This window comes from Acomys minous (assembly GCF_964271855.1).
Source record: "Acomys minous genome assembly, chromosome: 4".
NCBI classification, from domain to species: domain Eukaryota; kingdom Metazoa; phylum Chordata; class Mammalia; order Rodentia; family Muridae; genus Acomys; species Acomys minous.
The window spans coordinates 102,081,025-102,295,326 of NC_140486.1; the positions used below are offsets into that span (position 1 = coordinate 102,081,025).

Here is a 214,302-nt window from a genome sequence, read left to right on the forward strand (position 1 = left end):
TTAGCTCATCTACCGTGCCAGGCACAATAAGGGATGTGGACGGATGCCCAAAACCTGCTGGCAGCCAGGGTGAGACACAGGCTCAGTGGGTGCCTCCCCAGTGGCCAAGCACTGGTCTTGCCCGATGGAGTGAGTGGTTCTGAGCACCAGCAAGCAGCTAGAAGACCTGGAAACCCAACGTGTCTTAGAAGCCATTTTTTTCCTGGAACGATGAGCCTGAGAGGGTCATGTGGAGTGAGAACTCCAAGCCCAACTTTACTTGTGAATCAGGGATTTATAAGCCCTGGCCAGTGGGAGGATTCATAAGGGTGGATGTGCCTGATTGGCTAGGGCTAGGAGTGGCAGGATGCTTCATCTACATACAGGGGTACAGCGCCTCAGTAACACGGGGCCTCAGTATCACAGGAAGGAAAAAAACCATACTTAATTATCTTATGTGTGAGTGGATGGCACCTAGGTGTAATTAAGAGCTATTTGCTGGAGGCTAGGAGCTCAGCACAGGGTCGGGTGCTTCCAGGAATTCCCTGTGCTTGATTATCTTGAAAGGGTCAAGCTTGTATTTTCTTTTAGGGCTATGTGACTCTCCTTACAAGATCTAGGGTCACCAGATCAAGTGGAGTGAGGACCCTGCTGAGACATGGGAGTCCATTCTTCAGAGACTGAGTGCAAAGTGGCTATCTGGAGAAGCCAGCCTTCGACCTTAACCAGCAGAATCCCACAAGTATAGGTTCATTAACTGGGTGAAAAGATACACAAACTGCGTCATTCCATCAATTTTCTATAAATCTAAAACTATTCTAGGCGCCAAGTCTACTTGAAGTCACCACCAAAACAGTGCACAAATACAAAGCCTGGTGGTAGATACACCGTGCAGTGAGCAAGTGAGCTTCCTGGCGGCAGCCTACTGTTTTGCACGGCTACAATGGGCGTACCCTGGAGAGGCAAGGCTCTAGGGACTTTGTCTCCAGATCTGCCTTTTCATGCTGTTATTGCTGTATTCCTCATATATCTGACATGGTGTGACTGGGTGTGGGGTGACTCTCACTGCCTATAGTCTGGTATGACTGCTTCCTGGGTGTTAGCCAACTCTGTTGGGCAAATTTCCTGAAGATGAACATAAAGATGTCCTTTCATGAAATAATGCTTAAATGAATTGATGGTTTTATAATTCCTGATAATAATTTTATAGAATTCCTGAATTGATTCTGGTAATTTTAAGCCCCACTCTCCACTCCACCCCCTGTATAATAGCCAAAGGGCTTCAATAGTTTAATGAGTGTTCATGTGTTACAAGCATGTAAATTGAACTAGTAGGAAAAATAGGCTTGGGACAAGTTATGATCAAGGAAAACATTCATTCTAGGTTGTAGGTTAGATCCAGGGGTGAGGTCACAAGTGTCGGTGTGCACCATGATAAGAAAAGCCATACCTAGCTATACTAAGATGTAAGATAGATGACTCATTTCTTGGTTAAAACAAACAAACTTGTTAACCTATAAAATGTATTTTTAAAAACCCTATTTCTTTGAACTTATAATGACCTTGTAAGATTAAAAACAGATAAAACTATTGCTTAGAACACATGAACTTGTGGAATGGTAAATACATTTAAAAACTATTGCTTTGGATCTGGTGCCCTCTTCTGGCCTGCAGGTGTACATGCAGCCAGAGTACTGTATGCATAATAAATAAATAAATCTTAAAAAAAAACTATTGCTTTGAACTTATAATGAACTTGTAAATGAGAGATAAAGAATGTTTAGTTAAGTGTGAGTTTTAATAGAAAAACATGTAATCAATAATCCTTCTGCAACTCTTGTGTAACAAATTTATCTTTTTTTAATAATTGCTTTTATGACTACTAGGTAATGTTTTTTCTTACATAGAGAAATTTGTTTTAGGGAGTATAAAAAGGATAAATGAATAGCTGGGTGTGGTGGCACACGCCTGTAATCCCAGCACTCAGGAAAGCAGAGGCAGGTAGAACTCTGTGAGTTCGAGGCTAGCCTAGTCTACAAAGCAAGTCCAGGACAGCCAAGGATACAAAGAAAAACTCTTTCTTGAAAAGCAGAAAGATTTTTAAAAGATTTTTTTTTAAAAAAGGCTAAGAGAAAAAAAAAGTATGTATGTTGTTGGAGAGAGAGAGAGAGAGAGAGAGAGAGAGAGAGAGAGAGAGAGAGAGAGTGTTGAAGTTTGTTGGGGCTCACTCCCTGGAGTTTGATCCATCCACCCAATACGTGAATGTGTATATGTATGTATGTATGTCTATATGTCTGTGTGTGTGTGTGTATGTATGTGTGTATGTATGTGTATGTGTGAAGTTGTTGAGGCTTGCTGGAGCTTGTCAGTTTGAGCTTGCCTTTGCTTCATCCACCCAGTGTGGGGGCGTATTATTTCCCCCTTCCCTCTTTTCTTTCCTGATGGCCCCCACCAGGAGCCATCTGCTCTACCCCAGAAGAGGTAAAAGAGTTAAAAGAATTCGGGGCTTCTCTGCAGTTACAAGCAGTACTGGAGTCACGAGGAGGCATCAGCTCTGGCTTCCTCCTCCTCGGTTCCTTTTGATTGTCCATGCCTGTTGGGTGCCACCAGTGCCCAAATCCCACTAGGAGCTATCAGCCTCTGTCCTCTATCACCAACTCTATGGCCACCTGCCTCAGTTTACCCTGACCTATATATAGTGCCAAAGCTAGTTCTCAACAAGCTGGCATGCTAAGGGTAAGCCTACTTGCTGTTCTTTCATATGACATCATGTGATAGGTTTATAAAGAGTTTCACAAGTCTGAGTTTCCTTGTCTTCCAGGGTCAATCCACTTACTCTAGAACTGGGGGGGATTGGGGTGGTGTTGTTCTGGACAAACTAAGAACTAGGGTTCAGGGAGATTGCATGATGATTTGCCTGAGGTTATGCAACCAGAAAGTGTCTTCTAGATTTGTGTTCTTTCTTCTGCATTTGAAAACTTGTCACTGGGTTTGTTTTCTCCGCTGTACAGAAAACCACACACTCTGTAAGGTCTTGGGAGGATGACACAAGCTTGCGGTGTCCAGCGGGCACTGGCTCTGTGGTGGTGATTATACCGTGGAGATGCTCTCAATGCCTTTCAGATTTGTCTTGCCTATTCCATGCTCCAGGACTACAACAGATCTGCCTTCGATTCTCCTAAAGTTCCTTTCTTTAGCCTGAGCACAAGAAGACAACCACAGGCACAGTGACTGGACTGTCATACAGGGGTAGGAATGTACGTAATGCATCTGGGTTCCATGTCAGGCCCAGCATCACCCCTTTGCCTCCTTAGGGTGGAAGAATAGCAGAGGCCGAGGGGCAGCCATGTTTTTCCAGAAGGAAACCAAGCTAACACTGGAAAACTCCCCATGTAAACTGTGTCTGCTTGCAGCAGCTGTACAACAAAAACCTATTGTGTTAGTGCAAACAAATGTGGTCCATGCTTTGTAGCTACAGTGTGGATAAACAACCATTTGCAATGGCCCTCCTGTCCAATCTCCGCCCCCTAGCCAGGCACAACTGGTACCCAGCAGTGGCTGGGTGGGCAGATACTGTGGTTTTGCGTTAAGGGCGTCTAGGTCATGCTGGGCGAACTCTTTACCCTGATTCTATAGTCTAATATGGATCACTCACTGTTCAGCAAATTAACTGTCTCCCCTGGCATAGCTTCTGGCCTGCTGGGGTGGGGGAGCGGATGGGACGAGACAGTGCATAAGAATTTGACAGTAGGGCTGGAGAGATGACCCAGTGGTTAAGAGCACCGGCTGCTCTTTCAAAGGACCCTGGTTCAATTCCCAGCACCCACATGGTAGCTCACAACTGTCTGTAATTCCAGTACCAAGGGATCTGACATCCCCACACCAAAGCATTATATATATATATATATATATATATATATATATATTTTTTTTTTTTTAAAGAATGTGACAGTAGCCGGATGAGATGCTTTATAATAGGAAGACACTGTTTATGCTCAGAGTGACTTCACTAAACTGGACAATTCTCTCTAAACAGCAAGCTCGAGGATTTACAAATGGCTCCCACGAAATCAGCTCTAAGTAACTGCAGAAAACTGTGCCTCTCATGAAATCTCAATTTGTCTCATGTATGGGCAAATTTCCATCCCATTAGAGAACCATTAGTTACAGATGTTCACCACCTGCTGCACAAGTCTCAATACAAATCCTTTCTGAATCCATCACCTCACTCTTCGGAAGCACTCCAGGTTCACCTTTCAGCCCGAAAATAGTTAACGGAAAGTCACTTCCAGAGAGAGATCCTTTTAGCTGCTAAGCCGGCTGCTTCTCTTGGGGCATATGCAACAATTTATACTAAAAATAAAATCTGAGGTACAGGTTCTTCTCAGGACAGACACACAAAGGGTTTATCCCAGAATCACAGGAACGTGCAGAGTCCTATGAGCTGCACAGCTAGTTCTGGACACGGAGATTAGCATGTCCAAAATAGATTCACACACAGACATCTCTTCCTCTCTTCTGTAGTTTCCCAGATTCATTTAAAAATCAATCACCCAGTTTGTTAAAGGGCCAATACTAAAGCATCTGGCAAGATCACAGCAGGCAGGTGCATCATATGAAATGGGCCTCTGCAGTACGGCAACTTGGGTACACCTTTTGTAAAAACCAATTTTTAGGTAAATATTGAATAAATTATACATGGCCCCATCTCAAATTATATTAGTTATTGCCTCTAAGTAGTAGTAGGCTAGCGGTGAGAGGGACAAAAATGTAGACTTTCATCTTTTTTCACTTATAATGTACATTTCTAGAGTAATTTTACATCAATTATATTGCAGTGAATAAATGTCCGCAGAGAGACAGCTGAAAAGATAGTCTTTTCATATGTGGTGCTGAGAATATGTATTGTCATCCAGGAAAAATTAATCTTGACCTGTCTTACCCCAGGTGGACAGAGGCAAAGTAGCAATGCTTCTAGACAGTATCTTTGTAACTTGGCCTTGTGCCTACTCCAGGGCTTATTTCAGTGAAGCTGCAAAGTGTTTTTTATGAACTTTCTGTATTATTTCACCCTCAGAATGAAAGGGTTGGGAGAGTGGTTGATAGTGAAACCCATCCGATGGGAGCAGGAGGGAAAGCAGCAGAGGACGCTGTAAAAGCGGGTCACCGCCAGCTGCTCGGCTCACTGTGCGTCTCTGTGCCCTTTGCTGAGGTTAGGGGTGTGTGTCACTCGCTGAGACCTAAAGGAAAACAAGATCAAAACACAGGCTTGGAGAGCGCGTTGTCATTAACCCCTTCCAAGTCACCTGGGATGCTATTCCTGGGTTTACTTGGTGAGAAGTGGAAGGGGTAAATACATGGATGCACTAGATGTGTCAATTTGGCAAAAGAAGGCGCAGTCTCCACCTGTGCTTGTTTCCTGTGGATTCCCGTGACCCTGGAGATGGCCTCGGGTCACGGGGGAGGCCTCCCTGTTGTTTCTCAAATCCTGTGAGCATGCGGTCTGTACTGTATCACCGTTTGATTATGCTGCTCTCAACCAGAGCCTGGCAAAGCATGGACCATGCGCAGCATCTGCCTACTGCCTGTTTCTCTAAGCATGTGACCTCAGATTTTTTTTTTCCATATCTGCCGTAGTTTTAAAAATCAAAATAAATTCATGACACGGAAAACCAAACTTTACATTTCAGTGTCCGTAAGTAGCACATATTAGGAAGAAGACTTGCCGTCGCTGCTGCTCCTCCTGTTGGATAAACCAACCCTACAAAGGCACGTGCTTTTTCTTTGGGTTAGGTGGCCACTACCTTGGACAGTGCCTGGTACTATGAGGTACTTAATAACTGCAGCCATTGACATTTTTACTAGATATTAGGGGCTGTATAGGAAGCACCTCATAATTTAAAAATGTAAATTACGACTACTCTAAGCCACTGTCTCTTTTTTTGTTGTTTGTTTTTTGTTTTTTGTTTTTTGAAACAGGGTTTCTCTGTGTAGCCTTGGCTGTCCTGGACTTGCTTTATAGACCAGGCTGGCCTCGAACTCACAGCGATCCTCCTGCCTCTGCCTCCCAAGTGCTGGGATTAAAGGCGTGCGCCACCACGCCCGGCTTCCACTGTCTCTTTTAATCCAGAAAAGTTAAGTAACTAAGCCTTCAAGCAGGCCCCTGTCTAGGAACACAGGAAGGGAAATGCTGGTACCTACTGGCCTTGGGCTTTCCTGCTGCATGGCAAAAGGAACACAGACTGTTAAAAAAAAAATACTTTATTTCAATGATTCCCATGATTTTTGGATGTTTCTTTTTGTTCTTTCCTTTCTTTCATCTTTTCAAAAGGGAGAGGTAAAGCTGTCCCAATTATCAAAAAAATCAAATCTCCTTTTCTTTGGTGGACTGTTTTCTAAGGTGCCTTCTTCCAGGAGGTCCCCCAGATCCTGAGAACTACTTCCAGAGATTCCTGAAGTACTTCCTAGTTCAAAGGACTCTGCCGCCTCTAGGAGTTCCATGTCAGTTCCATCGTCTTCAAAGGACTGCTGGAACAGGTCATAGATGGTCTTCTGCTTTGGGTCCTTTATCAGAGAAAGAGGAGAGAGTGTAAAAGGAGGAAGCTAGGCCTAACACTGACCCTCACGACAGCATAGTATTCACCCCGGGAACTGCGTGCTCATCAGACTGGCGGTAAGCCAACAACCTGAAGAGACGTCCAGCTTCTCAGTGTCCTCTCTGCTGCGCACGGGCGAGAGGTAAACAGAAAAGATGGGTGCAACAAAGAGGCTGCTCTCACAGTAAGATGCACGACAAGAAGGGTTTCTTCCTCCTAATTTTCCATATCCACAACTCAATCTTCCCATGGCTCCACTAGTCTCACTTCTTCCTAAGCCTGAGTCTTTCTAAATGGAAGGTAGTTAAACTGTTACTCATCTTCTGTGATACAGTATACCTCATTTTCAGAGTGGATACCTGTCCTTGTATCTGATGTTAAAGCTACAGATGATCAAAATGCACACCACATACATCTGCCCATCACTGGCAATGTTGAAGCCAAGCCTAGCAGTGACGACGACACGTGACAGGCTGAGTCTGAACTCCTGTTTTTACTTTTTTCTCTCCACCCCGCCCTCTGCACCCTGACCCGAGTCAGGGTTTCTCTGTTACACAGAGCTCTGGTGTCTTGGACTCTCTTTGTAGACCAGGCTGGCCTTGAACTCAGAGCAATCTGCCTGCCTCTGCCTCCTGAGCACTAGGATTAAAGGTGTGCACCACCACGCCCAGTTGAGTCTAAGCTATCTCATGGTTCAGGAGTGCATTTTTAACATCATTGTGGAAATCCACAGATCCATAAAACTGTTTAAAATCAAATGTTGAGTGAGGGAGATGGCTCAGCGAGCAAAAATGCTTGTTGCTAGGGCCTCTGACCCGAGATCAATTCCTGGTGCCTGCATATGAGAGGAGAGGACCAACTCCTGTGTGCATGTGTGTGCCATGGCTCATGCCTGTGGATGGACAGACAGACAGACAGAGACAGACAGAGACAGACAGACAGACAGACAGACAGACAGACAGACAGACAGACAGACACACACACACACACACACACACACACACATGAATGATGAATAAATGTAGTAATAAAAATACTCAGTTAATTCCTAGATCCCAACAAAGGTTCTCTCTACATTTTACAAATCTACCACTATTTTCATAATCCCTCTGCTTGAAATTGCCAGTATGTTCTTTGGCTCAACAGATTTACTCCTGCCGTCACTTTTTCTTAACCAGTTGCTTTTTTATGTATGTGTATGTGTGTACGTACGCCATAGATGTGGGTGCCTAAGGAGGCCAAAGGCAGGCATCAGAGCCCTGAGGTTATAGGCAGTTATGAGCTATCCAGTATGGATACCTGGATCCGAACCCTGGTCCTCTGGAAGAGCAGTGAGTGCTCTTAACCACTGCACCATCTCTCCAGCCCCTCAAGTTATTTGTAACTTGAGCCATATATATCATTTGGTACATGCAAAGTTTACAACAGCTCAGTCGCATTTCTGCGCCTGGCTTCTTCCCACCTGCAGAAGCCTCATCTGACTGCCAAGCACCCTTTAACAGGACTCCCTTTGTTGCGTCACGGGCTCTCATATGTCCACCTCAAGACTGCAGCTGCTTCTCTGGCTCTCTGAGTCTCTGCAATTAGGTCTCTATGTAAGCAGTCACTATTTCCTAACAGATTTCCTCCACACTGATGGACAGCTTTGAAAACTGGTCAGGGGAGCGAGTCACATAAGGACTCCAGATGGCTGCATTAACCTGTGCCCCAGCATCCCAGCCTTTCAGAACTGGAAGTGGTATCTGAAGACCATTAAGGCTTCACATCTTGTGAAGGCCGCACTTATCGGCCCACCTGTGAGCACATGAGAAGTCAAGACAACTTCACAAAGCAAGGCTGCCCAGTCCCGCAGAAGTGCCTGCTCATGCCCAACTGATCATGAGGTGACAACACTAGTCATGACCTGGAACATGCATAATTAACTGGAATAAGTTCCAAGACCAGATTATTCTTTCCTTTCCCCTCTTGGAAGGAAGGCTGTTTTTACTGAACAAAGCTCTTTTGCTTTTGTCTCCATGAAGGAGAAAGCATTTTCTCTTTGCAGTTGCTAATGAAATTCTCAGCCCTGTCTTAGTAAAGATAGGTAAGTTGATAAAGTTTTAATCAAATTAAACACTGGTAAGTCTCATTTATATCACTCTGCACTTGTATTTTGGGCAGAAAGTTTTTAATGGGTTCAGAGTTTCTGAGAGAAAAGGCAGGATAAGAAAAGGGTTGACGAGAATCCTTCAGAAGCAAGCCTTCTCTTTTCAAAGGGCGTTATTAACTTAGGTGTCCTTAGCATAGTCACCACCCAGATGTATCAAAATGTCCTCAAAACTTCAAGGTAAGGCCATTTTAATGGTGTCTCAGCTCCTGGTTTTGTCTAAAAGGGTATGTTATGGTGTGGTGATTTGAATAGGAAGGCCCCCATAGACTCAAGTGTTTGAATGCTTGGTCCATAGCCAGTGGCACTATTAGGAGGTGTGGCCTTGGAGTTGGTGCGGCCTTGACTGAGGAAGTGTGTCACTAGGGGTTCAGTTCTCTTTCTGCTGCTTACAGACCTAGATGTAAAGCTCTCAGCTCCGTCTCCAGCACCATGTCTGCCTGCATGCCGCCATGCTTCCCGCCATGCCAATAATAAACTAAACCTCTGAAACTGTAAGCGAGCCCCAACGAAATGTTTTCCTTTATAAGAGTTTCCTTGGCCAGGTATCTCTTCACAGCAATAACACCCTAAGACATATGGTCAACATGCAAAACTATGGTGTCTGTTGAATGTGGTATCTCAGGCTTGTAATCCTCTAGCATTCAGAATGCTGACACAGAAGGAACATGAGTTCAAGACTTGCCTGGGCCATAGGAGAGCCTAACTCAAAAAAGCCAATTACTTCAATAATTGTGTGCGCGCGCACGCACACACACTTTAGAAACAAAGCAAATGAGCAATGAGAAGCTCAGACTTTTAAGTGGTAGCCACATGAAGACTTGAGTGACTGGTCATGCACTGTCAACATGGGCACGGCTGTGTCAAGGACCCATCGCCCCAGACCCATGGAAATGGCAAAGCCTCCTCTGCTCCAAGTGTGAATGTTGACAGGGTGTGTAAATACAAGTATTTACAAACAAATGACCAGGGTGTGCAAAAACCAAAAACTACAGCTACCCCCTCCAGGATGACTGTAATCTGGGGTTGCTTCCCACTTACGCCTCCTCCCAATATTAGCTGGTCCTCCTCAACACTGTGAACGCGGGGAGTTTCTGCCTTGTTTTGTAGTAGCTGCTGCTGCTTGCAGAATAAGCACAGCCACCCGATCCCAGCTTTCCTGTCTGTGCGTCTGTTCTTTTTCCATTCTCTAGTCACTCAGTTAGGTTCCAGGACCAGGGTGTACAGGATGTGGAAAGGCATGATGGCTCCATCCTCTCCAGGGCCAAGAAGCCTCCTTTAGGCACCTCTGATAGTGTAATAGCATGCACCCGTCATGGGAGGGTGTTCTCTGGCCTCGTACACTTTTTAACAGAAGGAATTGTGGGTTGAGGTGGAAAGACTTGGGCTGATTCACATGCTATGTGACTGTGCTGGGACAATTCTGTGGTGGCCATGCTGGTGCTGCTACTGCTGTCTTACTGCTGGGGACAACTCAACAGTTACCATGGGGAATTTTCCATCTTTTGCTCATGGCCTGATGAAAGAGACAGCAGTTCAGTCTTGGTTCTGAGGAGTCTTTAGGACACATGAGAAGCAGCAGGAACAACCACCACTTCCTCATAAGAGATGTGACGGACAGAGTAACTGCAGGCCTGCCTGTTCTTCCCCTCTCAGGACCCAAGAGCTTGGCAGCCAGCTCACTGCCTCACTTTATATAGTGACAAGGGGTGACGTGTTGGCATTACCTTGTAGATGTAATCAGTAGCTTCTGTCATTTCTGTGAAATCGGTCTCAGAAACCCCGGCTTCCCCCAGAACTTTAATCTTCTCTTGAATCATAGGCCTGTGAAGGAGAAATGAACTGAGGTAAACACAACCTACCCAGAACCCACAGACTGACTAAATGATGCCCCTTGATTCTGACGGAATTGTAATGTGGTACCTATGGCACATCTTTGCACCTCTCAGTCCTTCCTGAAATACTTTCCCTGTCTCGACTGGAAACAGTCCACTCCTTGTACATAATGCCAGGAGATTAATCCTGCCTCATTACGGTAAGAATCTGAGTTTGCTGTTAGGAGCTATCCCATGAGCAAATCCATTTACAAAGAGCGGAAGTAGGGTGACAAGCCTGCGCTGTGGAGGTGAGCTCCATAGTCACCGGGCTGAGCACAGACATGGAGAGCAGGCACTAGTGGGATAACTGAGGAACTTCACATCAGGAAGAGAGGAAAGGACTGAGAAAGAACCTGGAGGAGTTTTACTTAGATGATAGACACAAACTTCAAGGATTGAAATGTAGCCCCTTAGGCCTGGTGGAGCAAGCCTGTACTCTCAGCACCACAGAAGTCTGAGGCTCAAGGATTGACAGTCCAAGACTACAGAGGAACCTCAAGGCCAGCTTAGGCACTTAGTGAGAGCCTGTCTCAAAATGAAAACTAAGAAGGGTTGGGTGATAAAGCTTAGAGGCAGAGAAGTTGCTTAGCGTATGCGAGGCACTATGCTCAATCCTCTCTAACACCCCACCCCTCCCCCAACACACACACACACACACACACACACACACACACACACACACACACACACAGCTAAAGCCTGCCACGAAGCACTATGTGGTTCAGAACAAACCACTTTCTCCATGCCTAGCCTTGAAAGAAGTGACTATCATATCACATCACATCATAAGAGAGAAAAGAACACTGTCCCCACTTAAAAAATGCTGTAGCTGTGAGCAAAGCACTCTTTGTTTGTTTGTTTGTTTGTTTGTTTCAAGACAGGGTTTCTCTGTGTAGCCTTGGCTGTCCTGGACTTACTTTGTAGACCAGGCTGGCCTCGAACTCACAGCAATCCACCTGCCTCTGCCTCCCAAGTGCTGGGATTAAAGGCTTGCGACACACACCTGGCTCCAGTGGAGTGTTCCTAAGTTAAACTTTATTGAATGTCTAAGTTCTTCTCCCTCTTGGGCCAGTGGGAGGGGCTACTTCCCTTTATTCTCACTGGATTTTCCCTGTGGGAAACATTAGTGATGAAAGCCAAACTGGGCGGTAGTGATGCATGCCTTTAATCCCAGCACTCGGGAGGCAGAGGCAGGTGGACTGCTGTGAGTTCGAGGCCAGCCTGGTCTACAAACTGAGTTCAGGAGAGCCAAGGCTACACAGAGAAACCCTGCCTTGAAAAACAAAAAAACAAAGCAAACAAACCAACAAACAAGAAAAGCCGAGCGTGGCCATGGGAAGCAGTAAGTGTCAGAAACCAGCCTCAGTGCAAGCACAATTACTGAAGGAGCAAAGAGGCCACACCCTCTGACCCAGGCCAGTTCAACTCCTCCTCCAGGCCACACACCCAGACATACCACAGATAGTCATCTGCTGTGCCTTTTGCCACGAGGTAGTGAATCCCCACTGAGCTTGTCTGTCCAATGCGGTGCACTCGGTCCTCGGCCTGGATCAGTATCTGTGCGCGCAGGGACCAAGACAGTTAAGGAAAGGCCTTAGGGAGCCCAGCCCACCTCAGTGAGGGCCATCTACCCATCAAGCCCCAGTGAGCTTCCTTTCTTATAAGACTGAGAGAGACTCAAACAAGCCTCAGGGCCTGACATCTGTAGCAGAAGCCAGGCTTGGGCACTGTGCCAGAGCTTGTGAGGAAAGCACGCATACAGGCTCTGCCTCCAGTCTGTGCTGAGGGACAAATGACAGAAACAGGCCCACTTCCATTTCTCTTTGGGGACTTAGAAGTTATCTTCCAGGGTCTGCAGATGGGCCTCAGCAGTTGAGACTGCCTGTTCTTGTAGAGGAGCTGGTGGCGCACACCATCTACAACTCAATTCCAGGGGATGAGATGCTCTCTGCTGACTGCCAAGGGGCACCAGGCATGCACGTGCTGCGCTGACATACATTTAAGAAAAATGATCATGTGCATAAAATAAAAATGTATCTGAAATTTAAAAGTTATCTTCCAAATATCTAGGTGCATCACATCTAAGAAAGGGGTCCTGCATGATGATTAGGGATGGGTGCTGCTTCCATGTGCTGGTAAGCACCTTAATAACTGAAACCAAGATACTGTTTATGAATGGTCGCAACCTTCGAGCCTACCCATTAGCAAAGCAAGGGTGGAAAGGTGGCCTTCAATCTCAGCATTGGGGAGGCTGAGGCAGGTGATTGTTGTGAGTTCAAGGCCAGGATAGCCAAGGCTACACAGAGAAACCCTGTCTCAAAATACAGAACAAAACAAAAATGTGGCCAGTAAAAACAACATGTCAGAAAATTAGAGGGGAAATTACTTTTCTGAGACTCAGAAGAAATGTTTATGAATCCAAAGGTCTTAGGTCTGCCATCACAGTCCTTGGTTATCAGTCACTCAAGGACACAATGACACCGAGCAAACACCTGGTGCTGTCACTCCACCTGAGGCCCCTACTCAAACAGCTCACCCAGACAATTAACAAAAGAGGCCTGGGTGAGTGCCTCTAAAGGCTTAGCTCTCCGGGTCAGGATCTCTACTTGGGCTTCCTGTGCCTGCTTTCCTCACAGGGGAGATGAAGGCTAGGACCTTTCTAGCCCTCTGCAACAGGGCTTCCCCATCAGTAAGACAGAGTCAATGATCCCGGAGGGTGCTGTGGAGACCTCAAAACTGCCCAGCAGACTTGCAGTGCTTGAGACAAGTGACTATCAACAAGTACAAACACAAAAGTAACCAGAGAAAGACAGGACTCAGTGCTAGGAACACTTGCAAGAGCATGTAGTCTTCTTTTAAAAAAAATTATTTTTATGTGTATGAATGTTTTGCCTGCATGCATATGCACCTCATGTGTACCTGGTACTCATGGAGGCCAGTACAGACACCTGGAGACTGAAATTACAGATGGTTGTGAGCCACCATATGGATGCTAGGAATACTCCTAACTGCTGAGCTATCTCCCCCGCCCAAGGATATATCTTTTATTATTCATTTATTGTTGATCTTGTATTTCTGAGCATGACCAATGGGATACCTGTTAACTATATTCCTTACCCCTGGGTTCCAAAACAGCTCGGCAAACACCACCAGATCAGCTGAGGAGAAGGTGAGGCCCATGTTGGCAGCGGTGATGGACAGCACTGCCACAGTGTACCCTTTGGACAGCTGGAACTGCTGGCATAGATCCTCGCGGTCTGCTGAGGGGGTGGAGCCATCAATTCGGATGAGCTGAACTTGCTGCATGACAATGGAGAAACTGAGGTGGGCTGCGACAGTATCAGGAGCTGCCCAGCTAGCTTGGCTAGGTAGGGTCCACAGACAGACCCCGCGGCATTCATTCAGGGTTGTATCTGCTTTTATGAAATTGAAGGTTGGACTAACACAATGGTATAAGCACACACTGTCATAAGAAATAATACAAAGACTTTCTGTACACGGGGCTCAATTTCCCATGCTGTAGCCTTTTGTAAAAGTATACAATAGTATTACTACCAGGATGCCAACTTTAATACAACCCAGCTATCCTCAGATTTCCCATGCTACCTGTGGGTGCGTGCGTGCGTGCGTGGTGCATGCATGCGTGGTGCATGCATGCCTCTGTGTGTGTGTGTGTGTGTGTGTGTATGGGTGCATGAATATGCCCTTGTGTGTACATGGGTGCTCTTTCACATGTTTTTTCGTCAGCGATGGTTTTTTATGTATTCATCTCCATAATGGTGTCGAATGGCTCCTTGATCACAGAGTATATATACAGAGTATATATTGAATGATTCTACATTTATGTCAAACTCCAAAAGGTGCAAAACAATCAAGTGTGAGTGCAGATCAGTAGAGCCTAGAGAGAGAAGAGCAGGAAGGGGCAAGAGGGAAAGATGACAGGGGCAGCAGGAAACCAGGGCAGAGGGTAATGGATGTGCTCACTGTCTTATCCATCTGAACACTTTATGAGTGCTCTATCACCCGGCAATGACACTGCAATAAAGCCAGCATTTAGTTATTCCTTTAGCTTCCTAAAACTCAAATACTGTGGAAAAAAGAAAAAAAAAGTAAGAGTCTTGCTATGATTACCAGGCTGCTTTCTGATAAATAAATAAGATACATGTCAACATAATGCACTTTTATCAGCAGTGCAACAGCACACACTTTTAAAGCCCTGGCTCGTCTGATGAAGGAAAACAAACTTTTGTCAAGTGTGCTACTGCTACTGCACACCTGTAATTCCAGCTTTCAGAGGATGGAGGAGGATTTCAAGTGTGAGGCTAGCCTGGGCTACATAGCAAGATCCTGTCTCAGAAAAAGAAAAGAAAAGAAAAGAAAAGAAAGGATCTATCCACTGTTTTACTTAGCTACTGGTGGAGCTGAATTTTTAAAACAGCCACTGCTGTTTCTTCTTTCAGTCACTTTTTATTTCCACTAGAAACCAGAATTGGCTTTGTATTCATAGCAACCATTGTTTCTATGGTTATACGGCGTGCTGCTAGTCTCCCTAGCATATTCCCTTATATCATTTTGCTTCCAAACTCTCTTTTATTTTGTGGTTAGAAATATCTTGGTTTTATTACTTAATAGCCAGGGGGTGAGCTGGGCATGGTGGCCTTTAATCCCAGCACTCAGGAGGCAGAGGCAGGTGGATTTCTGTGAGTTCAAGGCCAGTCTGGTCACAAAATGAGTCCAGGACAGCCAGGGCTCTTGTTACACAGAGAAACCCTGTCTCGAAAAACAAAAACAACACAACAACAAACAAACAAACAAACAAGGGGCTGGAGAGATGGTACAGCGGTTCAGAGCATGTTACTGGTCTTCCAGAGGTGCAGAGTTCAGTTCCCAGCTCCCAGATTAGGGTGGTTCACAACTGCTTGTAACTCTAGCCTCCAGGGGATCTAGTGCCTTTGGCCTCCACAGGCACCCCCCCTCCCCAACACACACATATAAATGTAATCAACAATTAAACAAATCACCCAGGACTGGTGGCGTAGCCCGTCACCACAGGCACAGAGAGTTCAATGCCCATCTGAGCTACAGAGTGAGTTCAAACCAGTCTCAATAAATCAGCAAGACCTTGTCCTTTAAAAAAAAAAAAAAAAGGTATAGAGGCCAGGAAATGTAGTTCAGCGGCATATCACATGCACAGTGTTCAAGATGTCCTGGATTCAGTCTTCAGTACCACCAAAATTAAACAAATCTTTAAAAAAAAAAAACCAAAACAACAATAAACAAACAAACAAAAAAACACCTCAAAACCTAAGTTTTGATGTAGTACAGCGACACTTCCCGTTTTCAGCTTGCGTGGGAGATCCACAGGTGTTGGATTTTACTGTGTCCCTTAAACATCATAGAAGTAGAGGTAGTGGAGAAAGATAAAGGACATGTATCACCCTAAACTAAAGCAAAAGTGAGGAGGGATGAAGATGCGGTGTGTTTCGTTCTAATGCACATCCTTGGAACTCCCTCCGGATAGCTGTTGCTCACGCTATCAAAAGATCTACCAAACGCTACTGAAAAGCCAGACACTGCCCCATGCAATCAAGAAAGGCACCTGGGTAATGACAAGGAGGACAGTCACATAAAGGGTTTGCCATTTTCTTGCAGGTTAGTTGTGGTATGAATGCAGAGAATGGAAGAGTCCCCTGAGACACTAAAAGCAAGGCGCCTGCTTACAGTAGGGATGTCAGAGCACCTCGTGTGGGGAGACACTTCACAATCCTCAGAAGGCCCTCAGCAATGTTTCTAGAAGCCACGGCCTCACTTCTTTCCTTAGTCCTGACCTGATGCTGCGCAGAACAGTCTGACATACAAATCGCAGAAGTCAAGACCCGACACCAGGCTTCAGAGGGGGCTTACCTTCCTCTCAAGTTCCTTAGCAACTGCATCCAGAACCACCTTATGGTGTGCAAACACTAGAAACTTCTCTCGTCCACCCTCCAAAAGGTCCAGGATATATTCACTGTATTTGACAATGATAGCAAAGCAGATTAAACATATAATTGTAGTTACCAAAAAGTGACGGTAAAAACCTACAAGATACCTGCCCTCTCCTGCCCATCCTCACACCAGGTCATATGGGCAGAGTAAAAGGGGAAAAGGATCTTCTGACATGTGTAAAAGAGTTTTATACTCTCTAGCTATCTTACATACACAAGCCATTCTCTGTAAGCAGGAGCTCCATGTGTCTCTGGTATGTGTTTCTATGTGGGATTCATGTCATGTACATTACTATAATAATCATCAGCTTGCATGTTAGCTGCTGTTTAATCTGTTTTTAGCATCATCCGAAGAGGGTCAAGGAGTTCTTGACACAAATCCCTGTAAGCTCAACGTTGAGAAATAAATGATAATAGAGAAAAGACATTTAGGGGTGGCTCTCCTCTTCCCTTCTACTGAGACCACAGATGACAGAGCCAGTAGCTCTAGCAGTGCTAATGAGTTCTTTTTCCAGATAAGGGAACAAAGTGGGAGGATCCCACTTGCTTGGTTTTTCCATTAATTTAATTTTTCTATCCACTATGTTTGTTTTTTTAAAAATTGTTTATTTATTTGAGTGTTTGCCTAAATGTGTGTATGTGCACCATGTGTGCAGCACCCACAAAGGCCAGAGAGGGTGTTAAATACCCTGGAAATAGGGTTATAAACAACTGGGAGGAATGACATGTGTTGCAGGATATTTGATCTCATTGTGAACTCCAAGATTGTGAACTACAAAAACCTGTTTCTTGTTGTGGTGTGGCTCAGCCCTAGCACACACCTTTAACCCAAGAGCTTTTTGTAAACAAGAGCGATAGCCAACCATAGGTCAAGAGGCAGAGAAAGCAACTAGTTCACAGGGAGTACATAAGTAAACAGAGGAAGGGGGGCTATTGAGTTTGAAGAGTTTTTAAGACAGCGTGGAGAAGAAGAAAGGGTTTTTTCCTTCTGGGATGTTGGCTGAGTAGGAAGAACAGCTTGGTGCTTTCTCTGTCTCTCTGTGCTAGCAGACTTTCACCACAGCATCTAGCTCCTGAGTCTTTATTGGTAAAATTGAATGTTTGGGATTTTTGTTTTTAAAAGTAATACCCATGGGTGCTAGAAACTGAATCTGGATGCTCTACAAGAACAGTGAGTGCTCTTAATCACTGAGCCATCTCTCCAGCCCCAACTATATCTATCTATCTATCTATCTATCTATCTATCTATCTATCTACAAGCCTTGTCTTAAAGGCAGAAGGCCATTGCTGGGAACCTATAGGGTAAAGAGTCGCTCAGTCAGCTCTGTTCCTCTTAGATTAGCACCATGTTGAAGTTCATAATCTCAAAGGAGAGGTGACCTGTACAGGTAACTATTGCTCACTCCTTGTGACACCAGGGCCCTCACCTAGCCCATGGTCATCCCTAGATAGGGACTCATCCTGGCCAAGTAGACAAGGCTTTCTTTGGGAAGGACAGGTCTCAACAGATTCCTACGATACATGCAGGGCTGTATAGGCAAGTGGACTGCCCTGTAAACATCTAAGAATTATTTTCAAACAAAATTACAACTGACCAAAGTACCAAATTAGACTGCAATTTGTAACTACCGTATTAACAGAATCTAATTATTCTGAGAGACATAAAATTTGCCATGATATAAGTGAAAGTTTATTGCCACAACATTGAAAAACCACAGGGTCACAAAATCAACTTGGTCAGCTCATAAAAACCTCTGGCCCCAATTTCCCTAATGGCCCTTTCCCCTCCACATCTGACACAGCTTAACTGCTCTGCTTATTTCAAGTTTCTGTTTCACCAGAATGGACATGCTCGCCTACTACAACATGGTTGTCTGTTTCACTGAAAGAGCTCCACCAAAAAGAAAACAGCGGCAAAGAGGGGCAAAGAGAAGCAGTGGGGAACAGTGGAAGTCAGGATTTTACAATGTATGATCGCATTTCTACTCATTAGATGTGTGTGACTCAGAGGTCTAGAGACTCACATGAGATTTTCTCAGTACCTATACTTAACAATGGGGCCACTGTGGACACATTCCACAAAGAGACTCTGAGTGTGAAACACACTGAGGTAAAAATTGCTTAGAAACAATAAAGCAGTACACATTTACTTGGGGTTTTGAGAAGGCATTCACGAGGCATGGCCCAGGTCTATGAGAGAGCAAGATGACTGGACTTAAGCTTGGGATGCAGTTCAACATAGTGTGCTTGCTGGCTCTGAACAGTGTTGTAGGTTTGAGCTTGAACAGTACAAAAAAACCCAACCAAAACCCAGTACCAACCAACCAACAAATGAGTGTTTAATGGTTATATTTAAAATTCTAAGGGAAATAGACAGCTGTGGGCCTAATAACTGCAGCGAGGCACCCCACAGGCCCTGGAGGGAATGTGGCAAAGAACCGTCCCCTTGTCATCTGATACTTAGTATCAGAAATGGGTCAGCAGGGACAATTTGGGGACAGGTGGGTTGTCAGAGGATGTGGGGGGTGAATGAAAGGACCAAGCACATATCTTCCTTTCTCTACATGCAGATCTCGGTCTCACAGCCAGTGTGGCACTGCTCGCTCACATGAAATGTGCTTTCATTGTGAGGGGATCACAAGGGCCATTATCCCACCACACAACATGAATGTCAAGCAACTAAAACAACCAGGCAAAGTGCACATTGTTAGGATTGCCTCAAGTTCTGTCTGTGGTAAGGTTGTGCACATGTGGGCCAGTGTGTAGGGAGGTCAGAGGACAACGTCAGACTTCTTCCTTAGTCTCTTTTGAGTGACCCCAGTTAAAAGGTCTCTTACTGAACCTAGAGATCACTGACAGAGCCAGCCAGCTGCAGGCCTCAGTGCATCTTGGTGTCCCCTCAGCTGTGGTTACAGGTGTGTACCACGCCCCCTGGCTTTCTACGTGAGTGTTTAGGATCCAAACTCAGGTCGTCCTGCTTGTGCTACAAGCACTGTACTCCCTGAGCCATCCCTCTGTCCCATCCCATAATCATTGCTTTTAAACATGCGCGACAACAAAAGGTGAACCCTAGTGACTACTTACATGACACATGGGATTTTAGCTTCTGCCGTTCTGTTGAAGAAGACAATGAGGGCCTCTTTCTGCTGCTGCTTCTGTGAAAAGGAGAAGGAGAGTTTAAAAACCCACTCTCAGTGCTCTGGAATAAGCTGACCCAACTGGAAATACCCTGAGCTTTCCCACATAGCAACCACACAACTCTAGCACATTTCAAACCTATTACTCATATGTTTGTATGATCCCAATTCCTGTTTTAAAATACACATATTGAGCTAGAGAGATGGCTCAGTGGCTAAGAGCACTGGCTGCTCTTCCACAGGACCAGGGTTCAGTTCGCAGCACTCAGGTGTGTGGTTCATAGGCCTTTGAAACTCCAGTCCCAGGAAATCTGACACCCTCTTCTGGCCTCCACAGGAACCAGACCACACACAGCACATAAATATTCACAAACTCAGAACTCTGCCCAGCCTCTCTAGTGCTGGGATCACAGGCATGTGCCAACACCACCTGGCTAGAAATATATTTTTAAAGTAATACACGAATGTGAGCAGGAGAGACATCTCAGTGGATAACAGCACTTGATGCCAAGCCTTATGATCGGAGTTTAATCCCTGAACTCATACAGTAGAAAAAGAGCCAGTTCCCAAAATCCCCTGACTTCCACTTGTGTGTTGTGACATGTAATTGCCCCCCAACACAATAAATAAGTATAACAATATCTTAATATACCAATGTTACATGCAAAAAGTACATGAAATCAAAGATAGTTATTTTAAAAGAAGGGTAAAAGTAACACTACTTAGTATGTACAGTGAGAATTTTGGTTTTTTTAAAGACAAAGAAATATAAGAATATGTTTTCAGTTTAATACTAGGAGTGGGGATATGAGACTGCTTTGCAGCAGCTGCTTGTGATTTCCCTCATGCTCTGGGCATGATTTTGCCAGCTGCAGATAGTCTCTGTGATTGTGTGACGCTGGGAATTCTGGGGGCTTTTCAGAGGGCATCAAATGCCAGGGCCCTGATAGGCACGGTGGGCTGTTGTTTGTCGTTGGTGGAGGTGTGTTAAGTAGTCATGCACAAAGAAGAAACAAGAAGGAGAAATTAGATATCCTGACAGTGAAGATGAAACTTGCCCCAAGGAGTGTGAGGCCCCTAACGAGCAGGAAGTAGTCTAACAATAACATTGCCCCCTCTCCAGCCCCTGACTTCATTAGGGATCTCTTTCCTTTCCTCTTTATCCTTTTTTCTCTCATATCTAGTGTTGTGCTGAAAGGGAAGAATAAAAGGGGTAGAGAGGGGTGGAAGAAAGAAGAGCCTGCAAAGCAGCAAACGCCGGTTACAATCACGACCGTGCAGTATTCTAAGAAATATATATGTACTAACTAAAAAATGAAGACTGCTATGAGGAAGGCCTCAACTACGTGGATGAGGATGGTAAAGCAAAGCACTGAGGTAGTTTTAGTTGTTGCAGTTCTACTAAATAGCAGAGGTAGAAACCATAGTGTTTCTGGGGAGCTTAAATATCTGGGCTTGGAACCGGATGGTGGGAATTCAGCAGCCAATTCACAGAAAGCACCAAGCCCGGAAGTCACAGTGTTCATAAACGCCACTTATTACCAGTGTCTTCCTTTACTCTATACAGCAGGCATCTATTACATTATTGACATTACTGTATTTTCTTTTTCTTTTGGCAATGCTGGGGAATCAAACCCAGGGACTGACATGCTAAACAAATACTTCCAGCACTGACCTTCATCTTTAGCCACTACACACACACACACATCACCACACACACACACACACACACACACACACACACACACATGTATACACACACATACATGTACATACATATTTTTTTTTTTCGAAACAGGGTTTCTCTGTGTAACCTTGGCTGTCCTGGGCTCACTTTGTAGACCAGGCTGGCCTCGAACTCACAGTGATCTGCCTGCCTCTGCCTCCTTTGTGCTGGGATTACAGGTGTATGTCACCATGCCCAGTTACTACACAGTATATTTTAATGTAGGAGAAATCAATGGTTTTATCTTTAAAAAAAAAAAAAGGCAAACTTTCCCAAACCGAGTAGACATCATAGTCTCTATCAATGGTCTCAACTCTTTTCTAGCTACGGGCACGGGATTCTTAAACACCTTGCAGACTTCAGTCCTGACTCTTGATGCCGTGGGGTTCTCAGGTTTCTTTTCTAGGCTGGAAGTTTGTGTGGAGAAGGGATGCTGTCCCTGGGACCCACGTGGACCTGTTTCATTTCCTTGCTTCCTTTGGTGATCAGGAACCAGCTTTAGACAAAGGACCATTATAACCAGCTTTCCTCGATGAGAAAAGCTTTCATTATAACATTTTAATAAATGGCTGCTTTGCCTTCACTTGTATATACAAAGGATATAAAAATGTCTTCTAGATGGGAAGCCGTGAACGACCAAAGAACCAGCCCTTGACAGACAGGCAGTAATGCCTGACGGAGCAACCATGATGCAGCTGAGCGGTACTTGGGGATGAAGGTAAAGGTGACAAGGGCACTGTCTGCGGAGCCACAAGTCTCCTTATCTGACTAAAACCATGCAGACATGGTTCTGTTTAGCCTCACTGACTAAGGGTTTGTGTGTGGTCACCCAGTCCATGGGCCAGGAGCTGCTGCTTCCCCTTCCTGAAGGAAGTTAAGCGTTTGACTTTCATGAAAGACTGCAGGGATGGACAGCAGATCTCAGGTGCTGGACTGAAAAGCTCTCAGCTGGACACTAAACATCAACTCAGATGTCACTTTCATGTCCAAAGGGGAGTGACAATTCCATGGCATCTAAGGCAAGGGTGACAGTCACCAACAGGCAGAACTGGTGGTAACTGACACTAACCTTACGCACCTCAGGGCCCCTGTCCTACATTTGGAAGCATTAAAATATTCCCTTGTTATTCTATTAGTGAAAATAACAATAAAATCTTATTTTATTAGTTTGGTATGAAGTCAAAGTTTTAGTTGCATGTGAAATAACGTGGGGGGTCATGCAACACACTTAAAAGAGCTATGCGCACCAGTACAGGTTTAAAAGCTGCTCACACAGCTGGCTAAGCTAACTACAGTCCCCAGTGCCTTATTTCATTCTTTTTCTCTCTTGGTTGCCCTGCCCATCAATGTGGTTTTCTTCCTCAACTAAAACAGTCACTAATTTTTTTTTTTTTTGTGTGGTGCCCGCCCTGCCCCTGCCTCAGTTTCTATACCAGGTGTTTTCAAGCTCGCTCCAAAGGCAGGCACTGGGTACAAGTAAGAACCACCAATGGGGCCGGGCGTGGTGGCGCACGCCTTTAATCCCAGCACTCGGGAGGCAGAGGCAGGCGGATTACTGTGAGTTCGAGGCCAGCCTGGTCTACAAAGTGAGTCCAGGACAGTCAAGTCTACACAGAGAAACCTTGTCTCAAACAAACAAACAAACAAAAAAAAACAAAGAAACACCAATGGCCTTAAACCAATCACACATACGACAAACCACCATACGAGCAAAAACAAAAGCAAACAAAACTGTATCTTTGGATCTAAAAGCTCTGCATGCGTGAATTCTCCCAGTTAACATGATGCTTGCTGTCCTTGTTCACTGGTCAGGCATTAAAAGGCACTCCTTTAACCCCAGCACCTAGGAGGTAGAAGCAGATGGGTGATCCCTCTGAGTTTCAGGCCAGCCAGGTCTACACAGTGAGACCCTGTGTAAAAAGCAAGCTATGGGCTAGGGGTAAGCTCAGTAGTAAAGCACATATTCAACATGAACAAGAGTTTAATCTATAGCATCGCCCCCTCAACAACAACAAAAGGAAGAAAATATTTAAAACGTATAAAGTTTCTATTTGCTGAATTTTATTTGTAGAAATCAGAGAAAGACCACCAAGACTGATACCTAGTGGCAGAGCCCTGTTCTAACCAGGCATGGTGGCAAAGATCTGCAATCTCAGCCATCAGGAGATAAAGGCAGGAGCACTGTAAATCAGAGACTAGCCTGGGCTACAAGCCAGACCTTATCTCAAAAGTAAAACCAAACCACTAGCACCACAACAAAAGACCATGTGTAAAAGATCTTCTAGGGCTGTGTGATCTGGCTGGAATACAAACACACCTTTAATCCGGGAGACAGACGCAAACAGATCTGAGTTCAAGGCCAGTCTGGTCTAGAGCAAATTATCAGATAAAGAAAAGCTTACGTCCAGGTGTGGTGGTACACACCTTTAATCCCAAACAATGAAGGTAGTTTGTAGAAGGAAGCACTGATGTTTGAAAGTGATGTCTAATTGAGTGGCAGAAAAGGTGACAAATCAGAGAAGACTTGACAGAATAGGATATGGCCAGCTCTCACATGAAGAGAGAGGAAAGAGAAGCTAAGCAAGAGGCAGTCTTATAGCGAGAGGAGGCAGTTTTACCAGGACAGTAGTAGAGAGATGGGTTGCAGAAAGAGAACTCAGGTAAAGATAGAATGAGCCAGAAAATGAGAAGGATCCAGAAGATTAGAGCAGATTGCTGAGTTAGTCTGAGGTCAAGCAGAGCAATTCTGGGCCGAGACAGAAGCAAGATTAAATAAGTCAGCTAGGAGAGGAGTTTGAGCCAGAACCAGCCAGCCCAGAGCTCAGAAAAAACAAGTAAGGGTGAGCTTATTAAGCAGTAAGTCTCAAGACTAAAACACTCTAGGCCTAGGTTAGAATGTGCGGAGGCTAGAGGCTTCCAGGACTAGGCCTAGGTTAGCAGGAGGAGGCAGTAAGCCTCCCAGACCACAGCTGAGCAAGGAGAAAAAAAGCTACTTTTACAAACACGGTCCATTATGTCCATATCAATGGAAAACTACTCAGGGGTTCTCCCTCCCTTCTTCTCGGGTACTTAGGGTATTGCATGCAATTCTGCACACACTAAATATGGTATGACACCTCACCAGGGCACCCTCTGCCCTGCCAAGTTCTTAAAAGCGATTGGCCAGTCTTGCTTCTCCCACCAAAAGCAACATTGAAAACACTGCATTTTGTCTCTTTTAATTTTTGTTTATTCTGTCACTTCAGAGACTGAGATTGAAATTATCAATGGCTGTGTATTTTCTTGTTAATGAAAATTATAATGTTTTATTTATCCCAAAAGACAGAAACAGAGCTGGCACAGAGTTTGTTTATAGCACTTCGGATGGCACGGCACTGAAGAAGGGTCTGGAATAAAAGCCAGCCAGCAGTGCATCCTGTGTGCAGCTCTAAGTTAAAGGGCAGGAGAGCTGCATCTAACCTCAGCTCTGAGCCTCGCTTCGCTCTCTGTAAATACCAATCCCACCTCCGACAATCCAAAATGCACAGCATAGGCCCACACTGGCATACTCACATGCTCCCTACACACACACACACACACACACACACACACACACACACACACACACCTAGGTCAGGTGACGAGTGAGAAGGGTTGGCTCTTCTTGCTCAGGGAAGTAGACAAGATCATGGAAAACCAGGTTCAGAGACCTTCTGGACCCCATGCACAGAGCAGCTTTCAGAAGGATGTACCCACTCCACAGTCCCCACTCACAGTCTTCTCCTTAGTCATTTCCTTGGCTGCAGCTTCCAGGGCCGCTTTAGCCCTCGTGCTGATGCGACCAGGGTTGACCACCACCATCTTGCGTTGCTTGGCTGGGAGCTGGGAAAGGACGTCTGATTTGAGCCGCCTCAGCATGATGGCCTCCTCCAGCAGCAGCTTCAGCTCACCTAGGTTGGAGGAGCCTGAGTAGTCCCAGCCCCAAGGGAGCTGAAGAGAAAGAGGATGTGTGTTAGACTGGGAGCCCCAGGGGGCACTCTGTTTTCCTATCACCCCAACTGAGGCAGATGAAAGGATGTGGGAAGAGCCAGGCATGAGATAAACCAAACATTCTCCTCAGGCAGCGCACAATTTGAAACTAACACTTCTAGCAGCTTAAGTGACTGATGTTTCAGTTCAAAGGGTGCAGAACATAGGTCGGGCTGAGACCAGAGCAAAGTTCTGGAGTGCCTAGGCTGTCCCTAAAAAAACCACGCACCCCTGATGGGAGGCTGAGGATTCAGACTCTTTTCTCTCTCAAAGAACAGAAGAAGGTGCTAGAAACTAAAATTAAAGCCCTTGTTGAGTGCAAATGAGCAGTGGTAGAGAATTTGCCTGGCATATGTAAGGCCTTGGGTTTGAACCCATCACAGCAACCAACCAACGAACCATCAATCACATCAGCCCTATTCTTCCCTTGTAATCTTACTAGCAATAGGACTGACTTCCATGTAGAACACCAGGGAGCACAGAGCCTCTTGGGCTCTGTGGAGTCACAGCCCAGTGCCTTCCTGCCTCGCCTTCCTCTGGACCATGAGCTGCCTGAGGTGGGGAGCTGGGCTTGCACACTCTAGAGGAGTCAAAGGACTGAGCATAATGCCAGAGGCAGGGTAAGTGCCTGCTAAACTGGGAGAAGAAAGGGTAGAGTGAAACTGGTCCAGTGCCATTTTTCCTAAACAAACAAACAACAACAAAAAAAAACACCCCCCCCCCCAAATTCCACGGACTGTTCACAGTAAATGCCTCCTGACAGCCACTGGTTTCAGAGCTTGCCACCGGCTGCTTTTTCTAGTAGTTCTCCTAGTGCGCGAATCTTGAGGGTAGGGGTATAGCTTGCCCCCTGGGCTATACTCTAAAACAATCTTGGGAAAGTGTGCATATCTTAATTAATTTGGATAGGCTCCCCACCCCCACCCCTGGGTTTAATACTCTTACCTCTTAACCTTGTAGGTTAAAACTGAATAATATCAAAGATTTAAAAACTGAAATAATCACATTGTAACACGGTCCCAAGCTGTGTTACAGTGGCTTGTTGAGGGAAGGAAAGTGGGGTGGCCAGACCCCGGGGACAGAGGAAGGGACAGTCAGGTCAGAATAATGAACTCCAACTTTAGTCCTCCCAGCTCGTGCTCTCTACAGACTCGGCTAGCTGGGGGAGCGGGCCTGTTCAGAGAGCAAATCATTTGCAAATGGGACCGAGGTAAGAGTCGCACAGGCAATGTACAGTCTACTCTGGAAACAATCACGGGGAGAGTGAGCTGCAGACTGCGCTAATGAAATACATGGCTTTTAAACACATTCAACAACCAAGGAGCCACATCATCAACCGCCTAGCAAAACAGTCCGCCATTAACCCTGCGAAGCACTGTGACTTACATTATGCATACTTTGCGAGTAAATAGAAATGCTTTTTAGTATCTGAAGGTTAATTTTAAACATAGTTTCAAAATATGGGAAGCAATCACAAATCCACATAGCAGGGATGTTCACTCATAGACCGTGAATAATTGCAGCCATTTCTCCAAAGTACCAGTGTCTCTGATGCGAATAGGGGCTCGGTATATTTGATTTGATCATAAAACAAATTACTAAGGTCTGAGTTGGTGAGGGCTTACAAACAGTGCTAATGCTTGCCATGCATCTCTGCATGCAGGGCTCTCACTGCCATCCTTGGAGGGAACTGGAGCTGTGCAGACAGCAGGCTTGGAGTCAGAGTCAGAGGGGTGATTTGTGGGGCATGCACACTAGAGCAGGAGCTGCCTGGGAGGCTTCCCTGAGCCCCCGGGCTCACAAGTCTCAGGGAAGCCTCCCAGGCAGCTCCTGCTCTAGTCTACGTGCTCCAAGGCTCTCTGAGGTCTTTTACAGGGGACTTCCTCCCAGGCCAGAACCCCTCATCACTTCATCTGCTTCCTTGGCTCTGCCTGGGCTCCTCCCTCTCACCTGCCTCAGTGCCCTTTCTGGGGCTGCTTCTGGCTTGGATTTTCCTTCTGAGCCCTGCACAGGAGCTGTAAGCTGGATCCAGTCAGCACCACAAGGCCCTACACATCTGGGCAGTACTGCTGGGCCCTTTCCTAGAAAATACTACCCAGAATCCCCACAAGTGTTAAAACGTGGAAGGACAGATTTCATCTTGCCTTTTAAAGTACCCTAATGTCAGAGTCAGAGGCAAACTACAGTGAAATGCTCATCTGATTTTCCCTGTGCCAACATGAGGGTAAACAGGAGGCTACCACAGCAAGAGAACGAATTACCCGCTTGGCATCACAGTAGCGAAGTCCGAAGGCATGAAACTGCGGGAAGAAGGTCGGCTTGACAGCGATGATCTGTGTGTAGAGCTCTGCAGGCCGGGACATGGCTGGCGTGCCCGACAGTAGGATCACCCTCTTGGCCACCTAAAGATAAAACAGCCAGAGATGCTCTCAACACAGTGGGGGAGGAAGGGTGAGGGACTGCTACCCCTGTGAAGGATTCCCTAAGACAAAACATCGAACATGCCACAATGAGGCAGGAGCTGGACGCCCCCACAGCACACCCCAGAAACTGCAAAGCCCCCCAGGCTGCAGCAGCATATTATCCTTCACTTCCTGGGCTCTCTCACTGTGGGCTGTTCTCAACTTTATACATATATATATTGCTATTTGTGTGTGCACATGTGAGGACGTGCATTTGTGTGTGTGCTTGTGAGTTCATGTGCATGTGTGTATGCGCAAGCATGTGCACAAGCGTGTGCCAGTAGAGGCCAGGTCAGCTGGAGCCTCGGACGGTTGTGAACAGCACCATCTGGGTGCAGCAAGCAAGCACTCTTGGTGACCGTTCCACCCCTCCAGCCCGCTCTCAACTGTAAACGTCTCAGATCTTTCCTTGACCAAAGATGGCCAGGACAGGCCTCACTCCAGAACTGTGTGCTCCCCAAATCACAGTACTGTAGCCAGAGAAAAGGCCACATGCGTTGTACAAACCAAATGCCACTGCTCATGCAAGCAGCAAGATGTCAACTGCCATTCCTCCCGTCCCTCCTAGCTGCTGCCATAGCACCTCCACCCCCTGAACTCCTTTTACTGTGGCCCTCACTAGTTTCTTGAGATTGTAGTGGCCACTCCTGGGTGTCAACATGACCACATCTGGAATTAACTAAAACCCAAATGGTTGGGCACACCTGTGAGGGATTTTTTTTTTTTTTTAATAAATCATTGAAGTGGGAAAACGGCTTCTAATGCAGATCATGGAGGTGGGAAGACAACCTTTAATCTGGCCCACACCTTCCGGTGGCAGCCTGCAGAAAGAACAGGAAGACGGAAGCTCGCTCTCTCTAGCAAGTCCAGTCCTTCACCGCCATTAGAGCCTACTTTCTCAGGATTCTGGTGTCTACTGAAGACCAGCTGAGCCATCCAGCCTTGTGGACTGAAAAACTTCTGGGTTCTCGGACCTTCCATTGGTAGACAGTCATAGGCTGTAAGCCATTCCTATAAGTCGTGTTCCCCTAGAGAAGCCTGGCTCATACATAGATCAAGGTCTGCACTGTGTTCCTACTTAGTTTCTGTAGCACCTTGCATCTGTCACAGAGTAGGTGGTAATCAATATACACTACACGCTGAGAAAAAGTCAGAGGAAGGCTAGCTCGTGCTGCAGGGAACATGAGGGATCCAGCATTGGAACAAAGCAGAGGAGAGAGCAATAGGCCTGAACTTCCTGCGGAACAGATGTCTGATATTGAAGTTAAATTTACTATAATGACCCTGTGAGAACAAAGAGAAAGTGACAGAGACAGTCTGTATAGAAGCCTCTATCTGATGTGTTAAATTCTTTGTGTGTATTGTATGTGCATGTTCATACTGGTATGTGTATGTGCATGTGTATATAGTGGTGCACACGTGTGATGTGTGCATGGAGGCCAAGGGTCCCCATCATGGGTCTTTCTCTATCGCTATACCTTACTTCTTGAGACAGAGTCTCTTATCCATTTGGCTAAGCTGGCCGGCCTATGAGATCTGCAGATCTGCCTGATTCTGCTCAAAACCCAGTGCAGGATCCAAACTCAGGTCTCTATGCTAGTGCAGTAGACCTTTCACTCATTGATTTTTTTTCTTTTAAAGGAAAAAAGTCTTTACTAACTTGACTGTATTTCTTTGTTGTTTGTTTTTTGAGACTGGGTTTCTGTATGTAGCCTTGGCTGTCCTGGAATGCACTCTGTAGACCAGGCTGGCCTTGAACTCACCAAGATCCGACTGCCTCTGCCTCCCATGTGCTGGGATTAAAGGCGTGCGCCACCCAACCCCCACACCCCAGCTAACTTCACTGGATTTCAAGATTCAAGCTCATTTTGTACTTACTAAGAACTTTAAATGGCTGAGCTTGGTAGGTGGCACCTGTAATCCCAGCATTCTGGGAGACAGAGGCAGGTGGATCTCTGTAAATTCAAGGCCAGCCTGGTCTACAAAGTGAGTCCAGAACAGCCCAGAGAAGCCCTGTCTCTAAAAATCAGAAACAAATAAACGGGAAAAAAAAAAACCCCAACAACAACAACAAAAGAACTTTAAATGAAGGGACTCAGATCCACTGACTCAGCCTGGGTGTGCAGCAGCCTGCTCAGCAGTGGCCAGGAGGGAAACAGACAGCTTGTGAATCATGGTAACCCTGAGTTCACGGCAGTAGTACAAGGCAGCCACACAAGAACTAAATGTCCAAAGGGAGGAAAGTGGGCTTTTAAAACAGATACACTGACTCATAAAAATAATAATCAAGGTGTAACCATGGTAAGAAAGAGGATTTCTTATAAACAAACGCACAATACATACAAAACTCTCAAAATGCATTTCTGTTCTCTCAGCCGCTGCCACACTTAACCCCACTCTGATGGCAGAGCCATGAGTTTCTCTGGCTACAGTTTTCCACAGTTCAATTTCTGGGGCCTGTAAGCTCCTGCACAGTTAAATGTAGACTCATTGATATAACATCCTGAATGATGTCTGTAGTATCTCTGTGGCTTTCACCCACTCCAGAAAAGCGACAGCAGGGGGGAAAAAAAAAGTAGAAAGGAGAATCACCCTGAATCTACCCTCATGCCTCTGTGTTTGCCTGCGATGGAGCCTGGGCTGAACCAGCTCCCAGTCACATGGTAGAAAGCCACCCCCGGGTGAGTCAATAGTCGGTGAGTTCTCTCATACACTTCCCAGGCTGGAGAGAAGGGAGAAGGATAAAGGAGGGGATGTGGGTGTTGAAAAGGGAAAGGCTGGCTTTGAGAAGAAACCAGAAGACCATCTTATCTGTCACGGAATGATGTAACCTGCTCCCTGCTCAGACCCCAAACTGTGATCAGTCATCTGTAAGGACTCTGATCTGTGCCCACCTGCAAACAGTTGCTATGCTTGTTCTGTCTCTGAGAAAGCCACACCTAGGGAAATCGCAACATGTAAAATGCCACAGTTGTTGGTTAAGACCAATTAGAATGAAGTCTGTGACTCCAGGTGTAAGGATTAAACACACCAAGATGCTATAATGACAATGCAACGCATAGTATAATCATGGCTTATTACACATGTACTACTCTGAGCTTTAAGGCTTGTGGATAGGTAGTATCAAGATAGCATATGCAATAAAATTAAATACTGTGGGGAATTTTTTTCTTAGAAAAACTCTATTCCCTGCCCCCCCAATATTACATTCCAATAATTTCCCTTTGAAGCCTGATTCTGTAATGAACTTGAGGAAATAAGAAAGGCTCAACACAGGGGACCTCTCTGTGCAGCTTTGCCACACCCGGGGTGGAAAGATAACTGCCACCGGACATCCTTCTCCCTTGTGGCCTGCGAAGGGCAAAGAAGACCCTGTCTCAGAAACAGAGGGACTGCTGCCTTTCTGTATGCCGGGAGACGAGGGTCACAGAGAGCTGTACATAAAAGCTTCAGACTGAGTCCAAATCCAAGGAGAACAGAGGATACACATTTGGACAGACGTGGACAACAGAAGGCCATGTGTAACAACGAGGTAGTCACTTGGAATGACACGATTTTCAGGATGCAGAGCCTGGGGGAAATGAACAGATATAAAGCAGCAGTTTTTATAAAACTAGGTGCAGGGGGTGGATGAAGTCCTCAGAGAGTGTGCTTTGTTGACGTGAGCATGGCCATGTCAAGTATCCCAGAGGCACACACACCCATGGCAAAGCCTTCCCTGGTTTAGGCTTAGGGGAATGGCAAAGCTGTCCCCTTGTTCAGTGCTGATGTTAAGAGGACTGACCTTTAGCTAAAATCAGTATGCATAGAACCAGTAACCATAGCTGCCTCCTCCAGCTGATGGCAACCTGAGGATGCTCCCCTACAGGGTCCTCCTCCTGAGAATGCTCCCCTACAGGGTCCTCCTCCTGAGAATGCTCCCCTACAGGGTCCTCCTCAGATGAGAGCACCACCCTCCTCCTCCAGCTACATACCACACACCCACTTCCTCATTCAACCCGTATGATAAATACCCTGAGTTTGTGAGCTGCCAGTGTGCACCCACCCAACCCCAGCTTTTCAGTAAGTATGTCTGTCTGCCTGCTCTCTCATCACCTTGGGCAGGTCAACTCCAAAGCTGTACAGGTTGGAGCAGCTGCCTATGGCGGCATACACCTGTGTTCTCGGGACTAGAGAGGCAGAGGCAGAAAGATCAGGAGTTCAAGACCAGCCTGGGCTACACAATACCCTGTCTCTAAAAGGAAGAAAAAAGAAACAGTGAGGGAAAAACCAGGAGCTGTAGAATATTTTGCAGAGACAAAACACATGTTTAGAATTAGGCTTTCTTACAGACATAAACCATGAATCTGATACCTATGGTTATTTCTGAGGGACAGGAAAGACGAGGGATCCAAAGATAGGAGAAAAAGACAAGTTTTGCACTGTACTGTACTTTTTGTAAATTTAATCATCTATTTATTTAAGAGGCAAACAAGCAAGCAAGCAAACAAACAAACAAAGGCCCAGATTTTTAGCTGGCATCTCAGTTAGCCAATTACCAGAACTAGGGCGTGGTGTTCTATACCTGTCCTGGCACTTAGAAGATGAAGGCAAGAGGGTCAGGTTCAAGGCCATCCTTGGCCAGCCTAAGACAAGACTCTGTCAAGGACAAAACAAAACAAAAACAAAAACAATAAAAAAAAACTACACACACAGAAAAAGGGAAGCATTCATTAGGGAAAAGTAGTGGGATGCTGGAGGCTTCTCTCCTTAAAACCTCATTTTGAGGCTGAAGAGATGGCTCTGATTTCCAGCACCCCCATGATGGCTCTCAACCTAGTTCACGGGGATCTGATGCCCTTTTCTGGCCTCCATGGTTACCAGGCATGCAAGTGGTGCAGAGCCACAGGAGCGGGCAAAGCACTCATACACACAAAATAAAATTTCAAACTAAAACTACAATTAACTTGCTATCCTATTGTCTCAACGTCCAAAAATGTAATGTAAACAAAACCACCTAAATGAAAACACACTTCTAACCATTAAGAGGATGATAAGCACCATTTGAAGGAGGAAAGCCAGAGTGAGACTGCACAGGAGTGAACCGGTGACACTGCTCAGACTGAACTGCAGAGTCCTCCCCTGAGGGCAACAACCGACCCAGCAGTTTTGCTTGTTGGAACTGGTCCAACAAGAGCAAATTCTAAGTGGACGTTCATTCATATGAAGAATTATTTGTAACAGCAAAGTGCCTGCCAACCCTCCATTCAAGCCCTAGCATCACATCAAAGCAAACAGATGTGGTGCTATGTAGGGGTAATCCTAGAACTCCAGAGGCAGAGGCAAGGAGGATCAAAAGTTCAAGGCCAGCCCTAACTGTTTGGCAAGTCTGAGGTCAATCTAGGTCAAAATATAACCAAAACAAAACAGTTGGGTGTGGTGGTAGGAACTTGCCTGTCTCAGCACTTGAGAGGTGGAGGCAGGGGCATCAAGAACACAAAGTCTGGGCTGGAGAGATGGCTCAGAAGAGCACTGTCTGCTCTACCAGAGGTCTTGAGTTCAATTCCCAGCAACCACATGGTGGCTCACAACCATCTATAATGTAACATGATACCCTCTTCTGGCCTGCAGATAGACGTGCAGGCAGAACCCTGTATACATAATAAATAAATAAATGTAAATCCCACCCCACCACCCAAAAAAAAAGCCACACAAAATTATTTCATTCTTGGCTACATACAGAGTTGGAGGCCAGCCTGTGATCCTGCTTCAAACAAACAAACATACAAACAAACTCTAAGTTTCAGGACTTTATCTTATTCTTACTCCACTATCTGTTCGTACGCTAAAATCCAACCGCCTCTTGAAGCATTTGCTAAAAAATCTTGCTATACTATGAGAATATAAGGTTTTGTGTGTCTGTCTGTCTGTCTGTCTGTCTGTCTGGTATTGAGGATTGGGACCCAGGCCAAAAATATTCCCATGACACTGTATACATCTAAGGGAAAATCAAGGGCAATTATCTTGTATCAAAAGCACCTAGATTCATTTCTTAGAGTGCTTATGTCAGTGCTTCTTTAAGGGGCTCAGGGAAACAGGATGTGGATGAGGAGTCACTTGTTCCCTATGGGCTGTAACAGGGAGTAACTGCTGGAGACCAGCCAAGCTGTCACAGTCAAAAGTGCTACTGAGTGCTGGCAGAGGCCAAGGACGCTGCTAACCATCCTACCATGCCCCACAGCACAGGTGAGCAGGGTGCTGATTTGACAATGCAGCAGAGAAGAGAGGGAAGGGTTCCTAAGAGACTAGCGCAGGGGAACTACCCCACCCTTCTCCCCACTTGTTCCACTACTTAGTATCCGGGGGCATTGGGTGTTTCAGAAGTTTGAGACACTTCATGAACAGCAGCCATGTTCATGCAGTCCTACTCTGCAAACGCAGGGCACCATAGAGTAGCTAGCAGCTCAACGGTCATTTTAAAACATCACTTTGAAATATACCCAAGATACCAAAGATGTGCATGCTGCTTCCAAGAGTCTGGCCACAGGCACTCGTTTCAGGCCCCACCGTGAGGCCCATGTGCCTACCCAGGCAAAAACTGCAACACTAAAGTGGTTACTACCCTCTGGATCCTTCTATTTCCCCATTCTCCCATATTTCTCTCACCTAGAGTCCCAATAGGATGTCCTCACATCTATCCCAATATCCTATTAAGTGAAGACTTTCATGGGACATGCCCCTTGGGCTAGTGTCCAATTATAAGTGAGTGTATATAATATGAGTCTTTCTGCTTCTGGGTTAACTCACTCATTATGATCCTTTCTAGTTCCATCCATTTGTCCACACATTTTGGGAATTCTTTGTTTTTAATAGCTGAGTAGTATTCCATAGTGTACCAGAGTTTCTTTATTCATTCTTCTACTGAGGGACACTTAGGCTGTTTCCAAGTTCTGGCTATTATGAATAAGGCCACTATGAACATGGTTGAGCATATGTCCTTGTGTGCTGGAGCATCTTCTGGGTATATTCCAAGGTGTGGAATAGCTGGGTCTTGAGGAAGCCCTATTCCCAGTTTTCTGAGATAGCACCAGACAGATTTCCAAAGTGGTTTTACAAGTTTGCATTCCTACCAGCAATGAAGGAGTGTTCCTCTTTCTCCACATCCTTGCCAACACGCTGGTGCCCCATATTTGACCACGTCCCCTTGAAGGGGAGGCCCAGTGGCACTCAGAGGAAGGATAATAGGCTATCAAGAAGAGACTTGATACCCTATGATTACATAGAAGGGAAGGAAGTCCCCCTCAGTCACAGACATACGGGAGGGGAATAGGGTGAAAGCAGGAGGGAGGGAGGAATGGGAGGATACAAGGGATGGGATAACAATTGAGATGTACTATGAATAAATTAATTTTAAAAAGTAGATAAAAAATAAAATTAAAATAAAGTAGTCACTACCAAGATGCTGTATTAGAAACTTAAATCTATGATTTTATCTAAACAATCAGCGGGAGAAATGTAATTTTACTGATGCCATAATATTGGAACCACAGTACCAAGATATATTAGTATTTTTCTAGGGAAAACACACTAAAGCCTTCCCAAAGACAGGTTACCTGGGGATGATGTTTCATTTAAGTGTGTCCAGAAGTGGCTAATGATATATGAAAGTTTACAACAGCGCCAAGCTTAAGTTAAGGACTTGGATCTGGAGCATATGCTATAACCTTGAACTGAGTTTTTTTGTTTTTTGTTTTAATTAAATCTTGAAATTACTTTTAGACAGTTTTGTGGGGAAGTAGGAAAACTAATTTTCAGATTGTGAACTTGGCCAGCATTTAACAAATATGCTTTACTTAGTTCACATTAAAAACAAACACATGTTTTAAGCACTAAATGCTGGGTTTTATTTTTGTTTGTTTGTTTATATGCGTTAAGACAGAGTCTCTATATGTAGCCCTGGCTGTCCAGAGACTATGTAGATCTGGCTGGCATTTGCCTTTCTAGTGCTGATAGTACAGGTTATGCACCCCTGCACCAAGCCAAATGCTGTGGCTTTCAGAGCTCACACACTACACAGGCTGTCTACCCAGAACGCAGGAAACAGCTGGGTCCATTAGCTCAGTCCATGGAAGCAGCAGTTCTCCCAAAGCCACCCAAGAGCAGCTTCTCACTTGCCACTAGGAACGTTATGTTGGTACTCCCCTACTTCCCAACCTCAAGAGGGAAAAAAAATGACATTTTGGAGCTTACTCTCTGAGGAGTGGGCCCAGGACATGGGACAAAGATGAGGATAGAACTGTATCCGAATGTGTTCGGAGAAAGACTTGACCCTGCACTACATGCCCACTGTTGCCTGCTCAGAAGCCAGAGCACACCACAGCCCATGTGCTCAGGAGAACGTACAGAGCTGGCCTCTGGCTAACCAGACATCGGAAAACGGATCTATCAGTTTACCGGGCAAGCCTCAGCTTTCCCGAGATTATTCTGACCCCACAGCCCTGGCCTGGCTCTACATTTAGATAACACATCACACCTTGTCAGCTTTGCCACTACAAAAGCTGCAGTTTCCCCTGAGCTGTTTAGTGACACACTGTTACAGGCCTCCTGTGCTGGCAGGAAGCCAAGAAGGACTCAGCGGTCTCTTCTCATCTGAGTCTCTGACGCTCAAAAGGACTTCACGCGGGCTGGGTTCTCGGCAGGATGTGAGCTAGTGCATAACCCGAGAAGGGATGCCCAAGCCAGCACTGAGTCCCACCCACAGCTCATCAGCCTGGGCGGCAATTATTTGAGCAGGATGCCCCTCATGCCGGAGCAAATGCCATGTTAAGGCCCTAAGTCTCCTCTCAGCCACACTTACCTTTAGGATGGGCACAGCTGCTCGGCAGCGGGCAGTCTTAATGTTTTTGAGGAAGTGTGATTCATCCTGAAAGAAAAGCCACATGGTTGAACAGGGGCAATCCTGGATACCCAACAGCCCACCTTGGTGATCAGGGGCAGTCCTTGATACTGAGAGCCTACATGGGTGATCAGGGGCAGTCCTTGATACTGAGAGCCTACATGGGTGATCAGGGGCAGTCTTTGATACCTGACAGCCCACCTGACTTGAACCTGGCTTGGTATTTGCCAGGGAGATGCCTCCCTTAGCCCACTGCCCTTTAAGGAGATGGAGCAGTATGCTCGAGTAGGACCCAGGCTCGGGCAGCTTCTTTATTACGTGCTGGATAAGTCACTGTCTCTCTCTACAGCAGTTTTCCACCTGGGAAGGTGGTTAGTGAATACTTGCCCCCATCTGCCCCACTAGCTATATGGGTGGACAAAACCCAGAGAGGTAGCTCGCTACCTTGTGGGAAACACCTCACAGATGCATGGCATTAGGCAGGTGTGCTGAAGACCCACCACACGGACTGAACTGGTGTCAAGTCCTGAGGTCTGGCACTGCCCTCAGGCTTTGCAGAGCAAGGATGGCAGATGCGCTGGCAACAGATCAGACAGTTATGCCGCCACAGGCGTGCACACAAAGCATTGTGGGAACTGAGAAATGAGCAACTGATCAATTCCTATCCTCTGGGGGACTGCTATGCCGAAAACATGGCATCTGATGGATTTATAACTGTATAGTCTGTATAAAAGCAAACATAAAACTTGCCATGTTTTCTAAATACAAAGGGATCATGAACATATTATTACCCAGGAGATTAATTTTCAGGTTGGCCCATTCCATTTGCTTGCTAAATGACTCTGAGCCAGTAAATGACCTCTCTACACTACCAGTTTCCCTACCTATAAAATGGATATAATGCTAGCTTCTAGTGTATGAGTCTGCTATGTCTGAGATTAGTTAACGCAGGGGCAGACCTCAAAGCTGTCTTGCCAGCTATGAGTCCTCCCTGTACCAGGAGCCACTAGCGAAACTACCTCTATTCCTGAAAGAATCTATATGCTTCCTCTAATTCACTCCATTTCAGATTTGATAGAAAAAAGGGGGGCCTCAAAAGCACAATGGACAGAGTGTAAGGTGATTCCCCCCCACACTCCAAATGTCAAGACAGCATCCAGTAGATGCCTGGGCCTCTACACTCAAGACCCTGACTCATGCTAAGTCCTCACCAAAGTCATGAGAGAGCCATTTGTAGAGAGAAGTTTCAGAAAACGTGTCAGGCATGAAAGGAGATTGGCCCTTTTAAACCGTGGGTTAAAAAAGTACCCTTCCAGAACAGACCACCAAACAGAGGCTCAGATAGGGAGCCTCATCTACAGCCTGTGCATCTCAGAGCTGCCACTTCATCCCTTGCTCCAGGGGAGCTAGAAGATGGCAGGCTGTTTGCTTCATTCGAGAACAAGCCAACACTAGTGGCAACCAACTTGCCCTCAGTCTCAAGGCTGGCTGGGTGATGAGCCAGGGACAGAAGCACATGAGCCCTGAAGGCACATGACACAGAGTTTCAGTCAGTGGTCCTCCAGTGTGCTAGCTCTGTGACTGTGGGAGAGGAGGGATCTGCCTGCACTGTCAGCTGACAGATGCGCGGTCAGCCCGAGGGAAGTAAAGGCAGCACTGCTTGGGAACGCAGGGGAGAGCAGTGGTTATATGTGGAACAGGTAATAAAAGGAACTGCCAGGAAAGCAGGCATCGCTTGTCCCCACATCCTGGAGCCATCGTGACCACCCTGGGATATTTCTTCTAATATTTCACTTCACTGGAATGCTGGCATCCTTTCAAAGTCACATTTGAATTTGTGCCAAGCCCAGCATGACTGCCTCGAAGACTCATTACCCAAATAGTTTTGATAAAAGATCTGTTCTTGTTTGCACACACTAAGAACACAGGGTGGTTCTCATGTCCAGAACACACAAAACACCTCCTGGGGTCTGCAATCACGTCTTCTCCTTCCCTGCTCTGAGCTCCTGCTGTGTTTGTGTCTGGGAACCGTGTCCACATATTCTGTGCTGACAGCTGGCTAGGCACAAAGTCTGCCCAGATGTTCATGAAAGGTATAAAGAGTGAAAAGGAAAGCCAGTTGCCGAAAGCAGCACTGTTAGATCTAGAAGCAGTGGTGAGGACATCTTTGAAAACACCCTCATGTAAAAATTGCTTTCTTTCAGCAGGTATAAGGGTGTGTCTTCACACCAAGTGGAATGGAACTGCTCACTGCTGAACTGTATGTGTCCGTCACATTGACAAGGTGGTACCGATGCAGGCACACACCCCTGCTGACAAGCCTGTGGTCCCTGGGACCCACACTGGTCTGGTATACACACACTGGTCTCCATCCCTGGCCTCCCAATGCAGGAGGGGCGGACCAGAAACCCTCGAACAGACTCTTCCCACCTGTTTAAAATGCTCAGGAAAGAGCGGCTTCAGGAAAGGAATATAAAGTCACTCCCTGTAAGAGGAAGGCAGGGATTCCTGTTGCTCCCTCTCCCTAAAATCCAGAGAGGACCAATGAGGTCACAAATTCCCAAATCTGTGGAACCCTTCAGGGTGTCGAAAGAGACAAAGTCCTTCAGGACTCTGCCAAGTCACTTACAATAATGACGACTTTGAAAGGGGTTTTTATCTGCCTCTCCAACTTGGTAAGAAGGTCAAAACTGACAATGTTGACCAAGCCAGCTGTTATGCGGCCCTTCCCAGTCACTACCACGTTGATGTTCTCTGGGCTCAGAGAGGGCAGCCACTGAAGAAAGGCCTGCAGGTGACAGGGACAGAAAAACAAAGCAATGATCCCCAGCACTCTCAGAGCGTGTGTGTGTGTGCGTGTATGCGTGCGTGCGTGCAGTTTAACATTCCCAGAAGACACCCTCCCCCTCCCTCTCTACATCCGTCACACACAGGTCACCCTCGCCTTTCACTTTATTGACAGGCTCTCTCCCATGAGCAGGCACCTCCTGTGCCTGTTTCCTCTCTGCGAGCTCTAGAAGTTCCCGTTGGGGAAGAATGTGGTTCTTTCTAAGAATTTTATGAAGGACTACAAGAGCCTGTGCAGTGAAGGCAAGCCACGCTTCCTGAGCACCACGCGAACATTTATGTCCGCGTTTTCTTCAAAGGCACCCGCTCTCCCTGACAGTCCATCACTAGATACAGCGGTTAACCCGGAGCCGTAGGAGGGCCACCGGGTGTCTCCACACAGGAGCCTGAGCATTCAGCTGCCCCCACCTCGCTGGGGTTTGCTGTGTCCTGACATCATTTCTCTAGTCTTGGACCCAGTTATAAGCAGCTGCCTGACTCTTCTGGACTTGTTGAGGGACTCTAACACCTATGGACATATAATGACAGCTTTCTATGGGTAGTAGCAGGGTCCAGACCTCCCTAGCAGCAGGCTGAGGTGCAGCCTCTGCACTGTGACTCTGACACCTTAGGAAGACGTCAACCTGTGAAGAAACTGATGCCCTACGCCAGCAGTGTAAAGCCATAGAGCTTTGGAAATGAGCAAGGCCTTCCTTAACTGGATTTGCTTCAAGGGATTTACTTATTCAATGTTCACATCGGGCCTCTGCCTATTAGGTCATCTGGGGGCCAGTAAGCATACTATGCATACCACCACAGGTCAAGCAAAACACTGATCGGAGAAGCCAGAAAAGCACCTCCTTAAGAGGCAAAGCTCATGACCTCCTGGAGACTTCATTTATTTATCTGAGTCATTGAGTGTTGGGTCACAGATTTGGAGAGACAAAGGAAATAAAGACACTCTCAAAATGGGCTACAGTGCACACAGAAGGTCTTATTTATAAGTACAGAGGCACAGTATCTGCTGAGGGACCAGCAATAGGTCCCTAAGCTAGCAACTGCTCAGCTTCCCTCCCTGTGGGGATAACACGATGCCCTGGCCCCAGGGACCAGCTGATCCTTCTGCTGGTCTTTGGCTCACATCTACACCCTTAAAGACCCCAGTGCTCAGCTCCACACTACTATTTTGATGCTCTGGCCCTATGGAGGCCCTTCCCAATCGTCCCACACAGAGAGAACTAACCTGCTCCCAGGTGAAGCGCACAGAGGAAGGCACGACCACCAGGAGGGGCCATTCCTTGCGGTAAAAGGCTGCTATGCAGATAGCTTGGATGGTCTTCCCCAGGCCCATGTCATCGGCAAGCAGCAGGCGGCCCCTTTTTGATATGGCAAAGCTGCAAGCAGACAGACAGGGTAAGGTAAGGGGAGCATCACAGTGAAGGGGGCCATCCTCCCCACTAGCCTGCCCCCACACAGAGCTGAGCGGGCCCCTCTGTGCGGGCTGCAACACTGACCAGAATGGGCCCTGCTCACAGCAAGACTTTTTTTTTTTTTCCAGAAAGGACAGGAGCCATTTTGGAGACAGAATAAGAGGAAAAGAGGGAACTGGAGGAGGATGCAAAAGACAACACGCCAGAGGAGTCAAGAGTGAAGCTAAGTGAGAAAACTCAGCCTGAACAGGCACAGGAAGGAACACAGGAACAGGACAGATCAGGATGCAACATCTACATCTAAGGGTTTGGTGAGTAATGTGCCCAGGACAGAAAGAACCAAGAGTCACTAGACCACTCCACATGCCAAGGAGCAAAGTGGAGCCAGCAGTGATTAAAACTACAGGCAAAAAATGACAGATGGGGAGGGGATGAGAACTGTGGCTGCAGCAAACGGTCCCCCCAACAGGCTGGCGGCCTCCAAACACCAAGTGCACCGGCCTTGCTACTAGTCTGTAGATGAGGGTGGAGTCCAGCGCCACAGAGCCAGACAGGCTGGACTAGAATCTCAGTTCTATCACTCAGCAGCTATCTCTCTTGATGCGTCCCAACCGCGACAGTGAGATCGGAGTAAACGGTACCTGCCCCAGACAATGGGGAGAAACAGGAAACAAAGCTCTTCCGGTGGTGCTTGGCACCTTCCTAAACATTATAATCATCATCCCACAAAAGGGAGAACAGAACCAGCGAGGAGTCACTGAGAATCTGCAAAGATTGATGCTGCGCGTCAGACACCTGGTCCCCTGCTCCGAACTCCAGGCCTCTTTATCGAATCTGTGAAAAGCTGCTGCTGGCACAGAAACCTGGTACTGGGCTGGCGGATAGCTCTCTTTCCTTCCTCCCTACACAGTGAAAAACCGAAGAAGCAGTCTCTTCTCTTCTCATCGCCCTGTGGGCAGTATAAAGACTGCCCTTGACTTATCTGGTAATAGTTTCCCAAGATGCACCAACTAGAGCAGCTATCTGGGGACCAGAAGCCAGCACACCAAGGCCCAGCGGCACATGGGCAATGGGCATCCGGTCAGGGTACTTCCCTGTCCCTTTCTGCAGCACAGAAGCAGTACTTTGTGCTGCCAAACTGTGGGACCTCAGCCACGAGCCCCCGAACAGAGCACCTGGCTGAGGTGGTACAAGCTAAGAAGAAAGCAGGCAGTTTATAGGGAAACCCTGCACTGAAGAATCTCTTTCCTTCAGCTGATGTTAACGGGGTTTCTGAGCCCCTGCAATCCAAAGTCCTGGTCACCTGGGAACCAATGGTAACAGTGGGCTTTGGTAACAGCGCACCTGGCCAGATGCTTCCAGGCATGTGTGCAAGGTATTCCTGGAGGCAGCATTTGAACCCCACCTGTGCAAAGCGATGACATTCAAGTGGGGGAGAGCACGACTCTACCTGACTCCCTCTCTCTGAAAGGGCATGAGGTTATCCACAAGCTTGGCATCCACTCCAGAGAGGTCGACCTCTGGCACATCTGCTTTCGGATTGAGAGATGTCTTCTCCAGCTGAGATGCGAACGCCAGGGTCACTGTCTTGGGCAGAGGCTCCAGCTGAACTTGCTGGAGGTCACGTGACCTTGCAACTGGAAAGAAGAAAAAGAGGTGTTATGAGCCAGACTGCTCACGTCCAAAAGGCTTGGGAAAGGAAAAAGGGCTTTAGCACGCAGAATTCAGGAAGCATTCTGCTACACATCGTTTTCTTAAGAGGGCTAACTGCAGAACATGACGCTAGCTGAGCAGTGGGGCAGACACCCGTGGTCCCTCTCTCTAGTCCTTAGGTCCTACAGATAAGAAGATATGAACACAAACATGGTCTGGGAGACTACACTGTGATAGGAAGAGCTGTCCAATGTTTGTGGGGTTTTTTTCTTTATAGCTCCATTCAAATTGATAAAGACCCTATTAAAAGAGCCATTAAAAATCAGCCCACTAAGACCCTAAAAAAAGCAAGTCTTCAACACAGTGATTCTAGTCTGAGTTTCATTCTGATGGCTTCAACATTTGTGGGGTGGGGGGTTGGGGGAAGGGAGGAGGAACAGGCAGGGGAGACGCTGTGCTCTTCAGAGAGAAGCCGCTAGGTGTACTCAGGTTAGACCGGTAGACAGTAGTGTTACCAGCAAACAAGATCAAAAAGCCGAGTCCACGCGCAGGCCGCAGGCTAAGGAAAGGACATGCCTTCAATCCCGTCTCATGTCAACGTGACTATCTCCCCTTGAGGGGGTTTTGAGTTGCCATCTCCATAGTGAAGCTGTTTAAATATCTGTCCCTGGGAATGAGTGTGTGTGTGTATGTGTGTGTGTGTGTGTGTGTGTGTGTGTGTGTGCGCGTGTGTATGTGTGTGCGTGTGTGTGTGTGTGTGTGTGTGTATGTGGGGGGAGGGAGAGGAAGGGGGAGTGCTGGGGGGCTCAGTGAGTAAAAGAGCTGGCTGTGCAATGCAAGAACGGGAGTTTGGATACCCAGAACCCATAAAGGCCAGATGTGTAACATGAGTCTGTACCCCAGGGCTCCTCCAGAGAGACAGGAGGCAAACATGGGCGAATGCCCAGAGGCTCCTGGACCATGTACCTTCATGTACGCAGCAGAGAAACAAGAGACCCTGTATCAGAGTTAGAAAATGGGGACTCCTGAAATTCCCCTCTGACCTCCACACACATACCGTGCCCCTGCATGCCTGCACAGAAACACACACACATACACACACACACACACACACACACACACAAGAAACAAAACACAGGGCTGGAGAGATGGCTCAGTGGTCAAGAGCACTGTCTCCTCTTCCAAAGGATCCTGGGTTCAATTCCCAGCACCCACATGGCAGCTGAGAACTGTCTGTAACTCAAAGATCTGACATCCTTACACCAGTGCACTTAAATTAAAATTAAATAAAATACTTTTTAAAAAAAGAAGAAGAAGAAAGAAGAAACAAGACACAATGCATCCATTACTCTGAAGTTGACTTGCTCATGGCCACATCTCTAAAGCAGAAGTCAGCCAGCGAAGGCCTGTGGCTTGATCAGCCCTGCTGCTTAACCGGTTTTGTGTTTTGTTTGGGTTTTCATAAGATCATTTTTTATAACAACACACCCATGCCACTGGGTTATGGGTTGTCCACCACCACTCTCTTCCAACAGTGGTAGGGTAGAGCAGCTGAGACTAGGGCTTCAAGGTCCAAAGGCCTAAGTATTATCTAACCCACTGTGTGTATGTGTGTGTGTGTGTGTGTGTGTGTGTTTAAACTGGTAAATTTATGGTTCTCTTTTTAACATAGAAGCAGGTGTGTTCAGCTGTTTCTTAATACTTGGAGGGTATTCCAAAAGTTCTGAACTACAACTACCAGGGCAACTGATGTATGTGAACATAGGACCGTTAAGCCATTTGCTGCCACCTTCAGCTGCTTGAAATTTTGTCTATTTAAATTCATTGTTTGCCCTTCACTAAATATGAGTATCAGGTGCTAGTGAGATGGATCATCAGGTTGAGGCATTTGCCACCAAGCCTGGAAACCCGCAATCTGTGGGACCCACATGGCAGGAAAGTCTGAGTCACAACCAATTTGTTCTCTGATCACATATGTTCCATGTGCTATGGCACATGTGGGTGTATATCCTCACCAGACCCAAACAAAATACATATAATAAAATTTATATACATATATACATACATGTATAAGTATGTGTGTATGTATGTGCCTGTGTGCACGCATGCGCGCATATGCGTGTGCATGCCAGTTGTTTTTGGAAAGCTTCCATGAAGAGGATTAACAATATGAAACAGATAAGGCTGATGGCTTTAATATAAAGTGGGCTGTTCCATATTGATGTAAAAATCCACTTTATGTCTCTTAAATTAAATCTGAATGTGCTAATCTCTACAAACTCCAGGAGACAGAGCACTCAATGTACTCAGCAGAAGCCAGCCTCATCATAATTCTAGGATCTTCAGAACTCGACTGCCTGAAGCAAGCAAGCTAAGAGGGGCTGTGCTGCTGGGGTGACAGCCTCTGGAGGGACCACATTTGCTTAACCGCTCAAAGAGGAAGAGTCCCACACCCCTGTGTCCTACTGCTCTGTTTCCACAGCCTTCGGTCACTAGTTCAGCTCCCTGGGTGCTTCTGAGAATTCCACCCTTCCTTGTCAAGGCTACTGTCCATTCCTCGGTGCTGGCGGATGACAGACATGTGCTGTCTGGCTTCATGAGTCATACAGAAGTCACTTCTACAAAGAGCTCTCTGGCATAGTGCGCCAGCCACACAGCTGAGAGATGCTAGTGTTTTCACACAGCAGCTGACAAGAGAGGATCAGGGAGAACCCGTCTGGACTGAGATGGCTGGGGAAAACAAAAGGCCTCGTGCCAACTTCACTGCGGGCAGAAGGCATCCAGTCACTTGGAAAGAAGAGAGATCCCCGCGTGTCACTTCCCTAGAGGAAATGATTCTCGCCACTTCTTTGAAGGTATCATTTCTTTCTTTTCTTTTCTTTTCTTTTTTTTGAGACAGGGTTTCTCTGTGTAGCCTTGGCTGTCCTGGACTAACTTTGTAGACCAGGCTGGCCTTGAACTCACTCAATCTGCCAGCTTCTGACCTCAAACTCACTCGATCTGCCTGCTTCGGCCTTCCGAGTGCTGGGATTAAAGGCGTGCACCAACACCACCCAGCCTTACTCACTGTTCTTTCTTAATTAGCTTTAGATGCATGTGCTCAACAAGCTTGGGGCCACGAACCTGACTTCACACATGAGGAAGAGGACCTCCAGGTGAGAAGAAAGGAGCAGATTCCCTAGGTCTGTAGCACCAGCAGCATCTGAACCAGGATGGGAACCAGGCTCTCTTCAGCAGTGCCCTCTCTGGCTTCTCGGGGCTCAGAACTTCCTAACGGGTCAGGTTCCAAATGGGCGTAGGAGTTTAAAATCTTATTCTGTCACCACTGACTTCACTGTGGCCCGCCTCCTCAGTGTCCCCAGTAAGAAAAGCAAAGGTTTTCTTACCGAGACAATGTAACCAGGAAAAAAGCATATAAAAATTCTAAATCTAGAACTGCTGACTTGCAACTCTAGAAGTATGCCCAATGTGTGCCCCTCTCCGCATGAAGAACTCACTGAGTTCATTGGGTATTTTAAGGTCCGTAGTCTGAAAACGAAAGAAAACAAAACCATTAGGAAGCAGCACCGTGGAAGGCTGAGCACACGGTTTCCCAGCCAGCATTCACCTGCTAACGCTATGCATCCTGCACTGTCAGTCCGTAAGAAGCAGAGCTTCTTACTGCTTATGTACTTGTCTTTCTCACTTATGAAAGGCAAGGTAGTGAGAAGAAAGAACTAGCTCCCACCTTACATTAAAAATTCAGGCTAGGCCAAACGGTTTCCTTTGCATCATAAGCTCCAAATGGCAGCAAAAGAACTTCCGCTCTGCACTGGCCAGTCTTCCTGCTTCAGCCAGTTTTGTATGGATGCTAAATAGCACCACTTCCTAGTCAAGTTAGTTACAGCGAGCAGTTTACAGCGAGGCCTTCCTCAAGGAACAAAAGTTTTTCCTTTGTATTCAAGTCTGCCAATGAGGCAGATAGGGATTTAAATACGGTCTTACGTGTAGCTCAGGCTGGCCTCAAATTTGCTAAGGTAGCCAAGGATGACCTTGAACTTCTGTGGTCCTCCTGCCTCCATTTCCTGAGTATTGGGAGAGTGGGCGCATGCTACCACACACGCTGGATCGAACACAGGCCTTATGTATCCTAGGCAAATATCATCTCCAGCCCAAAGATGCCCCTTCTTAATAAAAGGACAAGTGGGACAGAAATAGTGAGTGATCTACCTCATATCTGACGCTGCAGAGTAAGTCAGGAGACACAGGGCACAAGAGCTCTGCCCTCAAAGCCCTAACCCAATGGACAAGCGGCTAATGGCTCCTCAGGCCCAAGGCTGGCCAGCTCACCACTATGACTGGTACCAACACACAGCTCCTCCCACTAGCTGGGCTGACCAATAAGTCTACAGGGCATCAGGAAGGGGGAACACAACTGAGAAAAATCAACACTTCTTTAAATTACAGCCTAGTATTCCAGAACAACCTGAGCTATAACCATAACCACCTTTCTCAGGCACATTAGAATTTTAGTCCATTTAAGAAGAGTACAAGGGGGGAGGGGAGAAGAGGGGGGGAGTGGGAGGGAGGGAAGAATGGGAGGAAACAGGGGAAGGGCTAACAATCGAGATGTAATATGAATAAATTAATAAAAAAATGTAATTAAAAAAAAAGAGTACAAGGATAAAAAATGGTAAGCGAAGCAGGGGTCCCCCTTTGTGGTGATGGTAATTGTGCACGCATCTCTTAAGTCCTGTTAACGTTCTTTAGCTACCAGGTCTAGACTTCTGCATCTGGCAGATTGCAGCCTCAAACCCAAACACTCTCTTACCTTCTAGGTCATCTGGTTCTGGAGGTAAACTGACAGGCTGTCTAAGGAACTTCCATTCTAGCTATGAGGCCCTGGCACTACTCTGATTTTCCAAGTCTATATATACCCCTCTCTTTAACTGTCCGTGATAGCAGGAAGGCTTCCAGGCCCTGGGATGTCAACAGCACCACGTTGCCCTGATGGCTCAAGAGTCCTGTGTGTGAATGGTGCAGCAGGCTTGGACAAGGCTACCCACCCGAACACTTGTCTCATTCAGCCGCTCTGGCCTCAAGCACATGAGTACCAAGATTACTGCAACAGAGAGGAGAAGCGTCTCTTCAAAGCCAGTTTAAAGCTAAGGCTACTGCTAAAGGTAACAACGTGATAAAGAGCAAAAGGTAGGTGTCTCACTTAGTTTATTATGCTCTTCCAAGAGAAAGTTCCACTTCCTGGTCTTGACATCTGCAATGAGAAAAAAAGAGATAAGCACTCAGTCGCTTTCCAACCTCCAGCAAGCTCTCATGACGGATGTGCTGGTCCCGAGGTTGGTACCACAGCCACCACAAGGGAGCTTATCAGAGACACGTGTTTCCTCGCACCATCCCATAGCTACACTGTTAGCACCTTGCCTCCCAGGTGTTTCCTGTGCATGCCTAAGTTTGACACCCCTGTCTTGGGGTACAGAAAGGCATTTTTTTGAAGGGCCCTTCTAAGGCTAAAATAGAAACAAATGGGCTTTAAGGCCGATGCAGCAATGCATTTGTCAAGGCAACGCTGATCAGGTGATTAGGAAACTATACAATGCTCTCCTTGGGAAGCTCAAGAGATAAAACAGCTGCCACTACTTGTTCATTCTCTGTGACAACTGAGGTGTCACTGTCCTGTAGATATAGCTATATCTCTATCAGGAGAGTCAGTTTGGACAGTCAAAGATGGAGACGAACACTGCTGACAGCACAGATCACGCAGAGATCCATCACTTGCCGTAAATCTTGGAATCCATCTGTTTAAACAGGGCGATCAGCACCTGTGAGTAGCCGATGTCAACCTCGAAGCGGGCCCGGGAGATGACCACGCATCTCCCTGTGACAAAGGTGAGGGATGGAGCTGAGGGAAGGCTGCTCTGTCCCCGGACAGTGAGATCAACATTTTCCAATGGTTGCAGGGAGACCGTGGGGATCTGCGCAGCTGCTTTCACTGTGAAGAAGAGGAAGGGACTGATGTCATAAGGTGGATGACACTGGATGACTTTCACTTGAGCCAGGACATGCAAGAAGGAAGGCAGGATGGAAAACAGGGCAGAGCAGGCAAGGCCGTGAGGAAGGCAGGGGAGGAGACAGAGGCCTGTAGATTAGGAGGGCTTGTGGGTGCCCGTTAAGTGAGGCTCGGAGCATTTTAGTATTTATCAAACATCCTGGGCACAGTGAGATGCACCTGTAACTCCATCTACTCAGAAGGCCAAAGGGCTTAAGCTGAGGAGTTGGATGACAGCCTGGGCAACATAACAAGAACCTTGAGGGTGGGGAGTGAGGAAGAGGAAGAAGGGGCGGGAAGGAGGGAGAGAGGAAGAGAGAGAGAGAGAGAGAGAGAGACAGAGACAGAGACAGAGACAGAGACAGAGACACAGAGACACAGACAGAGACAGAGAGACAGAGAGATTACGTGCACAAAATTTTCTGTTCCTTAAATTTTTTTAATTAAAAAAAAAAACAGATACCAGAAATTAACAGAAAAGTGTAGTTTGTGATGATGGGTAAATGTAAGTAACCTGCTGTGCTTGAGAATCTGCTGATGTTAACACACCACAAAGCACAGCTACTCTACCAACTGCGTGGATGACGAGATGAGAAACAGGGCCAATGGGCCACAGACACGGGGTTTTCCACATTATCTTATCACTTCTGCACTTTATGGACTTGACAACACACAACTAAATTGTCAAAAAAAAAAAATGAGTGGTCGAAAGGCAAAACTACTAAGACAAGACATTTGCAGAAAACTTTAAACGCAGGAAGAGCACAAAGGAAAGGCCAGAGATGCAGCCAATTTGAAACAGGAGGGAAAGGGACTGGAAAACAGAAATGCGCAACTTTACAAATAACCAAAGCAATGAAAAGAAGCCACTTTTTACAGATCAATGTTGCAAGATTAAAAGAAACAAACAAACAAACAACCAGAGACGCTTACATTACTAGGTGTGAATAAAACCTTTTTTGGAAAACTGGCGAGCCAGGCCTGAGTTTTACAAGGTGGTCTTCATGATTCTACCTCAGGAACGGAAGACATAAACCTACACGCAGAGGGCTTCCTTATGGACGCAAGACCAGGAAGGGGGGGAGGGGGCAGAGCAAACAGCAAGAGCATGACTTAGGCAGCTCTGCCATAGTCACACAACAGAACAGCGTGCAATCATTAGCCTTCTCCTTCAGCGGCAAGTGTTGGAAAAAGTGTAAAACTTACTATGTTCAATAACACAAAATATCTGAGGTTCACAGTTGCCCGTTATATGGTGACACCCATACATTCGTCACACAGAACTGCTAGCTTCCCTTAGAATAAAAATGTTTATGAGAAAGGCAGGGCACAAATTATATACAAATGTAACACTGTTTTACTTAACAACAGAAACAAAAGAAGAGACAAGAGAGACAAGCGGGATCAAGGTGCCTGCTGTGGCTGAGTTCGGAGATTGTGGGCTCTGCTGTCCTTCTTTGGGCATTAATGTGCTGTGTATTGTGTGGTTGAGTGTGGGGTAGGGTTAAAAAAAGCAAAATCCAGGCTAGGGATATAGCTCAGTACTGTTGGAGTTTGGTCTGATGCTGTGTATTTTGATGCTAATTACTGGCTCGAAAGTGCTAGTTGCTGCCCTGAACCTTGCCTCCCTGAGGGGCTCAATAAGAAGAGGCCTACACCTGGGCAAGGCAGAAGGAAGGGGCGGAGCAAAGGTCCAAGGGTTCTGAGCAGAGAGAATCTTGGGAAGGAGAGGAGAATTGCTATAGGCTAGGAAGAGCCACGTGGGGCCACATGAAGTCCCACATGAAACAAATGGCCCAAATAAACAACCTTAGCAAGTATTTTGGAATTATGGATGGGAGGTAAACCAAACAGAAATTATTAGAAGCAGATGGCCTGGGATGGAGACGGGGGTATAAATAGATAGCTTAGGAGGTAATATCTGCCTTGCCCCAGGTGAAAATAGGCTATTCTAAAATACATCAGCTGTCTGTGTCTTTATTGACTGCAAAAGCCGGTTAGATAATACCACCATAATAATTATAAGCCTAATAATAAACATTTATTAGGCCGCTCTTCTAAACTAACAGCAACACGGCACTAAAGTGATGACCTAGCTACCTGAAGTCCTGGATTCGGTCCCCAGCACTGTAGGAAAACAAAAGGCAGGGGAGATGCAGAATCCACATTTAAAGCGGTAACTGTTGAGGGCAACACTGATATGTAACAATACTAACAAGAACACTTGGGCCAAAGCGTGTAACTCAGCCATAAAGTAGTTGCTTACTACATGCAAGGCTTTTAATCCCAGAACAAGAAAGAAAGAAAAGCTGGCCAGCGGTGGCATGGTGACACACACACACACCTTTAATCCCAGCACTCCGCTGGGGAGGCAGAGGTAGGCAGATCTCCAGACCAGCTTGGTCTAAAGTGTGAGTCCCAGCCAGAGCTACAGAAACACAACAAAACAAAACCAAAGGTATAGTCCAATCTAAAATAAAAAGTACAAAAAGACACAAAAAACCTGAAAAACCGAAACTTAAAAACAGAAAGGCAATTTACGAATCCAAAGTTGCTGCAGGGGCTTTCAGGGTATCCAGACAGAGGGTTCACACACTCCAGCCAACTTCACCTAAAAAGCCACATGGAGACTTTTGTGCCTAATACCCTTTTTTTAAAAAAAAAAAAAAAGGCAGGTGGAACAGTACAAAAAAAGAAATCATGCTGAGTGAGGGTCTAGAGAGAAAAGGGAAACTGAGGAAGGGGCATCTGAGACAAGCTGGAAACCCGAGACAGGGTAGGATCCAGGGAGGGTCCAGGGAGGGTCCGGGGATGACTCTAGCTGAGTCTCCTAGCAGCTGGGGACATGGAGACTGAGGCGGTCACCTTCTAGCCAGGCAGGACTTACAGTGGTGGGAGTGGAACACCAATCCACCTACAAAACTTTGACCCAGAACATACCCTGCCTACAAGATGTGCAGAGATAAAGACAGAGCAGCGATTGAGGGAAAGTCCAACCAATGACTCAACCTGAGACCCACGCATGGGAGAGAGCCAACCTCTGACCCCATTAACGATACTCTGCTATGTTTACATATAGGAGCCTAACAACCATTCTCTGAGAGGCCCCACCCAGCAGCTGATTGAATCAGATGTTAAGATTCACAGCCAAGCATTAGGCAGAGCTTGGGGAGGCTGAGGGGGGTGGGGAGCGGCAGGGAGAGGGGAAATGATAGAAGGACCCAGAACAGACAAGAACGCCACAAGAAGACCAACAGAGTCAACTAACTTAGACCCATGGGAGCTTACAGCAACAGCAACAGAAGCGCCAAGCGAAGAGCACGCGTGGACTAGACCTAGGCCCCTACATATATGTAACCAATGGGTAATTTGATCTTCGTGTGGGTCCCCTAGTAAGGAGAGCAGGTGTTGTCTATGACATGGACTCTGTTGCCTGCTTTTCAATCACCTCCCCCTAACAGGGATTGCCTAGTCTCAGTGGATGAGAATGAGCTCAGCCCTGACGTGACGTGATGTGTTGGGGTGGGTTTGCCTGGGGAGGTGGGGAGCAGGGGGGAGGGAGCAAGGATAGGAATAAGAGGGCGGAACCTGAGGAGAGGAGGGAGGGGGCTACGATCAGGATGTAAAGTGAATATATAAATTAAAAAAAAAAAGAACAAGGGGATCTGAGTCAGCCTGTGAGCTGTTGATGTCTTTCCACCACTTGACCTTAAATCTTACGCACGTTACGTGACACTGGCGCTGTGTCCTCCGTACTCTGCATTCAGTGTGTTCTGAGGCAGCTAGTTAATGCTGTTACATTACTAAAGATTTTATTTAAATTTTAAAAAGGTAATTATGGCAAACAAAAATCATCATAAAGTCAAAAGTGCCATCCAAGTCACAAATACTGTGGTTAAAAACAAGAGCTCAGGAGAGACCAAGCCTGCACACACGCTGGCCTCACGTTTCTTTCCTTCAGACCTGAGCAAACATGATTCTGTTGTTTCAGGTCCAGTCTGCATCCCAGCAGCCCTACTGGAGTGCAGGATACCATCTGGTCACACGTTTATAAAGTCAAGACCAAGGAAAGAACACAAAAATTCTGCAGAAAGTGGCCTGTCATCTCCTGCCGCCACCCCCCACAAATGTCCTGGTGAACCCAAAGAATTCTACCTCATGTCCCAGATCCTCCAAGAAGTGATCTGAGCATGAAATGTATCCTCTGCTTCTGAAATGGGCGGAGGAGAGTGGGTGTAGACACTGGAACAAGCTGGGAACAAGAGGGAGAAAGGGAAACTCTGACAGAGGCCCTAGGTCAACGGGACAGAAACACCGGTTATAGGACAGACTCAGAAGACAGGAGTGCACCCAGGGCTAGTGAGGACTGGACACTGCCTAAGCAATAACCCCCACCCCTGCCCCGCCCCCCACCTCCCCCACACACTCCCGGGCTTTATTAGCTAGTGTCAGATTTTAAACAGCCATCTCTGTAGGAGCAAGGCCTGACACAGCTACCTGTCACTACTAGATCTGCCATAGCCCAGGGGAAACAGGCACTCTGGTTTGAGTTCTGGTTGAATACCTAATTAGCTCTGTGTCCCTGTATTAATTCCTCATCTGAGACTTCATTTCCCCATTCATAAAATGGTTACTATAAGAGAAAAGCGAGATCGTCGAACACAGGGCTGGGAAGGGACCAGTGCACAGAACCTTGATGTGTTTTAGCTCATGCTAACTTCCCAACGCAGGAGAAAGAATGCATCATCCACTTACTCAAGGCTCTGTAGTCGGTCATGCTGAACTCCCACGTCTTGGTAAAAGGATCTGAAATAAACAGAAGGCTGGTCACTTCTCGTCTTCATTTGTACTCTGACACCCTCTAAGACCTTATTTCCCGAACAAACAGATAGAGGCCAAATTCAAAGCTGTTAGCTGGCAGGCGATCACCAATTAAAAAATAGCTCTATGGGACAAACAACAAACACAGGTAATTCTTTTCTTTCATAGAGTTAGATAGCAGCTCAGGCCCAGGGAAGTCATTTAACTAAGCATGCTCAGCAGTTAAGACCGGAACTCAAATCCTCTGAAATGTGGGGAGTCAAGCAAGCAAGGATATGAGCAGGAGCTCAGGGATAGCAGGCAACACACACACACACACACACACACACACACACACACACACACACACACACACACACACACACCCTGTCCCTTCAGAACAACCAACCAAGTACATTACTTAACATTAGTGAGCCAGTTCAGCAACACTTTAAAAACTGAAAGAAGAAGAAGAAAACTGTAGCTCTCAAACTACTGCTCTTACGCTTGAATGCTGCAATACAAACAAGGCGCCTGGCAGAGGAACTGGTTTCTCAATAAACACTTGAGAGTTCTCTCTATGGCCGTGCACTGGCTGAGTTTAACGGCTGCTTGAGACAGTGTCTATTGCAAAGAGGGAAGCCAGCTAAAATAGAAAAATGCAAAGTGCCAATGTGCCCTCTTAATATTTATGAGAAACTGTTAAAAGAGAGTCCAAAAATAGAAACTAGAAAAGGCTTCATTACCGTACAGTCTGCTGGGCAGGGTCTTAAACACAGCAATGAGCTCTTTGTTGTAGCCAATCTTCACCCGAAAACCGTCTCCAGTCTGTTCGCATGTTCCCTGTTGACAGCTTACATTTTGGGGTGTGGTTTGCACATTATTTGGGGGTCTCCCTTCTGTCCTAGGTGGTTTTGCCCCAAAGGCATAACAGGTGTTGGAAATGTTCTGCCCAGAGGTGGAGGGCCTTGCTGTCTTGGCCTCAAACTCGGGATCCATGGGACGTGGACCCGAGGAGGAAGCTGCTGTGTCCTGGGAACTCTGCGCTTTAGCCGAAGGCTCTTGGATTGCCTGGGGAGGACCCTGGCCGGACTTATAACCCAAGAGCTGTTGGTTGAAGCCATCTGGAGGAGTTGGATGAGGGCTGGGGCAGTCTGTGGACCTCTCTCCTTGGATCTTCCACAGGCCCTTTGCCTGCTCTGGGGCGCCGGGTTGAAAGTGGTGGGAACTGTGAGGTCTCTCTTCAGCAGGAAATGAATGATGTGGATTCTGTTGCTTGAGAGGGGCAGCGTGGCCCACCGGTTTCGAAGGCTCTGCTGGGAGACGCAGGCAAGGGCCCTGCGTGGAGCGGGAAGGGCCAGCCACGACGGAGCCTGCCGCTGTGCTCTGGGGCTGTGCTGCTGGTAGCTTCTCAGCTCGGCGGGCCAGCGCCTTCTGCCGGTTCTCTTCGATCTTTTTCTTCTGCTCCTCCGTAAGTGGCAAGGACATTTTTAAACAGGAATAGGCTTGTGCAGAACTGTCACCTTTTAATTGGGAAGCTGGCAAAAAGCTGTGAAAGGTAAAAAGACTGGAATAAAACTTGTGGTCACCATGCTCCTACTTTGATTAATAAGCCTTTGTTCCGGGAAATCTGACATGGATTGTCTTTCACTGGGGATCTTTTTCCTCCCCACTCCCTAGCTAAACTGAGTCAGCAGATGCCAGCAAAGTTTCACAGTGAACCCTAACTTCACTAGAAAGGACAAAGACTACATTTTAAACTAGAAAGGAGACTGGCTCACACAGAACCAGACCAACCAACTACATACCATGGCGCGATACTTGCTAAAATAGCCTGTTTCCAACCTAAAGAAGGAAAGAGAGTATTAGCCTCCTAGAGACTGCGAACTAAATTCTCCCACGCAGCCAATCCTCATTACTCCTCTCAACCAACCTGCAGGTGGCCGAACGCAAACCAGAGCAGCTGGCCATAAGCCTGATTTCCAAGCCAGGCATGGTGGCTCACGCCTTTAATCCCAGTACTCCGGAAGCAGGGCCAGGCTGATCTCCGTGAGTTCGAGGCCAGCCTGGTCTATAAAGTGAGGCCAGGACACCCAAGGCTACACAGAAAAACCCTGTCTCGAAAACCCACCACTACTACCACAACAGCCTGATTTCCAGAATACAAACAGCAAACTGACCCTTGGAAAAATAAGGAGAGAAAGGGAAGAGTGAGGGGCAATGTCACTGTACCAAATCCGGCTGAAATGGTGTAAAAGGTTAAGTTCAATTGTCACCTCAGCCCAACACACATTACTACTGTTAATTCAGATTACAGCACAGTTTTGATGTTTTTCTTGCCACACATACTTGGAAAATACAAACATTCATTACAGAGTAAAGTCATCCGATACATTTTATTTTGTACTGTGACTTAATTTACCCTAGACATTTCCCTACAGGCTGGACCAGTTTTACAAAGCCCTAGAAGGAGGGGCCAGAACACCAAATTCTCTGGCTGGGTCCAGACTTAAGCCTTACCCAAAAACCATTGCTTTATAATGCTTACAAACACAGCAAATACTCCAGCAGCACTGTCAGTCGACAGAGGAAGGTCTAGACTCAAGACATTAGAGATGTTATTCCCTGCTAGGGCTCCTTTTAGACAAAGCACCCCAAAACACCTCCTCTCGTGGATGTTACACTCCAGCCACACGGCAGTAATTAAAACTCTTGGTCTTGTGCCAAAGCCTGATAAGCTGACTGACCACCGGAGTCGGGAGGTGAGATCAAACGGGATAAGACACGTCACTAATGAGACAGAAACCACAAAAGCACCCCCACCACGTATAAGACCCTCTTTGCTGGAACCTAGGCTTCACTTCCTGCAGGGAGAGGACGCCCCGCCCCACTTTGCTTCTGGCATTTCCACTTGGATCCTCCCTTGCCTGCTGCTCCCTCTCGGTATTTGGTCTCGTCCGCCTCCAACGCCGCTGCCTCCTTCGCAGCCCACTTTCTTACCTAGCGATGCTGGTAAGGCGAGACACCTTCGCAGAAGATTCCCTAGCCCAATTGCGTCTCCAGATCCTTGCCTAGTCAGTTTACGCTTCTGGCTGGACTGTTAGAGAAACTAAAACTCAAGCGCTGCAAGTTCACCCATCTTGGAGCGGGCCGCAGGCATAAACTGGCTCGGCCACCGTCGAACTACATTTCCCAGCAGCCAATACAGCCGCAGATCCCGGTCATAAATTGTGGGTGATGACACACTTGGTGTAGGGCCTTCTGGGGTTTGTAGTTTAATTCCAAAAGGCTGCCAATTGGAGGTTGGTGAATGAAAGAGATGTAAAGTTGTGGGTGGGGCAAGGTATGGTGCACCCTGGGAGCTTTAGATCTCAGTTTCTCCAAATGTTTAGTCAGGCTTAAAGGTAACCTGTGGTGCAAGGATTCAGTGTCAGCGGTGTGACATGTCAGCCAGCGAGCCAGGATTGATATGATAGATAATAAAGATATTCCTGGCACGCCCTTTTCCTATAGTGTTGTCTTTAGAATTTAAGGCCCAGCCGCCGCCAGAGTCTCTCCTTTCCCCTACCAAACCAGAATTGAAGTTGTTCGAGCTTACGTCTGTCAGTGTGCTGAACATTAATACGAACCTTCACTTAATCCTTACTATACAACCTATGAAGCATTAACGGGATCTCGTGTATCTCAGCCTTGTCTAAAACTGTAGCCTAGGATGACTTCCCTGCCTCTACCTCCCGCAGATCTGCATCATTATAAGATTACTTTTTCTTTCTTTCCCTTTCTTCTATTTCTTCCTTTTCCTTCCATCCTTCCTTCCTTCTCTTTCTTTCAGACAGCTTCTCACCATGTATCCTTGGCTGGCCTAGAACTCACAGAGATCCGCTGCCTCTGCCTCCCCGAGTGCACCACTGCGCCTGGCTTCTGTTATGAGAAAACTCAACCAGAACTGGTCTACAATGTTCTCAAAACTATATCCAGCTACCTTTTATTCTGATTCCTAAGCCCTCACATCTGTCAGATACTGTCCTGATCAGGTGGCTCCATTTCTGAGCACCAGCATTCTTTCCTCCCTGAAATGGTTGAATATCATTGGTGTACTGGTGAAGGTCGTTACGATTCTGTTTCCAAACATAGCTCATTACAAAGAGGTAGTTCTCTGAATAGGAAGTTAATTGGGAAAACAGTCAGACATTTCAGGCAAAGGAGACAGAGATATGGGTGTATTCCCCCCCACCCTCCCCCATGGCTTTTTTTTTTTCAAGACAGGGTTTCTCTGTGTAGCCCTGGCTGTCCTGGACTCACTTTGTAGACCAGGCTGGCCTTGAATTTACAGCAATCCACCTGCCTCTGCCTCCCAAAGTGCTGGGATTAAAGGCGTGTGCCGTCACTCCCAGGGGATGTATTCTTTAATAAGAAAAAAAGATTGTGGGGGAGAGGAAGAGAGAGAGAGAGAGAGAGAGAGAGAGAGAGAGAGAGAGAGAGAGAGAGAGAGAGAGAGAGAGAGAGAGAAAAGAAATTCCTTTACAGGGAAATACAAAATTCAGTCAAGCCACTGGAAAGTTATGTAGAATGGGTTACATACTCCAACATTCAAAACTGTATTTCTGTGCATTGTTTTAATTTTCTTACAGTAATCATATATTTTGTGTTATTTGAAACATTCTTTTGTTAGTAACAGAAACTGACTTGTTTTACAGGATTTAAGTAAGGCTTAATAGAGAAAATATCCAAATCTGCTGTGATTGTTGTGAGGTGTGTCCGCCAGAGTACACCATAAAGCCAAAAAGAAAGTGTGTATCACAGACCAGCACCTACACACATCTAAATCCTAGTCCTAAATCATGGTCCTCACAGTTCTTTATCTTTTATGCACAGATCACATCCTTAGTTGGCACACTTCAGTTAGCAAGATGCAGAAACACAGAAGGCAAAAAGCAAAGTTAATACATTTAGGGGCTTTCCTGGATCCTGGAACTATTGACCAGGTTTTTGATAGATTAGGTCTTTGTTCCCGTTTTGGCAAGTGTTGGGGCCTATATCCTGTGTTTTGGGGTCACAGTGGTGCCTCTAATATCATATTAGTTATGCTTAAGACTGGAGGCCACTATGCCTTCAGTCAGTCAGTCTCTGTCTCTGTGTGTCTGTCTGTCTTTTTGTCTCTCTCTCTCTCTGTCTCTGTCTCTTCAGATGGTCTTCTGCAAGACCAAAACAGGAATAATATACCTTGCAGGTTAGGAGTTCTATTGGCAGTTAAGACAGTTAAGAATAAGTTCCTGTTTGTCCTGTGATGAGTCCTTGCAAGTTAAGGCTTCTACTTGTTTTGTGTTTGTTTTAAGATTTGTTTATTTATTATTTATACAGTATTCTGCCTATATGTGTGCCTGCATGCTGAAAGAAGGCACCAAATCTCATTATAAATGATTGTGAGCCACCAGGGGGTTGCTTGGAATTGAACTCAGGACCTTTGGAAGAATAGACAGTGCTCTTAACCTCTGAGCCATCTCTCCAGCCCTAAGGTTTCTGTTTGTAATTAAGAATAAGTTCCTATTTGCAACCCACTCATGTGATGTATAGCTTTACCCTTGTTCCTTTTTTTTTTTTTTTTGGTTTGGTTTAGTTTGGTTTTTCAAGACAGGGTTTCTCTGTGTAGCCTTGGCTGTCCTGGACTCACTCTGTAGACCAGGCTGGCCTCGAACTCACAGAGATCCGCCTGCCTCTGCCTCCCTGAGTGCTGGGATTGCAGCTGTGAGCCACCGCGCCCAGCTCTTCATTGTCTCTAACAAAGTATGCAGCCAACTCTCTCACCCTTGTGAACACCTTATCTCTCCTATAAAAGGGACTTCAAGAGGCCAGTAAGGGCTGCTCTCTAAAATCCAGACTTAGGGTGAGGCAGCCAGCTGGTCAGTCCCAGGTGCACCCCAAAATTACAGCTTGCTTAATTGGACAGTTTATGGACTTGGTCTTTTCTGCTCTGGTCAAGACTCTGAGGTTTAACACTTTGCTCTGTATGTCCCTGCTGTTGGTTTATCTGTAAAGACAAAAGACATTGATAGAAAACAATATCACCTAGTTATATCCCGTCATTGTTAGAGATGAAACAATAGAGGGTGAAATGCTTTGTGAACTTCGAAGTCCCAGGACAGGTGGAAGACGAATGTTGCTAGCAATGCCTGTTCGCGCCAGCTGAAGCATGGACTCCCTTTGTAAACTTTGTATTAAAAGGGAGGGCACACGAATGGCCCATCCCCACCTAAGAGGCCAGGTCCCCCCCCCCAGACTTTCACCCCCTACCCCCAAGAAAAGCCTATATAAACCCTGCATTCTGCCCTGCTCTTTGCTGCTGCTCACTGGAGCAGAGGCAGCCACCCTCCTGAGTTTTTTCCCTCCCAATAAATCTCTGTGTGAAGTTTGTTGTGAGGTGTGACTTCGTGGTATTCCTTGGCTTTCTACTGCCAGGACACCTTTGCAGTCAGAGCCGTAACACTGTAACTCTTTGGCTGGAGGAGAGCACAGCTGTTAAACTTACGCTGGGAGAACTTTGGCTGCTGGAGCAGAACTTCTGTAGGGAAAACCCTTTTCCCTTCAGAGCTGTAACACTTACAACTAGTGTTTAAGGTAAATCTTAGAACTTTGGTTTCCGAATACTCAGCACCCATTCCCTGCCACACAGCGTGAATAGCTACTAAGTAGCCAACACCTGTCTGTCTTGCTCTTCCTGTCCCCACCAGAGTCAGCGAATCTGCTAAGACCAGGTGCAGTGGCCATCGTCCTGCAGTCACCACTCCACACAACAGTCGCTTCACTCTCCTGACTCAGCTGACTCACCCATAGAACAATATACTGACCTTTGCTACAAATCAGAAAACATACAGATCTACACATCCTAATCTCAGAACCCAGGATTGCTATAAATGTGTGTACCTTGCTCCTAGAAATCACAGTGTAGAAGGTCTGGACTTGAACTAAACAATATGGTCTCTTCTCTAGCTCTAACATCCTAAAATTAAAATTTGCCTTCAAAAACCAAACCAATCAGATTTCAATCAATATTCCTAGCATTGGCTCTGTCGATAGATTACGTAATCTACTGAGGTCTTGCTATGGTCAAGCTTTTATTTGGGGGAGGAAAAGTGCTGAAATCCTGTCTTGCTGTGTAGGCCAGGCTGACCTCAAACTTCACAAACTTCTTACCTCGGCCTCCTGAGTGCTGGGATTCCAGGCATGCGCCAACAGGCCTGCTTTTCAGTTTATATACTTTAAGCAGTTCTTATGGCAATAGTGAAAAATCCATTCATTAAAATGGTTAAAAGGGCAGGAGGAAAACAGTGTTGAGCATATTTGTGGCAGCTGAGTTCTAATTTATCTCTACAGTTCCAACAACAAATGCAAAACGTAAGGAAATCATGCAGACCGTTCGACCTAACAGCACAACTGGGCTCCCAAACGTGAGCCATGTAAACAACCCCAAACTGCTTTGAAACTATATCTGATTCCCTTACAAACCTGGAGGACAAAATGATGACTAATTTTTAAAGCTAGTTTTTTTTATTATTATTAATAAGTATAAAACCCAGCAGCGGATTTTACCTCCCAAGAGCTAGGATTATAAATTTAGGCAGGAGGAATAGGAGTTCAAGGTCATCCTCAGCTTCAGAGCAATTCAAAGTCAAGCCAGGCCACCTGAGGCTCTGACCCAGAAAACAAATAAACAAAGTAAGTAAATTATTACAATGTATTTTGTACTGTTTTATGTTTAACTGGCTTGTCACTAGTAAAATTCTGATGGCTATAGACATCACTGCGGTAAAAATAAAAGGCTGTTTTCTCTTAAAAACAAAACCAAACCTGGGTGTGGTGGCACACGCCTTTAATCTCAGCACTCAAAAGGCAGAGGCAGGCAGATCTCTGAGTTCTGGGCCAGCCTGGTTTATAGAGCAAGTTCCAGGACAGCCAAAGCTATACAGAGAAACCCTGTCTTGGGGGAAAAAAACCCAAAACAACAAAAGCAAACAAACAAACAAATCAATAAGGCCTGGGAGATGGCCCCATGGGTAAAATACTTGCTGCCAGACTGAGTTCAATCCCTGGGATCCACAGAGTGAAAGTAGCTAACCAATTCCCTCAGCTTGTCCTACAAAATACATTTGAATGTAATGAAAGGACAACATTCAGTCTGTAAATCCAGAATATGCGGCAGATACTATTGTAAGGGAATAACAGAGAGAGACAGTAAGCCCCTTTCTGCCTTCTGTCATATGGTTACGTAGTCTGAAGAACTGATTGCAGATAGCTATAAGTGCCAGATTTAGCAACTGTTCCACGTATCTGTCCCACATACCACGCGGGGCACACCTGCACTAAAAAAGAACTACTGTCTTTTGAAATCCAAAATTGCCAGGGCGACAGTGGGGGCACGCCTTTAATCTCATCACTGAGGAGAGAGAGGCAAGCAGATCTCAGAAGAGAGTTCAAGGCCAGCCTGGTCTACAGAGGGAGTTGCAGGACAGCCAGGGCTACACAGAGAAACCCTGTCTTGAAAAACAAAAACAAAAACAAAAACAATACATGAAGTTCAAAGTTAGCTCCATGTCATGCATTTTATTAAAAGCAGCCCACCCCCTGTGTTAGCATTGTTTCAGGACTGAGTTAATTAACAAATAAATGCCCATTGATAAATAGGTGATTCATAGATAAACATGTAACTTGAATTTTAGAGCCAGAAGATTCTAGGTCCTATACCTAGCATGGTGTCCCCTCCTCTCTTCCCTGCCCCCATCTCCCTTCCCTTCCCCTCCCCCTCCCTTTCTCCCTCCCTTTCCCCTCTCTCCACCTACTCCACCCTGGAAATCAGGCCATGGACCCCCTCAGCCAAAGGGGGGTAAAGAAATGACAAGAAAGCATGCTGTGCTGTGTGGCCTTGCAGCTGCAAGCTTTGGGGCCTACCTAGTACCTTGTTCCTTGGTAGCCTAGTCCAAGCGAAATTACATATGTCATGGAACTTCCTGTCACCCTCTAGAAATTTAGAAAAGTCAGAAATCCCCTCTGCTCGAGAGATTTTTAAAGTTTTCCTTCCAATACCCCACCACCACCACCACCAATGCTGTTCTTCACGGGTTTTGGGGGGGAGCCAGACCCCTGCCAAGGCCCCCTCAGGTGTCTCAGAAGTGATGCTATTCATCTCCTGATTATTCTCTCCCTTCAAGTCCCAATCAAGCCCCACCCCCATGTTCTCCAGAATTCTCCAATGAAGCTCTTTCTGAAGAGTCACTTCAGGGTTAGCTCCTTTCCTGAGATTGCCACTCTGGTTTCCAACAGAGGTTTTTAATCCCAAAGATGGGAGAAGAAAGACCACTAACAAAAATCATCACGGACAAATTAATTAAAGCAAGCAATTAATTGGGCTGGAGAGATGGCTTAGTGATTAAGGGCACCGACTGCTCTTCCAAAGGATCCAGGTTCAATGGCGCTCACACCTGTCTGTAATTCCAAGATCTGACATCCACAAGCATATACATGCAGGCAAAACACCAATGCATATAAAATTTTAAAAAAAATTTTAAAAAGTAAGCAATTAATTTTTTTGTTTTGTTTTGTGTTGTTTTGTTTTGTTTTTCAAGACAAGTTTCTCTGTGTCCCCTTGGCTGTCCTAGACTCACTTTGTAGACCAGACTGGCCTCAAACTCACAGCAATCCACCTGCCTCTGCCCCCCAAGTGCTGGTATTAAAGGTGTGCCCTACCATTCCCAGCCCAGCAAGCAATTAATTAAATCAGGCTCCTCCCACTAAGGTGGGGCTTGAGAGGTCAGCATTGGATGTGAGGAAGATGAGGTTTTTATAGTTCAGGGCTAGGGAGTTTGCAAAAGGTAGATTTGATGGGCAAAATAGGGTGGAGCTACAGGAGCAGAACATCAGCATGATAAATTAGTCGAAATGACCTCCTGAAACAAAGACATAACTGCAAGGTGGTCATAACAACAGGTAACCATAACAAATATGCTGATAAGAAAGCATGCTGTGCTGTGACCTTGCAGCTGCAAATTTTTGGTCTTACCTAGTGCCTGGTTCCTTAGTAGGAACCAGTTTTGTTTTGTTTTGTTTTTTGAACGTTTTGAAACAAAGGTAGGGTTGCAAGGAGCCAAACAGAAGCATCTTATGAAAACCAGGGTTTATTTTGTCTCACAGTTGAAGGTACAGTCCGTCATGGTGGGAAAGTGTGGTTGCAGGAACTTGGGGCAGCAGGTCACATCGTATCTGCAGTTGGGAAACAGAGCGGTGAATGCTGATGCTCGGGCCACTTTTCTTCTTTTTATTCAGTCCAGGATCAGTGCTTAGAAGCTGTGCTGCGCACATTAGGGTGAGTCTTCCCACCTCATTTAACCGAATATAGAAACTCCCCCACAGACGTGCCCTGCCATTTGTTTCCATGGTGACTCTAAACCCCATCGCATTGGCAATCAAGATTAACAGAAGGAGAGGGGCATAAATTAGCCAAACTCAGTCTGGTGTTTCTATCCACAGATCAATGACTCCTACCTCTCAGGTCAGCCTTCTGTCCACTGTCCCTTCCCCCTTCCCCGCTTTTCTTTCTTCCTTTGACTAGTTAACTATCAACTTACTCTGAAAAAACAGGCACAAAACTGTATTAATCACACAAGGATCCAAAAGTATGAATTTGTCATTCTGAGGTTTAACTCAAGTCCTTTTGAGGATTCTATATCCTCTCTGGGTTGTCCTGAACGCTGGACCACTAGAGGACAAATTCTGTGCCTAAATCACATCCTTTCCAGTCTGTAACTCTTAATTTTCCCCCTTGTGTACCCTCAGGGACCTGAAAACGTAGCAGTGGTGTTGCTGACACATTTCCAGAGAATCTGGGTAATTTTCATTTCTTGACCCATAAAGTGAAATCAGAAAGGCTTTAGAGGGTATCAGCCTCCTCCCTGAGGAGGAAAAAAAAAAAAGAAGAAGAAGCCGGGAGAGGTCAGCTGGGCCTGATTAACCAGGCCAGAGACAGGTGCCTTAGCAGGACTCTCTCTAAGGCTTAATTAGATGTACAAATGGTCACTGCATGCCTTCCCTTGCCTAATGGCCTGTGTCTGGACACCTAAACGAGATTAAAGTCTCCCCGGGGAGCCTCCTGCTGGTGATGTAAACTCAGGGTTTCCCCCTCCCTTTTTCACCAATGCCCTAGAACAGGGCCTGACAGTCTTTGGGGAGGATTTTTTGACAGTTGCCTCAAGGGCACACCGCCACTCAGGTTAATTACACCAGGAGGGCTGTGATGAGATCCAGAAGCAGATTGGAGGCTTTGAGTCTTTTAAGGAGGCAGGCTGCGCCTTCCTAGGGTGCTGCTAGGCGGTGGCGAGAGTATTTGCATATCCAAAGCACAGAGGAGCGCTGTGAAGGTTTATAAGGCAAGAAATTCACCTTCCTTAGCGGTTGTTCTGTTCTGATGGACTTAATTACCGAGTCTGGCAGTTCCACTCCTGTTGCCTCCCCAAGGCCCCTCCCTCAAAATCTATAAAGTCAGGACCTGCTGCAGGCTCCTACAACAGTCACTCCAGGGACTGTAGCACAGCTCCTCCCAGTGCGGTCTTCTCTCTGTTTGGGCTTCCTGGCTGGAATTACTTCACAGGCCTCCCTCTCAAATCTGGCACTTTTTTCTTTTTCTTTTTCTGGGACAACGTTGCAAATCCTTTGCCAAAAGCATCCCCCTCGACACCCTGCTCCAATTTTCTTCCACTTGTAAAATGTCACTTCTTCTGTTCCTCCAATATTGCCACTTAAACTTTTTTTTTTTTAATCCTTTCATTCATATCTTCATTTAAGGAAAACTCAGGGGCCACACAATGGGTGAAAGAAAGCATCCCGACTGAAGCCACAGCTCAGAGCCAAAGGATGCGACTTGCTTCACAAAATTCAAGGTCTAGCAGAAGAGGCAGGGGAAGAATTCAAGGCTGAGTCATGGAGGACCTGAGCAAGCCAAGGAGAGAGAGCTGAGGGGACTCATTCAGAGTGGTCGGGGAAGGTGGTGTGGACCCCAGAGGAGGAGAGTAAGCAAGCAGTAGGCCCCAGAAGCTGAGGCAAGCAGCTACTTTGGGGGGGGGGGATGTGACCAAGTCTCTAGTCACCTAACACAAGTGCTACTGCACTACCGAAAAGCCCGACCCCCCAATGGGTGATTGATTGACTTCCTCAAAGCTGGATTGATGGAGCCCTGCCTTCCCTTAGGCTACTACTTCCTACCTATTCAAACCCCTCCAGGCAGCAAGCGCAGCCAGAAGAAGATTCTATAGAGTTGGGATCAGGGTGCAGGAAGGAGTGGCTGAAATCTCAGAGGCAAGTCTAATGAGCCTCCTTCCTTCTGTGAGGGACCGTCTACAGACTATAGAGCTCCCGTGGGTCTCTTAAGGGTAATCACGGCTGCTCTGATACAGATGGTAAGTGCCGTCCGTCCTATGTTCAGAGGCGAACACTGAGCAGTACGGGGCCCACGCAGGAGGACCCAGGCAGGCTGGAGAAATTGTAAGGCGGCTGACGTGGATGCTATGGGAGGGGAGCAGCAACGCGGAGGCTTTACGGGGGGGGGGGGGGGGGGGGGAGGTGATATCGGTCTTCAGGCCTTGAAGGCCATGAACTGAATGGGAACAGGGGAAGCCGCATAAAAGATTCTTACGGGGATGCCGTGCTATGATGTGAGTCTGTGGAAGATCGCTCTTGCCGCAGAATAAAGGAGGCCCTTCAGGCAGGCAAAAGTCCGCAGGATGACTCTGTGGGAAGTCAGCAAAGAAGTCTGGGGAAGCAATAATAGGGATTGGGCTAGATAGCCAGTTTGGAAGACTGTCTGGGGCGATATTCTTACTGATTTCTTTTGTTCATAGCACAATATCACAGCCGGGCGTGGTGGCGCATGCCTTTAATCCCAACGCATGGAGGCAGAGGCAGGCGGGTCTCTGTGAGTTCGAGGCCATCCTGGTCTACAGAGTGAGCCCGGGACAGCTAGGGCTCCACAGAGAAAGCCTGTCTCGGGAAGAAAAAAAAAGCACGATATCACGGACTAGTATATAGATGTGTTATCAAGAAAAAGGTGTGGCGGCATGATGTGGTGCTTTGTATTCAGATGTTAATTGCTTCCGGCCTCCCACCTCACCCCCCTCAAATCTTACTGTTCTGGGAACAGACTATCCTATACCGGAAATGACGTTTGTGAACTTTGCCTCCCAAATTATCCCTGATTGGCTGAATAAAGTTGCCTGCATACTTGGGCAGGGCAGAAGTGAGATAGGCAGGCTAGGGTTCGAGGGCTTGAAGGACAGAAGGATCACGGGAAGGGGAGAAAAAATAGAGTGAAGAGGAGACAAGGCCCAGGCGCCATGGGTTAGAACAACAAGCACGCGAGGAGCCTGCTCTGAGGATAAGTGATGGAGAGAAACAGCCCAGATGAGGAGCATGTGCAAGTGTTTATGGGATATTGGATGAGACGTAGCTCCGCTAGGGATTATCAGAGCAATTGGCATGGGATGTGGGGCTGGGAGGTAAAAGATTGGTTATGGGGGTAGTTTCTGCCCAGCCCTAGAGTTTAAGCCATATTTAAAAATCTAACAAGTGTCTGCGTCTTTTACTGATATGGTAGCAAGTTAAATAATAAGCACCATGATAATTATATGGATTAATAGTAAATATTAATAACCCATATTCAACAACAAAAGGTTTATTTGGGCTCATGGTCCTGGCACAGGTTCAAAGGGCTGCATCTACTGATGGCCTTCTGGTTGACAATACTGAGGTGACAGGTACAAGCTGTGCTCAGGGGGCAGAATTCCTCCTCGGAGACAGACAGGGAACAAAAAAACAAAAAAACAAAAAAAAACAAAAACAGAGACCGAATGGCTTTTATAGTACACATGTCCTCCAGGTAACCTGTTAGCCATTAATCTCATGCATGGGGGAACCCACCCAGCAGGAAGAGGGGAGCCTTATTCCTCTTGACATTTCACAATGGGCATTGAATCGGAGACTCAGGCACCACTGTTCCACTCCAGAAAGGTGATTGTGTGTCTGGACCCTGCAGCAGAGGCCTGTGCTGCAGAATGCTGTATTCAAACACATAGCTCTTTCCCAGGGACGGTGATAGATACGAAACTGACTTAGGAAGTTGAGGCAGCGCACCAAACTTTCTCATAGATCTTTTTTTTTTCTTCCTAACATCTGGCAGGCTCTTTTTTTTTTTTAATATTTTATTTGCTTTTTAAATTTATATGCATTGATATGATGGTGTCAGATCTTGTGTTATAGACAGTTGTGAGCTGCCATGTGGTTGCTGGAAATTGAACCCTGGCCCTTTGGAAGAGCAGGCGGTGCTCTTAACCACTGAGCCGTTTCTTTACAACATTACAAATCAGAAAACAAAATAAAATAAAACAAAACAAAACAAAAACAATGGCTTTCTCATGGCTACTCAGGGAAAATGAGGACAAGATGATTTGCTCAAGCTTCGAGAGAACACTGGGGTCCAAACCAGATCTTAGCTATCCCGTTTCCTACTGCGGACCTCGTATGCTGCTCTGTGGGTGCTGCTACAGAGGTGAGGCACCAGCATTTGACAGGATCTTATTCACTATTTCCACAAGAAATGTCCTAGTTTGTAGCTGATGTGAGTTGAAAATGTAACATTAGATTAGAAGTCATCAGCCAATTACAATGTCCCTGAAGACCGCAGGGGGGCAGCTAACAGACCCTGAATGCTCCACCTGTGCCCCCCCCCTTCTCCCACCCCTGTGCTTTTCTCTGAGTCCCTTGGTTCTTTATGTTTTGTCTCTTTACATTTATTAACTTTTCCTTTCCTTTTTTTTCTTTCGTTCTTTTCTTTTTTTTTCCAGACAGGGTTTTTCTGTGTAATAGCCCTGGCTGACCAGAACTTGCTTTATAAACCAGGCTGGCCTCGAACTCACAGAGATCCACTTGCCTCTGCCTCTCAGGTGCTGGGATTAAAGGCGTGTACCACCACGCTAGGCTTTATTAACTTTTTTTTTTTTTTAAGATTTATTATATATTCAATGTTATGTCTGCATGTACACCTGAACGTCAGAAGAGGGCACCAGATCTTATCATAGATGGTTGTGAGCCACCATGTGGTTTCTGGGAATTGAACTCAGGACCTCTGGAAGAGCAGACAGTGCTCTTAACATCTGAGCCATCTCTCCAGCCCCTTTATTAACTTCTTATTCTTCTTTTTTTTTTTCTGTCCACATCTGACCTGCCCATAGCATTGACAAGTGGTTTTCAACCTTCCTAATGCTGTGATCCTTTAATATAGTTCCAACCATAAAAATATTTTCATTGCTACTTCATAGCTGTAATGTTGCTACTGTTATGAATCATAATGTAAATATTTTTGGAGATAGAAGTTAGTCGAAGGGGTCACAGCATACATAGTGACAAGCACTGGCATAGACTAAAGCTTATTTTAAATTATTTGCTTTGTGTAGAATTTCTCCTAGTGTTGAGCTTAACTCGTTTGCTGCTATTTGAGACAAGGCATCACTGTGTATACTTGGCTGGCCTGGAACTCACTAAGTAGGCCAGGCAGGTTTTGAACTCACAGAAATCTGCCTGCCAATGCCTCCTGGGATTAAAGGCTTGGGCCACCATGCTGGCTTTGAGCTCAGCTCTCAATAGGTGTAAACAAGAGGCCAGGGTATTGAGGAACTTCAGGAGTAAGGGAAATTTCAGAGGCCCTGGGATCTGCACCCTGTTTTCCATTTAAACATCATCTAACCACCACCCAAGATGTGGGGCGTGATGGATCTTGGAGGAAAGGTGACTGTCCTTAACTCCAGCATTTCATATTTCTCCCTGTCAGAAGGTTCTGCTTAGTGTCCACCCCAGATTCTCCACAAGATCAGATCTGTTCTGCCCACGGAAGAAAGATCTCCAGAGGAAGCTACTTAGAGGCAGCTACAGGCTGCAGGCTCAGACATCATGGGGGTAATGGAGAATATGGCTTTCAGCAGAAAACAGAACTGTTCACATCTGCATTTGATGGAGCCACTCAGGCTAATTCGGGAAGGAATGATTCCATTCATCATGAATGTAAATTATCCTAATAGAGCAGTTAAGAGCAGAAATGCTTTCTAGGTAGCTTACAGGAAGGGACCTCCCACTCCTGGATGCAATAATAGAAAACCACTGGCTATCAGCTCCATTTGGGAAAGCGTGTTAGCCTCCCGTCTGATCACTTCCTTGGTCCTTAGCACTGGCTTCCAGGAAATCAGCCCCCTCTTAGCAATGCGTTCGATATTATTTGAGTTTTAATTTTGTTTTTCTTCTGTAAGCATCAGAAAAAGTAGACCTATTCTTTCTTAACCCTATGTGAATAACAAACGGTACATCTTCTAGAAAAAATCCAAAGCCTTTTAGGTTTCTGGTCTTTATTTATGGATTAGGGAAATAGACGCTCACCTGCCACTTTGCTGTTCTCATTTAAATAGGCTATCCCATACTTCTCTCTCAGTGCCCTCACCAACTTGCTATAGGCCCCATAATCCTCCATTTGCACATAAGTGAAAGTATTGTCCCCCCCAAAAAAATCCACAAAGAATGATGGACAAATTGCTCTGGGGATTTAGTGAGAAGCTCTGATCATGGGTACACAGGGACTATGGAACAGTTAAAGCTGATGAAATCATATTTTAGCTAGACCTTGAAGGATAAGAAAGTGTTTGACATTCAATAGCTATAGGGAGAATGGTGGTTATACAAGATACACACACAAACGCAGAGAACAACTTGCTTACTTAAGTGAAGCAATAATAACACTTTTTTAAATGTTATTACTACGATGAGCCCAGAGCTGCATACTAAGCAAGCACGCTACCCCTGAGCTACACCTTTCATCCGAGAGCTTACTGTTTATGAGAAACTGATTGGCCGGCAGGGTGCTTTCCTATACAACATGATCATTGGGACTCTGTGAACAAGGCTGAGGAAGTGAAGGAGAGCTAGACAAATCTCTTGATGAAGTGTGATGGAGTCAGATTGTTGCAGGCATCCCCCGCCCCCTCCCCCAACTCAGGTGTCTCTGTGTAAGTCTCAGCTGTAACGGAAGACAGTGCACCAGCCTCCATACAAACACAGTCAGTCCCTCAGGAGCCCCACCTCAAACTGTATCCTCAGCTAGCACGGGTCCTAATTACATCCGAGACTTTGAAACTATGCCTCCGAGTGATCCTTTTCTGCAAGGCAGATTTTAGTTATGTTGACTGATAAATTGCAATTGATCAGATGAAATGGGAGCTTATCAAATAGTGTCATTTGATTCTAACTGTAGATATTGATAACAGTGTTTGGAGCAACGGTTCCCTAACCCATCTCCCACTACCACCCCATATATCACTGTGTAGGCTTCACCTTTTCCAAACCTACTTTATTTGAGGTTCTTTAAGGCTTATACCTCCTTTCCAACCCACCTACCCTAGATAGGAGAGAAAGGAGATTTATGGGAACCGGGGAAGTAGACCTTGTTGGATTCAGTTCCTGGGAGTGATTCAACCTGGCATAGTCGGCAGGATTTCAGGAGACCAGCAGTTCCACCAAAGTTGCTGCTGGAACCTGAAACAGCAGCCAGAGCCCGGAGCCTGGAAGCCTTCGTGGGAGCAGTCCTCTCTTGGAGCGTCTGGAAGTGGAGTGATGGACAGCCAAACAATGCAAAGACCCAAAAAGCCCCAGCCTACTCTAGAATGTGTTTCAGTTGGCAAAAACCAAGCGCCCCCCCCCCCCCCCCCAGGACGTGGTTTCGACTTCTAAGTGCATAAACATCACCTGTTCTCTCACAAGTCTGTTTCCCCATCTCACACTTGGGATCAAAACAAAGACACGTTTACAGCCTCTACGCACATGTTATATCACACACGCAAAATGGTTCAGAGGCCATCTGAAAATCCCCAAAGGTCAGATGGCTCTTTATGAAAGACATCTTGATCTTGTGAATTAAAACGCCCCATGGCTGTGTGAGTGTCCAGACAAAGTCAGGCTCCAGAAAAGAGGATCCAAAACTTCAGCTTCGCAGAGGCCCTGGCATGCGCAGTGTGGGCGTCTTCTTAGCATCTATACCTCTTATGCAACTTCTCCCCCCCAACCCCCCAACCCCCCTCCACCCCACCCCCACCCCCCACCCCAGGTCTAGATTTCCCTGGGCCTCTGGGCCTCGCCCGAGCCGTGTGTGCTGTTTGTGTAATCAGCAAGTCATTTAGGGAAAAGCCTTTTAATTAAGAGGAGAGCAACAAATTATTAAACTAGAGCCATTTATTGCCCTGCCATCTGGTCAGAGCTCTTTCTGGCCCCTTTCTTTCCCAAGCCTTTACAGGCATTTAAAAAAATAAACAACCCAAAAAACAAAAAACAAAAAACCCCACAATGACCGAACAGAAACAGGACGTCTGTCTGGACCTGGAAAGGACCACGTAGCCCTTGCTGGAAGCAGAGTGGGGTTCTGAGACTGCTTAGCGTCTCATAGACTGCTTCTGCAGCTGCGAAGTGGAGATGCTCATGTCCAGCTAGAAGCTGAGATGCCTCTCGGATTGCTGGTTTAGTGGCGGTACTCAGGGAAACAATTGGAACGGAAAGCTGCAAGTTTTGTTATGGATGATAGCGGCTAGACGTTTCCTCCACGTAAGCCCCACCTGGGCCCCTTTTTCTCGTGACTCACACAGACATTCCTCACTCTCTTTCTCTAACTGTTAGGCCTGCTTGGGGACCTATGGTCACCTCTTGATGCACTCCACAGAATCCTGAATGCCAGGACATTAAGGGAGGTGAAGGCAGAGTTTTGGGTTATGTTTGGCCATGACTAAATAGAGAATAGCAAGAGGCTAGAGGGCCAAGCTTTGGGAATGTAGTTAAATACGCCGCCACCCAGAGAGGGTCTCACTGCAGATGAGACAGGATGTCCTAGAAGGAAAATCACTATGAAAGAAACAGCTACAAATAAAGGCTCATACAAGCTCATTGGAGACCCAGTCACCATCAGCAGCATTGCTGTCAGAAAAGTGACTTTCCAGAATGTTGACAATGTCTTCATGTTCCGGCAAAGAACTGAATGAAACAACTTTACTGAGAATGCTCAGTCTTATAGACTTAGCATATAATAAAGATAACAGTTAAAAAGCCCTGCTTATAATACTGTGGAGATGGCTCAATGGCTAAAATAATCTTCATGTAAATATGAACATGGGTCCCTAGAACCTATGTAAGAGCCCGGCAGGCATGGTAGCTTGTCTGCAACCCCAATGCTCAGGAGCCAGAAATGGGGTGTCCTCAGGGCTAATTGGCTGAGCGACACTGATTCTTTAGCCAAATCAGCAATCTCGGCTAGTGAATCTTCTTCAGCAACTGAAGTAGACGAAAGGAGGGAGAGTGTGATAAAGGAAGACACGCAACATCAGCCTTTAGCCTCAACATGCATGTATAAACACATACATGCATGTCCACACACGCATACCCACACGCATGTAAGTGTGCATACGTTCAGGCTTGCATGTCTCTGGCACTTACATATGAAAAAGTCCTGTTTATGTGTTTTTTCTTTCTTTCTTTCTTTCCTTCTTCTTCTTCTTCTTCTTCTTCTTCTTCTTCTTCTTCTTCTTCTTCTTCTTCTTCTTCTTCTTTTGGTTTTTCAGACCTGGCTGGCCTCAAACTCATAGTGATCCACCTGCCTCTGCCTCTTGAGTGCTGGGACTAAAGGCCATGGTAGGTGGCTTAAAATTTCCCACTGGAGAGATGCCGAGTTTCTGAATGTGGTTGTGTTTAGATAAACTCTGCAAGGGGAAGCTGCTGAACTTGGCAAATTCTCTGTCTTGGCCTACACCAAACCCATCAGTTAACCTGAATAACTGTACTCACCGTACTGCACATTGGTACATACTGTACCAATGACTGGCTGCTTCATTGGCATACTCTTGTTTGCATGCTTCTAATTCTGAGTAGGACTGGCTTCTGTCACCAGTCGAATACTGCAAAGCATCCCGTGTCACATGTGACTTCTAAGTCAAGGTCATAAGAGGCATCGTGGCTTCTCCCTTGCTTTCTCTTCTCTTGGATCATTCACTAAAGAGGAAGCTGCTTTGTCTGTCGGTGAAATGGCTTATGCCACCTGCCAGGATGGCCATGTGGTGACAGTTGAAGCTCCTGCCGATGGCCAGTACCAGCTTGCCAGGCAGAGTAGTGAGTGTGCCATCTTGGAAGCAGGTCCTCTGGCCCTAGCCAAGAGCTCTCAGGTGAATAAAGCAGCTGTCGACATCTTGGTTATGATCTCCACTCTGAACCATTGAAACCACAGGTAATAATCAGCCACCGCGTTTTGAACATTTTGTTTTGCTCCAATACATCAAGAATCAAAAAACCCAAAGTCCTCAAAATGACCTATGAGCCTCCAGATGGTCGGCTTGTCACTTTCCTCTCCTTGCATTTTGAATGCTTGCATCCTTTCCTTCTTTCTGCTTTAGATTTTTCCACTAGTCTCCTTTTTCTGGAACATTCTAGCCATGTATGCTCTTGCCTCAAATGCTTTGCCATTGTGTCCTCTTTCCTGGACCACTCTTCTCCCACATAGTCAAATGACTTGCTGCCCTCACCTCTTTCACTTCTTGGTTCAAATTACATCTTAATGAAGCCTGCCTGGTATCTCTCTTTTAACAAGGAAGCCATCTTCCTTATCTGGAAATCCCATCCACTCCCTTGCTTTATTATTTTTTCCCCATGACCTTTCACACCAATTAACATACTTTATATTTTGCTTCATCGTCCTTATTGTTGCCCCAGGGACAGACAAAGTTCATAAATGTTTTCTTCACTGGTTTTTTTTTTTTTTTTAGGGTCCCGGAAGCTCTCAAGAACTAGTTCCGAAATGAAGGGATATGAACTAGTTTAGTTAGCTCAAGCCATTGGATACTTTATCAGTTTCCGGGTAGAAATACTAGAAACTATGATAAGGTTCAGAACAAAATCAGAACTGTTACCTGGAATGAGCCAATGCTAGTTTTCCTGTATCTTTCTTCTCTGCCCTAATCAATTCCCTTTTAGTTGTAAGGAATGGAAATGATTCTGGCTGGCCCAGACAAAGTGGGTATCTATTGAAGGCTGCAGTAGGCTCTAGGGAAAACTGCAAAGCACAAAGTGCCTCTGGGCATTAAGGAAGCTAAGCTCCAACAGACTCTAAGTCTAAAGCCTCTCTGGGTTTAGGATATCCCTCCTGCGGAACAGCTTCCTCTTTTCCTCTGCTCCCTTCCACTCCCTGTAAATCTCCTTCTCCTGCTCTCTCAGTTCCTCTGTGCTCATGTCTGCCTTGGGTCCACCTTGATATTCCAGTCTTGCAGGTCAAGTCTTTTCATTCCCAGTTCCCAGAAGACTGATTATGCCAGCACGAGCCAGGCATCCTTGACTGGTGATCAGCCATCAATCTGTAGTAGTCTGCTGGATCTGCCACAGAATGCAAGAAAATGTGTGGCTCAAATGGCAAAGATGCACTGTCTCGTGGTTTGGAGCCAGCTCCTCCTCAGACACTGGAGGAAAACTGTGCTCCTGTCTCTTGCCCAGCTTTCAGTGGCTTCCTGACAACCTGTCATATTCCTTGGTGTCTTTGTTACTATATCTATTGCTATGATAAAAATACCCTGACAAAAGCAACTCAAAGGGAGAAGGGTTTACTCTCCTCGTGATTTGAGGGTAAGTCCAGCATGATGGGAAAGCCAACAGGTGCAGGAGCCTAAGGGAGTGATGGATATTTGTGCTCATCTCAGTTTCACCTTTTCATGGAGCCCAGGATCCCACCTAGGGGATGGTACTACCCACAGTGGGTGGAGTTTCGCACATCAATTAACTTAATCCCCCATAGGCATTCCCCAAAGGCTGGGCTCCCAGGTGATTCTGGACTTCAGTTGCCTTTGGAGGGACACACACAATTCAGGCCATGACAGTCACATTGAAATAATTAGCAGATTTATCTACTTACTTTCAGGAAGCAATGGATGCTTGGAGTAATGGTACTTGTCTATCACCAATGTTGTTTCCTATGTCCTATGGAAATACATACTGTTTCTTGGAAAATGGAATCATATTACACACTTTTCCTTTAATGATGATACCCTGGAAATTTTTTCTGTGATAAGGAAGTTTTTTATTTTTATTTTTAATGGCTGTATAGTATGTTCTATGTAAAGATATTATACTTTATTGAAAAAAATCTTGGCTTAAACTGCTAGGCTTACTTTTGGTTATCGTCAGTTTGCTACTACTAAAATAAATATCTTTATATTTAAAATTATGTGTACAATGATAGCTATCTCCTTAAGATAGATTCCTGCAAGTAGGATTAAAGAATATGAGTTTTGTCAGGTCATGGTGGTGCACACCTTTAGTCTTAGCAATCAGGAGGCAGGCAAAGCTATGAGTTCCAGAATAGCCTGTTTTACAGAGAGAGTTCCAGGATAGCCAGGGCTGCACAGAAAAACCCTGTCTCGAAATCAACCCCCCCCCCCCAAAAAAAAAAGAACATGGCTTTTAAGCCAGGCATGGTTTTACATATCTTTAATCCCAGCACTCAGGAGGCAGAGGCAGGCAGATCTCTGTGAGTTTGAGGCCAGCCTGGTCTACAGAGCTAATTCAGGACAGCCAAGGCTACATAGAGAAACCCTGTCTTGGAAAACAAACAAGCAAACAAACAGACAAAAAGTTTACGTGCTGTTTTTTTTTTAAAGATGTATTTATTTTTTGCTTTACAGATGAATGTTTTGCCTGAATGTGTGTATATGAACCACATGCATGCCTGATACCAGCAGAGTTAAGAAGAGGGATTTAATCTCCTGGAACTGGACAGACCGATGGTTGTGAGCCACCATGTGGGTACTGGGAACTGAGTCCGGTCCTCTGCAAGAGCAGTAAGTGCTCTCAACTGCGGAGCCATCTCTCTAGCCAAATAAACATAGCCTGTGCATTATGGTAGTTTAGGGTGTTCAGGCTGCTTCCATGGAGACTCAGAACTCCATGAACTCATGGAATAAGGGGCAATAAGCTTCAGCACCCAGGACGTCAGCCCTACCGTATTCCTCTAGTCAGGAATTGCTCAGGAACTGCTGAGCCACCTCTCTAGTCAAATAAAGCTTATTAAAATTATTTCTTGAGGAAGACTTTTTGATTTTTAGGTGCATTGGTGTTTTGCCTGCATGTATGTGTTTTGCCTCTATGTGGGAGTGTCAGATCCCCTGACACTGGAGTTACAGGCAGTTGTGAGCTGCCAGGTGGGTACTGGGGATTGAACCAGTTCTCTAGAAGAGCAGCCAGTGCTCTTCTGAGTCATCTCTCCAGCCCTAAGTTTATTTAAAGAAAAAATAAAAATAAAAATAAAAAGAATTTCTGAGTTCATGGGATGTCTAGCTGTTATGAATCTTCCCTTCCACTTCACTCCCATAGTTAATGTCCTCCCTTACATCAGAAGTATTGGTCTGTATGTTCCCATTACCATTGGCAGATCAACCAATAGCTTCAAACTCTTCATCATTCTTTGAGGCTCTCATGTCCTTTCTCTTAAAATCAGTGTGGCTTTAGTGACCAACTAGAGGAATATGGTAGGGCTGATGTCCTGGCTCCTGAAGCTAAGTCACACTCCTATTGCACAAGCTCATAGAGTTCCAAGTCTCCATATAAGCAGCCTGAAAACTATGGTGCTGGCCAGGCTATGTGTAAATACTTGATAATTCCAGATGAGCACAGAATCTCAGCCATTTGTACCAAGGAATTAAGCATGTGCATGAAGCCACCTTGGATTCTCTTTCACAGTTTATTTGTCAACTGACTATCACCAAGTGACCTCTGCCAACAGTAAGTGGAGCAAAAGGATCAGCTGAGTCCTGTGCAAACTTGTGACCCATAAACACACAAGATAGAACATTGGCAGATGTTAGCTTAAGCTATTACATTTTAGGGGCCATTCGTTGTGTGACTGACCATAGGAAACTGGATCACTACTTCTTGCCTAGAGGGTCATAACAGAATCATATTATGCTTTGAGATGCAGGAAAGATGCACTAGAGTTCAGAGAAATGGGAGAACTAGGAGCTTGAACCAGCATATTCTCATCAGTTGGTGTGAACTATTCTCTCCAGTTGGTGATAACTGACATGGTAAATCTTGCCAGTCATGGTGGCTAATGTCTTTAATCCAAGCACTTGGAGGCTGAGGAAAGTGAAACTCTGAGTTCAAGGTTAACTAGAGCTACAAAATGAAATTCTGTCTCAAAGAAGAAGAAAGAAGAAGAAGAAGAGGAGGAGGAGGAGGAGGAAGACGAGGAGGAAAGAAAGAATCCACTAGAGTCTGCAACTGACATTTACTTTGAGGCAGGAGAAAAGGAAACAAACCCATGGAGCATTTTGAATGCACTGTATGTAGAACAGAGTTTTCAACACCAATTCTCTTAATTTGTTTTTGTTTTTTTGAAGACAGGATTCCCTGGAACTCACTCTGTAGACTAGGCTGGTCTTGAACTCACAGACATTCGCCTGCCTCTGCCTCCCAAGTCCTGAGATTTAAAGCATGTGCTATGCCCCCACCAGCAGACACTCTTAATCTAATCCTGATTCCCTGTAAGTACATGCCATCGACGTCTTCATCTTACAGGCAAGACAATGGAACTTTGAAGGTTCAGTAATGTCCCCGTGGCCTCGGAGCTAGAACCAGGGCTTGTTTGAGTCTCGGTGTTTGGTGCCTGAGTCTTAAACATGGGATCATCTCCCTTTCTCAGATTTTGTCAGTCATCCATCCTGTTGCTGGCACAGAATACCTTGACAGAACCAACTTAAGGAAGGAAAGGTTGGAAAGTTTGGGAGGACTTAGTTCATGTAACTTGCCACCATTGTTTCTGGGTTCGTGGGTGGTGAGGCTCACCTCCGTGGTAGAACAAAGTGGCTTACCTTATGACAGTTGGAAAGCAGAGAGGGTGTGTATGAAAGGTCTAGAAATAAGATAAACCCCTCAAAAGACAGTCGAGTGGCTTCCTTCTTCCAACTAGGCATCACCTCCTCCTAATAATCCATTCAACTATGGATTGACCCACTGATAAAGTTAAAGCTGCCATTGTTCAATAGTCTCTGGAGACAAAGCCTTCAAGATTTTATCTTGAAGCCTTTAGGGGCCATCCTTAGACTCCTAAGTGTGATAGCCTCGGAATGGGGGTGATGCTCTGATATCAACTTCCAGGAAGTACTTCCTTTACCAAGAGACACATCTGATCACCCTCCTCCCCACCAGAGCCTGCCACATAAGTACCGCTGCATCTGTGAGACCAGAGTGTTGATCCAGATAGTCTCTCTCTCTTTTTTTTTTTTTAAGATTTATTCATTATTTATACAGCATTCTGCCAGCATGCACCTGCCTGCCACAAGAAGGCACTGGATCGCATTACAGATGGTCGTGAGCTACCGTGTGGTTGCTGGGAATTGAACTCGGGGCCTTCGGAAGAGCAGCCGGTGCTCTTAACCTCTGAGCCATCTCTCCAGCCCAATCCAGATAGTCTTAAGGCTTACAGAACTCTTGTTTCTAAAACTCATCCCTGGGCTTGGCATCACCAGCAATGCACAGGAAAGCAAGCAGTCCCCCTGAGTGCAGGACTCAGGGGCTTCTGGTTTCAGACACCTGCATGGAAGGGTGACGTCACTTACAGGACATTATAATGGAATGAAAGGATCCAGGAATGAGGACTAATTTGTCATCTCTCCCACTAAGCTCAATAGAATGCCCGGTTGCTCCGGACACGTTTGATGTATAGGAAAAGGGAACTGAAATCACAACGGGCTAAGAACGACCCTTGCCTTCCGAGACTCTTCTACCATCTCAAGGAGCTTTCCAGGGTGCTGCCTCACACGCATCTAGGAACAAGTTTACGAGGTTATTTCAGTCCGTTTTATCTCCCAGCCACGGCCTCATCCATCAATCCTCGAGGCCGTGCTCCTAGGTACAGCTGCCCTATAATTGCTATTGACTTCACTTCAGTGGCCTCCAGGGAAGGGATGCTGCTCACTGCTCTGCTACTGGGTCCCAAGTAGGTTTTTTTTCCCTCAGTTACTTCAGTGTCACCATGGCCCAGCTGTAAATGGCATGGAGGCTTTTCTCTAAGTTTCCTCTGGGTTAACAGAAGAAAATCATGAAATCTACGAGTGACTAAAACTAGCATCCAGCATCAGATCAGGCTCCACCTTAGGATCAGATTCCTTTCCTTGCTTTCAACCTGCCATTGTTTGACAAAGGACAGTCCGCCTGCTGCCTCAAGGTACACTCATGCTGAATATATCCCAGGCCTCTCTTGGCCTTGGGGTGTTAGCTGGAGAGATGGCCCTCATATCTTCTTTACATCCTTAGAGCCAGCATTAAATTAAATTTTTGCCAGAGCAATTATCAATGAGAGCATCCATTTGCTTCAAGGGCAAGCTTTCCTTTCCCCTCATCACTGATGTATGTCTGCCTCAGATGAGACAATCACAGAACAGCTTGACATTAATTGGTCTCTTCAGTTGGGTTCTACAATCTTATTCATGTGTACCTTGTTATTGAATGAATGAATGACTTGGCCAAAACCAAGGTGCTCACCATGATCCCAGTCCAGTCTTTTGTTTTGTTTTGTTTTTTTGTTTTTCATGACAGGGTTTCTCTGTGTAGCCTTGGCTGTCCTGGACTCACTTTGTACATGAGGCTGACCTCAAACTCACAGAGATCCACCTGCCTCTGCCTCCCAGAGTGCTGGGATTACAGGCATCCACCACCTGTCTAATTTCTAGTCTAATTTCTAGTCTACAGTCTTAAATCAATAATCTTCTTAAATATCCAGACAGCCTCCCTTTCTCACCAGAGCTTATACATTCTTAACAAAATTCCCAATCCTGTCAACACTATCCTCCACTCTGGGCATTGTATATTCTGAGCTCATTAATCACTCTGCCTTTCGGTCAGTGAATGCTTCCTTCTAACCTATTCTTTCCATCTCTCTCCTTCATTCCAGCCTCTGACAAGTGAGCTAAACCAGCTCATACCTGTCAGAACAAAGGGGACAGAACTAATCGACAGGGTTATGGTTCTCCTCCATTACTCTCCCATGCCCCCCAATATTTCATCTCTCTACTTCCTAGTAACATGCCAGGCCCCAACAAGTCTGTTTTTTTTTTTTTTTTATTTCTTTCTGGAATTTGCCAAGGAGTGAGAAAAGGAAGTAGGGGAAAATCCTGGGAAGGATCAACAACACTTAGCATGACCAGACAAGGTTTGAGATTATTCTGACTCCATGCTTTCCTGTGCATCAGAAAAGCTCTTTTGTTTGAACCCACATTCCCACCAGGGAAGATTTAAACCTAAATGGGACTGGCTATAGAGAAGAGGCAAAATCTGGTGCTTCTTTTGTAGTCCCACTACCTTTTTTTTTTTTTTAAGCCTGCTACCTAATTTCTGCAAGCCCCTGGTCAGAGAAGCATGAATGAATTGAGTGACTGGTATCTCAGTAGGAAACAAAATCATAAAGCAGGCCACTCCTGTTTCCTCTGAGCTTCTTGCAGAATTAGCTTTTTGTGCTAAAAAGAGATGCACACATGGGCCTCCCTTCCACTCCCTGGAAACCCCCTTTAATGGTGACCTGCTGGGAAACATGCCCCATTCTTTGTCATCTAAGACCTTAGCAACTCAAATGGTAGAAATTGGAAGCCTGCTTAGAAATGAGGGTGTCCTAGGCAGGCGGGTAGTGGAGATATTTTTAGGTTGGCAGAGCCTCAGAGAAGCTATCAGATCACACGAGCCCTTCCATTCCACCTGTGTGTCAGCTTTAAATTTGGATTGGATTTTGGTGGCACAAAAGATTCTGTGTCTCCTGCCAGCAGGAGGGTCCATTCTCCTCTTGTACCATGCCTGGCTTTGCTGCCCTTCTAGCATCCAACTGGCTGGGCCATAGCCTAACAGAAAGCTGGCTGCTGGACCAGCCCCTCTAGACTGGCCATCTGTCCCAGAGTAGGGTTGTGGTGTTGCTCATCCCAGGACCTCTCCAGGCTGCAGCTACTCCAGGAAGAATTTAAAGATTATATTCAGCTTGGTTCCAGTACTTGTAAGGCCTGGGTTCTAGAACAGTAATTTGTGAAAAATCAGGACAATTTCTCCATCTCCTTATGGATTCTTTAGGAAATGGGATCCAATATCATGCAGGGGATATGAAGAAACACAGGAAGGGTAGAACAGTTAGGACATGTCACATCTGGTCCAGGATCTGATACTCAATAACTACATGGATTTAGAAATCAGTTCTTTCTGGTTCTTAGTGTCCTCTGTAGAATGATAAATTTGGGTGGGCTGTATCTATATTTCTTTTCACTCTTTACATTTATGATGCAATCTGATCCAACATGAAAATATAGCTCACTTGGTCAAACTCTACAATGGTGCAGGAGAATTTGAAACCATGCTACGTGTCTAAACTCAAGGTGCATACTTTATTCTACACAGAAATATCTTTTACATCTGGGAAAAGTACGGAGGGGGATACATAGTGCTTCATTTCACTTTGTTTGCTGGTATAGATAAAGCCTGGTAGGCACCGTCCATACCTGAAGCTGGCATAGGGTTCAGACTGGTTCGAATAGACTGGCCTCCAAAGTACTGTCTTTTTGTCTGCTCTGAGATATTTGCTCACACTGGTACCTCTGTTCCTCCTCCATCTGTATCAGTCAGATCAGAGTTTGTTTGTTGTAAACCCCCAACTATATATCAGACTAAAGGCGGCAAAGAACAAGTATTGCATCATAATCTCACAGCTTTGTCATTCAGGTCCATCCTCCTCCCCCCTCCTCCTTGGCTCTGCAACCCCTGTGGTTTTTCTTCCAATCTTAGGTAGATGTATCTTTTGTGACTAGAAGAAAGCTTTGAGGAATTTCTGGGTTTATGCATATCCGTAGTGAAGTCTATGTCTGCTGGAAAATTTTGAGCTTCAGATAACAAAGCATTTGATTCCAAGTAACATGAACAGTAAGGTCTCCCATCCCACCCCCCTCGTACCAAAATATAAAACCCAAAGCTGAAATAGGATCCAACATAGATACCTAAATGCTTCAACCCTGTCTTCAAGGTGGGGAGTTTTGTTCCAACTTTTACTGCCTTGGCAATGTTACTTCATCTTCCATGGATTCCATATAGCCATAGCATAGTAGCTGAAATTCCAGATGTCACATCCAGGCACTGGAACGGGCAGGAAAAGAAATGAGACTCTCTTCCCTCTGTTTAGAAAAAAGAAAGTATTCTCCAGTGTGGTTTTGTGAATGAGAGTGACCCCCATAGGCTCATCTATTTGGACACTTGGTCCAAAGTTAGTGGAACTGTTTGGGAGGGATTAGCAGGTGTGGCCTTGTGAGAGGAGGAGTGTCACTGGGGACAAGTGTTAAGATTTCAAAAGATTGTGCAGTTCCCAGCTTCCTCCCCCTCCTCCCCCCAACCTCGTGTGTGCGCGCTCTCTCTCTCTCCTTCCTGGGTGTGGATTAAGATGTGAGCTCTCAGCTGCCTCTTCACTCTGCCGTCATGGACTATAACCTTCTGAATCCCTAAAGCAAATTAAGCTCTTTCTTTTATAAGTTGTCTTGCTCATAGTGTTTAGTCGCAGCAATAAAAAAGCCACCAAGATAAATTTTTCTAGAAGATTTCATGTGCCATGTAAGATAGAATTGTATTACATGGCCATTTCTCAACCAATTATTGAAGTAAGATAAATTTTCCATGGCCAGCTTAGGCTTAGGCCAGCAGTGGTTTTTTTTGTTTTGTTTTGTTTTTGTTGTTTGTTTGTCTTGTCTTGTTTTACCAGGAATGAGATGCTTCCCCAGTGGGTCTGAGAATATACGAGACATTTTTATTCTCACAACTGCGAATGCTGGGTGCTATTGGTATCTAGCTTGAAGAGGAAAGGGTTGTTGCTGTCCACCCCACAGTCTAAAACCCTTCAAATCTAAGGGTTTTATAAAAACGTCACATCTCAACTCCAAAGAACTACCTTGTTGAAAGTTTCAGTGGTGCTAAGTTGAGAGGTCTTGACCTAAACAGTCACCTAGAGACAGATGGCTGACTGATATGGAACCAATCAGCCATAATGTCTTCTGGTTTAAGGGGAAACTGCTTCTTGCACCAGTATTTCTATCAAAATCTCATTATATTTTGTAATATAAAAAAAATCTAACAATGTGGTTGCCTTGGCCACATGTCCACCGCTGAACTAACTGTGTGAAGACAAATGACATACAGTGTTTAGTATAAGCCTAGGTTATATGCTTTACATCTGAGCAAGGCTGGAGTCAATTCTACCTATAGCACAAGAGCTGGGAGCAAAGAAAGAAAGGGTGGATACAGTAGAGAGAAACAAGAACATCAATCAACATGAGAAGAGGCGCTGGACAGAAAACAACAACAGGAAAAATCTCAGCACTTTCACAGAGCCAGCAGCGTGCAACAGATGTTTGCACTTGGATTCAAAGCAGCTGGAGCAGCAGTGGAAGGTGAGTGTGACACTCCAGAAACACCCAAGGCTGGCAGCTGTGAGCTGCTTATTCCGCGGGGTGGGAGGAAGTGCTATGACTTTCACTTCCTTCATTTGGGCAGCACTTTATATTTTCAGAGATGCTCAGTTAATCTAGGGGAAGAAAAACTAGGAACAGAGAGGGGAGGAGGCAGCTAAGAAGTGGGAAGGCGGGAACCAAGTGTATTGTTTGTTCCCAATCTGGATGACTTCTTTGCCTTGGAAGTTGATCTCTATGGCCCAGAAAGAATCCCCTGGTCCTGCAGCTACAGCTAGGTTTGTCCAATAGAGATAAAAAAGGATGGAGAAGAGAGATTAGGATATTTTTCTGATTTGTCAGAGTCCTGGAAGTGGCTACACTCCACTGTGACATATACTTCTGTTGGACATTTCCCCTAAGATATTACTTCCTCCTTTTGTTTCATTGGGTCTAAAGATAGTATCAGTTTCCTAAAGGTACCTTTTTGGACAACTCAAAAGTTACCATCACCTCCCCGCCCCTCCCCTTTTTTTTAACCTCAGTATCTGTAGATAGTACTCCATTAGAAGGCATCTTAGTGTCTATGTCACCTGGCTTCTATGTTTATGGCATGGTATAATAGGCAGTTGACAGACAAAGAATCATTCATGCTAAATTGTCATGACGGGGTGGCACATGATTTGATCATACCCAGTTCTTCATGAGTCTAAAGAATAGCCACTCTCAAAAAGCTGGGTCTAGTGACACATCCCTGTAATCCCAGCACTCGGGAAGCAGGGGCAGGCAGATCTCTCTGAGTTCGAGGTCAGCCTGGTTTACAAAGTGAGTCCAGGACAGCCAAAGTTACACAGAGAAACCCTGTCTTGAAAAACAAACAACAACAACAAAAAAATAGCCACTCACACCTGATTTTTAAGACTTAGCTCTTTGTGGATGCCTAGTAGTTAAAATAATGGGTTTAAGGATGTGTCTTTTGCCTTTCATCTCAAGCCCTAATATCTTTATCTCCCTATTTTCCTTCTTTCTTCCTTTCTTTCTTTCTTTCTTTCTTTCTTTCTTTCTTTCTTTCTTTTTTTTGAGACAGGGTTTCTCTGTGTGGCCTTGGCTGTCCTGGACTCACTTTGTAGACCAGGCTGGCCTTGAACTCAGGGATCCGCCTGCTCTGCCTCCCGAGTGCTGGGATTAAGGGTGTGCGCCACCACGCCTGGCCTTTGTCTCCCTATTTTCTAAGCAAGCAAAAGTGTGTAAATCATTCTGCATTTGATAATGGCACTTACCTCATCTTGCGTGTTTACAATATGCCAGGTACCCTGGCAAGCACTCCGTGTACTTGATATCATTTAATTTCAACTATTGTGAAGAAACTACTGATTTCTCTATTTTATTGACAGGAACTAAGCAACTTGACCAAGATTTTTTTTTTTAAAGAAGAAGAATTTCTAAGTACTCATGGCAATCAAAACCAGTGTCACCAACGTTTTAATTCTCTTCCCAGATAAATAAGAAACTACATTTTCCATCTCTCTTTGAAATTAGTGTCCTGTGGCCAGTCTTGTCAGTCTATTGTGACTTCAACTGCTAAGATAATTCTGAGGCAACACATTTAGAAGCAGATATGTGATGCTTAATGCTTGATTCTTGTGCCACAGAAATAATGGCAATGTGTTTTCCAGCGGAGGTGCCACGGATTGAGAGCAAGTTGCGTTGCTGAGCTACTACGTGAGGTCTTCATCCTTGTAGTCATTTGAGCTTTCACTGACATTATGTAAAGCCAAATTACTGCTATTTGTTACTGCAGCAAAACATGACTTATCCTGACTGAAACAGTGAGTGAGATAAGAATCGAGCCTTTCTGAATCACGAATCTGTGTCTTTAGCCACTGGGAATATTGCCTTCCTTATTTTTTTTCATCAAAGATAATTCTTGCAAGTTATAACCTTGCAAGGGTGGGAGGAAGGTAGAAAAGAAAAGGACATTCATGAGAATAATTATTGCATAAAGAAAATGCTTACTGTTGCTACCAAGAACAATAAGAAAATAAGAAAAGCTTAAAAGTAATCTTTAGAAAAATATTTATAGACAAGGCCTCAAGAATTTTTTTAAAATCTGGGTCCCGGGAATTAACTGTGGCTATTTCTTGCTGAGAATAGTTTTGCAGCCTTCTCCAGGGAAGTGTCAGTTTCTGTTTTGGAAGACAAGCACCAGGCCACAGTGCTTCTGAAAACAGGACAGACCTCCATTCTGGGTCGTTGTCTCCCTATGTGGTTTCCCTCTTTCTTAGCTCCAAAAAGGACAACCCATCAGTTTAAGGTTGTTTATTAATACTAGCTACCTCCCTCGTTCAGTCCTGTGCTACCACTCCCAAATCCCAAGGATGGGCAGAGCAAATCCTCATAACTAAGTTCGGATGTAACCTACGTAATGATGTCAATATGCTTATGATCTCAGGGCGTATTGTGTAATAGTCACACATTACTATGAAACCCAAGTTTAAACAGATTACATAGGAGACAAGAGAAGCCAGGGTGACTTGCTTTTCTTAAGTGAAAAAGATAATACCTTCAATATCAAAGACAGAGACTTGACAAGGAAGATGGTCCCATAACTGACTTACGCACATGTCTATTGAGGAGAGCAGAAGCCCAGCAGAATTTTGTGCAGGCATATGCGGGTCCACACACTGGGAAAAGCTATGTGAGGGGTTACTAATTAGCATGCTTATGCATTTATTGTTAACCATAATTACTTGTTTATTAGAACAGAGGCTTCCCTGCTTATTACACTCATTATGTCTGTCAGGAAGAGGTAATGTTCTTGAATTTCACAAATGTGCAAACTCCACAAACCTAGCCCGCCTCAGCTAGAACCAAATCTTAATGAAAATGCAGAGAAGTTCATTTTCAAGGACACATTGGGTTTTTCTGCTCAGGAGGACCACAAGATTTCTTTCTTTCTTTCTTCTTTTTAAAAAAGATTTATTTATTTATTCATTATGTATACAGTGCTCTGCCTGCATGTACACCTGCAGGCCAGAAGAGGGCATTAGATCACATTATAGATAGTTGTGAGGCACCATGTGGCTGCTGGGAATTGAACTCAGGACCTCTGGAAGATCAGTCCATGCTCTTAACCTCTGAGCTATCTCTCTAGCCCCTGACCACAGGATTTCTAAGTAAGCCTGTGCTTTTTCTTATGCACTGTGCAGAATAATAATGTGATGTGTGTTTGCCTGTTTCCATTCTCTTAACATCCTCAGCATGGGAATGAAGAGTCCCATTTCCTACATAGAGATAGCAAGATTCAATGGGCGTGGTGGCATGCGCCTTTAATCCCAGCACTTGGGAGGTAGAGGCAGGAGGATCTCTGTGAGTTTTGAGACCAGTCTGGTCTACAAAGCGAGTCCAGGACAGCCAAGGCTACACAGAGAAACCCTGTCTTGAAAACTAGGAAAGAAAAAAATACAAAAGGAGAGACATGGTGGCAGTTGAGATGAGGCAGCAGGTGACAATAAAAAGAGGCCGGGCTGTTGGCTGAGAGAGGCTGAAAACAACACCTTGCTGGGTACTCAGATTTATGGTCTGCATGTTGAGGGTGAAATTGGCCAAGGTGGGACATTAACGATCAATAGTTACATCTCTGATTACCTGGGATTTTTTTTTTTTTTTGCTTTTGCAGATTTCTGGGGAACAGAGGTTGTGACCCATAAATGATGCTGAGCATCGAGTGGTCTCTGGCTGTGTCAGTGCCAGGGGTCAGCGTAGCTGTCGTCATAATGGAGAAAGCCGGCTGTTAGTGAGCGTCGTGTGCCAGACACCACGCAAAGTGCTCTGCAGTCATTTTCTCATTTAATCTGTATCAAGCTCCATGGGGTTGGCTCATTTGTTTGCAAATGAGGAAACAACAGAGAGACAATAAATAAAGTGACCAAAATGGCAAAATTCAGAACTACCAAAATCAAGGCTCAGCATCCCCCTTCAGGTGAACCAGCAGAGTTCTGAGATGGGTCTCACATGCCGGGCACTCTCTGCTACTCTGGACTTTTTTTTTTTATAACACTAAATTCTGGATTTGAACAAGCAACTTTGTTACACTGTAGTTACTTAGAAGCAGTACAGGAATCCTAAGTGGAGAACTTAATGGACTTCTAACCAATATCCACGTAATAGCTTTCTACTTCAGTAATTAGCTAATCTGAACAGGTAAAGTGTTAAATATACAGAACTACTGTTGCAATTAAAAAAAAAAAACAAACCTTTAAACCACTGGGCTGGTGGTGCAGGCCTTTAATCTTAGCACTGGGGTTGGGGGCTGGGCAGAAGCAGATGGATCTCTGTGAGTTCAAGGCCAACCTGATCTACAAAGTGAGTCTAGGACGGCCAGGCCTGTTATATAGAGAAATTTTGTCTGGAAAACCCAACAAAACAAAACAAAACAAAACAAAAAACAAAAAACAAAAAACAAACCACAGCATGCTTTGGTATAGCATAAACTCTTGTTAAAACTGATGGACCCCAAGTTTTCATGGCTTTATATGGTTTGTGAAATTAGATGGTCAAAATATGTAAAGTGCCTAAGTTAGCCTGTGATGGGTCATTATTTGTGTTTTCATTAATTATTTCTAGTCTCTGCACAGACAAACTTTTTTGCTCTCTCTATGGGGAAAATAGATACAGCCTATGAATTCCCTGAGAGGAGACGGCATATAAATTCAAGGTTTAAAAAAAAATAAATTCAAGGTTTTATTATTGTTATGTAAGTATCTTAAACAAATCAATATTTCTATCCGTCTGACTATTGATCTACATGTACACATTGAGTAGCCATTTTAAGAGGCTCTTTTTAAAGCAACACTACATTAAGTGGGCCTTCTGTTAAAATGGGGTCTATGTACACATATTACTGTTCACCACTGAGCTGGGAGACTTGAAGTACGCACAGATTATATTCTGATTAAAGGCTATGAATTCACACGTGTATGTACTTCTCAGACACCTGTAAATTCATGCACAGTCACATGTGACTCAAACAGGTTGATAGGCTGTTCGTGGGGTGTGGTCTGGGGAGGGTGTTTCCCCATGCAGAACAAAAGCCCTCAAGTTGTGGGACCACTTGTAGAGTGGACAGGGACCACTTATAGAGTGGTCAGGGAGCACTTGTGGAGTGGACAGGGAGCACTCGTGAAGTGGTTAAGTCAGGAGAAATCCCTGGGAAGCATCAACTAACTTTTCCCTACCAGCGTGACTGAGCAGGCAGCTCTTCCCTCAGCAGAGTTGGGAGGCAGGTTCCTTCTGGCAATGCCCACCGTCTCATTGTAGGGCTCTCTGCATATTTAATGACACCATTTGCCTTCCCAGAAGGCACTCAGAAAGGCTGAAACTGTTGTGGGTACAAGAGGTGGGCTGCAGGGCTGGTGTCGATATGAAGCAATTTGGCCAGTGTCGTCTCTCCAGAACCAGCTCCAAACTAGAGGCCCTGAAAGACAGCCTACAGCTGGGGAGAAATCGAGGAGAAGAGGCCATCGGGGTGGTCCAGGTACAGGGGAGGAGCCTTAGAGAGGGAGAAAAAAACTGCTGAGTTGAATATCGGGGAAGCATGCTACGTGGTGAGATGGAACCTGGAGACTTATCTTCTGCTCACATGGGAGAACTTGGTTCAGATGCAGGACCACGCAAGAACCATGGAACGGTGAAGCCAGAAAGAACCACATTTCCTTTTTGTTCCCGAATAAGTATTTTGCAGGTTGAGAAATGGAAGCACTGCTTATAGCCCAGTCTCGGGAGTCATACAGATGCACAGTGGTCAAAATGTTTCCATTCTGTGCACTTTCAGATGATGGCTTGGTCAGCCACCTGAGTGATCTTTTAGATGGGTTCTCTACCACTGAGCCACATCCTCTAGCCATCCAAGTGATCTCCAGGGCTGAAGAGACGGCTCAGAGGCTAAGAGCACTGGCTGTTCTTCCAAAGGTCCTGAGTTCAATCCCAGCAACTGTCTCACAACCATCTATAATGAGATCTGGTGCCCTCTTCTGGCCTGCAGGCATTACCTGCAGGCAGAACACTGTACATAATAAATAGATAAATCTTTTAAAATAAATAAATGAACTACTTTGCTTTAAATCCTTGCTGGCTTCCATGCTATCATGGAACTAAATGCAAATTCACTCCTCATTATTAAATGACATTACATAGGCTTCTTGCACTAAACTCTCATTTTGTCCTTTATCCCTCCAGAATCAACTGGCCTCCGACTATCCATCTTTCTATCACTCTAATGTGTCACCATTCTCACCTTTGCTTGCTGCCTGCCCTATTGGAACTCTCTGCCTCAGACCCTCTTATCACTGGTTTCTTCTCTCTGCTTGCATCTAAACTCAGGGATGGTTTCTTATTTTTTCCACCAACGCACATACCACTGAGTCATTCCCTATCACGTTTATCTGTTTATATTCTTTATAGCACCTAGCACTAGAGGAAATTAACTTATTCCACGTATTTTGCTTACTTTCTCTTTTTCACACTAGGCTATAAACTATATGAGGTCAGAGGCTTCTTTCTGTCTCGCTCTCTGTTATATTCCTATCCCTGGGAGTAGAGTAGGACTTCCAGTTGCAAACAAGCAAATCTCTATTTAACACTTTCATCATTTCATTGAGTTGCCTCTTGTTGATAATGATTTGAAAGTTACTTTGTGCTCGTCATATCTGGAGAAAACGGGAACTCATGCAAGAGAGGAGCTGGTTCTTCTCATGGTGGCTGATAACTGGAAGGTAAGGGCTCTGCTCTGTGCTTGCTGCCCAAGGTCAGGGTTTGGAAAATTAAAGAAATACCACCCATGTGTGCATTGTCCAAGGTCAGGGTAGAAAACCTGGGCACGGTGACTGGTATTGGATGTCTGTGTGTATCAGTTATCACTCGTTATGTAATGAATTATTCCAAAACTTGGCATGCTACTCTCTTTTAGGGACACTTTTCTGTTCACTGCAACTTCATTGAGAAAGATGAGATAGGGTGCCGTGAATGAAAAGCAGGAAAAGAACCAGAAATTAAATTCCATTTCAAATGTCTCCTTGTTGATGGCTCAGTGACAACCTTGAGATGGGCGGGGCTAGGGATATTGGTTAAGATGAGGCCTCATTATAGCTGGAGATGCTTACAATCCATAAGTAAAAGAGAAACAGGCTTATGGTGACAAGGAGTGTGGTGATGGTGGTAACAAACCATTTAACAAATATTTATTGGGTACCCACTACGTGTCATCATTGACGTATGCACATATTATCAAGATAAGATGAACCATAAACCCTGCCCTTGGCATCTAAATTCTAGAAGGGGACACTGGTAAACCTTTCTCATGGGCTTAGTCATTTGGGACTTACTCTTGATCACCTGAGTCAACAAGAGCTTCTCATATTCTGTCTTCCAAGATGTTCAGGCCTATACCTGTTCAAAATGGAGTCTGATGGAGAGAGAGAGAGAGAGAGAGGGAGAGAGAGAGAGAGAGAGAGAGAGAGAGAGAGAGAGAGAGACAGACAGACAGACAGACAGACAGACAGACAGACAGAGACAGAGACACAGAGAGACAGAGAGACAGAGAGACAGAGAGACAGAGAGAGAGACAGAGACAGAGACAAAGAGAGTCCTCTGTATGTGTTGGAGGTGGGCAGTGACACAGTTCAGACAGCTTGAAAGAGCTCTGTGTAAAAGTTTCTACAGGCTAGAAAGAAGTCAGGCTCAGCTCAGACAGCTCCTCTGGCTCAGGCCCTTCCTGGGTGTTTGTAAAGCTGTAGGGGGAGGGGGGGCACTTCCGCCATTGTATCAAAGCTTAGCAAGGAAAAGATCCATTTCCAAGTTCACTTACATGGTGGCTGGCAGCATTCAGTCCATGGTTTGTCAGATAACCAGCTTGGCTCGTCACTGGGCGTCAGCGAGGTGACGTCCTGTGTTTCTACCCATGAGGCCCCTCTGTAGCTCACGACCAGCAGCTGCTTTACATGCAGTGTGATGAGACAGGGAGCAAGCACAGCTGTAGGGAATCAGTCTGTGTGTGCTGATCTCTGACGTGACACCTCACCCTTTTTAAGCGTAGTAAAAAACTTCAGTAGAAGCCAGACACCAGGTCTGTCCACACACAAGGCCATGAGTCTTGGGACATGGGGAATCATAAGAACATCTGGACCTTCTCCTGCCATAAGTTGAACTTTGAACTGTCTCTTGACATATAATACACCATATTAGACAAATATAGCTATGTAAGGATTCCCCGTGGCACCTGGAAACACACCTGGAGAGCTGTGTTGTGTTGTAAGACTCCAGGTTCGGGGTGGCTCCTTGTAGAATCTCAGCGCTGTCGCTCACCAACTCCATGAACTTAGACTGCTTTCTTCAAGCCAACATTTGAAAATGAAGGCTAAGAAATAGGAAATTTTCTAAAAATCAAGTCAGATGCTGGGCACGGTGGTGCACGCCTTTAATCCCAGCACTCAGGAGGCAGAGGCAGGTGGATCGCTGTGAGTTCGAGTACAAAGTGAGTCCAGGACAGCCAAGGCTAATAGAGAGACCCTGTCTCAAAAAAAAAAAAAAAATCAAGTCAGATATAGTGGTTCACACCTGTAATCCCAACATTTGGAAAGCGAAGGCAGGAAGATAAAAATCTGAGGCAGGCCTAGCTTATGATAGTGTGTTCAAGGTCAGCCTGGGCTACAGCAAAACCCCTCTCATTTAAGAAAATCGCTTTGGTAGGACCCTTGTCAACATATATGTTCCTAGGTTGTTCCCTGAGAAATTCTTTTTCAGTAGATTTGGAAGTAGCCTCTCTCTGTCCTTCCCTCTCTTTCCCTCCTGCTTTTCTCCTTCCTCACTCCCCCCTTCCTTCCTGATAGTATGCTACTAGTAGCCCTGGGTGGCCTTGAACTCAGAACCCTACCTCAGCTTCCTAGATGCTGGGATGACAAACGTATGCCACCACCACGTCCAGTGAGAATTTGCTTCTTTTTCTTTAATTTTCAGAGATTCGTTTATTTTATGTGTATGAGTGTTATGCTGCACGTATGTTTGCGTGTACTTCATGCATGGTCCCTGTGGAGGTCAGAAGAAGGCATTGGATCCTGTAGAGCTGGAGTTACAGATGATTGTAAGTCACCTTGTGGATACAGGGAACTGAACGCAGGTCCTCTACAGGTGCCAAAAAATGTTCTAAGCCACGGATCCTTCCCTCTAGCCCAGAGAATTTCTATATTTTTTATTTATTAACTTGCTCTTTCCCCCTCCCCTCTGCATGCATGAGTAATGTGTGGGTACATAAGTGACCCAGAACACACGTGCATATCAGAGGGTAACTTTGTGGAGTTGGTTCTCTCCTTCCACCTTTACATGGGTGCCAGGGGTTGAACTCAGGTTATCAGGTTTATGGGATGCACACTTTACCTACTAAGCCATCTTGTTCACACCCCAAGAATTCCCCCCCCCCCTTTTTTTTTAAAAGATTTATTTATTTATTACATATACAGTATTTTGCCTGCATGTACTCCTGCCCTCCAGAAGGGGGCACCAGATCTCATTATAGATGGTTGTGAGCCACCATGTGGTTGCTGGGAATTGAACTCAGGACCTTTGGAAGAACAGACAGTGCTCTTAACCTCTGAGCCATCTCTCCAAGGCAAGAATTCCTATTTTTAGGTGAGTGTTTTAAATATCTATGAAGAAGGTGTCCGGCTCAGTATAGAATAGATGTGAATAATTTGTGTTTTAGCTGGGCATAGTGGCGCATGCCCTTAATCCCAGCACTCAGGAGGCAGAGGCAGGCAGATCTCTGTGAATTCAAGGTCAGCCTGGTCTACAAAGCCATTCTAGGGCAGCAGGGTTGTTACACAGAGAAATGCCGTCTCAGAAAACAAAACAAAAACCTTGCATATTAATAGAAATTTTAGAAGTTATTTTTTTAGGGCCCATGAATTTGAAGTTGATCAATGTCAATGCAGGTATTGCAAAATTTGGGAAAGCAAATTATAGGAAAGATTGGAAACCATGAATTATGTATGCCACTGTGTGATCTCTAGCTCAGAGCTCTCTAATTCCTCTGTAAAACCTCCGCTGCCTTTGGCAAACTCTGTGTAGGCAAAAAAGAACAACAGCTGGCTTGGAATCCCTTAGAGCGCCCCTGTTCAGAGAATTAAGTACAACGGCCTCTAGAATGAGTCATTTTGTACCCCGGAGTGTCCTAATATTTCTTCCTAGACTATTCCTTGAACCTTTCATTCCTTCACTCTTCTTAAAATTCATATGGCCCCAGAACCTTTGTATGCAATGAAATATATCTGAAAACAACCTCGTTTGAAAGACTAAATCTATTAAGGAGCTCAGAACTTTTTGGCGTGAAATGAAAAATATTGATTGCTTCCTACCTGTTAGCAATGGAATCCCATCCAGTTAATTAACCTGCTCAGCAATAAAGTTTATTTTTGCCCTTCACCTTCAGCTCCAAATCTTTAAAGCCATTACAACAAGTACCCGGTCAACGAATAAATCTTCTCACAGAGAGGCATTTAGAATCTTCTATAAACTGGCTCCATTCACCTTTCTGTCTTTACTTTTAGCCTCCAAGCACCCTCCAGCCCAGGCAAGTGGAAGGGATGACGTAGTCAGTGTTCCTGCTGCCAAGGATTGCTTCCTTCTGAACTTTACATCTTTTAACTCAGTTTGGATGTCATTTCTTGAAAAAGGCTTTCCCAGAACTCTGGCACGGATCCCTACCTCCCCCAACCTCTTCCCACCTCTCCTAATTGCTGCGAAGCTGTAGGTATTACCTCGCTGTTCTGAACGCTCCTAAAACTTTTTATACTTTGATAGCACTTAATTGTGTGCCTTACATTATAATTATGTCTGTATTCCTAGCATGAGCCTCCTGAGGATTCGGTTCTAACCAATTCATTTTTTGTGTTCCTGTATTTTCCAGCACCATTCCCTACCAATGATTGGTGTTCAGTAAATGTTTTCTGAATGTTTAAATGGAGACCCATTGATTTAACATTTTCTTTATGGTTGTTTTTCCTCCTGGGGCTCATGATTCAACACTAACATAGTCGGAGCCTAATTCAGCGAGATGTTTTTCAGGATTCGTATTACATTCTAAACAGAGTTCACAAGGCTCTGTCTTTCTACAGACAATCCAATTGTTCCCCTTCATCACTAGCATCTTTCTATTTATAGAATCTTTCTCTTACAATGGCAGGGTGGATCGAGACAGCCTTCCTTCGGCCATCACCCATTTCTACAGCTCTGAATGCAAGTTCCAAATCTCTCTGAGATGTGGCTTTGCTTTAAAAAAACAAAAACAAAAACAAAACAAACAAACTACTGTTCAAGTTTTCTGCACAACACAACTGGAATTAGTGTTTTACAGGTACAAAACTTTAAAACTCAATTTTAGATGGGACAGCTACTCGGTCAGGTCATGTTTACATTAAAGGGGAGAAACATGTACTTTCATTGAAAAAAGAAAAAAGGCCACTGGTCCATTCAGTCTTTTTCCTGATCACCTGCTGGACTTCAGGTGCTCCATTGTATGCTGCTAATGAAAAGACAAACGCTGGTCCTTTCAAGGAGCTCTAAGTTATACGAAGGGAGAAAAGCATGTGATGGGACCAGTTTTGTAGAGAGTGATCTGCACTGTGCCAGAGGCAGATGCAGGGTAATGGAGAACACAGATGCTTTTAAGTAAAGTTCATTTTGCAGCAGTGTTCACTCAAGTATCAATAATCTAAGCATTATTTTATAGTTATTAAAACATTGGCATTATCTTTATTATATTTATCTGGTGTGTGTGTGTGTGTGTGTGTGTGTGTGTGTGTGTGTGTGTGTGTATAGGGGAACATGTGTGTGCCATGGCACACACATGGAAGTCAGAGAAAAGCTTGCAGGAATCAGTTCTCTCTCCCCCACCGGAGATCCGTAGGATCAAACTCAGGTAGGTCAGGCTTAGGGGTGAGGACTTTCAATGCTGACCTGGCATCCTTTTCAAATCCTGACTTTTTCTTGCAGGGTCTCAGAGTCCATGTCAGCTGCTGGGACATGACTCAGCCAAGCAGCCATGCTTGGTTGGCCAAGACCTAGATACAGAGCTTTGCTCCCTAGGGCTCAGGGGAATGAATCATTCATGGAGACACCAACAAAAGGACAGTTTTCTTCTGATTCATTGAGCTGAGCTTCATGTCAATGATATTTCGGTGTGGTGATTTTACATTCTACCCTGTCTATAGCTTCAGAGTTCCTGAATGCATTAGCATAATTAGCCCAGCTGTGGAGGTGACTCATTGGAGTGAGTTCTCTATGTCTGTGACCCTAGAGGAGTGGCAGGGGAAGGGGGTAGGGGGTAGGGTAGCATGGGTTTGGATTCTAAATTATAAATGGCTGAAGTCTACAGTTGTAAACACCGAGTATTTATATAGCCCGTTTGGGTTTCCTTCTTTTTTGGGCTTTTTGCACTTAGTGATACTCTTCTGTTCACTAGAAATTTCTTAAGAAGGATGGATAGAGTGATACAAATAAGAAGAGAGGGTAGAGGGAATTAAAATCCATTTCGAATCTCTCCTTACTGGTGGCTCTGTGGGAGGTTTGGATGCTGGGAGTTTAAGGGTATTAGTGAGCATGGGGCTGTATTATAGCCTTGGATTCTTATGACTCACAGCTGAAAGAAAGTGGCGGCCTGAAGTAAAGATGACTGTGATTAGTAGTGGCTATAAGCCATTAACAAATACCCAACTCACCTCAAGCCTATTAGGCTTGACTTAGGCATATGGGAATGAAAATGAATCCAAAACACAGAAGAAAGAGGAGGAAGAGAGAGAAGGGAGGGAGGGGGAGGGAGGGAAGGAGAAAGTGGAGAAAGAAGGGGGGAGGAGGAGCAGGAGGAGGAGAAGGAGGAGGAGGAGGAAGAGGAAGAGGAGGAGATAATCTTTCCTTCCCCTTTGCAGTTTAAATTCTAGAAGGCGAAATTGCTTGAAGGTCTAAAACGCACTTTTCTCACGAGGTCTTAAGCCATGAGAGATTTAATCTCTATCAGGTCCCAGATTCGATACGATGTGGAAGTCACAAAACTATCTTTTCCAAAGTGTACAAAGAGATATCTACTTTAAGCACTTGTAAGGAAGAGCACCAGGGATTTTTGGTTAAAAGGGAACTGTATCGGGTGTGTATGGGGCCGAGGAAGAGGGTGCAATGGGCAGGGAGTTTACCAGTCGCACTGTCCACCCGAATCCTTTCAAGCTGGAAGATGTGGGAGTGAGTACACGCATCACTCCACCGTCCAAGTTCCCACTCTGTCTCTTTTACTCTTCACTGCCTCCTCCCTCCTCTCCGAAATCCCTCCTCCTCTTCGTACCTCCCTTTTCTCTGGTTCCTCCCCATCCTCTTCCTTCAAACTGTTCTCTCTCTCCTCCTCTGGCTCCCTTTCTCCCAGTCTCTTTCCTCTCGTCTTCTTTCCCTCCTCCGTCCCTCAGCGGCGTCTGCGTCAGGCCCCCGCTAGCGTGACGCGCGAGGGTCTGGGTGGGAGCTGTCCACTCACCCAGGTGCTGAATGCAGCAGCGGCTTCCCTAGCCGCGCGGGTGGAAGTAGCTGGGTGCCTTCTCTCCAAGAAGCTTGTTTCCAGTCCTCGGACTGTCATCCTACCGCCCCGGCACCTCCCTTCCAGCACCACCCCTTTGGGAACTGAGCCAGGGGGGCAGCAGTCGCGGCGGCGGGTGCTGAGCAACGGCTGAAGACAACACCTGGCAGCAGCCTGGAATCTGATTTGCTTCCTTTTCGGCTTTTCTAAGAGATATATTTATACACGGTTCTGGGGAGTCTCCAGGACCAAGCTGGAGCCAAGTGCCGTCTGCCTGACCATCTCGGCCACACCGACTCTATTCCCCCTCCCCACCTTCAGCTTACACTGCAAACAAGCCTTACCTCGGTGCATCTGCGAGGAGAGGTAGCAACAGCCGCGAGCCCAGCCAGCCAGAGGCAGCCGGAGGAGGGAGGGGCGGCGTGGGGGTGGGAGCAGAGAGCGGACTGAGGCCGCTCAAGGTGGGGGGAGCGGGGGCAGAGCTGCCGACAGGACCTGGCAGCCTCCTTCCTCCGCCCCCACCCACCAGAAGCACTCTTTTCAGATTATCCGAGAACTAAATTGTTCCATTACTATTATTTTATTTTTATTCCCCCTATCACTTCCCCACCGCCCCTACCCCCACGCCTGCCTTGTGTCTTTGGTTGCATGGCAGCACTGCCCGGGCGCGGGGGCTCAGGGCCAGCCCCTCGGGAAGGAAGAGGAGGAGGATCATGAAGCCTGGAGTCGCGACCGCGCTGGACCGTGGGCAGCCGCCAGAGGACCAGCCGGAGCAACCCCGGCCCGGGAGACACCAGGACGCCGACCAGCAGTCGCTTCTGCTGCCACAGCAGCAGCGCCGGGCGCGTGCAGACCCAGAGCAGGAGGAGGAGGGCGACAGCGACCCAGAAGAGGACGAGGAGGAGAAAGTGAGGCCACTTTCCAGCCCGGACCTGCCCATCTTCCAGCTCTCGAACCTCGCCCGAAGGGACCTTTGATGGAACCAAGGGGAGGGGCCTGCGATTTACAGACTGCAGCTGGAGTGGGCTGGGGGCCGAGATCATGTAACTATTCCTTTCTCCTGTCCCCTCCCACACGCCCCTTTTCTCTACCTCCTTTCTCGGCTCCACCACCTTCCCAAACCCAAACACACACCCTTCCTCTTTTCAGGACCGTAGGCTCTGCAAGGACGCAGCCCTTCGAGGGTTAAAGATCTCTTTTTTCCTCCATCCTTTCCTGGTCCACCGCCCTACATCCCACCTCTTCTGTGTAGCCTTTTAGCTGCATAGGCGAAGCACAAGCTCTTTGCCCAATTTCACCCTCAACCAGCGCCCCCTCGCCCAATTCCTCTCTTAAAAGCAACTCCGGTGCTGCTGGGGGTTATTTGCCCCAGTTTTCTGCCCAAGAGAATTAGAACTTCCCCTACCCCCTTCCCTTTTTGCCTTTCCCCAATCACTTCTACCTGAAGAAGCCCATCTTTGCTCACTCACGTGCAATCCTCAATTCTTCACTGAGCTGGCTTCCCTAAGCCTGGATCTAGCTGCTCCGAATTTGATTTATAGTCTTCTCCACCCTTTTATATAAAAGAGATTTAGCACATCCTAGAGATTTGAGAAGAACCTAGCAACCCTTTCTGTGTCAGTTTTTTAACAATTAGACATCGGTCATGCATCCCAGTCTCGATGCTTCTGCTGCTCTGCTTTCTTAGTAGTATTCTGATGTCAAAGACAGAAAGGAGACAACAGGCAGAACTAAGTCTGAGGTTGAGGTGAGGCTGCCAGTACAAGAAAAACTTTTTTTTTTTTTAAACTTTGTATTTTCTTAAAAGCATTTAGAATCATTGACTCACAGTTGTCAGTGTAAGGGGATAATTTATCTGCTGCTTGGAGGGGTTACAAGAAGAGCCAATAAGAAAGGAGGTTCACAAACACTGTGGACCCCAAGCCCCACCCTATCCACCTCTTTAAAGACTCCAGCTGCCCCTCTCAAGTCCTCTGCTTCCCCATCACATGCTCATGCCCCTGGGTGGGCTGCTGTGGTGGTGGTGGTGGTGGTGCTGCTGCTGCTGCTGCTGCTGCTGCTGTGGACTGTGCACCCCAGCTCCCCAGATGTTGCGCCACCAGGGTCTCCTCAAGTGCCGCTGTCGAATGCTCTTTAATGACCTGAAGGTTTTTCTACTGAGGCGCCCACCTCCAGCGCCCCTGCCCATGCACGGTGACCCCCAGCTCCCTGGTGTGGCGGCCAACAACAACACCCTTCCGGCTCTGGGTACCGGAGGGTGGGCAGGCTGGAGAGGCCCCCGAGAAGCGGTGGGCAGGGAGACCCCTCCTCTGCCACCTCCACCACCTTTGCCTCCTTCTGTGGAAGATGACTGGGATGGCCCAGCCTCAGGGCCACCTGCCTCCCTGCTCAGCAGTGCCTCCTCTGATGAATTCTGTAAGGAGAAAGCTGAGGACTGCTACTCTCTAGGAAGTAGCTTGGACAGTGGGATGAGGACTCCCCTCTGCCGCATCTGTTTCCAGGGACCAGAGCAGGTGAGTCCTTTTTTCCTTCCCCTGCTTCGGTGTGTGTGTGCTATCTCCAGGCCATGCAGAGTGCCACTTAATTATTTGCCCCAGGGAACCATTATGCTGTGTCTAGTGTCAAAGACTGTAGTGTTTAGAGTTTCTTGTGGTGAAGTTTGACCAATAGGCGCCCGAGGGAGTCTGTTTGGTAACTAGCTCAGTTGCACTTTGATTTTTTGCACCCTCCGCCCAATGCAAGTCTTTTCAGTTTCATCCCCAAACTTTCATATGCACCTCAGAATAGGAGATCCAAAAACAACGAAATGAAGCGACTCAGAGGGACCGTCATGCTTGTTCTAGACAAACACTTTTAGCTGGTTTCTTGATAATAAAATTGCCAACCCCCCCCCCACACACACACATATTCAGCTCTATATTCCAATTTTCTTCCTTTTCTGAAACTATGACAAGACAATGTTCTTGCTTCCTGTTCTCACAGGTTGAAGTACAAAAATCCTGTTTGGTTGGTTCTCTCTCCCCCCCCCCCCCCGCCCACTTCTTTGAGGCTATCTCAGTTTGCCAAGACACTTCTTGGTGATCTTACATTTTCCTGTATTGGAACCAAATACTCTACCCAGAGTGAGTTGAAGGGCCACTGAGGAAGAGTCTTGTTACATCGATTCCCTGTCCCTTGCCTTTCCTTAAACTTTCCCCATCCATGGCAAGGAACAGAGATTCCTCCCCACCCCCCACCCCCCACCCCCCACTCCTCACCCTCACCCCTCACCCCCCCACCCCCCACCCAGTAAGGCAGGTTCTCCCTTCCCTGTCTATTCCACAGACAATCCTCCTATTACTCCACTGACTGGTGTCCACAGCACTGGATAGATGTGTGCTAATTCACAACAGTCCTGAATTGTGAGAACACATCATAAAGAGTCCCAGGTGCTCACCTGGAAATCAGGTCTGGTTAGGGATGTAGGAGATGGAACATTTGGTTGGGATGTAGGCAGAGCTCTGTGTTTACCTCGGAGACCTCTTCAGCAGTCTCTTCAAGTGGAGAAATCCTGAGTGTTCAGTGCCTCAGGATGCCACATTGGTGTTGCTGGCAAGCCCTGCTCTTGCTTATTGTATGCGGTGCAGGCTTAGCTGATATTTCCATTCATTGTTCCTCTCGTGTCTCTGAATGGGCAAAACACTTAAGAGTCTGGTGACGCCTTGAGCTGCAGTCTGGACATTATAAAAGGAAGTAGTAACTAAGTATCTCGGAGATACTGGCCTCCTCCTTCTTATGACTAGGATTACCTGAAGCAGCCAGTGAAATGCTGGCGCATGAGAAGGGCTCAGTGCCTTTCTTCTAGCACGTTGCTCCATTTGCTAATACCAAGCTTCTGTCTGTGGTGTATGGCTCCGTGGCTGAGAGCAAAGAGGAGCCTCACTTTTGGTCAGGATCTTCTTTCATTCAGGGACCTCAGCTTCTCCAAAGCATAGGAGTGATTTGGCTTATTAACTTCCTAAACTATTTCTTCTTTCTCCCATATGGGCTGGCACGTGTGTGCATATCATAGGGGCTGTTGGAAATGTGCCTTCTGGCAAGGGCTCTCTTCTCTAGAAAACAGCAAGCCTTGAAATGTGTGCTGAGATAATATTTCACCTGCTGTGAGATAGTCTTCAAATAACTCCGTGCCTCTATTCCAACTTCCGTGAGATACTGCTTGCTTCCCATATCCTTTCTTTGTAGGAGAGCCCAGAAGTGTGAAAATACCTTGTAAGAGATTAACATATGATTAACATGTTTTTTTTTCTTTTTTTGATCGTGGAAAAGCTGTATTTAATTGAGGAAAATGATCATTAGCAATATTATGAACTGCCTTCTTGTGGTACAAGGTCTGATCAAGGGTTGGGGACTTCTGTTGTTGTTCATCGTCTTTACCATACGTCATAAATGGAGCTTTGAATTTAAAAAAAGCTAATGTCACTGGAGGAATGGGTTCTCTTATTGTGTGGGAGGGTGGAAGGGGCTGTGTCTGCATTGAGATGGGACCAAGTCAAGAACTTCTTAGAAATGGTTATCATGTTTGGGAGGGTTGATTTGTTGTAGGAGCCAAGTGGTTTCAATGGTGTTGTGTTATAGTGGTCATTGGAGGAATATGCGTGTTACGGTAGGCGTGGCGATCAAGGCTTCCCACTTTCTTTCCACTTTTCACAGAATTTCAATGAGGAAGGAAGACAAAAGAGAGGAGCTGGGGCCACTCTAGAGAAAGGTGAAGATGAGAGATGAAGATAGAGAAGGAAACAGAGAGGGAGATGAAAAAGTGGTCAGGTGGAGATTCGTGTATTCCAGTTGAGAGAGAGAGAGAGAGAGAGAGGGCTCAAGCGCTGTCAAGCTGTTGTCTCTACCTAGTCTAAATGAGCGACCTGCCACCTAAATAGCTGAGTGTCTTGCTCTTTTTCCCGTCCAAACAAAGGAACTAAACACCCCCTCCCACATACCATGTTTTCATTTGCCACTACTCTAAGATCCAAAAGACTGACAAGCAAAATAAAGATTTGGTCTCTTCTTGCAAAGTGCTTGGAGTAATGTGGTGAGGGGTTATGGGAAGATTCTGTTAGGTTCACATTTGCAGGTTTCCACAGAGGACTTTGCATCCACTTGCTCATGCGCTCCTTTAACAAATGGCTAGAAGCCACAGTGTGTCATGGCTCCGGTACTAAGCGTCTGTGAGTGAAGAAAGCAGACGAGATCTCTGTTGTCTTGAAGCTGGCCTTCCAGGGGGACACAGAAATGGGCAAACAGGCCAGTAGATAAACAAGGTGATTTCAGATGGAGAACCACAGTGGAAACAGGTGAAACAAGGCACACAGGGAAACGTGTTAATCATGAAAGGAAAGCATGAGACATGTGCATCCATATTCGACAGGGCAAACAGGAAGAGCCTTCCTAAGAGCGCTCTGTCCAAGCTGACACCTAAACCGAGGAGGAGGACCCACCAGGACACAGATTTGGGGGAAAGCATTCCAGCTGCGTGAAACCACAAACCCCAAACCCCAAATGTGAGCGGGCTTAGACTATTTCAGAAACAGAAGAGGAGGTCTGGAGAAGGAAGGATGGGGTGTGAACAAATGCTTTGAGACCTGTTGGCCCCATGTTAGCAAGCTCCCGAGTAGCCATTCTGCTCTCCTCTCAGCCAGTTGTTCAAACAAGACTGGGCTCAAAGACCCCTGAGAGCATATGGCAGAGGCTTCTGCAAAGCCCCTCAGTCTCTACGTGTGGCTAGTGCTGTCCTATCCCCCTGGAAGAACAATGCACCGTGGTTGGTGAACTGAGGCTGCCTGAAGCCAGATGGCCCTAATTGGAGTGATGAACCAGTTACACGGCCTAACTGTGCTTCGGATTCCTTGTTTGTAAAATAACAACAGTCCTTGCTTTGTAGGGTGACTCAGAACACCAAGTCAGATACTACAGAGGCAGCCAGCAGTGTCCTGTTATTGTGATTGTTCTCTCAGATGCAAGACAGCAAGACTTGCTAGCTTTGTTAAAAGTGTGCCCAGCTCACAGGCTGGCAGGAGGGCCAGGTCCATTCATGGACGCCTTCTCTTGCGCGTAGAGTGCTGTAGGCACAGAGTGCTTTTCCTCTGCCTCAAACGCCAAAGTCTTTAATAAGAGCCTACCTAGGCCCGCTGCTTGGCTGAACAGGGGCCAGAGATGCACGTTAGATGTGGCCCTGTCCTCTAGGATGTCACAATCGAACCCAGACATCACAGGGCCTGACAGAGAGATCAAGAACGCACAGCCGGTGAAGCTGAGTGAATGTTGTTATTATCTGAACAAGAAAGGGGCAGGTTTAAAAACAACCAGTGGGTTGGATACCTATTCAGAAGGATGGCAATGGAGGGGTGGGGGTGGGGGTTGGGGTTTGCTCTTTTCCCTTCAATTAGTCAGGAAGGCTTCTCTGTTGCTGCTGAAGACCCAGTGAGAAGAAACAGATTCGGGCTGAAAGGCTGAGGTTTGATAGGAAGCAGCAGAAGAGATGTGAGAAAAGTGTGTTTTCAAGGGAGAGGTGAAGCCACCTGCTAGGCTGGGAAGCTGATGCCTGGAGGTGGGGCTAAGGATGCAGTCCAGAGCAGGGCAGGGGGCGGGGGTGCATGTTTTGGATCTAATGAAAGCAGGAGACATGTTTGGAGGAATTTAAAAGATGTGGGTGCGTTTCTTGTTCTTTTGGGGGGATAGCTTCCTGAGAGCTTTGTTCCCAGGAAGCAAGAATGAGGTGGAAGGTTTCAGCCAGTGCAGTGGGGTTATTGGAGCACAGAATAAAGGTTTTACTAGGGGTGCTTGAAGAGGGGACAGCTAAGATGCACCGAGAACTCTGGGAATGGAGATCAAGAGGGAGCGGTTCAGGGACAAAGAGTGTATTTGTTCTTCTAGGAACTGCAGTTTGATTTTGTATTTCCATGTGTGCTTGGGGTATTGTTACCTCCTTGCACAATGAACAAACTCACACCTGAAACTTATGGATCGTAGGCAAAGATGATAATAGGCGCTCACAACCTGGAGGCTAAAACGGTTACAGGGAATAAAGGCAGCTAACCAACTCTTGATTACAACCCAGTCTATCATTTCAGCCTGACTACTGAGTGTTCAAAGCAAGCAGGCGAGTGAGTTTAAATTTACAACTTTCAGATTTGCCTGGATTCCGCATTAGCCAATGGAGGTGTCCATAGACCACTCTGATTCTCTTGTCTGAGTTCTGTCCGTGCCATTCCCCGAAGAGTGGCTTCATCCCCTAGCCCCCTAGCCTAGGAGGGAAGTTTCTAGACCTGAAGAAGAAAACCCTGCAGGTCCTAGGAGCAGGTCTCTATCTATCTAGCCAGGAACTGCAGGGCCCCAGGTAAGTGGAGCACATTCTAGAAGAGGGGCATGGTTCCTTGACATGGACTCCTCTGCGGACAGCTGTGCTTGCAGAGGGGGCAGCTATTAACCTTCGAAAGCCAGGGACACTTGCCTGGGTCCAAGAGAGGCATCATGAAAGGGCTATATGATCTGGGAAGGAAACAATCTGTGTGTGATTTTTTTTCCCTCACCATATCACTTGGTCTGAGTCCTGGTACTTGCTTCACGCTCTAAATTAACTGATGAAATGTTTGCTCAAGTGGACATACCCACAGTCAGGGTAACTGGAGCGGGGGTGGGGGAGGGGAGAATATTTAGGAGAAAAAAAACAAAGTCCAAAACATTGCCATCCAATGTTGAAAGCATGTTGTATGAAAGAAGAAGAGACACAGTGAGGGATTTCCACAGAAGTCAACTTGGGCTTTGATGCTGTAAAGTGCTTCCTATCTGAGCTAGGCAAAATGGTACAGGCTGCCTTAGAGGGAAATTATATAGATGACTGGGACTAGATGACTCAAGATCCCTTCTTGGTTTGAGAGTTTCAGTTCACAAAGTACATTTTGGGAGGGTCCAGAGGGATTTCTTTTGTTCTCTTCTTTCTTTCTTTCTTTTTTTGGAGACAGGGTTTCTCTGTGCAGCCTTGACTGTCCTGGACTCACTCTGCAGACCAGGCTGGCCTCAAATTCACAGAGATCCGCCTGCCTCTGCCTCTTAAGTGCTGGGATTAAAGGCGTATGCCATCATGCCTGGCCCTCCAGAGGGATTTCTTAAACTTAAGCAGAAAGAAATGTCACCCTGTCCTTTTGCAAGTCTTATCTCACAGTAGGACATCTTGTCCAAGTATACAGAGCATGCGGAGTATTCAAACTCACCCTTATCAAAATGAGTAGATTTTTGTCATGTGTTTATAGAAACCCCAAATTGTTGGTAGCACCTGACTGGTGCAATTATGACTTTTCTTCACACACATACCAGGGTAGGAGAGCAAGCCCTTCATGGCTGATAGGCAAGACACCATTATGAACTGAAGAATACAGATTCATACCAAAGCAGATAGCTGCCACTTTCAGGTTTTTTTTATACAGTGCTACTTCATCACTGCAATGTTGCTAGTGTCATAAATCGTAATATAAATACCTGATTGTGCAGGGTATCTGATAATGCAGCCCTACGTGAAAGGATCGGTCAACCCCCAAAGGGGCCACAACACACAGGTTGAGAACTGCCGCTCCACTGGGATGTTCACTCTAGTGATCTTGCACTTGCCAGTCTGCATCAGTTTGTGGAGGATTGGCTCATTTGCTGGGTGTGGCTTCGAGCTCAGCCATTCATAGAGAGAGTTCCTTAATTCAGCTGGGGCGTGGGGGAGGGGGTGGGGGAGGGGGCGGGGCTGGGAGTTGGGAAATAACGGATTCCCAGAGAGAGCCAGAGAGAAGACAAACATGGGGGATAGCCGAGAACTAGGCATGCTGGAGGAGCCCAGATGCGAACCATGAGTTTGGGGGAGGGAAGGAGGCTGAAGGAAGGAAGGAGGCATTGCTAAAAGGGCTGTGGAACCGAGCAGGGGCACTTCTTGTTTGCTGGGAAGAAAGCCAAGTTGGAGGTGAGCCTGGATGTAAAGGAGCTGACGAGTGAACATAGTGTGGCCCAAACCACATAACACCCCCACCCTAATATGTATTGTATGCAAGCCAGGATTTACGTATGCATATACATATGTATATGCACATTTGATACTTCTTTGTTTGGATGTATGCACAGGGGGGATAACCTTGTGACAAAATTGAATAAATTACAATTTTCAGACTATCTTTTATTTGTTCTTTGGCAATTTCATACATATATAAACTATATGTTGATCTTATTTATCCCTATTTCCCCTTCCTACTGCCCCTGATGATCCCCCAGAATACTCCCTTTCACTTCATTTTTCCTCCTCCTCCTCCTCCTCCCTCTCCTTCTTCTTCTTCTTGTTCTTGTTCTTCTCCTTCTCCTTCTCCTTCTCCTTCTCCTTCTCCTTCTCCTTCTCCTTCTTCTTCTTCTTCTTCTTCTTCTTCTTCTTCTTTTTACTTTGGTAACCCACTGAGTCCAGTTAGCGTTGCCTGTTAGAGTGCTTGGCTGGTCCTCTTGGCCTGCTCTTGTGTGGGTAAGCACAGCAGCAGTGGGTTCATGAATGCAATGCTCATATCAGAAGACAGCATTTGGGAGCCCTTCCCCCATCCCTCCCACCTCCCTTTCTACAGTGTTCTCTGGGTCTTGAGTTGGAGGGTTGAAAGAGACTCGGCAGTCACTTGTGCTTAGTACTTTGATGGATTCTGAGTCTCTGCATTAACCACAGCCTACTGCAGAGAGACAGTGGTGAGAACAGCCCCAGCCTATAGTATAAACAGAAATATTTAGAAGCCAGTTGGACAGCACGTCCATGTAGTGAGACAACAGCAATAAGTTTCCTGCTAGGGCCTTTGGACTCCCAGGCTATGGGTTTTTGACCAGGTTTATAGTACCAAGGATGACTTTCCTCATAAGTAACAGGCCCCAAATCTAATCAGAAGTGCTTGATTTTCACTATACCCTTAATATCACAGTTGTACTAGTGCGCACAGCTTGCCCGGCAGGTCAGTATTGTAGCGTTCAGGTTCAGCACTGGGTAATACCATTGATGACTTGTCCATCCCTGTGGCCTTCTTCGGGCACTATCAAAGCTAGCCAAAATGGAGGACATTTGCTGGTCAGTTCCAGCTTGGTTTCTCTGTCCACAACACAAGAGTATCATATCTTCAGCAAAAAGGTCTTGCCATCAGTTATGGTAAGAGCAACAGCAACGGCCTATGTTGTTTGGAAGAGCCCTAGAGTCTCCATGATTGATGGCTTTCAGGAAGATATTCCACTCTGGGCAGTTGGCATTTTCATTTGATAGCCCATGCCTTTAAGGAAAAGCCTTGTCAAGCCTTGGCTGCCCTGGAACTCACTATGTAGACTAGGTTGGCCTCCAACTCACAGATCGCTCTGCCTCTGCCTCCCAAGTACTAGGATTAAAGGAATGAGCCACTATACCTGGCTTCCATAAACTTTTAGAGATTTGATTTCTTTGTAAATCGTGAGTATGTGTGTTTGTGGGTGGGTATGTGCACAGGAGTGCAGGTACCTGAGACCAGAGGCCTTGGGTCACCCTGCAGCTGGATGCTTCTTATCCACCTGGCATGGATGCTTGGGTCCTCTGCAAGAACAATACATGTTCTTAATGACAGGCCAGCCTTCCTGCAACCCCCAATTACATTTCTATAATTAGCTGAATAAATGAATAGGTTTCTATGATGTTTTTCCTACACCCTTAGATTAGGTTGACCCTCTCTCCCCGTTTGTACTGCCCCAATTCCCACTTATACCTTGAATCCCCAGTATCCTTTCTCTAGTTTCCCATCACATGTGAACTATTTGCCCCTCACCCCTTAAAGATTCTTCCCTTCCCCCATCACAAGCCCTTTCTAGCTTCCTGACATCTATAGACTCCAAAGTAAGCATGCAAATCTAAAATTTCAAAGCTACAATCTGTATGACAGAGCATGTGGCATTTGTCTTGCTTGGCCTAGGTATAAATTACATGTTGAGTACTAGGTAAAGGCCATCAAAAACAAAAACAAAAACTGGGAAATCTGAACATATAGGCTCTGCCTAACTTAAGGACCCAAGGAGCTACCTCTTGCTCCATAAAAGGATAGCCAGTTCCTAGTTTTAAACTCAGCTGATTGCTCTCATAAGGACTTCTTTTCTTTTTTCTTTTCTTCCTTCTTACTTTTCGTGTTTATTTATTTAAGTCTTTCTGCATAATCCTAGCTGTGCTTGAACTAACTTACCATGTAGCCCAGACTGGCTTTGAACTCAGTGGTCCACCTACTTCTGTCTCCCAAGTGCTGGGATTAAAGGTTTGAGTCACCATGCCCAGCCTCAGAAACGTCTCTGATTCAAAGATGTGTGAAATTGGCAGCTAAAGCTAACAGGGGCAGACACTAAACTTCTTCCTTGGTATACAGGATAAAGAAAAATAATAATAATTACCAGTGCTGGGTTACACAGTGGGCGGAAAACTCGGTTCTCTGTGAAATTTTGAGTTGTCTACAGAATTACTGAGGAAGGCAGATCAAATTATTTTCCTCATTTATAGGGAAGTTAACTTGAACGTGATGAGAGAGAATATCTACAGAGCCTTCCTGAAGCTACCATCATGGCTGAGACATGACCTTGCACACAGTAGAAGCTTTAGTGATTATTGAATCTCTCTCCTCCTTCTTGGAATATATTCATTCCATGTTAATAATGCTGTCTGTGCTCCTTAGCTTACGTGTGGTAGAAAGCACATTTGTGTGTGTGTGTGTTTGTCTGTGTATGTATGTGTATCTGTGAGTGAGCTTATTTGTGTATATAAATTAAAATTGCAAATATGGGCCTTATAGATGAGCTCTTGAGAGCCCAGCCAATTTAATTTTCTGATACTATAAGGACAAACACTGATGATTAGTGTCCTAGGAATCATGATAATCATTATCCTGTCTTGAGACCACTTGGCCAGAAACATAGTCTATTTCCTCATCCTATTGAAGAATGATAGGAAAAACAGACTTTTTCAAACACCCTTCCCCCGCAACAAGAATAGATATCTTCTGTTGACCACCACCCATGTCTCAGGGAGCACTGTGGCACAAGCTTTGATGTTAGAAGGATAGGATTTAACTGCTTCAGGGCCCTTGCCAGGTTGGTTATCTTAGGCTATTTCTTTCAATCCTCTGGATTTGGATTTTGTTGTTTATGAAACAAGAATACAATATTGAATTTGAGCAGTTGTAAGAAATTGATCTGACACACCAAAGATCTAAGCACATGACAAAAACAAACAAACTAACTAATGAAAACCCTTTACCTGAGTCCCCAGAAGCTAGAAGCAACCTACGTATACAGAGGCCCAAGCTGGAACAGGCAGAGGAAATCCTTACTCCATGCACATCCTCAGGGCATGTACGTTCCAGCCGCCCCTGGACTAGTGTTCTGAAATATCTAGCCTTAGGATTGGGTCTAGGGCAGGAACTTTATTGTAGTAACAGTTTGTCTTTAACACTTTCCTAATGTTGTTAATCTCCCTTGTAAACAAAAAAAGAAGGCATCAGCCTTTGGATAGACTCCAATATCTAGACAGGACTTACGACTACTTTGTTTATATTTGCACCTATTATTTTGAACGCTCTTTTCATTAGCACAATGTTATGTTAACAGGAAAATAGAGCAGGAAGTCCAGAGAGTTCCCACGCACTCCTTAGTCTTCCCATCAATATCTCCCACCCAAGAGGTATGGTTGCTTCAGTTGACCCAGCAGTACTGACCTTATTACCTCCAGCCCACCAGGGTTTTCTGTTACCTTTACTTATTCCAAGGATTCCTCCCAACCCTACCCACATGTAATGATTTGTATCCACCATTATAGCATCAGCAGAATAGGTTCACTGCCCTTAAAGTCCTCTCTGTCCCGCTCTAAGTTGTTCATTGCTTCCCTCCATATAGGAGTGTCAGATAGTTGGGGTCATATAGCATATAGCCCTTGTAGTTTAGCCTTTTCACTTGACAACATACATTTATATTTCCTGCATGTCCTTTTAGGTGTGTGTGTGTGTGTGTGTGTGTGTGTGTGTGTGTTAGGAGTATGTGTGTATGTGTTAGGGGTGTGTGCATGTGTTAGGGATGTGTGTGTGCACATATGTAAACAACATTTTTAAAAATAATTAAGCCACACTATGTTTTTTTAAATATATAATTGTATTTTATGTGCATTGTTGGAAGAGTGTCAGATCCCTTGTGAGATGCCGTGTGAGTGCTGGGAATTTAACACAGGTCCTTTGGAAGAACACACAGTGCTCTTAACCATGGAGTCATCTCTCCAGGCCCTGTAAACAGCATTTCTTAGTGCTATGTGATATTTTGCTGAATTGAAATCCTTTAGTTTGGCTACATTTTGTGTGTGTGTGTATGTGGGGGTCAAGTGACACTAGTTTTCATTTATGATAGCAGCAGAAAACCCTATTTAGAGTAAATGTATTGAAATAAAGATGTAAGATAATTAAAAATAAATGATAAGGTAAAGAAACTAATATAGGTGGAATACATATAAAAAAATCCATGGCTAAAGTCTGACTGGTGCTCACCTGGGCTTCACACAGCATTGTAGTGACTTTTATCATTTCTGTGACTAAACATCTGACAAGAAGCTACTTAAGACAGAAGGATTTTAGTTGGGCGGTGATGGTGCACACCTGTAATCTCAGCATTCGGGGAGGCAGAGGCAGAGGCAGGAGGATCTCTGTGAGTTTGAGGCCAGCATTGTTTACAAAGGAAGCCCAGGATAGCCAAGGCTACACAGAGAAACCCTGTCTTAAAAAAAACAAGAAAGAAAGAAAGAAAGAAAAGAAAGGATGAAAGGAAGGAAGAAGGATTTGGCTGAAGAAGTGGCCTAGTAGTTAAAAATACGTGTTGCTTTTCCAGAAGGCCCAGGCTCAATTCCCAGCACTGACATGGTGGTCAACAACTGTAACTCCAATTCCAAAGAATTTGGCCTCCACATGCACTGCATACATGTGCTGCATGTGAAGGCAAAATACCAATGTACATTACAAATACAAATAAATCAGTCTTTAAAAAAAGAAAAGAAGGAATTATGCTCACAACTTGAGGTTGCAACCCACCACGAAGGTGAAGACATGGCAGTTGAGCTTGCTTACCTCTGTGAATCAGGAAGCCGGGAGAGGGGACTCCTGTGCTTACCTGGCTTTCTCCTTTCCCCCTTTTTATCCATTGTTCACAAAATGGCGATACCCACATTTAGAGTGGTTCTTTCCTGAGGTAAACCTCTCTAGACGCAGCTTCATAGGCACACCTAGAGGTGTGTCTCCTAGGAGACCCAAATTCAGTCAAGTTGACCATGATGATCAACCACCATAGGCTTTAAAAAAAAAAAAAACAACAAAAAACCAAAAAGCAAAAAACAGTTCTGAAATATCCATGGACTCCAGGAGGACCTGGGGTGGGGTGAAATGTAGTTTGAGGCCATGATCTATTTATGGTATCATAGACTCTATATTTTAAACCACTAGGGTTTTAGCTTTTGATGCCCCCCTGCCCCCCCTCCCCCCTCTCCCCCCTCCCCCCTCCCCCCTCCCCTGCTTTCTTTTACTTCACTCCCAGGTGGCTGAAGGTTCTAAGAATACTGTATAATAGGAGGCAGCTCTGTGGGAAGAAGAAATGTCACCACAGACCTAGAGTTCTAGGACAGGTGAGGCTGAGAGCTTCAGGCACTATGTCTGGAGGATGGGACTATTTGGGAGGACACAGGACCATGTGCTCAGAAAGGAAGTGACATGTCACCCGGGACAGGGGCAGGAAGAAATGTGTCAAGCATTTCTCTCCTTCCCTGCTTCAGGGATCTGAAAGCTGCCTGCTCCAGACAGGGCAGTGGCTAGAGGGAAAGGTTTACCCGTGTGGGACACTGGCATGAGAGGATGCTACCCTTTGTTATATCGCATTAAGGTCTGTGAGGTTTTGGTTGTTTTGTTTTGTTTTTCCTGTTACTCGGTTAAGGCTTGAGGTGGGCAGTTTCATGTTAACTTGACACAGGCTAGAGGCATCTGAGAGGAGAGAGCCTCAATTAAGAACACGCCTCCATAAGATGAGCTGAAAGCACATCTGTAGGGAGTTTTTAAATTAGTGGATGGTGGGGAGGGTCCAGCCCACTGTGGGTGGTGTCATCCCTGGCCTGGTGGTCCTGAGTTCTACACGAAAGGAGGCTGAGCAAGCCATGGAGAGCAAGCCAGTAAGCAGTATCCCCTCGGTGGCCTCTGCATCAGCTCCTGCCTCCAGGTTCCAGACCAGTTTAAGTTCCCTCCCTGCTGTCCTGAGTTCCTTTGATGATGAACAGTTCTGTGGACGTATAAGCTGAATAAACCCTTTCCTCCTCAAGTTGCGTTGGTCATGGCATTTCATCACAGCAATAGAAACCCTGACTCAGCCAGCTGTGTGCAGAGAGTGTTTGAATGCAGTCAAACCAGGAGCTTCCCTGGAGAAAGTCCGGGAATCCCCAAACCGATCAACAGACACTGCACAGACCCTCCACCTCACAACTCAACCAGCACTTCAGCTGAGAGCGACACATCTGGAACATGGTTCCAGCAGACCCCTGCCCCTCCTCCTCCTCCTCCTCCTCCTCATGCCTAGAAAGAAAAGATGCTCAGAGAGGAGTGAGTTCTAGCAGCCTCTTCTGCAATGGTGGTTGCCTTGTTGTTTCAGGGTAGTTGTGAGTGTTGAATGGTACACTCTGTGGCCAACACTGAGAACACAGCCTGGCCCCTCAGTACAGGCTCCGGAAGTACTAGTACCTTGTGGTGCTCTGTCATTCCCTCTTTTATTTCAAAGGAGGTTGAACTTGAGAATACTCAGGCTGCTTCTAGTCCTTCTGCCTTCATTTGTGGCACATTAGAGCAGTGGTAGTCAACCCGTGGGTCATGGACCCTTTGCGCGAGTGTGTGTGTGTGTGTGTGTGTGTGTGTGTGTGTGTGTGTGTGTGTGTGTGAAACAGCCTTTTCACAGGCATTGCCTAAGACCATCTGCATATCAGATATTTACATTGCAATCCATAACAGTAGCAAAATTACATCTATGAAGTAGCAAGGAGAATAACTTTAGGGTTGGAGGGGCGGGGGGCGGCATCACCACAACACGGGGAAGGGCTACATCAGAGGGAGAGACAGTGGTACCCGGACCGATAGACACCCAGTTTCTCGTTCCACCAGAAGAAGCTTCCCAAGAAGAGTGGTGTTCTGAAAGGGGGATGGACAGTACTTGCCCAGCATGTGCAGGGCCCTGGGTTTGATTCCCAGCCTGAGGGGTTGGGGGAGGTAGAGAAGGAAGGAGGAGACAGAAAAAACCAGCTTTAGAACTGAGCATTAATGGCCAAGTTGGGGAGAGAATTTAGGACACAAGAAATGAGAACAGTTTCACAAATGAGCACAACGGGAGCACAGAGTCAAATATGCTTTTTGATAAAAGTAGCACGGTGGATAAGATCATAGGGCACTGAGCTTGACCTTAGGCACGGGGCTGAAAACTAGACCACGAAGCTTTCAGAATCAGGATTATAAGTCCCAGTGTTGCTGTGCTGTGACGCTGGTTGAGCCACAGACTCTGAACCTTAATTTTCTCAGCTGTAGAAGAATAATAGTGACAGGACATTGCTGTGTGCAAAAGCTGTCAGCGGCCTGCGTCGTGCCAGAGTACAAGGAAGTTGCGAGCACCCAACAAACATCCTCTGGATGTTGTTGTCTGACCCTGTCAGTCTCCATCGTGTCCTGCAAAATTTCCTGGAAAATTCCTGCCTCGGACTGTGTGTGTGGCTATGGGCTAATGACTTCAGAAGGAGGTGCATATGTCTGTAGGGGTGTGTGAAACCAAATTTACCTCCGCATCACCTGTCAACTAAATAAAATTGCCTTAGATACACGAAACATTTCTCAAATGGATAGGGAAGCCATGGTGGTGGGCAAAATCAGACCCTTCAATGTAGAATGGTCTCTTGTCAGATAAACATGCTCAGCGGGTGTTCACAGCATAGCCATGATCATTTGAGGGTGCAGGAAACTTTTCTTCAGCATTATACCAGACCATTACTTTAAAAAAGCTTATCACTGTCAGGCTGGAGAGATGACTCAGTGGTTATGAGTATCTGCAGCTACTCTTCCAGAGGACTTATGTTCGATTCCCAGCACCCGCATAGCAGCTAACAACTGCCTGTAAGTCTAGTAATCACAAGAACCAGGGTCTGACTGCTTTAGACACACTTAGGCAAGTGTGTGGTACACATACATGCAGGCAAAACCATCATACACATAAAATAAAAAAGTAATTATTTTTTAAAAAACTTATTATTGCAATTTATTATAAAGGATACAAAAGAAAAGGTGGGCCAAGAAGCTCATAGGGTGATTCGTGAAACTTTTAAAATATAATATTTGTATTTATTATCTGAAATTTTCTCATATGTATATGGTGTAGTTTGTTCAGCTCTACCCCATTCCAACTTCTCCAATCCCCCCCACACCCCCCCCACCCCCGCCGCCATGTTCCTCCATATCTCACTCCCAACTCCATGTCTTTTGTTTGTTTGCTTTAAGCAATTCACTAGGTCCAGCTGGTATCAGGTCATGCATTGGAACACGGAGGCATGACCACACCTCCAAAGAAAAATGACCTCCTTCCACGAGCCATCAGCTACCACAGCTGGCTCCTCAGCTGGGGGTGGAGCCTCGTAAGCGCCTCTCCCATCCATGCCAGAATTGTCAGTGACTCGATTTATGCAAGTCTTGTACAAGTAGCCACCATTGCTATGAGTGCATGAGTGTAATGGTCATGCCATGTCAAGAAGATAGTGTTTTACGTTTTTTTCTGTCCCTACTGTCACAATGTTCCCTGTGATGTGAGAGGTAATTGATATACACATCTCAATCAGGGGTTTTGTAAAAACTTTTTTAATATTTAAAAAGGTCTAAATTAAATAATATTTTAAAAAAATACCTGGCTAGTACTTTCCCAAAGTGTCAAGGTCATTAAAAATGAAGAAAGACAGGGGAATTATACCTTAGTCAGGCAGAATCTGTGGAGACTAGGCTGGTTTCGAACTCACAGATACCCACCTACCTCTGCCTCCTGAGTGCTGACTAGCAGACTCTAAAACAAACATGAGAATTAAATACAACGTGCTACCCGGTTTGGATTCTGGATAGTAGAGGCAGCTGGTAAAATTAGAATAAAGCAGGCAGGTTCAACAATAGCCTTCTATCAAGGTTAAATTCCTGGTTTTGATTATTGTATTCTGCTCACAGGAGACACCAGCGTTTGGGGAAGTTGGGTGAATGGTACGTGGGAATACTTAGCTCTACATTTGTGCTTTAAAAATAAGATTGAGATTATTTTTAAGTCAAACATTAAAAATCATTTAAATAAGAGAAGTTTATCAGATGTGAAGGCCCTGGGACTCTCCGGTGTGGAGGGTTAGGTTGGGTGGCTATGACATTTACTAGCTCTGTATCTTTTGGGGAAAAAAAAAATCAAGCAATTCCTATGGATCACAGTGTCCTGCGTCTGCAACATAAAGCTAAATATAAATAAATAACAGAACTGATTTGCAAAGTTAAGTAAGGAGACTGGAGAGATGGCTCAGCAGCAAGGAACACTGCCTGCTCCTCCAGAGGACCGGAGTCTGGCTCCCAGGACCCACATCCGGTGGTTCACAACTGCCTGTAACGCCAGCTCCAGAAAATCTCACACATTCTGCTCTTCACCGATACACACACACACACACACACACACACACACACACACACACAAACACACACAAACACACACACACACAGAGTCACACATACACACAGTCACACACACATTCACGCATGGTGAACATTCACATAGACATATACACATACATGTACATAAAAATGAATCATGTAAGAGAAAAAATTAAGTAGCTGACACCAGACAACGGTGGGTAAAGAGGATTCTAGAAAGTTGCTCAGATTCCTACTGGTCTGCCCTTCCTCTGCCATCTAAAGTGGACGGTGACATACTCCACTCACTTCCTAGGTGTAAGTCCCCTGAGCGGACTGCTTTGAGATTGACAGGCACCAGAGAAAGGCAAAGTGTTGTGTGGGCAGGAGAGTTTCCCCACTGTGAGAGCTTAAGTACGTAAACAGAGTTAATAGCTCCCTCATGTAAACAGCACTGGCTGTTATGTGGTGTTCTTCATCAGTTTTTAACCTGATACCCCAAAAGGAGCACTTTGGCGCATGCGCGGAGTGAATGTGGGCTGTATATTTTGGTTTGTCCTGTGGCGATCCCTCCAGGAGCCGCAGATTTGAGCCTCTGCGGAACAATGTTCTACCGTGGAAAGGAAAGCTCTCCAGGCCTTAGGCTCACAGTTCTTGCCAAAGTGTTTGGGAAACAACTAATGTGAGCAGAGTGAGTGGGTGTGCAGAGGTGTCATTCCCGTCATGTGCCTGCTTGTGGGAGTGGGTGTGCGTATGTCTCCGGGTGTGGGCTATAGTATTTAATGCAGAAGAAAAAGGCCCTGGAGCGGATTTGTGCATTTGGCTGCTCCTAACTCCGTCCATCTTTGTTCCAGAGAGAGCCCCGAGGCTCTGGTCTTTCACAGTCAGTGCTGGCACGGTACACAACACCCTGGTTGCTTGATTTCAAAGGATTTTCATACTCCTCCAATTCCATTTATGGGGTAGTAGCCCTACAGAAGGCTTTCTCATTATTTACATTAATTTTTAGATTTTGTATGAATCAAAAGGCATTCGTTCAGCATGCTGGCTAGGATTTGTTTAGAAACAACCTAGCAAGTGCAGGGCAGGCAAGGATGACCATATGTGGAGTTGACGGCGGGTATGTGAGATTTATTACGCGCTCCCCACTTTCATGTGTGTTTAATTTTTTTCATAATAAAAAAAGTATATCCTCTTGTTTGGTTAAGAAAATGTTATAAAAAGATAAGCCTGAAAGATTTTTTAAAAATAAAAATCCAGGTTGACTTGGGCGCTGTGGCGCACGCCTGTAATCCCCAGCACTCAAGGAGGCAGAGGTAGGCGGATCTCTGGGAGTTGGAGGTCAGCCTGGTCTATGAAGTGAGTCCAGGGCAGCCAGGGCCACACAGAAAAATCCTGCCTCAAAAACAAACAAACAAACAAACAAAGGAAAACAAACAAACAAACAAAAAACCAAAACAACAACAACAACAAAAACCTCAGCTAGCTGAGGATACATAGGCTGACTTAGGACCAGAATAAAAAACAGGCAAAGACCTAAGCAAGAACCACAGATATTTCACCAGTTTTGTTCCATGAATGAACTAAAGCTGGTGTTCTCTTAGAGGACATTTTACCCTAAGGGTCATGATTAAATCTGAAAATATCCTGCCACTCATTTCCTTTATGGCTACCGGATCCGGTAGTGCAAAGGAAACAGGGCAACCGTCAGTCAACTCTGAAGACGGAGTGAAGATGACTGGGTGCCAGGCCCTGGGAACACAGAAGAGAGATGCAGGTTGAGAGTCTAGGACAAGAGGCTCGTGTGCTCAGATGCAGGCCCAAGGCAACGCAGTGAGTGCCTCTGCGGGGTCTTTGTGCATTCTCATCTGCACTGATCCTGCCTACAGGGCTGGAAGGATTCTGGACACACTCAGTGTTGCAGAGCAGAGCAGGCTAGCAGGTAGAAAGGCTACGAAGGCAGGTGGATGTGTGCTCCACGGTACAGACATGAGAGACTGTTCTCGACTTTCCTCACCAGAGATACATTCTCTCGTGGTTGGTCCATCCTGTATCCTTCTCATTGCTTCTCCATCACTCAGTTAGGCTTTAGGACCCACTGTGGTTTCCTCCAGAGAGCTGGGTGATTGAACGGGCAGGGGGCAGATAAGAAAGGATACTAACTCCTTGTTAGTACTAACTAGTTAATACTGACTAGTCTTTTTGATGCCTGTTTGGTCCTAATAGTCTGGTAATTGGAGGAAGTGGTTTGGTTGCACTTAGGGCCACCTGTCTTAGACTTTTAACTCCACAAAAACTCTCCTGGTTCATTGAATGGTGTTTTTAATTTAGAGCTCTCCAAAGAGTCTGAAAGAACCCTTGTGAGTCTAAAAGGTTCCTAGTTCCCTGACACAGGGAGAACCACCGGTTCAAATTTCTGTGGAGGGGAAGGGAGCAGAAGTTATTTTCCTGAACTTTACAAGCAAGAAAACAGGGTCCAGAGAAGTGAGGTGGTAATGCTCAGGAAAGACGGTAAGCAGCATAGAGCCTCATCCCACCCCAAGAGATACCAGGGAACACAGAGACAGAGGGGAGCTGTTCTTCCGGAACCCCCTCTTTCCAGCCTCATATCTACTTATCCTTCACATCGTAACACATCAATATATCACCACAAAGCCTAGAGACTTGAATGAATGCAATACACCAGGGAGGGCATGTGTGTAGGCGCAACAGAGGATATGGTTAATTTTGTTTTCTAATTAATCTGAGGCTACCCTATAACTTTTATTAGACTTTTAACTCCACAAGCTCTACTCGGGAGCTTGCTTTGTTGACAGTGGGCTAGCAGGGTCCTACTGTTTGGGGGTGATTGTCACGGTAACAAGAACTTCATGTTGTTGGAGAGTATTAACAGGTTGACAACTTTGAGTCCAGAAGCTCAAGAACTGCAAATGTGTCCATGTTGCACACATGGGCTGTTGATAAATAGTGCTTCGTTCAAGGCCCAGTCAAACTTACTCTAGATCTCTCACCTATTGGCCATTTAAAAATGAAAACAAAAAGAAAAAGAAACTGTGGCATTACCTCGACTCTGTAGTTTTTCCGGGCGTTTATCTTAACAGGGGCTGCTCATCTCTCTTGCTCATAGCCATTAGGATCTGATAGATGCGGAACAAAAGGGCTATGACTATCTTGGGTTTTGTCTCATTTTGATATTATTACTCCCGGGTTGCCTTCAGTGCTATCACTGCCCACCCTAATGCTCAAAGAAGGCAAAGGTTTGATGAAGAGAAGTGAATTCACATTGGGAATTGCGAGGTTTAAAATAAAGGGATTTAAGGTCCAAAGCAGGTGAGTGATGCGTCTGCGTTACCACTTTATACAGGTACTGGACTAGCAGGACTCATTCAGGGATAAACAGGAAGACCTGCAACCTCAGGGGGCCCCACAGTGGTCCCAATAGAGTTCCGGTAGCTTTAGGCAGTGGGTGACTTGCTCCAGCTTTTTGGCATTCATTGTATGTAACTCTTGTCAGCTCTCTGCTGACGACTCCTCACCCTCTTGGAAAATGTTAACAGTTGACTAACATTCAACTCCACCATGTTTCTGCTTCAAGTACTCAAAGGTGCCATTTAAATTGTACTTGATGGGCCGGGCACAGTGGCGCACGCCTTTAATCCCAGCACTCGGGAGACAGAGAGACAGGTGGGTTACTGTGAGTTTGAGGCCAGCCTGGACTACAAAGCGAATCTAGGACAGCCAAGGTTACAGAGAAACCCTGTCTCAAATAAATTTGTACTTGATGACGTCTGGCACATGGTGGACTCACAACGGTGGCAGTATCTACTTTTGTTGTCCCTCTACAAGCTTTGTGGACTCTGAATGAGTAATTATGGGTAAGGTAAGTGTGCTGGGCAGAAGGGCATCCATTATGCAATAGGGATAGATTGGGGTCTTCTGGGACAAGTCTATGAAATATTGTCACCCCTTATCCCTGTGTGGAAAAGAGGTACTTTCTGAGGGATCACATCATGTGTTAGTTGGTTGTAGGGTTTAGACTTGGGGATCCTGAATCCAAGTCCAGTGATCTTTCTACTAGTTCACTAAATAGCATTTAGTTCAAGTCATTTTTCAACCATCTGTGATGTATTAGGCATGGTATTAGCTTAAGCAATGCACATAAATAAATATGGTCCCTTCTCCCAGTGACATTTCAGTCTAACAAGAGGGACAGCAATAACTGCCATAAAGATCATGATGAAGAGCTGTCTTTGTGGAAACATGAACAGGAAGGAAAGAGTAGCTGAGTCTTTTCAACCGAGTCACAGGCAGTTGTTTATATAGAAAAGCCAGAACCTCCAGCCAATAGCAAGAGTTCATCAGGGACAGGTGTGGGCATGCCCTTACATTTACAAAGATGAGATAGTAAGACACAGTGTGGTGGTAGATTAGAGCAAGCGGGTATGCCGTGACTTGGTGACGTAGGATAAGTCTGGTAGTATGGGATAACATGGTGGTATGCTATGGCATGCTGATATGACATGACATGATCATAGTGTGGTGGTATGTTATAGTGTGGTGGGATGATGTAACATGGCATGATGTTGTGGCATAGCACGGTGGCATGGCATGGTACGACGCTATCTTACAGGATGATGATATATTGCAGTGTTGTGGTATAATGTAGTATAGTGATGCGGCATAGCATGGTAATATTTTATGGTGTAGTATGACGCAGCATGACGTGATGTCACAGTGTGAAGGTATGGCAGGGTGGTGCCATACATCCTGGTACATTCTGGTGCAGCACTGTGCCATGGTGTGGCGGTAGAAGGAACGCCTGTGAGAAGTGTCGGGAGACAGTCGGATCATAACTGGAACCCGCTCCATCACACGCATTTTCTTGCATTTCCTGAATATCTCGTAGTGAAAAGGCTGAGGACAGTACCTGCCTCCCTCTGCCCCACAGCACACATGTTCTGAGCAACCCACTCGCATGCTTTTGCTGGCCGTGGGAAAAGTTCACTTCCTCCTGCACAGTGAAGTGGAGATGGGCAGAATTTGGACTGACTTCTTGGTTCAGCCTGCCATGCCAGCTTTTGGACAGATATTCTGGTCGGTCTCCACTTTCTGTCATTCCCCACATACAACCGAGGGCTCCCAGCCTTTTCATTGTCATTTGTAAGCCTCTTTCTTAGTCACTTTTCTATTGCCGTGAAGAGACACTATGTCTGAGGCAACTCTTTTTTTTTAAATTTTATTTATTTATTTATTTTTTTGAGACAGGGTTTCTCTGTGTAGCCTTGGCTGTCCTGGACTCCCTTTGTAGACCAGGCTGGCCTTGAACTCACAATGATCCGCCTGCTGCTACCTCCCAAGTGCTGGGATTAAAGGCATGCACCACCACACCTGGCCTGACCGAGGCAACTCTTATAAAGGAAAACAATTAATTGGGTCTGGCTTACAGTTTTAGAGGTTCAGTCCATGTCATCATGGTGGGAAGCAAGAGAGGGGGAGGAAGAGGGAAGGAGGGAGGGAGGGAAGGAGGGAGAAAGAGGGAGAGAGGGAGAGAGAGACAGAGACAGACTGAGTAGGCCTGGCTTGAGCATTTGAAATCCTAAAGCCCACCCCCAATGACACACTACCTCCAACAAGGCCACACCTCCTAAATCTTGTCAAGCAGTGCCACCCCCTGATGACCAAGTATTCAAAGCTATGAGCCTATGGGGTTCATATCAAACCACCACAGCCCTCCTTCCTCCTGAGGCTTCCTTTCCAAACCCTGACCTCCTCCAGCCCTACCTCAGGCATCACCCCATCACCTCGTCCTTGAGATGCCTCCACCCTGCATCTCCTGGCTCTGCATCTTTTCCCTGCCTACAGCACATACTTGGTGCAGGCTGCTGGCCTTGTCAGCACCACGGGCCTCCATTTCCCTCTCCCTAGAGGCAGGCTTCAGGGAGCACCTTCCAGACCCCCCAGGACATCCACATGCTGCCCGCCACCAAGCCTGGTAATTCAGAGACTAAAAGACCTAAGGCAATGGAGCCAAGCTACTTTTGTCGGTGCATTTAAGAGAAACGTTTTTTTTCTTTATTGAAACTTGCACTTTCCCTTTTCTGCCAGGGCAGAGGTAGGAAGGGACGGTGTAGATATCTGGAACATTCTGCTTACAGATGCCTGGCCCATCACGTCCCCATCATTCCATTGGCACGCTGAGCTGGACAATGAGACAGGAACCAATTCCCCAAGTCCCTCCCTGCCCCACCCGCAGAGACAGAAACTAGAAAATGGGCTGACAGGCACAAATTGAGTGGCGGTTCTCAAAAAAGCTGACCAATAGTCTTTCAGGACATTGAAGCCCTGGAGATGAGAAACGCTGAGTGAGTCTCGAGGTCAGCTGGTAGCCAGAGACAGATCACAGTGAAAATGCTAGCTAGGATAGGTGGGATTTTGAAAGCACGCACCCCCGCACTCACACACGAGATGTACCAATGAAAAGGGGCTATCACTGTACCCTGAAGGTAACACTGGGTGGAAAAGGGGCAGATGCAGACAGAAGGAAATTGTACTTTTTGAAACATTTCCATAAATCCAGAATCTATTAAAAAAGAAAGAAAGAAAGAAAGAAAGAAAGAAAGAAAGAAAGAAAGAAACCAAAACAAAAAACCTGTTCCGGGTCCTCAATCTTTTTCTTTACCCCTTTCCACCGAGGGCAGTTACCACTGGATATGCTCAGCTATGGCGTGTATTTCCTGTGTCTCTCCACTCCATCCATCTCTGATCTAAACTGCTACCAGCTCAGACCCAGCTGTTCTCATTTCTTTCTGGGAGCACCGTGTACCAACCCCATCCCACCCCAAACATAATATTTTTATTGATTACTTGCAGAGTTTTACATAATGCAGCCTGACCACTTTCGCTTCCCAGTCTCCCAGTCTTTCCAAGTCCACCTCCCCCACCCCCCTGCCCCTGTTGTGACTTCCCCTCAATAAAAGAAGAAGAAGAAGAAAAGAAAAAGAAAAAAAAATCCAATTTGTGTTGCCCATATACTCACTGGAGCATGGTCAAACTCCCAGTGGCCAACCCCTTAAAGAGAACTGAGTCCTTCCCCACCCACACCCCAACCGGCAGCCGTCCACTGAGGAGAGCTTCGGCATCCCTGTCACAGTTTGTAAGCGTTCTCTTCAATGGCTGAGCCTCTCTGGACTCTCCCCCCTCCCACTTCTATTTTCTCCACTGTTTCCCACAGAACTGTTGAGTGCTTGATGCTCCTTCACTTCAACTTTTCCAAGGAGTTGTTTCCTCTGGGGACCCACTCGCCTCCCTGACTTGTTTTCCAAGTCCCTGTCCTCACTTCGCACCTTCCATGGTATTTTCCTCATGGATGTTTGCCTTCCCCCAAAGGTCAAACTTTCAATGCATTTTTTTTGTTTGTTCTGAGTTTTTTTTTTAAATGACCTATTCTGCATTCACTATCTATTTTATTTTATGTGTATGAACGTTATGTCTGGGCACCACGTCCATGCCTGGTGACCCACTGGAAATGAAGTATGGGCCGTTGTGGGCCACCGTGTGGGTGCTAGGACTCAGCAAGAACAGCAAGTGATCATAAATTGCTGAGCCACCTCTTGAGCCCTCAACGCGTTTTTTTGAAGGAATGAACCGACATGTTTAATCACTAGTATTACACACGAAGCACCAACCCTCCTAGCTATGCGTGTTCACAAGAGAATAGCAATACAATGAAGCAAGTCTGATCTTCCGTGGCATGTGTGCGGGCGGGCATGCGTGTGTATCTGGTAATGCGATTCCAAGTGTTAGTTCGCATGGTGACTGTTAGGACGTGAACGGCGGAGCTGTAGGGAGGAACGGAAATCACACCACGCAGCAGACCCACTTAAGAGGTTTATTAGGGGAATACAGAGATAGTCCCTGGAGACACACTAGGGAAGGGAGAGGGGGGTGGAATGGGAGGATTGCCCTTTAGAAGCTACCTAGCGCATGCGCAGAAAGTATATACCATGCGCCTGAAGTCGGCCGGCAGGCGGTGACGTATTTCCGGTGATATGCTTTGGTATTGCCTGTTTTTCACACCGTCATCAGGGCCTTTAAGAGTTGCTGTATGGCTGCCTGATTACTAACAGTGACTACCCATTCCTGTTTGCCAACAACCAGCACAAACCCTAAGACACCGCGCTTACTCTGCTGAAAAATGGAAAATATCAGAGAGCCCCAAGCTACTGGTCACCATGCAAGTATGTCCCAACAATAAGGTAGACTGTTAAGCCCAAGAGCCAGCAATCAGGGGTTCAGTAACTGCTTGCCTGAAGCCAGGAAGCGCATGTTGGTTGGCTTGTGGGTGTCTATTTGACACTCCACAGAGCATCCATCAGCTCTGTGCCGGGCTGCGTTGAGTTCAGGAGTTGGGATCTCTCTATTTGGTCATACACCGAACAGACAAGAAAGCTGAAATGGTTAGACTGCCAGCACAGAGCTCCCCTGACCTCAGCATGCATATGAATGGACCCACTGTCTTTGCTCAGCTGTAATATTCCAACTTTTCAAGCATAGAATGCTTGAGACTCTGAATTCTCCAAGTACCCAGGCCAAGGTGGATGCTTCTGGTCCGGAGGGCACACTTGGAGTAGCAACGAGGCTAATGGTTCACATGCTTAGACAGTACAGTTATTTTGGGGGAAATGTATGGGTGCCCAGCCACAAAACCAGATCAAGTCAATCTCCAAGGGTGGGACAAGGCACCAGTATTTTTAACTCTCCTCAGGCATTTCCAGTGTACAGTCAGGAGTCCCACAAAGGGAGGTGGAGAAAAACACCACTCGACAAAAGCTGATTGATTGGTCCAGATGGGCTAGTCTGTGCTGTCAAGTCATCTATCAGAAGGAGAATCATGGTCTCAAAACACGGGCTTATTTTAGGAAGCCTCGAGGCAGGATTCTAAAAACAAAAATTACACAGGGTATAATGGTTTATATTTTTGTCACTTAGCAAAAGACTCAACATTTCCTGAGTCCCTTAAAGTGATGGAGTTCAGTGAGCAATCTTGGAAGACAAAGTGGGCCTGTCCTTTGACAACAGGCAACAAAAGAGAGCACGTCCCCCCCACTTCCACCACCCCCCCCAAAAAAAACCAAAGCAATCTCAGGTTTTGCAACTCTCTGCCTCAAGCTGGTCCGATTCAGCCTTTCTTTTGTTTCCTTGCATGTTGAGGCTTGTTAACAGCCAGCTAACAAGTGTTCTAAACATTTTCCATTTATTTGAAGTCATCAACCACATGACCTTGCCACCCACTTTACTGAGAAAATTGGGGTCAGCTGTACACACATACACAACACACACAACCACCCACACCCCTGCCTCCCTCCTGCTTCTCGGCAGACCCTTTTTTGGGGGGGGGGTTGGTTCTTATATATTGCCAAATAATTATCTTCCCTCTTAAAATGTCTGAGTTTTTTTTTCCTCCCATTTCACCCTCCCTCCCATTTCCCCCTTACTCCCCTCCCCTATGACTGTGACTGAGAGGGACTCCCCCCCCCCCCCCCCCCCGTATATGCTCATAGGGTATCAAGTCTCTTCTTGGTAGCCTGCTATCCTTCCTCTGAGTGCCGTCAGGCCTACCCATTCAGGGGACGTGGTCAAATATGAGGCACCAGAGTTCATATGAAAGTCAGACCCCACTCTCCACTCAACTGTGGAGAATGTCCTGTCCGTTGGCTAGATCTGGGTAGGGGTTTGAAGTTTACGGCCTGTATTGTCCTTGGCTGGTGCCATTCTTTTTTTTTTTTTTTCCTCCTTTATTAATTTATTCTTGTTACATCTCAATGGTTATCCCATCCCTTGTATCCTCCCATTCTTCCCTCCCTCCTCCCAATTTCCCCTTATTCCCCTCCCCTATGATTGTTCCTGAGGGGGATTACCTCCCCCTCTATATGATCATAGGGTATCAAGTCTCTTCTTGGTAACCTGCTGTCCTTCCTCTGAGTGCCACCAGGTCTCCCCCTCCAGGGGACATGGTCAAAGGTGAGGGCTGGTGCCATTCTTATGATCCAGCTTTCCTTCCTACCTTCCTTCCTTCCTCCCTTCCTTCCTTCCTTCTTTTCTTCTCTCCTTCCTTTCTTCCTTGTTTCCTTCTTTGCTTCCTTCCAACTCCCCTTCACCATTTGTCCTGCCCCACTGTAGTTCCAGACATTACTACTCTGACCCAGACAGTGCTTCTGGCTCCTCTTTGGGGCCGCTAGTTTCTTAAAATTCTCCAGGCTTCATTTAGGACCCCGAGCTATGCCACCGTGAATGTTGCTGGACATTTCAAACCTCAGTATTCTTACCTACAAAATCGAAATCGTTCTCACAAAGCTGTTCTCAGAACTGGAGATAGGCAGAGACACGGGAAGAATGGGTATGTAAGTAGGTTACATGCAGCTGGATAAAGGATCTACAAAGAGGCTGGAACTCGGATGCTAGCCTCCTGGCTCCCAGTTCCTAAGTCACTGCTGTGGACTGGCTGTGTAGGTGCCCTTTGCCAAATTCAGTGTGGTGGTATTAAGTAGCGGGGGCTTGGAGAGGGCTTAGGTGAGGTCTTGAGGGTACAGCTCCTATGATGGGTGATGGAGAATAGGGGAAAGAGGATACAGCAAGAAGACCATTGGCTGAAACCTAAGCAGAGAGGCCTTCCGGATCCCATCGCACTAATACCTCCACCGGCCTCAGAGTTCTCAGCCCCCAGAACTATGAGAAATAAATGGTTGTATTTAAGGCACTTAATTTTTTGTTAAAGCGGGCCAAACTATTACTTTGCTATGAAATTTTCCATGGTTCTGTGTTGTCAACTAAACAAAACGTCCCAATTCTTGTCTTAGTCCCTTAAAGGTCCCTCAGTTTGGCCACAGTCTTTCATTTAACCCTTCGGTTTCCACTATTCCTTGCATTTCCAGTGAGACAACGTGCTGTTCCTCCTACAGATGTGCACGTTCCTGCCTCCTCAGTCACCCCTCTCCTGTCATTTGTCACTACAGTACAACCTCATAGGAGCTGATCACAGGAGCCTGCCTGCAGCTGGTGGCCCCAGCAGGACTGGGGAACAGTCTGGTTGGGAACTGCAGGCATCTTAGAAGGGAAATGGCCTGTTGCACATAGTAATCAGCTTCCTGGGGCCCAGTGCAGAGAAAGCAGCCTGTAGACCTTTCTGCAGGTGTGTGTGTGTGTGGGGGGGAAATAGTCCACCCATGAGTCTCTTGAAGGGAAGGGTGACTTTTTCACCATGACCTAAGTTAATTTATTCTTCCAGTGATAATAAGCTCCAGAATTTCTCGAACACTCTGCCTATTCCCTCTTCTACCTAGGGCCTTCTTTCCACTTCTCTGCCATACTCCTAGGCTTGTCACAAGTCACCCCCAACAGCCTTACCAGTCCCTTGAGGATCGGCTCTAGCCCTAGCCCTAGCCCATCCATTAGCAACAGAGATACCAAAGCAAAGGAGCATGGGAGTACTTTTACACCAGAAAGGCCCTTTGTTTTTGGAGACAGGAGGATCTAGGTTTGAAAGGCTGTCCCCTACCCTCATACCAGGTGGGTGTCCATGTGGGTTCCAGTTACTTCCATAGATGGCCAGTTTCAGTTTTGTCATCTTTGGAGTGATAGCAGGCACCTGTGAGTGAGTATGTAATTAAAAAGAAAAAAAGTCAGCCTCCTCCTGGCCACACACAATTCAATTCTTCTTGAAAATTGGAAGGTGGGGAGTAAGTGGGCTTCTTTGGCCCAGAAGACAGCTGTGGGCTGATGGTGAGGAGCTACTCCTAAAGCGAGCAGTTGGCTACAGCCCTTGCCTGAATCTGGTTGATGAACAGCTACTGTCTGTAGCTCCACCATCCAGCCCTTCAGTTCCTTCCTTGGGATGAACTTCATCAGCGTCAGCAACTAAAAGGTTAATGCATGCGCTACAGGTGGCTTCTGGAACCTTCTACAGGGTCTGTAGCAACTGGTTCTGTTCAGGTCCAGTTGTTAAATACTTTGAATAATACCGCTACCACCTTAAGGTGCATGAAGGTCACTCCCTATCCCTGGGTTCATAGCTGGGTCACCTCCATTGAAAAACAGGGGCCTGCAAACAGAAGACTGAGTCCTGCTTCAACTATCACTGTGCCAGCTCCTCTCCTTGTCTGCCCTTTGCGGCTAACAGAACACCCACAATCTACCTGTGCCCTGCCCTTAGGATGCTTTGCACTGTGTTCAGGCCCGAACACCCCTCAGCCATGGACTGAGGTGGCCCCTCAGTCTGAACCCCTCAGCAGCAAGCAGGCGTGAGGCAGGATACAGACGGCTGTCTTTTGCATGTGGGCAGCCAGAACAGAACCGTTTATGAGAGACCGTGGGTGTAATCAAACCCATGTCATCTCTCAGACAATGGAAACAAACAGAGACGCCATCTCAGTCGGGGTGGAAAGCGCCAGCAGGGAGCAGGCCCGCTGGAGAAGCTGCAAAATGGTATAAATTAATGAAAATGACTCTGGCTGAGCCTCACCCCGCCTGCCTCCTCCTCAGAGTGGTTCTAGCAAACAGCCTCCCTGGGGCCTTCACACCTGGGGGCTGGGAACTTGTTGGGAGGACAAATGACTGTCAGGGGAGAAAAAAAGAGGGAGGCGGCAAAGGGAGTGACTGACACCGAGGAGCAGTACACCCTTTGGACAGAAACTGGAAACCAGTCAATGTGCGGAACCAGGGAGCTTCTGCCTGCACTCCCTTGGCTGTCCATGTAGCCTTCCTCAAGGCGTGCCACTGAGTAGGTTAGGATAATGGAGTATCCAAGTTCATGAGAGCCCTGTGTCCTGTGGCCCCCCCTCCCCCCCTCCGCCAAAATATCCATATGTCCCCAAAGCACTTTTTTAAAAAAAGATTTATTTACTTTTTATGTATACAACATCCTGCCTGCATGTGGGCCAGCATGCCAGAGGAGGGCATCAGATCACATCATAGATGGTCGTGAGCCACCATGTGGTTGCTGGGAATTGAACTCAGGACCTTCGGAAGAGCAGCCAGATGCTCTTAACCTCTGAGCCACCTCTCCAGCCCCACCCCTCCCCCCAAAGCACTTTTAAGCCTGTTACATTTCTTCATTTCATCCTCTCTTCCTCCCCTCCTCGTCTCTGGGCAGAGGGATGGCTAGAAGGCGTGAATGCTAAGGCTGGTTGCACAGTAGCCACATGGAGTCCCTTCCAAAGGGAGAGTGGGCAGAACCAGCTGAACTCGATCTCCACTGCACTCCAGTGGGTCCATTGACTCCCCATTGAGACCCAAGCCTAGGAATAGTCTTCTCCTCCTCCTCCTCCTCCAGCCACCGTCCTGGTGGATGGGTTGTGCTAGAGTCAGAGCTGGAGAGAGCTGTGGGTTGGCTCCTGGTACAACAGAACCGCCGCCTCTTCAAAGGCGTTGGTTTATAGTCACGTGAGGCCTTAAATCAAACAACACTCAGGTGCAAACTCACCCACAGGTGCCTCGTTTTGGCCAGAAGACCTAAGCATGGTCACAGAGCACAGGCAGGTTCACAAACCTGGCAGCAGCCTTGCCTTGCGGGAGTCTGCAACTCTGCACTTCCTGCTGCTCTCCTTTGGGGCCAAGATGGGTAGAAATGAAAGAGGCTTCACCACCCTGGTGAGGGAAGAGGCAGGGAGGAGCAGCCTGGCAGGGAAGGAGACACTGCTGCTTCATTTAAGAAATTGTTTTCAAATCTCCCAGCAGGGGCCCAAAAAGAAGATAGAAATTAAATGTGTAATTCCCTGGGGGCTCCTTGGTACCGGATTGCCCTGGCTGGGTCCTGGGTGATAATGGAGTCTCCTGGAGGAATCTTCTACAGACCCCAGAAAAACCCAGAACCCTAAGTCTGTCATGACCTCATGGTGGGCAAATAGATGATCATGTGAACAGATGGATCGCGGCCAGGAAGGCAGATGAGGATTTGAAAAGGATTGTTGAAACTGCCAGGCTCCTCGTGTTAACACCACTCTCTCTCTCTCTCTAGCTGAGGAAAAACACTTCTTGGCTGAGCAGCTAAGAGAGAGAGAGAGAGAGAAGCATGTTTCACCAGAAGAGGGGAAGGGCGGGTGGAGAGGAATGAATGGATTTTTGTGTTTTGACATATTTACTAAGAAATGTGGAAACTGCTTAGCACCTGCTAATTAGAGTCAGAGCAACCTGAATTCGATTCGACGAGCAGATGCCAAGGGAGCCGGAGCCTGAAGGATGGGTAGATTTTCTAAAGAGGATTATGGGCTTTTCCTGATTGAGGATGGAGGACCCTGGGAAGGAGGAGAGAGAAGACAGGAGCTGAGGGCAGTGAGAAGGACAGAGTCATTTCATAGCGCAGCCTGGGGTTCTCTGCACCTCTTCTCTCATTAGAGGCCAGGTGATGCCCTGCTGTGGGGGTCTGGGAAAAATGAGTTTGGAGACCAAGTTATTGAGTCAAGCTGGTCCAGTGTCCTTAAAGTCTTTTTCTGTGCTATGACTCCTTTTGAGACTCCTCCAGTTTGCCCTTTTCTTCTCTGTTCTAACCAGAAGACTGTGGGTGTGGCTGGGGTGCTGGGCCTGCGAGATGCTAACAGCACTCGATTCATAGGGTCACGGTGACAATGTAATGTAAGGAGCAATCGTGTTGTAAGTGCTCAGCAACTCTTGAAAATCACCTTTGAGGATTTTAGAGCCCCCAAAGCCCTGAGTATAGCAGTTCAGCCAATGAGTAGCTGTGTGTCTAGCCGCTCAAGGTGGATGTTAGCATAGGGACCTGGTTACAAAGATGTCCATGGTCCTGTACCTGAAAGCAGAGGAGAGATACAACACAGGAAGGTGATACCCCAGAGCTGGCGGTACACGAGGAAGAAGTGAGTGAGCGGGGCATGGGAATTCATGCTCCCTGGGCAACACTGAGAGTACCCAGTGGATGGGATGCTGTCTGTGCTGAGACCGAGGGGACAAAGAGCCGCTGTGGAAGCTGGAAGGAGCCTCTGTGATTGCCTCTAACTCCTACTCGTCCACTTGGCAACCCCACTGAGGAACCATAGGTTGTAGGCATCACTGCCCCGCTCTAGTCGGCAGAAAGGGTTAGACAGTGATGGTTATAAGCTTGCCCAAGTGACGTGTCCTCCTCTTGTATTCTAAACTGCTGAAGAAAATGTGAGGAGAGGGAAATGAGGCTGGCGCGACGGCTGGAAGGGTTGGAGGAGATTAGTGTGCAAACCTTGAGTCACAGATCTTCTCCTCAGCGGGTGGGTTCGTGCCACCCCGGCAATGCCTTCGCAGGAAGCCGCCACTGACCTCGGTGATCTCATGCCCATGGTATTGCTGTCTCTGATCCAGGATCTGTCTCTTCCACTGTAGTGCATGCTCATAGGATTGCTTTTCTCCTCTTGCTCCTTGAATGCTGGCCATACAATACTTATGCAAACCCCCATACGGCGACCTGCAACATATGACTGTTTGGAACAGTCTCCAGGAAATGCTGGTGTTTGTGGGATATGGTTTCAGTGGCAGGATTTTAAAGGAGGGGAAGGAAAGAGTAGGAAAGAGACGGGATGTTTAGGGATGAGGACAAGGCTTGCGGGTCAAGGTCAGGTTCTTAGGGTTGTCGGGTCCCTCCGGCTTCTAGAAAAGCTAATGGATAGTTAAATTTTTATTCATTGTTATTTGGGGGGGAAAATAGGACATACACAGTGTGGAAATTTTAGAAACGCCAGGTAAATAAAAAGTATTCATAATGCCAACCCTCAAAATAACAGTAAATATTTTGGCACTTATCCACACAGACATACACATATGGTATTTCTTCTTACTATGGAAGTGTCACTCAGCTTCACAGCCTGTCCCTTCCAACTGAGTAACACTGTCGGACATGAGGCCTCCACAGCACTGCTTTCAAAACTTCACACCAGCACATCTACCCTTTGACTTCCGCACTTTAGACAACACCCCCTGTTACTGAAAACTTAACTTGTGATTGAGAATTCTATTCATTAGGCAGTTCTGTCAAGAAATCCACACAGCCTGATCTATTTGCAGACTGTCATCATTTCTTTCGGATAATTTCTTATGAGTGGCATTGTTGGTAGGGGAACGGGAACATTTTTACAGGTTGGTCTTAACAGGGACTACCAAATTGCTTCCCAGAAAGCTTTTTAAAATATCTGTTTGTATTTTATTTGCGACAGAGGAAATGACTCTGGATAAATTTCTCAACGCTGAATTGATGTAAATCCACTTTTCCAAAATTAATTCATCAAGGGACGATAAAATAGCCAATTAGGAAGACAGATAAGATAGATAAGACAGACGCTGTATGAGTGACCGAGAGACAAATGATGCTAAATAGAAGATAGGTAGAAGTTATAGATGATAGATTAATAAAAGGACAAATGATTGATAGATGATAGATAGATAGATAAATAGATAAATAGATAGATAATAGATATAAAACATCTCTTTAATCGCCAGTTAATAGAATAAGTTAACTGCACTCACATAGTCAATAGAGCAATTTCTGCTGCATAGGAGGATGCTCATGTGGTTTTTTGGAAACTGCCATCCAGTTTGAACGAGCTGGTTTTCATCTTGTTCTTATGGCAACAGTTCAGGGATTGCTCAGTTGTTGAAGTAATAAGGACCCATGTGTGAGCGTCTTCAACATCTAAAAAGTGAGGGGTGTTTATTTTTAAATTAAAAAAAGAATTTTTTTTTTTTGGTCTGTGTATCATTTCCTGTTGCCATGCTGTTATGAGTCACCAGCTAATTTCTCAATGGTTTCTCAATTTCCAGCCATCAGGAAATAGAAGTAGTATGTGATGTGGGTGCTGCTGACTCCTCTTAGCTTATTCATTTTCTAGCAGGATTTTGTTTGTTTTGCTGTTTTTTTTAATACCGGGTCCGATGATGTAGCCTGGGGGCTGGCCTGCAATTCCCCTAACTTCAGACTCACAGAGACGGGCGCCTCTGCCTTGCTGGTGCTGGAGTTAGAGACGGGCGCCGCCACACCCAGCCTGCTAGAAGGTTTATTAACCTATTTGCTCCTATTCTTTCCTCAACAATACCACATTGATTACTGATGTCCACCCCTGGAGCTGTTCATCACAGCCACATCTCCTTATGCTCCCTTTCAGCTTTGATCCCGACCCTCTTTCATGACAGCCCTTCGCCAGTTTTGCCCAAGTCTTCCCAATATGCCGCACTAGAAACCCAGATTTGCAGGCTTTCTTCTTAGATGGGATCATATTATATCATTTCTTTTGTATGCGGGCAAATGTCTGGTCATTTTCTCCCCATCATATGCATGTTTGACATTCACTTGCTAATTCCACAAGTGCACTTCAGCCTTGGTGATTTTTTTTTTTCCTGAGAATCCCTGTTGGGGCATTCTCACACGCCATTTCCTATTTTCCTGTCTTCAGCCATTGGCAGCTTTCTTTCATCTGCTGCTCAGATAGCAGCAGGTTCAACTCTGAATTCCTGGAACCACATGGATGCAGCTCTTTTCGCCTTTTTCTTACCATAGCTTATCATTTGAGGTTGGTGATGAGTATATGAGGCCAATTAATGCTAATCTCCTTCCTCAGTGTCATATTTACCATAAGGAGTCCTTGTCCAGCCCAGGGCTTCCGTTCTGCCCTTGGACTTTCCTTTTCATGTGCTGGCCAGTTCCAACCCCAAACTGTGAGCTGCACAAATGTTACGCAAATGATTATCGGGTTGATCTTACTATTTGTTTTTACAGCACGAACTTCGTTCAGATCATTAGAACCAACAGTTAGCTATCAGAACAGTGGGGGTCACAGGGTGACAGCATCCCAGGGTGACAGGTTCTCCCACTTCATATGTCCGATATATTTGACTTCTTCTACTGAATGAGTTTCTGATCCAGAATGCTGCTGTCTCGGGAATAGTCCTCTGCCCCAGTCTCTCTTCTAACTGGATCAGTTTCCTTTCTCTGCTGTAGCAAACGGTGGCAAGCTAAGCAGTATTAAACACCAGATATTTGTTTTCTGACAGTTCTGCAGATCCAAAGTCTGGTGTGGGTCGGGGCTGGGGTGGGGTACAGAATCAAGATGTTGGCACACTATGTCCCCTTTCTAGAGGCACCAGGAGGGACATTTATTGTCTGACCACTTGGGTCCTAGTGAAAGAGAATATGGTTCCGGCTTCCTTGCTACCTAGACTATGAGGGCTGTTGCCAGCTTCCAGAGGCCACCAGAGTCCCAGACTCTTGGTGCCTTTTCCACACCTACCAGCTGAGTCAATTCTTCTCTCATTAACATGAGCCCCGCCCCCTTACCCCCTCCTTCCCTCTTCTCTCCCCTGTTTTGGAGGCATGGTCTTACATAGTCCATAATGGCCCAGAACTCCTGGTTCTCCTGCCTCAGCCTCCCAAGTGCTGGGATTATAGGTGTGCACCATTGTGTCCCGCTTACATGGAGCCTTTCGATTCACTCTTCTGCCTTTTTTCCCCCCCTTTCAAGAGTTGGTGAGATTAGATCCTGGCCACCTGGATAATCTAAATAATTTCCTTATTTTCAGGCCAACCCGTTGGCTGCTTTGTATCTCTTTCCTCACATGTTCACAGGTTGCACAGTTTTGGACATGGCCACAACTGAAGGTTACATTCTATCCTGCCTGTCAAGCCAGCATTAAGTGTGGGTGTCTCGACTTGAGGGAGTGAGAGGAGAGACCCAATAGTTGGTTTCATGTTATGTAATGGAATCTCTCCCCCCCCCCCCCCGCCCCCAAATCAAAGCTTGGAGTGGTTGCAGCTATGATGTCTTTCTGGGAATATCAAAGGGATGTATCTCACAGGCAGGAGTCCCCTCACAAGGTGTATACACTAAATATAGAAGGAAGGCTCCCTTTGTGACCCTGAAGGAGAACAGGTGAGAGAAAAAAAAGCTTGAGGCAATTTTAAAGAAATTGGGTCAAAAGAAATTATTTGAGGGCAGAGAGTAGTGAACAAAGCAGGTATAACGAAGGGGCCAGTCTTGTGATTCATGTACCCAGCAACTCGCTGGGCACGCATTCTGTGAGTTGAATTTAAGCAGAGACTGGCTGTGGAACAGTTTATAGCCCATCAGCAGTGAAGGCGCTGCACAGCTGCTCCAACGCGCGCCATCTTTGAGCACTGTAATTGTCCTTGACCTGACGGGGTTACCTGGAGCCTCACTGTGGCTCTGTATTTGTTCTTTCATGACAACTTGTCCCTGTAATGTCACTGGCCTTTTGGCCATCTCCTTTCATAGCATGCTCATTCTCCCCTGCTGCCTTTGTAGCTTCTATGGGCACTTCATATATTTGGTTTTAGTTTGTTTTTTTTTTTGTCACACATGTGTTTTACAAATGCCTCCTACTCAGAAACTTGACCTTTTATCTAACTATTTGAATGATCCAAAGTCCTTAATTTTACCTCCCCCTTATGCATGGTTAATGCTATTTGTGTGCTAAGTGGAAAATTTAACCCATCTCAAAGATCAAGGTGTTTTATATCTATATTTTTTCTTTTCACATTTACTTGATCTAGAATAGATATTTGTGGAGAGAGTAGATATTCACTTTCTTTTTTCCACACATGACTATGTGCTTCATTAAATTTTCCTTAGGAGATGTGAACAAATGTTTGTTTACTCCAGATACGGCATTGATAACAAATAAAAAATCTAGTCCACCCAAGTCTAGTTTGGTGAGCCACTGAGTTTCATTGGGGTTTCTTATAGGAGTGTGGGTGTCACCAACTACAGGAGCATGGTCCCTCTCTCTCAACTATTAAACTGTGTATACTGCCCACATAGTGATAAGGCCTCCTGTAGGTTTTGTGGGCAGCTTCATAAGGTCCCATGTCTGTGCCTCATAGGCCCCATAAGTCATTGTAAGCCTTGTGAGCCTTCTGTCTCTTTCATGATAGAATGTTAGGGCCCCAGTACTGGGAAAATAATCATGATTACTTTGATTTCAAAACACCAACAGCTGCATTATACACACAGGGCTGCACTCCACAGTGTGCAATTGACATCACACTATTTATTGAGAAGACTAGTTTCTTGTTGGCCTACAAGTTGACATTGGTCATGAATAAGGCAATCACAGATGCTCAGAGTAGGGGTGGGGATGAGACTTTTATTAAATTTCTCTCACCAAAGTTTTGTCATCAAATTTTCTGATGCTTTAGTAAGCATTTTTTTAAACTTTCTTTTTTCTGTTGATCATATCAATTAATTTCCCTAGTGCCTTAAACTTTTAAAAAAAGATGCCAAAATTAGCTTTTAAATAATAATTTGTAGATTCTTTCTTCCCTATCTACCCAACAGATTAGCTATAAAGGATATTTTGTTTCTTTTTTTTTTTTTTAAACTCTAACGACTGTTTATTCAGTTTTTACTTTATTGACACTCCTTAGACTTCTAGGTAATAGTGAACCTATCAGTATCATTTCTGACCACAGTGGGGTGAAATCTTCAATAATTTCCCAGGATTGTTACTTTTTAAATGGCCTTTAAGAAGCATAGAAAATTTTTTCATGTCCCAGCTCACTACGTGTAGATTAAATCTTTTCTTCTTCATCTATTGAGAGATCATGTGACTTTTCTACTGTATTCTATTTCTGACATGAATGAAGCTGATTGGCTTTCCTTTGTTGCGTACCTTTCTATAAGACCTGGCTTTGGCCCAAAGTGCTGTTGATATTATGTGCAAGTGAATTCAACCCACTGAGTCTGTGCCTAGCATTTATGTGTATTGTTGTAAGACACTGGCCAGTAATTTTTACTTTCATTTAATTGTTCATGTCGGGTTTGGTGTCACAAAATGTAGTATTCCATCTGTTGCTTTTTCAGTTTTCATGACACCAATGTCATTTGTTTCTCATTTAGAGTAATGTAGTAATGAAGCCCTAGGCCTAGAGCTGGCTTTGTGTGCAATTCTGTACTGTAGGTTATTTAGTGGACATAGGGACAGTCCATCTACTTATTCCTTTTATGGTGGTTCAGTAAGTTGTATTCTTCTTTTCTCAAATTTTATTTATGTATCTCAGGGGAGAGGTTACCCACAGAAGCTAGAAGATGTTGGATCCCCTGGAGCTGGAGTTACAGGTACTTGTCAGCTGCCCAATATGGGTGCTGGGAACTGAACTTTGGAGGAGCACGCTCAAGTCTTTTTAAAAAATATTTTTTATTATGTTTCTTTTTTAACATATACATTTATATTATTATACATGAGTAAAATAAATTATATACAGCAGGAAGAACCATGAGACAATCAGGAATTATATAAATATTACACTCATAGTGATTTGGCCATTTGTGTTTGGCCAACTTGAAGTAAACATCTTTCTATCTTGTTGGGTCTAAATTTCTGAATGGAGATTAATATCTATCATATCTTATCTCTATTAACTTAAAACATCTATCTTGATCTAAAAGACTAAACTAAACTATCTAGTCTTCAAACCCATCAGAGACTTGAGAAGGGATAAAACTTAAATACTTGAGTGAACCTGGAGAGGGTGTTAGCAGCTTCCAAAATGAAAAAAATGACTGAGACAGTTTACTGCCTGAACAGTCACCCAACACTCTCTATAATGCTGGAGCATCATCTTTAGCCTACTGCCCAATATATCTGACAGACATATTTGCGAGGCCGGAACTACTGAGGACTTGCTTACCCTGTCTTGGCAGAGTTTGGCCGTTGACTCTTCCTGCATTTAAATTTGCCCATTTTTAGGCTGAATTCTGTCTGTGGCAGAAGCGAGGACATTTTGCCCAGTGGCTTGTTTGCCACATTTTAAGCCAACTCCTTAAGGAGGTTCTTGGATGCTCATCTTCTTCTTTGAGGCAGGCTGGGTGTTGCCAGGAGTTAACTTGTCTTGTTGTCAGAGAATCTTTAGAATAATAAAAACATCTTTAAATGCCATATTCTTTAGGTCTTTGAGGTTTTTGAAGACCCTATTTAACTATTCTACTTCATATATCTATAGAATCATATCTATCTATTAGACCTAGAGTATATATTCTTGTGATAAAATTAGATTAGTTTTTGACATGAGCATGATTTGCATCAATATACAAAACTCAATACCATTGAATTAAAAAATAACCTTATTTGTGAGTAACAATTAGGACCTTGAGATGAGAACTAGATTCAATAATCTCCCTTTGGTTCTATTCTCCCTCTATATTTTTATATCCCCCTTTTCCTCTTTTCAGCTCCTATTTCTTACCTATAAAAGAAAGATAAAGGAAAAGAGATATTTCCCTGAGTCAAACCTAGTGTCCTCTCTGTAAAAAATCAATAATACTTATAGCCAACTCCCAATGAAAATAAGCATCTGTAGACCAAGAGAGTAAATAGAAACCTATCCAACCCCTCTTAAAAGAAATGGGACATTGTTCTCTTAAGGTTTCTTCAGGCTGATTTAGGGAGAATAATTCCTTTGAAGCCCCCCCCCTCAAAAAATTGGGAAAAATGGTTAAGAAGCCAGGGATAGCATTTGTGGTCCATTTTTCATATGTTGTGAAATTCCAGGCTTAATATGAGTCCTGTGTGGGCCAGTCTGAACTACTGGGCCAATTGGGATCAGAAACTTTCTACAACTCTGTCCTGGAAGCTGTCCTGTTCTGATGGGCGACAGCAACTGAGGTGCCTGGGGCTGGAACATGGAGGGTGCAGGATGTCAGCATCCAGCATGCTGAGAGGAATGAATCCTATCAGATCTGATCCTGCGTCGGTGTCCAGTTCTTTTGTTCTGAAAACATAACTTCTTACAAGCATTATAGAGTTCTAATATTGTGATGGTGTGAGGTGTGCAGGATGTACAGAGCAATTAAGGCTGGCTCCCTGCTCATTGTGTGAGCAGAAGTAAGACATCTGCAAATCTTCCTTCATGCCATACTAAGAATGGCCTCTAATTATAAGTCACAGATTACCTGTGCCCAACATGAAGCCTTGTCCACGCAGTCCCTATGTACTGGGATTAACAATATTAGTTACCTGCTTGTTCTGCAGTTTGAATTTTTTACAAACTGATTGAAGCCCCCTCTCTCATCACTTCCTGATCCCGTCCCCTCCTTCATCCCCTTTCCCTCCCTCCCCTAGTCCTTAGCAAGGGGAACCCTCCTCCTCTAACATTTGACCCCATTTTATCCAGTGTCCTTTGTACTACCTGTAATCTCTTAGTCTGTGGCCTGGGCAGGCCATCCTGCCAGGGTAGAAGTGAACAATATTAGGAGGCCTGAATCCATGTCAAGTAGTTCCTACTCCACATATTGTGGGACCCACAAGGAGACTGTGCTGCCTATCTACTACATCTGAGCAGAAGGTCTAGGTCCGTGTCCCACAGGGACGTTGGTTGGCTCATCAGTCTCTCTATTGTTATGTGGTTAACCTGGATTAAGTGGCTAACATCTGCTTACGAGTGAGAATATGCCATGTGTGTCTGTCTGGGTCTGAGTTACCTCACTCAGGATGATTGTCTCTAGTTCCATCCATTTGCCTGCAAATTTTTGAATTTCCTTGTTTTTAATAGCTGAGTAGTATTCCATAGTGTAAATGTACCACAGTTTCTTTATCCATTCTTCAACTGAGGGACATTTAGGCTGATTCCAGATTCTGGCTATTACAAATAAGGCTGCTACAAACGTGGTTGAGCATATGTCCTTGTTGTGTGATGGAGCATCTTTTGGGTATATTCCCAGGAGTGGAATGGCTGGGTCTTGAGGTAGCTCTATTCCCAGTTTTCTGAGAAGGCGCCAGATTGATTTCCAAAGTGCTTGTACGAGTTTGCACTCCCACCTCACTGTCAACTCTTAACTGCTGAGCTGTCTCCCCAGGCCTTATCCTCCCCCTTTCTAGTTAAAGTCTTATTTGTTTGTTTGTTTGTTTTTATTGAAAACTCACACAATATATTCTGATCATGGTTTCCCCTCCCTTAACTCCTCCCAGATCTCATCACCTCCCCACCCATCCAACCCAATGACCTGCTCCCCTCTTTAGAAAATAAACAGGCAACTAAAAACAAACCAGAATTGAAATAAAAAATTTAAAACCCACAATAAACACACACATAAAAGCAAAACCCATAAAAATTACAAAATCAGAAACCATACTATAAAAGCAAAAGACCAATAAGAATCAAAAAAAAAATGCCCAAAGCAATAGGAAATAAACAAACATAAATCTATGAAAATACCATAGGGTTTGTTTTGTGTTGGGTATCTACTGCTGGTCACAGCTGCCCTCAAGTGTAGTTAATATACCCAGTGAGACTCCCTTGGAGAAAATGGATTTTTCTTTTGTAGGCAATTGTCACTTGGAGGTAGCTTCTTGTTTAGGGATGGCAGCTCATGTCCACTTCTTCAGCCCTGGCTGGAACCTGTGCAGGCCCTGTGTACGCTGCCACAGTCTCTGTGAATTTATATGTGCATCAGTCTTGTGTCTGGAAGACACTGTTCCCTTGACCCTATTCTCTTTCTAAATTCATGCATCTTGTTAAAGATGTATGCATTTCATTTAACATATACTTGTTTGTTTGTATACAAGGCCTCAATATGATGTCTGGGCTAGCCTGGAACTTGTTATTTAGCCAGGCTAGCCTCAAAACTCATGATGCCCTCGCCTCAGCCTCCCCAGTGTTGGGATTACAGGGGTGTACTTCACCACTCAGCTCTTTATTTCTTGGTCTTTTCCAGAACACAGTTTTTGGATGTGCTGTTTTTCCTTTTCCTCATGAGCATTTATTTTCCATTTCATTCATTTCTGATCTTATTTTGATGACCTTTGTCTCTACTTTGGGTTTAGTTTCCTGTTCTTCTGAATTATTCAGATAACTATCTTGTAGGCTTTGATTATTTTTAAAAATCTACTCTATTTGGAGTCCCTTGGTGTCTCTACCTCTCTTCCTGCCCACTGACACTAGGAAGGAGAGAAAGAAGGTTAGTAGGACAAGGAATGTAGACCTCTTCAGACTCAGATCCTTGGGGCAATTCCACTGTTCACCATCAGGATTCCGCAGTCCAGCTAAACAGAAAACTGCAGCAGTGGGAGGGATTAGCATTATCCTGGAAGGAGCAGAAGCATCTGGAAGTGACACCCCTCCCCCATTCCCCCCCATCCCCACCATCCCTACCCTCTGCTCCTATTTATACCCTCTCAGAGTCCTTACAAGGATGGTTTCCAGCTGGCAAAGACCATGCCTCCCTTACGAGACAGTGAGGCAGTTTCTAGCTGACAAAGATCAAGCGCTCTCTTATCAGCTGTGGATAAACTAAAGGCAATTTCACATCCCACACTTGGGATAAAAACAAAAACATGTTTACATAACATAACCAAAGCTTCCACTACAATATCTAGATTTTGGCGTACAGCCTTTCTTTTTTCCTCATGTGAGTGTAAACGGAAAGAAATGAACAAACCTGGAGCCAAGAGTGGTGGCTCACGTCTTTAATCCCAGCATAAGTAGGCACATCTCTGTGAGTTCAAGGCCAGTCTGGTCTACAGAGTGAGTTCCAGGACAGCTAGGGTTACACAGAGAGAAACCCTGTCTCAAAAAACAAACAAACAAACAAACAAACAAGCAAACAAACAAAGAAGTAAAACTATATTGCATTCATGTTTTTGGCATGTCATTTTTTTTTGTTTGTTTCCAGACAGGGTTTTTCTGTGTAACCCTGGCTGTCCCAGAACTCACTCTGTAGACCAGGCTGCCCTGGAACTCAGCAATCTACCTGCCTCTGCTTCCCAAGTGGTATATGCCACACCACTTGGCATCACATTTTTAGTCTTAATGATGGAAATTTTTGCTCGGTTTCTTCTTCAATCCAGAGGATGTTTAGGGCTCGTGTTTGTCACTTTCTGTTAGTATGACAAAATACTTGAGCGGATCGATTTAAAAATGAGGAGAGGTTTGTTTTGGCTCAGTTTCCTTTCAGTCTGTGGTCAATTGGTCCCGTTGCTTTTGGGGTTACAGCATTGTCTTATCCTCCTAGTGGCCACCTTTGCTTCCTCTGGTCTAATGTAACCTGAGACCTTTCCCATTTCTGAGGTGACCTTAGATTGTATAAGTCTGCTACCTTTGGCATAGTGGATTTCAGTGCTGCAGATCTTTAAAACCTGGTTGCTGTTGGCTGTCTTCTGCAGCCAATGTTGCCTTTCTCCATGTGTCTACTCTGACTCACTCCTTTTTTTCTTCCTGCATTGCTGACTAACTGATACAATGTGGTGGTGAGCCGGAGTACATGCTCCAATGACTTGACAGAATGAGGATGGGACGTAGCAGAAGGCACAGTGAGACAGACCCACAAGGTTTGAGCCTGCTGTCTGTGTGGGTCATTGAGCATCCAGTCTTTGGCTTTCTCCCTCTTAAAATTGGGAATGTGCGTTTGCTTGCTTGGCCTGTCTTGCAGGTGTCCTCAGCATTTAAAGGAAACAGAAGCAGGCATGGAGATGCTGCGAACGCCAAGGCAGGGATTTTGAGTCCACGTGGGCTGTGTTTAGGCAGTAAGGTGCTCTTTTAGTTTACAGAACTCTTTCTTGTTTAAACTATGCCACTGTTTAAAAATCTTATTTCACATAAAATATTTATTCCTACCTTTCTCTTTAGGGAAAGAGAATAATCCAGAGATCTGACACCAGATAAGCTGCTTATCAGTTGTGGTCACTGTCCCAGGTGGGAGCCAGATAGAGCCCTCTCCTCCCCCATCACGCTCTTGGTTTTGTGAAGGGAAGTGTCAAAGCACATGATCTCAGCACAAACATAGCGGCACTCGCGCTGCCTGCCGAGCTGCTCCTCCACTGTGGCCCTGGAAACACACTGCAGCATCCGCCTTAGTTGCTATTACTCATTTAAAGGCAGGGACACACAGGGACATGGCTTTCTAGTGCTCAGGGTTGCTAAGCGCTGAGACAGGTGACTGAGGGAGCTTGTAGAAACACTTTCCCTGGGGACCTAAAAATAACACAGATTCATTCCTAGCCTCTCTCTCTCTCTCCAGGATGCAGAAGAGGGAGGGCAAGCCAACTACCCCACAGCGCTTCCGGGTTTTAAGTCTGTTTGGGGTGGAGTTGTGCTAGAGCCTGTTGGTTGGACAGAGATAGAAATATAATCGTAGGTAGATTACATATTATAGCATAATCCAGCATTTGGGAAAAATGTCTTATAACCCTGACAATGGAAGACATAAGGGCTTTTCTGAAAACAGGCATGGCTTAGTCAAACTTACTGAACTGTGTCCACTTTAAGGCTGTCAATATCACTGTATATAAAGTATATCTCAGTTTGTTGAGTCAGGGTCTTACTCTGTAGCCGAGGCTGGCTTCAAACTTGTGATTCTTATGCCTCCCAAGTGCTAAGATTACAGGGGTACATCACCATGTCAGCTATATCTGAATCTTTGCTATATCTGGAAAATTTTTATACCAAAGTATAAATGAAAATTAAAAGGCGGCATGGGATAAATCTTGAGAGCAGGTTGCGCCAGTCGCTAGGCAGACCTCTGGACACAGATTGCTTACACTGTCAGAGCCTCCTAATGCCTTTCCAAATGGGTATAATTAGTACACTCATCTTTCAGGTGTTGAAACTGAAATTCAGGTAAAAACATATATAGCTGTTTCCACAGTTGGGAGAGTCACACCTTACAGAGCAGATGGAGCTGGTTCACACACCCAGAGACTCTCTCAATCTGCTCTGTGAGTAATCATTCGAATGGGTAGGGAAACCAAGAAAATGTATTACTGTGAGCTTGAATACGGAAAGATGAAGCAGACACAACTCACTGTACTGTGGCGTCCAACGGGCGTGGTGATTCAGTAGGTGAAGCACAGGGCCTGAGACCCTCTGGTGGAAGGTGTCCCTGTTTTACTACCTGCCGGCTTCTGGCTTAGGTGCTGGAATGTTTGCTTGGAAAACCTGTTGTCAGAAAGATTTGTGGGTCTACCCACTCCCCCATCCCTCCACCGCCCCACCTCCCCTACTCCCCCTACCCTAGCTGAAAGGGGAAACATGGAGAGGGATATTAAATTGTGGTGAAAATAAAATTGTGGTTAAGTGGTAATATATGATGCTTATGAAGTGAATACATGATGATACTTTAAATGAAGAAGAAGAAGAAGAAGAAGAAGAAGAAGAAGCTTTCATTCACAAACCTCCAGCTGCTAAAGGAATCATCTCACGGTTGTTACAGCAGGATGAAGAGAGAGAGAGAGAGAGAGAGAGAGAGAGAGAGAGAGAGAGAGAGAGACAGAGAGACAGAGAGACAGAGACAGAGACAGAGAAACAGAGAGAGAGACAGAGAGAGACAGAGACAGAGAGACAGAGAGAGACAGAGACACAGAGAGAGAAAGAGAGAGACAGAGAGATCTTGTGAGTCACTGGATTCTCCATCCCAAGAGAGGCTATGACTCCCCTAGCCTCTGTAGTACGTAGTTCTGTTTTGTATGACAGGGAATTTCACAAACCACACCCTGACCCACCCAGGGTCAGACTAGTTGTAAGAATCCTTATGACTATTGCAAGCTCTCTCACAGGAAAAATGGACATGTACAAATATGTGCTGTGACACGACACCACGATTCTGCTCCCCACCACGTTGGATATGGACTCTTAACACTCTGGAGCAACGATTCATTGCTTTCTTTTTATAAGTTGCCTTGGTCATGGGGTTGTGTCACGGCATTAGAAACGTAACTAAGACACAAGTGGACGTTTCCTGATCTGATTGTTTCTCTCATCAGCCACTTTTAGCAGAAAGTCTAGTAGCCTATGTCTTCCACCGTGTTTTCAGCATAAACCCTGGTAGGCCGGAGTCACGCGGAGACTCACTGTGTTTCTCAAGAGGCTAGCAGAGAAGGCAGCCTCGTTGTTCAGAATCATAGTACTTCCCAAGCCATCAAAATCTCTATAGAGCATAGATGATGGGAAAATAGCCAAACTCTGAGGATGAAGTAAAGAAACTAAGATTACACCTCCTCACTTAAGCTAGAGCCCAGACAGTCCTTCATGCTCCAGAAAGACCCACATAGCCCATGTCAACAGTGTCACCTCACTGCCCCACCAGCAGTTCCCAGCACCCCCTTGCTTCAGACACAACTCCAGGCTCCTGAGAGATAGAAGCACCACCATGCCCCTTGGGTCGTAGATTTCCTTTAAGGAAAATACGTTTTATATTCTAAAAGCACTCCAACCACAAATTCATTTAAAAAAAAAAAAAAAAAAAGGGAAGCCAGGGCTGGAGAGATGGCGCGGAGGTTAAGAGCACTGTCTGCTCTTCCAAAGGTCCTGAGTTCAATTCCCAGCAACCACATGGTGGCTCACAGCCATCTATAATGAGATCTGGAGCCCTCTTCTGGTGTGCAGGTGTATACACAAGCAGAACACTGTATAAATAATAAATAAATAAAAATTAAAAAAAAAAAAGGTAACCAATCTCATAGGCCCATTTCCTTGACACAGACAACTTTTCTTTTCATGTGGCCATCCTTGTTTCAAAAGCCCCTAAAGAAGATTTCTTTTTTGATAATAATTTTTTGTTGTCATGTCGCTAAAGCTTGGAGAAAATAATCTCCCAAGCTTTAAGTGCTTCTCATTAGTTAGCGTCATCTTCCTCCCATGACCAACAAGGCAACGAAAGCCAGTCTCACGGCATCTGTGTTTCATTCCCAGCGGTCTCCTCACCGACGGCAGCTGATCCTCCTCCTACCTGAGGACCAGTGAATATGCGTCCCTGTCAGGAGCAGGAAACAGCCCCCCAAACAGCCATCGCTTTATTCCTGTCTCTGCTCAGATTCTCCCCAGGGACACAGAGCCTTGGAGAACTTCTGCCCCAGGCACCATCCTTAATTCTAAGCACTGATCTTGGAGGCAGGTCTCTTCTTCTCTTAGTCTCTGCTCATGCCTCCCCACCCCCCACCCCCCACCCCCCGAGGAGTGGCTACCTTTCCCTCTTTCCCTCAGTGATATTTCCTTCTGCTGGGCGGTTGGTGGTATGCGCCTTTAATCCCAGCACTTGGAAGGCAGAGGCAGGTGGATCTCTTTGAGGTCGAAGCCAGCCTGGTCTACAAAGCCAGTTCAAGACAGGCAAGGCTAAATACAGGGAAATCCTGTCTTGACAAGCTTTAAAAAAAAAAAAGTTCCTCTTTCTGCCGCAAACACTATTCCTAGAAATCAAACTGGCATTCTTGGTGCTTCAGAGTTCTCTTTTGTCGCTGTTGGTTGGTTGGTTTGGTTTGGTTTCTGATTCCCTCCTTCCCCCCTCCCCCTCCCTTCTCTCTCAGAGGGCTGGAAGGTGGGGCTTCCGCCATTATAAGAAATTGAGCAGGCTGGCACCCACCCCAGGAAGCACAATTAAGAATGCCTCACAGCAGGAAGTGCTCTCTGTGCTTCCCAGAGAGCTGTCAGGACAAGTGACCTTTGTAATCACGCCTGACATTTCGCAGCCTTGAAGGCGGAAGAGCTGCCCTTATTCTGGAGGCGAGATGTCGCTCTGTGTCACCCTAGACACCTGCGGTGCCTTGGCCTCCAGCCGCTCGGTGAATCAGAGCATGCAAAGGGCTCTGTTTCCCTGGGGAAAAGAGAATACGCGCGGAGCCAGAAGCTTAGGTGAATGGCAACCGAGTCTAAACCTGGGACAGAGAGGTACTGGAGAAAGGGATGGCCTCTGCCGAGGATTAGCCTGCTCCCAAGGGCTCAGGTGGCCAGGCTGATCAAACAAAGCCTGTGGGGAGGAAACCAAAGAGGATTACCTTGCTGCCCCTTCCAGCCCCTTTCCGCCCCAAAGGACTGGTTGCAAAGGCTCACATTTTATCCATCTCCATATGAAATTTAGGGGAGAGAGAGAGAGAGAGAGAGAGAGAGAGAGAGAGAGAGAGAGAGAGAGAGAGAGAGAGAGATTATTCTAGAAAAGGCCGGACAACAGAAATAGAAGATAAGGAAGAAAAGTAAAATTACATTTAATCTTACCAACCACATAAACACTCTTAATATTCTGAGGACAGCTAACCAGAGTGGTGACTCTGAGCCTGAGAGGTTGCAATCACAGCAGTGAGGAGGCCCAGCAGGTCGCAGGTTCGAGGCTACACTGGATTCCTCCAAGCAAGCAGGAAGAATAAAAAAAAAATTGAGGAATACACATATACAGTATTAATTTTTTTTACGTGTATGAAGGTTTTGCCTGTAGGTATGTAAGTGTCCTGCATACATGTTTGGCACCTACTGAAGTCAGAAGAGGGCACGAGATCCCCGGGAACTGGAGTCGCAGATGCTTGTGACCTGCTACACGGGTGCTTGGAAACAAACCTTGGCTCTCCGCAAGAGCAGCCAGTGCTCTTAACTGATGAGCCATCTCTCCAGCCCCTTATATATAGCAGTTTAAAACAAAATCGAATCCTGTCATAAATGCTATTTTGTAAGCTGGATTTTTAAAAAGCTTAACATGCAGAGCACACTTCCATGTCATCTACACGCAAGCCGAACAAAGTCATTCCTATTGATTGCGCTGTGATCCGTTCTGGGACAAGGGCCTCTGGATGTTGTAAGGTCCCCACAGGGCTGTCCTATTGCTGGAGATTCTGCAATGCCTGGTTAACATATATCTCGTGAACAGAGCGAGCTCCATCTCCCAGCTCCAAACAATCCACTCAATAGATCCTCTTCAGCTACAGCAATGCATAGCAGATAGTGTACGTGGTCTTAGCCAAAAGTCCGAGAAGCACTGGTTGTGAGTTTTAGTCGTGGTAGAATATTCTAGAGCAAATGTCCTCATAGTTAAATATTCCCATGGTGCTAAGTCAACTTTCTTATGCTATATTCCTAGAAGTAGAATTTGTGAGTTGAAGAATATACATACCCTTGAGTGTTTTCCTGTCAGGCCTCTGGATAGGCTGTGTCATGCCCATCCTCACCAGGAAGGGAGGGTCTCCTGGCCCCGCCTGCTTTGAAGTTGGGGGTTATCTTTTCTTTAAATCTTCACCTTTCTCCGGAGTGAAAGTGGTATATCCCAGTGGTCTGGGTCTGGGTCTTTATTTCTCTGACTTTCTTTTTCTTTTCTTTCTTTCCTTCTTTTTTTTTTTTTAAATTCATTTATTTATTATGTATACAGTATTCTGGCCACATGTGTGCCTGCCTACCAGAAGAGGGCACCAGATCTCACTGTAGATGTTTGTGAGACACCATGTGGTTGCTGGGAATTGAGCTCAGGACCTCTGGCAGAGCAATGCTCTTAACCTCTGAGCCATCTCTCCAGCCCTCTTTTTATTTTCTGTATATGAGTGTTTTGCCTGCACTTATGTCTGTGCATCACATGTGTGCCTGCTGCTCATGGAGGCCAGAGCAGGGCGTCAGATCCTCTGGACCTGGAGCTACAGATGGCTGTGAGCTGCCATGTGGGTGCTGGGAACTGAATCTGGGTGCTCTGTTCTGAGCAGCAAGCGCTCTTAACCGCTGACTCAACTCTCCAGCCCTTGAGTGTGTATTTCTCTATGTGTTAGAATTTAGAAGACTTTCCTGCATTTATTGGCCATTTGAGTCCTTTGTTTTGTGAATTCTTCTGACCTTCATTCCTTTTTTGGGGGGAGGGGAAATGCCAAAATGTTCTAATATTTAGTTTTAAGTAGTTTTTGTATACAATGAGAACTAATTATTATCATTAAATTACATTTTTCTGCCTTATTATTGCCTTTGATTTCACGTGGGTTGTGCCATGAAGACATTAAAACCTTCTAGTGGTGTCTAAATAGCATATGGTTTCATCTTTTAAAAAACCATATTTATAAAGGCATTATTTATTCTAGGACACTTGGTCTATTTAGTCAGTATTTGCTTCCCCCCCCCCCCCCAGCTGGGCTGTAAACTCTATAGAGGGCAGACTCTCTCTCAGCCTCCGTACTCTCCCCATCACCTACAATGGTCTTCTCTCCTTCTCATGAACAGTAGCATCTCTGCAGAGAGCTCTTTCCAGTTACACACTCTGAGGGAGGTTCTGCCGACCCCGTTCTTCTCTCTCATGTCACTCCTGTTTCCTTCATGACCTTTATTTTAAGAAGCATAGACCAGTTCGTCTATTCAATATTTGCTTCCCCTACTAGACTATAAACTCCATGGAGGGCAGAAAATCGTAGCTATTTTGCATGCTAAGCGCCTAAACTAACATCTGGCATATGGCATAAACACAAAAGAAATTTGTTAAAGGTCACTGAATGTTAAAGTCCATCTAAAATTTATTTAGGTATAAGGTGTGCACTAAAGATTTGGTTTAAAATTTTCCAGATGGCATCTCAGGATTACAGGGCACAGCCACAAAGCAGGCCAACTCTGTGCTAATCCTCATTTCATTTGACACCAAGAATTGAAACCCGGGACGCAGCAGGGGCGTGGAGTTACTGGCTCTCATTACATCCAGCCACGCCACCTCTTTGCAGCGAGTTCCCTTTCTCCACTGTTTATTCTCTTAGCCCTAAGTCCTTCCCATAAGGTTTATTTCAGGGCTTGGCCTGGAGAGGATCCTTAATTAACCATATTTATCGCTGCTTCAAATCACTCCGAGGGCAGGGGAATCCGCTAGTTGATGTGTTTTGTTCGCAGTAGCCCCTGGAGATTACCCTAGGAATCCCTTATCCCTCCACAACAATGAAAAACCAGATTGCTCTGCACCCTTCGGCTCTCTGGTTTCACTTCTAAGAGCCGTGAAGGTCAACACAGACCTGGAAGGTTGTTAAGAGGCAAAAAGGGGAAGATGGCGATGGCCACCTATATGTGCTTTGCAAGTTTCAGGTGCCACCTCATGTCACATCCACTTCCTCCTTCAAAGCTCACCTGTGGGGATGGTGAGGTGGCTCCGTAGGTACAGGTGCCTTCCACCATGCTTGACATCCTGAATTCTGTCTCCAGAACCCAGGAAAAGTGGAAAAAGAGAACCAGTTTTACAAAGCTGTCCTCTGACCTCCGCGCATGAATTGTGGTGTATACCCAACTCTACTTCCTGCACACACACAGTAATAAAATAAAATAAAATAAAAATAAGACTTACCTGTGAGGTAGCTTCAGCTGCTTTACAATCAAGGCTTGGGAGGTGGGTTTTTTGTTTTGTTTTGGTTTTTGGGTTTTTTTTGTTTTGTTTTGTTTTTTTTTTTTTTTTTAAAGACAGGGTTTCTCTGTGTAGCCTTGACTGTCCTGGACTTGCTTTGTAGACCAGGCTGGCCTCAAACTCACATATATCCGCCTGCCTCTGTCTCCCAAGTGCTGGGATTAAAGGCGTGTGCCACCACTGCCTGGTAATTTTAAAAATTATTATCAGTAAATTTCTTTCTCAGTGTATTAAAGTACTAACACTAGTATAAACGAATGGTAGAATTAACAAAAGATTCTCATTATTTAAAAGCTTTAATGAACTCCTAATACTCAAAGAAGTCCAACTTAATATTAATATAATTCTCAAAGGAAAACAATTAAAAAGAGACATCAAACTAACTCAAAAACAATGGAACTTACAGAGAAACCAATTGTGCACTTAAAATTTATTAAATACAGAGGCCAAAGAGATGGCTCAGTGGGCAGAGGTGCTTGCTGCCAAGCCTGATGACCCGAGTTCAAATCTCCAAATACAATGTGGGCAAGGAGAGAACTGACTCCTAAAAAGTTGTCCTCTGACCTCTATTTGCATACTGTGGCTCCTGCTCTCACACTCATGCACACATACAAAATTCATAAGTAACATTTTAATGCTTCTTAACACTTCATCTTTAATCTTTATAAAGCCATTTAAAGTGGCTTTCATTAGTAACAGCATTTTGGCTTTTTTTTTTTTTTTTAACTTATCTGTGGTAGAGGCAGAGAGTGGGATGTCCTTCCTGGCTGGCCACCAGTGACCAGGTAGAGCATTCTCATATTTCTTTCATGTTGAGTCAGATGTCCACCCCTCTACACCCAGGTTTCCTGTCTCAGGTAGTCCACCCTAACCTCAAACTCACTATGGAGCTGAGAATAGCCTTGAACTCCTGGTCTTCTTTTTTCCTCTCTCTGCAGGAGAGGACTTGTCAACTTCCTTATTCTTTGTAATTGTATAAATCACTTTGGAGAAGAGTCGGGAAATGCTGATTGCCCTGACTGTAGAAATTATCCCTAAAAATTAACGGAAGACATGAACACTAAAGGACATGATGACAGAAATAATGTATTTATTTCAATTAACTTTTTGCACATGTGAAACTTTGGTGTAAGTACCACCTTCGGGATGCTAGACTTTGCTTTTGTCCTATTGTGGGAAGCAGCAAGTCTCATGTAGACACTAGTATTTTAAGATGACAAAGGGTCAAAGGATGCTTCCTTTGACTTAAATATCAGCCAAATATTCTTCACATTGGGCTCTAGGTTGTGGCTGTTGTCAAAATGGGGTCTTTAATGATAAAACTATTATTAAACTAAAAATATAATACAACACTTTTAACTCAACTTATTAAATCCAAAACCATCCAATTTTGTAAATATTGAAAGGATACAACTTTAATCATCAAGCAGATACTGTTTGCCCCTAGTATGTCCATTATAAAATAGGAAACTACAATAATGCTGAACAGAATGTCATAAACCAAATGATTCACAGGCTGGGTGGGAGAATAGACTAGGCTTTCCCAGGAGCTTCCAAATGCTCATACCCCAGAGACTCTATCTTCTGCAAATCTCAACTGAAAATACTTACCACATGCTTGTTTGGCAACGTGTTAAAATGTGACAAACCCAAGTGTTGACAATAAGGATGCGATCTTAAAGTTTAGGATTCCAGCCATGGTAGGCTATCAGTAGCAATGCTCCTGTGGATTATTTATTGACATAGGATATTCTTCCAAGTCTATAAAGGACTCAGAGCTTGACTCCAGTTTTTATTTTAAATATGTCATAAGAAAAGGCTATGAGAGAAATATCAAAGGGTTAACCCTGCCTATCTCAGGTGGCAGGGTTACAGGTAAAGATACTTTTTGTTGGTGTGTTTTGTTTTGAGATAAGGTCTCTCTGTGTAGTCCTGGGCGGTCTAGAACTTAACGCTGTAGACTAGGATAGCCTAGAACTCACAGAGATCCCCTTGTCTATGCTTCCTGAGTGCTGGAATTAAAGACATGCACCACCACATCTGCCTAAATTATACTTTTCTTGTTAATAATTTTTTAATTCTTTACAGTAATATAATGACTTTTTTTGTTTGTTTCTTTGTTTGTTTTGAGACATGGTTTTTCTGTCAAATATGACTTTTTTCCTTTTTAAAAAAGTTTATTTATAGCCGGGCGGAGGTGGTGCACGCCTTTAATCCCAGCACTCGGGAAGCAGAGGCAGGTGGATCTCTGTGAGTTCGAGGCCAGCCTGGTCTACAAAGTGAGTCCAGGACAGGCAAGGCTACGCAGAGAAACCCTGTCTCAAAAAACTAAAAAAAAAAAAAAGTTTATTTATTTAGTCACTTTACATCCTGATCATAGCCCCCTCCATCCTCTTTTCTTGGTCCCAACCTCCCTCCTTCTTTCCCATCCCCCTCCCCCTATTCCTCAGAAAAGGGGAGTCCCCCTTCCCACCCACACCTGCTCATCAAGTTGCATCAGGACTGAGCACATCCTCTTTCCCTGTGGCCTGGAGAGGCAGCCCCTGCTCCCCTTACTAGGGGACGCACATGAAGCCTAAGCTGCCCTTCTGCAACATCTGTATAAGGGATATTGGTCTAGTACATGCATGGTCTTTGGTTGGTCTCTGCAAGCCCTTCTGGGTCCTGGTTAGTTGGCTCTGTCAGTCTTCTTGTGGAGCCCCTGTCACCTCAGCTTCTTCTATCCATCTTCCCACTTTTTCACAAGACTCCCTACGCTTTGCCCAATGTTTGACTGTGAGTCTCCACATCTGTTTGGATCCACTGCTGGGTGTCACCTCTTAGAGGACAGCTATGCTAGGCTCCTATCTGTAAGCATAGCAGAGTATTGTCAATAGTGTCAGGGGTTGACTCTCTCCCATGGGGTGGGTCTCAGGTTGAGTCAAGCATTGGTTGGACATCCCCTCAATCTCTGCTCTATCTTTATCCCTGTAGGTCTTGTAAGCAGGGTAAGTTTTTGTGGGGGGCTTGGTGTTCCCCTCCCTCCACTAGGAGTCCTGCCTAGTTAGAGAGTGTCCTCTTCAGTCTGTTTATAAGTGAGTACATACTATGCTTGTCTTTCTGGGTTATCTCACTCAGGATGATCTTTTCTAGTTCCATCCATTTGCCTGCAAACTGCATGATTTCCTTGTGTTTAATACCTGAGTAGCATTCCATTGGGTAAATGTACCACAATTTCTTTATCCATTCTTCATTTGAGGGACATCTAGGTTGTTTCCAGATCCTGGCTATTATGAATAAAGTTGCTATGAACATAGCTGAGCAAATGTCCTTGTTGTATGGTAGAGCATCATTTGGATATATACCCAGGAGTGGTATAGCTGAGTCTTCGTTTCTTTGTTTGTTTTTGTTTTTTGAAACAGGGTCTCTCTGTGTTAGCCTTGGCTATCCTGAACTCGCTTTGTAGACAAGGCTGGCCTCTAACTCACAGCGATCCATTTGCCTCTGCCTCCCAAGTGCTGAGATTAAAGGTGTGCACCACCACGCCTGGCTAGCTGGGTCTTGAGGTACAACTATTCCCAATTTTCTGAGAAAGTGCCAGATTGATTTCCAAAGTGGTTGTACACATTTTCACTCCCACCAGCAATGGAAGAGTGCTCTCTTTTTTTCCACATACTTGTCAGCATGTGCTACCACTTGAGTTTTTGATCTTACCCATTCTGACAGGTGTAAGACAGAATCTCAGAGTTGTTTTGATTTGCATTCCTCTGATGACTAAGGACGTTGAGTATTTCTTTAAGTGCTTCTCAGCCATTTGAGATTTCTCTGTTGAGAATTCTCTCTTTAGCTCTGTACCCCATTTTTTAAATTGGATTATTTTGTTTCTTGGTATTTAATTTTTTGAATTCTTTATGTATTTTGACATTAGCCCTTTGTTGGATGTAGGGTTGGTGAAGATCTTCTCCCGGCTGTCAATTTGCTCTGTTGACAGTGTCCTTTGCCTTACAGAAGCTTTTCAATTTCATGAGGTCCCATTTATTAATTATTGATCTTAGAGCCTGAGCTGTTGGTGTTCTGTTCAGGAAGTTGTCTCCTGTGCCAATGAGTTCAAGGCTCTTCCCCACTTTCTCTTCTAATAGACTTAGTGTAGTGGATTTTAGCCATATAGTACAGGATGAACATACTACAATACACAGACCCAAATAAGATAAGTACTGCGGCGCGTCTCAGGGAGGATACTTAAATCTCACTCAGAAGGGGAAATAGAATAGACAGAGGTAGTAGTTGAAGAGAGGGAGCAAGGTAGGAGAGGGAGCACAGAGAGAAATGAGGATGGAGATCAGGCCTGGGGAGAACGGTGACAAGAGGACAGAGGGCCTGCAGAGAGAAGAGAAACCATGGGCAGAGGCATCTCTGTGACAAGCAGGGGTCATGGAGACTGAAGATGACTCTTTTATTTTAAAAAATACCAGTCGAGCAGTAATGGCTCACCTCTTTAATCCCAGCACTTGGGAGACAAGCAGGTAGATCTTGAGTTCAAGGCCATCCTGGTCTGCAGAGTGAGTTCCAAGACAACCAGGGATACACAGAAAACAAAAAGCATTTTGGAAAAAAAGAAACAAAAAAAAAAAAAAAAAGAAAAGAAAAGAAAAGAAAAGAAAAAGAAAACAGAATATACAAAGAACTACAGGCAACTAAGGATTGCCAAGAAAGGGAGTATTAGTTGGCCCGTGGATAAGCCCATAACTGGCTATCCGATTTCTCCCCTGAAATCACATACATTCAAGTAAGACTAAATGGACACAGCAGGTTGTATTTACATACTTATGCACTTATACATGTGTGTAACATGAAAGGAAAAAGAGGCTATGCCTTTGAGATGGAGTGGAGCCGACATGGAAGGAGGTCAAAGGGAGAAACACGGAGGTGGGGACTGATCTATTTATGTTTTAATTAAAAAGTATATTTAAAAAAAACACAAAAACAACAATGAAAACCTAATTTTCTGCTTATCACCCATTTCATACCTTAGTGATGTTTCTGTGCCTCTCATATCAGTCAAGCATCTGCCCTGTGCAAGGGACATGTATGTCCAGAGATGTAGAAGCGGGGGCAGGGGGCGGGGTTCAGTTATAATGAACAGACTCAAAACACGAAGAAACCTAGAATACGTAGGCAAGATCTGGAAGCCAGGCTGGCTGCCACAAAGCAGAGCAAACCCACTCCATGTCACCCAAGAAAAGAGAAGCCGAGGCAGAGAACGACAAATAGCACAGACTTCTGTTTAGAACAAATATCAGCTATCTAGTGACTGCCATTGCCCTGAGCGAAGGAGCAGCCACTATAAAGAGGGACACACATCTCTGCGGCCAAAGCTAGAGAACCCCTTGGTGGCAACACTGAGAGATGCCTGTTCACCACTGAGTCTCACCAGATCCATAACTTTTGATTTTTCCATCATAAAAATGGGGGAGAGTCCTGGACATACCCACTCTCCCAAATGCTCCTCTGTTTTGAAGATGGCACCAATGCCATTTGAGATGGCTCAGTTTGTTTGCGGCAGAGACAAGACGGGATAGTGATCTGGCATTAGGAAACAGCTACAACAGTTAGAGCCTTTTTGGCTGTAAGCAACAGAAACGATGTCATGCCGAACAGAAAGAAACAGGCCAACACTCGGGGAAGCCAAAGGGAAGCAAACCGTGTGCGGCATGCGAGGGGGACCAAGGGCTGTGTTTCTATTTCCAGCCCTTAGTCTGTGGAGCTGAGTTTGGCTGCAAGAGAAATCGAGCCTGTCCATGTGGTAACAAGATGGCCTCTGACAGCCGAGTGTCTATGCTGCTCTTTCGGCTCACGCCTCCAGGCCTGACTGAGAGTGCTCACACATGGCTTAGGAAATGGCCCTGGAAGCTTGGTCATGTGACCCATTCCTAAATGGATGGATGTGTCCCAGGAACAAGAGTCTATCTTAGTTACTATGTATACACTCAGAACCAGGATGGCCTGGGAACAGATTAGCTTTCTGTGGACCACGTGGCTTGAGGCAGCTACAGAAAGTGATTGCCCTATATGCGTTGTGGAGAGAACTTGCCTTTGTTTAAAAAATTTTTTTTCAGGAAAAGAGAGGTAACCAGGATTGTAGAAATTCTAATTCTGCTTCCGTACTATCTAGAAACTCTCCTGCTATAGTTTCTGTCCATGGTGTTCTGTTCTGTCTTCAAGATAGATTTCCATCAAAACCTCGTCCCAGGCAGACACACTGTGAGGGTTAATTAGGTTTTCCAGAAGCCATCTGTAAAGTGCCATGGGATCTTCAGGACCAGATGCTGTATGAAGACAGTTGTCATTAGAACCGACGCGTCATTTTTATGCTTAGGAGGAATGGGAGGAGGGGGTAGATCAAAAGGCTAGGGAGAGGAAATCTACCCCTTGTCCCCAAAGCATCATTTTGACCACGAGAAGCATTCTCTTCCCCTTCCCAATGCTTTGTGCATGGCATTCACAAGGAGCAAACATGAAATCCATGAATGGGTTTGCACAGCCACACCCTTCTCATGGAGGAACACTGAACTTGGGAACCGGGAGCCAGGAGTAGCAACCCGGCTTGTGCAGTGCAGTCTGAGCAGGAGCAAGACTGGCGCCCTGGAGGATTAGCAGCTGGCTGTGTCGAAAGGCTTTCCTTTTTTAGCTCAGGTTAACGAGCTATGAATGATACATAACTGTCTGGGCAGTGTGAGAGCGCCCTAGTCTGCGCTCCTCTGACAGCCTGCAAAGATGCCTTCCTGGGGATTGTCAGACACAAACGCTGGGAAGCCTAGTGGGTCCGAGAGGATCTCATAGCTCAGGGTCCTGCAAGTAAAGCATAGGCTAGCTGCCCAGCCATCCCTTTGGTATGATGCGGCACAGGGCAGGGCTCTTCTGTGCTATCTGCTCACTTAGTTCACAGGGACCCATCGTCAGCCATTCAGAATGACTCAGGAAATAAGTTTCTACCACTGGTCTGGCAAAGTTGGAGGTCCAGGCTGAAACTCAATGTGCCCAACTTAAAAATAAAAATTAAGAAAAAAAAATTCCTCCAGTTTTTTTTTATTTTAAAGACATTCAAAACATTAAAATCCATCCATTTATAGTCACTCAAATAAGTTAGTATTTTACCTCATTATATCGTATGATGGCACACATTTGTAACCCCCGTCCCCAGCACCAGTATGGTGGAGACACATACATCTCTGGGACTCACTGCTCAGCCTCACCTAATTAGTGAGTTCCAGGCCTGTGAGACTATTTATTTAAACAACAACACCATCAAAAAGGGTGAATAGCATTTGAGAAATAACACTAGAGGTTGACCTCTGGCCTGCACATCTGCACATTTGTATGTGCATGCATGTGTACACACATGTGTACACACATGCACAACCTGTGGTGGTTTGAGAGAAAATGGCTCCCAGAGGCTCATAGGAAGTGGCATTATTTGAAAGGATTAAGACATGTAGCCTCATTGGAGGAAGGATGTTATGGGGGGATGGGGGGTGGGGTGCAGGGCAGGTGCCGCAGGAGGGGTGGGGCTTTGAGGTCTCAGATGCTCAAGCCAGGCCCAGTGGGTAATTCTCTTCCCGCTGCTTTCCTAGCCAGATGCAGAACTCCTTCCTCTCTCTCCAGGACCATGCCTGCCTGTATGCCGCCATGCTTCCCTCCACAATGATAAGGATCTAAAACTCTGAAACCATTAGCCAGCCCCAATGAAATGCTTTCCTTTATAAGAGTTGCCATGGCCATGGTGTCTCTTCACAACATAAAACCCCAACTAAGACACACACACACACACACACACACATATACATACACACACAAACACACACACATACATACACACACAAACACACACAAACACATACACATACATACACACACAAACACACACATACGCACACATACACATACACATACACACACATCACACACACATATACACACACACATACACAAAATTTAAAGTAAAACCCACTATATGCTTCTGTTTTAAAAACAGGAGTACAATAAGCACACATTATATTACTTCCCAGTTTAAACTCCTCCATCTTATTCCAGCCTGCAGGAAATGAAGGCTAATCTTGCACAACTGGGTACGAGTAGGGAGGTGTTTCTAGGAATCCCCACTTGCCAGAGGAGTTAATCCTCAGAATGACATGGTGAGCACTGCTTTCTGGAACCTCAAGATGATTACAGTAAAGGTGATGTGGCACAAAAATAAAATACAAAAAAAGCATTCAGAGGCAGAACAGTTGGGTGACCGTCATCCTTTTGGCACGTGACACTCTTTCTCACTGTGCCCCTCCTTTGATGTATGTGTGCACCACACAGATACACATATATGTCTATACACCTTTAATGACTTATATATTTTTCCCTGGGCCATGTGAGAAAAAATCTATAGATTTTATGGTACTTTACCTTTAAATACTTCTCTCTGGCTCTCTTGAGAGCAATCATGCGAAATCGATGGATGGCTTAGTGAGTGAGGACACTTGCTGCAAAGTGTGACAACACGAGTTCTATTCCCATTCTATCGCTGCTAAAAACAAATATAAAATCTATACAGCCAATGATTTGCTTATACCCGTAATGTCATTTAAGCTGGTGTTCTTCCCCATCTCGCCTTCCTCTGTCTCTGTCTACCTCTCCTACCTCTGCATAGCCCTCAAGATGACGGTAGGTTTTGAAGAGTGAAGCTCTCACACGAGTTGTTTTAGAGACAACATTTCAGTTTGCCCATCTGTCTTCACTCCTTCCTGGTCACGCCTAAGTGAAATGAACAAATTCTTGGCTGTGTGACCTTGAGAGAAGTCACCAGATGAGGCAGTGAATGAACGAAAATCTATCCACTAGTGTAAAGGTTAACAACTAAACTGTCACTTATACATGCTGGAAGAGGGAAAATTCAGTTTTCCCTGATAAAGTGACATTGGGTATGTCAACCACTCCAGGACAGGCCTCAATTTCAGTAGTTAACCAACGTGTAATGGACTCTCCAGATGTTTTTGCATACTTTTACTTGGTTACAGTTGGGTGGGTTTGTTTGCTTTGTTTTGTTTTGTTTTGTTTTGTTTTGTTTGGGTGTGTTGTGGTTTTCTTTTCTTGGTTTTGTTGGGGAGGTTGTTGTTGTATTAGGGTTTTGTTTATTTTTTGAGAAAGAACTTCAAGTTGGTTGGGTAGGGAAGGAGAGAGGACTTTGGAAGGACTTGGGGCAGGGGAAGAACATGATTAAAATTTAAAAATTGTCTTAAATAATAAAAAATATAATAATTTTTAAAAGATCACCCCTGTAAGGCTCCCATGACAGACCCCAGGTGCTGCGGTGCTAATTCCTCCCCTTGGGACCTGCTCACAGAGTGAAGCCATCATTCTTTTTCTGGGCCCATTTGTGCTGAGAAACGATAATAGCTATAAGCCCCAATGAAGGTTTGTTCTGTTCTTTATTAATCATTATTAATTGCCTTTCCTGGAAACAACATTAAATGACTTACACAGCAAGGCTCACTTGACACATCACATAATGAGACAAACAAAGGTTTGTCTCTGGCAGAGAAGCTCATGCTGAGAGCCCCCACACCTGGATGGCACACATCCCAGGGAGAGGCTGAGCACTCCTGAAAGCCCTCCCACAACACACACCCTGTCCCAATCTGCAATCATCCGGTGTTACTCCTGAGGAGGGGGCAGGGCTTTCTCTAACAACTCCATCCACATATTATTTACACCACAGCTGTCCTGCATAAAGCATCAGAAAACCAACAAGAATCTAGTTCCTACTGTGTGCCAGGTGGGTCACCCACCTCTCACTCACCCTCACTATTACCCCCAACAGAAGAAAGTCCTCACTTAGGTAACTTCTTCAAGGTCCACCAGCTTCAGCCAAGGGGGATTCAAACCAAGACCTTTTTAGGTTCTGAAGACTATCTGTGCTCAGATGAGAAGTCTATGGAGTGACCTGTTTTCTTAGAATTTCTCATGTCACCATTGCTGCTATATGGTATCCATGGGCCATTGCAACAGTCATGTGCTGTGATCTTTGCAATAATCTTGTGACTCAGAGTACTAATAATATCAGCCAGTGCTTATAGATTACCATATACCTAGTCCATCCTAACTACTGGCTTTATATTAACACCTGTAGTCTGGACCATGACCAGGTATTAAAGGTACTGCTCCTATTACTGCTAAGGACAATGGGGGAACTGAGAAGTCAATCACATAGATGGAAGAAATATTGCACAGCCCTAGCAACTATAAACATGGGGACTAAAAGGTTCAGAGGGGTAGGGTGATCCATCCAGGGTCACCTGGTCATTATATGAAAGACAGACCTGGTCATTATATGAAAGACAGAGGGATTAGGTCACAAAAGAGAATGGACAAGAATTGGTCTACAAATAATACAGTCTTGCTCCATTGGTTGAACTACTTGTCAAATGACTGGATTCTGAAAAACAAATCTAAGCTAGTGGACATTGATGAGAAACTAAAGACCAGACATACTAGGAGGGGATATATTTGTGCATATATATGTATGCAGACATACATACAGAAGCCAGAGGTCAACACTGGGTGTCTTCTTCCTCTATCATTCTTTACTTTTTTTTTTTTTTTTTTGAAATGGGGTCTCTCACTAAACCCAGAGCTCACAAATTTGGCTAGAGTGGCTTTGCCAGTGAGTTCTGGAGGTCTTCCTTTGTCTACCTCCCAGCACTGGGATTATAGTTATGCTCTGCCAGGCTTGGCTTTTTATGTTGGCACAGGGGATCCAAACTCAGGTCCTCATGTTTGAATGGCAAGCACTTTCCTGACCGAGCCATCCACAGCTCCAGATGTAATTGTTCCGGGTAAACTCCTAGGGTTAGGGGAGAGAGAGGGAAGAATCCTTCTGGTGAGGCTCCTTAGAGGCCTGTGGTCCCAGCCTTAGGTCAACCTAAAAGTCTCAACTGTCAAGGCTTTGAATTTCCAACTTCCATAGCTGGGCCATATTTGGAACATCATCTAAGTTTCAGTGAAAGGCCCATGTATAAGATTCTGGGCCATTTCTAAAGGAGGAGGGGCAGCTGGCTAAGAAAATGGGTGCTGAGGTTTGGCACTTTCATCAGGCATCAGGCAGTGAGGGCAGCCTTGCTTCCTTTATCCAGGGACCAACTTTCCTCCATCCCCAACACTAGAAAACATTCCTGTTTCTATTAATAGTGAAGCTATGTTAGGTATATTGTCCTGGTACTTGGGAAGTTAAGACAGGAAGAAAGCAAATCTGAGGCCAGTTTGAACTACTTAGTAAGATCCAGACCAGCCTGTGCTAGCCACATAGCAAGACCCTGTCTCAAAAACAATAAAACAAAATAGTACTGGACGCCACACTAGGATATATTCATAAAGTGGGGACTAGAGTTCTACACCAGTGACCGTGTCCACATTGCTTCTATGTACAACAACCAGGACCCATTGCTGGCCATGCTCTGCTGAGTCTCCAACAAAGGCATAGCCAGAGGGTGACAGGTCAAACCTGAGTCAGCCTGGACTCAGGCACAGAAAACAAGGTACCCCTGAGGCCCAAAGGGAAAGGCAACAGGAGGAACCTGGCCCGGGCCAAAGAGTCAACCTGGAGTTGGAAAAGTGTGTGACATGGCAAGCCCAGTAGATACATGGGGACAAACAAGAAAATCCATGACAGCTGAAGAGTACTACAGAGTACGCAAGACCTGGTGGCATTGCCTTTGGCCAGATAGAATATTTGGACAAGACAAGTCCTTTGCCCAGTGGGCCTGGCACTGGGGAGGGATAGGGGACTTGTCTACTTTCAGAAGGACTGGCTGAGACCTTTGGCTCTATCTCTAGGTAGAATCTTCTAAGCTGTAAAAACCCACATTCTAAATTTTAAACCAAGTACTGTTTCAAGTGGCAAGCCGTGGCGTGTCTGATGTAGCGCTATGGGTCAGAGAAGCTTTGATATGAGCTAAGTCTTTTGGTTGTCCCTCGTGGTTCCTGGGGTCCACATAGCCACTCACAGTCGAGGTACTGCATAGCCTGAAGCTTCTCACTCACATAGCCTAACCAGGGCACAGTGCCCCCTAGACTTGAGCTATGCATGACCCACATGGATAGAAGTGCAGGTCCTGTCTGGGTAATAAAGCCTCCTGTTGTGACCTGAGGTCTGGTCTTATAGCTTTTCTTTAGCCTCTTCTAACACTGTTCTCTCTCGCTTTGCTCTAGTTACACCAGCCTTCGTTCAATCCCCTGTCTCCTGAGGTAGGCCCACGTTCCCTCTTCTTGGATCTTGTTGAGTTTCATGACCACTTGAGCAGTTGAGTACAGTATAAATGGCACTGTGATGATTTTTTTTTTTTGTCTCACGTTCTTGGAACACAGTCCTTTTGAGCCTTGACTCACCAGGTACTGGGTACAGCGACTGTAAGTACCACAGGACAGACATGGGAAGGCCAAAGCCTCAACCGAGCCCAGTCTTCCTGCCAGCCCTGTCAAGACTTCAGGTGTATGAGCTAAGTCAGCTTGAGCCTTCCAGGGCAGCTCACCTGCCAACTGAATAGCACCCAGTGACCTCAGTCAGTGTCCGCAGGAGCAGGTGCCCAGGCAATTGCTGTCCACATGCCTAACCCACAAAGTTATGAGATGAGTGAGATTGTTGATTTTAGCCTCTGAATTATTGAAGAGTCGCCAGGGTATAAGATACGCCAGGCCATTGCTCGGTTAATAACGTACTTTCCACACAAGCATGAGAACTTGAATTCAGATCCCCTTACCCATGTAAAAGGCCTGACACGAGGCACGTACCTGCATCCCCAGGGTGTGATTACATCACAAACATCTGTTTCCCTTACTTGATAGTAGCAAGAACCACAATTTCCCTGGCACATGGTTGGCACCTGGCACACAGTATATACTAAGTCCTTCAAGAGTGAATGGATGAGTGGTCGCATGCCTGCATGCATGGGCATCTGAGCCTAGTCTTTCCATCTGTTTTAGAGTGGTGCAACTAACTCCAGGGACCTGCTCTGTGTGCAAGAGAAGCCAAGGAATTGGGGATCTAGAAGCTGCCCACTTTCATACACAAAACAGCTTTCTTTTTATTTGTCATACCTTGTCAGTCCTTCATAGGATGCACAAAGGAAAAGGAAGCTCTCTCTCTCTCTCTCTCTCTCTCTCTCTCTCTCTCTCTCTCTCTCTCTCTCATTTTCTTTTCCTTCATCTTTCTTTGTTGAAACTTTCACAAAAATAAGGCCTGGCAAGAGTTTATAAATAGAAAATCCTCGCCCTCCCTCTTTTCCTCTATTATCTTTTCTCCCTACTACCCTGTAATTTGTTGTAAAAAAAGAAAGCGTCTGAGTGTGCTCCACTGAAAAAAACAGCTTTTCCTGGCTAAATAATGCAGGCTGTGGATGCATTCGCTTCCCTGCGCCTGGCCAAGCTGCTGGGGGTCAGATGGAACAACAGGGTTGGGCCTGGCCTCCTAAGAGGCAGCTGCTCCCCTGGCCCTGGGTGGGGCCAAATCATGTGTACACTGCAGGTACACGAGTGGACACACATACATCATAGCAGACCACATGCCCACTTCCTTCTGATTTCCCAGCTGTAACTCAGAACACGTGTGTGTGTGTGTGTGTGTGTGTGTGTGTGTGTGTGTGTGTGTATGTGTGTTATGATGTGGCCATAGCATCTTGTCCCAGGTGGTCCTCTGAAGCAGTCCTCCAAGGTGGTCCTCCAAGGCAGTCCTCTGAGGCTGCAGTGGGATTGATCTGCTAGGGATGGACAAGAGTAGGCCATCCTCTTCCTGAAGAACAGGCCTTGGTGGAGGTAAGGGAGGTGTGTGTGTGTGTGTGTGTGTGTGTGTGTGTGTGTGTGTGTATTAGAGGAGGTAGGAGGGCAAGAAAGAGAGAACAGGAGATAGGAAAGAGCAAAATGAAATGTTTCATAGATGTCAGAGATGTGTGTGAGAGAAGCCAGTAAACACAGCATATTTATAAATGAAGCCAGAGACACTGAAGTAAAGGGGGAAACCGTCAACTATGGCACTTAAGACCTAGTTTTTAATCTATCTTGTGCTGCATGGCTCTGGACAGGTGACCCCGCCTCTCCCCTCTGTTCATTATGTATGAAGTGGGGAATATGAGACTTACAGGAGTCCATCGTTTACACTTAGCAGTTACTAATGGGCCTTTGCTATTGCGCAGTAGATATCTTCACTTCGTGTTTAGAAGTGTTTAACACAAGATTCAAACAAATGGCTAAGGCTGTCCTCAGCAAAAGTTACGACTTACTAAAAACCTGACAGATTACAACCACTTTACAAAATTCATATCAGCTAACTATGACCTAAACAAAAATACTAATCGTATAAGAATAACAAAATGACAGAACAAAAGTATTCAATGACCAAGTTGAAAATAGTGTATTTAATGTGGACCAAAACCAGATGGACTTATCCAATATATTAGTTAATGCTTCTTTTGCTGATAAAATGAAACTTTATGAATTTACCTCAATGAAAAGTTTTAGGAACCATGGAAACAGGAAGTCTTTTATTCCTTTATTTGCCTATTTTCGTGTGCATGTGTGTGGACCTGAGTATGTCATAGTGTGTATGTACAGGTCCTAGGACAACTTTGGGAGACAGCTCTCTGCTTCTACCATGTGGGACCCAGGGATTGAACTCAGGCTCTCAAGCTTTGCCACAACACCTTTACCCACTGAACCATCTCACTACCCCTGGAAACAACTTAAAGCCCTCCATACTCTTAAAAAGTAGAAAAGGAAGATTGACTACAAATGAAATTGCCTTTAGAGAAGTCCTTTTGGAAAGTACATTCTCAATGAGAGTTTTTAAGTGAAGCTATATTTCTGATTAAAATTGTCCATTCATAAACACAAAATCTAATTACGTTGAAATAGGTTGGCAAGATTGTCCAGCTTGCCTCCCAAACCCAGAACAGATGCCACAGTGTTGTCTGTCCTCTGACCTCCATGTGCATGCTGTGACACACATAATTACACACACACACACACACACACACACACACACACATACACACACACCATGCACTCACACATACACAATAGTAATTTCAAAACTTTTAAATGAAAACGAAGTGCCCTGGGAATCCAAAGCCTGTATGTGTGGCCGTATGTGTGGGACAATGTGGAGCCATCCCACCCACGTCATCCATTTTCTTGCTGAGTTATTTATTGGTTCCTAGGCATATACATTTAGATATCCAAATGATGAGACCAAAGAGTTTGTTCAGTGATAAGGAGGGTGACAACAAGAACAATGATTACTATGAAAAATGCTTTGGAAAAAGAGGAGTGTGGTACGGTTAGGTGGATGCGTTGAGATATCCTGGTAAGGATGGAGGGATGTTTAAATCACAAAAGCCATAAGATATTTAAGGTCCCTTTGCCTTTCTGTCCTTTGAGGTCTGTACTGTGTCACTCCCCTGTATGTCTTAAACACAAGGGAAAGGGATAAATACGAGGAAGTGACTGGCCATGCCATCATATGATTACAACCACATAGGACAAACTGCTCAGTTTCTTGGTGGTTGTGACAGTTTCGCGCCAGGTTGAGAGGTGGAAGACAGAAGGCGCGCACATTCTGAGCTCTTTGTCATGCATTCTGCCTGTATGTGGGCCGGTATGGCTGGGACAAGGTGAAGCCTTTGCACTCAGTCCATCAGTGTGCTTAGTGAGTCTTTTAGCGGTTCCCAAACGTATCAGTCTGGTCTTTTGGTCTTCTGTAACCTTTCTCTTCTCTCCCTTTCCTCTGTTCTTCTTGCCTCTGGTATTTTTGTTTGAGGCTTAGAGTAAGCACAGGGTGGTACTCATGGCAGACATGAATAAGACTTTGTCCCACAAGACAGGCATAGGACAGCTGATCAGAGAAACTGTTGCGGAAGAGATGAAAAGGGGCTCTTGGGAGATGCACCGTGATCACATGCGCATTCAGATAGAACCAGTTCCCAACCGTGATCTTACACCTATCTACTATCTATCCAAATGCATACAGTCTTAACAGTACAAAGATAGCTGTGTCACTTGATCATCTTCACATTTTTAATGACTCCTTACCACACTTTACAGATAGCCCTGCCCTCCTGCCTCTTGCAATCCAGTATCTGTCCATACACCCAGCAAGAACTGGCCAGCTGGAACTGGAGTTTTTAATTGCAATTGCCTTGTGAGGTAGTAGGCTCCCATCACTGAGAGACTAGTTAATGATTATGAATGCGTGCATGAGATACATGTGTGTACACTGAGCTGAGTACTTGCGTGGAGTCCGTAGGCCAAAATTAACAGCTGGAGATTTACAGAGTGAAAACAAAGATAGAATAAAACAAAAATACTTGGCCATACATCATACACACCTTTAGAGTAACAACCCTCCACTGCTAGAGGAGGGTGTGGGGGAAGACTAGGTAGAGAAACAGCCAACCACTCTTAATAGGAATTTGGTCTCCATCTCCCTGCAGGTCTCCTCTTCATGGGTATCAACCTTACAAGTCTAGAATCCCATTCAATAGGCTCCTACTCTAGGCGATCATGCTCAGGCCAGGAGACCTCCTGAGAGACTGATTTGTATTTACAGCAGAGAGGCTCCTTTTCAGTGTCTACAGTGCTTATGTTCTCGCGTCAAGGGAGCTCAGTCTAGGATCTTACCCCAGCGGAGAAGCCAAACAAAAGACGTGGTGCTTGCTTGGCGACCCTGGGCGCAGATGAGTGAATCAGGTGTTTTGAAAAGGGATTTGGAGTGAGCAATAGAAACACACTAGAAAAGCACCTTTGCACTCTGGAGAATGATTCTTCCCAGTGCCCTGACAAATTCCTCTCTCCTCCTCCCTCCCTTCTCCTCCCCTCCCCTCCCCTCCCCTCCATCTCTCTAATGCCATGTCACAGTTACACAGCACTACGTGTTTCTCTCTAAGCCCTGTCTCAGTATTCTGGGTGGGTACAAGTGGTGGTTGGTGGTGCCGTCTCCAGGTGACTTCCTGAGCCATCCAGCAATGTGTGCATTCCTGCTCCTCTGGCACTGGCCTAGTTTGTCTGCAAGCAAATCCTAGTGTCTGGTATTAGGTCGTTTTTCATCAGTGAATCTTTTGTATAATTTATAGATTCTTTTTTTTTAAAAAGTCAAAAACTGCCAGAGCCCAGTAGAAATGATTAATCCAACATCCCTTTTAACCAATAAATAAATGGCAGCTCCAGAAAGAGGAATGGTCTGGCCCATTTGGAAGGGGAGAGGCTGGACTGAAAGCCAAGCATTTGTCCACAGCTCTGTATTAGCTACCTAGCTTGTTGTTGTAACCAAATACGGACAAGGAGCAACATAAGGGAAGAAGGGGTTACTTAAAGGGGTTCTAGTTCGACCTGTCAGCGAAGCCAGGGGGGCAGGAGCATAAGGCAGCTGGCCACATCTGCCCACAGCCACAGAAGTAGAGAGGAATGCTGGTGTTCAGCTTGCTTTCTCCTTTTTATTCCGTCTGACTCCTGGGAGGGTGCTGCCCACCCTCAAAGTGGGCCTTCCCTCTGCAGTTAAACCTTTTAGGAAACACCCTCAGACACACTCAGAGGTGTGTTTCCATGGTGATTGTAAATCCAGTCAAGCTGACAATGAAGACTAGCTATCACATGCACCAGGAGCATCTTCATTTCTTATGTCATCAGGGATATGGCCCCTTCTGAACATCAGCACTCTTGAGGCCTTAATGTCATCACCCATAGCCTCATTCCTAAGGAAGTGTCACAGATATATTTTCTTTCAGTGCCTTGGATGGCAGGAGGCTCCCTCTAAACCTACTACCAAACAAGCAAGTGAGAGAAAATTCACTCCTTAATGTGCTAAGCTGGTTGTGCAGCACACAACGTCTTTTGTTGTTGTATGTTTGTTTCAAAAGTCATTTGTTTATTATTCAGTGAACCAATAACAACAGAGTTGCAAAATATTAAGTATAATCACGGCTTCTTTGGCATCTGAGAAATATGCTGCCAGAGGGGGTTGTGTCAAAACTGGGAAAGTGACTGCCATACAGTTATCCTCCAGTCTTTCTGCAAATATGTATGGGGTTTATTTTTTAATTAATTAATTTATTTTTTAGAGCCCAACCTCAGCCCCCTTCCCTCCTCTTCTCTCAGTCCCTCCCTTCCCTCTTTCCTCTTCTCCCACCCCTCATCCACTCCTCCTCCATTTCTCTTCAGAAAAAGGAAGGCCTCCCATGGATAGCAACCAGCCATGGCATAGCCTCTCCTGTTAAGGCTAGATTGAGGCAATCCAGGAGGAGGAAAGGGTCCCAAAGACAGGCAACAGAGTCAGAGACAGCTCCGCTCCCACTGATAGGTGTCCCGCAAGAAGACCAAGCTACACAACTGTAACATACAGCACAATACTTCTTAAGGTGGCCACCTGTTCATTTCCCAAGCACGGGAGATCTGCAGGAGCCGGAGCGCTGGAGTGTGATCTGAGGATCCCTTTTAGATGGGGAAGAGCTGGTTCTTTTCCTTTCCTCTCTTCTCCTTGCCTTCTGTCTTCAGGAGTATGAGGGGGCATGTGGGTGTGTGCAAGTGTGTGGAAACCAGAGGCTGACGTCAAGTGTCTTCCTTTACTGTTCTTCCTGTTGAGTTTTGATAGAATCTCTCACCAAACCCAGAGCTCCCCATCTCTGACCAGTGTTAGGGTTAGAGGCATGCCTTTCTCTACCTGGATTTCATGTGATTACTAGACATCCAAACTGGGGTCTCTTTGTCCTTGCGCAGTAAGCTTTCTACCCACCAAGCCCTCTCCCCAGCCTTGCTGCTTTTCTGTTTTCTAGTAAAGGTTTCACTATGGAGCCCAGACTGACCTTGAACTTGTAATCCTCCTGTTACAGCTTTGCAGTTGCTGCTATTACAGGTGCATGCCACCACTCCTAACTTGGAAAAGTTTGGCTCTAACACCAAAGGGCCTGTTTTGTTGGCAAAGGACAGGAATCAATGTTCTCTTCTTTGGGCTCTTTCTAAAGGCTATAGACTTTCCCCTGCTTCTGTGGGGGTTGAAGTCATCACCACTGCAGAGGGTGCTACTGCTTGGTCACATCTTTTATTCTGCCCATTCTATTTTAATTCCTACATTCTGAACTTGTACAAGAGAGATATCTCATTCCTCATGAAGTATGAATAGGGACAAGGGCGTTGAGAGGGGGAAATGGAACTGAATTGTGCTTCCTTTTTCTTTCTTTCTTTTTTTTTGAAAAAGGAGCTTGTCGTGCCTTCATAAGTTATAAAATGTCATTTCTATGGTCCCCTTGAAGGAATTGCTCTCCTTCCTAACTGAATTTATGATGAATTTTCAATAAAAATTTGACAATAAAAGTCCAAATGCACAATAAACATAAAAGTGCTTAGTAGTTATAAATGATGGTTCATTGCTTTGAGTTTTAAAGTATTAATAAATTAAGGTTTCCTTCAGAATTCTGAGTTCTTATCTCATTAAAAAGAGGTTTCTGAAATATCATCTTTACCTGTACATTCTTAATAGATTAACCTTGTTTTCCCCCGGAGGCTTCCTGTACCACCAGGTCAACAGATTACAGACGGGTTAGTCATTAGTTCTGCATCCTCTTAGCTTTATGCACTCGCGGTAACTGTGAAACACAGTCGAGTCTCAGCTCTGCTCAAAGCACTCTACGTCTCATTATTCTTTGTGGTTTTGTCAGATAACAACTACCATTCCTCTCATTCTGTTGGTGAGGAAATAATGCACAAAGACATTAACCAACTTGCCTAACTGTCCCTGAAAACCATATGCACCATTGCACATTTATGATAGAAAGCTTGAATTGTCTTGCTTGCCACGGACACATGTATTGGCCTTGACTTGTCATCCTTTGTTACATGTGTTCTGGGAATTGTAATAACAGAGAGTAGCACATCACTTAGAGCAAGTTTTCCCCAGTCAATACCACATTCACTTATTTGAACAAGAAAATATTAATCTGTCTCCGGGACAGTCGTGGAGGGATGCTGGACCACTGTTTCAAGCCACAGAAACACACAAATGAGCCCAAATCATGCTAGCGCACAACATGTTAGCCCATAGGCATGTGTGCACACGGGCACGCTAGCCCACATCATGCTAGCCCACAGGCATGTGTGCACACGGGCATTTGTACACACACTTAGAGGTGAAGCTTGTGTCTGCAGAGTTGTCTGAAGTAGAAGAGTGGTTACACTGGTGACAATGGCTATGTGTTCTTTCTCTTGGAGGAAGTCAGAAGCTCAGAGATGAGAAGGTCTACAAGCCTGGTGCTCTTGCAATGACCCCCATGAGTGCACTGCATGAGAAAGTCCTTCACCCTGCCTATAGTCCAGGAACTGTCCAGTGTTGCAATCAAGATGACCTCTAAGTGTGACAGGTGCTCATGTTGGGCCTTTCCCTCGAAGCTCCTCTCACCTGCTTTGGGGGTGACGACCAGATCTTCTCTGTACCTCCCGCCATGATGCTTTCACAGCCAATTACAGTTCTATTTCATTCCCAGCAAGGGAGCTGGCAGCTTTGGGTCCCCTCAGCAGGACTGGCTGGATGCAATTAATGTCTCTTCTAGAGCCTGATTAGCTAAGGGGAGGCCAGAATATTTATTCTACCCCTCCTCCCCCAAGCCCACATTAAAATGAGGAGGTTTCCTATCTTGTTCCTTATAAACAGAGTCCTCAGGTAGTCCAACTGTGTTAACCCTTCGTATCTCACTCCTAGGGGTGGAGTTGGATCATAGAACCAAGATACCATCTCTGGACTTGCTGTTCCCAGGAGGAAAACGGGAGGGACTTCTTGACCCTTCTTTTTAATATCCTCAATCCAGATGAACAGGATGGGCTAGGGGCCCATTAGCTCCCAGCTGGAGCTGAGAATTCAGACATAACATTTAGTGTTACAGAGGTCTGAATGTAGAGTATAATGCATAAGGATGATTTGCTTAAGGAAAGACAGAAAGTTCAATTGAGGGAAAATGAGAGAAGGAAATTAATAAAAATGGAATTTATTATGTGGTACACCTTTTACATACAGCAGAATGAGGAATTGCTGTAAAACTTCACTTTTATAGATAATGGGACGAAGGCTCAAGTGAAGGAAATTGTCCAAGGCTGCCTAGCTAATGTGGTAGAGCGATGGCCTTAATGGCCTTCTATTATCACTTACTTTTGGCTATGACCATTTACAACAGTTCTAGAGGAGCTACATGACTTGGTTTGGGCGACGGGGCCTTGACAAAGTTGATGCAAGCAGAGACTTAAAGTGCTTGAGGACTAAGGCCTGCCCTCTCTTGCTGGTGGAAATTCTTCTGCCATCATGCCAACAAGCTGGGTCATCCCATCCTGGATCAGCCAGTATCTAGCCAATCCAAACATCCAGTAGAGATCAGCTAAGTCACACCAGGTGAGCCATTCAACTAACTACTTTGTAGATTTGTAAAGAACGGTAGGTAGTTATTTAAGTATTTTGTTTGAGGCACATATGCAGGGCCATAGCTAGCCACTAAGGTTGACTGAGAGAGCTAGTGGGTGACAGAGTGTGGCCACTGTCCACAGAAAAAGCTGGAACTGCAGCAGGGGAAGACATAGGCTTCATTAAGATGCCCTTTAAACCACAGGCTCTCAGTCACATGAGACTTTTACTGGGAGACTGTAACACCTCTAAATCTGGGCAGTTGTGGGCAATTACCTGGCTGGCTGCTCTTTCATGTCCCAAGTGCTTCAATCCCAAGTTCTTTACCCCTGTAGTTGCCATCTTGGAATCTAGGTAAAGCAAAGATTCTTGACAGGAGTTCTCAATCATCTCTAGTCTACATCTCTTCATCTGAGAGTGACAAACCCCTCAGACTGAGATTGTGCAGGCTTCCCCTAGCTAAGTACATCTTGGGCCTCTCGTGGCTGAAACAGGCCCTCCCCTCCCAGACTTTCTTCAGTTTCATTGTTCATTGCCCAGGTCTTTCAACTGAAGTCTGCACTTTTCCAAAGAAAAGTACAGAGACAAATTATCCATATTTCCTGAGGCTTCTTTCTGGAGTCATGGCTATGACACCCTCAACAGATATCTCCCAGAATATGGAGAAGAGGCAGGACATTAAGTATGGAGGACCAGCAGCGAATACTGACTCTAGCATTAGTGAATAGTGTTATCGTTTTTGTTGTTGTTGTTGTTGTTGTTTTTTTGTTTTTTTGTTTTTTTTGAAGGCTAACATGGTAACCTGTGTCCATAGCCTTAAAATGCCTGTGCCTTTGAAGGCGTGATTCCATTTCAGGCTTCTCTCCTAAGGTCACTGGGACATGATTTTTGAAATCAGGACATCACTGGGGAATTCCTATAGAACAGGTATGCCTGGAAAATAGAAGTTAAGAATAAGTTATATATTATGCCTCTGATTTGGGGGTAATTATGTGGGGGAAGGGACTATTGTTACAGGAAATTTTAATTTCTAGCCAATCATTATATGGTTTTAAGATATGGCTTTTCTTTTCCACCCCCGCCTCTGAGCATAGACATAGTTGGATAACTTGTCTTAAAACCTAAAGCCCAGCAGTCTATAAAAAGTGGCTGAAATGATCAGCGATGTGAGAGTAGGATCTAAATATAGGGCCTTTCAGCATAGATGGATGATGACTGAGAGGAAAATGAATAAAGTGTCAAACAATTATAAAGTATAAGAACAAGAGGAACATGACGCTGGCTCGCCAAGTCCCAGAAAGGACCGAGAACATTAAGTCACAAGTGCTTGCTGAATGGCCTGGCCAGCTGACAAAGGCTGAAAGCAAACAAAAAAGGAGTTATACTTTATTTATCAGCCCCTAATTAAGGGAAACACAAGTGTAAAAAAAATCATACTAAGAGCTGAGACTGTGGGTGGGCTTGGAATGTATGTCATTGTGTGAGAATGTCTCCTGGGCTGGGGCCATCTTGAATTTTCAGCATGAGGACTGACTAGTGTTCCAGCCATAGCTGCTAACAGTTCATGAAAGGAGACTGTCCTTAATCCTCGGAGAGACATGGTGAAGGTCTGTAAATATCCTCACTCATGCACACACACCCCTACACCTTCGCCCTGGTCCTCTGTCACCTTTAACCCATACAGGTTTCTATGCCTGAGTTCAAACAGGACATTGGGATGTAGCATTGGTGAGCAAGGGAGTCTCGTAGGTCCCTTCCATATGCTGGGATTGGGGGCAGCCTAACCAGAGACTAGACTAGGGGAGACTACCTTTAAGACACCCCCTTCCTCTCTCAGACACACACAGTTCTAGAAGCAAGGACTACAGGATTCTTTGAAACACAAAATAAAATTGCCAAGATAACAGCAGCCAGAGCGACTCGGAGCTGCTTAGCTTGGAGCCAGCAGCCTGGAGCCTAGTCACGTGCCAGAGTCATTCAAATATGCTTAGCATGCTTTCTGCTAACAGGGAGCTGCAGCCAAGATTTCAGGAATAGTACGCTTTCCTGAGAGGTGTGAAAAGAACCGAGCCGGGTTTGCAGCAGACTCTGGCATGGGCATCTCAGTCCCGCAGGGATGTGGTGGGACCTGCTCTTGGGAGCAGGGAACCTGGACAAGGCTCAGAATGGAATCTGTTCTGTCCCATTGCAGCATCCTAAGGGAGGCCAACACCTCTCTGTCTAAGTCAGCACTTGGGGGCTGCATATCAGGTATCCTGTACATCAGACACTTGTGATTAGCTTCATAAAAGTAGCAAAATTACAGTTATGGAAGTAGCAGCAGAATAATTTTATGGTTGGGGTCACCACAGCATGAGGGACTGTATTAAAGGGTCACAGCTTTGCCAAGGTTGAGAACCACGGATCTAAGTGAAGTATAATGATTGTGGGGCTGATTTGAGGAGGAAGTCCAGTACACAGGAAGAATTGACAAACAAACAATAGACAGGCGTACCGTAATCTCTTTAAAAACTGGGCAAAAGATTACAAGGCAAAAGTTTTTTTTTTCTCCTCTGAATCCTCTTTTGTTGCTAAACTCACCTTCTTAATTATAATTATTAACGCATATTACTTATACAGACCAAAGAGTTGCATGCCGATTTTCATGCATGAATACAGTCCTTTTTGGTCATGTCCACTCTCCTATCGCCTTCTTTTGTGCTACCTCCTCTATCCTCTAATTGTCCCCGTGAACACCTAAGATGGCAGCTGTACCCATAACAGGAGAGGTAAAAGAATGATGACTGTGAACAGCCATAACTTAATACCCACCCCCACCTACTGTCGCAAGAGGTAGAATCCATGAGTGTGGAAAAGAAGGCATGAGTGGGGGAGGGTAGGTCCAAAAAAAGGAGGGCCATGGAGGCCAGAGCAAGAAGGTGAACAAGGATTTGGGACCTGGTTTTCTTCTTCCCTCCTCCCAGAATGCCAGGGCAGATATCAAGTACCTGGGAACTCCAACCGTCCCCCAGTCATCATCCAACCCCATGTTCCTGGCTGACAGCATCTTCAGGTCACGGCCTTCAGGACAGCAGAGTGAGGTGCTTGGTGAGGCGACCATCTGAAGAATGCTTTCATCTGTAGAGTTGGTACCTACTTCCTTCCCTTCGGGTGTGAAAAGTCTCAGTAGGTCTACATGGGAGGATGTGGTAACAGTGCCACCATGAACAGCCCTGATTTGTCCCACAGGGTCCTAGCGTTCTAAGCATTTCTCTTCATACCCTTCATATCCCATTTAATCCTTGTAAGAAACCTAGGAATACAGAAGTGTCTGGTCGTACTTTAACCCCTAAGAAAACTTGCTTAAGGTCACACAAGCAGTGCATGGCAGAGCCAAGGGCTTCACCAACTATGCCACACCACCTCATACACATCAGGTCCTTAGGGTAATGCTTGGCCTCTAATACACATTCAAAGGCATGTACCACCAAGAGAGGGAACAACAGGCAGAACTGCAGTGGTGTACACCTTTAATCCCAACACTTGGGAGGCAGAGGCAAATGGATCCTGTGAGTTCAAGGCAAGCCTGGTTTAAAGAGTGAGTTCCAGGACAGCCAGGGCTACACGGAGAAACCCTATCTTGAGAGAGAGAGAGAGGGGGAGGGAGGGAGGTGGGGGGCAGAAACACTAGTAGGGCAATATAAATACAGATGGCAAGATGGGAGGCTTGGAGCAGATTAACTTGCCCAATGTCTCTTACCCAGCAAGTGAGTCCAGAATTGATATTTGAGTCCAGAATTCAAAGAATGTGACAGGGGTTGGCACACAAGGAGTCCTCAATAAGTTTTAATTCTCTGTACTTATTTTTATCTTTGTGTACACAAAAGCCTCAAAAGTAGGAGGCAGAAGGTTTGTTAATGAGTATTTGGTCCAACACTTTACAAAGTGAGTCTTAGCCTCTTTTTCTTTAAATGGGTCTTCACGGAGCTGTAGTCTTTGGGTTGCAGCCAGCATGGTGATACTAACCAAGCCTCCCAAGGCAACCTCAACTGTCAGAAACAATGGATTGAAGTAGAGATCACCTAAGCCCATAGTCACCAGCCAGGGCGTGGGGAAGCTGGGAATGCACCCAGGAAAGGTCTTCTTTTTGTGCTTTGCAGGAGACAGGGATACTCCTAAGTGCCTAGGGCCCTGATCTGAAGCATCAGAAAATAAACCATGACTCCCGCTTGCTAGCATTTGCAGCCTCCCCCCCCCCCACCCCATCTCCTAAATCCTCCGAACCAGGCATTAATCCCAGTGCATGAATGTTAATTTTAGGAGAATTTCACCACAGTTCCTCCGAGGAGCATCATGAGGGTTTTGCAGAGTTGAGGCCATGCATTTCACTGCCAGGGTGTAAGAACCATAGACTGAATCAAGGGGACAGTTCTGTCCTTTCCCTCTAGCCTATCAGATGATTTGGCCTGGTTTCTGTGGAGAGAGAGAGAGAGAGAGAGAGAGAGAGAGAGAGAGAGAGAGAGAGAGAGAGAGAGAGAGAACACTGTGACCTGGCAACCTTGAAACTTCCCAAGAAGTGTAGTGGCCTGGAACCTTGGATGTGGGCCCAGCCCACTGTATGCAAATAGCCCAATTCAGGCTACTCAAGGCTTATGTGAATTATGTTGTTGTTTTTTCCCTTGGGTCAGGCAGAGGAGCGAGGCCAGATCAGCCTTTAATTTTGGCTCTTTGGTAATGACAGCGATGGTAATGACGAGTTAGACAGAAAGACAAACAGACATTAGATTACACATTTGGGTCATTAGAATCCGGATACAATTATGAATACACACATTAAGGGTGACCTTCTTTCTTCCTGCCAGCCTTCAAATCCTGTGGTTTGTTTACGATTCACATCATGTTTAACTCCACAGAATTGGATGTTATTTAAATCCAATTATTGTGAGGTTAAGTTCTTCTCTCTAGTAGCAGTTGAGTAAATTTAGAAGCCGTTAGAGGGAATAGGTACATATATCTTATACCAGTTAAATTATAGGGGGAAAAGCGGGCAGGGGTAGGGATAACTACCAGGGTAATGAATGTCACAGTCGGGAGCACTTGGGTTCGTTTGTCCACTTTCCTTTTCCCTTTCAGCATTCCTTTTGTTTTGCTTTGAGACAATGAGCAGATAAATTAGGACATTCTCCGTGAAGATGGAAGTAGATTATATGTGTGAGGCTGTCTGTGTCCGTGTGTTTCTGAGATTAACAGGCTGGCACGAGAATAGAAATAGAAATAATTTTGTAGGTTAATTGATTTAGTGTAGATAACTATAGCTTATTAGGGTTTGAAGTCTCCTCTCTTCTTAGTAATAGAGCTCTCTCTCTCTCCTTTAGATCAGATTATCATAAATTGATAATAATAACAATTCATAATTTCACTCCGCTGTTACTGGCATGCTGATGGTCCCTGGAAGCTAAGATTTGGCCTTGGATCCATTGAGAAAAGCGTGGTCTGTCTGAGAAAGGAGTATGGATGGGTGGCAGAGCTAAAAGACTCTCTTCAGAAAACAGAGCTTCCTAGTACAGTGTGCACACAGTTCAGGATGGCTTGTCTGTGAACAATAACTGATGTTCAGGTCTTGGGGTATCTTTGGAGGTCATCATCCACCCTTCCCATCATCCTTCACAGTCTGCTAGCAAGAAGGCTATCATGATAGGTCATGATAGGTCCTGATACTGATGCTAAACTACACTGACTTCCAAAGTCTGGAGAATGAGGGGATGATTGTGTGCTGTCCTGATGGAGGAAGACACTCGAACTTTCCAGTGTCTTTTAGCTTTCTTCTATCCATTAACCCTATTTGAGTTTTGTCTCTTCCTGTCTCAGCCTTTGTTCACAAACCCAGAATATGGCCACACAAACAACTGATTAGCATTTTGGACCCACAATACTATTTCTTATGCCTATAGGTTTGTGTGTGTGTGTGTGTGTGTGTGCATGTGTGTGTATGCACGCATGTGTGTGTATGTGTGTGCACACGCGCACACGTGTGCATGCTTGTAAGTGCTATTGATAGTCCTCACTGGTAGCTGATCCTAGAGTCCGAGGGCTTCAAGGAGTGACAGAAAATAGTGCCTGACTTTCCTTGTCAGCTATTTGTCATCATAGACACTACCTAGGTCAGACACTGGAAGTCCCTACCTTCTTTGGCATCTCCATGGCCCCAAAACACACACACACACACACACACACACACACACGCGCGCGCACGCACGCACGCACGCACACACACACACCACCACCACCAACAACAACAACAACACCCCTATGTCCTAATTCTTACCTTTATGGCCATTCCTCCCATCACAGTACAGAGTTCTAGCCTCGAGGGGGAGTTGGCTTTAAAGTTTAGGTCCTGTGGGGCTTTCCTCTACTACTAAAGCCTCCTCAGAGCAAGCTGTAGCAGCTTACTCTGCTCCTGAAAATCTCTGTCTCCTAACTCTTTCTCAACAAATGTCTCCTTCCCACTAAGGTTGGAATCATGAGGGTGGAGTGAAGAGAAACTGTGATCCTATTTGGACCTGTTTCCCACCCCAGCCCCCACCACACAAATATCAATTAATAGCTAAATAACATGGTCCAGAAACTGATTTCAGAGACGGTGCTAAAGAAAAGAGCAAAAGAGTGTAGATGTGCCCAGTAAGATCCCAATGGCAATCCAGCAAGGCAATCGCTCATATCAGGACAAAAAAGTTAACGGTCTTAAAGACAGGCTGATGTGGGCGGAAGAAGAGACAAAGGCAATGAGACAGGTGTGGAAAGAGGTGATTTAGGTACCTAAGCCTTCAGCGAGTAACTCTTTCATTTCCATGAGCATGGAACGAACTCTCTGAATGGGTATCCTCACTTGCGAAGTGGGAGCCATTATTGCCAGCCTCACTGTGTTGAAGTGACAGACGGCATCACAGCTATAGACATGGTCTACAGACAGTGAAGAGATAGACACGGGAAAAACAGAAGAGAAGGAAGGAAATTAATATTTGAAGGAGGCAGGAATATGGCTTTAGAGACAGGTTTTGCTAATCCCTATTGTAGTGGTTCTTAACCTGCGGGTCATGACCCCTTTGGTAAACCTCTATCTCCACAAATATGTACGTTATGATTCATGACAGTAGCAAAATTACAGTTTGTGAAGTAGCAATAAAAATAACTTTATGGTTGGGGTCAACACAACGTGAGGAACTGTGTGTTAAAGGGTTGTAGCGTTTGGAAGGTTGAGAGCCACTGACCTGTGTAACCCTTACATACTAGCCCCCATTTAAGTTGAGTGACTATTAACTTACTGCTCTACTCCCCAGTTTCATAGATGAGGTCATTTGTTTTGATAAAAAATATCCCTAAATATCTCCTGGTGTTTTATACCAGTCTCAGCCCTTTGATACCTCTTCCCTTACCTTCATGTTTATAACTTTGTTTTTTTTCATATTTCACTTAAAAAATAGGGGGGTCAGAAGTAAAGCTTGCCAGATTCATGGATAATTATTTGTTCTCATCTAACTTGATCCATCAACATTGGTCATGCTGATGGCTCCCCCTTTTTCTTAGCTTACTTTGTGTTCTTCTTCAGCTTTTGGTCTGCTATGTTCTCTTACCTGGCTAGCCTTCCCTTCTCAGCCTCTTCTGCTGGCTCCCAACATTTCCTGACTTGTAGACATGGGCACCCATCGACATCAGACCCAGCGCCTCCCCCTTTTCTGGCATATGCTGTCCGCTTTGGTTACTTCGTCTAAGTGGTGGATTTAAGTACTACTTCACTGCTGTTGATTCTGTGTCCCTATCTGAGCTCTGCCCAGATGCCAGCCTGATGCACAGTGCAGTGTGTGTTTGGCATTTGCACTTGATAGCTATTGGGCATCTCAGGGTTGATGCGTTTGAACGTGAGCACCCTCTCTTTAAACCTGCTTCCTTTCGGTCTTCCTCAACTCAACTGAAAGCACTGCTCCCATTCTTCCCATTACTCACGTCAAACCCAGCATCACCCTCTCTTCTCCTGCTTTGTTCACATGCCACATCTGATCCACCAACCAACCTCAACATTCATCTCTTCAAAAACGCCTCCAGAAACCAACTGTTTCTTAGGCTTTGCATTGATACTATGTGGTTTGAAGCATGTTCAATGGCCTTCTGTCTCCAGATTCTGTCCTTTTTTCCTGTTAGTCTGTCCTTAGTAGAAAAGCAAGCACGGCCCTGCCATACACAACCTGATCATTATACATGAGTAGAAGTGCTTAGAGACTAAGGAAGTCTTGGTAACGCTCTCTCAAAACAGTCAAGACAATCCATATCGTCCATAAATGCCAAGCCCTTAAGATGGTCCATCGTGCTGGGCATGGTGGAACATGCCTTTAATCCCAGCACTTGAGGAGGCAGAGGCAGGTGGATCTCTGTGAGTTCAAGGCCAGTCTGGTCTACAAAGTGAGTCCAGGACAGGCAAGGCTACACAGAGAAACCCTGTCTCGAAAAACCAAAAAAAAAAAAAGATGGTCCGTCGTAAACATTTCCTCATCTGCTTCTCCACCTTTGCTCCCTATTTTGACCTCTCCTATTTTCCTTCCTTTCTCTGCTCAATCTTTTATTAATTTATTGAATCATTTTACATCCCAATTGTAGTCCCACCCTTCCTCCCCCACCTTCCCTATTCCTCAGAAAAGGAGAGACTCCTCCTCCCCCGAACTCATCAAGTCATATCAGGACCGAGTCTGTCCTCTGTCTCTGGACCCTGGCAAGGCAGTCCCATCAGGGGGGATATGGTTAAAAATCTGGCAACCGAGTCCATGTCAGAGACAGCCCCTGCTCCCTTTACTAGGGGACCCACATGAAACCTGAGCTGCCCATTGGCTACATCTATCACTACTCAATCTTAATATTCCTGTGTCTTTGGTTTTCCTGAAACATGCCAGTCATTTTTCTGCCTCGGAGCCTTTGCACTTAATCGTCCCTGCCCACATTTCCTAGTCCCATCGATCTGCATGGTTTACTTACTCCTTTGCCTGCCTCACATCTTAATTCAAATACCCCTCTTCAGAGGGTGTCCATAGCTGTCAGCTATAGAGTATAGTTACTTTCCTAGTTAGTGTGACGAAATACAAGAATTTTACTTGATTCTGGATCCGGTCAGGTCGACAACCAAGACAAGCCACTTGGGAGTTCCGGGGAATACAGTCCATCACAGCAGGAGTGACAGGGTGGTGAGGACATGAGGCATCTGGTCACACTGCAGCCAATGGCAGTAAGCAGAGAGAAATAAACTCAATGCTTGTCTTTAACTCCTTTCTCAGTGACTCTGGGCCTCAAGCTGTGGGATGCTGCCACCTACACACAGGATGGGTCTTCCCTCAAGTTAAGCATTTCTGGAAACAACAACTTCATAAACACACTGAGAGGTGTGTTTCCATGGTGATTCTAAATGCAGTCAACTTGACAATGAAGAGTCACCATCCCACCATCCTCCCTAGGATTTCAGTCTACCTTGCCCTCCTCCACCGTTCCTTTTCCACGCTTATTTTCTCCATAGCATGTGTGACAGCGTATCTTAGGTAGACATAATTTACTTGTTTGTCTGATTCGTTGTCTTTGTGTGCCAGAGGACTTTATGCCTGCCATCTAGAAGATGGAAGATAGCAAGCAGATACTGAATGGGCAAAGGAATGACTGAACATGGCTTAGAGTGGTTAACAAGTTGATCAAGGTCACCCCGCCTGTCAGAGCCTGAATGAAGCCAAGAGTGTCTAGGACGAGAGCCAGGCTCTTAATCACCATGAATCTCAATAAAGGAAAATAACTATCAACTGTGCCCTAAGGCTGGTGTTTTATTGTTTCCTTGTTTTGGTATCACAGAGCAGCCAGCTCCAGCCCAGCATGAGGCTGTCTTTGCTGCACGATTGCTGTATGTATTTCTTCCTGGGCTATGAGCAAGTTGGGGTGGCGGGGGTGAGGGGGGGTGGGGGGCAGAGAAAAACTGTCTTGGGTTTACCTGGCATTGCCATAGCAACTGGGTAACCTAAGGACTCTTGAAGGCAGACCTTCCGACTGAAAGAGGCAAAACAAAACAAAACAAAAGCCAAGCTCAAAAGTAAACAAGCAAACCTGTGAATGGAGAAACAACTATAGATGCCAACTGCTCCATTGGTAGAAGAATCTTCACCCTCTTCTTGGTCCCTCCCACCAGGTTAGTCAGAGCCACAGCTAGAAAATTACCATGTCCTGATGCCTGCTTGAAGCAGGAGCTCAGCCCAAGGGACCTGTGCTCTTCTCTAGTCTAGCATCTCTAAGGTAAAGGTTATCCCAAACACTCCCAGCATCCTAGAGAAACACAAGGACATTTCTGGACTGGGAATCTAGAACACTCTGTCCTCGCTCCTGTCCCAGAATGACAGACTATCCTAGAACGCCCTTTAATCTTGATCTTTCTCTGTGACCCAGCTGACCAGTTTTTAAGGCTCTCGCTCTTTTCCTACCTATTCGGCTTTACCTTAGCATGGCGATAGGAGAACGGAACTGTAATAAGAAAAATGAACTGAAGCCGTAGAGAAATGTGAGTCAGAACTGTAATTTAGCAAGGGGGCTTACTTGTGCTGGGCACTGTCAAGCACCTTGCATGCTTCATATTATCGGAGCTTTCTTTTAATGAGATAAGAGTTGTCTGTACGTTGAAGGTAAAGAAACCGGGAATCACAGAGGCTGGGGGCTTGCCTACGTTCATTTAGCTAGTGAGGGGCGAAGAGGCATTCAGAACCAAAGGGCTTGACTTCTACAGTGCATGTTCTTAGCCACTCTCAGAGACTCCACCCCTCCAGACCAGAGAATTAGAGAGGATCCCTGTTTCTTCCTTATCCCAAAGCCCCGAGGTCACCAAGGAAGTATCCGGTCCCCTGGCATTTAGTGAGCCTCTTTGCTTACTGGAGTTTGCTGCACTCTGGAGATGAGTTTAGTATAATCTGCCCCAACTGAAGTGTGGATCCTCGGGAGCAAGGCTTCCCCACACCCTGGACCTGTGTAGTTTAGTCCACACTTTTCCTGGGCATCTCTGGTTTGCCTAGGTATTGATGGCGTATCAATGAGCAGCCTAAATCTCAGAGGATATGAAAAACGATGTAGTACCAGACTGTGTGTAATGAAGCAGAGAGAGAAGACAGGGCTGCAGCTGGCTGTCATGGGAGACTTGGTGGAGGGGCCTGAGGCGGGCCAGAAACATCCCACCTCCTCCAGGGAAGGAGACAGAAAGAGACGCACAGCCCAGACATCAGTGTGGTGACACTCAGGGACTGATACTGGTCAGAAAGCCCTGGCTTCTCATGTTCCTTATGTCAACCAGCTGGCTCTGTGTCATGGACTCTACATTGCATCTTCTCTTGTATTATGGGATGTTTAAACTGGGATTCTGGGGGAAGGGTGTCCATCTCAGTTTCCATATTACACCACTTAAACGTGTGTGTATGTATATGTGTATCCAAGTGTGTGTGTGTGTGTGTGTGTGTGTGTGTGTGTGTGTGTGTGTGTGTATGCATATGGAGGAATTGTATGTGCATGTGTATGCAGATGTATATGGAGGCCAAAGGTCAGTCTGGGAACCATCTACCATCCTTGAGACACAATCTCACAATGAGACCCAATGGAGCTTGCCATTTTTAAGCTAGGCCAGCTGGCCAGTGAGCCCCAGGGATGCTCCTGTCCCTGCTTCCCCAGCACCTGCAGCCTCAAGTATGCACCACTGTGCCCAATATTTTCTGTTGAGGCATAAACTTCAGGTCCTCATACCTGGGCACCAAGTGCTTCACCAACTAAACTGAGCTATTGTTCCAGGCCCCCAACTCCCTCATTTCAGCTTTTAATGGAGTTTACTGTGAAGAACATCTTCATTAAACTTAACATGATCCCACTTTTGCTGCCAGTTATTTCTATTCTATTGTCCTTGAGGACACACGGGAGGTACGAGAAGATGGCAAAGGATCTAGGCTAAGCTGCCATTTTACCCTAACCAGTAAAAGGACTGTGGCCCTCCTCCTCCTCCTGAGGTACATAAAAAAATATCTTAGGCAGTCACTATAGCACTTGCACTAACGCTAAGTTTAAAAGAACATCTTCCTGGATTTTTTTCTTTAAAATCTAGTATTGCTTTTTTCATCAGACATACATTTCCTTAAAGGAGTTTTTTTTCCCTCCTCTTTACTAATATTTGTAGTGCTAGAAGTGAGTCCTCCGTCTGCCTTTTGGGTTGTCCTGTGTGGACATTTGGGGATTAACAAGTGGCTTCAGGAAAAGCGCCTCAGCTTGGGCCTCTTGGCCCCTAAGCCAGGCACTGGGACCAGGCCGGGCCAAGCATGATCCCTCTGTAGGCCGGGATATGACTGTTCAAAGGGCTCCAGCAAGAGCTAATAGCCCCCATTCAGAGCCAATGCAGAGAGCCCGGATCATGTTGTGGGCTGTTTTCAGCCAGTAGCTCTTCTGTGCCTTTCCTCCTAGCTGCTGTTTGGGAAAGAAGGGGTGCATAACGCTGTCATTTGGTTTCATTGCCAGCAACCGGAAGTAATGTCTTTTACCTGATCGGGCGACTTGACATGGCTGCTTAACAACCCGATTAATCAAACCTAGCTCATCCTGTTAGAATTAATGAGCCTAGGAAATGCTGCCATGAATAATGAGGGCTTTGCCCCTCCCCCAGCACCTCTCTCCATTCACCCCCTCCCGTTTCCTTCCCATCACTAGGGCAGAGATACTCAGTGTCACAGGGAGTTAGAGTTTGCTATACAGAGTGGCTAGCAACATGCACAGCTCCTCCCTCCTCTTCCCTGCCAGGCATCACAGAATCCAAGTCTGGCTGTGTCCCAGAGGGGGGGAAAAATCCCTTGTTCATCAAACAGATAAACCAAACTCAGATTGTTGTCTAACTGTACCAGGCACTGCACTGGGGGCTAGGAATGCAAAGTTGCAGAAAATACTGTGCCACCCAGTCACAGGAGGCTTCAGATCCAGAACCCATCTGGATGGGTTGTTTCTCAGCTTTCAATTCTCCCAAGATGGTCTTTTGTCTTTTGCCCCAATGTTGGCTGGAGAAACCCAGGCCTTTGTCAGGAACATTGGCCAAATGCTCCAAGACCCCTTAGGATTCAGGCCTGACCTACACTTTTTCCCAGCATGGGAAGCATCACTAGAGGACCAGTGTCTTTGCAGGAGAATGCAAAGTCTCAAGTTCAGAGTCCTGTGGTCTATAGGCATCTCTACATTTAATCAAAGTGACCCATGGGATATGTTTTTAAACTGTTACGATCAGACTACAGAGGCATTTAGAGAAAGATTCCCTCCAGGACTGGGCACAGTCTGTATGGGATCCTGGGTTCAATCACCAGCAGTATTGAAAATACAAAACCTACCATATTCCCTCATCTGAGGCTAGCTGGAGATGGTGGCGGCTGTCCTGCTTTTATTCTGAGTTCTCTAAATCACTCCCGTCCCCACCAGCAGATTTCTGTCATTTATGTTAACTCTGACTCTGTGGGTATTTGAGTTTGGTTGAGTTTCTAAAGAGAAACTCTTGGAGCCTACCACCCCTCACTGACCACAGGAGGCTTCCATGGACATCCTAGGACTTAGGCGGTTCAAGAAGCATTGTTTCATGGCTTACCAGGTAGGAGAAAGATCCCAGAACTGGGAGTTTAGCTGACTACAGCTGCTTAGATTCTATGGTAGGAAAGCCAGAGCCCAGGCCTCTTCAGTAGATTTTGGTGGCTCCAGACAAAGCGTGTGCCATGCATGGAGTGGCCTTATCTGGGCTATCAGAGTGGCTCAGCGCAGAGTTCCAGTACCCACCCACTCATCTGTCACCTGCTGGATTGAGGCTCCAGGCTCACCACCGTTCCCCCTTTTTCTCCACAGGGAGAGCTGCTAAGCCCATGCCGCTGTGATGGGTCTGTCAAATGTACACACCAGCCGTGTCTCATCAAGTGGATCAGTGAGAGGGGCTGCTGGAGCTGTGAGCTGTGCTATTACAAGTACCATGTCATCGCCATAAGCACAAAGAATCCTCTACAGGTAAATCCAGGGCTTCCGAGCCTGGGGCTCCCTCATCTCCTGCTTTATGGTAGGGGAATTACTGAACCTCTGATTCAGAGCAGCGTGGTGACTAGGTGCCACACAGTCAGGAGAGGGACGAAAGATGTTTTTGTCTCTCTTAAGTCTAGCCAAGAAGGGAAAAGGTTGAGCAAAGAGAGAAATATATGATATGAGGAAAGAGGGAGATAGATGGAAGAGATGGAATAAGAAAACAGATAAGTTAATGAGAAGAGGAAAGGAAGAAAAAAGAAATAGGAGATGTGAGGTGGGGTGGAGGAGGAAAAGACAGAAAGAAAAGAAGGGAGGGAGGGAAGAAAAGAGAAAAGCAAAGACAAAGAGAACAGGTAATTGGAAAGACATGGTGGGAAAGTGAGGTTTGAGTTAAAGTCAAAGGCTTGAAAAGAAGCTGGGTAGACAAGATGGCTCAGTGGTACTGTTCAGACTTTAACGTGTTTGTGCTTTGCCTGGAGTCTTAACAAGTGGATTTCAATCCACTGGTCTAGAGCAGGGTCTGAGAGCCTGCGTGGCTAAAGAGCTATGGGGGATACTCCTGCTGGCCACGGACCACGCTTCCTGTGATAAGGAACAGAGTGGGAAGGGGTAGAGATGCAACAGCAAAAAAGGGCAAATGAAATGGAGGAGAGGGTGTGCAATCAAGAAGTCATGATGACAGAGTGACAGAAGGCTGCCAGAGGAGGGAAGGGAAAGCAGGACCAGAGCTAGAGGAGGGACCTGCCAATCAGATTGGCAGAACTCAGGGCTCTCTGTGCCCACTCTCTCCTCTCCTCCTCTGCTGACAGAGCCATCTTCCCTAACCCCAACTGCTGACAGGTCCTGTGCCAACCAGCCAACTCAAGCAATTTATCAGCAAAGTTGGCATATGCTCTTACAGGCATGTGTGTGAGGGTGCATGCCTCTCTCTCTCTCTCTCTCACACACACACACACACACAAACACACACACACACATACACACACACAAACACACACCCACACATACACACGCACACACACATACACACACACACAAACACACACACATACACACACACACACAAATACACACACACATACATACATACACACACACACACAAATACACACACACATACATACATACATACACACACACACACACACACACAGATGCACACATGGGCATATGCAGAGAAAGAGCATCTTGTTTCTAAAAATACCTCCACACACATATCTTCAGTCAAATAAGCAGCCATGTAATCAATTAGCCAGCAAGACAGTGCGGATGGAGACCACATGTGCCTGACAGTTTCCCTCCCCTGTGAGTGGGGCAGAGTCAACCTTACAAACACAGGAAGGTTGGGAGTGGGTGGTTGTAGTAGGGTCTTTGCATTGGAGAGCATCTAAAATTCTATGGAGTTGCCCTGGGGCATTCTCCGTGGGCATTCTCAGAAATTCAGGGGGGAGAGAGGCACCAAATTGCCAGGCATCTTGGCCTGTTGCTGGGGAGCCCCTCTGAACTGCTGGTTCTGTCTTCAGCCATCCATCTCAGACCGTGAGATGTCTTAAAATAGCTGAGCCAAGCAACGGCTGATTCCACGTCCTAGGGGTGCATCGGAAGTCCGAGTGCACTGACCTGCCTGTTTCTTTCCAGCTGACTCAGGCCTCAGGAAAGGTCAGATCCACAATCTATGAACTCACTCCAAGACACCCCCATCTTGGTTCCACCTTTGACTCATATAATGAAAAAAAAATCATTCAGGTATAGCTTTTTTCTTGGCCTAAAGAAAAGGTTATTTTAAGCCTATGTCGGGTAAGCAAATGGCAGTGCTGGCAGTATCGGTCTGTTAATCTATTTCCAAGTTACCACCCTGACTTCAATTATGAGTTTCTAAGCACTGGGGACCCCTCTGATTCTGTTGGCCCTGGGAACGCAATGATGTGTTCTCAGTAAATGCCAGTTGGTTTTTCTGTATAAAAGTAGTTTGGACTTGAAGCTATGCTGTACTGTTGTGTCCTACATTGTTCCAAGTTGGTGTCCTGGGCTCTTCTGGACTACCTAAGTGTCACATAACTGTCTGCTCTGCCACAACGGCCTGGCTGGACTCTCTGTAGTAGAGGTTGGGGTTGGCAGACTTGACTAGAAGCCAACAGAGCAATGGATATAGTTTTGCCATCAGAGCAGGGAGGTACCTTCCCATGTATCTTGGCTCTCTCGCCTCCTGGTTTGTATCCCAGGGAAAGATGTAAGAAATACTTCAGGTCCTCACTGTGGGACGTTATATTAGTGATCTTCTCAAAGCGAGCTTTGTATTTAGAATACCTACTGAGAAGGGAGTGGGTCTTGCCTTGTGGGTCTCAAGGCCCCGTTGCCTGCTTTCCACCTTGTCTTTAATCCCTCTGAACAGCAGTTCCGTTAGTTCTATCCTCCCCATGGTTTTAGTTAACCATGGGCACCTACAACCCCAAAAAACGTTAAAAGGAATGTGCCGGAAAGAATTAATAACATTTCATTGCCAAATTGTTCTAAGGAGGGTGAGAAAATGTCATGGCTTCCAGCTCCATCCTACCCAGAACGTGAGTCATCCCTTTGTTCATCCATCCAAGCCGTATATTGCTATTTACCCATTATTACTTAGTAGACACCTTGGCTATCAGATCAGCTCGCATGAGTCATCACGGTACTTGGATATAGGGTCCACTGTTGTCTGAGGCTTCAGGTATCTACTGGGGGCCTTGGAATGCATCCCCCTTAGATGGGGGAAGATCATATGATGTATTAATGAGTATTTAGCTACTTCTTGTTAAGTTCCAATTTATACACACTATCAAATATAACCCTGGAAGCAGCTCAATGGGACACTATTATTAGTCAAGGCATGGGTTTAGACAAAGGAAGCAGAGAGGGCTCTGTGAATTTTCTGGAAGCTGTACAGCTATGAAGTGAGAGCACATGCTGCTGTCTGCGACAGGAATTCCTGAGTCCCGGCACCTGCCTTCTCTATATATTACTGGGGCACGTGTACACCCGTATGTTTACCCCTACTTTGACAAGTTTATCTGTGTCTTAACTGAAACATAGTAAAGAATGCCCTTCATGTCCTGGCTTCATGCTTAAGACTCATAATACTCCAGGAAGAAGGAAGGACCAATTACTCCCATCTTTAGAGAAGGGGAAATTGACAATTGCCATGATTTATTGACTTCTCACTCACACTCAACAAGTTTGGGGAGACAGCTCAACTAACACTGAACCTTTTGATGCCTTGCTTGGTATCTCTTCCTGGTTTAAGAAACAAAATTGGGGGCTGGAAAGATGGCTCAGCGGTTAAGTGCACTGCCTACTCTTCCAAAGGAGCCGAGTTCAATTCCCAGCACCTACATGGCAGCTCACAACTGTCTGTGACTCCAAGATCTGACATCCTCACACATAAATTAAAATTAAATTAAAAACAAAGAAACAAAATCGGCCTCCTTGCCCTCCTCCCACAGTCTCCTCACTCCCTGGTGCGGCAGGACTAGAGTTCACAGGGAGCAAAATCTTATGACTTGAAGATGAGACCTCATTTAGAACGAGAGTCTGGTGTTCCAGGTGTTCGGTGGCAGCAGGGCTTGGTTCCACTGATGCCCTTCTCCGTTCCCTGGCTTCCTGTCAGATCTCAGAGCTCTCTGCTTCTCAGCTATCTCCTGGAGGAGGTGCCTCCTGTTTCCCTTCCTCAAGGCCTCACATGGAACAAGAAAGAACTCTTGCACATAGTGCCTCCTCCTCCCCCTTGTTCATGACTCCCACTTTAGTCAGGGGCCCCATTAGGTGGTTTGGGGCTGGAAGGAAGATTATTGAGATAAAGAGGAGCCTTCTATGCATCTATATCTTTGGGGTTGTGAAGGAGCAGAAGTTAGGGTTTACCGATGATCACCTAACTAAATGGTTTTTTAAAAAAAACTCATTAGAAACACTCTTCTAGACTGTGTGAGGTTGGCCCTGGAAAAAGCATTTATTGTACATGAGAGAAGTCTATATAATAGGACCATCTTCTGGAAAATGCATTTGTAATGTGTAACCCTAGGCTGGGGAAGCACTGGAAAATTTAAAGGGCTAATTCTCTGTAATGGGATACTATCTGTATAATTAAATGTTAAGGCCCATGTCCTACATTTGGATTAAAAGTGAAATGTTTTCCAATACTTACAGTCCCTTGGAGGCCATTGGCTTAACCCATCTGAGCCAATGACATCAGAGGGAGTGGTCTGTGTTGACAGATGGAAAGTACCGTGGCTCTCCTCTGTGTGTTTAGGCCACAGTGATTCCTGGGCATGCTCCAGAAAGGACATTGTGAAGATCCATGATGAATTTGCACATGTAAATTTTTAGAGTTATTTGCCCCCTAGAATGTAGGCAAGGGCGTTGCCTAGTTTGTTTGTTTGTTTGTTTGTTTAGTGCTTTAGCAACAGCCTCTAGAGTAGTGTCCAGGCACATAGAAATAATCAATACTTATTTGTTGAGTGAAACTATCCTCAACTAAAGTCCTACTCAGGGCTAACTTAGGACATTGCTTCATAGATGAAGCATAGAATCATAAAGTTCCATAGCCCAAACCCACCCACACGCCAGCCTCCAACTCAACTCTGCTGTAAGTACACTGGTTTCTTTCTTTCTTTTGAGTTAAAATACAGACAGTATAATGTGAGCTGTTTTTTTTTTTCTTACTCCCACATCCCATGCCCTCTCCTTTTCTGTCAAATTGTTGATCTCTAGCATGCATATTAAATGGCTTGCGAGGTAGTGTTATAGAAACAAAATAAAACAGCTAGAGGAAGACCTGTGCCCTCTTGGCACCTATTAGTGAGAAAATCAACTGTGCTGCTCTGAAAAGGAATATCCCAGCATCTTGGAACAACACCCACAGCAGAGCTTTGCTTTCCTTCTCACCTTCAAATTTCTACATCCCTGAAAATCAAGTCTAAGGGTCTCCTCCTCAGCTAGGCCTGCCCAGCGCCCCCTCCTTACAATAATGTCTGTTCATTTCATATGGCTCTTGTCTCCCCTGCACCAAAAGTATAATATGAAACTGTAAAGCTGTCCATTGTACCACAAGTGGAGAAGCCCTGGTTTAAGCTCTATACCAATGAGATGATAGAACAGAAATAAGAATGTGGGAATGGACCAGTTCCCCTTGGTGGGGTGACCTGGTGGCACTCAGAGGAAGGGTAAGCAGGCTACCAGGATGAGAACTGATAGGCTGTGATCACATGGTGGAGGAGGAGGTCCCCTTCTGTCACAGACCTGGGGGAGGGGAATAGGATGAAAGAGGGAGGGGGGGGGAGAATAGGAAGATACAAGTGAGGGGATAACAATTGAGATGTGATCTGAATAAATCACTCAAATTTAAAAAAGAAAAGAAAGAATGTGGGAATGGGGTACAGGCACTCAAGCAGCTAATCTGTCACTCTCTCCTCCCCAGTGGCAGGCCATCTCCCTGACGGTCATCGAGAAAGTTCAGATTGCAGCCGCCATCTTGGGTTCTCTCTTCCTCATCGCCAGTATCTCTTGGCTCATCTGGTCGACCTTTAGTCCCTCAGCAAAATGGCAACGCCAAGACCTCCTCTTCCAGATCTGCTATGGGATGTACGGCTTCATGGATGTGGTGTGCATAGGTGGGTCTGGGGGCTTGTCTCCATGACAGGTGATGAGCTACATGGTAAGGAAATGGTAAAATCCCTCATGGTTCTCTTCTACTTAGAGGCCAAACAGAGAAGCACTGGGCTTGAGACCCATGATCTAGGTTGAGACCATAGCTTAGGCATAACAGGTGGATGGGAAGGAAGAATGGGGCAGAGCAAAGAACATAGACTGAAATCACCAGCAAGCCAATCGGTCTTGCCCAGTTAAAGACAAAGATGAGGCTTGCCTCTGAGGTAGGGAAGACTAGATGCTGGGTTCACCTGCCTTAAGGAGCGAGTGGAAGGCTTCTTCTCAGTTACATGCCCTACAAGCCATAGCACAAGACGTCTAGATAGCTAAATACCCAGAAGCTGCCGTGATGTGAATTGTCTTTTTATTTTTCTGTGTGTATGTATGTACATGTGGGTGGATCACATGTGTATAAAGGTTTGCACATACATGCACATGTAAGTGTGCCTGGGCACAACACATGTATTTGGGGATGGGGTCAGAAGATAACTCTGAGTGTTGTCCTCAGGTGACTTCCATCTTTAGTTTGAGATAGGGTCTATCATTGTCCTAGAACTTTTCCACGTGTGCTAAATGAGCTGGCCCATACATTCCAGATATCTGCCTATGTCCACCTCTCTCCTCATCATGTCTGGAATTGTCGACACGCTACCACACTTGGATTTTCACATGGACTCTGGCAATCAGAACTTAGTTCCTTACACTTGTAAAGCAAACCATCTTATTAGCTAAGCCATTTCTTCTGGCCCCTGACTTTTTCTTCTTCTATAGGCCTGTTCTAGTGTCCCAGCTTTCTCTAATCTAGTGGTTTGCAAAGGATGTGTAGGGTCCAGGAGCCAGTTTTTGGGATGCTATTCCAAAGCCTCACCCCAGTTTCACATGAGCTTCTGGGTTTTTCATTCATTCCAGGTAATATTTTGGTAGATGTTTGGCTTTGATGTTTTAGGGGAAAGTTAGAACCCATTCTTTTAATTCCTACATCTCCCCCTACCCAATTCTCAAGTCAGTGTTTCTGCTCTTTTTCACCACAGTTGGTGGAGGGCTGGGTCCTTTTTCTTTCAACAGATGTTTGTGGCTATTGACAGAAAAGGTTTGCCCCATGCAAATGAGGAAGTGTAAATGGCCCTAGTTATTCTGAGTGAAATGAGGCTGTTTAAAACCCCAGCCATGCTGGACGTGGTGGTACACACCTTTAATCCCAGCACTTGGGAGGCAGAGGCAGGCAGATCGCTGTGAGTTCAAAGCCAGCCTGGTCTACAAAGTGAGTCTAGGACAGCCAAGGCTACACAAAGAAACCGTGTCTCAAACAAACAAACAAACAAACAAAAAACCAATAAATAAACAAATAAATAAAATAAAACGCTGGCCATACAGTCTCATCTGGAACATTCATCTCCCCAGGCCACAGTCCTAGGAACATAAAAGTAGCAGAGTGTTCGGCTTTGACACTGGTGTGTTACATCAAATATGCTACACTGCTCTGTTTGTCAGGAAGGCATCTACTAGCTATGACTTGGCTGAGACGGTGGTGTGAAATTCTTTGGGGGTCATTTAATATTAGACCTAGGGACTATCATACCGATTGTAGAAGCCACGTACCAGTAATGGCAGACCTTGTGTGTTCATCAAAGCCAATGTTTTTTTTTTTTTGTCTCTCTATGCTAATTCACTATATCAACCCTGGGGACAAGCTCTATTTTTCTTATTATTTTCTTATTTTTTTTTTTTGTCTCTCTATGCTAATTCACTATATCAACCCTGGGGACAAGCTCTTATTTTTCTTATTTTTTCTTATGTGTGATCTTGAAAGGTATATCTCAGGCTAACTCAAGAGGAGAGTAGCATCTTAGGCTACTCAACAGTAGTAACTGAGCACTATTAGTCAGTCCAGTGCTTTCTCAGGACAGGCTGATGGATCCCAGAGAATGCTGGGAAGTGAAATAAAACAGAGAGTGCCGTGTAACCGAGACAAGGAATAGGAAGTGTTGAGCAGAACTGGGAGGTCATAAGAAGATTCCTGTGGTGGCTGTGATATGGTGGTTGTGATGATGACCAACGGTGACACTGGTGACTATAAGGGTGAAATTTGGTATGAGTTGCTCTTCCTTTGCAGTACTGTCCCCAGCGGTCCAGGTAACACTGCGTGGGTGGGAAAACGTAGGGGCTTTCTGAAGGGAGGATCAATTGGAAGCTGCCCTATCTACCAGGGATGTTACTATTTTTGGTTCCAACGCATCACTCAGCTTCACTAGAAAGCAAACTTGGCATTGATCTGAGGAATTCAAGATGAAAACTCAGGCTTACTTCTGCCAGAGAGCCCTCAGCGCGCCCCTCTTGCACATGCTCCTAAGTCCAGGCTCATCCCTCGGCTCAAACGCTAATGAGGTCCACAGTGTCATGGCAGGGTCAACCTGAGCATAGTATTCGAAGCCCTAGAAATGTGGGCTGGGAAAAAAAAAGTTTAGTAAAAGAATCCATATGCAAGGTCCAGGCATTATGAAGCACCTGGATAAATATGTATTGTTAGGAGGAAAGAAAATAAGTCCAGCACAGCGTTGGCTCAAAAGGGCTAAGACAAGAGTCAAACCATTTGATGCTCTAAGCGTCTGGGTTTCTCTGTCTCTCAGACACCATGACCAATTTGTTCCCTAAAACAGGTAAACGACCTTGGGTGGTAAAGAATATGAATACCCATTAAATGGGCAGTTGTTTATGTCTAGATCTTTTGACATGTTTTTACTTTTCTATTGGAGTAGTGCAATGAGTTAGAGTTCAGGATGGTGGGGGCAGGGGACTGTGCAGGGAGAGTCCACTGGAAGCCAAGAGCAAACACTGTTTACTGCTTGTGAAACCAAGTCTGTCTCATTCATAGCTGTATCCATCCAGCTGGCTTTTGCGAGCATCATTTGTCAGAGAAAACCAAGAGTAATGATTCTCTCAAGGAATGGTCGTTAGGTCTCATCAAAGGATTTGGCTTGAAGTGGTTTCCAGGGTCTCTAGATTCCCCATCGGATGCAGCCTATCTTCAGGGTTGAGGTTAATGACTTTGGACGTGAGCATATCAATGGGCAATGCATTTCATAATACAAACTGTCCCAGAAGACAAAGCATTTCTTGGGTTAGAGTCTTAATCTCCTAGACCAATGCTTGCTACTATTAAAATCAAATGTAAGTTAATGAGAACGCAGCAAACCACCAAATCCCTGGAAAGAGGTGATGAGGGTACAACAACTCTTCAGTGATCAAAGGGGTGAGTACTGTGACCATATTTCACGGGTTGATCAAGACTCAGAGCTACTGTATTCTAGGTCATACGACTAAGCAAACAGTGGAGTTGAGGATAGGACCAGAACCTCTGGCTTTAATTCCAAGGCATATTCTATGGCCTATTTTATTTCTGGTGGCTCTATATGAAATTATATGTGCTGGTTAGGGATGACACCTAACCCAGTAATATTGTAACACAGCAGGCTTGAAGGGATGCAGAACGAACCCAGTCATAACCACTAGCAGCAATCAAAAGTTCGCTAGGCTCCATCTGTTTCCAGTCTTGTGTTTGGGATTCAAGAGATCAGCCATGGTCACACCTTTTTAAAAGTCTGGGCTGGTTTTATGCCAACGGAGAAAGAGGCTTTAGAAATTAGGGTGAAATTTGGACAGCCTATGATATCCTCTGGCAAAGGGTCTTTTGGGTTAGGTAAATCTAATTCTACTGATTAACATGGACTTGGGAAATCTACTTATTCACACACAAATATTACTGAGAGGGCATTGAACACACGCTCATATTGAGCATGAGAGGCATGGGTTCTGGTGGGTCTTACATCTCATGGAGGGAAGTGATGGCTGACACTGAGAAATCAGAGCTTGGGTTGAGGTCTGAATACAGACGTGAGTCCCAGAAAGAGGAAACTGGGTCAGAGGGGTTTTGGATGGCTGCATTCATCCATTTCTTTATTGCATCCAAATAGCATTTACTGGCATCCTTCTGTTTTCCCCAAACCAAGAAACAGTGAAAGGGAGATGGAGATATATTTGTCCAAGAACTCAGCCTCTAAGCACATGATAACTCACTGTGTGTGTGTGTGTGTGTGTGTGTGTGTGTGTGTGTGTGTGTGTGTGTAGGGGGTGTTGTCTGTGGGGGTTGTCTATAAGAAAGCAATGAACTCTCTTGAAAGAGACTTGCTGAAGGAACTCTACCCTTAAGCTAGTTTTAAATGAGAAATCAAAGGTTGTCCAAAAGAAGGAGCATAGTCTAGACAAAGCAACTAGTCTGTGTAGAAACACAGAAAGGTGAAAGTTGAGCAGGTTTATCTGGCAAAGAACCAGGACAGGAGGTTGGCAGTGAGCAATGAGTTTGGGGGAGTTGGCAGAGGCCAAGGCCCACGGGGCCATCAACCATGTGCTAAAAACCCCAACATTCTGATGCTGAGGATGTGGGAACAATGACAGAATTTTCAGACATAGATTTTTAAGCCTATATGTCTAACAACTATGGGAAGGATAGGTCGAAGCTGGGCAGGCTGGAGGTAGGAGGGACTGGCTGAGAAATAATACTCTAAGCAGGAAACAGAGACAGAGGGCAAGAGGTGTAAAGGTGGCCTTGAGGTCCGCATAGCCTGTGGACTGGATGGACCGAGGCAGGCGATCACTGGAGCCAAAGGGATCCAAAGATAGGCTTTGGCAAAAATACAGAAAAACAAAAAGACCACCCTGAGCTTAAAATACAGGTGGGGTCAGGGGGGGCGATGACAAGGCTGTCCCCAAACAAGAGTCTGCAGTCACGAGAAGCAAGTCAGTGTAGACAACAGAGATGAGAAGGCGGCACCAGGGAAGGTTTTTGGAGCCTGCGGGTGGGGCTGAGGGGAGAAAGGCCTTTCATAGCACACAGGTAGTTCTTTCCTGTAAGGCAAAGGAAGATGCTGAGGGCCGCGGGCCAGACCTGCAAGCGCTGCCAGGGAAGAGAAAAGCTTTTGTCTATGCCCAAGAGTCTGCTGAGAGTTGAGTGGAATTTGAAGCAGATTTGGAGGTCCACAGGAAGAGCTGAAGCTCTGGGTTCGATGAGTTAATGTAGCGGGGGGGGGGGGGGCGGGGAGGGGGTTCAGAGAGGAGGGGTGCTTTAAGGACTGATGGAGACAGAGGAACTGAGTCTCTGATGTCAGAGCGGTGAGGTCTGGACTGGCAGGAGTGACAAGATGGAGTGGTCTAGGGTCCACATCCACACTCACTCAGTTTCAGACTAAGTTGTGCCCTCAAGTACAACCTCTCTCTGCTTCCTGTTCCTACCCCGTGAAGCCTCCTAACAGTAGCATCACCAGAAATTTGTTAAGAGGACTGAGGCAGAACATGTAGATGGTGGGTTCTCAGAACTATCAGTGACCAGGGTAGGAAGGAGATCAGCATGCAAAGGTTTGCCAACTGTAACTGCCATCTGAATTCAATCACGGCTGAGACAGGATCAGAGCCGAAACCTGGCTTCCCGGCATGATCTCCTTTTTTGTTTTTGTTTTTGTTTGTTTGTTTGCTTATTTGTTTGTTTGTTTTGAGACAGGGCTTCTCTCTGTAGCCTAGGCTGTCCTGGACTTGCTTTGTAGACCGGGGTGACCTCAAACTCACAGAGATCCTCCTGCCTCTGCCTCCAAATTGCTGGGATTAAAGGCGTGCGCTGCCACGCTGGGTGACAATATGCTTTTATTTTGAGCAGCATCTTTTCTTGAAGGTTCCTGGTTCCATTACACACTCACCTTCCTTCACCAAGATCTAATTATACCTTACGGCCTTATCTACCTGCCTCATCTTCCGTCATCTCTAATGATGCTGTCTGTGTAGCTGAAGTTGACAGAACCTTCCAGCAAAGAAACGGGGCATTCTCTGCTCCAGTGGGTCACGTTATTAAGACTTAACAAGAGAAAATTAATTAAGGGCTTTGGCACCAAAGATAATTTTTAATCACTCCACAGACCTGGGAGACTGACCATCAAAAAAGTTAAGCCTGAAGTCAATGGTACAAATTTGAGAATGTCACCCTCATGTATATTTGTCACTTGTCAGTGGAGTAGGAAAGGAAGAAGAATGTTTTTTGAGATTATTTCCAAACCTTTAAAACAATGGAGCAGTTGTTAAAAGTATAGAAACAGCTGTTGTCATAGTTTCTTCTCTGTGTGGTCGCTTGAGGCCCTGTCCTGTGATGTGTAGATATCTAACCCTTATCCTTAAAAACAGGGATTTAACTGGGAGTCAGAGAGGGAAAAATTGTATTTTTTTTTTAATCTAATTTTAGGGCCAATGAGATAGGTCAGTGGATAAAGGCACCCTGGGATCCACATGGTGAAAGGACACACACATATACCTACATACACATACACACACATACACACACACACACACACATGCACACACGCACACAGAGAGAGAGGAGAGAGAGAGAGAGTCTTAATTTTAATTCAAATTAACTCATTCTGCGTAGAAATGACTCCATCTATCAAGTTTGTTAATCTCCTGCTTAGACAACTGGACAGAGAGAGGAGAAGACAGCCTGGTCCAACAGAGTCTAAGAAACTAGACTGGTCAACTGCACTTCTATGGCCTTGGGTGTACTTTCTCTCTACAAATGTTTTCTTCATCTAGAAGATGAAGATAGTCTCTGAGATCCTCCCATCCTAGGATCACTTAGGAGTTACTTACACCATAAACTGATGGTGTTCTTTAAAGTTAACAATGGCGGCTGTAGAGGATGCCCAATAATGTTGGGCTGGGCAAGAGAGGTATCTGCCTCATAAATGGATGAGAGGGTGCTTGGTCTATATTCTGTTATCTGCAAGTAGTTTGTTCAGTTTCTGGACTGATGTTGACTCCTATCTCCCCACCAGAAGCTCCCCTGTACACAGTCACCTCTCTGCACAGCCAGGCTACTGGATGTACCGAGAGTGAGGATGATGAGTTTAGAAGAGATTTTGCCAAGTGAGCACCATTTGCAAGGAGGTGCTTCACTCTTCCAGACACACACACACACACACACACACACACACACACACACACACACACACAAAGCCCCAAGTATTTTAGGAACACCTCCTAGGGACTGTTCTCAACATCAGACAGGTTCAGGAATGATGTGTCTGTCTACTGGTGGGCTTGTGATAAACACACCCACCCAGATAAATAACAAAGATCCTCAAACCAGTTAACATGTTTGGGGGACACCACGACACACACCATCAAGCCACAAACTGCACCTCTCTGAAGGCACATTTGTTAGGGAGAGTCAGGAACCTACTTCCTCCAACCATCAGTGGTTTGGCCCAGCAAGGTTCTGGAGCAGTGAGAGGCCCAGGGACCAAGCTCCTCCCACTCTGTAGCTTCATGATCTTTAGGGTTTTAAGCCTTTTGCTTCTATTAGAAAATTGCTGTACCAAGCAAGGACAATGCATGCAGTAAACCTAGAACCCCTATCCAGATATAGCCAATGGAGGACACATTCTCCACAACTGTGTAGAGAGCAGGACTGACTCGGACATTAACTCTGGTGCCCGCTATTTAACCACTTTCCCTTGGTGGGGAGACCTGGTGACACTCAGAAGAAGGGTAAGCAGGCTACCAGGAAGAGACCTGGTAGGCTGTGATCTTATACTGGGGGACAAGGTCCCCTTCTGTCACAGACCTAGGGGAGGGGAAAAGGATGAAAGAGGGAGGAAGGGGGGAATGGGAGGATACAAGTGAGGGGATAACAAGTGAGATGTAATCTGAATAAATTACTTCAATAAAAAATAAAATTAAAAATTAAAAATAAAAGAAAACTGATCACGAATAAGGCAGGCCCTCCTCTAACACTTTTCATTCAATGCCTTTTTCTTTTTTTCTTTTTATTATTATTATTATTAATTTATTCATATTACATCTAAATTGTTAGTACATCTCTTGTATCCTCCCATTTCTCCCTCCCTCCCACTTCCCCCGTACTCCCCTCCCCTATGTCTATGACTGAGGGGGACCTACTCCCCCTGTAGATGCTCATAGGGTATCAAATCTCTTCTTGGTGACCTGTTATCCTTCCTCTGAGTGCCACCAGGCCTCCCTTAAGTTGGCCTGACTCTGTTCACATTCACACCAGGGATCTGGCCCCTCCTAGTTCATAAAGGGAACAGGAAATGCCACTCCCTCCCAGCGGCAGCCGTCTATGGAGGGAGGGAGGGAGGTGGTGGACCGCTGGCCATCTCTATCGCTGCAAGCCCACCCCTCTGAAGGACATGTTCTGAGCTATGATGGTCTGATGGAAGAAAAACACCCTAGTTCCCAAATATCATCTGTGAAAGTCTCAACGATTTTTAAAACCCAAGTTCTCCATGGATACAGAGTATGTCACTTATTTTTGCATTACTGTAACCAAAATGCCTGTCAGAAACAACTTTAAACCGGAGATGTTTGTTTCGCCTTAGGATTTTGGCTCTGCCGTAGTCGGTTCCGTCAGGGAAGACACTGAGGTGGGAGTGACTATCCGCCAAGGTGGGAGCACGTGGCGGAGGCTTGTTCACGTGGTGGAGGAGGGGAAGAGTAGAGAGTAGGCTGGAAACAGGGGCGAATATAAACCTACAAAGCCTCCATCCGCCATGACCTACATACGCCAGCCAGGCCCCACCTCCTTATGGCTCCACAGCCTTCAGAATAGCACCAGAAGCAGGGGGCTGAGATCTCGCGGGGGACATTTCAGATTCAAACAATAACACAGAGTTTTGGTATGTCTGCCTACGCAAACAACTTTTCAAATGTGTAATAACATATGTGAAGCACAGCCTGGCTGTGCCTGGGAAGCATGTCTCTCCAGAGAGCATGAGGTGGCTTTGCCAATCTGGCGTCCCCAGCTGTACCAAAAATAGCTGGCTATATTTACTTATGTATTATTTATGTAAGATGAAATCAGTGATATTTATTTAATAACGATGATAAAATAATAACTAGCATTCATTATGCATTGTGTTCTAAGTACTGTGAAAAGTGCTCCATATACAGTAGGGGTTATTTTGTCTGTTTGTTTGTTTGTTTATCTTTTTTTAACCCATGCAACTCCATGACATGTCTGCTATTACAGTGCCCATCTTCCTGATGAGAAAACCAATAATGGGAGGTGACCCTCGCAGGGCCTTTTATCTAGCACACAATTTCATGTTGGCCACTGTTAAAACAATGCATCGCACATTTTCAACAAGAGATCTTATTAGTAATGCTAACAGAGATTGCATATAAACATACACAAATTAAAAAAAAACAGTTACTGTCTCCATAGTTGTTATGTCTATGTGAGGTTGTCATCCTGGAGTTACAGACAGGTGTTAGCTGCCATGTGGATGCTGGGAATTGAACTCAGGTTCTCCAGAAGAGCAACCAGTGCTTTTAACTGCTGGGTGATCTCTCTAGCCCTGACCCTCCCCCTTTTAAACTGCTTCATGTCAGATAGTTGGTCATGGTAATAATAATAATTTTAAAACTAGCATAGAAAAACCTTCAAGGGAAAAGGTTGTGCTGCCCAGAAGGCCATGCTGGTGAGAGGGGAGGCCTCTGGTCTCTCTCCAATGACCCATTTCACGTGGCCTCGACGTTGATGGTTGCCAAGTGCAGCACCCAGGACTCCTCGCCTCATCCGGTCCCATAAAAACTGTGAGGAAGGGAACACCAGTTCCAACCTGCTGATGAGGAACTGAAGCCCACAGTGAGCAAGCCCTTCACGGAAGCCAGAAGGCTTGTAAATGTCAGACACAGTATTACTCCATATATGCTCATTGGCAGGTGAATTGACTCTAAATTGTGAGGACCAGTGGTCTTTGGGGCTAGGAAGTGGCCATTTCTACCATTGCCCTACATTTTAACATCTGGCACTACATGTGTAGTGTGTGTGTGTGTGTGTGTGTGTGTGTGTGTGTGTAGTGTGTGTGTGTATGTGTAGTGTGTGTGTGTAGTAGGTGTGGAGTATGTATGTGTGTGTGTGCATGTGTGCACTCATGCATGTGGAGGGCAGAAGTCAGTGTCAAGTGTCTTCTTCAATTGCTTCTCTACCTTATTTTGTTTGTTTGTTTGTTTTGGGGTTGGTTTGCTTTTGGATTTTTGAGACAGGGTTTCTCTGTGTAGCCTTGGCTGTCTGGACGCGCTTTGTAGGCCGGGCTGGCCTCGAAATCCTAGAGATCTGTTGCCTCTGCCTCCCCGAGTGCTGGGATTACGGGCTTGCACCACCACACCTGGCTGTGCTTTTTTTTTTTTTTGAGACAAGGTCTCCCCAAGTCTGTACTGGCTACTTAGAAGTGTGGGGATCCTCTGTGTCAGCCCCCTCAGTGCTGGGATTATGGGCATTTGCCATACATCTTTTCCATGGATGTTCAGAGTCCAAACTCAGTTCTTCATGTGTGCACAGCAAACACTCTACTAAGTCTCTTCCTCTTCCTCCTCTTCTTTTTTTAAAAATAAAAACGTAGCCAGGCAGTGGTGGTGCACGCCCTTAATCAGGAGGCAAGGGCAGGCGAATCTCTGAGTTTGAGGTCAGCCTGGTCTACAGAACTCACTCTGGGACAACCAGGGCTACACAGAGAAGCCCTGTCCTGGGAATAAATAAAATAAAATTTAAAATGCAGCAGTGGGCAGGGATAAGAACTTATCTAGACAGTGCTGCTCATTTCTAGCCCACACATGTGTCACCAGAATCGCCTGACATCTCTTTGAGGCGCAGGTTCTCGGGCGTGGCCCCAGGCCTTCCGAGCCAGGCTTTCCAGGGACAGAGCCAGGAATCTGTGAAGTACTAAGCTCCCTGAAGGTTCTGGAGCACGCCTCAGTTTGCAAAGCACTATCTTAGAGTGGGCAATGTATTTTTATGTCACTTAAGCCAGGACACTAACAAGAGATGAGGGTGTGGAGGGGAACCCTGGGTCACTGAAGGGATTAAAGGCTTCCCTTCTTTTTTGTTGTTTTGTTTGTTTGGTTTTTGAGGGGGTTTCAAAACAGGGTTTCTCTGGGCTCACTCTGTAGATCAGGCTGCCCTCGGACTCACAGAGATTCACCTGCCTCTTCCTCCCGAGTGCTGGGATTAAAGGCTTGTGCCTTCTTGATCAACTTGGCTTGAGCTGTTGTTGCACAACTGGTGAGACCCAGGAACCAGTGTTGTATGAGGCCCATGGCAGGGGCTCAGAGACACGGAATGGCCACTCAGAAAAGACAATCTTGGGTTAAGATGTGTCTCTCTGCTCACAAGAAAAATCCCATGGTCAAAATGCACCAAGGGAAGGTTTTTTTTGTTTTGTTTTGTTTTGTTTTGTTTTGAGAACTCCTTGTTGCTATGGTTATAGGGTGTGGAAGAACTATGCAGATGAAACTGCCCACTCATGGTGGCCAGCCTTCTTTGTAAGCAAAAGGCCATTTTAGCAGAAGATAAGGATAAAAGGAGAGAGAGATGATAAAAAGAAGTGTCTAACAACCTATAGAACCTATAACCCTGTGAGAGGGAAAAGCCCCAAAGCTGGAAACACTTTAGAGAGATGAAGTGTCTACTCCCCTGAAACTGGATTTACCACAAAATCAGCCAAGATTTGGGTGCATTGCAAGTAATTGCTCAGTAGCTGTTAAATGGCATAGAACGATGGCACTCGGAGGAAGGATAGCAGACTACCAAGAAGAGACTTGATACCCTAGCATCATATTCAGGGGGAGGAGGTCCCCCTCAGTCACAGTCATAGGGAAGGGGAATGGGGTGAAAGCAGGAGGGAGGGAGGAATGGGAGGATGCATGGGATGGGATAGCAATTGAGATGTAATATGAATGATTTCATTTTTCAATTAAAAAAAAAAAAGTACAGCAAACGGCATAGAACATCCCAGGAAAGGACTCAGTAAGAATTTACTACCTTTTCTTCTCCCTTCCCTCCCTCTGTTTCTTTCTTGTTTGTTTTTGAGACAGGGTCTCATAAAGCCCGGGTTGTCTTCAAACCAACGATGACCTTAAGCTCCAGACCCCTCCTGCCTTTACCGGCCCCATGCTAACAGGCTTGCCCACCAGGTGTGTGCAATGCTGGAGATCAAACCCAGGGCCGAGCACACACCTGGCAAGCATTCTGCCAGGAGAGCTACATCTTCACGAATAGCCCTCCTGGCTCACCCGCATTCAGCCCCTTGCCCAGTTCATAGGCATTCTTGCCCCCTCATCCTTCTTCGCCAGCTTGCCGACTGCCTGCGTCGTCTGCCCTAGCAGATGAGCCCCAAAACTCATCTTCCTTGTTTTGAAAGAATTCTTCCGTGCAAGGAATCAATAAGTAATTTGCGAAGCAGGAGGTGGGGGAGGGGGCGGTGCGCGCTGAGGGGAGTGAATGTGAATGAGGTAGTTTATGTTTTTCCAACTTTTTCGAAATAAGTGTTATCTAGAAAAGCAGGTGCGCTCTTCCCCCCACCCCACCCCGCAACCACCTATCCATTAAAATGGTTTAATTACTGCCTGAACACTACGCAGGCAATTAAAAGGCAGTATTCAAACCAAAAATTTAAGGCACCCTCTTCAATCAGAGTCAAGCTGTCTGATAGAGAAGCTAATTAAGAATAGTGTAGATTCCAGCCGGAACATTTGGGGCCTCAAAAGCCCCAGTTCTCTGTGCCCAGGCCCACGGTCCTCCTTGGTAAGTCTCTATGATGTTCCTGGTACGGCATTGGCTATGGAGACTCAGCCAGAGCCTGGGGTCTGGAGAAAGGCATGAAGCAGCCTGCAAACAAGGCATATTGGGCAAACAGAAGAACAAATGCTCGTAGGCACACATTTAAGGGTTACAAAGAAGTAATGGGAGTTGGCACCTCTGTGTCCAGCACCTCTCACACTGGGTAAGGGGGGGACCACAGGGCGTCTTTAGGAGATTATGTTCACTCTAAGACTATTGGGGCAATTCAGATGTCTGTGTTTTCCTCCAGAGTGATAGTGTTTGCCCAGGGTTAGGAACCAGTGTGCCTCCCAGTGAATGCTTGAAGCTGCATAGAGAGAAATGCCATTCCAGGAGCTGCCGGGCACTGGCAGAAGTGGCAGTGGGTGGCTGATCTTTTCTCCCAGAGTCTGCATTGAAACAGAAAAGCTTTGATGTGCTCCCATCTCAGACTTGTGCTGTAGTGAGGAGGTGACGGTGGCCAGTCCATGATGCTCCTAAGAGCTGGCTCTTGCCCTGGGGTTTCCATGGCTGCAAGACAAGTCCTGGCTCATAGCCAGTCATCTACTCCATGGCCATCCGCTCGGCCCTCAGCCTCTTCATCCTATGGACAATCATGCTCTTCTTGTTTTGTTCATTCCTTCTCCTAGCCTCTCCGTGGTGACCTCTGGACAACAGGGCAACATTAGTGATTTGGCTGTGTATTTCTTTCATCGGAGCAGCTGTCCTCTGAGGACACTGCTTTCCTCATAGCTGACTCTATGGTGGCTTTGCTCCTCCATCCTTCAGAAGCCCTAGCCCTTTGACGCGCATCTTTCCTTCTCTACCACCTTTACCAGCTGCTGGCTGCACTCACTGACCTCTCAGGCCTTCGTGCAGATCACTCACGCTCTTTCTCACCAGCCCCACCTTTAGCGTCTTCACACATCAGCATACCCCCTTCCTGGAGGGATCTTGGACATGTATGTGGCTCCCCCTCCTCTTGTCTCTCTCTCTCTCTCTCTCTCTCTCTCTCTCTCTCTCTCTCTCTCTCTCTCTCTCTCTCTGTGTGTGTGTGTGTGTGTGTGTGTATGCATGCGCACACACATGCTTTATTTATTCCTTTTATTGAAAATGGATTTTTTTTCCCTCACACAATATATTCTGATTACTGCTTCCCCTCCATCTACTTCTCTAAATTCCTCCCCAACTCCCCTCCCATCTAGACACACCCACTTTCTGTCTCTCATCAGAAAACAAACAGGCTTTTAAGGGATAATAATAGCATATAACAAAACAAAATAAAACAAGATAAAACAAAAACCATCACACCAGAGATGGACAAACAAGCAAACAGAAGGGAAAGAGTCTAAAAGAAAACACAAGAATCAGAGACGCACTCATTCACACACTCAGGAATACTATAAAAACACTAAATTGGAAGCCGTGATACAATGGTTCTCAACCTGTGGGTTGAGACCCTTTAGGGGTTGAAGGACTCTTTCACAGGGTCACCTAAGACCACTGGAAAACACAGATGTTTACATTATGATTCATACAATTATGAAGTAGCAGCAAAAATGTATTTTATGGTTGGGGGTTACCACAATGTGAGAGACTGTATTAAAAGGGCACAGCCTTAGGAAGGTTGTGAACCATTGCCATTATACACACACACACACACACACACACACACAAACACATATACATGCAGGCCCTGTGCGGGCTGACTCAGTCTCTGTGAGCTCATATGAGCATCAATCCTATTGACCCAGAGGGCCTTGCCTTGTTGGTGTCCTCCATCCCCTCTGGCTCTTACATCTACCTCCTCTTCCATGGGGTTCCCTGAGGCCTGAGAGGAGGGATTTGATGGAGACATCCCATTTAAGGCTGAGTGTTCCAAGGTCTCTCATTATCTGCATAATGCCTGGCTGTGGGTCTCTGTATTTGTTCCTATCTGCTGCAGGATGATGGCTGGTCCTTCTGGGTCTGGGATACTTCACTCCAGATGGTTTTCTTCTAGTGTGGTTTGTTTTCTAATGCAGTTGTGCTCCCTCAAAATTTATCTCCATCTGTCTTAGTTAGAGTTGCTGTTGCCTCATCAAAACACCATGACCCAAAAAAAGCAAGTTGGGGAGGAAGGCTTTATTCTGCTTACACTTCCACGTCGCTGCTCATCACCAAAGGAAGTCAGGGCAGCAACCTGGAGGCAGGAGCTGATGCAGGGGCCATGGAGGGGTGCTGCTCACTGGCTTGTTCCTCATGCCTTGCTCAGCCTGCTTTCTTATGGAACCAGGACCACCAGCCCAGGGAGGGCACTACCCACAGTGGGCTGGACTCTCCCCAGTTGATCACTAATTGAGAAAATGCCTTACAGCTGGATCTCAAGGAGGCATTTCCTCTACTGAGGCTCCTTCCTCTTGGATGACTCTAGCTTATGTCAAGTTGACACACAAAACTAGTTCATATACCATCCAAGACCTCACATACCCTATTGCCATTTGGGCTACCAGTTAGATGGTTAACAGACATCTTAAACTTACCATAACTAACATGTGACTGTTAATACTGTGGTAAGTTGCAAAATGGCCCCAGAGACACACAGGGCTTCATTGTGAAACCCTGAACCTTTTGTGATAGGACTTTGCAACAATGGTTATGGATTGAGCATCCCAAAGTGAGGAAATTATCTTGAGTTATTCAGGTTGACCCTTGGTGTGATCACAAGAGTTCCTGTTAAGAGAGAATCCAAGAAAAGAGTCTGATGACAGAAGAAAGAGGGCGGAGTGATATAAGAAAGAGGGAGAAACAATGGCCACCTCTAGAAGTTGAAACGGTAAGGAAATACTCTCCCTCCAAGCCTTCAGAAAGGGTAGGCCCCAACGATGTCAGCACGTTAGCCCCATGAGACTGACCCCAGAACTGTGAAAGAACATATATGTACCATTACAGGCCACCTAATACCTGCTGGATGTTTGCTATGGCAGCCATAGTGAACTAACAGTCACCATCACAACACAGACCCACAGGGCAACGCTGGGACCACATCTACATCTCGGCCAATGGCACCGTCATTATGGCGGCCAGAACCTTCAGACTTCTCCAGGTTCTTCTCGGTGCCCACAGCTCACCTGTCAGCAAGTCTGCCAGCTCTACCCGCAACATACATCCTGTGTCCAGAGACTCTCACTCACTCCACCGCTATCTCCCTAGCACGGGTTACCATAGTTTCCAGCTTTGATTACTGCGTCACTTCTTGCTTAATTTTGGACTTCTGTACTTGCCCCTTCTGGGGCACCAGTGAATTTTTTCTTAAGAGCAAATTTGTCAATGTCATCCCGGCTTCTAAATCTCCTCAGGGGTTTCCCATTATACTGTCATAGCTGGGGCTCAGCCCACCTGTCCTCCTGTCTCCACATCCACATACCTGCACTGTGCTAGGCATGCCAGCCTCAGCTCTAGCGTGGTTTCTTCCGTTCCCGCCTCCTGGCTTATGCACTTGTATTTCTCACCAGGAACGTGTTCTCTCTCCGGATCTTTGCACATATCTCCCTTTCTCAATTGAAGCTTCAACTTCAACTTTTCTCTTCCTATGGCCTTTCTCTCCCCTCCTGCCAAAACAAGACCCCACACGCCCATGGCCAAGGGCTATGCAACCCCATTTCATCTTCCTCCTAGCATGTTGCCACACAGGAAATGGATTGGTTTTATTCGCACATCTCATATGGGCCTCTTGGCTTAAATGTAAGCTCTCCGGGGTCAAGACTTCCTGTCTCAGGCATAGAAGGATCCTGAGTGCTTTACACACAGTAGGCCTACAGTTGATATCCATTTGCCTTGTTGCCGCATGTGGCTTATTCCCCCTGGTTCCCACTCTGCATTTGGCCAATATAAGTGCGAGAATGCTCGCTCTGCCAGAGGGATTTGTATTTCGGTAGCATCAGCTGTGCGAAGAGCTAGAGTGAAGTGTCAGATGTCATTCGGCAGGACCAGAATGACCACAGGGTTTTGTTTATGTTGCCTTTTTAAAAAAGTGCTAAGCACAGGGTGTCATGGCTATGTAATACAGGGAGGAAAAAATATTTATGACTTAATTGGGCAGTTTGAATTGTGTCAGGCCAAGATGGGGGGTAGGATGGATGGAGCAGAAGTAGATGAGGATGTTTCCTGCAGATCCTAGCTATTTGATGACCTTTTCCCTTCTGGTAACTCATGGAGCCTGGGGACCTGGTGGTGCTCTGGGATCGATTGTGTGGCTCAGAGCTGCAAGGTAGATTTTGGAATAAAACCAACACAGTGAAACCCCAGCCTCCCCCAGAGCCTGTCTATGCGGGTTAAGGAGGTGGTGGCGTTGTCCCACAGCCCTTGCCTTCTTTGTTTAGCTTTTGTTTCCTTCTCTTCTGGCTAGGACTCATCATCCACGAAGGACCCTCGGTATACCGCATCTTTAAACGCTGGCAGGCTGTAAACCAGCAGTGGAAAGTGCTGAACTATGACAAGACAAAAGACTTAGAGGATCAAAAATCGGGAGGCAGGACAAACCTACAGACTTCCTCATCTGCCCAAGCCAACATCCCGTCCACAGAAGAGGAGGCAGCCAGCCTGCCCGCCCGTGAAGAGGGCCCCACCAGGGCTGCCAGCCACCCCTCAGGCCCCGTGTCCCAACACCACTGTGCTTACACCATCCTACACATCCTGAGTCACTTGAGGCCTCATGAACATCGGAGTAGCCAGAGCAGCAGCCGAGAGCTCGTCATGAGAGTCACCACAGTGTGAAAAGAGGCCTGGGAGGAAGGCCAAGAACGTACACACCACAGGAAAGAGGCTGGGCCAGGAGAGGCCCAGGAAGCAGGAAGAGCAGGCAACAATTCAGCAGTGGGTGGGCTTCGAGGGAGGCAGGAGCAGAGGGGAGCTGTGGGGAGACTGCCCACACAAACAACACCCTTCTCTGGAGAGCCACAAGTAGCAAGAAACCCAGCAAGGGGTGGGCAGAAACTGGTGGTGGGTACCTGGGGTACCCGTGGGTGTAAGGACAGCAATCTCTCACAGCCTTTGGTTTGTTCATCCCTGTGTGATGCTTCCTAGCACTAGATACAACAGGGAGATAGTGGGGCGCTATGAGCTGGTACTCCTACCACGTTTGTTGGGGGATTCTACACTTTGCAAAATTCCAAGTGACTCAAACGGCTTTGCGGACCCCCAGGAGACAGTTCAGGAAGGGAGTTGTGGGTATGCCAGGCCAGAGATTTGGGGCTGTGTCCCGCTGAAGGGACTTTCTTAGCTGTAACTACAAGTGTCACGTGAGCTCAGAGAACGCTGAGATTTGGAGATGGGTATCTTTCTGTTTCCTTATTTATTTTATGGTGACTTGGCTCAAAGACGTTTACAGGACGGGGGGACTCACACACATACATGTAGAGAGAAGTATAGACTTCTCATGAAGATCTGAGAAGCACACGCCTGTTACTGTGGCATCGGCTTTCCAAGTTGTCAGGTCAGGGATGCTTTTCCCCCACTACTGAGCCCTGCCCACAACCAGGATAACCTAGTGCCAGGTCCTTTCGGCCTTGGCATTCGCACAGGACAGTCACTCACACACACACATACATACACACATGCACGCACGCACGCACGCACGCACGCACGCACCAGGCACGCAGACCCTCCCTCCTGGGTCTGCTGCAACGTAGGGTGACACTGGCCTGTGTATCTCAAGGAAGGAGTAACCACTAATCTGAGTATTCCCTGCTGCTTGGTACTGGTCACCTCCCTGAAGAGGCAGTTTGCCTTGTGCTCAGTGCTATGTGCTCCTTGGTCCTTCTCGTGCAGCCAGGCACACCAAGGAACCAGTCCAGGGAGCACAGTCTTAGGAGCCCACCTGTGTGTTCCGGGACCCTGCCAGGAAAGGCCACTGGGTGGTCACCTGCAGAGTTTCTTACTGTCATTGCACAATGGACACGTCATCCTTGGGTATTAAATGGATACTGTCAAGTACTTTTTTAAACTAGTTTTTAGGGTTTTTTTTAAAACTCTCTGTTGTTTGTAATAATCTCTTAAAAGCTTGGAAATAAAATTTCTTTCCCTACCAGTCGTGTCCCTTTTCTGAGGTTTGTTTGTTTGTTTGTTTTTTGTTTTGGCTTTTTTTTTTCTCCTTTCCTCTAGTAAAATCCTGTTTTCTTTATCTGTTCTGTACATTTCCTTAGCAAGAAGTAGAAATGTTTTTATTTATTCTTTGAGAATACAGAATCTAGGGCAGACAGGTATGCTGCCATCAACAGCACCCATGTGTATATTGATACACAGGTACATATGATGCATGTATGCACATGGTATATGTGTGTGTGTGTGTGTGTGTGTGTGTGTGTGTGTGTGTGTGTGTGTGCGCGCGCGCGCGCCTGTGCCTGCACCAAAATAATGATATTCTGGGCCTTTTTTCTTTTCTTTCTTTCTTTCTTTTTTTTTTTTTTTTTTTTTTTTTTTCAGGGAGGGGCAGGCTTCTGAGCAAATGAATCCCATCAGGCCAAAGCAGGAACTACTCCCAAGCCTTCCCCAGGATACAGCACAAGAATGTTAGAAGTACCAGAGCTAGAAAGGTCTCCAGGGAACTCCAGGGAACCCCGCTGGGTCCATTTCAGAGAAGTTGAGTGACTCTAAGGAGGCAGGTGTCGGGTCAGGTTTCTTTGAATATTTTCCTTTGAGGGTCAGTAAGCAGCACCAAATCAGGGTCCCAGGGAAGGTGTGGGCAGATCTCAAGTAACAAAGATGGCTCCTTTCTTAGGGTTGATAAGCAGTCCAATAGTACCATCAGTGGAACATGGCATCGTGCATTAGCCATTAGTAATTGTAGTTGGAGTAGATGCTAGCAGGAGGTCCCTTGCTGGGGAAATACTTGGCAAAGATTACTTCCCATAGAATCTTACAATCCCAGGACTTAGAAAAGACACACTGAATGAAACCCAATGCTACAGATCAGCTGTCTTGATAAGGGTTGGAAGGGCTGCATCTCAGTTGGTAGAGTGCTTGCCTAGATGTGCGAGCCCTGGGTTCGATGCCCAGTACTGCATAAACCAGGCATGGCATCACATGCTTGTATTCCCAGCACTCAGGAAAGAAAGGCTTGAGGATGGGTAGTGCAAACTACATAGGCCTACCTGGGGATACATGGGACATGAAAACAACAATGAAAAGTAAAACAAAAACCAACCAACCAAACAAACAAACAAAAAAACAAAACCCCACAAAATAAGGGTTTGGGTTTTCTGTGTGGTCTAGAACAGGTCATTTAAACTAAAACATTTATGGAAACTGTGGCTTTCTTATATGGATGATTTTCTTTCAAAATAGTGCTCAAATATAGAGGACTCTGCATAGCATTAGAACTACAATGCTGTGATTCTCCTGTGAGTCTCAGGTCACTTCAGCATCTTGCGGTTATTAAGGGATTTAAGAATCATCATTCTGAAAGTATTGTGCTGAAAAAGATGCAACTGACGAGAAATTCTCTTGAATGCTGGATTATGTGGTGGCTTGATGACGAAAGCTCAAGAGAGAAAAGTCTTGTTGATTGTTATGTAATCAGAGCCCACCAGGGCCTGGCTCATTGTGATGTTCAGGAGAGTCTTCTGAATGAATGAGGCAGTGCTGGGGGAATATGGATACTCCCTCCCCGGAACCTGGGCGACATGACACCCCTTCTTTCAACATATACTCTGCCTGTCAGGCCAATCACAGGGTAAGAAGGAAAAGTCAGATTTGTCTTTGCCCAACAGGATGGTAAATTCCTTGTGCCATAGAGGACAGAGTATATCGGTACCATGAATGGGACAAGACGCCTCCTAACATCTGAAGGTCCTACTCTATGCAAAAAGGAAAATTAAATGTTTGACATATGTCAATCAGTATTGCAACAACCTCATCAAATGACGCCATTGCTATCTTCATTCTACAGATGTGGGCACTGAGGCAAAGAGAAGTAACCTGGCCAGGGGCGACAGCTAGTATTCCCACCTGGGGAGTCTGGCTAGACCCCTAGCTACTCTGTCATTATGTTTACAAAACCATAACTTCCTCCAGACAGTCAGCAGCACAGTAAGAGAGACCCCCACCCAGCTAGCCAGCCAGCCAGCCAGCCAGTACACAGAGGTTGTGTTAAGTGGGACTAAATAAAAATAATCTTTTTGTCTCCCATAGGGGAAAATGCAAATTTTATTTAAAAAAATCAATTCCTGATGTTAGCTAGATAATATCATTGTTGAATGGGAGCTGGTATATATATTAGAGAATTAATTATGTCTGGGAACTGGGAGATTTTGAAAGGGCATTAGGTATAGTTAAAATATACTTTCATGAACAAATGGCTAGGTTTTATGAGGGTTCTAAAAAAAAAAAAACCTATCTAGACCTAGAGTTTTGGTTTTAGTTCCCAGTGACAGACAGAGTGCCAGGCTGAGGCTCCTCACCACAGTCACATCACGTTGGAGGGCGCTGCTTATGTGACAGGGAAACTAATCGTTGTCCAATAGTCCCAATTATTATTGGTGTAACTACAATAATAATTCTCTGGCCAGGCACAGTGGTGCACACCTGTAATCCCAGCACTTGGGAGGCAGAGGCAGTCGGATTTCTGAAAGTTCGAGGCCAGCCTGGTCTACAAAGTAAGTCCAGGACAGCCAGAGCTGTTACACAGAGAAACTCTGTCTCAAAAAGCCAAATAATTAAATCAATCAATCAATCAATCAATCTCTGGGGAGAGTCAGATCTGTAGTCATCTTGGAGCATAGAAACTCTAAAATCATATGCGCTTTGACTAAAATAGTCACCTACCTCACAGAGCTGAGCTACCTCTATCCCTTTGTTTCATCCTTTGATACAGCTACGTTGCGAGGGGCAGGAGAATGATTTGGTATGACAGTGACCAACCCCTCAGGACACCAGTGTGCTCTATAAACAGGATTTGTTCTATTGAGCAGCAAAGAAGGTAAGGGAAAAACACATTTTGCATTTTTTCCTCATTATCTCATCTCAAATTACTCTAATTATTAGTTCCAAATAGTTAAGAAGTAGTTTACCCAGGAGAGTCTGACCCAATAGCAGAAATGTAATAGCCCCAAAACCTTTTACCCACACCTCCTCTCTCACTCTTACATGCAGGATGACAGAGAAGGATTGAAAAAGGCTTGTTGCTGTATGCTGTTGAGGGAGGTTTTAAGATGGCCTCTGCCTGGTTCTGAGCCTAGAGTCTGAGCTGCATTGTCTGGTGTCAGTTGGTAGGTAAGGATACATTGTCCAGGCTGGAGAGATGGCTCAGGGGTTAAAAGCACTGTCTGCTCTTCCAGAGGTCCTGAGTTCAATTCCCAGCAACCACATGGTGGCTCACAACCATCTGTAATGTGATCTAATGCCCTCTTCTGTCCTGAAGGCGTACATGCAGGCAGAGCACCATATACATAATAAATAAATCTTTAGTAGTAGTAGAAGAAGAAGAAGAAGAGAAGGAAGAGGAGGAGGGGGAGGAGGAGGAGGAGGAAGGAGAAGAAGCTTGACAGTGGTAACACATGTCTTTAATCCCAGCATTCCAGAGGCAGAGGCAGGTGCATCCCTGTGAGTTCGAGGCCAGCCTGGTCTACAATGTGAGTCCAGGACAGTCAAGGATACACAGAGAAATCATCTTGAAAAACAAAAGAAGAAGAAGAAGAAGAAGAAGAAGAAGAAGAAGAAGAAGAAGAAGAAGAAGAAGAAGAAGAAAAAGAAAAAGAAAAAGAAGAAGAAGAAGAAGAAAGGCATTGGCTTCCAAGAACCTCACTACAAAGCTTTGGTTCAAACTTACAGGATGTTTGTTCAGAGGCCATAGGAAGTAGAGGGAACTGCCCCCCTTTCCTGTGGGGTCAAAGCTCAAGATGGCTTTGTACTGGCATTTACAACTGGGGCTACTCTTAATTCTCTTTATGGATCTGCTCAAAGTTAATAATTTTGAAATAGGGAGA

At 45.7% G+C, this 214,302-nt stretch overlaps 2 protein-coding genes across 3 annotated transcripts; one reads left to right on the plus strand and one right to left on the minus strand.

Annotated features, from left to right (window-relative positions):
• Positions 1–6,224: 6,224 nt before the first annotated feature.
• On the minus strand, positions 6,225–56,787 carry SMARCAL1 (SNF2 related chromatin remodeling annealing helicase 1). Of its 2 annotated transcripts, none has more exons than XM_084779489.1 (17): positions 56,543–56,787; positions 54,289–55,091; positions 53,498–53,548; positions 48,473–48,685; positions 47,900–47,950; positions 42,497–42,683; positions 40,860–41,010; positions 39,420–39,578; positions 36,752–36,817; positions 27,715–27,855; positions 25,199–25,414; positions 19,667–19,737; positions 16,503–16,605; positions 13,716–13,898; positions 12,055–12,155; positions 10,449–10,545; positions 6,225–6,543 (listed from the first exon to the last, which is right to left on the minus strand). In XM_084779489.1, exons 2-17 carry the CDS (start codon positions 55,028–55,030, stop codon positions 6,304–6,306), a joined length of 2,772 nt encoding a protein of 923 aa, XP_084635615.1. In that variant the 5' UTR covers positions 55,031–55,091; positions 56,543–56,787; the 3' UTR covers positions 6,225–6,303. The 2 variants fall into 2 exon arrangements, with proteins under 2 accessions (XP_084635615.1, XP_084635614.1); XM_084779488.1 differs by lacking the exon at positions 56,543–56,787 and adding an exon at positions 55,476–55,993.
• A 42,884-nt stretch (positions 56,788–99,671) lies between these two features.
• On the plus strand, positions 99,672–210,404 carry MARCHF4 (membrane associated ring-CH-type finger 4). The gene is made up of 4 exons (XM_084779490.1): positions 99,672–100,206; positions 185,842–185,997; positions 191,456–191,648; positions 208,728–210,404. The coding sequence occupies exons 1-4, from the start codon at positions 99,682–99,684 to the stop codon at positions 209,093–209,095; spliced, it is 1,242 nt and encodes a 413-aa protein (XP_084635616.1). The 5' UTR covers positions 99,672–99,681; the 3' UTR covers positions 209,096–210,404.
• Positions 210,405–214,302: the final 3,898 nt, after the last annotated feature.

What these genes read in the sequence shown, in the direction of transcription:
- SMARCAL1 (XM_084779488.1), bottom strand. Translation starts at nt 55,537, where the DNA reads ATGCCTGGCTTGGAAATCAGGCTTATGGCCAGCTGCTCTGGTTTGCGT. An exon ending in CCTGCCCAGCAGACTGTACG is followed by an intron (nt 53,549 to 54,288) that starts GTAATGAAGCCT and finishes TGTTTATTTCAG; the next exon opens with ATCCTTTTACCAAGACGTGG. An exon ending in CTACTGATTACATCTACAAG is followed by an intron (nt 6,544 to 10,448) that starts GTAATGCCAACA and finishes TCTCTGATAAAG; the next exon opens with GACCCAAAGCAGAAGACCAT.
- MARCHF4 (XM_084779490.1), top strand. Translation starts at nt 99,682, where the DNA reads ATGCTCATGCCCCTGGGTGGGCTGCTGTGGTGGTGGTGGTGGTGGTGC. An exon ending in GTTTCCAGGGACCAGAGCAG is followed by an intron (nt 100,207 to 185,841) that starts GTGAGTCCTTTT and finishes TTTTCTCCACAG; the next exon opens with GGAGAGCTGCTAAGCCCATG. An exon ending in CATGGATGTGGTGTGCATAG is followed by an intron (nt 191,649 to 208,727) that starts GTGGGTCTGGGG and finishes TCTTCTGGCTAG; the next exon opens with GACTCATCATCCACGAAGGA.